The sequence below is a fragment of the Tamandua tetradactyla genome, chromosome 2 (assembly GCF_023851605.1).
Source record: "Tamandua tetradactyla isolate mTamTet1 chromosome 2, mTamTet1.pri, whole genome shotgun sequence".
Classification (NCBI taxonomy): Eukaryota; Metazoa; Chordata; class Mammalia; order Pilosa; family Myrmecophagidae; genus Tamandua; species Tamandua tetradactyla.
In genome coordinates this window covers 1,504,106-1,792,463 of record NC_135328.1, presented here as the reverse complement: position 1 = coordinate 1,792,463, position 288,358 = coordinate 1,504,106, and the positions used below count along the sequence as shown (strand labels likewise).

The 288,358-nt window shown below is 44.4% G+C and overlaps 2 protein-coding genes, 2 long non-coding RNA genes, 1 other non-coding gene and 1 pseudogene across 7 annotated transcripts; 4 read left to right on the top strand and 2 right to left on the bottom strand.

Annotated features, from left to right (window-relative positions):
• Nucleotides 1–32,848: 32,848 nt before the first annotated feature.
• On the bottom strand, nt 32,849–33,038 carry LOC143675426 (U2 spliceosomal RNA). The gene has a single exon (XR_013171650.1). It is a non-coding gene; the product is annotated as a U2 spliceosomal RNA (small nuclear RNA).
• Nucleotides 33,039–58,908: 25,870 nt separating this feature from the next.
• LOC143655346 (heterogeneous nuclear ribonucleoprotein D-like pseudogene) lies at nt 58,909–96,344 on the top strand (annotated as a pseudogene).
• A 2,296-nt stretch (nt 96,345–98,640) lies between these two features.
• LOC143665215 (uncharacterized) lies at nt 98,641–157,948 on the bottom strand. Of its 2 annotated transcripts, XR_013166789.1 has the most exons (6): nt 157,233–157,948; nt 156,577–157,127; nt 154,315–154,362; nt 118,144–118,597; nt 103,427–103,520; nt 98,641–98,896 (listed from the first exon to the last, which is right to left on the bottom strand). It is a non-coding gene; the product is annotated as an uncharacterized LOC143665215 (long non-coding RNA). The 2 variants fall into 2 exon arrangements; XR_013166788.1 differs by lacking the exons at nt 98,641–98,896; nt 103,427–103,520 and adding an exon at nt 113,997–117,523.
• On the top strand, nt 103,577–111,053 carry LOC143664886 (microcephalin-like). Its single transcript, XM_077138316.1, has 7 exons — nt 103,577–106,007; nt 107,197–107,402; nt 108,058–108,334; nt 110,246–110,426; nt 110,478–110,633; nt 110,746–110,814; nt 111,011–111,053. The coding sequence occupies exons 1-7, from the start codon at nt 103,676–103,678 to the stop codon at nt 111,051–111,053; spliced, it is 3,264 nt and encodes a 1,087-aa protein (XP_076994431.1). The 5' UTR covers nt 103,577–103,675.
• On the top strand, nt 118,301–120,126 carry LOC143665226 (uncharacterized). The gene is made up of 3 exons (XR_013166790.1): nt 118,301–118,996; nt 119,386–119,466; nt 119,642–120,126. It is a non-coding gene; the product is annotated as an uncharacterized LOC143665226 (long non-coding RNA).
• A 516-nt stretch (nt 157,949–158,464) lies between the features above and the next one.
• FAM120A (family with sequence similarity 120 member A) lies at nt 158,465–280,334 on the top strand. Of its 2 annotated transcripts, none has more exons than XM_077138662.1 (18): nt 158,465–158,962; nt 177,177–177,423; nt 180,393–180,475; nt 207,148–207,276; nt 208,114–208,210; nt 225,029–225,126; nt 225,338–225,621; nt 237,534–237,621; nt 239,645–239,872; nt 242,479–242,653; nt 254,442–254,691; nt 262,243–262,357; nt 267,459–267,668; nt 269,493–269,676; nt 270,298–270,435; nt 272,485–272,626; nt 273,119–273,215; nt 278,432–280,334. In XM_077138662.1, exons 1-18 carry the CDS (start codon nt 158,489–158,491, stop codon nt 278,735–278,737), a joined length of 3,345 nt encoding a protein of 1,114 aa, XP_076994777.1. In that variant the 5' UTR covers nt 158,465–158,488; the 3' UTR covers nt 278,738–280,334. The 2 variants fall into 2 exon arrangements, with proteins under 2 accessions (XP_076994777.1, XP_076994781.1); XM_077138666.1 differs by lacking the exon at nt 158,465–158,962 and adding an exon at nt 160,060–160,113.
• The last annotated feature ends 8,024 nt before the right edge of the window (nt 280,335–288,358 follow it).

Here is a 288,358-nt window from a genome sequence, read left to right as displayed (position 1 = left end):
TTATGAAGCCACAGTGGTCAAAACAGCATGGTATTGGCATAAAGATACATATATCGACCAATGGAATCGAATAGAGTGCTCAGATATAGACCCTCTCATCTATGGACATTTGATCTTTGATAAGGCAGTCAAGCCAACTCACCTGGGACAGAGCAGTCTCTTCAATAAATGGTGCCTAGAGAACTGGATATCCATATGCAAAAGAATGAAAGAAGACCCATCTCTCACACCCTATACAAAAGTTAACTCAAAATGGATCAAAGATCTAAACATTAGGTCTAAGACCATAAAACAGTTAGAGGAAAATGTAGGGAGATATCTTATGAAACTTACAATTGGAGGCGGTTTTATGGACCTTAAACCTAAAGCAAGAGCACTGAAGAAGGAAATAAATAAATGGGAGCTCCTCAAAACTAAACACTTTTGTGCATCAAAGAACTTCATCAAGAAAGTAGAAAGACAGCCTACACAATGGGAGACAATATTTGGAAATGATATATCAGATAAAGGTCTAGTATCCAGAATTTATAAAGAGATTGTTCATCTCAACAACAAAAAGACAGCCAACCCAATTACAAAATGGGAAAAAGACTTGAACAGACACCTCTCAGAGGAGGAAATACAAATGGCCAAAAGGCACATGAAGAGATGCTCAATGTCCCTGGCCATTAGAGAAATGCAAATCAAAACCACAATGAGATATCATCTCACACTCACCAGAATGGCCATTATCAACAAAATAGAAAATGACAAGTGCTGGAGAGGATGTGGAGAAAGAGGCACACTTATCCAGTGTTGGTGGGAATGTCAAATGGTGCAACCACTGTGGAAGGCAGTTTGGCGGTTCCTCAAAAAGCTGAATATAGAATTGCCATACGACCCAGCAATACCATTGCTGGGAATCTACTCAAAGGACTTAAGGGCAAAGACACAAACGGACATTTGCACACCAATGTTTATAGCAGCGTTATTTACAATTGCAAAGAGATGGAAACAGCCGAAATCTCCATCAACAGAAGAGTGGCTAAACAAACTGTGGTATATACATACGATGGAATACTATGCAGCTTTAAGACAGGATAAACTTATGAAGCATGTAATAACATGGATGGACCTAGAGAACATTATGCTGAGTGAGTCTAGTCAAAAACTAAAGGGCAAATACTGTATGGTCCCACTGATGTGAACAGACATTCGAGAATAAATTTGGAATATGTCATTGGTAACAGAGTCCAGCAGGAGGTAGGAACAGGGTAAGATAATGGGCAATTGGAGTTGAAGGGATACAGACGGTGTAACAGGACTAGATACAAAAACTCAAAAATGGACAGCACAATAATACCTAATTGTAAAGTAATCATGTTAAAGCACTGAATGAAGCTGCATCTGAGCTATAGGTTTTTGTTTTGTTTTGTTTTGATTTTACTATTATTACTTTTATTTTTTTCTCTATATTAACATTCTATATCTTTTTCTGTTGTGTTGCTAGTTCTTCTAAACCAATGCAAATGTACTAAGAAATGATGATCATGCATCTATGTGATGATGTTAAGAATTACTGATTGCATATGTAGAATGGTATGATTTCTAAATGTTGGGTTAATTTCTTTTTTTCCGTTAATTAAAAAAAAAAAAAAGAGAAGGGGTAATTGGAGCTGAAGGGATACAGACTGTGCAACAGGACTAGATACAAAAACTCAAAAATGGACAGCACAATAATACCTAATCACAAAGTAATCATGTTAAAACACTGAATGAAGCTGCATCTGAGCTATAGGTTTTTGTTTTGTTTTGTTTTGTTTTGTTTTGTTTTGTTTTGTTTTTACTATTATTACTTTTATTTTTTTCTCTATATTAACATTCTATATCTTTTTCGGTTGTGTTGCTAGTTCTTCTAAACCGATGCAAATGTACTAAGAAACGATGATCATGCATCTATGTGATGATGTTAAGAATTACTGATTGCATATGTAGAATGGTATGATTTCTAAATGTTGGGTTAATTTCATTTTTTCTGTTAATTAAAAAAAAAAAAAGAGAAGAGGTAATTGGAGCTGAAGGGATACAGACTGTGCAACGGGACTGGATATAAAAACTCAGAAATGGACAGCACAATACTACCTAATTGTAATGCAATTATGTTAAGACACTGAATGAAGGTGGAAGTGAGGTATAGGTTTTTTTTTTCTTTTACTTTCTATTATCATTTTAATTCTTATTCTGTTGTCTTTTTATTTCTTTTTCTAAATCGATGCAAATGTACTAAGAAATGATGAATATGCAACTATGTGATATATTAAGAATTACTGATTGTATATGTAGAATGGAATGATTTCTAATTGTTTTGTTAATTCTTTTTTTAATTAATAATAAAAAGTATATATATATATATATGAAAAGGATAATTATGACCAAGTGGAATTTCTCCCAGGAATTCAAGGATGGTTGAACTTTCAAAACACAATCAGTATAATATTAACTTTTATAACATCAAAAAATACGATATACTTGAGATAAATCTGAAAAAAAAGGTGTGAAAGAGCTATATAACATTGCTGAGAGAAATTCTAAAAGATTTAAGTGAATGGAGAGAGAGATATTGAGTCCATGGGTTGGTAGACTCAATATTGTTAAAATGTCAATTTTCCCCAAATTGATCTACAGATTCAAAGCAATCCCAAATTCCCAGTGAGACTTTTTATATAAAAGTTGACAAGTTGATTCTAAAATTCATGTGGGGATGCCAAAGACCTATAATAACTAGAACTAACTTTGTAAAACTTTGAAAAAGAAGAATAAAGTTGGATGATGAACACTGCTTGATTTTAAAATGTACTATAATAATTGCTATAATAATCAAGATTGCTATAAATATAAGATAGATTGATAAATCAATGGAACAGAAGAAGGAGACTAGAAATAGCCCTTGTGTAGGCTGTGTTCATGCATGAACATCTGATTTTCAACAAATGCCCAAAGGCAACTCAGCAAAGAAAGAGTGATCTTTTTGACAAGTGGTGCTGGAACAGCACTGAAGTCAAAATGGACCATGGGCCAACAAAAAGCTAAAAGTATAAAACTTTTAGGAAACTCTTCCTGACCTTTGGTTGGGCAAAGATTTATTGGGTACAATGTTGAAAGCACAATACATTTATTTATAAAATGATGAATTACAGTCTATCAAGTTAAGAACTTCTCAAAAGACACTATTAGGAAAATGAAAAGATAAGCCAGAGAGTGATATATGACAAAGAATTCATATCCAGAATACATAAAAGACTCTAAATATGTAATAATAAGAAAACAAATGACCCATTTTTTTAAGGATAGGTGAAGAATTTGAAGACATACTCCACTATAGAAGAGAGATGGATGGCAAATAAATATCATTAGTCAATAGAGAAATGCACATTAAAACTACCATAAGATAATAACTACACACCTACTGGAATGGCTCAAATAAAAAAGACTGACCACAGCAAGTGTTGACAAGAATATGGAGGAACTGGGACTCTCCTATACTGCTGTGGGAGTTTACTATGATAAAAGTGCTATTTTCATTTCCTAGGCAGCTCAGGGCAGGTACCATGAAATGGATTGGCATTAAACATGGAAATTTATTAGCTTACAGATTGAGGATGTAAGAATGTCCAAATCAAGGCATCTTCAAGGAGACACTTTCTCCCTGAAGACCAGGTGCTGTGCTCCTTGGGTCCTCTGCCATATGGCAAGGCACATGCTTTCTCTACTTCACTCCACTGGTCTCTCCCTTCTCTGGGTCTCACCGCTTTCAACTTCTTGCTTCTGTAGTTCATGCTGTCTGTCTGAATTTCATTAAAGAACTCCAATACGATGATTAAGCCCCATCCTGAATGAGGTGGGCCGCAGTTTAATTGATGTAGCCTCATCAAAAGTTCCCACCTAAAATAGGTGTCACACCACAGGAATGGATTAGATATAAGAACACGTTTTTCTGGGGTACCTACAGCGTCAAACCACAAGTGGTTTGGGAAACTGAGTTTCCATTAAAAAGTTAACTATAAATTTGTCACATGACCCAGCCATGCCACTGCCAAGTGTCTACCTAAGTGTAATGAAAACAAATGTCCACACAAAGAGGGCATCTCAGTGTTTGTATCAGGTTTATCTGTGGTAGCAAGAACTGAAACAATCCAAATAAATGCCCTTCAGCGAATGAACAGACAAACTGTGGTATAGTTTTCACATTTTAACGCTACTCAACTACCGAAAGAATGGACGACTGACATGCGCGACATGGATGTCTCCAGTTAATTATGTGAGTGCACACACACAAAGGGGTGTGCACTGCATGATTCCATTCACACACAATTATAGACAAGGCAGATGAGTGTGTAGTGAGGGAAGGAGGCTGCCTGGGGCGTGGAGAAGAGGGAATTACAGACGAGGCACAAGGAAACCTATCGAGATGATTGACAAGCTCAGTGTCTTGAACTATCAGATATGCTGAAATTTATCAAATTGTACACTTTAGTTAGGTGTGGTTTATTGTTAAACCTCAATAAAGCGATTTTTTAAAATGAAACCCTCCTATGGCTTACCATCACCCCTGTAGCCAAGCCCATGCCCTTGAATCTGCCCCGAAACCCCCATGCCATGCGGTCTGAGCCCCCAGGCTCATCTGCCACCCTCAGCCCTTGCTGTCAGTGCGTCGCCCCCCCTGCCTTGCTCCTCTGCTGACAGCCAGCGGCCCGGCCGCGGCTTCTGGGCTCAGGACACAGGCGCACCTGCCCCCTGTCCCCCCCCCCCCCACAGCCCCCTGAATCCTGAATCTGCCTGGCCTCCTCGTGGTGTTTCAGTTGTCTGCAGGGCATCGGTGCCCTCTGCTGAGTCTCTCCTTCCTTCCTGGTTCTCTACCCCCAGAAGAAAGAGAGTCCCAGGAAACGGGGTCTTCTCTGTTCCCTTCGCTCCCCCAGAGCATGTCTGAAGTGCTCGGTGGACCTCGGCTGAACGAATGTGCGGCCTGGCGGACAGGTGGACGGAGGACGGCCCAGCGCTGGGCTGAGAAGGGACAGGCCACCACAGGGTGCTGAGCAGGAAGAAGCAAGCGAGTCCCGGGCGGACAGGGGAGGCGCTGGAGCCGATTCCGGGCCGCAGGGCTGGGCTGCCGCTCCCTTCCTGCTCCCAGCGCTGCTCGTGGTGGTGGAGCTAAAGGGACCCTCAACCCAGGCCCTGACCGCCCCCGAGGAGGAGGTCCGAAACCTGCCGGGGGGAGGACGGAGGAGTCGGGGTGGAGTAGCCACCACTTACTTAGCCTCTGCTCACAGGCTTGCACGCCGACTGTCTCATTATCCGTGATTTTCTCCATTATTCAGGGGGAGGGGCCATGCGGCACAACAGACACTATAACCCCCAATTTTACATCCAGGTTAATTCCAAAGCTTGAGCTTTAATCCCTCTGCTTCGCTGCCCACCCAGTTTCTTGGTCTATGCCAGAATTAAGTTTTCAAAGCGCTCACCTCACACATACTGTGTTAGTCTGCCAGGGCTGCTCGGGAAGGTACTGCCCACTCACTGGCTTCAAGAACAGGGAGCTATTGGCGCACAGCCTTGGGTGCGGGAAGGTGTTGGCGAGGTGGTGCTTTCTCCAGAGCCGTGGCATTTTGGTGGGAGCAGTCCTCCATGCATGGCGACCTCGCTCTGGTCTCGCCTCTGCATCTCCTCCTGTCCCAGTTCCCTCTGCATCTAAGGACGTAAGTCTTGGTAGGCGAGAGGCTGCCATTCAGCGAGGCCACACCTCAGAGAGTCACAGGATCCTCAAAGATCCTATTTACAAACGGTGCCCATCACAGGCCCGGGTTAGGATGTGTCCTTGGGGGGACACGATTCCATCCCCCGAGCACGTCTCAGAGCAGACAGCAGTATCTCCATGGCTGTCCTGGCCACCAAGCTGAATCCCCCGGTTTGCACTGGTCCAATGCTCCTGGGAGTTTTCTGAAACTGGCAGGCCAGCTTGACCCACTTGGAGGTGACCGCCACAGCACGGAAACATTCGGTCCTGCTGGCCAGCCAGGATGCCAGGGACGCGCCTGCAAACATGGAAATGGCAGGGCTGGCCTGGAGCCCAGCTTCCCAACTCTCTCTTCCGCTCACCTGGTCAAACGTGGCAAAGGGTCATGAGGAATCTCAGGTGCTGCCATAGTGACCTGGGGTGGGCCAAGGGGGCGTCTTATGGCCCATCCACACCTCTGCCGCCCTCAGGGCTCCGCCAAGTCAGCTCAGCAGCTCTGCCGGCCAGAAACATGGGTCTGTGGTTGCAGGGTGTCCTGAAGGGAAGCCAGACAATCGCCGACTCTCCTATAGATGAAACAAGTTCAAACTCTTTAAAAACGCTGTATGGCAGGAAAAACTAAAAATGTCTGGAATTTGCTGTCAAAATAATCCTGCGAGAGGACAAGGACCAAAGCCGGGGATGCAGTGAGGACCCACAGCCCCCCGTGACCAAGGCCTTCCACGTCTATAAATGCACGGCAGTGCGTGGCTGATAAGCCCTCAGGCACATACTTCTGTGGGATCCTGAGGCCATGCCATAACGTGGTGGGTCGCAGCCAGCACCCGCTGGAGGATGTCTCCCTGTGTGTCCAGCTGTGCTTTGTGAGCCTGGGCCATTCACGGTACAAGCAACATTTCCATAAACAGATAGGGACACTTCCACGGTCAAAGCACAAACCATATCATGTAGGTATTTGCTTACTTTCACCTTTGCTATAAATCATTCAGAATCATGTTTATTGGTCAAGAGGTGTTATGTGATCATAAAAAGATGCCCGAAAGCATCTACTTCTGATTCTGTCTTATCTTTCACTACCATCAGGTGGTCCTGTGGCACACTCTATCCCTTCAGCACAAAATGCCCAATCTCTACCCTCTTGCTATCTCATGATAACCTGTGTCCTTATTTGAACTCTCAAAGTTCACTCATTAATGTTAGTTCATATTAGCGAGACCATAAACTTTGTTCTTTTGTTTTTGCTAATCTCACTGTCCTTGAGGTTCATCCACGTTGCTATATGCATGACTTTATTCTGTCTCACTGCTTGGCAACTGTGAATGCTGCTGCTGTAGACATCGGTGTGCAAATGTCCATGTGTGTCCTTGCCCTCATGTCCTCTGAGTAGATACCTAGCAATGGTATCGCCGGGTCATATGACAATTCTATACTTAGCTTCCTGAGGAACCACCAACTGCCCTCCACAACGGTTGTACCATTTGACATTCCCACCAACAGTGGATAAGTGTGCCTCTTTCTCCACATACTCTCCGGCACTTGTCATTTTCTGTTTTGTTGATAATGGCCATTCTGGTGGGTGTAAGATGATATCTCATTGTGGTTTAGATTTGCATTTTCCTGATAGCCAGTGAGTTGAGAATCTTTTCCTGCGCCATTTAGCCATTTGTTTTTCCTCTTCGGAAAAGTGTCTGTTCATGTCTTTTGCCCATTTTGTACTTGGGTTGTTTGTCTTTTTGTTGTTGAGTTGTAGAATCTCTTTATATATTCTAGATATTAAACCCTTATCTGACATGTGGTTTTTCTTCCATTGCATAGGCTACCTTTTTACTTTCCTGCCAAAGTTCTTTGATGCACAAAAGTGTTTAATTTTGAGGAAATCCCATTTATCTTCTTTTTTCGTTGCTTGCACTTTGGGCATAAGGTCTAGGAAACTGCCTCCTATCACAAGAGTTATAAGATATTTCCCTATGTTTTCTTCGAAAAGTTTTTTGGTCTTAGCTCTAATGTCTAGGATTTTGATCCATTTTGAGTTAATTTTTGTATAGATGTGAGATATGAGTCCTCTTTCATTCTTTTGCATATGGATAATCAGTTCTTGAAGCCCCATTTATTAAAGAGTCTGCTCTGTCCCAGTTGGTTGGTTTGACTACGTTATCAAAGATCAATTGTCCATAGATGAGAGGGTCTATATCTGAACACTCTATTCAGTTCCATTGGTCAGTATATCTGTCTTTATGCCAGTGTGTTCTTTTGGTCACTGTAGCTTTGTAATATGCTTTAAAAGTCAGGTAGTGTGAGACCTCCCACTTCATTTTTCTTTCTCATGATATATTTAGTTTATTCAGGGCACCTTGCCTTTCGAAATAAATTTGGCTATTCATTTTTCTATTTCTGAAAATTAAGTTGTTGGGATTAAATTGGTATTGCAGTGAATCTACAAATCAATTTCTGTAGAATTGACATCTTTTTTTTAATTATTATTTTTATTTCTATTTTTATTTTATTAATTAATGGAAAAAAGAAATTAACCCAACATTTAGAAATCATACCATTCTACATATGCCATCAGTAATTCTTAACATCATCACATAGATGCATGATCATCGTTTCTTAGTACATTTGCATCAGTTTAGAAGAACTAGCAACACAACAGAAAAAGATATAGAATGTTAATATAGAGAAAAAAATAAAAGTAATAATAATAGTAAAAAAAACAAAACAAAACAAAAAAAAACCTATAGCTCAGATGCAGCTTCATTCAGTGTTTTAACATGATTACTTTACAATTAGGTATTATTGTGCTGTCCATTTTTGAGTTTTTGTATCTAGTCCTGTTTCACAGTCTGTATCCCTTCAGCTCCCATTACCCATTATTTTACCCTGTTTCTAACTCCTGCTGGACTCTGTTACCAATGACATATTCCAAGTTTATTCTCGAATGTCGGTTCACATCAGTGGGACCATACAGTATTTGTCCTTTAGTTTTTGGCTAGACTCACTCAGCATAATGTTCTCTAGGTCCATCCATGTTATTACATGCTTCATAAGTTTATCCTGTCTTACAGCTGCATAATATTCCATCGTATGTATATACCACAGTTTGTTTAGCCACTCTTCTGCTGATGGACATTTTGGCTGTTTCCATCTCTTTGCAATTGTAAATAACGCTGCTATAAACATTGGTGTGCAAATGTCTGTTTATGTCTTTGCCCTTAAGTCCTTTGAGTAGATACCCAGCAATGGTATTGCTGGGTCGTATGGCAATTCTATATTCAGCTTTTTGAGGAACCGCCAAACTGCCTTCCACAGTGGTTGCACCATTTGACATTCCCACCAACACTGGATAAGTGTGCCTCTTTCACCAAATCCTCTCCAGCACTTGTCATTTTCTGTTTTGTTGATAATGGCCATTCTGGTGGGTGTGAGATGATATCTCATTGTGGTTTTGATTTGAATTTCTCTAATGGCCAGGGACATTGAGCATCTCTTCATGTGCCTTTTGGCCATTTGTATTTCCTCTCCTGGTAGGTGTCTGTTCAAGTCTTTTTCCCATTTTGTAATTGGGTTGGCTGTCTTTTTGTTGTTGAGTTGAACAATCTCTTTATAAATTCTGGATACTAGACCTTTATCTGATATGTCATTTCCAAATATTGTCTCCCATTGTGTAGGCTGTCTTTCTACTTTCTTGATGAAGTTCTTTGATGCACAAAAGTGTTTAATTTTGAGGAGCTCCCATTTATTTATTTCCTTCTTCAGTGCTCTTGCTTTAGGTTTAAGGTCCATAAAACCGCCTCCAATTGTAAGTTTCATCAGATATCTCCCTACATTTTCCTCTGTTTTATGGTCTTAGACCTAATGTTTAAATCTTTGATCCATTTTGAGTTAACTTTTGTATAGGGTGTGAGATATGGGTCTTCTTTCATTCTTTTACATATGGATATCCAGTTCTCTAGGCACCATTTATTGAAGAGACTGCTCTGTCCCAGGTGAGTTGGCTTGACTGCCTTATCAAAGATCAAATGTCCATAGATGAGAGGGTCTATATCTGAGCACTCTATTCGATTCCATTGGTCGATATATCTATCTTTATGCCAATACCATGCTGTTTTGACCACTGTGGCTTCATAATATGCCTTAAAGTCAGGCAGCGCAAGACCTCCAGCTTCGTTTTTTTTCCTCAAGATGTTTTTAGCAATTCGGGGCACCCTGCCCTTCCAGATAAATTTGCTTATTGGTTTTTCTATTTCTGAAAAATAAGTTGTTGGGATTTTGATTGGTATTGCATTGAATCTGTAAATCAATTTAGGTAGGATTGACATCTTAACTATATTTAGTCTTCCAATCCATGAACACGGTATGCCCTTCCATCTATTTAGGTCTTCTGTGATTTCTTTTAACAGTTTTTTGTAGTTTTCTTTATATAGGTTTTTTGTCTCTTTAGTTAAATTTATTCCTAGGTATTTTATTCTTTTAGTTGCAATTGTAAATGGGATTCGTTTCTTGATTTCCCCCTCAGCTTGTTCATTACTAGTGTATAGAAATGCTACAGATTTTTGAATGTTGATCTTGTAACCTGCTACTTTGCTGTACTCATTTATTAGCTCTAGTAGTTTTGTTGTGGATTTTTCCGGGTTTTCGACATATAGTATCATATCGTCTGCAAACAGTGATAGTTTTACTTCTTCCTTTCCAATTTTGATGCCTTGTATTTCTTTTTCTCGTCTAATTGCACTGGCTAGAACCTCCAACACAATGTTGAATAATAGTGGTGATAGTGGACACCCTTGTCTTGTTCCTGATCTTAGGGGGAAAGTTTTCAATTTTTCCCCATTGAGGATGATATTAGCTGTGGGTTTTTCATATATTTCCTCTATCATTTTAAGGAAGTTCCCTTGTATTCCTATCTTTTGAAGTGTTTTCAACAGGAAAGGATGTTGAATCTTGTCAAATGCCTTCTCTGCATCAATTGAGATGATCATGTGATTTTTCTGCTTTGATTTGTTGATATGGTGTATTACATTAATTGAATTTCTTATGTTGAACCATCCTTGCATACCTGGGTTGAATCCTACTTGGTCATGATGTATAATTCTTTTAATGTGTTGTTGGATACGATTTGCTAGAATTTTATTGAGGATTTTTGCATCCATATTCATCAGAGAGATTGGTCTGTAGTTTTCGTTTTTTGTAATATCTTTGCCTGGTTTTGGTATGAGGGTGATGTTGGCTTCATAGAATGAATTAGGTAGTTTTCCCTCCACTTTGATTATTTTGAAGAGTTTGAGGAGAGTTGGTACTAATTCTTTCTGGAATGTTTGATAGAATTCACATGTGAAGCCATCTGGTCCTGGACTTTTTTTTTTAGGAAGCTTTTGAATGACTAATTCAATTTCTTTACTTGTGATTGGTTTGTTGAGGTCATCTATGTCTTCTTGAGCCAAAGTTGGTTGTTCATGTCTTTCCAGGAACCTGTCCATTTCATCTAAATTGTTGTATTTATTAGCGTAAAGTTGTTCATAGTATCCTGTTATTACCTCCTTTATTTCTGTGAGGTCAGTAGTTATGTCTCCTCTTCCATTTCTGATCTTATTTATTTGCATCCTCTCTCTTCTTCTTTTTGTCAATCTTGATAAGGGCCCATCAATCTTATTGATTTTCTCATAGAACCAACTTCTGGTCTTATTGATTTTCTCTATTGTTTTCATGTTTTCAATTTCATTTATTTCTGCTCTAATCTTTGTTATTTCTTTCCTTTTGCTTGCTTTGGGGTTAGTTTGCTGTTCTTTCTCCAGTTCTTCCAAATGGATAGTTAATTCCTGAATTTTTGCCTTTTCTTCTTTTCTGATATAGGCATTTAGGGCAATAAATTTCCCTCTTAGTACTGCCTTTGCTGCATCCCATAAGTTTTGATATGTTGTGTTTTCATTTTCATTCGCCTCGAGGTATTTGCTAATTTCTCTAGCAATTTCTTCTTTGACCCACTCGTTGTTTAGGAGTGTGTTGTTAAGCCTCCACGTATTTGTGAATTTTCTGGCACTCCACCTATTATTGATTTCCAACTTCATTCCTTTATGATCCGAGAAAGTGTTGTGTATGATTTCAATCTTTTTAAATTTGTTAAGACTTGCTTTGTGACCCAGCATATGGTCTATCTTTGAGAATGATCCATGAGCACTTGAGAAAAAGGTGTATCCTGCTGTTGTGGGATGCAATGTCCTATAAATGTCTGTTAAGTCTAGCTCATTTATAGTAATATTCAGATTCTCTATTTCTTTATTGATCCTCTGTCTAGATGTTCTGTCCATTGATGAGAGTGGTGAATTGAAGTCTCCAACTATTATGGTATATGTGTGTATTTCCCTTTTCAGTGTTTGCAGTGTATTCCTCACGTATTTTGGGGCATTCTGGTTCGGTGCATAAATATTTATGATTGTTATGTCTTCTTGTTTAATTGTTCCTTTTATTAGTATATAGTGTCCTTCTTTGTCTCTTTTAACTGCTTTACATTTGAAGTCTAATTTGTTGGATGTTAGTATAGCCACTCCTGCTCTTTTCTGGTTGTTATTTGCATGAAATATCTTTTCCCAACCTTTCACTTTCAACCTATGTTTATCTTTGGCTCTAAGATGTGTTTCCTGTAGACAGCATATAGAAGGATCCTGTTTTTTAATCCATTCTGCCAGTCTATGTCTTTTGATTGGGGAATTCAGTCCATTAACATTTAGTGTTATTACTGTTTGGATAATATTTTCCTCTACCATTTTGCCTTTTGTATTTTATATATCATATCTGACTTTCCTTCTTTCTACACTCTTCTCCATACCTCTCTCTTCTGTCTTTTCGTATCTGAGTCTAGTGCTCCCTTTAGTATTTCTTGCAGAGCTGGTCTCTTGGTCACAAATTCTCTCAGTGACTTTTTGTCTGAGAATGTTTTAATTTCTCCCTCATTTTTGAAGGATAATTTTGCTGGATATAGGAGTCTTGGTTGGCAGTTTTTCTCTTTTAGTAATTTAAATATATCATCCCACTGTCTTCTAGCTTCCATGGTTTCTGCTGAGAAATCTACACATAGTCCTATTGGGTTTCCCTTTATGTGATGGGTTGCTTTTCTCTTGCTGCTTTCAAGATCCTCTCTTTCTCTTTGACCTCTGACATTCTAACTAGTAGGTGTCTTGGAGAATGCCGATTTGGGTCTAATCTCTTTGGGGTGCGCTGCACTTCTTGGATCTGTAATTTTAGGTCTTTCATAAGAGTTGGGAAATTTTCAGTGATAATTTCCTCCATTAGTTTTTCTCCTCCTTTTCCCTTCTCTTCTCCTTCTGGGACACCCACAACACATATATTTGTGCGGTTCATATTGTCCTTGAGTTCCCTGATACCCTGTTCAAATTTTTCCATTCTTTTCCCGATAGTTTCTGTTTCTTTTTGGAATTCAGATGTTCCATCCTCCAAATCACTAATTCTATCTTCTGTCTCTTTAATCTATCATTGTAGGTATCCATTGGTTTTTCAATCTTTTCTACTTTATCCTTCACTTTCATAAGTTCTGTGATTTGTTTTTTCAGTTTTTCTATTTCTTCTTTTTGTTCAGCCCATGTCTTCTTCATGTCCTCCCTCAATTCATCGATTTCAGTTTTGAAGGGGTTTTCCATTTCTGTTCGTATATTCAGCATTAGTTATCTCAGCTCCTGTATCTCATTTGAACTATTGGTTTGTTCCTTTGACTGGGCCATATTTTCAATTTTCTGAGCGTGATCCGTTATCTTCTGCTGGCGTCTGGGCATTTAGTCAGATTTCCCTGGGTGTTGGACCCAACAGGTTGAAAGATTTTTCTGTGAAATCTCTGGGTTCTGTTTTTCTTATCCTGCCCAGTAGGTGGAGCTCGTGGCACACGTTTGTCTGTGGGTTCCACCAGTAAAAGGTGCTGTGGGACCTTTAACTTTGGAAAACTCTCACTATGGGGGAGGTTCACCAGCCAAAGCGGCTTGGAAGAGTGCCAGCCAGCCCGGGGGTCCGAACATGGGGAGGGTCGCCGGCCGCCGCAGCCCGGGAGAGCGCCCGACCGAATTTCCCAGTCGGCCCGGGGCGCCAAGCGTGGCGGGAGGGTGCCAGCCGCCGTGGCCCGGGAGAGTGCACCGTTCCCAGCTGGACCAGGGAGTCACGTGTTTGGAAGGGACCCCCCCGGTCATCGTTCTCCGCGGCCTGGGGATTTCCGATCCAATTCTCTCAGTTGGTCTGGGGGGCCTCGCGTGGTGGGGGCGCCAGCTGCCGCGGCCCGAGGGGACCACCTGCCCAATTCTGCCAGCTACCCTGGGAAGGAGGAAGGGAGGGACTCCGGCCGCTTGCCGTCCTGCCCAGGGAAGCCCGCGCCCCTCGGTGATCTCACCGGAGCTGGTTCTCCCAGACAGTCAGCCATTCCAGGATGGGGTACACTGTCTTTTTGATCTCTGTCATGGCTCCGGGAGCTGTTCTGTATCGTTTCTACTCCCCTTGTAGCTGTTCTGGAGGAGGAAAGGTGAGGATGGCAAGGCTGTCGAGGACGGTGGCGGAGGAGCCGGTGAAGGTGGAAGAGGGCATGGTGCTGGTTGGAGAGCCGCTGGAGCAGGGGGAGAAAGGGAAGGATAAGATGGTGGATGGAGCACCGCCGGAGCTGAAGGGGGAAGAGGAGGGCTAGATGGCGGCGGTAGCGCTGCCGGCGGAGAAAGAGGAAGAGGAGGGCCCTAGAATTGACATCTTAACTATATTTAATCTTCCAATCCATGGACATGGTATGCCCTTCCATTTATTTAGGCCTTCCATGATTTCTTTTAGCAATTACTTGTAGTTTTCTGTGTATAGGTTTTTTGTATCCTTAGTTAAATTTATTTCTAAATATTTTATTCTTTTGGTTGTCATTGTAAATGGATTTTTTTCCTTCATTTCCTCCTCAGATTGCTCATTCCTAGTGTACAGAAACACTGATGAATTTTGGGTGTAGATCTTGTACCCTGACACTTTGCTGTACTAATTTATGAGGTCTAGTAGCTTTGCTGCAGATTTTTCAGGATGCTTTACATATACTATCATGTCATCTACAAACAGTGAGAGTTTTACTTCTTCCTTTCCAGTTTGTCTAACTGCTCTGGCTAGAACTTCCAGCACAGTGTTGAATGACACTGGTGATAGCAGGCATCCTTGTCTTGTTCCTGATCTTAAAAGGAAAGCTTTCAATCTGTCCCCATGAGGATGATGTTATCAGTGGCTTTCTCATGTATTCTTTTTATCATGATGAGGAAGTTCCCTTCTATTCCTATCCTTTGAAGTGTTTGCATCAAGAAAGGATGTTGAATTTTGTCAAATGGGATGATCATGCGGTTTTTCCACTTGACTTATTGATATGGTGTATTACATTAATTGATTTTCTTATGTTGAACAAGCCTTGCATACCTGGAATAAATCCCACCTGGTCATGGTGTATAATTCTTTTAATGTTCTACTGGATTTGATTTGCAAGTATTTTGTTGAGGATTTTTTGCATGTATATTTACTAAAGAGATTGGTCTGTAATTTTCTTTTCTTGTACTATCTGTCTGGCTTTAGCATTAGGATTTGCTGGTTTGAAAAGATTTGTGTACCCTAGAAAAGCCACGCTTTAATCCTAATCCAATCTTGTGGAAGCAATCATTTCTTTTAATCCCTATTCAGTACTGTAGGTTGGAAACTTGATTAGGTTGTCTCTGCAGAGATGTGACTCACCCAACTGTGAATATTAACCTTTCATTGGAGGGGATGTGACCTCCACCCATTCTAGGTGGGACTTGATTGGTTTGATGGAGTCCTTTAGAAGAGGAAGCACCTTGAAAAGAACCACGGAGTCCACCAGGGATGAAGAAGGAGAACATCCCTGGAGGAGCTTCATGAAACAAGCCTGGAGAGAAAGTGAGCAGACGTCACCTTGTTCACCATGTGCCTTCCCAGTGGAGAGAGAAACCCTGAACTTCATCAGCCTTTCTTGAGTGAAGGAAACCTCTTGTTGGTGCCTTGATTTGGACATTTTTCTTTAGACATGCTTTAATTTGGACATTACCATGACCTTAGAACTTATTAAATTCCCCCTTTAAGAAGCTATTCTGTTTCTGGTATATTGCATCCCGGCAGTTAGCAAACTAGAACAAGGGTGATATTGACTTCATAGAATGAGTTAAGTAGTTTTCCATCTTCTTCAGTGTTTTTTGGAGATTTTGAGCCAGATTGATAGTAATTCTTTCTTAAAGGCTTGGTACAATTCATGTGTGAAGCTATTTGGTCCTGGACTTTTCTTTTTGGGGGAGTTTCTTCATGACTGATTCAATCTATTTGCTTGTGATTGGTTTGTGAGGTCACCTGTTTTCTCAAGTCAATGTTAATTTTTCATGCTTTTCTAGAAAGTCGTCCATTTCATCTACACTGTTTAGTTTATTAGCATATAGTTGCTCTTAGTATCCTCTCATTACCTCCTTTATTTCTGGGCGTCAGTGGTTATACTTCCTCCCCCATTTCTGATTTTACTTTATTGCATCCTCTTTCTCTCTCTTTTTTTTTTTTTACCTAGCTAAGGGTCTATTGATTTAATTGATTTTTTCAAAGAACCAACTTTTGGTTTTGTTGATTTTCTCTATTGTTTTCATGTTTCCAATTTCATTTATTTCTGCTCTAATCTTCATTATTTCTTTCCTTCTGTTTCCTTTGTTAGTTTGTTGTTCTTTCTCTAATTCTTCTAGGTGAACAGTTAATCCCTCAATTTTTGGTCTTTCTTCTTTTTTAATATAGGCATTTAGGGCAATAAATTTTCCTCCGAGCACTGCCTTTGCCTTACCCCATAAGTTTTGATATGTGTTTTCATTTTAATTTGCCCCAAGATATTTACTGATTTCTCTTGTGATTGCATCCTTTAAGAGGTTGTTTAAGAGTGTGTTGTTGAGCTTCCATATATGTGAATTTTCTGGCCCTCTGCATATTATTGTCTTCCAACTTAATTCCTTTATGAGCTGAGAAAGTGTTTTGTATAATTTCAATCTTCTTAAATTTATTGTGACTTGCTTTGTGACCCAGTATATGGTCTATCCTGGAGAATGATCCATGAGTACTTGAGAAAAATGTGTATCCTGCTGTTGTGGGGTGTAATGTTCTGTAAGTGTCTGTTAAATCTAGTCCACTTATTGTATTATTCAAAATCTCTGTGTCCTTATTGATCCTCTGTATAGATGTTCTACCCACTGATGAGAGCAAGGAGTCTCCAGTTATCACTGTAGAGGTGTCCGCTTCTCCCTTCAGTGTTCTCAGTGTGTGCCTCATGTATTTTGGGCTCTAGAGCCTCGTGTTTTACTGGCTGGGAGGAAATACCTGAAGTAGTTGAACTGTGACCCAGTAGCCCTAATCTTTGATAATGAGTGTATAACTATATTGCAAAAAAAAAGGTCAGTTGCCCATGTTTGCATGGCTCTACTTCTGGATTATATATATATATATATAATAATACCGCACTGTCTTAATTAACCTCCCTCTGTTGTAAATCTCAACACTGGGTAGATTGCAATACTAGTGCTCAGCAAGAGGGAGGAGTAAGGGGTATGGAATGTATATATGGGGTTTTTCTTTTTTTGTTTTCTTTTTCTGGAGTGATGCAGATGTTCTAAAAATGATCGTGGAGGTGAACACACAACTAAGTGATGATAATGTGAACCATTGATTGTATACTTGCATGGATTGTATGGTGTGTGGAGATATCTCAATAAAAATGTATTTAAAAACTCATTTTAACAGCGTCAGCTGGCTATTTGTGCCAAGAAAATTCAGATTAAAGCCGTAGCCAATTAACATGAGTGTATTAAAGCTGTAGCCAGTTAACATGAGTGTATTAAAGCCATAGCTAGTTAACATGAGTGTATAGCTTAAACAGAACCTGCTTTGGGCTTGGAGAAATCTTAGCTGGGTTTACAGTTTCAGCAGTATGCAGCAATAAAGAACCAGAAAAGATCAAATTTTTCTAAAGTCTCTATTATAGTGAGGGAAAAAATGAAAGCTGTATCACCACCTTTGAACAATGGACATAAAAATCTGAATTCTGTGTTTACTACGTGATTGGATAAAAAATAATCTTAAACCCACAAGATCCTTGGATTAACTACTTTTGATTATTTTAAATCCAAAGCTATTAAATAAGCCACAAAATGAAATTTTTTGCTTGCAGATTTAACCTGTAAGCATTAACTTAAACTATCTTTTCTCTATCAATTGCTTGAACAGTAAAAAATGTTAGTAAAATGGGAGTAAGTTCTGCTCGCCGCTTCCGGTCAGTTTCACTGAAGCTTAAGGATGAACCAGCTTGGGTATCACTGTCAAGGCAGATGCAGAAGCAGCCAAAAATTTACAGTTCACTCACAGATGCCAGTATCACAAAGGCAGACAGGCAGTTCTCATGCAAGAGGTGACGTGTGTCATTCAAGTTGTCCGTAAGTAGACATAGGATACAGTATTCAATCTTTTGATGCAAAAATACGGAATAATTTTTTTCCTGGTCTGAACAGTCTTCAGCATGAACAAGTAAATCATGATGATGTCTGGTGGCTGGGTGGCAATGCCTGGGGTTCATCAGGTCTCCTTTCTGACGCAACTTTTACTCTTTTTTTCTTTCCAATGTCTCCTTGGAAATTGGGTAGCAGAAGTTGTTGAAAGTCAACCATTCAAGCTGTGAGGATTTCTTGCTTCTCAGAGCTCCTTGAGAATTATGTGTAATTGATGCTACCTATTTTGATGGTCACGTTTTTCATTTTCAAAGTCAAAAGTGCACACCTGTATCTGTAGCTCCCACAGAGCTGCCCTCCTTGGTGCCTCTTGCTGCCTTTTTTTTTTTTAAGTTTTAGGAAGTTCAGGGTTGGGGAATTGAACCCCAGCCTCCTGCTGCTGTAACAGCAACCTGTAAAGAAATGGGACCTGAGAACAGAGCTCTCTGGATCTCTTCCTCTCCCCTTCCAGTTTTTCCCTAGCAACATCATTCTCTGCCTCAAGTCTTGGTATTTTCTGTTTTATGCCTCTCATCTTCCAGGTATGTCCATCTGTCTTTTTTGGTGTGAGTACAACAGGTACTTTAAATCTTGGACTTCTTTTTTTGGGTTTCTTCATATTTTCTTCAAAATTCACTAAGTTCAAAACTCAACTGAGTTACACCTTATCCTTCAACAGCAAGATCTTCTTTTGAATCTGCCAAGGGATGGTTGTAATATTTTCGCTTTTCTTCCTGAAGCCGACCTTCTGATGCCTTCTGTTTTGTCTGTTGTCAGAGTGAATAAGTAGCTGTCTCTGAATGCTGTTCCAACTCAAAGATCTTTGCTAAAAGTCCTTTTATGTAGACCTCTCACTGTTGATCATATTCAAACAACTGCTGATTTTTCTCCAGAGCATCTTTCAGCTGCATTTCCATTTCACGAATATTGTAACTTGATGAGCTGAAGCAGCTTGCAACCACAGCATGTGGTGAGTGCACTGGTGTTGCTTGGGTTTCACGTTCAGCAAGTAGCACAGTCATAGCAGACAACTGTTTCGTTTTTTTATTTAATCCATGTGTCTCTTCAGATAAGGATTTCAACAGCTTTTTATTTCTCTCCTACCTGTTCAAGCAATGCAGCAAAACTGTGTCTGGCCTCCAGCCATGTGAGTCGCTGTATTTCTTGGTCCTTCTCTAAGTGATAAATCTCATTCCACTGTGCTGGCAGGACTCAGTGTCCGTACGTGCCTGTGTCTGTCAGTCAGCTGTCCTTTCCCACTTGCAGTCTCATCCAGCTAATGCTTCTAAGGCTGCACTGGCTCCCTTAAATTTCTCAAATGCATTTTCTGAACTGGAGTTGCTGGGCTCTTTTAATTGTCTCTTGGACCTCTGGAAAGCACCTCTGAACTCACCTGTGAAAGGCGGATGTTTGTAAGATAGACGTGAAAGCAAATGCTAGTCGATGAAAGAGCTGTGCAGTCAAAAACTAATCACTGGGCCTGGCCACACCACTCGGCCTCTTCACGTCTGTCTGTAGGGCTGGCAATTCCACCACAGAGGTGAGCGCAGGGGTCGGGGAGGCAGTGCTGGCGGCATGCGAGTGCCCGGGCGAGGGAACCTGTTGGAGCCGGGAGAGGGAGCCCAGCGGCCGAGGTCCTCTCCCAGCCACCACCTGGCTGTGGGCCTGGCCGCCCTGCCTACCTCGGAGCTCGCTTCGCTCTGCTCCTCCTAATGACTGCTCTTCACCAATATATTATGCCCTGGATGACGAGGCTACATACTTGTAAAAAGAAAAAGTTTGTTTTTAATACCCGTCCAGTCTGCCTGGTATTGCACTAAATTAATGATGCTTCTTACTTCTGCAGAGCTTTTCCTCCCAGGCTTGCAGAATGACTCGTAAACATTTATCAAAGCACCGTCAGCTGCCGTGAGGCCCGGGAGGATGGACGGGATCCCTGGCGCAGGGACTGGGAAAGCCGCATGGCCAGTGGGTCTGCTTCGGTGTGAGGCCAGGAAGAATGCAGCAGGACGGCTGGGGAGGCACCTGGGCTGAGCCGCCACCCAGAGCCGAGAGCCGCTGCTTCCTCACCCCTGCACGTCCCTCCCTGGTGGGGTGGGGCTCGCAAAGGGGAAGCTGTAACTTCAGAAATCCCCAGAGGCTTCGAGCAGGTTCTGGCAAACGGGTCAGAGTGGGCTCAGCATGGCTCAGGGCCGGAGGTGAGGGCTCCCGGAGAGGAGGTCAGCAGGGCAGTGAGAACAGGCCGGGCAGTCACTAAGTCGAGGACAGGAATGCCCAGAGAAGATGTGGCCAGGTCAGGGGGAGCGAGACAGAAGGGATAGCATGGGGGAGGTGGCCAGGCACAGGAGCGGCTCTTCAATCCGGCCTAGAAGCTGCACAATAGGTAGTGATGGAGCGCCTCTGTGGACAGTCTCATCTGGCCAACAGCAACCCCGGAATCGTTCCTCCTTACCTTGTCTGCACCCCACAGAAGATGATAAAGCAGTCATGGAAATGTTTCACAACATGTTTCCTGTAAGAATTGCTAACTTCGTTCATTCTAAAAACCACTTCAAGATACCAGAGTGAGCTCGTGCTGCCACCCCCAGTCACCACCAAACCCATAAGAAAGCGGACAGTAAAATAATGCAATGCAGAGCCATGTTCAGAAGTGAAAGGGGCGAGGTGAGGAGCCCCAGAAAGGTGGAAAGCAGACTCAGGTCCCCGAGGCGGGAGCCCGGCCAAATGTGCACCGAGCAGCTCAGGGCAAAAGGAGGCAGGCGACAGGCATGCTGAGCCAAGTGGTTCCACCACACAGCAGCCCACGGATGACCCGCCGCCCTCCGCTTCCCAGGGACCACACCATGACCACAGCGGTGCCCACGGCCGGCCCAAGCAGAAAGTGGGGCCTGGCTCGCGGATGTCCAGCTTGCAGGGCCCCAGTGCTGTCTGCAGCGCAGAGGAGCCGAGAGCAGCTGCCCCAGACAATGGGCTTCGGAAGAACTTGTCCAGTGTGGCGTCCCTTGCTTTCTCCTTTTTCTCTGAAAGCAAAGAGGCCGGTGGCAGCAGCGCTCATCTTTGCCCCGAGCAGTCTCTCCGGGAGGTGGTGGACAATCAGACAGGATTGTCCTAATGATTCGAATCATTAGTCCGAGTCTCATTAAAAAACAAAACCAAATCCCACCACGCGTCTGAGGATACCAGTGCTTTAAGACAGTGAGCAGCAGAACTTACACCAGAGGAAACTGAGTTGCTAGAGTAAGCAGGCCAAACTGAAAAAAGATATATTTTAAATTCTGAGAGATAAAGAAGGGGGTCCAATCTATGAAAAAGACAGTCATAAAACAAAATTAAAACTGTGGGTTGAGAGAATATATCAAGTTATACTCTAGAGAAGTGAAAACATATAACCCTTAGACCTTAAACAAATTGTGAACAAACAATTCACAGAAGCAAGTAAAAAAATCATTCACAATTCTATTACAAAGAGATAAACATTTCTATTATTTTGGTGAATTTTCTCCAAGATATACAAACACATACATATTTTCTCACCAAAAATTATACATGTATAAATTTTATGTACACATCTAGCTATTATTTTATAAGCTTTTAATGTATATTACATGCATCTTTCTATGACCTTAGGCTTAATTTTTAGCCAAGAGGAAGAAATTGTTGGTGAACTAGAAGTAATAAAAGCTATCGAGGAAGCAACCAGGGTGAGTTTCTGTGTATACAACCAAGAAAAGGAGAGCTGAGTGTTGTCAAATATTTTGCTATTTAGAAAAGCTAAGTCCAAAGCTTTCACAGTGCAAAGGGTCCACTGTAAATCCACGGTTTGCCGGCAGTAAGGAGCGCGGTCCTGCAGCACGAGACGGCAGGATGGGCCTCAAGGATGAAATGCAGAGGCAGGCATGCCAGGCACTGAAGACACCGCCTGACTTCAACCACATGAACCAACTAGGGTGTGCACGCCCGGAGGCTTACAACATGGAATTAGGAGACCTCAAGAGACAGGCACTAGAGGACGGAGAGGTCACCGAATAACGCACACAATTGTCAGCGAGGTTGAACTGAGCATTTGAGAATGGACAGAGGTGATGGCTGCTCCCCAGCGGGATCTTAAGTCACGGTGACATCCTGTAGGTGAATTTGTTGGAAAGGGGCTGATTTTAGTCATGTGCGCCGCTGGTTCCTTCTACAAATATAAATTCTTTCACGAGCTAGTACAAATGTGTGACACTCGTAAAAAAGTTAATAATAGAGTGGACTCTAGTTAACAGTAATACTTTAATATTCTTTCATCAACAGTAGCAGATGTTTCCCCCCAAATACTAGGGGTCAGTAGTGGAGATGAGGGATATGCGGTGCTTGGGGTTTTCTTTTTTTGGGTCTCTCTGCTATTTTCCTTTTTGGAGAATATGAAAATTATGAAAATGATCTAAGATTACTTGTGATGATTGCACAGCCAGGAGCTGGTTCTGAGACACTGTGTATATTTTGGATGGAATATGTCATGTGAATACATCTCAATAAAATCTACCAAAAAAAAGAGGAATAAATCCATGGCTTGAGAGAGTGGCAGGATACTTTAAAAATAGACTCTGGGGGGCAGGCCACGGTGGCTCAGCAGGTAAGAATGCTTGCCTGCCAAGCCCGAGGACCGGGGTTCGATTCCCGGTGCCTGCCCATGTAAAAAAAATAAATAAATAAATAAAAGGGGAATCTATTAAAAAAAAAAAAACTTTAAAAAAAAAAAATAGACTCTGGGGCCCCACTACAGACCTAGTGAATTAAACCCACATTTTAGCAGGATCCTCAGGTGATTTGCACGCATGTGTGCGAGAAGCACCACTCTTGCCATTTCCTAAGGATTGTACAAGGTTAGTAAGACATTCAGGGTGCAGGGAGGTTGGAATACAACCTTGTGTGGGGGCTACTAAGTAGTACAAGACACTCTGAATTTTCAAGTGTCTATCTTAATGCTGTTGCTTTTATACTAAATGCCCCAAAGTAGCCATGCTGTGATTGTTTTCTTTTCTAAAGGCATCTGTAAAGGTCCTACACATTCTAAAAATGAAACTATATCATAAACCTTGAAAAAATAAAATAAACGCTGACCATTAGTCACTACTTATTGTAGTGAAGAATAAACCAGTGTGGCTGCATAGATGCTCTCATTCTTTTAAAGAAGCCAAATGATGAGACAAATCATCCTGAGGATGAGCAGAGAGAGACACAAATACGAGTCAAGAATGCAGAGTGTTCCAGTTTAACAACCATTCTTGACTAAAAAAAAAAAAAAAAAGAATGCAGAGCGTGAGCTGAGTTGGAAAAGCTCTCTTATCGTGAGAGAAGGAGGGGGGCTGGCGGACCCCCGGCCTGAAGCAGACGCCGTAGGGGGACGGCAGGGGAGGCGGCCCGGGGTCCCCTGACTCAGGCCGGGCGACGGGTCCTTCTGCTGCACCAGCCCCGGGCAGCTCTGACGGAGCCCCCCCGCGACGGCCAGCCCCCCCAGCACTGAGGTTCCGCTTTGCAGGCGCTTCAGCCTGACATCCATCCAAATGCTGGTCGCTCCGTACAGGGCAAGGGGGACCTTTCAGGGCAGCTGAGCCCCCTGCAAGGAGGCACTGCTCTAAGGGCTTCCTCCGATGTGCCCTTGTCAGGCCTGGCCTGGAAGATAGAACCTCTGGGTGTCGTCTCCGAGCACGCACAGCTGCTCCCCGCTGAGCAGGACCCCGGAGCCGCCAGGGCGAGGCTAGGTGTGACCCTTGCCCGGCACGTGGCCTGGGTGAGGTCCAGGCTGGCTGGGGCAGTGGGTGGAGATGACGGCAAGAGAGCAGGTGGGGCTGTGGGCAGTAAAGCCTGGACCAGGAAGATGGGCTCAGGCAGAGGGCTGGGCTGTCCCTGCGCACTGGGCACAGAGGCTGGGCTGGGGTCAGAGGCCGGGCTGGGGCCAGAGGCCGGGCTGGGGCACAGAGGCCGGGGTGGGCACAGAGGCTGGGCTGGGGACAGAGGCCGGGGTGGGGACAGAGGCCGGGCTGGGGTCAGAGGCCGGGCTGGGGACAGAGGCCAGGCTGGGCACAGAGGCCAGCTGAGGACAGAGTCCAGCTGCAGACAGAGGCCATGCTGAGGACAGAGGCCGGGGTGGGCACAGAGGCCAGGCTGGGGACAGAGGCCAGGCTGAGGACAGAGGCCGGGCTGGGGACAGAGGCTGGGCTGGGGACAGAGGCCGGGTTGGGGGCAGAGGCCGGCTGGGGACAGAGGCCAGGCTGGGCACAGGGGCCAGCTGAGGACGGAGTCCGGCTGCAGACAGAGGCCATGCTGAGGACAGAGGCCGGGGTGGAGACAGAGGCCGGCTGGGGACAGAGGCCGGGCTGGGGACAGAGGCTGGGCTGGGGACAGAGGCTGGGCTGGGGACAGAGGCTGGGGTGAGGACAGAGGCCGGGCTGGGCACAGAGGCCGGGTTGGGCACAGAGGCCGGGGTGGGGTCAGAGGCCGGCTGGGGACAGAGGCCGGGCTGGGGACAGAGGCTGGGCTGGGGACAGAGGCTGGGGTGAGGACAGAGGCCGGGCTGGGGACAGAGGCCGGGGTGGAGACAGAGGCTGGCTGGGGACAGAGGCCGGGGTGGAGACAGAGGCCGGCTGGGGACAGAGGCTGGGCTGGGGACAGAGGCCGGGGTGGGGACAGAGGCTGGGCTGGGCACAGAGGCCGGGGTGGGGACAGAGGCCGGGCTGGGGACAGAGGCCGGGGTGGGGACAGAGGCCGGGGTGGGGACAGAGGCCAGGCTGAGGACAGAGGCCGGGGTGGGGACAGAGACCAGGGTTGGGACAGAGGCCGGGCTGGGGACAGAGGCCGGGCTGGGCACAGAGGCCGGCTGGGGACAGCGGCTGCGCTGGGAAGGGCCGTGCCCCTGTTTGCTCACCTCTGAAGCCCGGCGTCGCTGACACGCAGCAGACCCTCTGACCCTGTGTGCGGAACCGGTGGGAACAGCAGGGCCGCCGTGGAGGGAGCCCCGCGGGGCTGGGTGCCTGTGTCCTGGGCACGGTCCTGCCACGCTCGGCGTGTGCCCAGGCAGGGCCTCCACCCCGGGGAGTTTCAGGGGCCTCGTCCACGAGAATGGCCTCTTGTCGAGGAGGCACGGGGCTGGGGGCTGAGGGGGTTGAGTGCCTCAGAGGGTGCCCTTGGGGCCAAGGGAGGAGGCTGGCAGGGGGTCTCCGCCCCGGCCGCTGTCCCCGGCTGCCCAGGCCCTGGAGGGACAAGCCGCAGGAGTCACCCAGATCCTGACACCGTGTCTGGGGAAAGTGCGTGTGCTGGCTTGAAACTGCAATGAACCCAGAAAAGCCAGGTTCTTTTAACCCAGTCTGTGGGCGCCTTTTGCCTAGGTTGTTTCCATGGAGATGTCTCCCCCCAGTTCCAGGAGGGTCCTAATCCTTTCACTGGAGCCCTCCAAGAAGTGAGCAAAAGACAGAAAACAGAGAGCTCAGAGCCCACGCAGAGAGCAGAGAGGTGGCAGATGCGTGGGGACAGAAAATGCCCTGGGAGATGCTAGGAGATGGGATCCAGAGCTACCCCAGAGAAGCTGAGAGAACCCACAGGAGCTCGGAGAGAGAGAAAGCGCCCAGGAGAAGTCAGAAGGACCCACAGGAGCTGAGAGCCGTTTGGGACCAGCCCGGGGAGAAGGGCCAGTGGGTGTCGTGGTACCTGTGAGAGAGGAGCCCCGGATGCAGCGGCCCTGAGCGGAGGTGTTCTCCTGTGGATACCTTAATTTGAACGTTTTCATGGTCTTGGAACTGTGAATTTGTAACCTAATAAATCCCCTTTGAAAAATCCTATCCATTTCTGGTATATTGCATCCTGACAGCTTTAGCCACAGCTAGGGGCACAGGAGGAGGCACTTCTCAACTTTTATTCTGAAAAAATTTCAGACTTACAGGACAGTTGCAAAAATAATACAAAACCCAGACAGAGAACTCCAACCCACCACCTGGATATCCAGATCCACCAATTTTAGTGTTTTGCTCCATTTGCCTTATCATGAAGCACACAGGGTCCAGTCTTTTTTGTCTGGCCTCTCTCCGCCAGCGGAGCTACTTTGAGAGTCTCTGTGTTGCTGCACGTTGTAAAATCCATTCCTTTTGTCGTTGAGTAGTAGGCTATTGTATGGAGAGACCACAGTTTGTTTTTCCCTTTATCTGCGGGTGGATGTTTGTGTCGCTTCTGGATTTTGACCATTTGAAGTAAAGCTTTTATGAACAGGTGTATACAAGTCTGGAGGGAGGCCTAATTCCCAAGAGCTTGGATAAAACCTAGGGTGGTGTGCGGGTTTGAAAGGATTATGTGCCCTAGAAAAGCCACGTTTTAACCCTGATGCATCCTGTGGAGCAGCCGTTTCTTTTAATCCCTGCTCAGCACTGCAGGTTGGAAACTTGATTAGATCATCTCCACAGAGATGTGACTCACTTAATCGTGGGCATTAACCTTGGATTAGATGGAGATGTGACTCCACCCATTCCAGGTGGGTCTTGTTTAGTTTACCAGAATCCTTCAAAAGAGGAAACATTTTGGAAAAAGCTTCAGAGCCATGAGAACCAGGAGAGCCCACGCAGTCCGAGACCTTTGGAGACAAAGAAGGAAAACATCCCTGGGGGAGCTTCATGAAGCAAGAAGCCTGGAGAGAAAGCTAGCAGATGTCACCACGTTCACCATGTGCCTTTCCAGTTGGGAGAGAAACCTGAACTTCATCAACCTTCTTGAATCTTTTCCTGATGCCTTAGATTGAACATTTTTATAGATTTCCTTTAATTTGGACATTTTCATGGCCTTAGAACTGTAAACTTAATAAATTCCCCCTTTTAAAAGCCGTTTCGTTTCTGGTGTAACGCATTCCGGCAGCTTGCAAACTAGAACAGATGGGACAGCTGGATTGTAGCATAGATGCGTATCTGACTTTCTTTTTTATTTTTTTTTTGCATGGGCAGGCACCAGAAATTGAACCCGGGTCACCAGCATGGCAGGCAAGAACTCTGCCACTGAACCATCGTCGCACCGCCCTGTATCTGACTTTTTAAGAAACTGCCAAACTGTGTTCCAGAGCGTTTGTCCATCTTCAGCAGCCGTGAATGAGAGCTCCAGTCCTTTCACCCTCACTGGCAGGCAGGCTTTTATTCTGAACCATTCTAATAGGCATGTAGTAGTATGTCATTATGGGGTGGGGTTTTTTTTTTTGCCTCAACTTTTTTATTGACGTTCACATAACATAAAGTTAACCATTTAAAAGTGAACAATTTGATGGCATTTAGTACATTCACCGTGTTGTGCAACAACCGCCTCTATCTCATTCCCAAACATTTCTCTCACTCCTAAATGAAACCCACACCCACTAGGCAACTGCTCCCCATTCCTTCTGTCCACCAGCCTGGCAACCACGGATCCGCCTTCTCTTTCCTAATCTGGACACCTCATCCGGATGGAACTCCATAGTACGTGGCCTCCTGGGTCTGGCTTCTCCCACTTAACATCTGTTTTTGAGGCTCAGCCATTTTGCACATCTATCAGCACTCCATTCCTTTTTATAGCTGAATAACAAATAATATTCTATCACAAGTATAGACCACAATTTGTTTATCCACTCATCCACTGTTGGATATTTGGGTTGTTTCCTCCTTTTGGTTGTCGTCAATGTGATGCTATGAACATCCATGTGCAGGATATGTCTGAGCCCCTGCTTTCAATTCCACTAACTAAATGTCTAAGAGTGGAACTGCCGGCTTATACTGGAATTCTGTATTTAACTATTGGAGGAACTGCCAAAATGTTTTCCACAGAGGCAGCATCATTTTACATTCCCACCAGCAATACACCAAGTTTCCAGTTTCTCCACATCCTCGTCAACACTTGCTAATTTCCAATTTTGTCATTATAGGCACAGCAGTGGGTGTGAAGTGGGATCTCACTGCAATCTTGGCTTGCATTTCTCTAATGGTGATAGTGACAATCTTTCCACATGCTTATTTACCATCAATCTCTCTTCTTTGGTGAAGTGTCTGGTCAACCCTTTTGTCCATATTTTCATTGGATTGTTTATTTCTTATGTTTGAGTAATAATTTTTAGTACATATTCTATATATATGTTTTATCAGATTTATGCTGTCCATTTTTCCCCAGCCTGCAACTTGTCTTTTCATCCTCTTTTTCTTTCTGTTATAATTTTGTTCTTTTCATCCTCTTAACAGTGTCTTTTGAAGAGCAAAAGTTTGAAATTTTGATGAGGCCCAGTTTATCAATCTTTTTCATGCATAATGCTTTTGATGTTGTATCTAAGATATCTTTGCCTATCCAAAGGTCACAAAGCATTTCTTCTATATTTTCTTCGAGAACTGTTGTAGCTTTAGGCTTTACGTTTGGGACTATGATCCATTTTGAGTTGATATTTGAATATTGTGAAAGGCAGGGATTCAAGTTCATTTTGTTATGTATCTCAATATCCAGTTGAATCAGCACAATTTGTTGAAAAGGCCATCCTCTCTTCACTGCATTCCTTATCAGAAACCTCATCATCAGAAATCGGTTGTCCGTGTGTCTGTGGGTTGATTTCGGCACTCTTTATTGTGCTATGTTGATCTATTTCTCTACCTTTATATGAATACTATGCTGTTTTGATTACTGTGGTTGTATGATAATTCTTGAATTCAAGCAGGGTTAGTCAGACAACTTTCTCTTTTTCAGAGCAATTTCGCTATTCTAGCTGTCTGCATTTCTATCCGAGCTTTAGAATCAGCCTGTCAATTTCTACAAAAAAACCCAAAAAACCCCTTCCTAGAATTTTTAGTAAAGTAGGGTTGAATCTATGGTTCAGTTTGGGAAGAACTGACACCTGGCAGTACTGTGTCTTCCCCATGAACAAGGTATATCTCGCCACTTAATTAGAACTTTACCTTTTCTAGGCAATATTTTATAATCTCTAGTATGTAGATCTTTCCATATTTTCTCAGACTTACCCCTAAATGTTTCATATTTTTAAGGTAATTGTAAATGATTTTTATTTCATTTCCATTTGTTCCCTGTTAGAATATAGAAATAGATTGATTTCGTTGTTGATCTTGTGTCCTGCAAACTTGCCCACTTACGGTGCTAGTGCCCTCTCGGCGGACCCGGCGATTTCTGCGCAGGTGGTGAACTCGCTGCTGAAAAGAGGTCGGCTTCCTTCTTTCTCCCCGTTCTGGGTGCCTTTCGTTGCCTTTTATTTTATTTTATTTTTTATCTGATGGCACTGACTATTCTAACGTTGAAAATCAGTGATAAAAGCAGGGGAAGAATTCCATCTTCCACGGGTAAGGGTGATGCTGGCAGTAGTTTCATTGCCCGTGCCATTTTTCCGGCTGAGGGAGTGGCAGCAGCGCGCAGCTGTGACAGAGAAGGTAGCTGTCAGCCTTGGCCCCTGTTGGCGTCTGCGGCCCAGTGCCTGGTCTCCCCGCGCCCATGCAGATGACCCGCTGCCCAGACCGGCACACGGCGTGGCTCAGGCACCGTGCTCCTTCCCTGGCCTGGAGCTCTAGAAGCTGAGCTGCCAGTGACGCCCTCAGCCTCGGGCCTGAGTCTCAGGAGCTTTTCTGGGCAGACACACTCCCCGCGCCCTGCTGTGTAAAGGCGTGTGTGCCCCTCCTGGGAGGGAGGGCACAGCATGGGGAAGGCATGGAGTCCCAGCTCTGTTTCTTTTCCCCACTGAGCCCAGCAGGCATTCCTTTCCCATAATAAAACTTGGCCACAAGAACAGCAAGTAGCTGGGTTCCAAGGGCCCTTCCAGCCAGGCAGTGAGCACGAGTGGTCTCAGGGATGTCCCAAGCAGTGCTGGCATGGCCCAAACTCATGCCATATGGCTATAGCATTATTTGGCAGAACAAGAGACAGGGATGGGGGTGGGGTGGTGACACCCACATGCCCAGGCAGCTGTGGGGTCATCCGTGGGAGGGGACAGCAGCCGAGCAGCAATCTGTGGTGAGAGGTCAAAGCTACCTATGAAACTGAAGACCGATAGATCCAGCCCCAGGACAGCTGGCCACTGGGTCCCCTGTTGCTCTTGGCCATTCTAGCTAATGTGAGAGAAAAAGGTAGCTTTGCTTTTTGTACTTTCCTCCGAATGGGAGAGGAAAGGGTCTAAGCACGCTCAAAGGTGGGCGATGGGTAGGCCAAAAATAATAAAAAGTCGTGAGTTGCTCTCTCCTCCAGGAGAAGCAAGGGTTTATGTTAAGCAGAGAAAAGAACGGAGCATTTGCAGCCCAGCCACTTCTCTAGAAGATCTGCGGCCTCTGCTCCAGCAGCACTGGTTGGAACAGCTGTGATTTTAACCCTGTAAATGCTGCATTTACTGTGAAGGCTTGTAACCATTTGTAATGAGAAAAAGAAAAGGGAATTTTGGAAAATGAGCTTGTATTTTGTGGCCATTGGATTTGGATTTACAACAAAAATTTACTTAAATTGGTATGTGATAGTTGTTATATGCTTATAATTTCATAAATGCCTGAGGAGTCATCTCTACCCTGGAAAGCTGCAGAGGAAAAAATGTGAGTGGGACACAACTTCGAGGTTTTAAAAACAATTTTTTTTTTTATTAGAGCAGTTGTAGGTTCACAGAAAAATCTTGCAGAAAGTACAGTTTCCATATGACTCCCCCCAACATGCACACACCGTTTTCGCGACTATAAACATTTTGCATTAGCGTGGAAACTTTGTTACACATTGATGAAACATTATTGTTAGGATTATATCATTAACCACAGTCCATAGTTTACGTTAGTGTTCATGCCTTGTTATGCGACTTTCTTTTCTCCAGAGGCTCCAACAGGTAAATGTCACAAGTCATCAGGAGCCGGCAGAGTCTTCTTCTGCTTCTAATACTCAACCAGTTGACGTTTCAATTTGCTCACCCACAGCAGAAAGCAAGAAAGTCGCACAACACACATTTTTTTTTTCTTTGCAACTTTCCACAATACTTTACAGAGTCTGGATGAGAGTAGGGGGCGATTTTTAAAAATGTGAGCATCTGATTGCTAAATTATCATTTTAAATGTGAAGGTCTGATCTTTTAACAATGGAGGAAAAGAAACCAAATTCCGGCCTCTGGGGAAGCATGCAACAGGGGACGGCCTCAGTGACCTTCACTTTTTGGAAGCTTTCCTTGGAAGCCTTCCCCTCCTAAGAGGAACCCTCCATACTGCTTTTCCAAACTGCCTTCCAAGCTGTTGGAGCACATCGACGTCAAACCGCTGGGGACCCCGCCACTCGTGCCGCACAGCTCTGCCACGGGGCGCAGGGGGTGGGCCGGGCTCCTCCTCTTTCCAGGCAGAACACTTCCAGATGTGGTCCCCCCACATCGGGGGGTGAACAGATGTCACAGACCATCAGGACGTTCGGAACCAAGGGCTGAACTGAACTGTTTCCACTGGACCAGGGTGGGGGGCGTCCTCCCGTGGTGGGAGGGGGTGAACCAGTGCTGCCTGGTGGTCCTGCTTTCCGGGGGGCCGTGTGTGCTCTCCGGGACTGCGCTTCTTGGGTGTGGGTCCTGGCTGACACGACAGGGCTTCAGCCTGGAAGGCGTTCAATGTACCCGCCAGAGTGGTGCTGAATCTGATGTGTCGGCCAAGAAAAACCGGTTAATACAGCACTTATAGAGAATGCCACCTGGTGGCATGATGGTGGTCAGGGCATGCCTTGCTTCATAGTGTCCTTCTGATAATAATTTTACAGTGAAGATCCTTTTGCCAGGGACCAAGGGAGAGGACTGTGTAGAGCACAGCAGGTCTGGACTGTAGTTTGGAAAGCTCTAATCAGAGTTGGATGTTGGCTGGCATCTATGAACTTGGCACTTAATGTGTCCCTAGCTGATAAAGGTAGCTCACCATGCCTCAGTGGTTTATGCTGACAGTGTGACTTGAGGTGAGCCCCTGCTTTCCTTCTGGGAGTCTGGAATTTTGGAATCTGTTAGGCTGAAAGTGCCTGTGTTACCTGGCACCAGTAAAAACCTTGGGCATGGAGTCTAATGGGCTCTGCCAGGTAGAAACATTCTGTATATGTTTTTCATGCTGGAGAAAAGAACATGCTCAATGTGGCCCCTCATGGAAGGGAGAATTTGTACGGAAACCAGTGCATGGATTTCTATAACTCTACTTCTGCCTTTCTCCCTTGCTGATCCTATCTTGTACTGTTTTTCTGTAATAAAACTTAGCCATCAGTCCAAGTATGTGCTGAGTTACATGAATCCTTCTAGCAAATTACGGAAAGTTTGGTGGTTTTGAGGACCCCCGAGAGAACTTCTATTCCTAGTTTGTGAAGAGTTTCTTGTCAGGAATGGATGTGGGATTTTGTCAAATGCTTTTTCTGCATCTATGTGTATGATCATATGGTTTTGCATTATTATTTTGGCAATTTGGTGAATTATATTGATTAATTTTCCACTGTTAAACCAACCCTGCATTCCTGGGGTAAATCTTATGTAGTCATGATGCACTAGCCTTTTTGGATTTCATTTCCTAAAATTTTTTTTTTGATTTTTTATACATTTATTGTTCCCCGGTGGGGGGGGTGGACCATTCCTGGAAATACTGCAATACCAGGTTGATGCATGGAGGGGCGGAGCAAGCTGCTATTCCATCTGCCAGCTCCAAAAATCCATTCACTATATTGCCCTCGGATAGAGGACGTATCAAATATTAAACTGCTAAGAACAGATACTACACTTGATCTTAGCCAAAAGGCCAAGAAGCGATCATTTGCTAAAGTTTCGCATCTGTGTTCAAAGGGCCATGTGTCTGTGGTGAGGTCTTTGCTTGGTTTTGGCTTCAGGATGATGCTGGTCTTCCACCATGGCTTGGTAAGTACCCCTTGTGCTGGTTGGGAACGATGTACTCCACTGAAACACAGTCTCCAACCAGATCTGTTCCCATGAATATGAACCCACTGGAAGTAGGACTTCCTGGTGAGGCTCCTTGTTAAGTGTGGCCATCTCAGTCATAGACGGTCTTAACCCTGCTGCTGGAGTCCTGTATAAGTGGAACCGAGTTCAGACAGAGAGAGAGAAAGCAAAGAAGCTGACATTCGAGGAAAGCTGGAAGAAAACAGAAAGACCAGGGAGGCCACCATGTGCCAGGACACAGAGAAGCCAAGGAGCACAGACCACCCGCAGCCAGCTCCAGAGCCCCAGTCTTCAGGAAGAGAGCACTGCCTTGAGGAAGCCTCAGTCTGGACTTTCTCTTAGCTTCAAATCTGTGGGCTAATAAATCCTCATTGAAAATGTTGGACAGAAGGCGGGGCCAAGACGGCGGCTTAGTAATGTGTGCGTTTTAGTTCGTCCTCCAGAACAACTACTAAATGACCAGAAACAATACAGAACAGCTCCCGGAGCCACATCAGTGACCGGACACACAGCATACCCCAGTCTGGACCAGCTGGGCCGGCTGCGAGTCTCCGGAACCGTGAGTTCCCCAAGCCGCGGCGGCTGGCGCCCGGCACCCCTCCCCCACAGGCAGCTTCCCGGAGGGAAAGGAAAGAAACTCTAACAGTAGCAGGGACTGAGTCCAGCCAAACACCAATTGTGGCATTAATAAACAAATTCTGACTACTAAAAATAGGCCCCCAGCTCAGGCGAAACTGGTCAAGGTGGAGGTCACCTATTGAGCTAACCGAAAAAGAGGAAAGGGGATGAAACGGAGGCTTTTGTGGCTGTTTCTATGGAGGCTTGGCTGCCTCTGGATTCAGCGGCGGGATTACACAGGCTGCAACTGCCCCAAGCATACGCAGAAACAGGCTGCTTTCAGGGCTGTCTCCCGCCTGAGCCTTCCCCAGGGGAGGGGTGAAACACAACTCAGGTGGAATCCCTCTCTCAAGGAATTCAGACCCCAGGGCTTGGCAATTTGAAGCCATTAAAACCAGCCTACAACCTCTCCTCTGTCTCCACCACGCCCCCAGCAGGGAGAGTCTTCCAAAGTTAAAGGGACCACATCATCTTATGCTGGTGGGACCGGCAGGATAAGAAAAACAGAGCCCAGAGACTTCACAGGAAAGTCTTTCAACCTGCTGAGTCTTACACTCAGGGAAAACTGATGCAGGTGACTCCTTCCCCCGAAAGGAGGCCAGTTTAGTCTGGGAAAACCCGGCTGGAGTCTGTAATACCTATGTAGACCCTCCTAAGGGTGGGGAGGGAAAAGGCACCTTACAAGCAGGATAAGAAACAAGAAAACAAGAACTGAAAAATTACCCTCTGTTAAACGAAACTTAAGCTAGAGGCCCAGAAAAAGCTGAACTGAAGGTCAAAGAACAGATAGACAACAAACTCATCTAGCAAGAAAACCCTAGGTAAGATAAGTGAAAGCAATCTCCAGAATAAACTAATTAAGGTAATTAAATGTCCAGAGGCCAGCAAAAAATAACAAATCACACCAGGAAAATTGAAGATATGGCCCAGTCAAAGGAACAAACCAATAGTTCAAATGAGATACAGGAGCTGAAACAACTAATTCAGAATATACGAACAGAAATGGAAAACCTCTTCAAAAACCAAATCAATGAATTGAGGGAGGACATGAAGAAGGCAAGGAATGAACAAAAAGAAGAAATGGAAAGTCTGAAAAAACAAATCACAGAACTTAAGGGAATGAAAGATACAGTAGAAGAGATGAAAAAAACAATGAAAACCTACAATGGTAGATTTCAAGAGACAGAGGTTAGAATTAGTGAACTGGAGGATGAAACATCTTAAATCCAACAAGATACAGAAACTATAGGGAAAAGAATGGAAAAATATGAGCAGGGGCTCAGGGAATTGAATGATAATATGAAGCGCACAAATATACATGTTGTGGGTGTCCCAGAAGGAGAAGAGAAGGGAAAAGGAGGAGAAAAACTAATGGAAGAAATTATCACTGAAAATTTCCCAACTCTTATGAAAGACCTAAAATTACAGATCCAAGAAGTGCAGCGCACCCCAAAGAGAATAGATCCAAATAGGTGTTCTCCAAGACATTTAATAATCAGAATGTCAGAGGTCAAAGAGAAAGAGAGGATCTTGAAAGCAGCAAGAGAAAAACAATCCATCACATACAAGGGAAACCCAATAAGACTATGTGTAGATTTTTCAGCAGAAACCATGGAGGCAAGAAGACAGTGGGATGATATATTTAAATTACTAAAAGAGAAAAACTGCCAACCAAGAATTCTATATCCAGCAAAATTGTCCTTCAAAAATGAGGGAGAAATTAAAACATTCTCAGACAAAAAGTCACTGAGAGAATTTGTGACCAAGAGACCAGCTCTGTAAGAAATACTAAAGGGAGCACTTGAGACAGATGTGAAAAACACAGAAGAGAGAGGTATGGAGAAGAGTGTAGAAAGAAGGAAAATTAGATATGATATATAAAATACAAAAGGCAAAATGGTAGAGGAAAGTACTACCCAAACAGTAATAACACTAAATGTTAATGGACTGAACTCCCCAATCAAAAGACATAGACTGGCAGAATGGATTAAAAAACAGGATCCTTCTATATTCTGTCTACAGGAAACACATCTTAGAGCCAAAGATAAAATAGGTTGAAAGTGAAAGGTTGGGAAAATATATTTCATGCAAATAACAACCTAGAAAAGAGCAGGAGTAGCTATACTAATATCCAACAAATTAGACTTCAAATGTAAAACAGTTAAAAGAGACAAAGAAGGATACTATCTACTAATAAAAGGAACAATTCAACAAGAAGACATAACAATCATAAATATTTATGCACCGAACCAGAATGCCCCAAAATACGTGAGGCATACACTGCAAATACTGAAAAGGGAAATAGACACATCTACCATAATAGTTGGAGACTTCAATTCACCACTCTCATCAATGGACAGAACATCTAGACAGAGGATCAATAAAGAAACAGAGAATTTGAATATTACAATAAATGAGCTAGACTTAACTGACATTTATAGGACATTACACCCCACAACAGCAGGATACACCTTTTTCTCAAGTGCTCATGGATCATTCTCAAAGATAGACCATATGCTGGGTCACAAAGCAAGTCTCAACAAATTTAAAAAGATTGAAATCATACACAACACTTTCTCAGATCATAAAGGAATGAAGTTGGAAATCAATAATAGGCAGAGTGCCAGAAAATTCACAAATACGTGGAGGCTCAACAACACACTCTTAAACAACCAGTGAGTCAAGGAAGAAATTACAAGAGAAATCAGTAAATATCTCGAGGCTAATGAAAATGAAAACACAACATATCAAAACTTATGGGACACAGCAAAGGCAGTGCTAAGAGGGAAATTTATTGCCCTAAATGCCTATATCAAAAAAGAAGAAAGGGCAAAAATTCGGGAATTAAATGTCCACTTGGAAGAACTGGAGAAAGAACAGCAAACTAACCCCAAAGCAGCAAAAGGAAAGAAATAAATCCTCATTGTTTTCAACCAACCCATTGCAGAAGCCCAGGAAACTAAAACACCCCCTCTTCTTCAATTTTCTGGAAGAGTTTGTGCAGATTTTATTTTATTTGTTCCTTAAATGTTTGGTAGAATTCACCAACAAAGCCATCCAAGCTCAGAGTTTTCTTCATGGGAAAGTCTTTAACTACAATTTAAATTATTTTAATGGCCATGGGGCTATTAACGTTATTGATTTCTTCTTGAACGGGCTTTGGAAGTCTGTATCTTTCAGAGAATTTGACCACTCCATCTAAATTGTCAAATTTAATGGCATGAATTTGTTCATAATATTCTCTTATTATATTTTTCACTTTGGGAGAATCTATAGGGTTGTCATATCTCTCATGTTTGATATTAGTAATTTGTCTTTTCTCTCCACCCCCCCCCCACCCCGAGGAGTTTTCCTAGAGATTTATAAATTTTATTGATTTTTTTCAGAGAACATTGTTTTGATTTCATTTATTTTCTCAATTGTTTTTCTGTTTTCTATGTTGATTTCTACTTTGATGTTTATTATTTCCTGCATTCCTCTTATGTTGAGCCTCATTCACTTTTCTTTTTCTACCTTTCTTTACATACTTTTTTTTTTTTAAACATGGGCAGGCATCAGGAATCGAGCCAGGGTCTCTGGCATGGCAGGTGAGAACTCTGACGCTGAAAGCCACAGGACCTGCCCTCCTTTTCTCCTTTTTAAAGGTAAAAGCTAAGGCCTTTGATTTGAAGTCTTTCTCCTTTTCCATCTAGACTTTCAGTGCTGTCAGTGCCCCAACCCCACCCCAAGTACTGCCTTAGCAGCATGCCCCAAATTCTGATATGTTTTACTTTCATTTTCATTCAGTTCAAAATATTTGTTAATTTCCCTTTGAATTTAATCTCTGGTTTATGTGTTATATGGAAATATATTATTTGATTTCCAGATATTTTGGGAATTGTCCAATGATCTTTCTGTTATTGTTTTCTAATTTATTTCCATGTTGTCAAAGAACATACTTTGTATGACATGAATCCTTTTAGGGTTTTCTAATAAAATACAGAATTTCAGATAAGAATTAATTTTTAAATATAGCATATTCCTTGCAATAAACGACATATTTATAGAAAAAAATTTCATTGTTTATCTGAAATTCAAATTTAGTTAGCACCCTGTGTTGTTTTTGTTTGCTTGCTTTATCAAAATTGGTGACCCACATTCTTTTGAATTTACTGAAAAGTGTTTTACAGCCTAAACTAGTGTTTCTTGGTAACTGATGTGTGTGCACTTGAGAAGACCATGTATTTTGCTATTGTTGAGTGCAGTATTTTTATAAATGTCACCCAGGTCAAATTGCCTGATAAGACTTTGCAAGTTTACTATGCTTATTGATTTTGCATTTACTTGTTCTATCACTAATGAAAGAGAGATTTTGAAATATTCCAGACGTGATTGTGGGTTTGTTTATTTCTTCTGGCAGTTCTATCAGTTTTTGCTTTGCATGTGGAAGCCCTGTTATTAGATGCATAAATGTTTAGTACTGCTATGCCTTCTTAGTTAATTGACCTCTTTATCATTATGTAATGAACTTCTTTATGTCTGGTAATATTCTTTGCTCTGAAATCAACTTTGTTTGATACTAATACTGCTACTCTAGCTTTCTTTTTATGAATATTAACATGGTATATCTTTTTCCATCCTCTTACTTTTAACCTATCTGTCTTTTTATATTTAAAGTTGTGTCTTTCCATCTATATGTTGGTTCTTGCTTTTTAAAATCTATATAACAATTTCTGTCTTTTAATTGGGGGTGTTTAGACCATTTATTATTTATTTATTTTCACATGGGCAGGCACCGGGAATCGAGCCCGGGTCTCCGGCATGGCAGGTGAGAACTCTGCCACTGAGCCACCATGGCCTGTCCCCCACCATTTATTTTTCATGTGAGTATAACCTTGGTGCTCAGAGTTGTGTCTATCATCTTGTTATTCGTTTCACCTCATCTGCTTTTTTTGTTCACCTTTTCCTGTTTCTCTGCTTTCTTTTGAATTAATTGCACATTTTTATTATTCCATTTTTCTCCTTTGTTGACTTATTAGCTATGAATCTTTGTTTTGTTATTGTATTTTGTTATTTTAGTAGTTGTTTTAGGGTTTATAATAAAACACCTTTAACTTATCATGTTCTACCCTCAGTGATATTGTATCAGTTCACAAATAGTACAAGAACATTATAATAGTAACTTCTGTTTTTTTACTTATAGTCTTTATACTGTTTGTCCCGAATTTTACTTTTAAATATGTTATAAATCCCACAATGCCTCACATTTTTGTTTAAAAAGTCAATTTTCTCTAGTAAATATTTAAATTTTAAAATGTTATATATTTGCCCATGTAGTTACCATTTCTGGTACTCTACGTTCCCTTTTGAATATTCAGATTGCATCTGTGTCATTTTCCTTCAGCCTGATGGATGTGCTTTAAGTTTTTGTTTTGTTTTGTTTTGTTTTGGCATGGGCAGGCTCCGATAATCAAACCTGGGTCTCTAGCATGGCAGGTGAGAACTCTGCACTGGGCCACCATTGCACCGCCCTAAGTTTTACTGTAGTTGGGTTTTGCTGTTGATGGATTTTTTTCAGCTTTTCTATGTCTCAAAACATCTTTAGTTTGCTTCTTTTTTTTTTTTAAAGATTGTTTGACAGGTATAAAATTCCAGGTTCACAAGTTTTTCTCTCCATACTTCAATTATATTTCTCCACTACCTTCTCACTTGCATTGTTTCTGTTGATTTATAACCTTATATTGTAGTAACATGTATACACTCAAAACTTCCTATTTTAATCACTTTCAAATATATAATTCAGTGGTATTAGTTAAATTCACAGTACTGTGCTGCCGTCAACAACATCCATCATGGAAACTTTTCACTACCTCAAACGTAAATTCTGTACCCATTAGGCAATAACTCACCCTCCAGCCCCTGACAACCAATAATCTGTCATCTGTCTCTATGAAATTGCTTATTCTGGGTATTTCATATTGGCAAGATCATATAATATTTATATTTCTGTTTTCTGGCTTATTTCACTTACCATGATGTTCTCAAGTTTTGTTCACTTAGAAGCATGTATCAGAACGTCATTTATGGCTGAATAATAATCCACTGTGTGCACATACCTCACTTGCTTATTTGATGAGAATTTTTTTGTATATATCTGTGTTCTCTGTAGTTGGCATGTCTCTTATCTCTGGCTGCTTATAACATTTGCTCTTTATCCCCAATTTTGAGCAATCTGATTATCATGTGGCTTGGTGTATTACTCAGGGTTCTCTAGAGAAACAGAACCAACAGGAGAGATCTGTAAATGTGAGATATAAAAGTGTCTCACACAACTGTGGGAATGCAAGAGTCCAAAATCTGTAGGGCAGGCTGTGAGGCTGGCAGCTCCGATGAAAGGACCTGACGTACTTCACAGGGGAGGTCTGCGGACTGAAGAAAAGTGAAAATTCTCCCTTCTTTAAAAATCTTCAGCTGATCAGATCAAATCTAGTTATTGGATTCTCTTGTTTGTGGAAGACTTGCCCTTAGTTGGTCATAGATGTTATCAGTCACAGCTGCAATCGACTGCTTAATGATGTAATAAACCAGCCTTCAGCCATGAAATATCCTTGCAGTAACAGGCCAGTGCTTCCCTCACTGGACAACTGGGCACCATCACCTGGCCAAGTTGACATCAGAACCTATCACACTCGGTGTAGTTGCTTTCTTCATGTTTTTTTGTTTTGTTTTGTTTTGTTTTTGTTCTTGGGGTCCATTGAGATTATTGGATATATGACTTTGTTGCTTTCATCAAGTTTGGAAAGTTTTTAACCACTATTTTTTCAAAAAAAATTTTTCTATCCTTCCATTTCCTTTGGAGATTCACATATTTGGCTACTTGAAGTCCCATCACTCACGGGTGCCTTTTTCTTCTTTGTTTATATTCTTTTTTCCTCTGTGTGTTTCAGTTCTATTTTTCTGTCTTCACATACCCTAAGCTTTTCTTCTGCAATATCTAATTTACCATTAATTAAATCTACCGTATTTTTCATCTCAGGCATTGTAATTTTATTTCTAAAAGTTTGATTTGGACATCTGGTATCCAGTATAACATGTAAAGAAATTGGAAGTCATAATGCTTATCCTTACAACAGAAAAAAAATTTTTTAACTGAAATTCATAAACCCTTTTTATATTAACCAGAGAATTGAGGCCACAGGGCAAACCACTGCATCCCAAAATTGATGACACAGGCAGATAAAGAAAATTTTTTAATTCGCCAGGCACAGAAAGCACTGCCATTTGCTCAGTGCCAGTAAAGAGGAAGAGTTAAAAAAATTGTACATTTTTCTTTCCTTAATTTTTAAAGTATAAGCTTAAAATAGGAAATGTTCTGTTTTGAAATTGATCAAAAATTTAAAACAAAACTAAAAGCCCAAGCCCTGCAATTTAGCCAGTCCAACTAGAAATAAGGCTGAATTACCAGGAAGACCAGGTTCCTAGGCCAGTCCTTCCTTTTCCACTCTGATTTTTGTGGAGCTGTGCACTAACATGATTTCCCACCCCTTTCTAAAAGTTATGAAACTTTCTACATTAGGATCTCCATCCTGAGAGCACAGCATTCATTTAGCAAAGCTTCAGGAATGATCAAATTGTTTAATAACTATTTCTTGAGGTTGTCCTTTGTGTAAGCATTCTCCCCAGACCAGAGCCCAGCTACTCTTGACCTTGGGAGAAGGATGCATCCTTGTGGGTGTGGCCACAGGCTTGTTCTGTAGCTGAGCAGAGGAAGCCAGCTAGGAAGGGGCCTACAGATGGGCCAGACAAGGAGGCTTGGGGCCCTTTGGTTACTGGGAGAGCAAGGAAGGGAGTGGAGCTTCCAGGAGCAAGGGGTGCCTGACCCAGCAGGACTGAGAACCAGGAGGCTGAGCCTAGAACTGAGCACGGTCAACAGACAGCAAAACAAAGGGCCAGGGGAGGGACATCATCAAGATGGCAGTGGGGATGGAGTCCATTGGAGGAAAAGCACTGGAAGAGAGTGGGGAGGAGGTGATCAGTTAAATGGGTCAATGATTTACTGAGGCTCCAGTTAGGATGGGTTGGTTCCATATAGGTGAGTGACTTACTGAAGTTGTGATTAGGATCGCTGGGTTCGGAAGATTTTCCTCTGTGGTATTAAGTTGCTTTTTAAGGGCTAGGAGAGAGGAGGAGGGAGATAAAGTACCACCTATTTAGGGGGCTATCAGGCACCTGGCTAGCAAGGGTGTGAGGGCAAGAGAGAGGGGAAGTTGTGAATGAGTTTGATATAGCACTATTGAATATATAAAATATAAAAATATTCAAGTCCAAGTTGTATATCTCTGCAGTCCCATAGCTGCAAGATGAGTTTCAAAATACTCAGGATGGGGAAACAATTACACATATTGAGAAAGTCTTGAAAACTGCAAGATGCAAGCTCAGAGAGACATAAGAAAACTCAAACTTCTAACCTGGGCTGTTCTATAGGATCAGCCAAATTAAACTGAAACCTTAGATAAGAGAGATAATCTGACTTCCAATGTCTAGAACATTAAAATAATCAAATGCCAAAACATCAACAAAAGATCACAAGACACACAAATGAGCAGGATACGGCCTGTACAAAGGAACAGAGTAAAACAGCAGAGGAGGCAAACATTGGGATAGCAAATCAAAGACATTAAGTCAACTCTCTAAAATAAGTTCATGAGATAAAGAAAAACATGGACATACAACTAATGTAAATTAAAAAGATGCATGAAAAAAAGGAGGAAGTAGAAATTTTGAAAGGCGCCAGACAGAACTTTGGGGGGGTGAAGAAAACAATAATGGAAATTGAAACATACTAATGGCATTCAACAGCAGAATTAAACAAACAGAAGTAAGAATCAGTGAACTAAAATAAAGGATAACTGAAATCATTCAATCTGAAGAGCAGATAGAAAAAAGAATGAAAATAAAGGACAGAGTCAAAGGGACCTGTGGAGCACCATGAAGCACCAACATACCTATTATGGGAGCCCCAGAAGGAGAAGAGAAAGAGAACAGGGCATAAAGAATAGTTGAAGAAATAATAGCCCAAAACTTCAGCTAATTGTCAATAGCCGTAAATATACACATCCAAGAAGCCACCAAAAAACTCCAAACAGGACAAACCAAAATAGACCTACTCCAAGATGTATAATAATCAAAATACCAAGAGAAAGAGAGAATTCTGAGAGCAGCAAGAGAGAATCAACTCATCATACACAAAGAATCCTCAATAACATTGTTCTGGTTTGCTAGCTTCCAGAATGCAACACACCAGAGACGGATTGGCTTTTAATAAAAGGGGATTTATTTTGTTCTTCAGAGGAAAGGCAGCCAACTTTCAACTGAGGTTCTTTATTATGTGTGAAGGCACAGATTGGTCTCTGCTGGCCTCCTCTCCAGGCCTCTGGGCTCCAACAACTTTCCCTGGGGTGATTCCTTTCTGCATCTCCAAAGGCCTTGGCTGAGGTGTGCTGAGCTGCTTTGGCTGTGTTACGTTGAGTCTCTCATTTAAGCACCAGACAGTTAAGTCAAATGTCATTCACTGCAGCAGGCACGCCTCCTAGCCGACTGCTGATGTAATTAGCAACCGATGAGGTTCACATAACATTGGCTCATGTCCACAGCAACAGAACTAGGTGCCTTCACCTGGCCAAGTTGACACCTGACTCTAACTACCACAAACATTCAGTGATGATTTCTCATCTAAAACCACTGGAGGCAAGAAGGCAATGGGACGGTATATTAAAAGTTCTGAAAAAAGAAAATTGTCAGCCAAGAATTCTATATCCCAAAAAACTATCCTTCAAAAATGAAGCATAGTTTAAGATATTTCCAGATAAAAAGGCTAAGGGAGCTCATTACCACGAGGCCTGCCCTAAACGAGTTACTAAAGGGCGTCCTTCAGAGTGAGAGGAAAGGGTTCCAGACAGTAGAAATAAAAACCTCCATGAAAGGTAGCGTCATCAGAAAATAAAAATGCCAGGGTCATCTTATTCTCACTGCAGAACTCCACTTTTTATTTCTTACAAGATTTAGAATACAATCGTTTAAAAAATAAGCACATTTCTATAGGATGGGCACAAAAAGTATAAAGAAGTAATATATGACAAAAACAACATAAAGGGGGAAACTGAGTGATACAGGGGGAGAGACTGGATATGCAACTGAAATTAAGGTAGTATATTTAAAATTAGTTTGTTATAGATTTAGGATGCTAAATAAAACCTAATGGTAACCACACAGAAATTATTTAAAATATAAAGAGAGAGAAATATTATCAATCTGTTTCACTGCAAAAAGACCAACTATTCACAAAGGAAGCGTGTAGTGGAGGAAATGGGGAGCAAAAGAGGTAGAAGGCATACAAGAAGCAAAGCACAAAATGTCCGAAGTCCTGCCTTATCAGTAATTACTCTGAATGTAAATGAATTAAACACTCCAATCAAATGACACAGATTGACGAGTGAATTAAAAAGCATGATCAACTTAATTTTATTTACAAGAGATCACATTAGACCATAAGGCACAAATAGGTTGAAAATGAAAGGATGGAAAAAATATTCCATGCAAATAGTAACCAAAAGACTACTGGCATGGTTATACTAATATCAGACCAAATAGACTAAACCGAAGGTGTTATAAGAGACAAAAGAAGGACAACATATATTAATAAAAGGGACAACCCACCACTAGGGTATAGCAATTATAGGCATATATGCATCTAATCACAGAGCCCCAAAATACATCAAGCAAATACTGACAAAACCAAAGAGAGAAATAAACAATTCTACAATAATAGAGACTTCAGTGAACCACTTTCTATGACGGCTAGAACATCTAGAAAGTAGATCAATAAGGAAACATAGAACTTGAGCAATACTATAAATAAACTAGACCTAACAGAAATAAACGGAGTACTTACACTCAGCAACGTCAAAATACACGTCCTTCTCAAGTGCAACATGGATCATTCTCCAGGACATACCACATGTCATAAAACAAGTCCAATGCATTTAAGAATATTTAAAAGATTTAAATCATCTCTGACCACAATAGAATGAAGCTAGAAAACTATAACAAGGAAAAGTGAAAAGTTCACAGATATGTAGAAATTAAACAACACACTCAAACAATCACAGTCACAGAAGGAATCACAAAGGAAATTAGGAAATATCTTGAAATGAATGAAAGTGAAAACACAGCATATCAAAAATTATGGGTTGTATCAAAAGCAGTTCTCTGAAGGAAATTTATAGCTATGGATGTTTATATTTAAAATGAAAGATATCAAATCAATAACTTAATATCACAACTGGAGGACCTAAAAAAAGAAGAGCAAACTAAACCTAAAGTTAGTAGAAAGGGAGAAATAATGAAAGCTAGAGTGAAGATAAATGAAATTGAGAATAGAAAAATAATTGAGAGAATCAATGAAACCAAAAGTTGGTTCTTTGAAAAGATCAATATTGGCAAACCTTTAGCTAAACTGACAAAGAAAAAGAGAAACAAGTTACAGATAACTAAACTCTAAAGTGAAAAGGGGAACATCACCAAAAATCTTGCAGAAATTAAAAAAGGTTACAAGAGAAAACTATGTTCAATTGTATGACAACAGATTTGATAATCTGAGGAAATGGACAAATTCCTAGGAACATAACAACTTACATACTCAACAGACCTATAGCAAGTAAAGAGATCAAATCAGCAATCAAAAACTTCCCAACAAAGAAAAGCAAGGTCCAGATGGCTTCACTGTTGAATTCTACAAAACATTCAAATTAGAGTTAACACCATTTCTTTGCAAACTTTTTCAGAAAATCGAAAAGGGAGCTCTTCCAAACTCATTCTATGAGGCCTAATACTACAGCCAGGTAAAGACATCACAAGATAAGAAAGCTACAGACCAATTTCCCTTATGAATATAGATCCAATGATCTTCAATAAAATACTAGCAAATCGAATCCAACAGCATATTAAAAGAATTATAGGCCACGACCAAGTGGGATTTATCCCAGGAATGCAAGGCTAGTTCAACATAAGAAAATGAGTCAGTATGATACAGCACATTGACAGAATGAAGAAGGAATAGCACATGATCATCTTGATGCAGAAAAGACATTTGTCAAAATCAAGCACCCTTATGAAAACAACTCTCAGAAAAATAGGAATAGAAAGTAATCTCCTCCACATAATAAAGGGCATATCTGAAAAACCCATAGATAACACTGTACCCAATGGTGAGAGATGTAAAACTTGCCCCCTGAGGTCAGAAACATGACAGGCATGCCCTCTCACCACTGTTATTCAACATTGTTCTAGATATCCTTGTCAGAGCAATTAGGCAAAATAAAAGGCGTCTAAACTGGAAGGGGAGATATAAATGTTTCCCTGTTTGCAAATGATTCCACTGATAGAAGAATCCACAGCAAAGCTCCTAGAGCTAATAAACAAATTCAGCAAAGTGGTAGGGTACAATATCAACTTGCAAAAAAATCAGTGTCATTTCTACACACCAGTGAAGAATATTCTGAAATGGAAATTTTAAAACGTTCAATTTACAATAGCTCCCCCCAAAATAAAATTCCTAGGAATAAATTTAACCAAGTAGGCAAAGGACATATACACCAAAAACTCCAAAATGCTGCTGAGAGAAATTAAAGGAGTGCGACAGAAATGGCAGAATATCCTGTGTTCCTTGATAGCCAGACAGTATTATTAAGATGTGAATACTTTCCAAAATGATCTGCAAATTCAATGTAACACCTATTAAAATTCCAGCATTATTTTTGCAGAAATGGAAAAGCTGATCATCAAATTCATATGGAATTGCAAAAAGCCCCAAATAGCCAAATCAATTTTACAAAAGAAAATGGTTGAAGACTCACACTCCCTGATTTCAAAACTCACAACAAAAGCCACAGTAATCAAAACAATGTGGTGCCAGCATAAAGATAGACATATAGACCAATGTAATAGAACTGTGAGTTCAGACATAAACCCATAATCTATGGCCAATTGATTTTTAAAGCTATTTTATTGAGCTTTAAAATATAGTCATCTAAAGTATACAATCAATGGCTCACAGTATCATCATATAGTTGTATATTCATCATCATAATCAATTTTGGAATATTTTTCTTATTCCAACTTTAAAATTAAAATAAAAAACACCAAAACATCACATACCCCTTATCTGCCCCCCCATTATTCATATATATTTTTTGTTTTTATTTTCTTAGTCATCTGCCCATACACTGGATAAAGGGAGTGTCAGTAACAAGGTTTTCACAATCACATGGTCACACTGTAAAAGCTGTATAGTTGTGCAATCATCTTCAAGAATCAAGGCTAATAATTACAGTTCAACAGTTTCAAGTATTTCCTTCTAGCTATTCTAATACACTAGAACCCAAAAAAGAATATTTATATAATGTATAAGAATAATCTCAGAACGACCTCTCAACTCTCCTTGATATCTCTTAGCCATTGAAATGTTATTTCATTTAATTTCTTTCCCCCCACTTTGGTAAAAAATTTTTTCACGATTCCATGATGCCAGGGCCAGGCTCATCCCTGAGAATCATGTCTCACGTTGCCAAGATTTACATCCCTTGGAATTAAGTCCTACATGGGGGGGAGGGTAGTGAGTTTATTTGGACAGTTGGTTTAGAGAAAGAGGTATGGCCAATTGATTTTTACAAAAATGCCAAGTACATTAAGTGAGGAAAGAATGATGTCCAACAAATGCTGCTGAAAAATCGAATGTCCACATACATATTATATATGCAAATTAACACTAAATGGATCAAGGAACTAAACAAAATATCTAAAACCACAAAATTTCTGGAAGAAAATTCTGGGAGTCTTAATAATCATGGATTTGGTAGTGATTTCTTAGCTATGACACCAAAAGCACAAACAACAAAAGAAAAAAATAGACTTCTTCAAAATTAAAAACTTTTGTACATCAAAGGACATTATCAAGAAATTGAAAGGATAGCCTACCTAATGGGAAGAAATAATTTCTAACCATATACTCTGATAAGGGTTTAATATCCAGAATCTATAAAGAATTCTTAGGCTTCTCCTCCTTTGGAGAATGCTTACACTTATCTTCTTTTGAGCATGCATTTTTGCTCTGCATTAAAGTTTTGAGCTGTACACACTGGCTAGTCTTTTGACTCTTAGGCTGTCCACACCGACTAACCCTCAAGTTCTGTCCTGTGGAAGAGTCAAGAGCCTCCACGGGGTCAGCCCTGGTCGAGGTTCCGACTTCACTGAGTGCTCTAGTTTGCTAGCTGCCAGAATGCAATACACCAGAAACGGAGCAGCTTTTAAAAGGGGGAATTTAATGAGGTGCTGGTTTACAGTTTTAAGGCCAAGAAAATGTCCCAATTAAAACAAGTCTATAGAAATGTCCAATCAAAGGCATCCAGGGAAAGATACCTTGGTTCAGGAAGGCCGATGAAGTTCAGGGTTTCTCTCTCAAGTGAGAAGGCACGTGGCGAACACAGTCAGGGCTTCTCTCTCAGCTGGAAGGGCACATGGCAAATACAGCATCATCTGCTAGCTTTCTCTCCTGGCTTCCAGTTTCATGAAGCTCCCTGGGAGGCGTTTTCCTTCTTCATCTCCAAAGGTCACTGGCTGGTGGACTCTCTGCTTCATGGTGCTGCAGCATTCTCTGCTCTCTCTGAATCTCTCATTCTCCAAAATGTTTCCTGTTTTATAGGACTCTAATAAACCATTCAAGACCCACCCAAATGGGTGGAGACATGTCGTCCCTTAATCCAGTTTAACAACCACTCTTGACTAAATCACATCATCCAGGGAGATGATCCGATCACAGTTTCAAACATACATATTGAACAGAGACCATTCTACCCTTATGACATGGGATTTTAACCAAAACATGACTTTTCTAGGGGGCATACTTCCTTTCAACCCAGCACACTGAGAACCCCCGGCTGTCTGGTATCCAGCTGAAATGTCCTGAAGCTCTGCAGCATCCAGCCTAGAGTTCCTGGGCTCCCAGCATCAACTCATTAAACTATCTGGCTAGTCCTGGAGTTCCTTCCTGTGACTGTCAAGAAAAAGCACTCCCGGTGCCAGTCCTTGGCGGATGTCTGGATTTCTCCGAGAACCCCCGGGTTGTCTGGCATCAGCTTGGCCGCCATGAAGGGACCCAACAGCACCCCCTACAGCATGCAGTGGAGCATGGATTATCCACAACCAAATCAAACTCTGTATGGCCACAGCAGCAGTCAGAGCACATCGTCCAGACCAAACGCTGCACCTCAGCAGTGACAGCGTAAGTCCTGGTAGAGACCAGACGCCCTGGTAGGAGAGTGACAGACAGTCAAGGGCCGGTTTTCTGACGACGTCTCACAAGGCGACCAGAACAAGAAAGATGAAAAAAATCCCACACCTCCCAGAAGAATCGTTAGCTATGACAGCCGGAGAATTCCGCTCCCTTTATAGGCAGGGACAATGCTCCTCTGTCAGCAGGAAGCAGTTACAGAAATCTGACCTCCTCCCTTAGGTACCACTTAAGATTAAGGAATGAAATTTTCTAAGAGGAGAATGAGGCAGGTTAGATAGGGGTGGGAGGTAGGGTGACCCTAAGACCTATAACAAAAAATTCTTTCTGGCACACACACAACTACTTAGCCCCCACACACCCAGCCCTCTCTCAGGTTGGCACCTGAAAGGATTAAACTGACTGAGTGGGCAGAGTCATCCTGAAGTCCTGCCTGCACTCAGGACTAGCCCTGCCACCCTGCGGAGCTCTGTGCCTTTCAGCAAGACCCTCAGCCTCTCTTCAGCCTCAGTTTCCTCAGCCACCAAAGAGAAATATTCACACCTCCCTCCTGGGGTGACTGTGAGAATTAAGAGGGGATCGTGCACAGTGTCCCGCCTGGGAGCTGGCCCGGGAATGGCCGTTTCAGTCACTGGTGGCTCCCACTACTAGAGGCTGCCCTTGTGCTTGGGATATAGGAAGTCCATCAGTGCAGAGCCATCATCTCCTGAGCAGCCAGGGACAAGGATAGAAGACACCACATTGCTACCGGATGGGGCCATGAAATTCTGTGCCAAGAAGAACATAGTAGAGCCCTGTTCTGGATGCAACAGAGGCAAGTCAGTGGTGTGGAGGAGCCCATCTATACCAAAAAAAGTATAGATGGAAGCAGGAAGCTACCTGCAATGGAAGGCAGAGGCAAAAATGGCCCAGGTCTGCTGAGAGGCCACTCCAGAGACCCCATGGAAGCTGCTGTGGTAAGAGGCCCACATGGGATGTTAGCAGAAGGCACAGTGTTGGCTATCAACAGCCATGGCCAAAAGGGTGCCAAGTTCAGAGTACCCCAAATCATAGAAGGGGGCAGCTTCTACACTGACAGAGATGAGTTTTCTGAGTGAGTATAGGGGACAGATCAAAGAAGGAAAAGGGTGGACATCAAAAACCCTAAAATCCATATGCCCATGAATAACAATGGGGCACGGCAATCTGATTCCAGCACTTAACCAGCACATCAGTACAGTCCAGATGTGTGGCCCCAATGCCAGCCGAGACCACCCTGCTCTCTGAGATTTACAAAAACTTGGCCTGACCTTGTGTCCTACATCTAATGGGAAGCCCAGTGGCCTCTCCACAATTTCCACAAATTCGCAAGAGCTTAAATTCTCAGATCACCTTGAATGCATAATTCCTCTCCCTTCTGATGTTTCTCAGTCACACTCAAGCCTCACGTTGGAGCTGCCTGCTTTCTCCATCTCCCCTGAATCACCTATTGGCATGCAGCTTGGTGTTATGAGCCCGTCGTTTGTCCCATGGAAAGACCCTCATTGGAGAAGAGGCTTGCCGGCTCATGGTGTCATTAACTTTGTTTCTCTACCCTATTTCCTGTCAGCTGGTGGTTAGATACAGAGATTGATTAGATTGGTATTGCTTCACAGGTGCTGTGCATTTCCTACTGTGTCTTGTCCAGAAACAGGGCATTGTCCCCATTTTATGGATATTATGAGTTGTCTACTGATTCAGCCATTGGAACCTTCCTCATCAACTTTTCAATAAAAGTGATTTCTAGGTTTGGATCGTGACCCGTGAGTGGGCTGTGAACTTAGTGGGTCACCACAGCATTTAAAAAAGGAAAAAAAGAAACAGTACAACAGAAAATAGCAGAGTAAATCACTTACAGTAAAAGGTGAGTCTTTTTCGTGCAACTTTTGTTTCACTTATTTGTATATAATCATATGTATTGGGCCATGCATAAAATACATTTCTTACTGTGAGTCATGGCCAGAAACTTACAAAGCCTCAGTTCTATGCGTGTTACAAATAGCCTTCAGGGAAGTTCTGTTGAGCAAGGGTGAGAGTTGGGTAGGATAAGGGGGACGGTTCGGAAAAATCATTAGCATGTTTGGAGTTGCAGCTGTCGGAGTCGGAATGAGCTCATTTGGTGTTAAGCCAAGACATGCCAATAGGATCAGCAGCAGCTGCCGTGCCCTGAGTCCCTAAATCTAACCACTCAGGCCTCTTCAGACATGCCCTGCTCCAGCAGCTGCTGCGGTCAGATGGTAAGTACAACAGCTACTTGTTTCTCGGCGCCGTCCACTTCTGCCTATGCACGTGAGATGGCTGCACCAGCCAGGTCTCCACACGCCTGTGCGTCCAGCTTCCAGGTCATCTCTGTCCTCCTTGGGGGCCAGGACTTGGTGAGTTGTTCCTGAGCGCCTGAAACAGAACCTGAGGTGGGACCCAAGGGTGGACACGGGAGCCAGTGTGTAAAGCTACTCCTGATCTTCTGAGAGCTACAAATCACTCTGGTCACTGCACCCACCCTTACCCTGGAGCCGAGCTGACGTCGTAAACCAGGAGCCTCCAAGTGCTGGCGAGCGCCGTACTGCACCATGCCGTCAGCACTAGCACATCTTTCCTCTCTTTAACTTCTGAAACTATAAACTCCAAAGAATGGGACACAAACTGGATTTGGCCCTCACTGAGCATGAGTGAGTCTTGAGACAGGCTGTGCAGCCCAGTCTGACAATCTCGACCACTCTGTGCTGGTCTAGGCTTGGCCAGGCTTCCTGAATTCTGTCACCTGCCTGCACCTCGTAGACATTTGAAAGCCACTGATCCAGTCAAACCTTTCATTCTACACATTGTTTTCTAACTTTATGCTGCTAATATTTTGCTATAACCCTTGGCTGAGAACAGATACAGAAGTCAGAGAGTCTAGAGTGCCTTGAGTTGGAACAAGAGGTGGTAGTGGGATGAAGGAGCTGCGAGGTCTGCGAGGAGGGCAGGAATTCCAATAGCTCAAACACAGAACGAAGATGTCTCTGTCGTTCTTATGGTGTAGATTTCCTTAGAAAATCATCTAGGGCAGGTCACGGGGGGAGAGTTCTCGCCTGCCATGCTGGAGACCTAGGGTCACTTCCCAGTGCCTGCCCGTGCAAAAAAAAGTAATCAAATTAAAAAGTATTTGGAAACGTTCATTGAGGGATTAGAGGAAAAATATGGAACTATTAAACTTTCCCAACCCTGGACACTGTGTCAAACCGTAGGGATTCCCAAGTTAATAGGCCAAGCCTTTGATCTTGAGGCTTGTTCTTAGACGACTTATTTCTGTAGCTGAGAAGCTAAGCCTCCCTACAGTTACACCCAAGAGTCACTTCCAGAGAATCTCTTCTGTGGCCTCTCTCTCAATAAACCCAACTCAGCAAGTAAAATCATTACCTCGCTGCCAGATGGGGCATGACTCCCAGGGATGTACCATGGACTCCACAAGGCCTTCCTGACCAAGAGGGGGCAAGATGTGTAACAAAAGAAGGTCTCAGTGGCTAAGAGAACTTCAATAGAGTTGAGAGGTTGTTCTGGAGCTACTCTTATGCAAGCGTAGGCTAGAACTGCTAATTGCCCTGGCTCACCAAACCCCAACCAACCTTCCTGTTAACTAAAGAACACCCAGGGCTCTCACTGAGATCCTACGAAAGTTGCATGCACTAAGTTTATTTCTCAGAAACCTAAAACCTTCAGATGTTTCATAGGCCAGATAAGTCCTGAAATGCAGGGGTGGCAGCCTCTTCAAGACATCAGGCAGTTCCATATTGTTGACACCCCTTTTCAGCATGAAAAAATTTAGAATTGTCATTGCCTAAATATCCCTAAAGATTAGGAGAAAAATCAAAGGAGAAGGAGGAGAACTTAGCATTTAATAAATGAGTATGACTATTGAATCACTATATTGATATTTCTTATCAGTCTCCAGTGTCTTGGAGCAGCTAGAGGGAAAACCTGAAATTGTGGAACTGTAACCCACAGCACACTTTGAAATCTGTTCAATAATTACTTGTTAAAATGTACTTAGAAATTTATTTTTTTGTATGTATGTTATCTTTCACAATAAAAAATGTTTTTTTAAAAAGTAATCTAGACTTCCTATTCCAGGACAAGATGCAGTAAACTGAAAACTTTTACCTAAGAAAAGGAACCAGACGAGATTGCCCGTGGACACTACTGCTATTCAAGACTGTACTGGAAGTTCTTGCCAAAGCAATCAGGCAAAAATAATAATAATAATAATCATTAAAAGGCATCAAATTTTGAAAGGAGAAATAAAGCTACCTCCGTTCATGGGTGACATGACCTTTGTATAGAAATTCTGAAAGAATACACAAGAACACTACTAGAACTAATAAATGAATTCAGCAAAGGTGGAGACCACAAGATGACCAGGCAAAAATCGGTTGTTTCTGTTTAACCAAGAGGTTATGTGTATGAAAAATTTAAAACACTGCCAAAAGAAATTTTAAAAGACCTAATTATTTGGAAATGTACTCCAGGTAAATAGATGGAAGACAGTATTACTGAGATGACAATACTACCAAAATGATCTTCAGATTCAATCAATATCTATCAAAATCCCAGCAGTTTTTTTTTTCCAGCAGTGTAAAAAATTAATCCTTAAATTCAAATGGGATTACAAGAATCCCAAATAGCCAAATCAATATCACAAAAGAAGAACAAAGTTGGAGGCCTTTCACCCATCACAATTTCAAAACTTACTACAAAGTTGGAATAGTTAAAAAAAATGTGGTACTGGCATAAAGATAAAAATAAAGACCAGCAGAACAGAATTGAGAATACGGAAATAAACCCTTGCGATTATGGCCAGCTGGTTTTTTACAATGCTGACAAGTAAATTGGCTGGGGAAAGAACAGTCTCTTTCACTAATAAATGGTTCTTAGAAAATAGGATACCTACTTGCAAAAAAATGAAGTTGGAAGGACTTATATAGAAAACTGTAAAATATTGCTGGGAGAAATCACAGAACACTTAAATAATGGAAGGACATTCCATGTTCAAGGATTGGAAAACTAAATAAATATTGTTAAGGTGTGAATTTTACCCAAGCAAATTACAGATTCAATGCAACCTTAATCAAAATTTCAACAGCTTTCTTTACAGAAATAGAAAAGCCAAAAATCAAATCCATGTGAAAGGGTAAGGGGCCCCAAATGGCCGAAACTATCTTGAAAAAAAAAAAACAGAACAAAGTCAGAGGACTCGCACTTCTTGATTTTCAAACTTCTTACAAAGCTACAGTAATCAAAACAGCATGATCCTGGCACAAGTACAGGCATATGAATGAATGGAATCAAACGGAGAGTTCAGAAATAAACCTTCACATGAATGGCCAATTCTATTTGACAAGGGTGATAAGTCCATTCAATTGGCGAAGATAATCTTTTCAACAAATGGTGTTGGGGAAACTGGATATCCATATGCAAAAGAATGAAGGTGGACCCCTTCCTCATACCTTATACTGAAAAAAAAATAAATTCAAATGCATGAAGGACCTAAATATGAGAACCAAACTATATAATGCTAGAAGAAAATAGAGGGAAGTATTTTCAGGATCTTGTATTAGGCACTGGATTCTTAAACTTCACACCAAAAACATGATTAACAAAAGAAGAAATAGATAAATGGGATGTCATCAAAATTAGAACTTCTCTCCATCAGAGGAAACCATCATGAACAGAAAAAGACAATCTACAGAAGGGGAGAAAATACTTAGAAATCACATATCTGATCAGGGATTAAATCCAAAATATATTTTAAAATCTTGCAGCTCAACAACAAAAAGACAAACTATCCAACTTAAAAATGGGCAAAAGACTTAAATAGACATTTCTCTAAAGAAGAAATATTAATAGCCAAAAAGTTCATGAACAGATGTTCAACATCCATTGGTCATCAGAGAAACACAAATCAAATGAGGTACGATTTCACACCCACTAGAATGGCTACTATTAACAAGTGTTAGATAGGATGTGGAGAAATGGAAATACTCATTCATTGTTGTGGCATTGTAAAATGGTGCTACTACTGTAGGAAAGACAGTTTGTGGTTCCCTAGAAAGTTAAGTATAGAAATATCGTAAGTGGCAATCCTGCTTCTAGGTATATACCAAAAAAATAATTGAAAGCAGGTGTTCTAGTTTTCTAGCTGCTGGAATGCAATATACCAGAAATGGAATGGCTTTTGAAAGTGAGAATTTAATGAGTTGCTGGTTTACAGTTCTAAGGCCAAGAAAATGTCCCAATTAAAACAAGTCTATAGAAATGTCCACTCTAAGGCATCCAGGGAAAGATGCCTTGGTTCAAGAAGGCCGATGAAGTTCAGGGTTTCTCTCTCATCTGGAAAGGCACATGGCGAACACAGTCATAGTTTCTCTCTCAGCTGGAAGGGCACACGGCAAGCAAGGCATCATCTGCTGTCTTCTCCCCTGGCTTCCTGTTTCATGAAGCTCCCCGGGAGGCGTTTTCCTTCTTCGTCTCCAAAGGTCACTGGCTTGTGGACTCTGCTTCACAGTGCTGCAGCATTCTCTGCTCTCTCTAAATCTCTCATTCTCCAAATGATTTCCTCTTTTATAGGACTCCAATAAACCAATCAAGACCCACCCAAATGAGCAAAGACATGTCGTCCCCTAATCCAGTTTAACAACCATTCTTGACTAAATCACATCATCCAGGGAGATGATCTGATTACAGTTTCAAACATATAGTTTTGAATAAAGATTATTCCACCTTTATGAAATGAAATTTTGATTAAAACATGGCTTTTCTAGGGGGCATATTTCCTTTCAAACCAGCACAGCAGGGTCTTGAATAGATGTTTGCACACTGATGTTCATTGCAGCATTATTTGCTGTTGCCCAAAGATGGAAGCAACCCGAGTGCCCATCAACAGATGAATGGATCGGCAGCATGTGGTCTGTATATACAAAGGAGTATTATTCACCCAGAGAAAGCAAAGCACTCCTGAGACATGCACTACATAGATGAACCTTGAGTACATCAGGTTGAGTGAAATAAGCCAGACACAAAAGGACAAATATTGCATTATCTCACTGTTTTGAAACAGTTCAAAGAAGCAAACTCATAGAGTCAGAATCTAGAATATGGGTTGCCAAGGGGAGGGGATGGGAACTAGGGAATGGGAAGCTAAGTCTTCCGTATTTGGAGCGATGGAGAGATTTTGGTGATGGATGGTGGTGAAGGGAGCACAACACTGTGAATGCGGTTAGCAGCACTGAAATATATATCTGAATGTGATTAAAAGGGAAAGTGTTAGATTGTATAAATGGTAACAGAATAAAAAATGTTAAAAAATCTATGAACTACCCAACACAAACAGTGAAGTCTAAGTTAAACCATGGACTTCAATTAATAGTACAATGTTTCAAATGTGCTATAGTCAATTGTAACAAATGTTCGGCACCTATGTTGGTGGTAAGGTGGTATTAGGGAATCCTACATGTAATATATGATTGTTTTGCAAACCACAACTTGTCAAATAAAAAAATGCTTTAAAAAAAACTAGAATAGAGGCTACCAGGGACCAGTTTAGGGGTAGGAAATGAGTTAATGTTTAATTGGTGCAGAGTTCCAGTTTGGGGTTGTGGAAGAGCTCTGGTGATGGACGATAGTGACAGTAGTACATTGTGAGTGTAATTAACACACTGAATTTTATATCTGAATGTGGCTAAAAGTAGAAACCTTAGGTTGTATATTATGTTACTAGAATTAAAAAAAAACACAATACAACGCAAACAGGGAACACTATTGTAAACTACCAACTATCCTTAAAAGTTTAATTATAACATTGTTTCATCAATTGAAACAAAGGTACCAAGCTAGTTGTAAAGTATTAATAATCGGTAAAACTGTGCATGGAGGTGGTATATGGGAACTCTGTATTCTCTGCATGATCTTTCTGGAAGCCTACAACTTTTCTAATTAAGAAAAGAGATAATGAAGTTGTGTCCCTACTTCACACCAGATAAAAATTAATTCAAGCAGTGATCAAGATGGCAGAGTGAGAAGCTTCAGGGGTCCTTTCCCCACAGAAGCTGTGAACAACCAATAAGACCTGATAGAAACATCTTTTTCAGAGCTCTAAATAACAGTGGATTGATTGTAGTAATTTGGCAAGCACCAAATCACAAAAAAGGCAAATTTAAAACCATAGAATTTCACGGTTTTCTGGCTGGTCCCTCTCCCGTCCCCTCAATGCACTCCCAGTGTGGGTCCCTGACCCGAGTTCTGGAGGGAGCAGAGTAGCCCTGTGCATGTACTTGGAGCATGTATGTCTGGCCTGTCTTATAATGTGGCCTCAGGGACTGACCCAGGACGCTCATTGCAGGCTCACCATCCCCGACCTTGCCCTGCATGAAGAGGGCAGCTCACAGAGCTCTCCCAGGGAAGCTTTGGGAGAACAGTCACGTTTTGGCTGCCTGTGGCAAGGGATTGCTGGCTTCCGGACATACAGCGCAGTGCTGGGAACTGTGAAGAAACTGTCTCCTAGAGAAGAGGGGATATTCATGTCTGTGTAAATGTGGGAATTCCTACAGCCATGTGCATAGGCCCAAGATAAGATGCTCCGAAAGGATCAGGAAGGCCCCTTTGCTTTGGCCTTGAGGTGTTCTCTGAACTCATTGTATGGATACTCTCTGAAAGACAGCACTAAATATACAAAGATTAGGAAGGGTGTTTTCTGTTTTCCCCTTTTTTAGTTAACTCCTGGAATTTAAGTAAAGTGTGGATACGCACTTCAGGAACAGATGCTTCAGCGTCTAAATTCCAGTGATAACACATTAAAATATCAAAATATCCAGGTTCCAACAAAGATTTTTATTTACTCTAGAAAATTCTGTAGTACATAGTTCAGTCTTAACATTTCAGAAATGGAATAAAAGTATTTAAAATTTTGTTTATAGTTTTTTGATATACATTTATAATTAAGTACATATGCAAATATAAGTGCAAATGAAATATTAGCAATAATTAAATGATTTTACTGTGCTTCATAAAGTATATTTTTTGGCCAGCATATCTGGAAAGGATTTGCTTTTCTGCAACAATGGCTGTTCCATGTGAAAGGAAGATAACAATGAGGTCTGTAGATGATGTTCCCACTGGAATCCCTGCCTGCCTTTCTGCGTTGGCAGTCCCAAACTGCATTGAGCTGAGAAACTTTTCACCAAACTGTGATTTAGCGATGGCATATATTTATTTATGTTTGTATTTACTGCTTACAAATTGTACCTCATATTAGCAATTACATTACAGCACAAAAAGAAAAGGAAAAAGGACATTGCTGAGAAATAGGAAAAATAGAATGTAGACTGTAGGCTTTATGTTAATGCTAAATAGCTTTAATTCGGTAATTACACTTCAGAGGATTACACAAGGGAATAACTTGTCCTTAGAAAATGTACATGGAGGAGATGCAAGGTAGTTCCGCGGTAGAATTCCCACCTGCCGTGCAGGAGACCCGGGTTTGATTCCCGGTCCATGCAGTTCCCCCAAAACAAAACAAACAAACAAAAATCCAACAAATTTGTGCTGCAATAACAGGATACTCACATGGAAAAATAATGAAATGTGACCCTGCCATAAATGTCCATGGAAGTAGTAATAATGTTGAATGAGCATGAGGTATCCAACCTACACTCCGAGTTCAGAAAGTGGGCTGATAGGCGTGGAGCACCCCTGGTGCTGGGGCTCAGCCTCCCGCCCAGCGGCTTCCGAAATGGACACGGCGCAGAGGTCAGGCCCGCGCACTGCACTGCGCTGCGCGGCGGGCACAGCCCTGCGGGCACCGAGTCGGGACCAAGCAGGCCCCGGCAGCTGCGGGTTTTATACCCAGTGGGATGCGGAGACGGTCGGGTGAGGCACTGTGGGCCAATCACGGGCAAGTGGGAAACGACAGCCACAGTCGGGGCCAGCTGCAGAGGTCTGTTACTCATTCATTGACCTTCACACTGCACGTGCGAGGGACTCTCCGGCCGGCGCCGGGAACTGCCTCGCTCGGTCAGTGGCTGCCCTGGCCATGGCGCGCTCTGATGGCTGCTGCAGGCGCCCCGTTGGACAGATAGAGCGATATGGCAAATGTGAGCTCTGGTTCTTTGTGGGTTAGGGACAAGTCTGAGTTCTCTGAATGGGCTTTGTATTTTCCTTGTAACTATACTGTGAGTTTGAAAGTATTTCAAATTTACAAAGTTTTTAAAAAATTAAATCTAAATGGATCAAGGACCTAAACATATGAACTAAAATCATAAAACTCTGAGAAGAAAACATGGGGGGAACATACACTTATATTTTATAGTGATTCTATAGATGCGACATCAAAAGCATGAGCAATAAAAGAAAACAAATAAAATGGGCTTCAAAATGAAGAATTTCCATACATCAAGAACACTATCAATAAAGTAAAAAGACAACCTACAGAATGGGAGAAAATAATTACTAACTATATATCTGATAAGGGATTAATGCCTAGAATATACAAAGAACAGCTACACATCAAAAATAAAAAGATGAATGACACAACTTGTAAATGGGTAAAGGATTTGAATAGACATTTATCTAAAGATGATATACGAATGGTCAATAAGCACATGCAAAGGTGCTCAACATAATTATGCATCCCAGAAATGCAAATTAAGACCACAATGAGTACCACTTCACACCCGCTTGGTGTCTATAATTTAGAAGTTGGAAAATAATTGTGTTGGCAAGGATGCAGAGAAACTGAAACCCTTGTGCATTGTAGGTGGCATTGTAAAATGATGTAGCCACTGTAGAAATCAGTTTGGCAGTTCCTCAGAGAATTTAACATAGAATTATTATATGACCCAGCAATCCCACTTCTTGGTGTACACGCAAAAGAACTGAAAGCAGGACTTGAACAGATACCTGTACACTTATAGCAGCACTACTCACAATAGCTCAAAGGTGGAAGCAACCTAAAGGTCTTTCAATAGATAAATGGATAAAATAATATGGTGTATATATGTACATATGTATATATATATGTACACTCAAAGGAATATTAGCATGTTGATACATGCTACAACATTCAGGAATCTTGAAAACATCATGTTCAGTGAAATAAGCCTGACACAAAGTACAAATACTGTATGATCTTGCTTATATGTAATACCAGAATAAGCGAATTTCATAGAGACAGGTAATAGAGTACAGCCTACTGGGGGATCCTGATGGGTGGGTGCAGGTATCTGTTTGAGGTGATGAAAATGTGGAGTGATGGATGTTGGTGATGGAACACACCGTCTACACATCTGACCTGGTGAGATTCATTCCAGGTATGAAAGGAGGTTCGAAAGCCACGCAATGTAAACCACCACATCCACAGTTCATGAACTGGGAAATCTACTACAGGAAATACGTCAATTCTCCCCAAATTCATCTATGGGTTCGTGCAATTCCTGTCAAAATCTCTAAGGTTTTTTGTAGACATGGGGAAGCTTTTCTAAAATTTATATGAAAAACCATAAGCCCTAGAACAGGTAAAATAATCTTGACAAAGAAGAAGAAAATGGGATGGAAAATTAGATATTTACATAGTTTCAAAGTATTTCTCCTCCCAAACACACAAATTTCAAGGAGGCAGGAAAAACCTCACAGTGGGGAAGTCTCACAGACCCCACCTCCACCCAGGTGAGTATCTTCAGTAATGGCACAAACGGAAATTGTGCAATGCCTGGTAGGATGTGGGGAGAAGAACACAGCATTGTTCTTTTTTTTTTTTGCATGGGCAGGCTCTGGGAATCGAACCCGGGTCTCTGGCACAGCAGGTGAGAACTCTGCCACCGAGATGCCGCCGCACCGCCCAGAGCATCGCTCTCATGGAACTCCTGGTTAAGCGTGCATGACTTGAGTCTAATCGTGGAGACCAGCAGACAAGCCCGAATGAGGGGCCCGACCCGGAACAACTGTCCTGTATGTACCCTTAGAAGCGTCGAGTTCAGAAAAGACCACGACTGGGGAATTTACTGGACAGACAGAGACTGAAGGACAACTGGGCACAAAATCCTTTGGCTATAAATGGTACTATTAGGACAATTGGGAAACCGTGAATCCTGGGCCAGAGGGCCAGAAGGCAGTGAGGCACCCACCTCCACGCCCTGAATCTTCTTATTTTACGGGACGTGAGAAAACATCCTGCGTACAGCGAGCAGACTCTGAAGTATCAGGGTGGTGGGACAACAGGTCAGCAACTGATTTCCAAATGGCTCAGGAAAAGAAATTTGTCCTGTGTTTCTAACTTTTCTATAAGTTTGTGATTTTTGAAAATTAAAAACTTTTATAAAGCAATCCAGGTAAATAAGGGTACATCCATGCCGTGTCCCCACACACTCAAACATGACGCGGTCGCTGAGGCGAGAAGGGAGAACATTTGTGCAGAGACACGGTTGTGAGACCAAAAGTGAAAAAGCTGCAACACCATACAATAGGATGATCCTATTCCTGGTTCTAGAATTATATTTACTTGTATGCATGTGAAGAAAATAACACAAAGAAATGCACCCAAATGGTAATGGTAATTATTTCTGAATACTGTGATTATGGATGATCTTTAGCTGCTTCTTTTTTTGCTTACCTGTATTTCCTAATTTCTCTATAGTGAAAAATGACTTGACAAATTTATTAATTTCTTTTAAAGAAAAGCAATCTGTTTACTGAAACTAAATTTGTAAACCAGTAGTATGGCCCTGGGCTTAATTTTCCAGGCCTACCCTGACAAATGCCACACATTGGGTGGCTTAAACACAGGAACTTAAGGCATCAAAGTTTTAGAGGCTGGAAGTCCGAAACAAGGCCTCAGCAGGCCATGCTTTCTTCTGGAGCTGCCATGCCAGGTCCTGGGGTTCCTTGGCCTGCAGACACCCCTGCCTCCACGTGCAGTGTCCCTTGCCACCCTCCCCCACTTCTGGCTTCCACCTCTGTCCAATTTCCTTCGCTTCTAAGGACTCAGTCACAGTGGCCAAAGGCCCACCCTCACTCATTCTGTCCACACCTGAACTCACAATATGTCCAAAGGTCAGTAACAAATGGTTCACACCCACAGGGCGTGGCTAGGACTTGAACGTGTGTGTTTTGGGGGTTATGATTCAACACCCAACTGCACAAGTCAAATTTTTTTTTTGCTTAAAACTGGAAAAAGCTTTTAAGGTTGGATTTATTGAGTTGGACTAAATGCTTATCTGTCTTTTCTTAATTCCATTCTGAGACAGTCTGGTTCATGTTGGTTCCTTTAATTCTTTTACTACATGTTGCTTGCGACTTTTTTCCATTGTTTTAAACTTCTGTTTTCACATCTTTGGAGAACTTCTCTCGTTGACATCAAGCCCTGAAAGTGGCTGGCAGTCGTGATTGTCTGCCCGCGCCCCACTGGGAGAACAACTGCACTTATATCCCCCACTCCCCACCCCTACACACACACACACACACATTTGTTTTCCCCACAGCAGGCCGTGTAACTGCCATGTGATTTCAGTTAGTCGTACTCGTAACCGTCAGCCACGCCCGCTGACCAGTCCTGGGTGAGTATGACACAAGCTGTCAGCCCTGCCTGACCAGAGTCAGAATTCAGCTGTTGTCGTGTGAATTGGGGGGGGGGGGTGGACTGGAAGCTGCCATTCCCTGCTGCTGAGAGTCAGCGTCGCCATCGGAGCAGGCCGGCCCCATCCCCGGGGCGGAGGGACTCCCCAGGTGGCAGACCTGGGCCCTAAGGGGGCTCACCGGAGTCAGAGCACCGGCGTAGTGCCGCTCCCAGGAGGGTCAAGGGCACGTTCCTAAGACCTTCCAGCTGCAGGTGGAGTCTGTTCGTTTACTTATCTGCATGGCCACCTTTGATCCCAAATGCTGAGAGGGAATTAATAAAATGCAATTCCCAAGATGCTCTCAGTTGATGTTTAACTTTCTCCAACAGCTTCCTCTCTCTCATACTTCGTTTCCCAGGTGCGGAGGCTCCAGCCATCAGGAATATGCACTTGGCGAGAGGCGCATTGTTTCGCCTTCATCTAGAGGCAGACCGCCTTCGGTGCTTCCTCATCAAAGCCGTGGGTCCCTGTCTATGGGGTGTGCGTTGCCCCAGCTGATGCCATTCCTCAGGACAGCTAAGTTACTTCCCCTTGAACAGCTGGACAGCCATTCACCCTTCAGTTCGCTGTCAGGACCTCTAGTCTGTGTAGAGGCCCAGGTCCCAGGCTCTGGGGAGCGAGCTTCTGTAACTGAGTGGGACAGGCTAAGGCTCATGTCACATGAACAGCCCCAGAGCCAGCCCTGCAAATACGGCCCCATCTCACATTTTCCATTAATTGCCTGGGGCTCTCTTGCCTAAAGCCGTGGGCTCCCTCCTGCAGCTTCCTTTGCTCTCCACGTTCAGCACTTGGTGTTGCCTGTGTTGGGATTTCAGCCACTCTAATAGCTGTGCCGTGAGATCTCATTGTTTCAGTTTGCAGTGTCCTCACGTTCCATGAGCTCAGCACCTTTCCATAGGCTTTTTGACATCTGTGTATCTTTTTTGGCCAAGTGTCTGTTTAGCTCTTTTGCCCACGTTTTAATTGGATTGTCTACTTTCTCAGTATTGAGTTTTAAGATTTCTTTGTATATTTTGGATACAAGTCCTTTGTCAGATATGTGTTTTGCAAATGGTTTCTCCCAGTTTGGAGCTTGTCTTTCCATTCTCTTAGCATGAACCTTCGCACAGAGAAGATTTTAATTTTAATGTGTTCCAGTATACCAATTTTTCCTTTTGTGGATCCTGTTTTGAGGCTGTATCTAAGAAGACATTGTCAAGTCAAAAGTCACCCAGATTTTCTCCTATTTTATCTCCTAAAAGTTGTATAGTTTAGCATTTTACATTTACGTTTATGATCCATTTTGTGTTGAATTTAGTGAGAACTCTAAGTTCTGTGTCTAGATTCATTTTTTTGCATGCCCAGTTTTGGATGTCCTGTGTTCCAGCACCATTTCTTTACAAAGATTTTCCTTTCTCCATTGAAATGCCTTTGTCAAAGGTCAGTTGATTTTATTTGCTTGGCTTTGTTTCTGGGTCCTGCATTCTGTTCTACTGATCTATTTGTCTATTCTTTCACCAGTATCTTTGTTCTGATCACTGTGGCTTACGCTAAGTCTTAAAGTACGGTAGAGTCAGTTCTCTCACTTTGTTCTTCCTCAGTATGGTGTTAGCTGTTCTAGGACTTTCGCCTTTTCATATAAACTTTATAATGAATTAGTTAATAGCCACAAAATCATTTTCTGGGATTTTGATATATATATCAAGTGGGGAAGAACTGACATCTTAATAGTAAGTTCTCCTATCCATGATATATGTAATATCTATCCATCTAACCACATCTTCTTCGATTTCTTTCCTCACATTTTTATCTTTATATTCACACATCTTTTGTTGGTATATGTTAAATTTTTGTTAGATTTATACCTGTGTTTCATTTTTTTGTTACTAATGTAAATGGTGTTTTTGATTGTGTTTTTAATTTCAAGTTCTAATTTTTCATTGCTGGCATATAAGAAAGAAAAGGACATATATCTTTCAACCTTGCTATGATCACTTATTAGTTCCAGGAGTTTTTTTGTTGAATCTTTTGGATTTTCTACATGGATGGTCATATCATCTGTGAAAAAAAACATAGTTTTATTTCTTTCTTCCCAATCTGTATAACTTTTATTATCTTTTCTTGTCTTGTTGTGTTATTTAGGACTTCTAGTCCAAATTGAACTTTAAAGATAAAAACTACAATGTGTGAGATTAAAAACACATTAGATGGGATTAACAGCAGATTTGAAACTGTAGACAAAAAGATTAGTGAACCTGAAGACTGAGCAAAAACACTATCCAAAAGAAAGCACAGAAATACAGAAATATTTTAAAAAATATTTCCCACATAATGAGCTGTGGGATAACTTCACGCAGCTTACTTTACATGTATTAGTATCTCCAGAGAGTTGGGGGAGGACAGAAAATATTTTTTTTCTGACAAATAATAGCTGAAATTTTTAAATTTTGTTAAAAATTATAAACTCACAAGTCTAAGGATCTCTAAGTTTCTCAAGCACAAGAAACACAAAGAAAGATTACACCAATGCAAATCATAATAAAATTTCTCAAAACCAGTACTAAAGAGAGTACATTAAATGCAGCCAGAGGAAAGAATGGCACATCATGTTTGGAGGAACAAATACAAGGATGACAGCAAATTTCCCATTGGAAAATTGTTTCCCATACAAACAAAAAATTGATGGAGTAACATCTTTAGAGTATTGAAAGAAAATACTGCCACCTAAAATTCTATACCTAACAAAATGTCTTTCAACAACTAGTGCAAATGAAAATATTTTCAGACATACGAAAGCTGAAAGAACTCATCAGCTGCAAACCTGTACTGATGTTAAAGGACATCTTTCAGACAGAAGGAAAGCAGCACCAGAAGGAAGTATGTGGATCAACACAAAGGAGTGAAGAGTAACAGAAATGGCAACTACATGAGTAAACACATTTTTTTATTGTTACTTAAATCTCTTTAAAAGACAAGCAAGTTTTGAACTTCTGGTTAACCAAGATGGCAGTGTGAGACATTCAAGATTCCATTTCTTACCAGTCTTTGAACAATTAACAAAAACTTTCAGAACTATCTTCCTTAGAGCTCTGAAAAATGGGCAAAGGGTTGCAATAAATGGGTGAGTGCCAAATCAAGGAGAGGCAAATTAAAAATGGTAGGAAAAGTTTGTGACATTTGCTGACCCCTCTGCCGCCCCTTTCCTGCTCGGTTTGGCACTAAATTGTGTTCTCAGTGTGGGTCCCCAGTCCTGCTATTGAGGAATCAGACGAATACCCGAGTGCATGTGAGGGGGCGTGTGAATACCCGAGTGCACATGAGGGGCCGTGCAAATACCCGAGTGCACGTGAGGGGCATGCGAATACCTGGGTGCACGTCAGGGGGCATGCGAATACCCGAGTGCATGTTACGGGGCATGCGAATACCCGAGTGCATGTTATGGGGCATGCGAATACCCGAGTGCATGTTACGGGGCATGTGTGTCTGCACCAGTCCAGCTGCAGCATGCTGAAGAACTGCACAGGATGCATGCCTCCGATTCACTGTCCCAGAGCTTGTCCTGCATTCAGAAGAAGCTTTTGCACAGCTATAAATCAGTGTAGGAAACAATCAAATTGCAGTGACCTAGGGACAAAGATTATTGCTTTTAAGACATACAATAGAGCCCCTGGGAAAGTGGAAAAACTATTTCATAGGAAGAAGAGAAAGTGCTTGGATCCCCATTAATAGGGGGATTCTTAAGGCCAGGGTCACATGCCCACAACTGGAAACATGCTCAGAAAAGTCTGGAGAACGCACTAAGTTCTACCTTGAGCTAATCTTAATGTTCACTGGTCGGAGAGCTAAGCTCTGAAGAAGGGCACTAGCCAACACAGAGCTAATTTTCAAGGACAGTAAGAGGTATCTTTTCCATTTGATTGTTTTTGGTAGTGCCTCGCATTCAAGGAAACCTCTGCTGGATCGCTAGTAGTGTACAAATTTAAGGAGCAGACAGCTAGGTCAGAAGCCATCAGTGAAGATAAGCTTTAGACATACCAAAGACTTTGAAAACATGGTCCTAATAAGCGCAGAGAGGAGGACTTCTTGGAAGATGGCAGAGTGGGCGCTCCAGGACTCAGTTCTCTCACCAAGAAAACTAGGAAGCAGGCAAGAACCATCTGAAACAACTATTTTGAACCCCCAGAGATCAGAACACTGTACAGTATCTAGGGAAAAGCAGGAGGAAGAGACTGATAAATTACAGTAAAGAACTGTAAATTTATCTTTCCACATGGCAGCAACCAGTGCCCATACCTCATCCTCACAGCAAGCCACATGGGGTTCAGTCCCTGACTAGCTCACTGGTGACAGAACGGGGCATAAACATTTCCCAAGAATGGGAGTGGGTACAAATGATCACTGATCTCACCCTTTTTTTTCTCACATGGGCAGGCACCAGGAAACAAATGCAGGTGTCCAGCAGGCAGGCGGGAACTCGGCCAGTGGGCCACCGTGGCTCGCCCTGATCTCAGCTTTTGGTTAGCAAATTCTGATGGTCCTGGCTCTGAGGGCAGCTACTGCCTCAACCCACCTGGGCAGCTGCAGAGGTGGTGGAGATTTAAAGGCACTGCACTTCCTCAGGGCTGGGGGATGCGGGCTGAAGGGCTGCACTTGCCGGCCTGGGGACAAAGCAGAGAGGATTCTGGCGCCCTTCCTGGCCTCCCCAGGGCACTGTGGAGACAGTCTGGACCCGGTCCTGGGACTCTGGCCCGGTGTTGGCCGGGAAAGACCGACTTGGAAAATTCCTCTTTGGGGTGGCCATCCTGCAAAAATTATCCCTCCAGAAAAGAGCAGCGTGAGGCGACGGAGTATCATGTGAACACTACAGAGGCTGACAGTCTGGGACAAAGGCCTGCCTGCCTCAGGGACCTGGGAGAGGAGGTCTGTCTCCTGGTGAGCGGAGGGGACAGCCAAGCTACTGGAAACAGGGCAACTCCAAAACGTCTAGTGAGCAAAAGCCCAGGACAAGGCAAGTCCGGAAAGTCAGAAAACCCTGCACAGGAGGCTGGAGCTCAAGAAAGGCTCTGTCTTGTCACCAGCTGGTTCCGAAATCAAGAAACAGCCATCTTAGTGAGTAAATACAAGAGTTGACCTTTTAAAATATTAAAATGTACAGTGTGAAAAAAAAGAGTACAAGACTGAAAAAGAAACAGGAAATAATGGCCCATCCAAAGGAAGAGGATAAAGATACAGAAAAGGCCAATGAAGAAGACAAGCAGGTGGACATACCACACAGAGCCCTTAAAAATGACCTTAAAAATGCTCAGAGAGAAGAAGGAAACTACAGGGAAGGAACTAAAGGTTATCAAGAAAACAATGACTGATCATATGAGAATCTTAGTAAAGAGAGAGAAATTTAAAAAGGAACCAAACAGAACTACTAGAGTTGAAGAGCACAAGAACTGAAATGAAAAATGTCCAGAAGGGTTTTAACAGCTGACTGGAGGAAGCAGAAAGAATTGGTAAATGTGAAGACAAGATACTTGAAGTAAGTCAGACTGAAGTGCAGAAAGAAGAAAATCATAGAAAATGAAAATAGCCTAATTCAGCTATGGGACACCATCCAGCACACCAGTACATGCATTACAGGAGTCCCAGAAGGAAAAGAAAGAAAGGGGCAGAAGGAACAGTCAAAGAAATAATGAGAGAACTTACCAAACTTAGCAAAATACATGATTATGCACATTCGAGAAGCCCAGAGAACAACCAACAGGACAAACATGAAGAAGATTATACTCATCCTCTATTGAATGCAGTGGACAAGGCAAGAGCTGTGAAGGCTGTGGGAGAGAAGCAGCGTGCTCTGTACAAGGAGTCCCAGGTACACTGAGTCATGATCTCATCAGCAGCCACGGAGGCAGAGAGGCAGTGGGCTGAAATACTTAGAGTGCTGAAAGAAAACACTTTCCAAACAATTTTATACCCAGTCAGACTTTCTTTTAATAGTGAGAGATGATGCTATTCCTAGATGAACAAAAGCTGAGGAAGTTTATCCCCACTAGACCTGCCCTACGAGCAATGCTAACGTAGTTCCCAGACTGAACGCACAGAACACCAGACAGTGGTTCAGAGTGGCTAAAAGAAATAAAGCCCTGTGATAAGTGTACCGTTTGAGTAAGCATAGATGCCAGTATTGTTGTATTGTGCTGTGTGATATGTAACTCCATTTCTGACTTCCTACAGGTACTGAAATGTAAATGCATAAACTATAACAGTAAAGGTAGGATCCTGGACATACAGTGTACACAGGCATAAGTGGTAACAAGTACAAAAAAAAAACGGTGGGGGACAGAGGGGTATAGGAAAATTATGTGTATGCTTTTGAAGTTAAGTTGGTATCAAACCAAATATGAATGTTTTATATTTAGGATATTACATTTTAATCCATGGTAACCACAAGAAAAATAGATGAAAAATATATCCAGATAGAAATGAGAATTCACTCGATATGGTATAAAAAAACAAATAAGTATAAAATTAGGCTTTAACAGAATTGAGGGATAAAATGTTTGACTTACAAAATCTAAATAGCAAAATGGAAGAAGAAAGACCTGTATTATAAGTAGTGACTTTAAATGTAAGCTGATTAAACTCTCCAGTCAAAAGGCAGAGATTGGAAGAATGGATAAAAGCATGGCCCAACCATATGCTGTTTGCAGCAGAATCTAATTAAATCCAAAGATACATATAGGTTGAAAATGAAAGGAGTGAAAAAATATACCATTCAAGTAAGAACCAAAAGAGGCTAGGGTGGTTATGCTAAAATCTGATAAAACAGACTTCGTCAAAAACACTTAAGAGGGACAAAGATGGTCATTATATGCCTATAAAGAGGATTTCTTCAACAGGAAGATACAACAGTTATAAATAAATATGCACCTAACAGCAGAGCCCAAAATATAAGGAGCAAAACCGTAAAGATTTGAAGGGAGAAATGGACAGTTCTACATTAATAGTAGGAGAATTTAACACACCACTCTCAATAACAGCTAGAACATCCAGTCAGAAGATTGAAATCACACAATGTATATTCCCCAACCACAATGGAAGCAAGCTAGAAATCAATAACAGAGGAAGAAATGGAAAAGTCATCAAAATATGAAAATTAAACATACTCTCAAGCAACCAATGGGTTAAAGAAGAAATCATAAGAGAAATGAGCAAATATCTTGAGGTGAATGAAAACAAAAATACAATATAAGAAATTTGCTTGGGATACAATTTGCTTGGGATGCAGCAAAGGCAGTGCTGAGAGGCAAACATAGCTATAAACACTCATGTCAAAAAACTATAGACTTCAAATCAGAGACATACATCAAAACTTGAAGAACTAGAAAAAGAAGAGCAAACTAAACCCAAAATGAGCAGAAGGAAGGAAATAATTATGAGCAGAGCAGAGCAGAGATAAACAAAATAGAAAAAAAATAGAGAGAGAATGAACAACAAAACCAAAAGTTGGTTCTTTGAAAAGATCAATAAAATTGTCAAACCTTTAGCTAGACTGACAAAGAAAAAAGAGAGAAGATACAAATAATGAAAATAAAAATCAAAAATAAAAAAAGGGAATGTTACAACTAACCCTGCTGAAATTTTTTTAAAAAGGACCTTAGGAGGATACTATGAACAACTGTATGCCAAAATATTAGATAACCTAGAAGGAATGATCAAATCTTTAGAAACAACACAAACTATCCACATTGACTCAAGAAGAAACAGAAGATCTCAACAAACCAGTTACTAGTAAAGAGATTGACTCTATAATAAAAAAACCCCAACCCAAGAAAAGCCCAGGACCAGACAGCTTCACAGTGGAATTCTACCAAACATTCCTCGGAGACTTACCTCCAATTCTGCTCAAACTCTTCAGAAAAACTGAAGAGCAGGGAACACTCCCTAACTCATTCCACAGGGCCAACATCACCCTTAAACCAAAGCCAGAAAAGATACCAAAAGAAAACTACAGGCCAATATCTCTTATAAATACAGATGCAAAAATCCTCAACAAAACACTTTCAAATAGAGTCCAACAGCAGGTGGTTATAAACATGATAAGTGTGTTTTATTCCAGGTATGCGAGGGTAGTCCAACAGAAGAAAATCAATTAATGTAACAAATGGGGGAAAACCACATGATCGACTCAATGTACCACAGGCATTTGACAAAATTCAGCACCTCTTCATGAAAACAGCACTTAGAACACAAGGAAAATAAGTTGACTTCCTCGACATGAAAGAACTGAAAGCAGGGAGGTGAACGGACATTTGCACCCCAATATTCACAGAGGTATTACTCAAAATTGCCAAAAGAGGGAAACAACAACAGACAGCTTTTTTATTTTTAAAAGATTTTAATGCAATTTTATTGGAATATACTCACACACAATACAGACCGTTTGAAGTGTATAATCACCTGTTCACAGTGTTATCGTGTAGTTGATAGAACAGTCTTTTCAATAAATGGTGTTTGGAGAACTGGATATCCATAACCAAAAGAATGAAAGAGGACCCCTATCTCACACCCTATTAAAAAATTAACTAAAAATGGGGGGTGCAAGGGTAGTTTAGTGGTAGAATTCTCACCTGCCATGTGGGAGACCTGGGTTCAATTCCCAGTCCATGCACTTCCCAACAAAGAAACAAAAACAAACTTAAAAACAAAAATTCAACAAATGGTGCTGCAATAATGGGATACTCGCATGGAAAAATAATGAAATGTGACCCCTCCATACAGCATACAAAAAAAGAAATGAACTAAAAAGGGATCAAAGTTCTAAGTATAAGAACCAGTACCTTAAAACTTCTAGGGAAGAATATAGGGAAACACCTAAAAGATTTAATGATAAGTGATATTTGCTAAGACTTTACACCCAAAGCACAAACATCAGTAGAAAAAATAGATCAATGGAACTCCTTAAAATCAAAACTTCAGTGCTTCAAAGGAGTTTGTCAAAAGGGTGAACAGGCAACTGACTCAATGGGAGAAAATACTTGGAAGCCACATATTTATAAGGGGTTGAAATCTAGAATATATAAAGAAATCCTGCAACTCAACAATAAAAAGAGAAATAACCCAATTAAAAAGTGAGCAAAAGTCACGAATAGGCATTTTTCCAAAAGGAAATAACAGATGGTGAAAAGGCGCATGGAAGGCTGCTCAGCTTCACTGGGTGTTAGGGAAATGCAAATCAAAGCCGCAGTGAGGTAGCATCTCCCACCTATTAAGAGGGCTGCTAATTAACAAATAGGAAACTACCAATGTTGGAGAAGATGTGGAGAAACTGGAACACTTATGCACTGATGGTGGGAATGTAAAACGATGCAGCTGCTGTGGAAGAAAACTTGGCAGTCCCTCAGGAAGCTAAGTATAGAACTGCCACATGACCCAGCAATCTTGCTACCAGGTTTCTGTTCAGAAGAACTGAAAGCAGAGATGTGAGCAACATTTGCACACTGGTGTTCATAGCAATATTATTCACAATTGCCAAAAAATGGAAACAACCCAAGTGTCCATTGATGGATGGATAGAGAAATAAAATGTGTTATATACGTACAAAGGAATATTATTCAGCTGTAAGGAGAAATGAAGTGCTCATGCATGTGACAACATGGATGAAACTTAAGGGCATTATGTTGAGTGAAATAAGCCAGTCACAAAAGGACAAATATTGTGTATAATCTCATTAAGAAGAACCAAATATAATGAGCCAACTCCCAGAGTTAGTATCTAGAATATTAGGTCACCATAAGATAGAATGGGGGTAGAGAATGGAGAACTGATGCTTAATTTGTACAGAATTTCTACTTAGGTTGACTGGAAATGTTTGGAAATGGATAGAGGTGGTGAAAGAACATTACTGTGGCTGTAATGAGTGGTCCTGACCGTGTGTGTGATTGTGGTTGAAAGGGGAAGTGAAGGGTCGCGTCTGTCACTAGAGGCAAAGCTAGAGGATGCGATATGGGACCTCGCGAAACGGGGAGCCTTGTTGTGGGCCATGAAGACTAGGACGAGAATGTTCTTCCATGAACTAGAACAACGTACGTCACTATTTCAAGGTGTTAAGAATAGGGTGGTGTACGGAAAAATACACCTAAGGCAAACTATGGACTATGGTTGACAGTTATGATATTCTCAGGTCAAACTGTACCAAAGGTACCACACCAGTGCTAAATGTCAATAATAGGGAGTATATGGGGTATAACTGGGTTTTTCTTTTTGAAGCAATGAATATGCTCCAAGATCGATTGTGGTGATGAAAGCACAAGTCTGTGATTATACTCTGAGCCACTGGCTGTGTGCACTGGATGGACTGTGCTGGGTGTGAATAAAACTACTTTAATAAAAATAAAAAACAACAGGTTTAAGTCTGCCATGCACCCCAGAAAAGACCATCCTCTTTTAACCCGTCCCCACGGGGCAGACCTAGTGTGGGTGGGACTTTTGGTTAGGCCAGTTCCATTGAGATGGGACCCAGCACATTCAAGGTGGGCCTTAATCCCTCACTGGAATCTTTTAAAGAGGGTAAAAGACAGTAAAAGTCCAGAGAGCTTAGAGAGAAAATGCCCCCAGGGAAGCAAGAAGGAGCCACAGGAGCTGAGAAGGCCATTGTGAAACCAGGGCTCAGGAGAGAAGGACCAGCCGACGTCACCATAAGCCCTCCTGTGCTGAACTGACTGCTTGCTTTTTTCTTTACTTTTCTCTGTTCTTCTATCTGAAGACTTAGATTGCCCTGTCTTCTAGTTTGCTGATACTTTCTTTTCCATGTTCAAATTTTCTGTTGTATGCCTCTATTGTACTGTATACCTAGTGCAGGAATTAGATGAAAAGCTGAGAAAATGAGAACAGTTAAACTTAGGCCACTTTAGATGTTCAGCAAAGTTGGATCAAGCATCAAAAAACAGCCTAAACACAGACAATCAACAATAAAACCCTGAACAACAGGGAGAAACTGACCTTCAGTGTTACGTTATCAAGGTCAGCACACACCTAGGCATCAGCAAAAAATTACAATCCATACTAAAACTGGAAGATATGGCTCAGCCAAGGGAACAAATTAAAATTTCAGAGGAGACACAGATTATGGAACAACTAACTAATCAAAGAAGTTCAAACAAATCTAAACCAATTTACTGAGATGAAGGAAAATACGGATATAGAGCTAAAGGGTATTAAGAAGACAATGTGTGAGCATAAAGGAGAATTAGACAGTTTTAAAAGAAACAGAAATTGTGGAGATGAGAGGCATAGTTGTGGAGGTTAAAAATACACTAGAGGCATACAACAGAAAATCTGAACATGGAAAAGAAAGAATCAGCAAACTAGAAGACAGGGCAATCTAAGTCTCACAGATAGAAGATCAGACAGAGAAAGGTAAAGACAAAAGTGAGCAGTCAATTCAGCAGTCAGCGAGTGAACTCTTACTGGATTGAGTGACAGCATGAAACACAAATATACACACTGTGGGTGTCCAAGAAGGGAAAGGTAAGGAGACAGGAAGAGTATTTGAGGAAATAATGGTCAACAATGTCCAACTCATATGGAAGTATGATCTATTTAAGATACTGAAAGAGAAAACTCCCAGTCAAATATTCTTTGCCCAGAAAAACTGTCCTTCAAAAATGGGGGAGAGTTTAAAAACATTCATGAACAGAAACTGACAGAGTTTGTCACCAAAAGACTTACCATGCAAGAAATATAAGGGGAATTCTTTAGGTCGAAAGGAAATAGCAGGAGAGAGTGGCTTGGAGTAGTGTGAAGAAGTGAAGATTTTCAGTAAAGGTAACAAAAAAGATAAATGCAAAACCCAAAGTATTGTATCCTTGACATACAAATCTCTTTCATTCTTATGAGTAAGAATACAAGAAAAAGTCATATTTCCTGATAGTGACTATGCAAAATATAAACAGGTAATATGGGACAAAATTCATAAAGAGGGGAAATAGAGGGATAAAGGAGCAGACAATGGGTATGCTATTGAAGCTAAGTTGGTGTCTTTTCAAATTAGTAGGTTGTAAATGTAGGCTGAGTAACACAAACCCCAGGGCAACTAAAAAAAAAAAAAGGATTGTTAAAATATACAGAAACAACAGTGAGAAAGGGGTCAGGCAGATACATCACAAAAGATCAACTACACAGAATAAGGAGACAGGAATAAAGGAAAAGAGGGACCAAAAATGATAGGACATATACAAGCCAAAGAACGAAATTGCTTAAGTACTGCCTTCACAGTAATCTCACTGAGGGTGAGTGCATTAAACTCCCTAACTAAAAGACACAATTTGGCAAAATGGATTTAAAAAGCATGATTCAGCCATATGTTGTTTACAAGAGACTCACTCAAATTAGATCTGAAAACACAAATAGATTGAAAGTGAAAGGATGGAAAAGATATTTCACGCACATAGTGAAACAATGAAGAACTAGGATAGTTCTATTAATCAGACAAAATAGACTTTAAATCCAAAGCTGTTATAAAAGACGAAGGACATTATTCATTAGTAAAAGGAGCAATTCGCTAGGAAGAAACAACCATAAATATTTACGTACCTAACCACAGTGCACCAAAATACATGAGATAAACACTGGCAAAATAGAAGGGAGAAATATACACCTCTACGATAACAGAGAATTCAACACACCACTCCTATCAATAGGCAGAACGCCTAGACAAAAGATCAATGAGGAAACAAAGGACTTGCATGATACGATAAATGAACTAGACCCAACAGATGTTCACACAGCACTGTGCCCCAAAGCAGCAGGTTCACACGCTCCAGAGTGGCCACGTGTTGGGTCACAAAACAAGTATCAGTTAATTTAAAAGGACTGAAATGATACAAAGCACCTTCTCTGAACATAATGGAATGACGATGTAAATCAATAACAGGCAGAGAACTGGAAAATCCACAAAAATATGGAAGTTAAATGACACTCAAACAATTAGTAGGTCAGAGAAAAAGTTACAAAAGAATCAGTAAATATCTTGAGAATTAAAACAAGAGCACAAATTATCAAAACTCATGGGAAGAAGCAAAGGCAGCGCTAAGAGGCAAGTTTGTAATGCTAAAATCAAAGACTAAATTGCACCCCTGGAGGAACTATAAAAAAGAACAGCAAACTAGCTTCAAAGCAAATAGAAGGAAAGAATAGCAAAGAACTTAATGGAATTAAACAAAATTGGGAATAAAAAGCAGTAGAGAGCATTGAGAACCAAAAGTTGTTCTTTGAAAAGATCAACAAAATTGGCAAACCCTCAGCTAGACTGACAAGGAAAAAAAAAAGAGAGATGCAAATAAATATTATCAGAAATGAGAGGCAGAAATTACTAATGACCCCACAGGAATAAAAAGTATCCTAAAAGGATACTGTGAACAGCCATATGCCAACAAAGTAGATGACCAAGATGGAATGGGTAAATCCTAGAAATACATGAACAACATGTACATTCTAGAAGAAACAGAAGAGTTCAGTAGAACAATTACTAGTAAAAAGATTGAATCAGTCACCAAAATTTCCCTAAAAAGAAAATCCTAGAGATAGCTTCACAGATTAATTCTACCAAACATTCCAAGAAGATGCTCAAACTCTTCCAGAAAACTGAGCAGGAGAGAACATGGCATAACCGATTCTATGAGACCAACATTACCTTCATGGCAAAGTCAGATTAATGTACTACAAGTAAAGAAAACACAGGCCAATTTGTCTTCTGAGTATAGATAGAAACTCTCAACAGAATGCTTCCCAATTGAATACAACAGCATACCCAAAGAATTATACATCATGATTAAGTGCGTTTTATCCCAGATATGCAAGGGTGGTTCAACATAAGAAAATCAATTAATGTAATACTCCACATTAAGAAAACTGAAGGGAAAACCCCACAGGATCATCTCATTTGACACAGAAAAGGCATTTCACAAAATCCAGCATCCTTTCTTGGTTAAAAACACTGACAAAAATTGGCACAGAAAGACATTTCCTCAATGTGACATAGGATGGATATATAAACCCACAGCCAACATTGTACTCAATGATGAAAGACTGAAATAGACATGGAACAAGACAAGTGTGCCCACTGTCAGTGTATTCAACACTGTACTGGAAGTTCCAGCCAGAACAGTTAGACGAGAAAAGAAATAAAGGTATCCAAACTGGAAAGCAAGCAGCATTTGGGCCACTTCCTCATGTAACTTACTTGTGCCTTCAGGACCTGCTCTGGCCCTGTCTCTCTTATACCATTTCCATTTTATGATGGAGTGCTGCTGCACACAGCCAACTTTATGGTTTGGTGGGTCAGACAACACCCAGCTCATGATAGGCAACTCAGGTCTCGTGGTGACTTGGTGGCCCATGGTTAAGTGTTCAGTCTCTACTAAGGCCCAGTAGCAGGCCAGAAGCTGTTTCTCAAAAGGAGAGTAGTTATCTGCAGCAGATGGTAAGGCTTTGCTCCAAAATCCTAAGGGTCTGCACTGTGATTCTCCTACAGGGGCCTGCCAAAGGCTCCAGACAGTATCCCTATTTGCTACTGACACTTCCAGCACCATTGGATCTGCTGGATCATATGGCCTAAATGGTACAGCAGCTTGTACAGCAGCCTGGACCTGTTACAGAGCCTCCTCTTCTTCTGATACCCTCTCAAAACTAGCAACTTTTCTGGTTACCTGGTAAATGGGCCGGAGTAGCACACCCAAATGAGGAATATGTTGTTTCCAAAATCCAAAGAGACCAACTAGGCATTGCACCTCTTTTTGTGATCATAGGGGGGGCGAGATGCAACAGCTTGTCCTTCATCTTAGAAGGGATATCTCAACATGCCCCACACCAATGGACACCTAGAAATTTCACTAAGACAGAAGACCCCTGAATTTTTGTTGGATTTATCTCCCATACCTTGACACACAAATGCCCTACTAGTAAATCTAGAGTAGTTGTTACTTCTTGCTCACTAGGTCCAGTCAACATAATATCATCAGTATAATGGACCAGTGCGATGTCTTGTGGGAGGGAGAAATGATCAAGTTCCCTGAGGACAAGAGTGTGACATAGGGCTGGACAGTTGATATACCCCTGAGTAGGACAGTGAAAGTATATTGCTGACCTTGCCAGCTGAATGCAAACTGTTTCTGGTGGTCCTTACTGACAGCTATTGAGAAAAAAGCATTTGCCATTATCAATAGCTGCATACAAGATACCTAGTGATGTGTTGATTTGCTCAAGCAATGATACCACATCTGGAACAGCAGCTGCAATTGGAGTCTCCAACCGGTTAAGTTTATGATAATCATCCTCCAAGATGATATTTGTTTTCTGCACAGTCCAAATAGGAGAGTTGAATGGGGATGTGGTGGGAATCACCACTCCTGCATCCTTCAAGTCCTTAAGAGTGGCAATCCCTCCTGGAATACAGTATTGCTTCTGATTCACTATTTTGCTAGGTAGGGAAAGTTCTAGTGGTTTCCACTTGGCCTTTTCTATCATAATAGCCCTCAGTGCATGAGTTAGAGAGCCAATGTGGGGATTCTGCCAGTTGTTCAGTATGCCTATTCCAATTATGCATTCTGGAACTACGGAAATGACCACAGAATGGGTCTGGGGATGCACTGGATCCACTGTGAGATGGACCTGAGCTAAAACTCCATCAGTCACCTTACTTCATAAGCCCTCACTCTGACTGGTGGACAAGAGTGACATTTTGGTGCAACCACTGTGGAAGGCAGTTTGGCGGTTCCTCAAAAAGCTGAATATAGAATTGCCATACGACCCAGCAATACCATTGCTGGGAATCTACTCAAAGGACTTAAGGGCAAAGACACAAACGGACATTTGCACACCAATGTTTATAGCAGCGTTATTTACAATTGCAAAGAGATGGAAACAGCCAAAATGTCCATCAACAGACGAGTGGCTAAACAAACTGTGGTATATACATACGAAGGAATATTATGCAGCTTTAAGACAGGATAAACTTATGAAGCATGTAATAACATGGATGGACCTAGAGAACATTATGCTGAGTGAGTCTAGCCAAAAACTAAAAGACAAATACTTTATGGTCCCAATGATGTGAACAGACATTCGAGAATAAACTTGGAATATGTGACTGGTAACAGAGTCCAGCAGAAGTTAGAAACAGGGTAAGATCATGGGTAATGGGAGCTGAAGGGATACAGACTGTGCAACAGGACTAGATACAAAAACTCAAAAACTGATAGCACAATAATACCTAATTGTAAAGTAATCATGTTAAAACACTGAATGAAGCTGCATCTGAGCTATAGGTTTTTTTTTTGTCTGTTTGTTTGTCTTTTTCTTCTTTTTCCTTTTCTTTTTTTTTACTATTATTATTTTTATTTTTTTCTCTATATTAACATTCTATATCTTTTTCTGTTGTGTTGCTAGTTCTTCTAAACCGATGCAAATGTACTAAGAAACGATGATCATGCATCAATGTGATGATGTTAAGAATTACTGAGTGCATATGTAGAATGGTATGATTTCTAAATGTTGGGTTAATTTCTTTTTTTTCCCGTTAATTAATAAAAAAAAAAAAAAGAGTGACATTTTGGATCTCCTGGAATTAGTATCACTTCTGAGCTGGTATTCAATAATCCCCAAAATATGTGATCATTTCCTTTCCCACAGTGCACAGTCACCCTGGTAAAGGCTCTAGGTCTCCTTGGGGGAGGCTTGGAGGAAGATTAACAGTGTAAATTCTGGGCAGTGTAAAAGGGTCCTTCCCAAAGGGTACCTGCCCCTCCCCTCATTTGAGGGGATCTGGGTCTGTAAACTGTCTCAAGACTAGGAATTGATTAAGGAGGCGTGACTCTCTGTTTTTGCAATTCAACTTACACTTCTGTTCACTTCACCTAGAATTCTTCTGCTTATGCAGCTCAGACAGGAATTTAGTAGACTGCCCATCTATTTTACTTCTCTGTACCCTATGATCTACGAGCCAACACCACAAGTTTCCACAAGTCAGATTATTTTGACTCCTGCTTTGAGTCTGCTGTCCATTGTGGTGGCCACGTCCACCTTGTCTGTGGTGATTACTGTCACCCCCTGGCTTCTGCCAACCTGGGATCTGGTCATCCCCATTGTGTTTAAGGATTCCAGCTCAGTGACAGTAGTTTCTACAGTAATATCTGATCTGCAGGGAAGGGCAACTGCGGAGCTCTTCAGGGATGATGGCGCTTGTCTCACAAATTTATTTCTCAAGGTTCTGGTGAAAGCTGTGTGCTCTGAACATTCCTGGGATGTAACAGCAGACTTTGCATGATAAATCCACTCTAACATCCCAATCTCTCTAAGCTTCTGGATCCCCTCAACTACATTATACCAGGGCAGTGCTGGCATTTCAACCTCAGGTAATGTTGGCCACCTTTTGATCCAGGTTTCAACCATCCACCCAAACAAGCTGTTAACCCCTTTTCTAACCGCTTGAGCTATTAACACTGAATGCAGAATCTCTGCTTAGTGGGCCCATATCAATAAATTCAGCCTGATCCAGCCTTATATTCCTCCCACCGTTATCCCACACTCTTAAAATCCATTGCCACACATATTCCCCTGATTTCTGTCTATACAGATTGGAAAATCATGCAGTTCTTTGGAGTATAGCATACCTCATGGGTCACACTTTGTACCTCACCTTTCAGGGCCTGTTGGGACTTCAGTCTAGTTATAGGTTCTTGAAGAAAAGGGGGGTAAAAGTGTCTTTCGAGCCAATTACTTTGGGGCATTCCATTGAAGTTTCAGCTAGTTAAACAGGATTAGTCTCTCCAGACAGAAAAGTGCCAGGGGAGGTGGTTACAGGGTTAGCAGGCACTGAAAGGTTAATCTGCTTAGTTGAAGATTGGATGGCAGACTCTTCTGGGTAGACTGGAGGTCAGGAAGCTGTTTCCTCAAGGCATCCGTTATAGATCCATGTAGCAAAGTCTCAGCAGTTTCCAGGTATCCTGTGTCCCCACTGCCATCATTACCAAGCCACAGATCATGATCTAACATTTCAGGGCACATCATTTCTAATCCAAGCCCTTACCTTGACAGCAGACACCCTGCGAGGTTGAGGTTTTAGTTATGTTGTAAGTCTGCTGCTCACATACTGGAGCTTTGTGTCTGGTTTTCAGAGATCTTAAGTCTGTGACCACAAGAAATAAGATTTTCTTTCAGGGCACGCATGGAAACTTTTACATCATTCATACAGTGCTTAAGGTGCAAATTTGAAACTTTCAGCTCATCCCTTTTCCTCATCACTATCCAACATATCAAACAACAACCAATATCATTAAACCTCTTCATTTCACAAAGCCCTGTATAAAGGTGTCAAAAACATTCTCACCCAAAGCATTGCCTCGTATAAGTGTACAATTAGCAGAATCTAATGGTGGTAATCTAATTACCATCTTGATTATTGGAAACAGAGTCATAGTGCCAGTGTAGAAAATTAATTATAGGAAACCATTTTTAAGATTCTGTATCTCAAGAACCACTCCTGGTACCAAGCTGTGTTGGTCAGGGGTCTCTAGAGAAAGAGAACCAACAGAGATCTGTAAATATGAGATGCATAAAGGTGTCTCGTGAAACCATGGGAGTAGAAGAACCCATAACCCGCAGGGCAGACTGTGAGGCTGGCGGCACCGATGAAGGGTCTGGACAGGCTCCACAGGAGAGGCTGCCTGAAGAAGCAGTGAAAGAGTCTCTCTTCTTTATTAAAAGTCTTTGGCTGATTGGATTATCGCTGATTAGGTTTCATCACCTGGGCATAAAACAAACATCCACAAATTTTACAGAACTAAAATCATACAGATTTTGCTCTCTAGTGACAATGCAATCAAACTGGAAATCAATAAGAGCAGAAATATAACATTGAGATGTCCAAATACTTGGAAATTAACTACTACTCTTCTAAGTTACTCATGGGTCAAAGAGGAAGTCTCAAAAGAAATTTTTTAAAAATTAAAATAAAGTAATAAACTGAGTTGTGGTGAAGATACATCAAAATCTGTGGGACACAGCTAAAGCAGTGTGCAGCAGAAAATCTATAGCACTAAATGTATACATTAGCAAAGAGAGACATTCTCAAATCAATAATCTAAGTCCCCAACTTAAGAACCTAGAAAATAAGAGAGAAAAGCACATAACGTAAGCAGAGCGAAGGAAATAATGAAGATAACAATACAAATTAACGAAATTGAAAACAGAAAAACAATAGAAAAATCAATGAAATATAGAGCTAAAGGGAAATGAAGCTCTGATACATGCTGCTACATGGATGAACCTTGGAAATGTCTCGCTGAGTGAAATAAGTCGGACACAGAGGGGCAGATGTGTGACTCCACCTCCGTGAGGCAGCGAGAGTATGGAGGTGAGGACAGAACGTAAAGCACAGTTCACTGGGGTGGGGAGGAAGGAAAAGGGAGACAACGCACAGTGGGTGCTGCGTGTCTACGTGGGGTTCACTGGGGTGGGGAGGAAGGAAAAGGGAGACAACGCACAGTGGGTGCCGCGTGTCTACGTGGGGTTCACTGGGGTGGGGAGGAAGGAAAAGGGAGACAATGCACAGTGGGTGCCGCGTGTCTACGTGGGGTTCACTGGGGTGGGGAGGAAGGAAAAGGGAGACAATGAACAGTGGGTGCCGCGTGTCTACGTGGAGTTCACTGGGGTGGGGAGGAAGGAAAAGGGAGACAACGCACAGTGGGTGCTGCGTGTCTACGTGGGGTTCACTGGGGTGGGGAGGAAGGAAAAGGGAGACAATGCACAGTGGGTGCCGCGTGTCTACGTGGGGTTCACTGGGGTGGGGAGGAAGGAAAAGGGAGACAATGCACAGTGGGTGCCGCGTGTCTACATGGGGTGACAATCACGTTGGGCAAATGAATGCTGGTGGGGGGAGCACAACACTGTCAATGTGGTTAATCCCATAATTATACTCTTGGGAGTGGCTGAGATGGGAAAGTTTACACTGTCTGTTTCTACAATTTAGGAAAGAGAAAAGAGAGATTAAAGAGATGTAACAACTAAAGGTAATATGTGACATCAGACTGGATGTACTAATGGAGGCAAAAAAAGCCCAAAAGAGCATTATTGGAACATGTAAAAAAAAATGGAGGATAGAAAATAAGTTTATATCAATGAAATTTCTTAAACTTGATAATTGTACTTAGGCTCATTAAAGAAGTAAATATTCTTGTTCTTAAGAAAGTTACATGGAAGTATTAAGTGCTCAGAAAGCACGATGCATAGACCATACTCTCTAATGTTTATAAAAATAGATGAATAGATAGAGATCTAGATAGATAAATGAATCGATAAAACAATACGGCAAATGTGGCAAAAGTTGATGGATTTGCTATGCGCGTAGGGGCTAAGTTGGAATGATCTGTATGGGATTTATATTATTTTAGTAACCTTCCTGTAATATTGAAGTTATTTCACACTAAAAAGTTAAAAAGAAAAAAGATATTCCCAGTGTAAGTCAAGATGATAAGAAATGGTTACTGTTGATAGGAACGTAAATCAGTATGCCCCTTCTGAAAGTTAGTTAGACAATGTGGCCATAAGTATTGAAAACTTATAAATAGGCATCCTTTTTACTCAGCAATTCTATTTCTGGTATTTCATCTTTTAAAAACTGAATGATGTGAATATATCTCAACAAAACTGCTAAAATACTAATAATATGCATAAATATAAGAAAATAGTCTGAAAAATTTATGGATGTATGTCTGGGTAGATCATTTAAGCAATCCAAACACAAGGAGCCCAGAATAAGAATGAGGGCATTCAATTCTGTATAGCTTAATGTCATCCTGGATATATGCCAGAGTATATCAAGCAGATAACCAAAAAAGTATTGGCTAGTCCCTTGAGGGATGGGAGAAGCAATATGGAACTATTAAACTTTTATGGGTAACTCATGGGCCAAAGAAGAAGTCTCTGTGAGGCTGGGAAGTTCCAAGTTCCATATCCTGGGAAAATCCTGGACACTGTGTCAAACACTAGGGATACCCAATTAATAGGCCAAGCCCTTGATCCTGAGGCTTACTCTTGTGAAGCTTATGTATAGTGGAGAAGCTTAGCCTATCTATAATTATGCCTAAGAGTCACTTCCAAAGAATCTCTTTTGTTGCTCAGATGTGGCCCCTTTCTCTCTAAGCCCAACTCTGCAAGTGAAACCACAGCCCTCCCCCCTATTGGGACATGACACCCAGGGGTGAAAGTCTCTATAGTGGCATAGGAGATGACCCCCAAGGATGAGTCTGGCCCTGGCTCTGTGGGATCAACAATGCCATCCTGACCAAAAGGGGGAAAAGAAGTGTAACAAATAAAGTATCAGTAGCTGAGAGAGTTCAAATAGAGTCGAGAGGCTACTCTGGAGGTCACTCTTATGCAAGTTTCAGTTAGACATTGCCAATATCATAACTTGCCACACCTCAGCCAAAACCATTCCTGCCAATCCTAAAAAGCACCTAAGGTAGTAGATAAGATTCTACAAAGGGGCGGGCCACGGTGCCTCAGCAGGTAAGAATGCTTGCCTGCCAAGCCCGAGGACCGGGGTTCGATTCCCGGTGCCTGCCTGTGTAAAAAAAAAAAAGAAAGAAAGAAAGAAAATGAAGATTCTACAAAGGTTCCATGAACTAGGATAACTTTTCAGAAACCTACAACCCCAAGATGAGTCCCTGGACCAGATAAGTCCTGAAATGCAGAGGGTCCAGCCTCTCCAGAATATCAACTAGTTCCATCCCCCTCTCCCATATTATCAATAGCTCCTTCCAACACAGAAAATTTAAAATGGTCATAACCCAAATACCCCTAAGGAGTGAGAGAAAGATGAAGGCGATGGTGGAGGTCTACAGAGAAGGTCGGGTTTAGTAAACGAGTGTAACTGAGTCTGTTTGCAACTAATTATTGCAATGTAGTTTGAAATTTATTGCTATTTTGTATATGTTATTTTTCACAAAAAAGAGAAGGAAAAGTACAGCAGAGAAGACAGGATTTAACATGTGAGTATGACTGCTGAATCAATATATTGATATTTCTTTTGGTTTCTGGGGTCCACCACAGATTCAAATCAGCACAGAGACTTTGGTGGTTAAAAAGATCAAACAGCAGAAAACTCAATAAACTATTAAATATTGAATATCTTATTGAATATTGGTTGGAAAACAAAGCAAAGCAGAGAATAAAAAGGTAGAAAGTAAAACAAAAAGACAAAGATTGGGAAACAAGAGAGAAAAAAAGTAAGAGCTTCAATAAAAGGAAATTCATTAATGGAATTACAAGAGAAAAAGAAGTAAAATAAATTACTACTAATAAGAAATAAGTTATAATAATGCATCAATATTGGTTTATCAATTGTAACAAATGTACCCTAAAAATGCAAGATGTTAACAATATGGGAAGCTATGTATGTTGAGGAGATAATGAGAACTCTGTACTTTCTGTGCAATTTTTCTGTAAACCTAAAACTGCTCCAAAAATGAAATTCGTTGTTCAAAACGTAAAATGAGAAAATGGCTATCCTGGGGAATAAAAAGAATTTTGCAAAAGAAAATAAAAAACAAAATAAATAAATCAAGAAATTCCCAAGAACAGGAAGATATGAATTTCTTGACTGAAAAGCTCCACTGAGTGCTCAAGAAAACTGGAGACAAAGAGATGACCTAAAAACTCCAGAAAGGAAAAAAAATCTCACATGAAGAAACAAAAATGACAAAATTCTTAGGAAAAATTATTAGTCAAGAATCAACTGAGCCAGGATGAAAAACAAGGAAACCCCAGGACCATACAGCTGAAGAGTAGACCTAGAGAGTCACTAATTCAGATTGGACAGAAAAATGAAACCAGATTGCCACCTACACTTGATGTAGTCAGAGTGGTACTTCAGGCAGAATGGCTGGAATGAATTAGGGAAAGATAATGGAAAAACAGGCCAAAGAAAAAAATAATGCAATAATTAGTGCCAGAGAAAACAAAAAGGTTTTCAAGAAGAGAAATGTAATCATTTGTATGCTGCATAGTTCATCTATGCATAACAGTTACTAAGTCAACAAACAAGGAATGCTAATCTAATTTTTTAAGAATTTGATGTAACCATAGTTTAAGATGGGGGTGAGAAAGCGAGTATGTGTGTTCTGGTACTCAAGAACGGTGAAGGTAAGAGAGTTTATGCTACAGGTTAACAAGCCTTACCATGCCTCCCTCACCTGCTGCATGCACGGAGTCCACAGATCCCCACAGCTGCACCACTGGGGCCTCTCAGGCACTGTATCAGCATGTCTTCTGTGGTGGAAATTTGCGTCGGACTCTATTTCCCAGTAGATGTGAAAAGGGCTTCCAAGCCCTATATATCCTCCAAATAATCTTCTTTGTCCTCCTCCTTCCCAGACTTTTGGGTTCTGTTAGCCAGTTGTCCTGTCCCTTGCCCAAGGTAGGCATAAGGAGGCTATATCAAATCTTTCAGTGGATGCTACTGCTACCTGGGAAGCTGCTTCTGCCAAAGGTAGGATGGGGAGGTGTGGTGAAACAGAACTTAGTTGTCCCTGAAGGACAACTCTGTACTTGTCCTTCAGGGAACAACCAGACATGTCAAACTTCACTACTCCAGAATTTTAAGAACAATGTCTATATTGGCTCCCTGGCACCATCAAGTCACACCAGAAATGCTAGCTGCCAATCTCAGAGACACTGCCATCTCAACTGCCATGCAGGGAAATGGGCGATGTAGTCATATGGGAAAAACTGCTACAACACTCTATTACTGAAATTCAGCTGCCCTTTTCTTCATGAACACATCTCCTGGTTGCTGTAAATTTCAGGTTAGACACCAGAGTTCCAAATGCTTGATTCCATCTATCTTTGTCAGCTTATCATTGTTTTGGTGGAGGCATCAATTCTTGAAGCATTCTACTCTGTCATTTTCCATGTCACCACTCAGGAATATTATTTTTCATCAGTGGAAGATTTTAGCAATAAGTGTTACAAAGAACATCAATTAAGAACTATTGTGCATGCTAATCAGATAGTACTGATTACTGCCATGAATTTCATGTGAAACGAATCACTTAATTTGCCCCTTCTGAACACAACAGAAAGTCCGTGGGAAACTCCAGCTCCTCAAGTGATACTGGAAGGCATCTCAAATCACATTACTTAGAGCAGGCTGCTTTCTTCTTGTGGTCAGCCTCCACAATGAACCCAAAGGACCCCCAGTTCCTAGAACTCACAAATTTGTGTAGGTTCCATGCACACTGTATCAACATTAATCTGTGTGACCAACAGAATAAGTCAGAAATGATGGTATGTCACTTCTAAGCTGGATTATAAAAGACATCGTGGCTTCTGCCTTACCTCTCCTTTGGAACCCTTTTGTTCTCAGGGAAGCCAGCTGCCACGGTGTGAACCCCACTAGGGAGAGCTCACATGACAGGAAACTGAGACCTCCTACCAACAGGGAGATGAGTGAGCCTTCTTGGAAGGAGATTCTCCAGTCCAAATGAAGGCTGCATACGGCTTCAGCCCCAGCTGAAAGACTGAAATCTCATGAGATACCCTGAGTTAAAATCACCCAGACAAGCCACTTCCACGTTCCAACCCTCAGAAACCATGTGAAATGAAAAGCGTTTTAAGCTGCCAATCTGTGAAAGTTTGTTCCATGACAGTAGATAATGCGTGCCTCTAGTTTACTTTCTTCAAATAGGAATAGGAAAGCTAGCAGATGATGCTGTGCTCGCCATGTGCCCTTCCAGCAAGGGAGAAACCATGACTGTGTTCGCCATGTGCCTTCTCATTTGAGAGAGAAACCTTGAACTTCATTGGCCTTCTTGAACCAAGGTATGTCTCCCTGGATGCCTTTGACTGGACATTTGTATGGACTGTTGTAATTGGGACATTTTCTCAGCCTTGGAATTGTAAACTAGCAACTTATTAAATTCCCCTTTTTAAAAGCCATTCTGTTGCTGGTGTATTGCATTCTGGCAGCTAGCAAACTAGGACACTAGGTAACAATGAGCACAAACAGTGACCAGAAAGAACATCCATTAGCTCACAGTTCTGTAGATTAAAAATCATGGGGGACTCAACTGGCTCTTCTGTTTAGGGCCTTACAAAGCTGAAACCGAGGCATTAGCTCATCTGGGTTCTTCCTTGAAGGCTCTAAGAAAGAATCTGCTTCCAAGCTCATTCAGTGTTAGGACGAATAATGCCTACCCTCCAAGGCACCCACGTCTTAATTATCATAAACTGTAAAAATATTATTTTACATTGTTAAAAGGATCATGCAGATGTGATTAAGGCAAAGGATCCTGAGATGGGGAGACTTTTCTGGATGATCCGACATAACCCCAAGGCCCCCACAAGAAGGAAGCAGGAGGATTAGACCCCATAGTAGAAGATATGAAAATGGAGTTACTCAAGAAAGAGGCCGTGAGTGAAGGAATGCAGGCAGCATCTAGAAGATATAAAAGGCACAGGCTACCAGTTATAGGCATTTCCATTCAAAAAGAGAGAAAATGGAGGAAAGAAAGGAGTCATTGGTCCCAAGCAATTTTGAAATCCAGCAGGGTAAACTCTGTTAGGTTCAAGGCCTGGAAATAATCTCTGTGGCCTGAGACTCTGCCTTCTGAATCATCCTTCTTTTACAGCATGTGTTTACAGCTGAGTAGTTTTATCGGCCTTTTTCCTGCCTGCTCAATTTTGAGACCCCAACAGCCTTCTTTCATTTCATCCTCTCTCTCTCTATCCCTTTCAGTCCAAGCTGGCAGTGTTAATCCTGGATTAAAATTTTCAAAAACCTCGTCTGCTCCCCATTATGTCCCAGTGATTCACCCCATTAGACAAGGATCTCCTGCACAGATCCTTCCTGGATTTGCCTTCTGTGGAGATGGATGATGGAAGCCAAGCCACATGCCCTATCTCTTTAAACAATCTTCTGTGTGACTGAATACCGTGTGACCTTTTGTTCCTTCTACAGCACCAGCTAGAGGTTATGCAGTCACACTGTTGGCTTTCCCTCCAGGACACACTTTCCAGACTGTGAGTCTCTTCATTTTAGCATCTTTTGCAATCTGGATAGGCTGCGAGTTTCTCAAATTAAGTCCTGCTTCCATTTTCCATCAATGTATCTTTTTCCCGCTGCATTTTACTGATGTCGATGAGGAGAAATCAGGCAACGCCTTCCACATTTTGCTTTGAAATGTCCTCAGCTAAGTATCGAAGTTCAGAGCTTATGAGTTCTTCTTTCCACATTACTGCAGGACACAATTTGCCTAAACTGTCTGCCACTGTGTAACAAGAATCCCCTTTCCTCCAGTTTCCAATACATTATTCCTTATTATCTTCGAAGCCCTCCCCAGCAGTGTTTTTAACATCCCTGTTTCTACCACTAGTCTATTTGCCTTAAGTCTTCTCTATAGCTGCTCTCTTCACATTCTGGTAACTGTATCTTCTCTCTATTCAGGTCTGGGGTGGTAAAGCTTCTGCACCACCCCTGAAACTTGTCCATACCTTCATAAATAACCTTGTTCCGTAGACTTCCTCCTGGGACCCTGACAAATGCACTTGCATACCAATGTCTCCAAGCCACCACCACTCATTCATTCATTCATAAATATTTTTATTTTACAACTGTGTGCTAGACACTGCTCTAAGCACTGACAATAGAGCTTAGAATGAAACAAATGAAAACCTCTGTCCTCTTAGAATTTTATATCCAGGTGGTGGATGATAAATATAGATAGGTAAAAGATATAATAGGTCAGATGTGAGAAATGCTATGGAATAAAAGAAGCAAGGAGACAGGGGTAGGGAATATGGGACAGAATTTTAAATAGGTGGTCAGGGAGGCCTCCAGGAGAAAGCGACATGTGGGCAAAGAATCCAAGGAGATAGGGCATGACACTTGTTATCTGGGGAAATAGGAAATTAACGTATCTTTTAGTAGGGCCATACCTGGCTGGTTGCAGAAACAAGGTGGCCAATGTGCTTGGGGAACAGTTAAGTGAGGAAAGAGTGGTAGAAGATGAGGTCAATGCAATTAAGTCCACAAAGTGTTTAGTCCACTTATTTTGAATTGAACGTTCATAATAATGACGACAAAAACCTAATGAGTCACATATCCATGTCACTGAAATCTATGTTTATCTCCAGTTGATATGCTCAGCTGATCCCAAATTCGGGACCATTCCTGTCTTAGAGAGAGCAAGAGCTCACCCAGTCAGCATCAGGACAGCCTTACTTCTGTTCAGTTCTGATGTTTACATTCACTTCTACTAACCCAGATTTTGCTTATCTGGTTGTGAGGAGCTTCGAGCCTTTGCACCACTTGGAAGCCGTGATGTGGGTTCCTTTCCTTTCCCCTAGTTTCTCCAGGTGTGGAGTTCTGCTTTCAGAGGAGGGGCCTTGGCACGGTCCCCATTCAGGCCATGCATTCAGACACATGCACATCCCAGCTACCTCGGATCTCTGTGTCAGCCCCAGCCCCCTGCTGCTGCTCCGTGCCCGCCTTTACCAGCGGCTGCTCCAACTTGGTGCAACTGCCTGTTTTCTGAGTTTGGTCACTCTGATTTGACCATCCCATCACTAATTGTTGTCACCCCCTAATTTTTTCCCTGTTAGAATAGTTGTAGGTTTACAGAAATATCATGCAGGAAGTACAGAGTCCCCATGTACCCCCATTTCACACACACGGTTTTCCTTATTATTAACATTTTTCAACAGTGTGGTGCCTTTGCTACAATTCAAGAAACAGCATTGTTGTATAATTGTGCTATTAACTTTAGTGCACCATTTGTTGTTGAGTTCTATGGTGTGTGTGTGTGAAACTATATGCAACCTAAAATTTCCCTTTCTATTCCTTTGAATATACAATATACAATTCAATTGTATTAATTACATATGCAAAGTTGTGCCTCCATCCCTATCATCCATAGACAAAATGTTTCCAGTTCCCCAGACAGAAACTCTATACCAATTAAATATGAACTCTCATACCCCTCCCTCCTCGGTCACTGGTAACCTATTTTCTAGTTTCTGACTTCATGAATATGCTTCCTTTGTATATTTCATATACGTGAGATCATACAGTGTTTGCCCTTTTTTTGCTCTGGCTTATTTCATTCAACATAACATCTTCAAAGTTCATCCCAGTTGTCACGTCAGGACTTAATTCTCTTTTTGTAGCTGAATAACATTCCACTGTCTACCTTTACATATCCCATTTTGTTTAGTCATTCATTGTCCATTGGTTGATGGACAGTTGGATTGCTTCCATTTTTTTTTTTGGCAGTTGTTGTTGCTATGAACATCAGTGTGCAAATATCTGTTTGAGTCCCTGCTTTCAATTCTTTTCGATATATAGTAAGGAATGGGATTGCTGGATCATATGGCAATTCTACAGTTAACTTTATGAGAAACCGGCATATTATTTTCCATAGTGGCTGCTCCATTTTGCATTTCACCAACAATGTATGAGTGTTCCTATTTCTCCATATCCTCTCCAGCACTTGTCATTATGGTTTTTTTTAATGGTAGCAATTCTAATGGATGTGAGATGGTATTCCATTGTGGTTTTGATATGCATTTCCCTGAATCACTAATGACTTTGAGTATCTTTCATTATTTATTGGCGATTTGTGTATCTTCTTTGGTAAAATATCTATTCGAGTCTTTTCTCCATTTTTTAATTGGTTCACCCATCTTTCTGTTGTTGAGTTGTAGTTCTTTACAAATTCTGGATATTAAACCCTTATCAGATATACGATTTCCAAACATTTTCTCCCATTTGGTAGGTTGTCTTTTTACTTTCATAATAAAGCCCTTTGATGAGTAATAAAAGTTTTTAATTTTGATAAAGTCCCATTTATTTTTTTCTTTTGTTGCTTCTGCTAGGGTTTAAAGTCTAAAAAAATACTACCTAACACAAGGTCCTGAAAATATTCATTTTGAGTTAATTTTTACATATGGTGTGAGGTAGGAGTCTACCTTTAAATCTTTTGCAATCGTTATCCAGTTCTCCCAACACCATTTGTTGAAGATACTATTTTTTCCCATTTATACCTGCAAGTTTTATAATTGCTATGACTGAAAGAATTTCATTTTTGTTTGGTGATAAATGAATTAGTCAATAAAAATGCATTAATTAGGAAATTTCAATAGTGATTGGATATTATTTTAGGTATAATAATGGTATTGTGGTAGTGTTTTTAAAAGTGTCTTTATTTTTTTGAGTACATGCTGAAGAACCATAGATGAAATTATATGATGCCCATGAGTCACTTAAACCCAGAACAGGGAGGGGTGCGAGGGTAGTTCAGAGGTAGATTCTCACCTGCCATGCGGGAGACCCGGGTTTGATTACCAGCCCATGCACTTCCCAAAATACAAACAAACAAGCAAACAAAAAACTCAACAAATGGCACTGCAATAACAGGATACTCACATATAAAAAGAATGAAATGTGACCCCACCATTCAGCATACAAAAATATATATATACTGGACAGGGGGAAAGGTGGGTACACAGGAACCACAGTTAACCATGGATTGATATTTACTGAAGCTGAGTGATGGAGCCATGGGAATTAATTATAGTAAATAACAACACTAATTTACTTTTGCACATGGCTGAAATTTTCCTTAATTAAAATTTAAAAATAGGGTGGTGCAATGGTGGCTCAGTCGTAGAATTCTTGCCTGCCATGCCGAAGACCTGGGTTCAATTCCCGGAGCCTGCCCATGTGAAAAAAAAATTTTTTTAAATAAATAGGTGAAGAGGATTAGTACATTGGTTGTTAAATATTTGGGAAAAATAAAATTAGATAGATCATACTTTGCACCAGGCACTGAAGTAAATTCCAGAATAATTAAAGAATTAAATATAAATAAAGGCAGGGGAGAACTAGAGGAAAATGTAGGTAAATGTTTGACTGATCTCAAAATGAACAATACCATTTTAGGCCAAAAAAGAAACTGGAAAAAAATTTCAACATATATGACAAAGGATCATTATATTTAATATAAAAGAGCTTATCAAAATAAAAGAATACCTCAATATAAAAAATATCAAAGATGTAAATGGGAAATTTATATTAAAAGACAAATAAAGAACCAAATGCACATCTTAAAAACTCAATCTTGAAACAATATGGTGATGTAAGACAGGTATTGGAAGCCTCTCCCCAGAGATTCAGCAAAAGAAAGGGCCAATTCCCATGTGTTCACAACTCTGGAGGAAGGTAGAGACTGGAGAAGGATCCCACAAACACTGAATCAAAGACAGAGAAAATATCACTGCGTCGGTTTGCAGCTGTCATGTGCCCCAGAAAAGCCACATTCTATTTTCTGATCCAATCTTGTGGAGGCACCATGTTTCTTTTAACCCTGATTCAATATTGTGAGGTGGAAATTTTGATTGGATTGTTTCCATGGAGATGTGACACACCCAACTGTGGATGTAATCTTTCGATCACCGAAAACAAGAAGAGAAAAGTGATTCACCACATACAAGAGAAGCCAAATAAGACTAAGTGTGGATTTCTCATCAGACACCATAGAGGTGAGAAGGCGGTGACAGAATATATTTAAGACACTGAACGAGAAAAATTGCCAGCCAAGAATTTCCTATTCAGCAAAGCTGTCCTTCCAGAGTGAGGGAAGCTGTCAGCATGAAGAAGTTAGAATACTCATTGTCCAGTGTGCTGGTTTGAAATTGTCAGGTATACCAGAAAAACCTGGTTCTTCTAATCCTGATTCAATATTGTAGGGTGGGAACCTTTGGTTAGATTATTCCATGGGATATATTTATATATACTCATAGACCCATATATATGTATATACACTTAGTTGTGGGTGAAGCCTTTTGATAAGATGGAGATGTGAGTGCCCATTCAAGGCGGGTCCTGTTTAGTTTACTGGAGTCCTTTAAAAGGGGAAACATTTTGGAAAAAGCCTCACAGCCAACATGAGACTCAGAAATTTGGAGATGCAGGAAGAAGATGCCCCCAGGGAAGCTGTTTGAAGCCAGGAACCATGGGTCTCCCCAGCTGACAGATGTGTTCTGGGAACTTCAGCTTGTCTTGAGTCAAGGTACTTTACCTGGGCACCTTAGTTTGGACATTTTTATGGCCTTAGAACCATAAACTTGTAATTTAATAAATTGCCTTTTGAAAGCCATTCCATTTCTGCCATATTGTATTCTAGCAGCTTTAGCAAACCAATGTACCCAGATATCCTTGAAGATTGGGAGATAATCAAATGAGAGGGAGGAGTTGTAACAGGGAAGTTAAAACTTGGGGATGTGTAACAGTGAATTTTGTGGTGAGAGATGTCTGTGATTAACTGTACAAATATAAAGAAGTTTATCACAAGCTGGAACAAATGCACAACACTATCATGAGGAATTAAAATGAAGGGGTGTATGGGGGAAAATGTACCAATAGTAAATTATGAATTATAATGAACAGTAATATCTTAATATTCTTTCATCAACAGTAACAAATGTGCCATGCCAATATTAGGAATCAGTAATGGGCGGGGGTGGGGGGTGGGGTGGGGGGGCAGTAAGGAGGTTGGGATGTTTTGGGTTTTTTTTTTTAATTTTTTTTAACTGGAGTAAACTTTCTAATATTGATCATGGTGATAAATGCACAACTATGTGATGACATTTTGAGCCACTGATTGTATACTTCAGATATATTGCATAATCTGTGAAAATTTTAAGATGAGGGAGAATTTAAAATATTCACAAATAAACAGAAGTTAAAAGGGTTCATCAATAAGAGACCAGCCCTTCAAGAACTCCCAATGGGAGGCCTGCCAGGTGAAAGGAAAGACAGGAGAGAGAGAGTTATGGAGGAGGGTACAGAATTGAAGAAAATTATTAAGGGTAACTCAAAAGATAAGAAGAGAGAGACAGAAATAGATCTGATAAATAAAAACCAGAGGATAAGATGATTAGACCAAGAACTGCCTCTACAGTATTAATAACTTTGAATGTATGGATCAAACTCCCCAATCAAAAGACACAGATTGGCAGAATGAATTTAAAAATATGATCCATTGTTGTGCTGTTTATAAGAGAGTCATCTTAGATCCAAGCACACAAATAGGCCGAAAGGGAAAGGATGGAAAAAAAGTAGTAACCAAAAAAAAAGTTAGGGTAACTAAACTAATACTATACGAACTAAAAAAGCTAGGGTAATACTAATATCAGAAAAAACAGACTTTAAATGCAAAAACATTATGAGATAGAGAAGGACACTGTATATTAATAAAAGGGGCAATTCACCAAGAAGAAACAACAATCATAAATATCTATGCCTCTAATCAGGCAAACACTGGCAAAGTTGAAGGGAGTAATAGAGAACTCTACCATAACAGTGGGACACGTCCACAAACCACTCTCTCCAACAGACAGAACATCAAAACAGAGGCTCAATGAAGAGATGGAAAACCTCAATATGGTAAATGAATGAGACCTCGCAGGCACATAGAGAACACTGCACCCAAACAGCAGGATAGACATTCTCCAGGATAGACCATATGCTGGGGTCTAAACAGGTCTTACTAAATTTTAAAAGATTGAAATGATACAAAGCACTTTCTCTGATCTTAAAGCAATAAAGCTGGAAATCAGTAACAGATGGAGAACTGGAAAGTACACAGATATGTGGCGGTTAAACAACATGCTTTTAAACAATCAATGGATCAAAGAAGAAATTGCAAAAGAAATCAGTAAATATCCCAAGATGAATGAAAATGAGAAAACAGTGTACCAAAACTATGGGATGTAGCAAAGGCAGTGCTGAGAGGAAAATTTATAACTCTGAACTCCTACATTAAAAAGGGAGAAAGACTTATCCACCCCCATTTTCAACCCAGCTCCATAAGACGCTCTGGGGCTGCCACACCTGGTTCTCAGTCTGCGCGCCAGCACCCTGCCGACAACGCCACCACCGAGGAGGGCGTGCACTAGTGCATGACACAGAGGCATTCACAGAGGGTCCACGACTGATGCCAGCAAGCATCAGCAGGATGATGGTCAAATGTTAATTGGAGGCTTGAGCTGGGATACGAGCAAGAAAGCTCCATTTGTCGTGATTTGGAGAGGGTGCAGACTGCATAATTAAAACAGATCCAGTCACTGGACGATCAAGAGGATTTGGATTTGTGCTTTTCAAAGACGCTGCGAGTGTTGATAAGGTTTTGGAAGTGAAAGAACACAAACTGGATGGGAAACTGACAGACCCCAAATGGGCAAAGGCTTTCAAAGAGAAAGAAACACACAAAAAGGTTTTTGCGGGTAGATGGAGCCAGGATACTTCTGAAGAGCAAATAAAAAAACATTTTGGAGCATTTGGAGAGATTGAAAATATTGAATTTCCCATAGATACAAAAACAAATGAAAGGAGAAGCTTTTGCTGTATCACATATACAGATGCAGAGCCAGTAAAGAAATTAGTAGAAAGCAGATACCATCTTTCCACCATCAAACTGATGGGAAGTGTGAGATCAAAGCTGCACAACCCAAAGAGGCATATGGACAGCAACAGTAACAAAGGAGGGAGAGGAGCCGCAGCTTCTGGACGAGGTGGTACTGGGGGTCGCGGACGAGGTCAGGACCAAAACTGGAACCAAGGATTTAAATACTGTTATGCTCAAGAATACAGAAATTACAATAGTGCCTGTGGTGGTGGCCAGAATTATAGTGGCCATGGCAGATACAATTGTCCTGGGGATGGCCATGGGAACTATGGATATGGGCAGGGATCTGCAGACCACAGTGGCAGACAGAGCACAGGTGGCAAGGCATCTTGTGGGGGTGACAGTCACCTAAACCATTACCAGCCATACTAAAGGAGGACCTTGGAGAAAACAGGAGGAAATGCTAAAGTAACCCATCTTGCAGGATGTTGTTGAAGATTGGTCTTCTGTGGACCTATGACGATTATTTTGTAAAAGACTTTCTAGTGTACAAGATACAACTGCCCAACTGTACGTAGCTGCCATTTAGTTTTCTTGGTTTTTACTTTGTCCTTTGCTCTCTGTCATATGCCTTGGTGTGCATTTATGCTTAAACAAATTTTACTTGTATGATTTCATGTTAAACCTCAAATAAATGCTTCTTTATGTGATTTTTTAAAAAAAGTGAGTGTATGTGGTAGTTAGATTCAGTTGTCAACTTGGCCAGGTGAAGGCACCTAGTTTTGTTGCTGCAGACATGAGCCAATGGTAGTGAACCTCATCTGTTGATGATTTATATCTGCAGTCAGCTAGGAGGCGTGCCTGCTGCAATGAATGATGTTTGACTTAATTGGCTGGTGCTTAAATGAGAGAGTGCAACGTAGCACAGCAAAAGCAGCTCGGCATTCCTCATTTCAGCACTCGCAGCTCAGCCCAGGCCTTTGGAGATGCAGAAAGAAGTCACCCCGGGGAAAGTTGTTGGAACCCAGGGGCCTGGAGAGAAGACCAGCAGAGATTACCCTGAGCCTTCCCATGTAAGAAAGAACCTCAGATGAAAGTTAGCTGCCTTTCCTCTGAAGAACTAATGAAATAAATCCCCTTTTATTAAAAGCTAATCCATCTCTGGTGTGCTGCATTCCGGCAGCTAGCAAACTAGAACAGATTTGGTACCGGGAGTGGGGTGCTGCTGTGGTTTGCAAATACCTGATATGTTGGAATGGTTTTTTGGATGGCTAAGGGGAAGATTTTGGAGGAACTGTGAAGAGAATGATGGAGAAGTCCGGGAGTGCTTGAAGAGTCTGCTGGTGTAAACAGAACCACTGCCAATCTGGACAAAGGGGGCCACAAAGGGACAAACTGGAGTTTGCAGAGTGAGAACCATGGACGCTCAGGTCTGAAGCCAAGAAACCTCAGCCAGGAGAGTGGATCCACCCATATACATGGAGAGGGTGAGTTTACCCTGAGGACAGAGGATGAGTCTCCCATTTCGTTGCAGTGGAAGAGTTGTGCAGCCTCAGGCCTTGGAGAAGGCAGAGCATGCTCCTTGGGGACTGGGGAGAGCCTGGCTGCCACCACATGGAGGGGTTGAGCGTGTGCCCCGGAAATGGCAAAGAGCCCAGGGGTGACCCTGATGTCTGGAGAGAGCGGAGCTGAGAAAAAGGTGGTCTCCTCAATGTTCCCCGAGGTTGATTTGGAAAGAGGCGGGCCACTGCATAGGCGCTTGGAAAGGGTGGGACTGCCACTTTCTAAAGCCGAAGGATAAATGACTTTCAGGCTTTGAAACCCCACAGCACTTGCCCTGCAGGTTTTACTTCTGTGTTTCTTCCAATTTCTCCCTATGGAAATGAAAATCTGTATCTTGTGACTATCCCTCCTTTGCATATTGGAACCAGACAACTTGTTTTGAGAGTCACAGGTCCACAGCCAGAAAAGAACTTTTTGCACCTTAATACTGTTTAAGGTGATGCATGTAGTTGCCAAATTGACAAGGGGTGGACATGTGGTAGTTAGATTCAGTTGCCAATTTCACCAGGTGAAGGCACTTAGTTTTGTTGTTGCATACATGAACCAATGGTAGTGAACCTCATCTGTTGCTGATTTACATCTACAGTCAGCTAGGAGGAGTGCCTGCTGCAATGAATGATGTTTGACTTAATTGGCTGGTGCTTAAATGAGAGAGCACAACGTAGCACAGCAAAAGCAGCTCGGCATACCTCATCTCAGCACCCGCAGCTCAGCCCAGGCCTTTGGAGATGCAGAAAGGAATCACCCCAGGGAAAGTTGGTGGAACCCAGGGGCCTGGAGAGAAGGCCAGCAGAGATTACCCTGAGTGTTCCCATGTATGAAAGAACCTCCAATGAAAGTTAGCTGCTTTTCCTCTAAAGAACTAACAAAATAACCCCCCTTTTATTAAAAGCCAATCCATCTCTGGTGTGTTGCATTCCGGCAGCTAGCAAACTAGAACAGTGTATTAGTTAGGGTTCTCTAGAGAAACAGAATCAACAGGGAATACTTGCAAATGTAAAATTTATAAAAGTATCTCATGTGACCATGCGAACGCAGAATCCAAAATCCGCAGGGCAGGTTGTGAAGCTGATGATTCCGATGGAGGGTCTGGATGAACTCCATAGGAGAGGCTCACCAGCTGAAAGAGGAATAGAGCTTGTCTCTTCTGAATCCTCCTTAAAAGGCTTCTAGTGATTAGATTAAGCATCACTTATTGCAGAAGACATTCCCCTTTGGCTTATTACAAATGGAATCAGCTGTGGTGCAGCTGACGTGATCATGATCTAATTCTATGAAATGTCCTCATTGCAACAGACAGGCCAGCACTTGCCCAACCAGACAAACAGGTACCACAACTTGGCCAAGTTGACACATGAACTTGACCATGACAGTGAGAAAGAGCTAAAATCAATGACCTAACTGAACAACTGGAAAAACTGGGAAAAGAACTGCAAAATAATCCCAAAGCAAGCAGAAGGAAAGAAATAACAAAGATTAGAGCAGAAATTAATGGAATGGAGAATAAAAAACAATAGAGAGACTCAATAAAACCAAAAGTTGGTTCTTTGAGAAGATCAATATGATTGAAAAACCTTTAGCTAGACTGACAAAGTCGAAAAGAGAGAAGTTGCAAATAAATAAAATCAGAAACAAGAGAAGGGGCATTACCTGGACCCTGAAGAAATAAAGAAGATTATAAGCGGCTCCTATGAACAACTGTATGCCAACAAACTAGACAACTTATGTGAAAGGGACAACTTCCTAGAATCACATGAATAACCTACCCTAATTCAAGAAGAAACAGAAGACCTCAACAAACCAATCACAAGTAAAGGGATTGAATCAGGCATTAAAAAGCTCCCAACAGGAAATTCAGAGAGAGGCAGGACAAGATGGCGGCATAATGAGATGTGGAATTTAGTTCATCCTCCAGAGCAGCTAGTAAATAGCCAAGAACAGGACAAAACAACTGCTGCGGGGACATCAGCGACTGGACACACAGTGTACACCAGTCTGGAACAGGTGGAACAGCTGAGATCCCACACAGAACTGTAAGTCCCTCAAGCCCCAGGGGCTGGTGTCGCTCCCCCACTGGCATGGAAGGCTGGTTCCCTAAGGGGAAAGGAAACAGACTTTATTAGCAGCGATGAACTAGCTAAACCAAGGTCCAATTGTGGAATTAATTAACAAGTTCTGACTACTAAAAACAGAGTAGTTTTATCTCTGAGCATAGATAAACTGAAGTAAACACTAAAAGAACCAGGAGTTTTCACCCCTTCAGAGATGGGGCAGGGCTGACAGAAAATAAAAAAGGGACTTTTTATGTTGGATAGCACAAAAATAAATATTTTTCATATTAGAAATACTAGAAGAGGGCTGGTCCTGAAGAGAAGGGGACACATAGAACCTGGGAACACATACAGCCACGTATCAGCTTGGGCTCTTACTTGGCAAACTTGGGAAGGGGGACAGGTTACAGCTCTGAAAAGGCTTATCTTTTGTTTTAATGTCTTAACAGCTCATTAGATAGAACTGAGAGCACACCCAGGCAAGGATATAATTAAGGCATGTCTGAGAGAAAAAGTAAATAGTTACGTGGATGAGGACAGTTCCCTAAAGGGTGTATCTTCCCCTCAAAAAGGGGGGCAGGACCTAGCTCAAGTAGTGGTCCTCCTTCAGGGAATTCAGGCCTTAGGGCTGGAAAACAGAAGCAATCTGTTGTAGAAGACTACCTACTGTATCAGTTTCATGCCCCTGGCAGGGAGAGGCTGCTGAAATGAAAGGCACCACATCATTTTACCCCAGTGGAAAGCTGTGGGCAGAACGTGTCACATGCTGGCAGGATAAGAAAAGCACAGAGTCTAGAGACTTCATGGAAAAGTCTGATAACCTCCTAGGTCTCACCCTCAAGGACACTTGATACTGGTTACTCTCTCCTCCTGAGATGAGGGCCTGTCTAGTCTGGGAAAATCTGACAGGGTTTGATCATATCTGAGGAGACCATCTTCCTGACAAAAAAAAAAAAAGGCTCCAAATAGGCAGAGCAAGAAACAGAAAAACAAGAACTGAAAAATTCTGGTCAGTTAAACAAAAACTATGCTCGAGGTTTAGTATAAGTTGAATTGAATGCCAAAGAATAGATAGAGAATAAAGCCATCCAGCAAGAAAACCCGAGGTAAAAGAGAGAAAGCAACCTCCAGAATAAACTAATTAAGAAATCAAATGCCTAAATGCCAGCAAAAAAATAACTAGAAAATTATACTAGAAAGTTATAACTAGAAAAATTGAAGATATGGTCCAGTCAAAGGCACAAACCAACACTTCAAATGAAATACAGGAACTGAAACAATTAATTCAGAATTTTAGAACAGACATGCAAAATCTCATCAAAAATCAAATCAATGAGTTGAAGGAGGATATAAAGAAGATATTGGGTGAACATAAAGTACTTCAAAGTTTGAAAAAACAAATTGCAGAACTTATGGGAATGAAAGGCACAATAGAAGAGATGAAAAAAACAATGGAGATTTACAACAATAGAGTTGATGAGGCAGAAGAAAGGATTAGTGAACTAGAGGACAAGATATCTGAAATCCAATGCACAAAAGAAAATATATGGAAAAGAATGGAAAAATATGAGCGGGTCTCAGGGAATTGAGTGACAACATGCAGCACATGAATATACATGTTATAGGTGTCCCAGAGGGAGAAGAGAAGGAAAAAGGAGAAGAAAGACTAATGGAGGAAATAATCACTGAACATTTTCCATCTCTTTTGAAAGAAATAAAATTACAGATCCAAGAAGAGCAGCATACCCAAACAGAATAGATCTGAATAGACCTACTCTAAGACACTTTCTAATCAGATTTTCAAATGTCTAAAACAAAGAGAGAATCCTGAAAGTACAAGAGAAAAGCAATCCAGCAAATACAAGGGAAGCTCAATAAGACTATGTGTGGATTTCTCAGCAGAAACCATGGAGGTAAGAAGGCAGTGGTAATGATATATTTAAGATTCTGGAAGAGAAAAACTGCCAACCAAGAATTCTATACCTAGCAAAACTGTTCTATAAAAAATGAGGGGGACAGTAAAATATTTTCAGACAAACTGTCACTGAAAGAATTTATAAGAGATCAGCAGTACAAGAAATACTAAAGGGAGCACTACAGGCAGATTGGAAAAAACAGGAGAGAGAGGTCTGGAGAACAGTGTAGAAATGAAGACTATCAGTAAAGGTAAAAAGAGAAAAAAAATTAGATATGACACATAAAATCCAAAAGGCAAAATGGTAGAAGAAAGTACTGCCTCTACAGTAAAAACATTAAATGTTAATGGGTTAAATACCCCAATAAAAAGACATAAACTAGTAGAATGAATTTAAAAAACAGGATCCATCTATATGCTATCTATAGAAGACTCACTTTAGACCCAAGGACAAAAGTAGATTGAAAGTAAAAGACTGGAAAAAGATATTTCATGCAAACAACAATTAGAAAAGAGAAGGGGTAGCTATGCTAAAAACCTACAAATAAAGATAAGCCCAAGACTGGATTGCTTCATAGGTGAGTTTTACCAAGCATTCCAAGAAGAATTAATAACATTCCTTCTAAAAAAATTGAAGAAAAGTGAATGCTACCTAACTCATTCTATGAAGCCAACATCACCCTAATTACCAAAGCCTGCTAAAAATACTACCAGAAAACTTCAGAACAGTCTCTCTGAATATGGATGCAAAATCCTCAATAAAATACTTGCAAATAAAATTCAACAACACATCAAAAGAATTATACATCATGACCAAGGGGATTTTGTTCCAGGTATGGTGAGCCAGAGGAAAATCCATTAATGTAACATACCATATTAACAAATTAAAAGGGAAAACTATGTATACGTCACATGATGTAAAGGACTTGTATACAGAAAACTACAAAACATTGCTAAAAGAAATCAAAGACCTGAATAAATAGAAAGACATTCCATGTTCATGGATTGGAAGGCTAAATGTGGTTAAGATGTCAATTCTACACAAATAGATCTACATATTCAACACAATACCAATCAATGTCCCAACACACTTCTTTGCATAAATGGAAAAGCTAGTTATTAATTTTACTTGGAAGGATAAGGGCCTCAAATAGCCAAAAACATCTTGAAAAAAGAAGAACAAAGTAGGAGGTATCATGCTTCCTGAATTTAAATCTATTATAAAGTCACAGTGGTCAAAATAGCATGATACTGGCATAGAGGTAGACATATTGATCAATGTAACTGAGAGTTCAGAAACAGACCTGAAATCTATGGTCAATTTATTTTTGATAAGGATTCCAAGCCCAACTGGGACAGAACAGTCTCTTCAATAAATGGTGTTGAAGAGGACCAGATGTTTCTTTTAGTCTGCCAAAGTTGCCAGAATGCAACACACCAGAGATGGATCAGCTTTTAATAATAATAAAATAATAAAGGGGGATTAAAGTGTGGGAGAATTGCTTATTCTGCTTTCTTCTCCAGCTGTCTCATTTAAGGACTGAGAAGGAGGCAATGTGGGAGTAGTAGATTGCATGACACTTTCAGTGGAAGAGATGGGGGCTTTGGATATGGTGATATCTGCTACAATCTCACTCTGAGGCAAAGATAATTTTTCAACAAGTTTCTGCTGAATGACACTCACGTCTTTCCCACCAGTTGAAATCAGATGACCATCACTGGGTAAAGCTGGCATTGGTGACGTGTTTGCTGCAGGCACTGAACTTATGACTGGATGTCTATATGAAATAAATCAGATAGTGAAAAATGTTTAAATATTAATAATAATAGCCCAGAAAGTTTCATCCTGAAAGATGTAGTAGCATATGTTGAAGTGTGGTCATCCAATGGAACAGAAAATTATTCAAAGACATTTACAAAACAACTTACAGATATGGGGGCAAAGGTTTCAAAAACTTTTAACAAGCAAGTAACTCATGTTGTATTCAAAGATGGATACCAGAGCACTTGGGATAAAGCACAGAAGAAGAAAGGGGTAAAGCTTGTTTCAGTGCTCTGGGTTGAAAAATGCAGAACAGCTGGAGTACATGCCGATGAATCATTATTCCCTGCAGCTAATACGAATGAACAATTACCACACCTAATTAAAAAAAAACGTAAGTGTATGCAGCCCAAAGATTTTATTCCCAAAACACCAGAAAATGATAAAAGACTTCAAAAGAAATTTGAGAAAATGGCTAGAGAGCTACAAAAGCAAAAAACAACGCTAGATAATGATATTCCTGTTCTCGTATTTGAATCTAATGGTTCCTTAATCTATAGTCCTATAAATAAAATTAGTAATAGTCATCACAGTGCAATGGAGAAGAGATTACAGGAGATGCAGGACAAAAGGGAAAATCTTTCCCCTACATCTTCTCAAATGATTGAGAAAGTTCATGATAATCCAGCTGATTCTCTGTATGAAGCACCTTTGAACGTTTCACATGACACATGTAGTTCAGATGAATCCTTTGCGGGTGTTTTACATTCATCTTTTGATGATCTTTGTGCAAACTCAGGATATAGAAATCAGGAATTGAAATTGGGAGGATTCATTAAAGAAGTTAACAATATTTGTATTTCTTCACCTTCATTGAAAATAAATAGTATTCATTCATCAGGAGCTTGCAATTACCTCAATGAGCCTACTCCTCAGAAATCTATGAGTAATCTTTCAGAGGAAAAAGATACTATAAGTGAGGTGGTCATCCCTAACCAAAAGCAGTCTGAAGGGACATCTAAGGAGATATTTGATGAGAAATATAGTTCATCTTCTACTTTATCTACAACAGAAGACCACTCTTTGCTAAATTCAATTCCAAAAAGTTCCTCAGCAAAAAGAAAAAGAATGTCAGAGTGTTTATATTCGTCTTCAAAGGAAAAGTTACCCCCAAAAAAGTACGGTATGAAGTCTACTATGCCAAAATTGAAACTTTTTAAGTTGGCTAACAGCCCACAGTTTATGACCAAGCCTGTTACAGAGACTCTTCAATGTGGGGAGTCCTCATATGATGATTATTTTTCACCTGATAATCTTAAGGAAAGAAATCTTTCTGAATGTCAGTCATCCTCAAGCCCTGTTCAGTTCAATTACAGAAGAAATCTTTCTAAGAATGAGAGAATAAGTGTATTAGAAATGTCTGATTTTTCCAGTATTGGTAAAAAATGCAGATCAGCTAACATTACTGATTTTACAGCAAAAACTAGTCCTAGTCTTGAGAAACCTACAGATGATGAAGGAAATACAACTTTGAGTTATATGACATCTACAGAAATAACTGCAGCTGAAGAAACTCCAGTATATTGTAGACAAGCTAATTTTCAGAAAAGAAAAGACACATACCTAGGTGGATATAACTTTTCTTGTATCGTCGATGAACTTGTTCATCAGAAAGAATGCCTAGGGAAAGAACATCATGGTACCCTAACTCCTTTGAAAGGAAGCACTCGAGAAAATAAAGAATTGATTGAAGTTAAAAGCATGCAGAAAGAAGATAACACGTCTGAAGATGGAATACAAAATGATAATAAGCTAAATTTTGTAGATTATAATGAGGGAAAACCCACAGAAGAAAGGCAAAACGTACCTAAAAGATGTAGTGAAAGTGTTAAAACTGGACGAACAAGCCATGATGTTTTAGATAGCTATGAATGCTTTAAGGAAATAGTCAAACCTCATGAGGAATTACGGAAAAGAGGAAAAGTCAAAAAGCCAACAAGAACATTAGTCATGACAAGCATGCCATCTGAAAAGCAGAATGTCATCATGCAAGTTGTGAATAAATTGAAAGGCTTTTCATTTTCCTGGGACGTGTGTAAAACTACTACTCATGTGGTCACAGGGAAGCCTCTTCGAACACTGAATGTGCTTCTGGGAATTGCACGTGGTTGCTGGATTCTTTCTTATGAATGGGTACTATGGTCTTTGGAAATGGGTCACTGGATTTCTGAAGAGCCGTTTGAACTTTCTACCTACTTTCCTGCAGCTCCAGTCTGCCGGCTGGAGTGTCATTTATCGGCGGGGCAATACCGGGGAAACCTCTTTGCCGGCCAGCCAGTAATGTTCATCAGTCCAGCCAGCAAGCCCCCTAGTGCCAAGCTACGGGAACTAGTCCAGCTCTGTGGAGGACAAATCACCCAAGTTCCTCGTCAAGCCAGCATCTTCATTGGTCCCTACCGAGGAAAGAGGAAAGCAACGATCAAATTCAATCACTCAGCACAAGGTCTTTCCTTCTGAAAAGTACCTATTGCTGCAATGATGAAGACATCACTTCAACATATAGCTATTTCATACAGCTTGCAAAGTTGTCTTTTGGACATGAGAAACCTAAGAAAGATATCTGTGAAGAGAGAAAACTGACATGTAAAAAATTAACTTTTTATATCATCATATGTTTGCATTGTATATATTGTGGCTTCTAAAGAAAGAAATTCCTCTCTAAATCACTAAATATTTAATCCAGAGAAGCTTTGGACAGCCCGATTTGGAGGTTTTTTTATATGTCAGTCTTTGTATCTTAGTAATGATCATATTTAAAATGTCCCAGAACTTTTGTCCGTAAAGCAACATACTGTTAAAGAATAGAAATTAATTTACATTCCTGTATTATTGAGAACAAAGACCTAAGTTTCTTGACTTAGACTTAAAGATCATTATTAACTTCTATATACTAAGTATGAGGGACATTATCAGTTAATAATGTCACTTTTTATATAACAGATATTTTCAAAATAATTAATAAAGACAATTGTGGGAAAAAAATAATAATGATAAAAGGGGGGTTATTTAGATTAAAAAAATTATAGTTCTTCAGAGGAAAGACAGCTAACTTCCATCTGGGGTTCTCTGTTACACCGGAAGGCACACGGTGCTGTCTGCTGGTCTCTCCTGGCTTCTGGGTTCCAACGGCCTTCTAGGGGCCGTTCCTTTCTGCATCTCCAAACATCTGGGCTGAGCTAGGAGTGCCCAGATGAGGGGTGCTGAGCTGCCAGGGCTGTGCTGAGCGCTCTTCTGCTCCCTCTCTTTAAGCCTCCAGCTAATTAAATTGACCGTCGCTCATTGCAGAAGGCGCTCCCCTCAGCCCAGTGCAGATGCAATCAGCCACAGGTGCGTTCCACACGCTGATGATTCAAGTCCACCCAACAGACCTAGGCACCCTCACCTGGCCAGGTTGACACCTGAACCTACCTACCACAATAGTCATAACCAAAAAATGAAAGGGCATCCTTATCTCACACCCTATACAAAAATTCACTCAAAATGGATCAAAGACCTAAATATAAGAGCCAGTACCATAAAATGTAGGGAGACATCTTCAAGATCGAGTGATAGGCGGTAGTTTCCTAGGCTTTACACCAAAGCAGAAGCAACAAAAGATAAGCAGGCCTACCTCAGCCTGGCCACACTCACAGCTCCGTGCCGGCCGCCGGACCTCGGGGCTCAGGCAAGTTCCAAACTGCGGGGCGCCGTCTCCTTGCTGCACCTGGCATCTCCTTCGGGGTCAGAGGCAGAGGCCAGGCAGGAGCGGGAGCTGCCCGCAGCCTGTCCCAGCGCCGCCCTGTGCGTCCCGAGGGGCGCCGGCCCTGCTCTGCTCCGCGCACCGCCGGGGTTGGGGGGGGTGGGCAGCACCTGGGCGCAGGGTGCCGGCCGCAGGGGAGCTGCCGCCCCAGAAGCTGCTCTGCCTGCGGCGCTACCGCTAGTCCCGACCAGCCCAGGAGGCCCCCTAAACGTCTACAGGGGGAGGCCTTCTCAAAATCAACTTTACTTGCACAGAAATTGGGAAATTCTCCAAGAGTTTTTCTTTTTTTGCCGGGTACGATGCTATCCTAGCAGCTCGCATCCAGGACAAAGCTAAACCTGGCTGCCGGCGGCTAACCTGACATCCCGGCAGGTTTCAGGCAGGTGCGGGGGGCCGGGGAGAACCCAACGCGCCTGTGCCAGGCCGCGGGGGCGGGTCTGGCTGGAGGGTGCTGAGGGGCACCCCGCCCCCGTGGGGCCCAATGTCAAGATAGTAAACTCTTCGCGAAGGTCACACGTTTTGAGCTTCCTTCTCTTCCCCCAACTAAACAGTGGAGAATTGCGGAAGGTCGGAACAAAAGTGCATGGACTTATTTGAGCAGATGGCTGTGAGTCGGCGAGTTGGTGACTGGGCGGCGCTGAGGGCGGAGTAAGTACTGGCCCGGTAGGAACCTGTCTCAGAGGGCGTGGGGCAGTCCACCATCCCACGCAGGCGCCCTGCGCAGCCGCGTCTGCCCCACACCCGCCCACCCCAGGAACAGCCGGCCGAGAGCCCACGGCCTGCTGAGGGGCCTCCACGCAAGAACAGGACCCAGGGGCCCGACTCCATCTCTGCGTGCCGCGCCCGCGCTGCCTCTGAATCCGCATGCCGGGTGTATCCTCATGGAAAGCAGCGTGAGCTCGTGGGGACCCCGCAGCAGGAGGGGTGCAGGGCCCCTCGGCCCCTGCCCTGGGCCCTGCTGCAGGGCGGCGTCCAGCACCCTCTCTCCGAGCAGCGGGTCTCCGGGCTGGCCGAAGGCACAGAAAACACCTGTGCGTTTGTGTCTCGCGGCTGGGCACCCTGTGGGACAACACTCGTGTTTTCCACCAGTTCTGTTGCTGCCAGCAGGACTGGCTTGCCTTACCAGGGGCAGAATGCTTTTCGCAGTGGGTTTTCCATTGCGCAATGAGGTGTAGTGTTTTACGTCGAGGAACAGGGATGCTGTCTTTAACACAGTGGAATAAGAACAAAGAGGGTGAGGAGGGAAGGCAACGACTGGTCAGAGAAACCATCTGGAACCACATCTGATGAGGGTCTGATATCTAGTATGTATAAAGAAGTCTTACAGCTCAAAAATTATAAAACTAAAGCCCAATTTAAAAATGGGCAAAAGACAGGAGTAGACATTGCTCCAGAGGGGAAATACAAATGGCTAAAAAGCACTCGAAAAGATGCTCAGCTTCACTATTAGGGAAGTGCAAGTCAAAACCACAATGAGATATCACACCCTACTAGAATGGCTCCTAGTAAACAAACAGGAAACTGCAAATGTTGGAGAGGATGTGGAGAAACTGGGACACTTATGCACTGCTGGTGGGAATGTAGAATGGGGCAGCCGCTGGGGAAGACGGTTGGGTGCTTCCTCAGGAAGCCAAGTACAGAGTTGCCTCATGACTCGCAATCCTGCTACTGGGATATCTCCAGAAGGTCTGAAAGCAGGGCTCAGACATCTGCACACCCCTGTTCACAGCAGCATTATTCATGTTTGCTGGAAGGTGGAAACAACCCAAGTGTCCATCCACAGAGGAATGGATAAACAGAATGTGGTATATACATACAGTGGAATAGTATTTAGCAGTAAGAAGGAATGATGTCCTGAAGCACCTGACAACTTAGATGAACCTTAAGGACATTATATTGAGTGAAATAAAGCAGACACAAAAGGACAAATATTATATGACCTCACTCATATGAACTAATTATAATGTGTAAACTCATAGACACAAATATAGAATATAGGCTACCAGGATATAGAATGAGGCTGAGAAATGGGAAGTGGCTGCTTAATCTGTGCAAAATGTTTGGCTCAGGTGAACGTGAGCATTTGGAGATGGACACAGTTGATGGCAGCACGTTATTGTGAGAATGACGGTGTTATGGTGTGTGAGTGCGGTGGAAGGGAAGTTGAGGCAGGTGTGTCACCAGAAGGAAAGCTGGAGGTTAAAACTTGGGAACATATAACACGGTGAATCTTGTAGTGGGCAATGTCTGTGGTTAACTGTGCAAATATAAAAAAGTTATTTCGTGCTCTAGAGCAAATGTGCACTATCACAAGGGGTTAATATTAGAGGGTCTATGGAAGAAATGCACCTACAGCAAATTATGGACTATAGCGCAGTTAATGTTCTTACATCAATAGTAAAAAATGTACCATACCAATACTCTGAGTCAATATTAGGGGAGAAGTATGGGGTACGGGGGAAATCGGTTTTCTTATTCTTATTTCTTTTATGGAATAATAGAAATGTAAATTTGATCATGGGGAAGTATGCATAACTAAGTGATGATACTGCTGGCCAGTGATTGTACACTTCAGGTGGTTTCTATGGTGTGTGAATGTATTGCAAAAAAACTGCATTTATAAAACACACCAATAGGGACCTCTGGGAAGATGGTAAAAATAGGATAGGTCCAGGTCACCCCTGCTGCAAAGAACAGCTAGGGAAGGGACAGAAGAAAGACCGAGAGAGCGATTCCAGGCTGTAGGTGACCTGGGAGGGCCTCTACACCACACAAGGAGGCCCTGGTTGCAAAAGCTGAAGAGGTGGGGAGCAGAGACCTGGACAGCACCCTAGCGCCCATTCCCAGGGGGAGGCCCGGAGCCTCAGGAATGCACCGACAGGGAGACGCACTAGGAATTGAGCCAGGCCGGTTCCCTGAGCCTGCTACCCTCATTCACGCAGCCCGGCCACCCGTGACTCCCCTGCCCCACAACGCAACTGAACCCCATCACCCACCCCCACCGCGCTCTCAACAGCCCTGCCCCCGCCCCGCTCCCTGCCTCGCGCAGCCTGTCCCAGCCCAGCCCGTCTCTCCCGTGCAGCCGTCCAGCGTCCAGTCTCGCCCGCACCTCCTGAGACCCGCGTACCTGTGTCTAACCCCTTGACCCCCACCCCCCCACCGTGCCCCCTGCAGGAACTCACCTTCATGCCCAGGCCACACCCACACCCAGCGCATAGAGTCGCTCAACCCGACCAGCGCCGTACCTGAGCTCTTTGCTCATGCCCGTCAGCACTCCCCACCCCAGGACGCGTGCACGCTCCCACTCACACCACGCCTCCTCAGCTCTAGGTAATCGCTGACCTGTGCACCGCGGCCACACCCGCCCTCAGTCCTCTCAGGCACAATCCCACCCTGCTGCCTCTGAGCTCTGTGCACGTGAACACCAGCGCCCCACCCGCAGACCCTCGCACACCAGGACCCTGCCCCCCAGAACCATGCACCAGCACAGCCACATCCTCCCTGCTGGCACGTATGTGTCCATGCATGGACCTCTTGACCCCTGCACCCCACCATCCTGCCCCGCACACGGGTATACCCTTGCCCCACCCCACGGCACACGTGCCTTTCTCCCCCACCTGGCAGGTGCTCTTGGGCCCATCTGTGCCATACAGCCTCTGCCCTGCACAAGCAGGCACCCCTACCCCACCCCACCCCTGCACCTGCAGACCTGTGCAAGAGCCCCACCCACCCAATATCACCTACACCTGACACACACTCCACACCCTCCATCACCTGTGTCCCACCTGTACACACTCACGCAGTGGAATCCCAGCCCCCTGGACCACACACACCCATGCCCTAACCCCACTTTGCCCCAACATCTGTGCCCTGTACCCCATACCCTGACACACGCAACCCACACGCTTCCCGTGCCCACCACATCCTGCCTACGTCCCAGTGCCAACACATCTGCTCAACTCCCCACCCACCTCCTGCCGCACCCACCTCTGTGTCCTCCATGCCACACCCTGTTTCTGCACTCCAGGGCCTTCCTGAACTGTCCCTCACCCCTATGGCCCCCGCACCACATGTCCACAGTCCCACAACCCACACCCCACGCTCACAGGCATCAGCATCAAGTCCCAGACCCATGCCTACACCTGCACTGCAATCCACCATTACATCCTGGGCCCCTCCCCATGCCCCACATCCTGTGCCATCCCCATCCTGCAAATACAAAGCCTTAACTACTGAAGGAAATCAACACCCAAAGTAAACCTATCAATGTTTACATGCCGTAAAGACAGCAGAAGATAGGATCATATGATGCAAACGGATACAGCCCAGTCTAATGACCAAATTAAAACACTGAGGAGCAACTAATCAAAGATGTTCATACAACTCTACTAAATAAAATCAATGGGATGGCTAGTGACATAAAGGAGATCAAGAAGACACTAGAAGAGCATAAAGAGGAATTTGAAAGAATAAATAGAAAAATACCAGTTATCACAGAGATTAAAGATGCTGCAGACCAAATAAAAATATACTAGAGATGCACAACAGCAGATTTCAAGTGACAGAAGAAAGAATAAATGAAATTAGACAATAGAACAAGTGATTTTAAACACACAAAAGAGCAAATGGCAAAAAAGATAGAAAAAAATTGAATAGGATCGCAGGGAAATGATGGACAAAGCAAAGTGCAAAAATATAAGAAGCATCAGTGTCCCAGAAGGAGAAGAGAAGAGTAAAGGGCGAGGAAGATCAGTGGAGAATATAATGGGGGAAAACTGCCCAATCCTTTTAAAAGACATGAATGTGCAAATCAAAGAAGCCCAACGAACTCCAAACAGAATAAATCCAAATAGGCCTTTCCCAAGACACATACTAACCAGTCTGTCAAATGTTGAAGAGAAGCAGAAAATCCTGACAGCAGCAAGAAGAAAACAATCTACTACATACAAAGGAGACCAGATAAGACTGAGCTCAGACTACTCACCTGGCACCCTGGAGGTGAGAAGGCAGTAGTATGATATATTTAAGATCCTGAAAGAGAAAGACTTCCAGCCAAGAATTCTGTACCCAGTCAAATTGTCCTTCAAAGCTGAGGGAGAGATTAAAATTTTCACAGATAAACAAAGGCTGAGAGAATATGTCAACAAGAGACAAGCTCTACAGGAAATACTAAAGGGAGTTCTGCCAGCTGAATAAAAAAAACAAGAGAGGGACGTGTGGAGGAGGTCACAGAATTGAAGAGTACCAGTAAGGGTAACTTAAAGGATAAAAAGAGAAAGAGGGGAAAGAACATATAAATCTGAGAAATAAAATCCAAAAGATAAGATGGTGGATTCAATAAGTGCCTTTATAGTAATAACTTTGAATGTTAACTGACTAAACGTACCAATTAAAAGATACAAATCGGCAGAATGGATTAATAAATATTACCCAGCTATACGCTGCTTAGAAGATACTTATCTTAGACCCAAGGATACAAATAAGTTGAAAGTGGAAGGATGGAAAAAAATGTTTCATGCAAGCTGGAACCAAAAGAAAGCAGGAGTAGCTATACTAATATTAGACAAAATAGAGTTTAAATATAAAAACATCATAAGAGACAAAAAAGGACACTATATGTTAGTAAAAGGGACAATTCACTACGAAGAAATAACAATCATAAATGTTTATGCTCCCAATCAAGGAGCTCCAAAGTACCTGAGACAGACATTGGCAAAACTGAAGGGAGTGGTAGATGTCTCAACAATAATAGTAGGAGACCTCAATACACCACTCTCAGAACAACCAGACAGGATCAACAAGGAAATAGACAAGTTAAACAGTTCGATAAATGGATTAGACCTGACAGACATATATAGGTCATTACACCCCAAAGCACCAGGATATATATCCTTCTCTAGTGCTCATAGAACATTCTCCAGGATAGATTATATGCTGAGGCACAAAGCAGGTCTTTATAAACTTAAAAACATTGAAATTATTCAAAGCATTTTCTCTGATTACAATGGAGTGAAGCTAGAAATAATAACCACCAAAGAACAAGAACTTTTTACAAATATATGAGATTAAATAACACAGTCTTAAACAATGAGTGGGTCAAAGAAGAAATTGCTAGAGAAGTCAGTTGCTATCTGAAGACAAATGAAAATGAGAATACAACATATCAGACTTCTGGGATGTTGCAAAAGGTGTACTGAGAGGAAATTTATTGCTCTAAATGCCTATACTGAAAAAGAAAAGGGGTGCAAGGGTAGTTCAGTGGTAGAATTCTCACCCATCTTGCAGAAAACCCTTGTTTGATTCCTGGCCCATGCACTTCCCAAACAAACAAACAAGCAGACAAACAGATGAAAACCAAACAAATAAAAATTCAACAAATGGTGCTGCAATAAGGGGATACTTTCATGGAAAATGATTGAAATGTGACCCCTGCCATACAGCATACAAAATCAGTAGAAGAAAAAGAGGAGGGGCGGGGGGGAAGAGGAAGAAGGAGGAGGAGGGGGAGGGAGGAGGGGGAGGGAGAGCAAAAATTGAGGGCTTAACTGCTCACCTGGAAGAACTACAGAACGAACAGCAAAACAAAAGCAAATGAAAGAGAAATAACAAAGATTAAAGCAAAAATAAATGAATGGGAGAACAAAAGAACAATAGAAAGAATCAATAAAACCAAAAGTTGGTTCTTTGAAAAAATCAATAAAATTGATGACCCTTAACAAGGCTGACAAAAAAAGAGATGCAAATAAACAAAACTAGAAATGAGAAGGGGGTTATTATCACAGACCCTGAGAATGAACATCTTCATGTGCTTTGTAGCCATCTGTATTTGCTTTTCAGAAAAGTGTCTATACATATCTCTAGGCCATTTTATAATTGGGCTGTTTGTTCTTTTGTTGTTGAGTTGTATGATTTTTTATGCATACAAGATATCACATCTTTATCCAATGTGTGATTTCCAAATATTTTCTCCCATTAAGTTGGCTGCCTCTTCACCTTTTGGGCAAAGTATTTTGAGTTATAAAATTATTTTATTTTAAGGAGTTCCATTTATTGATTTTGTGTTGTTGTTGTCTGTGCTTTGGGTGTAAAGTTTAGGAAGCTACCTACTATTTCTAAGTCTTGAAGATGTTTCCCTACATTTTCTTCTAGGAGCTTTATGGTACTGGTTCTTAGATTTAGATGTTTGATCCAATTTGAGTTAATTTTTGTATAGGACGTAAAGTAATGGTCCTCTTTCATTCTTCTCGCTATTGATATCCAGTTTTCCCATTTAGTCACTATCATTGTACACTCTAGGCATTCCTAGATTATACCATCTCAGTCTTTATAGTCTATCTTTCTGATTTCATTTGTGCCCCCAGCCCTCCTCCCTTTATCATTCTCACATTCAGCTTCATTCAGTGTTTTAACATAATTGTATTACAGTTAGATGGTATTGTGCTGTCCATTTCTGAGTTTTTACATTCAGTCCTGTTGCATGATCTGTATCCCTTAGCTCCAATTACCCAATATCTTACCCTATTTCTATCTCCTGATGGTCTCTGTTACCAAGGAAATTCTCCAAGTTTATGCACTAGTGTCTGTTCATATCAGTGAGACCATACAGTATTTGTCCTTTTGTTTCTGGCTAATCTCACTCAGCATAATGTCCTTAATGTCCATCCATGTTGTTACATGCTTCATAACTTTATTCTGTCTTACAGCTGCATAATATTCCATCGTATGTATATGCCACAGTTCGTTTAGCCACTCGTCTGTTGATGACTGTAAGAAAGTTATTGCCTGTATTTCAGAACTTCACCTATCCTTGAAACCAAAGGAAGAAAGTTTTATTATGTCCAGAACCTAAATTTTCTTGTAGCACATAATCTAGCTCAACCTGTCTGGATAGATCATTTAAACAATCCAAACAAAGGGAGCCCAGAATAAGAAAGGGAGCCTTTAATTCTGTAGAGCTCAATGTAATACCTGGACACATCCCAGGGTATACTGAGCAGATAACCAAAAAGTATCGGCAAAGTCTCTTGAGGGATGAGAGAAAACTTGCGGAACTATTAAACTTTACCATCAGGGAATCCTCAGATACTGTGCCAAATATTAGGGACACCCAAATCAATAGGCCAAGCCCTCGATCATGAGGCTCACTCTTGTAAAGCTTATGTAGGTAGCGGAGAAGCTTAGCCTACCTACAGGCATGCCTAAGAGTTACTTCTGGAGGACCTCTGGTGTTGCTCAGAGGTGGCCTCAGTCTCTCTAAGCCCAACTCTGCAAGGGAAATCATTGCCGTCCCTGCTACATGGGATATGACATCCATGGTGAAAGTCTCCCTGGCGATGTGAAAGATGATTCCCAGGGATGAGTCCAGACCTGGCACCGTGTAACAAGTAAGATATCTGTGGCAGAGAGAGTTCAAATAGAGTCAAGAGGCTACTCTGGAGGTCACTCTTATGCAAGTTTCAGTTAGACACTGCTACCTATTATAACTTGCCAACCCCCGACCAAAACCTTTCCTGCCAATCTCATAATTAACACTAACCTAGAGGTGTTATATATCAGGTTCTACAAAGGTTCCAGGCACTAGGGTAACTCTCTAAAACCTACAACCTCCAGATGGGTCCCTGGACCAGATAAGTCCTGAAATGCAGAGGGCCCAGCCTCTCCAGAACATCAGATAGTTAGTTCCATAACCCTATCCCATATTATTGACAACCCCTTCCAATGTGAAAAATTTAGAATGGACATAGCTCAAATACCCCTAAAGAGGGGGAGAAAATCAAAGGTGATGGTGGAGTTATACAGACAAGGTTGGGTTTAACAAGGGAGTATGAGTGCTGAATCATTATACTGATATTTCTTTTAGCCTTCAGTGCCTTAGAGCAGCTGGAAATAAAAACCTAAAATTGTGGAATTGTGACCCATATCAAACTCTGAAATCTGTTCTACAACTAATTGTTGTGATGTACTTGAAATCTATTGCTTTTTTGTATGTGTTATTTAAAGAGAAGGAGGAGCATAACAGAGAAGACAGGGTTTAACAAATGAGTATGACTTCTAAATCATTATATTGATATTTCTGTTGGTCTCCAGTATCTTGGAGCAGCTAGAAGAAAAAAGAAAAAAAATCATGGAACTGTAACCCATACCAAACTTTAAAATCTGTTCTATAAGTACTTGTTATAATGTATTTGGAAATTTATTGCTTTTTGTATATCTGTCATATTTCACAACTTAAAAAAAAGTTGGAAAAAAAACCCCTCAATCTTAGTAAGAAACAGGAGGTATCATTCTGGACCTATCAAATTAGCAAATCTTTGAAAATGTTAAGATCTGGGGTAGGTAAGGGTCAGGAAAACGCACATACACCTATGGCAGTAGGGCAGAGACCCAAAGCAACCTGTCTGTAGAGTAATCTGGCAATATGGCAAAACGAAAAAGAGTTACACTAAGCTTTCCCCTGTAACCCTATTTTTGGAATTTATCCTTAGAAAATGAGTCGAGATAAATATATCAGTGTTCAGTGATATTTCTATAATGTTATTTATAATAGTAATACACTGGAAACAAATGAAAATGTTCGAAACATAATGGTTTAGTTCATTCATAGGATGTGGAATGGGGCATTCATAAGACAGAAAACTGCAGACGTATGCATAACACACAACAGGTATATACCGCTCAGCATTCAGGCACGAACGGTTTGCCATATCCTGAAATATTTCTTGGAAACATGATTTTAACGGCCACCGAGCATTCCATGTAGGATTGGGGAAAATACTGGGTAGTAGAATTTTGCATGCTGATTCTCTTTTTCAGATATTTCTGCACCTTACAAACTTTTGACAATGAGCATATATTACTTTTATAATCAGAGAAATAAAACAATAACCAACTCAAGACATTTATATGGACAGAAAGAGGAATGAAAGTAAAGAAATGCAGCCTTGAGGGAGGAGAAATGGCCAGCGAGGCCACATGCCCTGCAGCGCCCTCATTCAGCAGGCGATGAGCCCCAAGCCCAGGAGAAGAGACTGCCCAGGGTGCAGCCCAGCACCAGGAACCCGTCGCCCCACTAAGCCATCTTTATGGGCCCAGATGGGATTCACGGCCTGACAGATGTGGTTTCTTAAGGATGGGATCCGGTAAACTGCTATGCTAAAAATACGGCAGATCCTTTACTTTCTTCTTGAAAGCCTCACGGGTAGTATGATGCAATCAAAGCCCTAAAAACAAAAATATGATTAACTGGAGTCCACATACATCATTATTAGGCCTTAAGATGACCCCTTTCGACCTTGCTGCATTGTTTATGAGCCTGCTGGTAAGTTACTCATTTTGTATATCCAGAGAGCCTCACTACAAAACTCTGAAACTATGAGGTGCCCAATGGGGCCTTTTGCTTTGGTTTGTGGTGCTTTGTCTCAAAGAACTAATTTTAATAGTTAACATTTTTTAAAAATTACATAGAAATAGAAACAAAAAACCAGCATCTCCTGCCGCTCCTTTCCCTGTTTCTTCCTGGTCTTCCACAGTCACCAAAAGAAGTGATCAGAAGAAGCCACGTTCTCCTTCGTGAGATATTCCTAGATAATACACGTGCGCTGTTATTCCATAATTACCCTACTGCAGACGCTATCTTTGCCTTCCTGTTTTGTGACATGGAGATTTAGCACACATCCACTTTTGCTTTCCCTTCCCCTATGCTCCTAGTATAATTATGCCACATTTTTTTCAGTATTTATATATGATCTGTATCAGGTAGATATGTTCACTGTAGAGTTAAGTAGGGAGCTTTTTTCCTTGGAGTAAATTGTTGCTCTTTTACAAAAACATAGCTACGTACCTGTCCTTACACTCTTCCCATGTGCCATATGTGCTGTGCAAACTCAGTCCGCATCCGCACATTTGCAGGTTTACTGATCTCTACTGGGCCTCCTGCCTTCCTGTTTGGCACTGGCTTGTTTGCCTCCTCGACCTGTGCACAGCTGTCACCTCCACCCTTTCCTGCAACGCTCCCGAGTCCATGTGCAGTGTCCTTTGTCCTCCAGGCTGCGGTTTACCTCCTTGTTTTCCTCCAGGAGCACTCAAGGGAAGGGCAGAGAAGGCAAAGGTCCCACGTCTGTAAGTGCCTCTTGGTTGACTGAAGGTCCAGGTGAGTGTGGAGTTCCAGGCTGCAAGTCCCGTTCCCTCTACAGGTGGGCACTTATTTCCTTCAGCCTCCTCGGGTTCCTGGGAAGGTCTCATGCCACACTGGCTTCCACCCCTACACATGTGTAATTTACACTTTTAACAGTCGCCTGTAAATAAAGTAAAAAGGAACAGGTGAGATTTATTTTCATGTTTTATTTAATCTAATTTATTAAAAATTCTCATTTCACTTATTTTTGTAGTGGAGAAGCTTAGCCTACCTATAATTATTCCTAAGAGTTACCTCCAGAGAACCTCTTTTGTTGATGCTTAGATGTGGCCTCTCTGTCTCTCTCTCTCTGAGCCCAGCTCTGCAAGTGAAATTGTTGCCCTCCCCCTACGTGGGACATGACTGTCACAGGTGTTAGTCTCCTGGCAACATAGATACGACTCCCAGGGGAGCCTGTCCCTGGCACAGTGGGATCAACAATCACTTCCTGATCAAAAGGGGGAAAAGAAGTGTGAAAAATAAGTACAAGTGGCCAAGAGAGTTCACATAGAGTTAGGAGGTGAGTCTCCTGTGCAAGCTTCCACTGCCAAACCCCAACCACCATCATCCCTGTCAACGCTGAAGAGCACCCAGGGTTCTCTCTGAGATCCTATAAAGCTGCACACACTAAGTTCACTTTCCAGAAACCTAAAGCCTTCAGACGGTTTCTAGGCTAGAGAAGTCCTGAAACCCAGAGGTGCCAGCCTCTCCAAGAACATCAGCCAGCTCCATCCCCCATACCATATCGTTGATGCCCCTTTTTAAGATGAGAAAAGTTAGACTATGCGTAATTCAAATATCCTACAGATTGGGAGAAGAATCAGAGATGAAGGAGGAGTTGTGACAGAGAAGTTAGGATTTTAAAAATGAGTGTAACTACTGAATCATTACATTGATTTTCTTTTTAAGTCTCCAGTGTCTTGGAGCAGCTAGAAGGAAACCCCTGAAATTGTGGATCTGTAACCCATACCAAACCTTGAAATCTGCTCGGTAACTAATCGTTAAAATGAACTTTGAAATTTATTGCTTTATTGTAGGTGTGTTATATTTCACAATAGAAAATGTTTTAAAATGAGTTACAGAATCTTTTTAAAATTATCATTTCAGCATGCGATCAAGATAAAAATAATTGATGATATATTTTACTTTCTTCTTTATGCACTAGACCTTCGAGATCCAATGTGCATTCTGCACATAAAGCACAGCTCGACTCAGATCAGGTCAGCAGCTGCCCATGGCTACCAACTTGGACAGTGAGGACCTTCAGACTTACAGGGTTTTCTCTGGGTCCTTGACATATAGAGTTTCAGGCCGATATATGCCTCCGAGGGGGTCCTGTCTTCTGCTGAGCCGTTTCAATCTGGGGATTCATAGGACTTTCCTTGTATTATTATTACTATTTGGCAATTTCCTCCCCACCTTTCCTCCTTTCTCTTTCTGAAACCACCTTTTGATTCTCTAAAGTAATTATCCTTTCTCTGCTATTTTCTATTTTTCTTTCTTTCTTTAATGTTACATCCCAACCCTCATTTGATGTTTTTAGTTCAGCTACCATCATTTTAAGCTTCCTGCTTTTCTTTTGTCATAACTCCCTGTTATTTTAGTATCTTCTTTTATCTGTCTGAGACTATTAATAACCAATTTTAAAAGTCTTGCCCGCCTCTTTGTTATTTCTGTTCCCCTCATCCTGCATTCCCGGCGTTTGTGTGTTCTGGCCTGTGTACCATGCGGGAGAGGACGCCGGCGGCCTGCTCCCATCCCACAAGGGCGATGCTGGACGCTCGGCGGGCAGCCGGGGCCTGGCCAGGACTTGGGGGGCTTCTCTGGCTATCTCTGGAGGATAACCAAGTGGTAAGCGAAGTTTTTTTTCCTTGAGGAGTCTTAATATCAGCATTTAGAGAGATTTTCTCTTCCGTGCCTGTGGGGTTTCCCTAGAGAATGACCTCTTACCCTGCTGGGGGTGGGGGTAGAAGTCTGACCACGAGAAGCAACCCAGGACCAGTTGAAGGAAGGGAGCTAAAGATATCATCGTTCCTTTTAGTTTAGGCTAGTTTCGGCTTTTTAATGGAGAAGTCCGTTTTCTTCTGCATCTGGTACCTCTGTTGGCTGCCATTCGAAGTACACGAAAATAAGTCTACAGTCTCTTGCCTGGGCGGGAAGAGATGTGGTCGCCGGACTGCGTGTGCCAGGGCGAGGGATCAGGACAACGGGCTTCTGTGCACTTGGCCTTTGCACCAGCCGCCGGCTTCAGCCCGTGCTCTCATTTACCTGGAGAGGCTCTGCCAGGCGATACGTGACTCCCCGTCGGTGGCCCCGCTGCTGGCCTTACAGCTTGTCCTGCCCGAAGTCTGTTCCCTCTGCCCCGTGCTTCCCTTCTCTCCCCAAATAACTCCGAATTCCCTTCTCCATCAGATGGTTCCTTTCCTGTTTTCTTCATCACTGTAGATTTAAGATATCTCGTATTATTTTCCTCTAATTTTAAGGAGGTCTCGAGAGGGAGCGGAGATGAAAATGGTTAATTAATCTATCACCTGGAATTGAGAGTGTGTCCATTCCAGACTCTATAGTCTGCTCTTGATTTTTGGCTAGAAAAAGTAATAATTGTAGCATTCATTATTAAAGCTATGTCTGCATGATTCCAATATCACTGGCAAAATATTCTGTGATTATGTTCAAGACATTTTGTCAAAACTATAAGAAATGTTTTATTTGAGCTTAGTTATTTAATGGAGAAGTATGTGTTCATTACACTCTTTTCAAAAGGCAGAGCTGAGCAATAGCAAGCAAATTAATATAAATAATTTTTTTCCTCATGACTGATAACAATTCTGGAAAAAATTTCCCCCAGTTTAAAATATATCAACTAAAAGTCTATTCACCAATTTCTCTCTGAGAAATTTAATTTCTATATTAAAAAATCTAAACTAAAATTTTTTTGTCTTATGCAAAATTAAATAATTTTTATGGATTTTTCAGGCTTCTTCAGGACCTACAGTACACTCCTCTGTGATTCAGAAGAGAATTTCAGGGTTAAGGGAGCAAACAGACGATATCTCAGCACCCAGGGACTGGCTAGCAGTGGTAGGGAGCTGCTTCCACAACTGGGGCTGTGGGCACAGGGCGGGGACTGGGCCACCGATGCGGTGCTGGGCTGAGGAAGGGCGCCCGGTCCTAGTGGGCCACGGTCCTCACAGAACCACGACCCGAGGCAGAGCGAGAGCGGGGGATGGGGGGTGGGAGCCCCCTGGCATCTCTCCTCCTGCTTGCTGACCGCCACCCCTTCACCAAGCCCACCCAACACCAGAGAACAAGGAGGCCTAAGGCACAGGGCAGCAGAGAAGGACAGAGAACCCGGGAGGCAAATGAAACAGAGTTAGCTCCCTTACAATGCAAAATTGCTAATGTGGGCTTGGTCTGGAGAGAACCTCACAGGGGTCTGGCGCCCGCAGGACCTGTGCAACGGCTCCCTACCCCAGTTCCCCTTTAGGCTTCCATCAACTGTGAGCCAAGGAATCCTCAATGGTGCTGCTTAAGAAGCACCTATCCTCACACATTCAAGATTTTCTGAAGGGAGATGGCACTTATAATCTCTTTGCAAAAAGGGTAAAACTAAAATAGTTATATTTTTCATTAAATACTTTTTCTCTAACATGCTAACAAGTTACAATTGAAGAGACAGTCTCTCAAATCTATAACAATGCTAACCTTCCAACCTAATTTTGCTGACTTTATGCTTCAGAGTTGAAATTTAATAAATGTAAAATTTTAGTGCTGATTTTCTTTTACTACACACGAAAGTTGGCATTTCTAGTAATATTTTGCGTGTGAATTAAAATTCCGTTCTTACATTTTACTTTGATCCCCTCGCGTTCTCCCAGGGTTAATCTTCTGGCTTGTGAGCATGCAGGACTCCTTAGAGTTCAATAGTGCTATGTGCATGTCAGGACTGGGGAATTGGGCCTTTGGTTTATTTCTCGAATCCTCACTTGAATTGCCTTTGCTTAGTTTTCTAAAGGTGGTTCCCGGATGCCTATTCATTGGTACGCTGCACCCTCTCTTTCCCTTTGTAAATTTGGACAATTCGTAGCCCTACCCTCGCCTTGGTTTCCAGAGGTTCTGGTCCATGAAACACTGTTGCTTAGCAACCAGTTAACTAGCTGTCCCTCTCCAGGCTGAGCAACAAAGGAGCTCATCAAGGCCCCCCCCCCAAACTCTTATTTATCAAACGGACGTAAGATAGAGTTTCTGATGCTGTATTACAGATTGGGCTGTATAATGTTATGTCTTTAAGCTGCACAAAGAGAGAAAGTTGCATGTTTTAAAATCAATTGTTTCCTATTAAAATTTGCATACATGCTTGGCTTGATTTTAAAATAATATTTTGGCTTAAAAGGACTCCTTTTAGCTGAAATAAGATAAATCTGTTTTCCCTAAACTTAAACCAAAGAAAATACATCTAATTTTAATCCTAACCCAAACTCTTCCAAAATACCTTTTCTTACTAAAGATGGCTTCATATAAATGGCTGTTCTGTATAAAAAGAGAATGATGACAAAATAATCTTCACATATCTCACATCAAATTTAAATACACTGAAGAAGTCAATTTGTGATTCACAAGTGCAGTGCTATGATACTTGGAGAAATAAAAAAAAATTTTAAACATCTTACAGAGATTTTTTTAAAGTTAAATTCTATTGAACAGGGGAGCACAGAAAGCTAAGGTAAAGTTCACACTTAGTTACTCATTTAGAGACAAAGGACCATAGCATTCTGGATCCTTACCTGGTCAAAGTGTTCTAAAAATCCCTGGTGCTAAGAAAGGAGATAAGGAAGAACTCTTAAGCACCTGAAATAACCCTTGATTAGCTCAAAACAAAAAATAGGAAAAATACATAAACTCAAGCTTGAATTCTATAAGATTTACAATGCCTGGGGCTACCACAGACACGAGCACACTCACGTTCGTAACAGCATCATCCGTGTAGCCATGTGGAAACAGCCCGAGGGTCTGCGGTCAGATGAATGGGGGGACAAGCTGTGGTATATCCACGCAACACGTCCCACTCGGCTGTAAGGAGGGGTGAAGTTCTAGATCCGTGTATCAGGGCCACGAACCGTGAACACGGAGTGCCGGGTGGAGTAAGCCAGACACAAAAGGACAAATATCGAACCATTCCACTTAGATGAGATACCTGGTCTAAGAAAATTCAGAGATAGAAGGTAGATTGGGGTCTCCAGGGACCGAGTGGAGGGGAGAATGACAGTAATTTCTTCACGGGAGCAGAGTTTGTGTTTGGGGTGATGAAAAGGTTTTGGTGATGGATGGTGCTGCTGGTAGCACAACATTGAGCATGTAATTCATGTCACTGAATTGTACATTTAAGAAAGGTTGAAATGGCAAATTTTATGATACACACACACACACACACACACACGAAAATAAAAAGTGCTGGGGCTTCCAGAAAGCTGGTTAAGATAGAGTAAATATACTATATTTACTGTCCCACTCATTACAGCTAAAAAGTGTGGGCAAAAATGAAAAGGCTGAGGACTCTGAAAAGCAAACAATGGCAAGCAAATTGGTGGGGGCCTCCCAGCCTGGAAAAGCAGCCTGCTCAGGAATGGGCTTCCCCGGATTCTGCTCTTCTCGCGTTGACACGAGGGTGGCCTGGTCAGGGACTGTACAGCTGACGTGCGGGAAAAACCCTCACCTCTCAAAAAACAGACAAAACCACAGCCTTCTAGAGGACCGGGAAAAGGTGTCCGTAAGAACCAAATAGTTGTGTTTTGGGGAGTCCTAGAGGAGAGAGAGAGCTAGGGAAGGGGACTCCCCAAATCTTTATACCCATGGGCACAATGACAGATCCGAAGCCTCTGAGGACTGAACTGCCGAGAAACAAAGAATTTTCTACCTAAGACGAAAATCAGTATTTTCCCGAGGATTTCAACAGAATGCAGAGTCTCGCAACATAATTTTCAAAAGGTCCAGGATGTGCCATACAAGGAACCAGGAAGATATGACCAATTACAAGGGAAGACACAATCAACACAGGAGAAGTAAAAAGTGACCCAGATGCTGGATTATCAGACAAAAAGTCTAAAGCAGCTAATATGACCAGGCTCTTGAAATGAACAGAAAAATAGAAGTTATTGGTAGAGACATAAAAGATATATGTTTTTTTACAATCCCAAATGAGAATACACGGAAAAACATAATTTCCGAAAAAAAAATGTAGCGCTTGGGCTTAATAGAAAAATAGAAATGGCAGAGGAAAGACACAGTGATTTTGAAGACAGAGAAATAGACATTATCCAATCTGAGGAACATGGAGAAAAAGGATTAACAAAAATAACTGATCCTTAGGGGCCTATGAGAAAACTATCAAAAGGTCTAATTTTTTGTTGTTGGAGGCCGAAGGAGAGGAAGACAGATCAACCCTTCAAAAAAACAGTTGAAAAAATAAGTGCCTAAAGCTTTCTAAATCTGATAAACAACATAAATTTACAGGTTCAAGAATCTCAGCAAAATCCAAAGGATGCCCAGCATATCATAACCGAACTGCTGACACAAAAGGTGAAGACTTAAAAGCAGCAAGAGAAAAATAACATTACATACAGGGAATAACAATTTTAATAATCATGGATATTGAATTAAAAAAAAAATCACACAGGCCAGAATGCAGTGGATGAAAACCTTTAAGGTGCAAACAGAAAAGAACGATCAAACTGGAATTGTATACCCAGTGAAAATATCCTCCAGGAGTACGGTGGTTTTAAACTATGCCCACAGATTATTTGACACAAATGATAATTGTGACCTACTCATATGGCGCCCTGTGCTGGCCCCGTAGGCCCCCACACCGTCCTCCAGGGAGCTGCCCCATTCTGCTACCTACCAGCACCGACTAGGTCTATGCCTCTCGCATTTTCTCTAGCACTTGAATCTTTCTGGTTCTTTGTTTATTCATTTTGAGCCTGAAGATTTTGTTGAGATAAATCATATAGCATATATTCTATCCAAAATAAGCAATGTCTCACTGCATCCTCATTTAGTTGTACAATCATCATCTGTGCTGGTTTGAAAGGAAGTATGCCCCCTAAGAAAAGCCATGTTTTGATATAAATCCCATTTCATAAAGGTAGAATAATCTCTATTCAATACTGTATGTTTGAAACTGTAATGAGATCATCTCCCTGGTTGATGTGATTTAGTCAAGAATGGTTGTTAAACTGGATTAGGGGATGACATGTCTCCACCCATTTGAGTGGGTCTTGATTAGTTTCTGAAGTCCTATAAAAGAGGAAACATTTTGGAGAATGAGAGACTCAGAGAGAGTAGAGAATGCTGCAGCACTACGAAGCAGAGAGTCCACCAGCCAGCGACCTTTGGAGATGAAGGAGGAAAATGCCTCCCGGTGACCTTCACGAAACAGGAAACCAGGAGAGAAGCTCACAGAAGACCCTGTATTCGCCATGTACCTTTCCAGATGAGAGAGAAACCCTGACTGTGTTTGCCATATGCCTTCTTACTTGAGAGAGAAACCCTGAATTTCATCGACCTTCTTGATCCAAGGTATCTTTTCCTGTATGCCTTTGATTGGACATTTCTATAGACTTGTTTTGATTGGGACATTTGCTCGGCCTTAAAACTGTAAACTAGCAATTTATTAAATTTCCCTTTTAAAAAGCCATTCCATTTTTGGTATATTGCATTCCGGCAGCTAGCAAACTAGAACATCATCACTCTCAATTTTAGACAATTTTCATTGCTCCAAAAAGAAAAGTACAGATAGATACACCTACACCAAAGAGAAAACCCCAAATGCCCCATAACTCTTACCCCCTCCCCCCAATTATTTACCTATAGTATCATTGTGGTACCAGCGATGTATTCCTGTTCAGTATAACCCATAGCATACAATGTGTAGTTTTCCCATGTACTACTCTGTTATTAACTTTTTTTTTTTATGTTTTCCAATGGGCAGGCACCGGGAATCGAACCCGGGTCCTCGGGCATAGCAGGCAAGCACTCTTACCTGCTGAGCCACTGTGGCCTGCCCTGTTATTAACTTTTTGCATAGTTGTCATACCTTTGAAGTAGTTCATGCAAGAACTTATTTATATTGTAGTGCTAATCAGTGAGCTATGTGACTTCAAACAACCCCTTTCAATCTTATTCACCTTCAATATAGCACTGTTATTTTAAAATCCCATTAACGTCCTAGCAACACCTCTATCCATTCCTATACCCTTAAGATCAACCTCATTAACAAGTCTGTACATACTAGTTAGCTGCTCTCCCTTTTCTGGCTTCTCTCCATCTCTAGGTGTCTTACATTCTACTTTTTAAGAGTCTGAGTTTGCATTTTCTAGAGGGTTCATATTGGTAAAAATCATACAAAATCTATCCTTTTATGTCCAGCTTATTTCACTCAGCATTATGTCCTCAAATTTCATCCATGTTGTTATGTGCTTCAGGCCTCATTTCTTCTTAGAGCTGCATAACATTCCATTGCATGTATGTACCACATTTTGTTTATCTACTTATCTGTTGATGGGCACTTGGATTGCTTCCATCTTTTGACAATAGTGAATAATGGCATTATAAACATCGGTGTTCAAATGTCTGTTTATGTTACTGCTTTCAGCTCTTCTGGGTATATAACCGAGTAGTGAAATTGCCAGGCCATAGGGTAACTTGATGCTTAGTTTCCTGAGGAATCTCCAACCTGCCTTCCACACTGGCTGAACCATTATATGTTCCCACCAGCAATGGATAAGTGTTCCAGTTTCTCCAAATTTTCTCCAAAACCTGTAGTTTTTTGTTTGCCTAATGGCAGTCATTCTTATGGGTATGAAGTGATAGCTCACTGTGGTGTTAATTTCCATTTCCCTAATAGCTACTGAATAGTAACATCTTTTTTGTGTGTTTTTTTTTAGCCATTTGTATCTCTTCTTTGGAAAAAATGTCTGTTCATATCTTTTTCCCATTTTATAACTGGGTTGTTTTTTCATTTGCTTTCTTTCTTTTGTTGTCCAGTTGGAGGAAGCATTTGATTTTCAGGAGCTCTCATTGATCTATTTTTTCTTTCATTGCTTGTGCTTTGGGTATAAGGTCTATGAAGCCACCTTCCAATACTGAGTTTTGAAGATGTTTCACTATGTTTTCTTCTAGGGGTTTTATGGTACTGGCTCTTATATTTAGGTCTTTGATCCATTTTAATTTTTTTATAGGGAATGAAGTAGGGGTCCTCTTTCATTTCTTTGGTGATGGGTATCCAGTTCTACCAGACCCATTTCTTGAAGAGAGTATTCTGTCCCAGGTCAGTGGATTTGGGGACCTTGTCAAAGATCAATTGACCATAGATCTGAGGTTTATTTCCCAACTCTCAATTCAATTCCACTGATCAATATGTCTATCTTTGTGCCAATACCATGCTGTTTTGACCAGTGTGGCTTTATAATAAACTTTAAAGTCAGGAAGTCTTAGTCCTCCCACTTTCTTCTTCTTTTTTTTAGGATGTTTTTGGCAATTTGAGGCCTCTTTCCCTTCCAAAATAAATTTGGTGACTAGCTTTTCCAAGTCCACAAAGTAGATTGTTGGAATTTTGACTGGTATTGCATTGAATCAATTTGGGTAGCATTGACATCTTCACAACATTTAGCCTTCTTATCCATGAACATGGAATATCTTTCCACCTATTTTAGGTCTTCTTTTAGCAAAGTTTAGTAATTTTCTGTGTAGAGGTCTTTTACATCCTTGGTTAAGTTTATTCCTAGATATTTGATTCTTTTAGTTGGTATCATGAATGGAATTTTTTCTCAATTAGGTCATTACTAGTGTACAGAAATATTACTGTCTTTTGCACATTTATCTTATATCCTGCCACTTTGCTGAATTTATTAGCTTAAGTAGCTTTATCATGGACTTTTCATGATTTTTCAAATATTAGGATATATCATCTGCAAATAATGAAAATTTTACTTTTTCCTTTTCAATTGGAAGCCTTTGTCTCTTTTTCTTCCTTGATTGTTCTAGCTAGAACTTCTAGCATGATGTTGAATGACAGTGGTGGAAATAGACAGCCTTATCTCATCCCCCATCTTAAGGGAAAGGCTTTCAATCTCTTGCCATTGAGGATGATGCTGACTGTGGTTTTCTAAGTATATGCCCTTTATCATATTAAAGAAGTTTCCTTTGATTCCTACCTTTTGAAGTTTTTTTTATCAGAAAAGGATGCTGAATTTTGTTAAATGCCTTTTCAGCATCAACCAAGAGGATCATGTGATGTTTTTTTCCCTTTCAATTTGTTAATGTGTTACATTACATTGATTAATTTTCTTATGTTGAACCATCCTTGTATGCCTGGAATGAACCCCGCTTGGTCATGGTATTCTTTTACTGTGCCTTTGGATCCAATTTGCAAGTATTTTGTTGAGAATTTTTGTATCTATATTCATTAGGGTGATTGGCCTGTGGCTTTCTTTTCTTGTAGCATCTTTATCTGGTTTTGGTATTAGAGTGATTTTATGCTCATAAAATGAGTTAGGTAGTGTTCCTTTTTCTTCTAAATTTTGGAAGAGTTTGAGCAGAGATTGTGTTAGTTCTTTTTGGAATGTTTAGTAAAATACCCCTGTGAAGCTACCTGGCCCTGGGATTTTCTTTGTAGGAAGGTATCTGATGACTGATTGAATCTCTTTACTTATGATTGATTTGATGAGACCTACTATTTCTTCTCAAGTCAGTGTGGGATGTTCATATGTTTTTAGGAAATTGCTCATTTCCTCTAAGTTGTCCAACTTACTGGCATACAGTTGTTCATAGTACTCTCATGATTATTTTTATTTTTAAAGATCCATATTAATGATCCCCCTCTCACTTCTGATTTTGGTTATTAGCATCTTCTTGCTTTTCAACATTGTCAGTCTAGCTAAGGGTTTGTCAATCTTGTTGATCTCAATGAACCAAGTTTTGGTTTTATTGATTCTATTGTTTGTCTGTTTGTTTTTGCTTATTGTTCTCCAGTTCACTTATTTCTGCTCTAATCTTGTTATTTCTTTTTTTCTACTTGCTTTAGGGTTAGTTTGCTATCCTTTCTCTAACTTCTTTAGTTGTTTACTTAGGTATTTTTTTTAGCTCTTTCTTTCTTTTTAATGTGTTTGTTTAGAGCTATGAATTTCCCTCTCAGCACCACCTGTGCTGCATTCCATAGGTTTTGATATGTTGCATTGTCATTTTACTCACCAGATATTTACAAATATCTTGTGCAATTTCTTCTTTGACCTACTGCTTGTTTAAGAGTGTGTTGTTTAACCTCCATATATTTGTGAAAGTTCTTGTTCTTTGGTGGTCATTGATTTCCAGCTTCATTCCATTATAATCAGAAAAAGTGCTTTTAATAATTTCAGTTTTTTAAAATTTATTGAGGGCTGTTTTGTGCTCCAACATATTATCTATCCTGGGGAACATCCCTTGAGCACTAGAGCAGAATGTATATCCTGGTGTTTTGAGATGCAATGAAATATATGTGTCTGTTAGGTCTAATTCATTGATCACATTGTTTAGGTTCTCTATTTCCTTACTGATCTCTTTCTGGTTGTTCTAGCTATAGGAAAGAGTGGTGTATCTATGTGTCCCATTATTATTGTAGAAACAGCTATTGCTCCTTCCAGTTTTGCCAATGTTTACCTCATGTACTTTGGAGCTCTTTGATTGGGTACATGAACATTTATTGTTATTTCTTCTTGGTGGATTGTCCTTTTTATTAACATATAGTGTCTTTCCTTGTCTCTTAAGATACCTTTGTATTTAGGACTTCTGGGCCAAGATGGTGGCTTAGCAACGTGCGTGTTTTAGTTTGTCCTCCACAACAGCTACTAAATAATCAGAAACAGTACAGAACAGCTCCTGGGGCCAAGTCAGTGACTGGACACACAGCGTACCCCAGTCTGGACCAGCTGGACCAGCTGTGAGTCCCCCCAGAACCGTGAGTTCCCCAAGCCACGGTGGCTGGCGCCCCTCCCCCCAGGCTGCTTCCCAGAGGGGAAAGGAAAGGGACTTTACCAGAAGCAGGGGCTGAGCCCAACCAAACACCGACTGTGGAATTGTTCAACAAATTCTGACAAATAAGATAGACCCCCAGCTCAGGTGAACCTGCTCAAAGTGGAGGTCGCTCATTTTTGTCCCAGTGCCAAGGGGGCAGGGCTGATGGAAAAAGAAAAAAAAAAGGAAACAGAGGTTTTTGTGGCTGTGTTTCTACAAAGGCTTGACTACCTCTGGATACAGCGGCAGAGCTTCTCATGCTGCAACTGCCCCAGGCATAGGCAGAAACAAGCTCGTTTGAGGGCCTGTCTGGAGCCTGTGCTTCCCCAGGGGAGGGGTGAAGTCTAACTCAGATGAACTCCCTCCCTCAAGAAATTCAGACACCAGGGCTTGGTAATTTGAAGCCACTAAAACCAGCCTACAACCTCTCCTCTGTCTCCACCACGTCCCAGCAGGGAGAGTCAGCCAAAGTTAAAGGTACCGCATCATCTTATGCTGGTGGGACCTGCAGGCAGACAAGCACCACATACTGGGCAGGATAAGAAAAGCAGAGTCTAGAGACTTCACAGGAAAGTCTTTCAACCTGCTAGGTCTCACCCTCATGGAAAACCGAAGCAGGTGACTCTTTCCTCCTAATAGGAGGCCAGTTTAGTCTGGGAAAATCCGGCTGGGGTCTATTATACCTAAATAGACCCTCGTAAGTGTGGGGGGAAAAAAGCACCATACAAGCAGGGCAAGAAACAAGAAAACAAGAACTGAAAAATTCTCCTCTCTTAAACAAAACCTAAGCTAGAGGTCCAGAAAAAGCTGACCTGAAGGTCAAAGAACAGATAGACAACAAATTCATCTAGCAAGAAAATCCTAGGTAAGAGAAGTGAAAGCAATCTCCAGAATAAACTAATTAAGGTAATTAAATGCTTAGAGGCCAGCAAAAAATAACAAATCACACTAGGAAAATTGAAGATATGGCCCAGTCAAAGGAACAAACCAACAATTCAAATGACATACAGGAGCTGAAACAATTAATTCAGAATATACGAACAGACATGGAAAACCTCATCAAAAACCAAATCAATGAATTGAAGGAGGATATAAAGAAGGCAAGGATTGAACAAAAAGAAGAAATCAAAAGTCTGAAAAAACAAATCACAGAACTTATGGGAATGAAAGGTATGGTAGAAGAGATGAATAAAACGATGGAAACCTACAAAGGTAGATTTCGAGAGGCAGAACATAGGATTAGTGAACTGTAGGACGGAACATCTGAAATCCAGCAAGAAAAAGAAAATATAGGGAAAAGAATGGAAAAATATGAACAGGGACTTAGGGAATTGAATGACAATATGAAGCGCACAAATATACGTGTTGTGGGTGTCCCAGAAGGAGAAGAGAAGGGAAAATGAGGAGAAAAACTAATGGAGAAAATTATCACTGAAAATTTCTCAACTTCATGAAAGACTTAAAACTACAGATCCCAGAAGTACAGTGTACCCCAAAGAGAATAGATCCAAATAGACGTACTCTAAGACATTTACTAATCCAAATGTCAGAGATCAAAGAGAAAAAGAGAATCTTGAAAGCAGCAAGAGAAAAGCAATCCATCACATACAAGAGAAGCCCAATAAGACTATACATAGATTTCTCAGCAGAAACCATGGAGGCAAGAAGACAGTGGGATGATATATTTAAATTACTAAAAGAGAAAAACTGCCAACCAAGAATTCTATGTCCAGCAAAACTGTCCTTCAAAAATGAGGGAGAAATTAAAACATTTTCAGACAAAAAATCACTGAGAGAATTTGTGACCAAGAGACCAGCTCTGCAAGAAATACTAAAGGGAGCACTAGAGACAGACACAAAAAGACAGAAGAGAGAGTTGTGGAGAAGAGTATAGAAAGGAAGACTATGAGTAAAGGTAAAAAGAAGAAAAATTAGATATGACATATAAAATCTGAAAGGCAAAATGGTAGAAGAAAGTACTACCCGTGCAGTAATAACACTAAATGTTAATGGATTAAACTCCCCAATCAAAAGACACAGACTGGCAGAATGGATTAAAAAACAGGACCCATTTATATGCTGTCTCCACTCAAAGGACACGAGGCCAAGGACACAAATGGACATTTACACATCAATGTTTATAGCAGCATTATTTACAATTACCAAGAGATGAAAACAGCTAAAATGTCCATCAACAGACGGGTGGCTAAACAAAGTGTGTCATATACATACGATGGAATATTATGCAGCTGTGAGACAGAATAAAGTTATGAAGTATGTAACAACATGGATGGACCTTAAGGACATTATGCTGAGGGAGATTAGCAAAAAACAAAAGGACAAATACTGTATGGCCTCACTAATATGAACTGACATTAGTGAATAAACTTGGAATATTTCATTGGTAACAGAGACCATCAGGAGACAGAAATAGGGTAAGATATTGGGTAATTGGAGCTGAAGGGATACAGATTGTGCAACAGGACTGAATATAAAAACCCAGAAATGGACAGCACAATACTACCTAACTGTAATACAATTATGTTAAAACACTGAATGAAGCTGAATGTGAGAATGATAGAGGCAGGAGAGCTGGGGGCAAAAATGAAATCAGAAGGAAAGATAGACAACAAAGACTGAGGTGGTATAATCTAAGACAGCCTAGAGTGTATAATGATAGTGACTAAATGTGCAAATTTAAAAAATGTTTTTGCATGAGGAAGAACAAAGGAATACCATTACCGCAGGGTGCTGAAAATAGATGGTAATTAATATTTTAAAATTTCAACTTATGTGTGAGACTAAAGCAAAAAATATTTGGTACAAAATTTATATTTTGACTAGTGCATCTCCCAATAAAACTTATGTAGATAGTTGGTTGATCAACATAAGTACATGGAACCTTGGGTAAGACATGAGATTTAGTTGGTTTGTCCAGAGTGATGCCCCAATGAATCCCAGAGTGATTTGATCAGTAAGTGGAAAAGTATTTGCAAAGTCCCCTTCAGGGAATGGTGAGAAGAGGGGAAAATTCAAGCTCCCTAAATTGAATTCTTGATATTCTCACAAGCAGTGTGGACAACCAGTCTTGGGGTTTGTTCATATGAAACTTAACCCCACAAAGAATAGGTCATGCCTACTTAAAATTAGGCCTAAGAGTCACCCCCAAGAGAACCTCTTTTGTTGCTCAGGTGTGGCCTCTCTCTCCAGCCAACACAACAAGCAAACTCACCACCCTCCTCCTGTCTATGTGGGACATGACTCCCAGGGGTGTGAACCTTCCTGGCAGCATGGGACAGAAATCCTAGAATGAGCTGAGACCCAGTATCAAGGGATTGAGAAAACCTTCTCAACCAAAAGGGGGAAGAGTGAAATGAGACAAAGTGTCAATGGCTGAGAGATTCCAGAGTTGAGAGGTTATCCTGGAGGTTATTCTTATGTATTAAGGAGATATCACCTTGTTAGTCAAGATTTAATGGACAGGCTGGAGGGTACTGCCTGAAAATGTAGAACTGTGTTCCATTAGCCATGTTTTTTGATGATGATTGAATAATGATATAGCTTTCACAATGTGTGATTGTGAAAACCTTGTGTATGATGCTCCTTTTATCTACCTTGTCGACAGATGAGTAGAACATATGGAATAAAAATAATAGGGGGAACAAATGTTAAAATAAATGTAGTTTGAAATGCTAATGATCAATGAGAAGGGGTAAGGTGTATGGTATGTATAATTTTTATTCTGTTTTCATTTTATTTTTCTGTTGTCTTTTTATTTCTTTTTCTGAATTGATGCAAATGTTCCAAGAAATGATCATGATGATGAATATGCAAGTATGTGATGATATTGTGAATTACTGAGTATATATGTAGAATGGAATGAGCATGTGTTAAGAATGTTTGTGTTTCTTTCTTGTAATATATTTTTTTAAATTAATAAAAATTTTTTTAAAAAAGATACCTTTGTATTTAAAGCCTTTTTTGCGTGTGTGATATTAGTATAGCAACCCCTGCTTTCTTTTGGTTACAGATTATGTGGACCATTTTTCCCCACTCTTTCACTTTCAATCTGTTTGTGCCCTTGGGTCTAAGATGAGTCTCTTGGAAAAGAATACAGATGGATCATAGTTTTAAATCCATTCGCCAACTGTCTTCATTCCTAAAAGAATGAAAGGTTTTTCTGAAAGCAGAAGTTCTTAATTTTATTGAGGTTAATTTATCAGTTTTTCTTTTTGGATCATGCTTCTGGCATAACTGAAGAAATCTTTGACTAACCAAAGGTCACAAACATTTTCTCCTAATTTTCTTCTGGACCTTTTACAGTTCTGGATTTTACATTTAGGTCTAACAAACACTTTAATTAAAAAAATTTTTTTTAAACATAACAACATACAAACACGAACATTCTTCCCATATGATCATCCCGTTCTTGGTATATAATCAATATCATCAATAACTCACAATATCATCACATCACATAGTTGTATATTCATCATTGTGATCATTTCTTAGAACATTTGCATCAGTTCAGAAAAAGAAAAAAGAAAAAAATTCATACATACCATATACCTTACTTCTCCCTTTCATTGATCACTAGCATTTCAATCTACTAAATTTAACATTTGTACCCCTATTATTTATTTATTTTTAATCTATATGTTTTACTCATCTGCCTATAAGGTAGAAAAAAGGAACATCAGACACAAGGTTTTCACAATCACACAGTCACATTGTGAAAGCTGTATCGGTATTCAGTCATCTTCAAGAAACATGGCTCCTGGAACACAGCTCTACATTTTCAGGCAGTTCCCTCCAGCCTCTCCATTGTACCTTAACTAAAAAGGTGATATCTATATAATGCAAAATAATAACCTCCAGGATAACCTCTCGAATCTATTTGGAATCTCTCAGCTATTGACACTTTATTTTGTCTCATTTCTTCTTCTCCCTTTTGGTCAAGAAGGTTTTCTCATTTCCTTGATGCTGAGTCTTGGCTCATTCTAGGATTTCTGTCCCACGTTGCCAGGAAGGTCCACACCCCTGGGAGTCATGTCCCATGTAGAAAGGGGGAGGGCAGTGAGTTTGTTTGTCAGGTTGGCTGAGAGAGAGAGGCCATATCTGAGCAACAAAAGAGGTTCTCTGGGGGTGACTCTTAGGCCTAATTTTAAGTAAGTTGACCTATCCTTTGTGGGGTTAAGTTTCACATGAAGAGACCCCGAGATTGAGGGCTCAGCCTATTGTTTTGGTTGTCCCCGCTGCTTGTGAGAATATCAGGAATTCTCCACATGGGGAAGTTGAATTTTCCTCCTTTCTCAACATTCCCCCAAGGGAACTTTGCAAATACTTCTTTATTCGCTGTTCAAATCACTCTGGGATTTATCAGGGCATCACTCTGTACAAACCTACAAAATCTCATGCCCTACTCAAGGTTCCATGTACTTAAGGTGTTCAATTAATCTGTCCACATAAGTTATTTTTGGAAATGTACTAGTCAAAATATAAACTTTGTACCAAATTAACATTTTTCGCTTTAGTCTCACACATAAGTTAAAGTTTTTAAATATGAATGACATCTATTTTCAGCACCCTGGAGTACTGACATTCCTTTGTTCTTCCTCATGCAAAAACATTTTTTAATTAGTACATTTAGTCACTATCATTGTACACTTTAGGCATTCCTAGATTTTACCATCTCTGTCTTTATCATCTATCTTTCCTTCTGATTTCATTTGTGCCCCCAGCCCTCCTTCCTCTATCATTCTCACATTCGGCTTCATTCAGTGTACTAACATTATTGCATTGCAGTTAGATAGTATTGTGCTGTCCATTTCTGAATTTTTACAATCAGTTCTGTCACACAATCTATATCCCTTCAGCTCCAATTACTCAATATCTACCCTATTTCTATCTCCTGATGGTCTCTGTTCTTAACTGAAATTCTCCAAGTTCATTCACTAATGTTAGTCCATATCAGTGAGACCATACAATATTTGTCCTTTTGTTTTTAGCTAATTTCACTCAGCATTATGTCCTTAAGGTCCATCCATGTTGTTACATACTTCATAATTTTATTCTGTTTTACAGCAGCATAATATTCCATCATATGTATATACCACTTTGTTTAGCCACCCATCTGTTGATGGACATTTTGGCTGTTTCCATCTCTTGGCAATGCAAATAATGCTGCTATAAACATTGGTGTGCAAATGTCCATTTGTATCCTTGACCTCATGTCCTCTGAGTAGATACCTAGCAATGGTATTGCTGGATACCTAGCAATGGTATTGCAATTCTATACATAGCTTCCTGAGGAAATGCTAAACTGCCTTCCACAGTTTTTGTACCATTTTACATTTCCACCAACAGTGGATAAGTGTGCCTCTTTCCCCACATCCTCTCCAGCACTTGTCATTTTCTGTTTTATTGATAATGGCCATTCTGGTGGGTGTGAGATGATATCTCATTGCGGTTTTGATTTGCATTTCCTTAATAGCCACGGAAATTGAGCATCTTTCATGTGCTTTTAGCCATTTGTATTTCCTCTTCTGAGAAGTGTCTGTTCATGTCTTTTGCCCATATTGCATCAGGTTGTCTCTCTTTTTGTTGTTGAACTGAACAATCTCTTTACATATTCTGGATACTAGACCTTTATTTGATATATCATTTCCAAATATTGTCTCCCATTGTGTAGGCTGTCTTTTTACTTTCTTGACAAAGTTCTTTGATGCACAAAAGTGTTTAATTTTGAGGCATTCCCATTTATTTATATATTTCTTCAGTGTTCATGTTTTGGGTGTAAGATCTAGGAAACCGCCTCCTATTATAAAAGATCTTTCCCTACATTTGCTTCTAAAAGTTTTATGGTCTTAGATCTAATGTTTAGGTGGTTCATACATTTTTTTTATTAATTAACGGAAAAAAAGAAATTAACCCAACATTTAGAAATCATACCATTCTACATATGCAATCAGTAATTCTTAACATCATCACATAGATGCATGATCATCGTTCCTTAGTACATTTGCATCGGTTTAGAAGAACTAGCAACACAATAGAAAGAGAAAAAGAATGTTAATATAGAGAAAAGAAATAAAAGTAATAATAATAGTAAAAAAACAAACAAACAAAACAAAAAAAACCACCTATAGCTCAGATGCAGCTTCATTCAGTGTTTTAACATGATTACTTTACACTTAGGTATTATTGTGCTGTCCATTTTTGAGTTTTTGTATCTAGTCCTGTTGCACAGTCTGTATCTCTTCAGCTCCAATTACCCATTATCTTACCCTGTTTCTAACTCCTGCTGGACTCTGTTACCAATGACATATTCCAAGTTTATTCTCCAATGACCGTTCACATCAGTGGGACCATACAGTATTTGTCCTTTAGTTTTTGGCTGGACTCACTCAGCATAATGTTCTCTAGGTCCATCCATGTTATTACATGCTTCATAAGTTTATCCTGTCTTAAAGCTGCATAATATTCCATCGTATGTATATACCACAGTTTGTTTAGCCATTCTTCTGTTGATGGACATTTTGGCTGTTTCCATCTCTTTGCAATTGTAAATAACGCTGCTATAAACATTGGTGTGCAAATGTCCGTTTGTGTCTTTGCCCTTAAGTCCTTTGAGTAGATACCTAGCAATGGTACTGCTGGGTCATATGGCAATTCTATATTCAGCTTTTTGAGGAACTGCCAAACTGCCTTCCACAGTGGTTGCACCATTTGACATTCCCACCGACACTGGATAAGTGTGCTTCTTTCTTCGCATCCTCTCCAGCACTTGTCATTTTCTGTTTTGTTGATAATGGCCATTCTGGTGGGTGTGAGATGATATCTCATTGTGGTTTTGATTTGCATTTCTTTAATGGCCAGGGACATTGAGCATCTCTTCATGTGCCTCTTGGCCATTTGTATTTCCTCTTCTGGTAGGTGTCTGTTCAAGTCTTTTTCCCATTTTGTAATTGGGTTGGCTGTCTTTTTGTTGTTGAGTTGAACAATCTCTTTATAAATTCTGGATACTAGACCTTTATCTGATATGTCATTTCCAAATATTATCTCCCATTGTGTACGCTTTCTACTTTCTTGATGAAGTTCTTTGATGCACAAAAGTGTTTAATTTTGAGGAGCTCCCATTTAATTATTTCCTTCTTCAGTGCTCTTGCTTTAGGTTTAAGGTCCATAAAACCGCCTCCAATTGTAAGTTTCATAAGATATCTCCCTACATTTTCCTCTAACTGTTTTATGGTCTTAGACCTAATGTTTAGATCTTTGATCCATTTTGAGTTAACTTTTGTGTAGGGTGTGAGATATGGGTCTTCTTTCATTCTTTTGCATATGGACATCCAGTTCTCTAGGCACCATTTATTGAAGAGACTGTTCTGTCCCAGGTGAGTTGGCTTAACTGCCTTATCAAAGATCAAATGTCCATAGATGAGAGGGTCTATATCTGAGCACTCTATTCGATTCCATTGGTCGATATATCTATCTTTATGCCAATACCATGCTGTTTTGACCACTGTGGCTTCATAATATGCCTTAAAGTCAGGCAGCGTGAGACCTCCAGCTTCGTTTCTTTTCCTTAAGATGTTTTTAGCAATTCGGGGCACCCTGCCCTTCCAGATAAATTTGCTTATTGGTTTTTCTATTTCTGAAAAATAAGTTGTTGGGATTTTGATTGGTATTGCATTGAATCTGTAGATCAATTTAGGTAGGATTGACATCTTAATTATATTTAGTCTTCCAATCCATGAACACGGTATGCCCTTCCATCTATTTAGGTCCTCTGTGATTTCTTTTAGCAGTTTTTTGTAGTTTTCTTTATATAGGTTTTTTGTCTCTTTAGTTAAATTTATTCCTAGGTATTTTATTCTTTTAGTTGCAATTGTAAATAGGATTCGTTTCTTGATTTCCCCCTCAGTTTGTTCATTACTAGTGTATAGAAATGTTACAGATTTTTGAATGTTGATGTTGTAACCTGCTACTTTGCTGTACTCATTTATTAGCTCTAGTAGTTTTGTTGTGGATTTTTCTGGGTTTTTGACGTATAGTATCATATCGTCTGCAAACAGTGATAGTTTTACTTCTTCCTTTCCAGTTTTGATGCCTTGTATTTCTTTTTCTGGTCTAATTGCTCTGGCTAGAACCTCCAACACAATGTTGAATAATAGTGGTGATAGTGGACATCCTTGTCTTTTTCCTGATCTTAGTGGGAAAGTTTTCAATTTTTCCCCATTGAGGATGATATTAGCTGTGGGTTTTTCATATATTCCCTCTATCATTTTAAGGAAGTTCCCTTGTATTCCTATCTTTTGAAGTGTTTTCAACAGGAAAGGATGTTGAATCTTGTCAAATGCCTTCTCTGCATCAATTGAGATGATCATGTGATTTTTCTGCTTTGATTTGTTGATATGGTGTATTACATTAATTGATTTTCTTATGTTGAACCATCCTTGCATACCTGGGATGAATCCTACTTGGTCATGATGTATAATTCTTTTAATGTGTTGTTGGATTCGATTTGCTAGAATGTTGTTGAGGATTTTTGCATCTATATTCATTAGAGAGATTGGTCTGTCATTTTCTTTTTTTGTAATATCTTTGCCTGGTTTTGGTATGAGGGTGATGTTGGCTTCATAGAATGAATTAGGTAGCTTTCCCTCCACTTCAATTTTTTTGAAGAGTTTGAGGAGAGTTGGTACTAATTCTTTCTGGAATGTTTGATAAAATTCACATGTGAAGCCGTCTGGTCCTGGACTTTTCTTTATGGGAAGCTTTTGAATGACCGATTCAATTTCTTTACTTGTGATTTGTTTGTTGAGGTCATCTATTTCTTCTTGAGTCAAAGTTGGTTCTTCATGTCTTTCCAGGAACCCGTCCATTTCATCTAAATTGTTGTATTTATTAGCATAAAGTTGTTCATAGTATCCTGTTATTACCTCCTTTATTTCTGTAAGGTCAGTGGTTATGTCTCCTCTTCCATTTCTGATCTTATTTATTTGCATCCTCTCTCTACTTCTTTTTGTCGATCTTGCTAAGGGCCCATCAATCTTATTGATTTTCTCATAGAACCAACTTCTGGTCTTACTGAGTTTCTCTATTGTTTTCATGTTTTCAATTTCATTTACTTCTGCTCTAATCTTTGTTATTTCTTTCTTTTTGCTTGCTTTGGGGTTAGTTTGCTGTTCTTTCTCCAGTTCTTCCAAGTGGACAGTTAATTCCTGAATTTTTGCCTTTTTTTCTTTTATGATATAGGCATTTAGGGCAATAAATTTCCCTGTTAGCACTGCCTTTGCTGCGTCCCATAAGTTTTGATATGTTGTGTTTTCATTTTCATTCGCCTCGAGGTATTTACTAATTTCTCTTGCAATTTCTTCTTTGACCCACTCGTTGTTTAAGAGTGTGTTGTTGAGCCTCCACGTATTTGTGAATTTTCTGGCACTCCGTCTATTATTGATTTCCAACTTAATTCCTTTATGATCCGAGAAAGTGTTGTGTATGATTTCAATCTTTTTAAATTTGTTAAGACTTGCTTTGTGACCCAGCATATGGTCTATCTTTGAGAATGATCCATGAGCACTTGAGAAAAAGGTGTATCCTGCTGTTGTGGGATGTAATGTCCTATAAATGTCTGTTAAGTGTAGCTCATTTATAGTAATATTCAGATTCTCTATTTCTTTATTGATCCTCTGTCTAGATGTTCTGTCCATTGATGAGAGTGGTGAATTGAAGTCTCTAACTATTATGGTATATGTGTCTATTTCCCTTTTCAGTGTTTGCAGTGTATTCCTCACGTATTTTGGGGCATTCTGGTTCAGTGCATAAATATTTATGATTGTTATGTTTTCTTGTTATGTTTCTTTAATTGTTCCTTTTATTAGTATATAGTGTCCTTCTTTGTCTCTTTTAACTGTTTTACATTTGAAGTCTAATTTGTTGGATATTAGTATAGCCACTCCTGCTCTTTTCTGGTTGTTATTTGCATGAAATATCTTTTCCCAACCTTTCACTTTCAACCTATGTTTATCTTTGGCTCTAAGATGTGTTTCCTGTAGACAGCATATAGAAGGATCCTGCTCTTTAATCCATTCTGCCAGTCTATGTCTTTTGATTGGGGAATTCAGTCCATTAACATTTAGTGTTATTACTGTTTGGATAATATTTTCCTCAACCATTTTGCCTTTTGTATTATATATATCATATCTGACTTTCCTGCTTCCTACACTCTTCTCCATACCTCTCTCTTCTGTCTTTTCGTATCTGACTCTAGTGCTCCCTTTAGTATTTCTTGCAGAGCTGGTCTCTTGGTCACAAATTCTCTCAGTGACTTTTTGTCTGAGAATGTTTTAATTTCTCCCTCATTTTTGAAGGACAATTTTGCTGGATATAGAATTCTTGGTTGGCAGTTTTTCTCTTTTAGTAATTTAAATATATCATCCCACTGTCTTCTAGCTTCTATGGTTTCTGCTGAGAAATCTACACATAGTCTTATTGGGTTTCCCTTGTATGTGATGGACTGTTTTTCTCTTGCTGCTTTCAAGATCCTCTCTTTCTCTTTGACCTCTGACATTCTAACTAGTAAGTGTCTTGGAGAACGCCTATTTGGGTCTAATCTCTTTGGGGTGCGCTGCACTTCTTGGATCTGTAATTTTAGGTCTTTCATAAGAGTTGGGAAATTTTCAGTGATAATTTCTTCCATTAGTTTTTCTCCTCCTTTTCCCTTCTCTTCTCCTTCTGGGACACCCACAACACGTATATTTGTGCGGTTCATATTGTCCTTGAGTTCCCTGATACCCTATTCAAATTTTTCCATTCTTTTCCCGATAGTTTCTGTTTCTTTTCGGAATTCAGATGTTCCATCTTCCAAATCACTAATTCTATCTTCTGTCTCTTTAAATCTATCATTGTAGGTATCCATTGTTTTTTCCATCTTTTCTACACTATCCTTCATTTCCATAAGCTCTGTGATTTGTTTTTTCAGTTTTTCTATTTCTTCTTTATGTTCAGCCCATGTCTTCTTCATGTCCTCCCTCAATTTATCGATTTCGTTTTTGAAGAGGTTTTCCATTTCTGTTTGTATATTCAGCATTAGTTGTCTCAGCTCCTGTATCTCATTTGAACTATTGGTTTGTTCCTTTGACTGGGCCATATTTTCAATTTTCTGAGCGTGATCCATTATCTTCTGCTGGCGTCTGGGCATTTAATCAGATTTCCCTGGGTGTAAGACCCCGCAGGTTGAAAGATTTTTCTGTGAAATCTCTGGGCTCTGTTTTTCTTATCCTGCCCAGTAGGTGGCGCTCGTGGCGCTCATCTGTCTGCGGGTCCCACCAGTAAAAGGTGCTGTGGGTCCTTTAACTTTGGAAAACTCTCACCGTCGGGGAGGTTCACCAGCCGAAATGGCTTGGAAGAGTGCCAGCCGGCCCAGGGGTCTGAACGCGGGGAAGGTTGCCGGCCACTGCAGCCCGGGAGAGCGCCCGACTGAATTTCCTAGTTGGCCCGGGGCGCCAAGCGTGGCGGGAGGGCGCCAGCCGCCGCAGCCCGGGAGAGTGCACCGTTCCCAGCCGGACTGGGGAGTCACGTGTTTGGAAGGGAGACCCCCCCGGACACCGTTCTCCGCAGTCTGGGAATTTCCGACCCAACTCTCTCAGTTGGTCCGGGGGGCCTCGCATGGTGGGGGCGCCAGCCGCCATGGCCCGAGAGGACCGCCTGCCCAATTTTGCCAGCTGGCCTTGGAAGGAGGAAGGGAGGGACTCTGGCCGCTTGCCGTCCCTCCCAGGAAAGCCCGTGCCCCTCGGCGATCTCACCGGAGCTGGTTCTCCCAGACAGTCAGCCGTTCCAGGATGGGGTACACCATCCCTTTGATCTCTGTCGTGTCTCCAGGAGCTGTTCTGTATCGTCTCCACTCCCCCAGTAGCTGTTCTGGAGGAGGAAAGGTGAGGGTGGCAAGGCTGTCGAGGATGGTGGCGGAGGAGCCGGTGAAGGTGGAAGAGGGCATGGTGGTGGTTGGAGAGCCGCCGGAGCAGGAGGAGAAAGGGAAGGATAAGATGGCGGATGGAGCACCGCCGGAGCTGAAGGGGGAAGAGGAGGGCAAGATGGCAGCGGGAGCGCCGCCGGCGGAGAAAGAGGGAGAGGAGGGCTGGCTGGCGGCGGGAGCCCTTTCATACATTTTTAGTTAATTTTTGTACAGAGTGTGAGATATGGATCCTCTTTCATTCTTTCACATATGGACATCCAGTTCTATAGGCACCATTTATTGAAGAGACTCTTCTGTCCTAGGTGAGTTGGCTTGACTGCCTTCTCAAAGATCAATTGTCCATAGATGAGATGGTCTATATCTGAACACTCTATTTTATTCCATTGGTCAGTATATTTATCTTTATGCCAGTATCATGGTGTTTTGAGCACTGTAGCTTTGTAATATGCCTTAAAGTCAGGTAGTGTGAGAACTCCAACTTCATTTTTCTTTCTCTCAGAATATTTTTAGCTATTCGGGGCACCCTGCCCTTCCAGATAAATGTGGTTATTTCATTTGTTTGAAGTGTGTTCATAAATGGTTGATGCAGCATTTTTATGATGTCTGTCTAAAATTCTCAAATCTAGCATCTCTGTGGTCTCAACTTTGGCATGTATTGATTATCTTTTTTTTTTTTTCACTTAAATTGAGTTTCCCTATATCTTGGTATGATGCATGATTGAAACCTGGATATTTTGGATATTATACTACAAGACATTGAGTCTTATTTAAATCTTCTCTTTTAATTGGTCTCTATTTATTTATTTATTTATTACAATTCTTTAATCATCACTATTGACTTTTTTCTTTTTTGCAAAAAAATAACATAACATATATACAAAAAAGTAATAAATTTTAAAGCACATTGCAACAATTAGTTGTAGAACAGATTTCAGAGTCCGGTATGAGCTACAATTCCACAATTTTAGGTTTTTACTTTTAGCTACTCTAAGATACTGGAGACTAAAAATATTAATATAATGATTCAGGAATTATACTCATTTGCTAAACCCTACTTTCTCTGTATAACTCCACCATCACCTTTGATTTTTCTCCCACTCTTTAGGGGTATCTAGGCTTTGCCCCCTCTAACTTTTCCATGTTGGAAGGGACTGTTGATAATATGGGACAGGGAGATGGGATAGTTGATGTTCTAGAGAGGCTGGCCCCTCTACATTTCAGGACTTATCTTTTCCAGTAGTGATATTGCTGGGTCATGGGGCAACTCAATATTTAGTTTCCTAAGGAACCACCAAATTGTCTAACATAGTGGCTGCATCATTATACATCCCCACCAGCAGTGCATAAGTGTCCCAATTTCTCCACATCCTCTCCAACATTTGTAGCTTCATGTTTGTTTAACCGCAGCCATTCTTAAAGTGTGAGGTCATATCTCATTGTAGTCTTGATCTGCATTTCTCTTATAGCCAATGAAAATGAACATCTCTTCATGGGCTCTTTTAGCCATCTGTATTTGCTCTTCAGAAAAATGCCTACTCATATCTTTAGCCCATATTGTTGTTCTTTTGTTGTTGAGTGTATGATTTCTTTATGTATACAGGATATCAAACTTTATCTGATATGTGATTTCCAAATATTTTCTCCCATTAAGTTGGCTGTCTGCTCGTCTTTTTGACAAAGTCTTTTGAGTCATAAAAGCATTTGATTTTGAGGAGTTCCCATTTATTTATTTTCTCTTTTATTGCTTGTGCTTTGGGTGTAAAGTTTAGGAAGCTATATCCTATTCTAGGTCTTGAAGATGTCTTCTACATTTTCTTCTAGAAGCTTTATGGCACTGGTTCTTATATTTAGATGTTTGATCCACTTTGAGTTAATTTTTGTATAGGACGTAAGGTAAGGGTCTTCTTTCATTCTTGATATCCAGTTCTCCTATGCCCATTTATTGAATCTAATGGTCAATACTTCTTTCTTTATGCCAATACCATGGTGTTTCAACCACCATGGCTTTATAATAAGTTTCAAAATCAGGAAGTGTTAACCCTTCCACTTCATTCTTCTTTTTAAGGATGCTTTTAGCTATTTGGGGTCTCTTTCCCTTTCAGATGAATTTGGTAACTAGGTTTTTCAAGTCTTTAAAGTAGGCCATTGGAATTTTGGTTGGCACTGCATTGAATCTGTAGGTTAATTTGGGTAGAATTGATATCTTCACTACATCTAACCTCCCCATCCATGAACAGGGAATGCCTCTACACTTATTTAGGCCTTCTTTACTTTCTTTTAGCAATGTTATATAGTGTTCTGTGCTTGAGCTCTTTCTGTCCCTAGTTAAGTTCATTCCTAGCTACTTGATTCTTTTAGTTGCTATTTTAAATGGAAGTTTTCTTAATTGATTCCTCAGTTTGCTCAATGCTCGTGTACAGAAACATCACTGAGTTTTGCACATTAATTTTATATCTTGCCACCTTGCTGAATTTATAAGCTCAAGTAACTTTGTTGTAGATTTCTCAGAATTTTCTAGGTATAGTATCACGTCATCTGCAAATAATGAAAGTTTTGCTTCTTCCTTTCCAATTTGGATGTGTTTTATTTCTTTTTCCTGCCTGATTTCTCTAGCTAGAATATCTAGCATGATGTTGAATAATAATGGTGACAGAGGGCATTTTTGTCTCATTCCAAATCTTAGGGAGAAAGCTTTCAGTCTCTCACCATTGGTATATGCTGGCTGTGAGTTTTTCATATATGCCCTTTATCCTATTGAGGAAGCTACCTTTGATTCCTACCTTTTGAAGTGTTTTTATCAAAAAAGGATGTTGAATTTTGTCTAATGCTTTTTCAGCATCAATTAAGATGATCATGTGATTCTTCCCTTTCAATTTGTTTATGTGCTGTATTACAGTAATTGACTTTCTTCTGTTCAACCATCCTTCCATTCACAGTATAAAACCCACTTGGTCATGGCGCATAATTCTTTTAATGTGTTGCTGGATTTGATTTGCTAGTATTTTGTCAAGAATTTTTGCATCTATGTTCATTAGAGAGATTGGCCTGTAGTTTTCCTTTCTTTACAGCATCTTTGCCCAGTTTTTGGCATTAAAATGATGTTAGCTTCATAAAATGTGTTAGGTAGTGTTCCATTTTTCTTAATTTTTTGGAAAAGTTTGAGCAGGATTGGTGTCAGTTCTTTTGGAATGTTTCATAAAATTCCCCTGTGAAGCCATCTGGACCTGGGCTTTTCTTTGTAGGAAACTTTTGATGACTGATTCAATATCTTTAGTTGTGATTGGTTTGCTGAGATCTTCTGTGTCTTCCTGAGTCAGTGTAGCTTGTTTGTGTGTTTCTAGGAATTTACCCATTTCATCTAAGTTGTCTAGCTTATTGGCATATAGTTGCTCATCGTATCCTCTTATGATTTTTTTTTTATTTCTTCAGAGCCTGTGGTAACCACCCCCTCTCTCATTTCTGATTTTGTTTATTTGCATCCTCTCTCTCTTTTTCTTTGTCAGCCTTGCTAGTGGTCCATCACTTTTATTGATGTTTTCAAAGAACCAGCTTCTGGTTTTATTGATCTTTTCTATTGTTATTTTGTTCCCCCATTCATTTAACTCTGCTTTAATCTCTGTAATTTCTCTTCCTGTATTTGCTTTGGGGTTAGTTTGCTATTCTTTCTGTAGTTCCTCCAGGTGAGCAGTTAAGTTTTCAATTTTTGCTTTTTCTTCTTTTTTAATATAAGCATTTAGGGCATTAAGGTTCCCTCTCAGCAAAGCCTTTGCCACATTTCGTAAGTTCTGATATATTGTATTCTCATTTTCCTTCATCTTCAGATAGCTACCATATTCTGCAGCAATTTCTTCTTTGACCCACTGGTTATTTAACAGTGTGTTATTTAATCTCCATATATTTGTGAATGTTCCTGTTCTTTGGTGATTATTGATTTCCAGCTTCAGTCCTTTGTGATCAGAGAAAGTGTTTTGAACAATTTCAATGTTCTTAAATTTATAAAGACATGTTTTGTACAACAGCATATGATCTGTTCTGGAGAATGGCCCATGAGCATTAAAGAAGAATGTATATCCTGATGTTTTGGGGTATAATGACCTATATATGTCTGTTGAGTCTAATTCATTTATCACATTGTTTATGTTCTTTATTGCCTTGCTGATCCTCTGTCTGGTTGTTCTATCTGCAGAGGAGAGTGGTGTATTGAAGTCTCCTACTATTATAGTTGAAACATTTATTGCTCTCTTCAGCTTTACCAATGTTTGCCTCATGTGCTTTGGAGCTGCTTAATTGGGAGCATAAGTATTCAAGATTATTATATTTTTCTGGGTGAATTGTTCCTTTTATTAACATATCGTGTCCTTCTTTGTCTCTTATGATGTCTTTATATTTAAAGTATTTTGTCTAATCTTAGTATAGTTACTCCTGTTTTCTTTTGGTTTCAGCTTGCATGGAACATCTTTTTCCACCCTTTCACTTTCAGTCTATTGTTATCCTGTGTCTAAGATGAGTCTCTTGCAAGCAGCATATAGCTGGGTTATATTTCTTAATCCATTCTGCCAATCTGTATCTTTTAATTGGTAGGTTTAGTCTGTCAACATTCAAAGTCATTACTGTAAAGGCATTTCTTGAATTCACCATCTTATCCTTCGGATTTTATTTGTCAGATCTACATGTTCTTTTCCCTCTTTCTCTTTTTATCCTTTAAGTTACCCTTACTGGTACTCTTCAGTTCTGTGCCAACCTGTCTTTTTTGTTTGTTTCAGCTGGCAGAACTCTCTTTAGTATTTGCTATAGGGCCAGTATCTTATTGACAACTTCTCTCAGCATTTGTCTGTGAAAATGTTAATCTCTCCCTCAGATTTGAAGGACAATTTGGCTGAGTACAGAATTCTTGGCTAGAAGTCTTTCTCATTCAGGATCTTAAATATATCATGCCACTGCCTTCTGGCCTCCATATTGCCAGTTGAGTAGTCTGAACTCAGTCTTATGTGGTTCCCCTTGTATGTAGTAGATTTTCTCTTGTTGCTTTCAAGATTTTCTGCTTCTCTTCAACCTTTGACAGACTGATTACTATGTGTCTTGGGGTAGACCTATTTGGATTTATTCCATTTGGAGTTCATTGGGTTTCTCTGAGTTCATATTTATGTCTTTTATAAGGATTGGGAAGTTTCCCCCATTATATCCTCAATTAATCTTCCTAACCCTTTACTCTTCTTTTCTCCTTCTGGGACACCAATGATTCTTATATTTCTGTGCTTTATTTTGTCCATGATATTCCTGAGATCCAATTCAAATTTTTCTTTTTTTCTTTTTTTTTTTTTGCCATTTGCTCTTTTCTGTGTGAAATCAGTTGTCCAGTCCCCTTGTTTGCTTATTCTTTCTTCTGCCTGTTCAAATCTGCTGTTTTGTCTCTAGTATATTTTTTATTTTGTCTACAGCATCTTAAATCTCTGTGATACTTCCTATTTTTCCTCTTATTCTTTCAAATTCCTCTTTATGCTCTTCCACTCTCTTCTTGATCTCCTTTATGTCATTGGACATCCCACTAATTTTATTTGTAGAGTTAGATGAACATCTTTGATTAGTTGTTCCAAAGCCTCTGTCTCTTCTGGTGTTTTAATTTGGTCTTTAGGCTGGGTTATATCTGTTTGCATTTTCATATGCTTAGTGATCTTCTGCATCTTTGAGGCATGTAAATACCCTGATAGGGTTACTTTGGATGTTGATTTCCTTCAGTAGCTTTGGATTTACGGGATGGCTCCTGGTCTCTGTCTCCCTGTCCATGCACTCCTGAGGGCTCTGGACTTTTGCTTGGAGAGGGGCATGTTAGGCTGTTTCACTAGCTGGACTGTCTCTGGTTATTTGCATCCCAATTCAACTTTTGTAACCGGGCCTCCCTAAGTGGTGTAGAAGACGCTCCCAGATCACCTACACCCTGAAACTGCCATCTCAGTTGCCCTCTTGTCACTCCTCTAACTGTTCCTTGGAGCAGGGGGTAATTCAACTTATCCTATTCCACCATCTTACTGGAACATAGTTGGGCTCTTTTGATATTGTTGGGGCAGAAGTTGGGTGAGGGCTCTACCTTATGTTAGATGGGTTTAGTCCATTCTACTCATTTTCCCATGACTTTAAATCTCAAGCTAGTGATCACAGGATAAGAAAGGATTAGAGCTCATTCATGCCATATTCAGCACCCCATTTTATCCCATATTGTTGCCTCTCATTGCTAGTTCTTGTCCATTTCTAATCCTGGTTCTCCAATGTTCTCACTAACCTATGAATTCCTACTATCTTTGTAATAAATATCTTTTGCTTTTATTTGGAAGAATTCTTTTTCTTGCCTGTGATAAAGAGCCTAAATTGGTACAATGTATTAGGCAATCATGCATATCCAAGTGTGAGGTTTTGTTTGGTCTTTTCATATCATCTGGTGCTTACCTAAGCAGACTGAGTGATGTCTCCTACAATGGTTAACATAGTGTTAGGCTGCATACTCTGACCTACCCAGATCTCAGGAAGTCAGTCTCCCTGTGCACTGACCAACTTGAGCCTGGCATCTGGCATCCTTAAGGATACCGACACACTGGAAAGATACCCGGTAGCATGGGTTCCAGGTGGTAAGAGGTCTAGAAACTATGTGGTAGAGTTGGTGTAGTCTGCAGAATTGAAAGTTGAGGAATTAGACATTTTATAATTTTCACATTTTTAACGTATCTAAGCAGCCAACCATCACAGAGTAGAAGGGAGTTTTGAATTGGAAAGGCAATTTATAGACTGTAAAGCATTGCAAAAATGTTTTATTATATTGAGGCATTACTAATACATTTATTGAACAAATTACCATAAGTGCAACTTAATATGAGGATAGGCTGGTGCAGTCATTCAGTTATTACTGTAAGCATTAAGGTCCCCGATATGCAAACCACTAGCCACACGGGGCCATTCAAATTATGTTAAAGGAAATTTAAGACGTAACCCTTCAGTTGTATTAGCCACATTAAAAGTGTTTAAGACCCACATGGGGCTAATTGTCACTATATTAGACAGCAGAGGACAAAAAAGACCTATGGAACAGTGCAGCTCAAGAAAAGTAATTGTTAGGGTAATATCATTATTATTGGGGATTGAATCATGCCCCCTACAAAAGGCATGCTCAGGTCCCAACCCCTGGTCCATCTGTAAATAGGACCTTTGCAGACGTTAAAAATTACGCTGTGCCCACACTGAAGGCAGCTGGCCTTCTGCCAGGGTGACTGAAGTTCTTATAAGCAAAGGAAATTGGATGTGGAAAGAGAAGCCATGGGAAGAGCAAGAAATCAGAGGTCAACAGAATCTCAAGGAGAAAAGAGAAGACATTGGCATGGGTATTGCCGTGTGACAGAAAATCCAAGAATCAATGACAGCCAGCCCCAGGATGCCACACTTCCACGCTGCCTTGCTGACCCCTCAATTTTGGACTTTGCCTAGACTCAAAACTGTGAGCCAACAGATTCCTGTTATAATCTATTCCAATTGGATAGTATTTGTTTTAGCAGCTGGAAAACTAAAACAATTGTTAAGTCTATGATCTTTCCTTTTGTAGTGACATGGACATTTTGATTATTTTACGTCATACAGTGCTTCCTGGTTTAATGATTCTCTTTATGAACAAATAACAGGCAATGTCATAAATATGTGTGCTGAAATCCTTACTTGTGTGCACATTAGTGAGCAAATGGACATCCCAGGCCCCAGCTCACAGGCTGAACCAGCTCTCCCTGAGCACACACCTAGGACCTGGCGTGAGGGAAGGGCAGGAAACAATGGAAAGAAGGGGCCCAGGGGGCCGCTGTTGGGCCTTCCACTTTCCCAGGCAGCGCTGCTCAGGGCACTGCTCCATCCCGATGGCATTTTCACTTGAGGCATAACTTGCCCCTGCCTTCCAGAGGTGCTTGCATTCCCCCAGCACCACAAAACTCAGATCTTCCTGGGGCAACAGGGTCTCAGGCCTGGGCGGGCACTCTCAGCTCGGTTTTCAGGAGAGCCTGTGCGCCCAGCAGGAAATTAGGTTCCTGCGTCCCAGGCTGGCCAGGCCTGGGTGCTGCCCTAGAATGAAAGAATTGCTCCTCCTAGAAATGGTTTATGGCTTGCACAAATACATTAGACCATTTAACAAAAATCAGCTTCTAGCTTAAATGACTAGAAATAGAAAATTTGTAGACATAGAAAGTAGATTAGTGGTTACAGGGGATGGGGGAGGGTGAAGTGGGAAGGTTGGAAAAAAATAAAAGTAAATTAAATTTAAAAAATGAGTCAGTAAGTTTGCCCATGCTCAAAGGCAACAGGAATTTAACTCCACTTTCTGAAGGGAGGAGTGTTACAATTTGGACATATTTTAAAACCACCACATGCCCTAACTGCTGCACGTTTCCATTTTCTGCCAAAAGTGCAGGAGGAAGACACAGCCCAAGGATCACTTAGGCACCAAACACATTCTCCAACAATAAAGAGAAAGGAGAGTAGTTTCTAATTAATCAAATTTTAAAAACGGTTTTGTGTTCATGAATGGGAGTTCCTGGTTAAAAAATTAAATTCCTCATTTGATTTGTAGCATATTTTATCAATAAAATATAGCATATTTAAAAATGAATGTATACTGATTATACACGTAGAACGGAATGATCAAAGGTTAAGAATGTTTGCATTTGGTGTTTTTTGGTACTTTAAAAAAATAAAAAAATTAATAAAAATAATGAATGTAGTTTACTAAAAAATAAGTTAATCCTGAAGATTCCTTCAGGCAGTGTTTACGGTTTGACTATAAAGTTCTTTTTATCCAGATAAAAGGGTAAGAGGGAATATATGTCATCTTTCCGAATGGTCCTGTGGAAGCCCGCCCACTTACTCCAGAGCCTTGCCCACTGCCCAGGTGCTGGGAGTGCCTCCGGAGCTGCCCGTGGGACCCACGGCTCCCAGCGCAAGTGTTCCAGGGAGATATCGCTTCTCACTTGGGCATAAATATTTCTGGAATCAGCTCAAATACACCTGGGCCCAAGTTTGGTGACTATGGTGTGTAAAGCGCATCCAGACGCGCAGGCAGTGCTCTTCCGGACTGAAAATGAAAACTGAGGCTAAAACCTGTGCAATGCCAAGGGCAGTGGTGGAGACAGTGGCCCTGCTCCCCCCACAAGGCCAAGCTCCGAGGGCTGGTGAGAGCGGCCTACGGGGAGGCTCTTTGTAGCAGTCCCGTCGGATCCCCACGAGGGACTGAGCTCCTAAGTGCACATGGCATTTCATGAGAAAAGGCCCCGGTCACCAGGAGGGACACCCCACCCATCTCAGCTGCTGCGCTCCAGGTAACTGAGCCCCTCTCCTCCTCCTCCTCATTTCTGGGCAAGGGTGTCGACTGACGGACCTGATAGCGTCACAATGTGTGGCTGTGCACGGCTCCCTCCCCACGGGCCTTTCACCTCTATCCCTACAGCTGACCTGGGCCCACCTCAGGGAGGAGCCTGTGAGCGTGCCTGTTCTCTACTTCAGTTCAGTCTTTCACCCAATCGACTTCGACTACGGAGAAAGCCATTCTTCCTGCGTGCTCCCCACTCCCTGATCTATAAAAGCAGTGGGTGAATCGGTAGGTAAGGGCTCCTCCAGCTCTAACAGTCCAGTGATGCTTGTAGCTGTTCGTGGCAGCAGTTCTGAAGAAGAGTTCCCAAACTGTTACTCTTCCTGTCCCTTCTGGAAGGGGTATTTGATCTTAACATCTTCCTTCCTGCTTCTTGACACTATCCTAAGGCCCGAGAAACCCCTGTTGAGGAGAGACCTCTGAAAGCAGCCTTGGAAGCTGAGGGCGGCGAGTCCATGGTTTTCCGGTGTGCTCAGATCTCGGTGGCCAGGAGCACATCTGGCACCCAGGCTGGTATCTTCCCCTCCAGCGCCCCTGCAGAACTGAATCCTCATTTTCAAATCAGTCTCAAGAACAAGCCATGATGTTGACGGCTTTGTGTTTTTGAGATACCTTGTTATTGACACAATGACTTCTGACAATTTGAAGGGAAAGAAAGGTAATTCATCAGCCAATTGTTTGGACTATGAAATACATTTTGTCAAGGGTTCAGAAGTGTGCCTGTCGGTCACTGTCTCCGTTTAGGTCACAGCATCGGGCAGGGCAGCTCTGACGGACGTGGTGACTGAAGGTCGTTTAGAACAAGGGCCCACCTGCTGGCACGCTGGCACCGCGTGACCAGCTCCTGACCCACCCGTCGTGACTGTGCTCCAAGCGTGCAAACACTTAAACACCTTGGGGTCATCGTGAGGGTCGCTCCCCCTCATTTCTGATCCATTCCATTCCAGAGGGGAATTAACCTCAGTTCACTCACGAGAGAAACTCGTTCTTCCCAACAGCCTGTATCGCTGGAGTCACAGCGGGGATAAAGGTAGAGCACCTTTCCACCAGCACATTCCAGTGTGAGCAGTCAGGAGCTCATCTTTCTCTTCTTCCATCCTTTCCCTTTCCCTTTAGCCCATAAGCAGCAAAGTAAGGAAATGGTGAGGGCAGGGGTCAAGAGAGGGTATGAGGCCCGAGTCGGGATGAGGGGACGTGGCCCCAGATGCCCAAGAGGTATTGCCAAGGCTTCTGGGCATTCCCGCGAGTGGCAGAGAGAATGTGGCAGTCCCTTGCGGTCTTCACAGAGAAAGGGACCAGAAAATAGCCAACTGCCGTTCCTCAAATGGGGCCATTACAGTGATTTACAGAGTGCAATGTCTCTAGCTGAGTGAATAATTCCAGAAATGTGAATTTATAAAAATGTGCTTATATTTTCTCATTGACTTACATTTAAAACTGTAAGTGCACTGCTGCTTGAGAACCATGAACACCACACCTGTGAAGAGAACAAAAGTTTTCATCCACATAAATGAAGATAAAAAAGCACTTTTAAAAATTTCAAAGTAGAGCAAAAACGAAACCCAAAACCAAAGACTGTAAAGGTCAGCATGTACTCTTCCAGGTAATTTAAGTTGACAATTAACTAGCAGATTACGGCCTGGTGCTGGGTGAAGGATACAGGTTCAAATCCCAAATATGGATTAATTTTCTCTCTTAGGTGGTCACAGCCCCAGCCTGCTGTTCTCCCAATATTGATGTGAGAGTGAGAGCGCAGGTTTCCAGCACCTTACTCGAAAAACTGAAAACTCGCCTTTTATTGTAGGTGGATACAAGCCTCAACTAAGTAGAACGGTAATTAAAGCTATCACTCTACTATAAAACACCTGTTTGGAATGAATCGCTTAAATAAGACAGCCACTACTTTCTCATAGGGGGCTGTAGGTGAAATTGATTTAAAAACCAAATTGGTTGAATTGGTTAAAGAGCTGAAAATAATTTTTGCTATTAGTTTGCCAGACATTGATAATTTCCAGACACCATGGGTGGGCTGTCTTTGCCCATTAATCTTAACTTTTTTTTCTTTTTGCAGTTTTTGTGACGATGGGGCCATGTCCTTTCTAGTATTTTTGTTTATTTTCAGATTTCTTTTTCTCAGTTGTGTGGCAATTTTTGTGTGTGAATTTAAAGCTTTCTGTTCTAAGTGAAATGTCCAAAGATAAAGTGGTTGGAAATGAAAGTTTCTAACCATCACCTGCCATATATACTGTGGACCCAAGAAGAAATATCTTTTCATTGAATTTCAAATACAGATGTTTGCTTTTACCTTGACATTTAAGGACTTTATTTTCAACCAATGCTTGAATTTGAACTAAGGATACAGATAATTTAAAATGTTTGTCAGCCAAGCATTTTGTGAGCCATTTATTATTACTAAAATAAATAAATAAATAAATAAATAAAAGGATGCATGGTTTAAAAAGGTGAACAACACACAGTTAACTAGGGACAGTAAACATAAATGAGCTATGTTGATGAAAATGAACTGGAAGCTTTTAAGCGTTTATATTTCAAACTTTCAAAATGTAAAACAACTGGCCCAGTTAACTCAAGTGTAAACTCTTTACAGTCGTAATATTTGGAAATAATAATTACAAAAGCCAACATTTATTGAGCATTTGCTGTATGGGAGGCAACAGATTATACTGTTTAATCCTTATAACAACCTATGAGTAAGTACTGTTTATATCCTTATTTTACAGATGATAAAAACCTGGGTTCTAAAAGGTTCAGTAATTTTCCCAAAGGCACAGGAGTTAGAAAGAGACAGGTTTGGTGGTCAGACTCCAGAACCTTTGTATTCTACACTGATCTGAAGGTGAAAATACATTTATTCACAAAATCCCAGGTTATTGGTTCTAAAGCATTCAAAAAAAGTAAAGTAAAAGCAAGTGCACAGTGAAGGTAAATATATAGAAGGCAGTGCTACAAATTTATCTTTTGAACCCACAGTGGGTTGTAGGAGGAAAATTGGATTTTTCTGCAGTGCCCTCTTAACTGTTAGTTTTTAACATGGCTTTAAATAGCTGTGTTTATTTCCTAATAACAGGCAATCCTGCTTCATCTTTAAATGTATGCATAGGAAAATGCCTTAACTTGCCACATCCCCTTTTTTAAAAATTAAAGCTTTTTACTGCAATATCCAAGAATATTTCATTTAATCAGCTATCATGGCGGCCTGCATTGGGAGGTGCAGTCGTAAGAAGAGTAAACCTTCAATTTGCCTTTGCGTGGACCGCACGCCTGGGGCCACCGCCGAGCCCGCATGGACTAACTCGGTGGGTGCTGGCTCCAGGTCTCGGCGGGGCACACCTGGGCCTTAAGTTTGAGCTGCATCTTACTCCTATCCAGAGGCTTCTCCAGGAAAAGAACGGATGAGAGGGCTGCAGATAAGAACAAAGACACTTAGAAACTCTCAAGAGGTCTGGATTTCTAAAGTCTTCATTCTGAAAGACATTAATCTCTTTTATTTTTTTTAAAGTATGCTTGAAGCCCAATATACATTCAGTACTGAACTGACCTCTTCCTTTTTTTTTTTTGCAAAATAATTTTATTGTGTATGACTAGCAGATACATGCTGCTGATATATTACTCTCTCAATGTTTGACAAAACCTTGCAAAACAAGATAATTTAAAACAACTGAACAATTACCGGGGTCTTGAGGGTGGGGCCAGTGGGAGGCTGCAGAGACGGGTGCGTTGGGCCTGCACCCCTGTGCTGTGGGGCTCCCCGTGTAGGGCGTCGGCCAACCTGATGGACACTACCTCCTCTGGCACGTTCAGACCTGGGCCCTGGGAGAGCAGTGCGCCCCTGGCTAAGCCAGGACAGCCACTCTGACCTCTTGGTGAAAGCACTCATGGTAGTGCTTTGGGGTACACTCAACCTGAGAAGTCCTTCCAGTATGAGCTACTCTGGGACCCAACCTGAGAAGTCCTTCCAGAAGGAGCTGCTCCGGGACCCAACCTCAGAAGACCTTTCAGAAGGAGCTGCTACGGACCCAGCCTGGGAAGTCCTTCCAAAAGGAGGTGCTCCAGGACCCAACCTGAGATGTCCTTCCAGAAGGAGGTACTCTGGGACTCAACCTGAGATGTCCTTCCAGAAGAGGCTGCTCCAGAACCCGACCTGAGAAGTCCTTTCAGAAAAAGCTGTTTTAGGACCCAACCTGGGAAGTTGTTCCAGAAGAGGCTGCTCCAGGACCCAACCTGGGATGTCCTTCCAGAAGGAGGTACTCTAGGTCCCAACCTGAGATGCCCTTCCACAACCCAACCTGGGAAGCTCTTCCAGAAGGAGCTGCTCCAGGACCCAACCTGAGAAGTCCTTCCAGAACAGACCCCTCCGGGACCTAAAGTGAGAAGTCCTTCCAGAACGAGCTACTCTGGGACCCAATCTGAGAAGTCCTTCCAGAAGGAGCTGCTCCGGGACCCAACCTCAGAAGACCTTTCAGAAGGAGCTGCTAGGGACCCAGCCTGGGAAGTCCTTCCAAAAGGAGGTGCTCCGGGACCCAACCTGGGAAGTCCTTGGAGCTGCTCCGGGACCCAATCTGAGATGTCCTTCCAGAACCCAACCTGGGAAGTCCTTCCAGGAGGAGCTGCTCCGGGACCCAACTTCAGAAGTCCTTCCAGAACAGGCTCCTCAGGGATCTAACGTGAGAAGTCCTTCTGGAAGGAGCTGCTCCGGGACCCAACCTGACATGTCCTTCCAGAAGAGGCTGCTCCGGGACCCGACCTGAGATGTCCTTCCGGAAGGAGCTGCTCCGGGACCAGCGGAGCAGGCGGTGTCCCGAGGAGGCGCCCGCCCGGCCTGTCCGCAGGACCCACCAGAAGCCCGAGAGTTGATCTAAGTCCGCTGAAAATCCCGCTGGCCTTCGGCCGACAGAACGGGCCGGCACGTCTCCGAGGCCGGCGTCCGGAGCCGGGTTCACAGGGGGCGGCCGCGGCCGCCTTCTCCTCCTCACGCCCCCGCCTCGACCCGCCTCGTCCGGCCCGCAGGGAGCCGCTCGACCCGCTTCTCCACGTCCGCGGCCGCAGAGACGCCCCACGGCGCGGGGCGCCCGTGACCCCGGCGTGCGCGGCCCGCAACCCACCCGCGCCAACGGCCGCGGCGGGCCCGCCCCGCGCGCCGCCCCGGGCTCTCCCCGGCCGCGCTCCCGGCGCCGCCCCTTCCGCCGGGCCCGCCGGGCGTCCTTCCCGCGCCGCGCCGGCCGTACGTCAGCGCGGCCGGCCCGCCCCCCGCCCCGCGCCCCGCCCGCCCGCCCGCCGAGCGGCAGCCTCAGCCTCGGCCTCGGAGCGGCGGCAGCGGCGGCGGCGGCAGATCCCTCCCCAGACATGGCCCTGGGAGGCAGCAGCACATGGCGGCCGCGGCGGCCATGAGCGCGCCCCCGACTCGCCCCAGCCGCCCCTAGCGCGCCGCCCGCCCGCCCGCCCGCCCGGCCTCCGCCCGCCGCCGCCGCCGCCGCCCGGCCTCCCGCGCGCCCCGCCGACCCCGCCGCCGCCCGCCAGCCCGCCGACGGCCGAGCGCCACGGGCCCGCCGCCGCCTCGGGCCCGCCCGCCCCCCGCCGCCGCCATGGGCGTGCAGGGCTTCCAGGACTACATCGAGAAACACTGCCCGAGCGCCGTGGTGCCGGTGGAGCTGCAGAAGCTGGCGCGGGGCAGCCTGGTGGGCGGCGGGCGGCAGCGGCCCCCGCAGACGCCGCTGCGCCTCCTCATCGACGCCGACAACTGCCTGCACCGCCTGTACGGCGGCTTCTACACGGACTGGGTGAGCGGCGGCCAGTGGAACCACATGCTCGGCTACCTGGCGGCGCTGGCCAAGGCCTGCTTCAACGGCAACATCGAGCTCTTCGTCTTCTTCAACGGCGCGCTGGAGAAGGCCCGGCTGCACGAGTGGGTCAAGCGGCAGGGCAACGAGCGCCAGACGGCGCAGCAGATCGTCAGCCACGTCCAGAACAAGGGCACGCCGCCGCCCAAGGTCTGGTTCCTGCCGCCGGTCTGCATGGCCCACTGCATCCGCCTGGCGCTCATCCGCTTCCACATCAAGGTAGGGCCCGGCCGGGGCGCCGCGGCCCGCGAGCCGCTCGGGCGCCTCCTTTGCCTCTTCCGCCCCGTGCGCGTGCGGACGCGGGCCCCGGACGGAAAAGTTTCCCGGCCTGGACGCCCGAGACCCGCGGGGCGCGCCGCGCTCGGCCCCGGGACGCACGGAGGCCGCGGCCCTCCCCGCCGCGCCGACCCCGCGGCCGGCAGCCTGGCAGCTGGTCCGTCGTGGCTTCCCCCCCCCCCCCCCGGTGGCACCTTCCGGGGTCCCCACGGCGCTGGAGCGTTAATAAGCCGCCCCCCCCCCCCCCGCTGGAAACCGGGACGCGGGCTGTCGCCGCCGCTGCGCCGAAGGGCGCGCCCTGCGCTGGGGGCCGGGGCTTCGCACGTTTCTTCCGCGGCAACAGGTTCGCGTGTGGGAGCGAGCGGGGCGGTCAGGGCTGGGCCCCGGGGCGGCGGCGGACTCCCCACGGCCCCCGCGTGCCGGGCGGGGACACCGGTCCACGGGGCACGGCGCACCCTGGGGAGGGACAAGCCGCGACGTCGGGGTCGACCTGGAAGACCTGGCGGAGCGCCGTCAGTTCTGGGCCCTGGAGGCCGCGTGGAGGAAGAAGCGCCCGTGCGGAGCGTTTCGGGTTTGCAGAGCTGGTGTGGAAGTGGTCGGTGGAAATCGGGAGCTAAGGGAGTGAGGCTCGGGCGTTGGTGGAAGCGGATACAGGCGTGAACGCGCGGGACGGCCCTCCCCTGTGCCTGCAAATGCCCAGTGACCTTCAGCTGGGCACTGATCAGTAATCAGAGCTGCACCTTATCGGGCCTTCTGCTGTCCCTTGGCGAAGGGCTCCTGGGCTGAAACGGGGCCAAAGGAGAACTTGAGGGCCCAGGAGTGCCTGAAAACTGAGTGTCTACAGAAGCCAGGTTTTGATTGCCTCCTTCCGTGTTTCTTTTAGAGAACAGTTTGGGTGGGGGTCTGTCGGTGGTTCCCGACTCCTGCCGCTCGGTGCCTTCCCCCTCGTCTGCCCGGCGCCTGCTGCTGCCCGGAGTGTGGCGGAGCCCGAAGTTCGGAGCGAGTCCTCCATGGCTGCTCGGCGCGGATGACGAGGTGGTGGCGGCTAGCCTAGGATGATAGCGGAAGTCCCACCCAGGCGCCTGTTGCCATTGGTGAGCCGGGCTCCGAGTCTGCGGCCCAGGCGCGGGGAGCAGCAGCCATTGGCCTGGGAGCGTGGCAGCTGCCCGCCGTGCCCTTCCCCGGGGAAGTTGGGGTGAGAGGAAGGGTCTGAGTGGGCCCACCTCGCCGAGCCGGAGCCTGCAGGGCCCTGTCTCCAGGAAGTGAGGCGGTGCCCTGGTCGGCGCGAGGTGCCTGCAGGAGATGGGCACGCGCTGGGCGCTGCTTGTTCGGGGCCGGAAAGTGCTCGGTAAAAGACAGCCTGAGCCCCAGCTCTCCTGCCTTTGGGAACAGGCTGTCGGTAGCCTTAGCCTAGTCGAGGGGCTGGGAGGAGCGCTACAATGTAGCCTTACCCTGTCCACCGTCGCTGGGTCTTGAAAGAACTGAGTTATTTCTCACTGTAAACTTGTTTTATTTATCTTTGCCCCTCTTTGAATGTCTCCCGTACCAGGTTAGTACTTAGACTTTTGCCCAGCATGTAAGTGTTGGAAACTAAATTTAAGAGTCTCTTGGACTAGGAGTTCTGGAAACAAGCTAGTTTTGTCCATCAGTGTTTTGCTCTACGTGAACTCTGAGAGCCTGATCTAGAATCACAGTGTAGTGTTCCTTACTCAGATTAATAGTGATGACCCACCTACCTGGAGGCCAGTTCCCTGGCATCCTTACCTTTTTGAGAAACACCTGAGATGTTTAATTAGAAATTTCTGAGCCACCCAATGAAAGGTCAGGGAGTTTAGTTACAGGGACAAAGACAAAAGTAAAACCTCCCACTGTCCTTGTTGGAGGATCCTGTAAAGCTCTCTCGCTCACAGACTGCCCACTGCTGTGCAGATGCCATCCTGGTGGCCTTAGTTACTGTTTCCTGAGCTGGGCTTGAGACGAGAGTGGAGAGTGAAGAGGGCTTTCCGCCAGAGGGAGGAGCACCATTAACAGCCAGCACCAACACTTAGGAAGGGAGAAGCTAAGAAAAGAGAGAAAGAAAGAAAAGTGACTGAGAGAGAAAAAAAAGGCAGACATAATTCTGGGGCTATTTCGGAAAAAAGGAAACCAACTCTATGTATTTCAGCAGCCCCTGAGGGCAGTGCAGTGTTTATTCTCTGTGGATGGTTTTGAGTCATTTAGAAAACTTTATTCAGGGTTTCCTGGTTGGGGGGTGGGGGGACAGTGGGTGCTGTTTTAAAACTGCTCATTACCCGTGGAGATGGCCATGCTGCTGACCCTTGTCAGTAATGCTGGACAAGCTGGCGCCAGCTGTGCACACCCTGGAGCTAGCAGTGCCCAGCCCGTCTGGTGGACAGGGCCAGTGGTGCTGCCTGCTGGAACACTAGCTAAGTGCTGGTACACTAGCTAACTGCTGGTACACTAGTTAACTGCTGGTACACCAGCTAACTGCTGGTACACTAGCTAAGTGCTGAAACACTAACTGCTGGAACACTAGTTAAGTGCTGGTACACTGGCTAAGTGCTGGTACACTAGCTAACTGCAGGTACACTAGCTAACTGCTGGTACACTAGCTAAGTGCGGAAACACTAGTTAACTGCTGGTACACTAGCTAACTGCTGGTACGGTAACTAGCTGCTGGCCAGGCCGGAAGCTTCCTCCCTCCCCGTCTCAGGGCCGGGCGGCCAGGGCTGTGGGAAGGCTAGGCCTTCAAGTGCTCTCATCTGTTTTGCTTTGTTCGCTGGGGATCCCCCCCTTCCCCTGTTGAGTTCTTTTTATTCTTATTTGTCAAATATAAAATGGAAAAACAGGGGAAGCTTAAAAAAAAGATGCCCATTAAGTGGTTAAATAAAGAAACGGGGGGGCTCCCAGCACACCCCGAGAAGAATGACTCACAGTGGCCGGACGTCCAGAGCAAGTGCTAGCAGGACGCCGAGTGCACACGAGTTCTCACACACTGCTGATAGGAATGCAAATGGCGCAGCACTCTGGAGAAGGGGGGAAGGTGGATGCACATGTTCCGGGTGACCCAACAGCCTCTCTCCAAGGTGTCTGCCCACTGAGAACTTTTGTTCCCAACGAAAGGGGCCCTTGAGTGTTGATCGCAGCCTGAGTCTAGCCCGCAGTGCTGGGGACCGGGGGGCACCCCTCACCGGGAGAAGATGGACCTCGGGGCTTCGGGCTGCACAGGGGCAGTGAGGCGGACAGCCACCTCCTGTAGGCGCCACAGGCCTTTCTCTCAGGCTAGAGACCAGGTGACGCGGCTGCCAGAGAGGCTGGGTCGGAGGAGGGGGCTTTACAGGGGTCCTGGGGGGGCGCTGGGACAGGGACGCTGCTCTGGGTCAGCTGTCATGGCAGCAAGGGGTTAAAGTTCACGGGCGGTATACCAGAAGTAAACAGGTTTACTTTTACGGTGTGCAAATTACCATGTATGTCTTTACCAACAAGATGAAATTTAAACCACGGAGGAACGGACCTGGACACCATGCCGTATGTCATGCTGGGCGGTGAGTGGGACGTTTCTCTTAATGAAAACTTACCCTCCCTCTGGCTTTCTCCCGAGTTTTATAAATTGGCAGAAAGGCTTAACTTCTTGTCACTCTTGCTTAGAGAAATATTTTTTTTTATTTGGAAGAGTATTTCTTTGATAGAATAATAGCTTTTTTTTTTTTCCTTCTGTAGAGTAATAATTTATTTCTTTAACCATTACAGATTGGCCTGAGTGTCAGCTAATTTGTTTAGGTCACTCACAGCCTACCCTTAATTTAGCTTTTGCTAGTGACTGGAAGAGTCTCCTTGAGCTTTAAGTAATGATTACCTTTGAAACTTCAGCAAGTGACTTATGTCTATTTAAAAATCTTGGTGGCATTAAGTCACTGGAGCTGCTGCGAGATTTGTTTCTGCTGCGAGATTTGTGGTGAAGGTGTGAGGCTCTTAACGGAGCCCTCTGCGTCTTATCCCGAATTTGCTTCTGGAGGAATTAGGTTAAGTCAGTATTCTGGTGGCTTTATTTAGATTTTAAATAAAGCAGAGTTCATGTTTTAAGTCAGTGGAAGAATGTGAGATTAGGTCACGGGTGAATATTTTCATGGTTAATACGTACATTCAGGGATGATGGTTTCTTTTCTTGTGTACTTACTTGGTGGGGAGAGGAGCTAACTTGTACTGGACCAGGGCCTCGCCAGGTCGTTTTGCACAGATGCTTGTTTAATCCTCACAGCATTTTGTTAGCCCATTTTAGAGGTGAGGAAAAAGGATTCCCCGTGAAGTGCTCTCTGGGTCCAGGAAGTAGAAACCTCGTCACGAAGCAGGTGAGCTCACCTGTAGTCCACCCAGGTGGAAAGCAGCACACCTCTGCTGTGCTTTCCAACTGGAATAGCAGATGCACCCATCGATAAACCCTGGAAGCTGACGAAGTGCCTTAAAAAACCCAGTGAGTACTTAAAGCTCAGAATGGACAATCTTATAACTCACACTAATCATCCATTTCATAGATTTCATTTTTTCCCCCACTTTACCATTTTTGACACAAATAAGGTCAACAGATGCATATTTGCACAACCGCATTTTTCTAGATGGCACGGATAAAATACATGTTGAGTCCTGCTTAATACTTCAGGACCTGAAGTAAAGAAAAAATAGCAAGCTTCAGAAAAGTACGCTGCATCATTATTATTACAAAAGAATAGTAGTCGCTATTGAAAATTTGTTTCTCCCAATGGAGAATCATATTTCTTTACTTATAAATAACCACTGGGAATAGTTTGGTGTAGATCTCTCCAGATCTTTTCCTATATATGTTTTATATTATTTATTATAGTTTATCAAAAATATAGTTTAAATTTTAATGTTGTGATCACACTGTACATTATTCAGCCGCTTTTGCCTGTGTGTAAAAAATCTGTCTATGTTTGTGCTTACTGTTCTAATTCTTTTTTAATAACTGTATAGTGTGCCATAATTTAGCCACCCCTACAAATGGTGTACAGGCATGCATGCACATGTGGTAGATCCAGGGGTGTGCACATTTTAAAAGTCATGCAGGACTGTAGAGCCAATATTGCCACACTTTCAGATTTTTCAAGAAAAATCCAGATTTTTGTCTGAACTCATCCCATGTTTAAAATGTTGTCTGAGCTGAACAAAACAGGGCTTCAGGTGAAAGTCAGTTCTTGGGCAGCTAATTTGTGATTTTAGCACTTATCGTTTTGGATGGTTACCATCCCAGTTAACATCCCACCCGCCCCCAGCCCCCAGTTAAAGTCCCACCCGCCCCCAGCCCCTCTGCTGCTCCTTGAGTTTAAAGTAGTCTTAATTGAAGTCCACTGTCTCTTCCCACCTGCCTTTCTGAACCATTTTCTATTATCAAGGCACTTCAGTTTCCTGGAATTACTGGAAGATGACTTTCCATAAATGCCTCGGTTTCTTTGACCACCTGCGTTGTGATAGTGCTGCTTTTCTCAGGGGCCCCAATACCGCCTCTTTTGAGGGTGGTGCCGTCCATCAGGTGCCAGCCCTCTCAGGCACATCCACCGTCCACACTCCAGCATCCTCTCGGTGCCGTCCACACCTCCAGCATCCTCTCGGTGCCGTCCACACCTCCAGCATCCTCTCAGGCACATCCACCGTCCACATTCCAGCATCCTCTCGGCGCCGTCCACACCTCCAGCATCCTCTCGGCGCCGTCCACACTCCAGCATCCTCTCAGGCACATCCACCGTCCACACTCCAGCATCCTCTCGGCGCCGTCCACACCTCCAGCATCCTCTCAGGCACATCCACCGTCCACACTCCAGCATCCTCTCGGTGCTGTCTACACCTCCAGCATCCTCTCAGGCACATCCACGGTCCACACTCCAGCATCCTCTCGGCACCGTCCACACCTCCAGCATCCTCTCGGCGCCGTCCACACTCCAGCATCCTCTCAGGCACATCCACGGTCCACACTCCAGCATCCTCTCGGCGCCGTCCACACTCCAGCATCCTCTCGGCGCCGTCCGCACTCCAGCATCCTCTCGGCGCCGTCCGCACTCCAGCATCCTCTTGGCGCCGTCCGCACTCCAGCATCCTCTCGGCGCCGTCCACACTCCAGCATCCTCTCAGGCACATCCACTGTCCACACTCCAGCATCCTCTCAGGCACATCCACCGTCCACACTCCAGCATCCTCTCGGCGCCGCCCACACTCCAGCATCCTCTCAGGCACATCCACTGTCCACACTCCAGCATCCTCTCGGCGCCGTCCACACCTCCAGCATCCTCTCGGCGCCGTCCACACTCCAGCGTCCTCTCAGCGCCGTCCACACCTCCAGCATCCTCTCGGCGCCGTCCGCACTCCAGCGTCCTCTCGGTGCCGTCCGCACTCCAGCATCCTCTCGGCGCTGTCCACACTGCAGCATCCTCTCAGGCACATCCACGGTCCACACCTCCAGCATCCTCTCGGCACCGTCCACACTCCAGCATCCTCTCGGCGCCGTCCACACTCCAGCGTCCTCTCGGCGCCGTCCACACTCCAGCATCCTCTCGGCGCCGTCCACACCTCCAGCATCCTCTCAGCGCCGTCCACACTCCAGCATCCTCAGAGAGGACGTTTCCAGCAGGTCCCATCTGCCCTGCAAACCAGCAGTTCTTCCTTGTCTGGCCTCCAGAGTCCTCAGCTCTAGAGACTGTTTTAATTTCACTTTAGCCACCCCACAGTTAAACCCTATAATTAGTTTTTTAAAAAAGACCCCACGTGAAAGTCCTCCGAACTCAAAATCCCCTTTTTCCTATTTCTCCCCTCATCTTGCCCCTACCAAGTTCCTTTTGCTTCCCTTTTTGCTTTTTGCCATCCTTTGTCCTCGGGTCTGTGCTGATTTCACCTTTAGCCCGTAGTGGTTTGAACCCGGTAGTCACACCGCTCCACAGTGTCTCTCATGTCACCCTAGACTCGCCCTTGCATTTCGCCATCCTGTCCTGCCAGTCCTCAGAATAACAGTCGTTCTGCCTCACTGGTCCGCCCCTTCTCTGGCTCTCTTCCTCATTTCCAATATCCCCAACGCCCGAACTCACCAAGTTCACCAAAATGGTCTAGCAGAGACTTCACAGACCCGTTGACGGGTCATGGAATCAAATTATTGGGTGTTTGCCAACACCTTTTTTCTTTAATGATACAGAAGAAAATAGCACAGAAAATAGGATATAGAACATCCAGTGAGAAATGAAACACCATTTCATTCAACGTCTGCCCCGCTGTGGGTAGCGGTCAGGACCGCCTCTGGTGCACAGGTCTGCTCACGTCCTCCGTCCCCACAGTCACGCTTCTCTTGTGCTGTCCCAGCCCTGCAGTGAGGTCACTCTCCTGCGCAGAAACTTTGAACACATTCAGTAAGTTCAAACTTATTCTGGCTTTTATGACCCCACTGCCCTGCAGTCCCGGTCCACAGTCCTCGGGGTCCGCAGTTCCCCTTCAGCTGCACTGCCCACTGTGTCCCCGGGAAGTGTCTGACTTCCCACCTTCTGTTTATGCTCGCCCACCTTGCCTGGCAAAATTCTCCTTGCCCCAAAAGCCTGTCTCAGATGCCATCTTCCCACGTGGAGTGTCTCCTGATACTTGAGAAAAGTGGCCCAGGAACGGGCGTCACGCGCCATGTCCTCTAGCATGGCACTCACCCCTCACCTGCAGTCGGCTGACCCCATCCGCGCTCACCTCACCACTGAACCCAGGCTGCCTGCCACCCGCACGTGCATTTTTACAGTGAACACCAGCAGGTGGTTCTCAGGTGGGGGTGGCTTTTGTCCTGTGGGGGACATTTGACCATGCCTGGAGACAGTTTTAGTTGCCACAGGTGAGGGCGTGCTGCTGGCATCCAGCAGGTAGCGGCCGGGGATTCTGCTGGACCTCGCACGGTGCCCAGGACAGCCCCGCAGCAGAGAGCGGCGCGGCCGGGTGAGCACAGCGCCGAGGGCACACGTCCTAGTGCCCGCAGGCCGGAGGAGGCGCCGCTTACAGCCTCCGTGAAGCCGCGTGAGCCAGGGCAGTAGGGGTTTCTAGGTCTGCCAGGGCGAGAACTAATCAAAATTGCAACTCAGTTTCCTGAATTAAGTACTAACACACATACGCACATGCCATCTTCAACGTGCTTCTGACTTCCGATTGCTCTGTTTGTTTTCTGAAATGTGTCCTAATGGAAAGAAACTATTTGTATCAATGCAAACATACATTTTCCAGCCTTTGACCCTAGGAATAAATGTTAGGTACCGTATAATGTGGAAAGGGGTTATTTCAACATTTGAAAAATTAAACTTATTCTCCAATGGATTTTTAGACCGAAAATTCTATATGAAGTAATTAGACATATAAATAAATCAGTTCAGACTAAAAGTACTATAAAATATCTCTTGATATAGCTGGTCTTATATCATTTTTACTTATTTGTGTGTTTTCTCTAGAATATAAGTCCCTTGAAGATCTTGCCGAATATCAACCTTTTGGGACAAAACCTGTTGAATGATAGGTGGTCAGAAAATAATTGGTAAATGCAGGCTCACAAAAGGATGGCTACGGTCGTCCCGTGCAAGGCAGTATAAAGGCAGAAAGGTAGAGCTTTCCAACCCGCAGAGCCTGTTCCAAAGGTAGAGAAGTCGTCTCAGCGTGGCCACACTCTGCAGAGGTTTTATCTTTGATTAGCCTGTTGATGCTTCTTAACTTAGGAGCTGTGTGGAAGCCATTAAAGGGGAGACTGCTTAAGGGCATTGGCTGCAGTTAGTCATCTTTTCTCGTTACACCTGACTCAGCATTATTTCTAGGTTCTTAGTGACAGATGAGAGTTGAACTTACTACCCTGAATTACCTGCGAAGATGGTAAATTAGCATGTACGTGTGCATGATAAATCTGCACGCGCAGCCTCTCCAGGTGTAATGTCCACTGTAGTGGGTACGGAGCTCTGATTTAGGAACCGAGCTTCTGTGCCCCAGTTGTTTGGCATTTCCAAGTTGTTTCTGGAATAAAGTAACTTGTTTGGACTGAATGAACGTATCTTGGTATTCTTTTATGGCGCTGGAGGGTTGACCGTTTGTCTTTCTACGTGGAGCACATTAATACCAGTGGTCGCGGGCCTGGGCAGATGTCGGGGGTCCTGGCTGCTGTGGACTTGCCCACGCATGGGCGCCGTTGCGTTCGGTTTCTGTTTTCTAGGCTAACCCGAAAGCGTGTCACTAAGGAATCGGCATGTGCCACCACCTCGCAATGGACAGTATAACTTTGAGTTTCATTTTCCTAAATTCTGTAACTTAAATATTCATGTATTATTTTAGAATTAAATTTTAAGCAAGAATAATACTGGTAGGTTTCAGCTGAGGAGATGAATATGTAGTGAGGCATATAGACACTGAACACTAATACTGTTTCCCTTCTGCTCTCCTTTTATCATTTTATTTTTAAAGTCTGTAATATTTAATACATTTCCCTTATGACATTCATTTCTTTATTTGAAAAGAAAGTATTCTTCGTTGCTTTTAAGACCAGTGTGACCAATTCTTATAGGAGGAACAAGAGATGTGTAAGAGAAGCTTGTGCACCTGTGATTTCAGTTCCTGAGGGGAGATATTTCCTATTTAGAGACATTGCCAACATATGTCACAATATTTAAATTGACCTTTTAAAGAAAACACCAGAAATCCACCAAATGGGCGTAGACTTGAGGCTCTCTCTGTTCAGCTGGGGGAGGGGAGAGAGTGAGTTGTCTGGGAGTAGTTTTACCCTCTTAATTCCTGTTGGCTAGAATTCAGCTGTATGTTGGATAAATTTCAAAGCCTGATTTTTTTGTTTTAAGCTAAATAATTTAGGTTGGCTCATCCTCTTATGTTCGGTTTGACTTTTATTTTCTAACTGTAGTAGCTGGCTGGAGAATGGTCACATTACCCTCTGGACGAGCGTAAACTTACTGTAAAGAAAAAGTGCATTTAGTATTTTTCTCTATGTCAGGAAAGCTGTAACAACCCATAGTGTTTCGGGGGCTTCAGAAAAAAATAGGAAGAAACACATCCTTTTTCACATAAGTTTACTCAAAGATAAATTTTTCTGATGTGTACCCAGTGCTTAGCATTTGTAAATGATTCGGAGCTGTTTGCAGATAGTAGCTCATTTAATCACAGGCGGCCCTGTGAGCTGGAGAAGACTGTTATTTTTGCAGATGAAGAAACGGAGGTAAAAGCATGTAGGCAGTGGGACTGCCCCCCTATCCCGTGCCACAGTATAAAACCCTCACGGCAGAGGCTTCTTCACTGGGGAGTAGGAGTAAGAAACAGTGTCCCGCTTTATTCTGATTGTTCCCGTAGCTGCTTTTCAAAGCATTGATACAGATGATGAAACCTTACAAAGTAAATGGGAGATTTGAGCCTTTATTTCTTGTAAAAATATTGAGATTTGGTGTATCTACCTTTTTCGTAATGAAACAAACTATTGAGGTTTTGAAATAGATTTACCTAGAATTCTGTGGCAAACTTATCGTAGCATAGAATTATTGTTCTCAGCGAAGTACGGAATATTTTGTTGGACCAAAAGCGGGACTGTTTTGCCGGCTGTGGGAGCTTTTCCACACGCGTCTCACCTACCGCATTTCTTGAGACAGGAGGGCCAGGCGGCGACTCTGGTCCGTCCAGGGCCGGGGCTGCCGTGCGCTCTGTCTGTCTGCGCCGGGAGCTCTGTTGGAGCCGCACGGCCCTGAAAGCTTGAGTAGAGAGGCCCATGAGGGCCTGGCGCTTCTGAACTGCCCGCCGTCTCCTGCGTGTGGCCTGGGGCAGCTCGTCACTCACGTCGCATTTGCATCATGATTTTTCCTCTTTTAAGGCTGCCTGTATAGAAGTAGTTGCTGACCTTAATTTTTTTGGTTTCTTTATACTTTTTGGAACTTCAGAATGAAAATTTTCTCAAATTGTCTTTAATGGGTTTTACTTCTAAAATGAGAGAACTTGATGTATAGATGCCATTGTGTTATGCCAGTCAGAGGCGGGAGGCCGGGAGAGCAGGGGCGCGAGTGGGCTGGTGCGGTGGGGAGAAGAGCGGGCGGGCGCCATGTGGGAGGACATGGAGACCGACTTTTCTCAGAGGAGAGAGTGAGCAGTGGAGTCTTGTTCTTTAGACCTGACCCCCAGTTCTTACGCCCTGTTGTTTAACTTGTGATTAAATGACTACCTTTTAAGTCCTGTGTAATGACATAAGTCAGAATTGTTTTTATTCCCCGTGCAGACTACATCACGTGATCTTTTCACCCCTGAGCGATCCTCTGTATCAGATGCTTTTATGCAGCTTTCCTTGATTTAAATCTTAAAGAAATTATTTTTGTGGTCCTTCTAAACTTGCTGTACTCCATTCATCCATTCATGAATTTATGATTGACCTACTTTTAAGTTGGTTTCTGGTCTGCCATGCGTGGTCGGCTTCCCGGTTTCTCTCAGTGACGTGGTTTGCAGTGTCTGTGTTTCGTGTAATGGCTTTGGAACCTTTGCCGTTTAGCTGGGCTTCATTTCTGGGTGGTGTTCAGTTTTTGCTCATCTATTAAAATGATTTGAAATAGTCTTTCAGGTGGTCTCTTGTAGACTGTTGACTTTTTAGAAGTAAACGTTGAATTTTTGGAATGATTTTGGAAGAGAAAAGTTGTAAAGAGTTCACTGATAGCCATGATACAGTCCACGAAAGCTGACATCCCACACAGCTATGATCCAGTTATCAGAACCAAGAAATGAGCGTTGCCGAGTGTACCAAAGCTTGACCGGACCGCATCGGCCTCCTGCCTTCCCCTGCGGGGCGGGGCGGGTCCTCAGCATCTCTCCGCTCTCCTGGCCGTCACCCTTAGGAGTACTGATCAGCTGCTTTGCAGACTGCCCTCAGCTCGGGCTTGCCTGGTGCTGTTCTGTGATTAGTTGACGGTTGTGCGTTTGGGGAAGAGGACCCCAGAGGGGAGCGCCCTTTGCATCCCGTGGGCAGGGCGTGGTGCTTCGGCGGAGTTCTCAGGGGAGGGTGCCCTGCGTCTCTCGGTGGAGGTGGCGTGTGCCAGGGTTCTGTGCTGTGAAGCCAGTTTGCCCTCTGCGTATTTGGAACGTGCTCCGTTCTTTGGAGGCAAAGTCCAGCCCACACGCAAGGGTTGGGGGTTGAAGCTCCACTTCTTGGTGGGGGGAGTATCTACGTGTATTACTTGGGGATTCTGCTGGGAAAAGTTGCCCCCTCCCGCCCCCTGTTTATTCTCTTGTTTGTTTGTATCAGTATGGACTCAGTATTTATTTTCTGCTTCAGGCTATAATCAATCTATTATTTATTTTTGTTGTGCAGTTCCAGCTTTGGCTGTTGGGGACTTTTTCAGGTTTCGTCTGTGTTTGTGTCCCATGACTCTGCTTCTTTGCTTGTTTGTTTGTGTTTTGAGCATTTCCTTATTTTCTGGCACTTGAAGATGCTTCAGGCTCACCTTTTACTTTCCCTGCCCAAGAATTAGCTATTCTTCTGAAAAGCCCTGGCTTTTTTTAGTGGCGAATGGTATGGAGAAATCCAGACTTGGGCGCAGGTGTTGCTGCTCACTGCCGGGCCATTTCATGGGAGCGCTAGGGGATAGCCTGCGTGCACGCCGAGGGCACATGTGTCGGGATAGCCTGCGTGCACGCTGGGGGCAGACGTGTCGGGATAGCCTGCGTGCATGCCGAGGGCACGCGTGTCGGGATAGCCTGCGTGCACGCCGGGGGCAGACGTGTCGGGATAGCCTGCGTGCACGCCGGGGGCAGACGTGTCGGGATAGCCTGCGTGCACGCCGGGGGCACACACGTGTCGGGATAGCCTGCGTGCACGCCGGGGGCACGCGTGTCGGGATAGCCTGCGTGCACGCCGGGGGCACGCGTGTCGGGATAGGCTGCGTGCACGCCGGGGGCACGCGTGTCGGGATAGCCTGCGTGCATGCCGAGGGCAGACGTGTCGGGATAGCCTGCGTGCACGCCGGGGGCACGCGTGTCGGGATAGCCTGCGTGCACGCCGGGGGCACGCGTGTCGGGATAGCCTGCGTGCACGCTGGGGGCAGACGTGTCGGGATAGCCTGCGTGCACGCCGGGGGCACACGCGTGTCGGGATAGCCTGCGTGCACGCCGGGGGCAGACGTGTCGGGATAGCCTGCGTGCACGCCGGGGGCAGGCGTGTCGGGATAGCCTGCGTGCACGCCGGGGGCAGGCGTGTCGGGATAGCCTGCGTGCACGCCGGGGGCAGACGTGTCGGGATAGCCTGCGTGCACGCCGGGGGCAGACGTGTCGGGATAGCCTGCGTGCACGCCGGGGGCAGACGTGTCGGGATAGCCTGCGTGCACGCCGGGGGCAGACGTGTCGGGATAGCCTGCGTGCACGCCGGGGGCACACGCGTCGGGATAGCCTGCGTGCACGCCGGGGGCACACGCGTCGGGATAGCCTGCGTGCACGCCGGGGGCAAACGCGTGTCGGGATAGCCTGCGTGCACGCCGGGGGCACACGTGTCGGGATAGCCTGCGTGCACGCCGGGGGCACACGCGTGTCAGGATAGTCTGCGTGCACGCCGGGGGCACGCGTGTCGGGATAGCCTGCGTGCACGCCGGGGGCACACGCGTGTCGGGATAGCCTGCGTGCACGCCGGGGGCACACATGTTAGGATAGCCTGCGTGCACGCCGGGGGCACACGCGTGTCGGGATAGCCTGCGTGCATGCCGAGGGCACGCGTGTCGGGATAGCCTGCGTGCACGCCGGGGGCACACATGTTAGGATAGCCTGCGTGCACGCCGGGGGCACACGCGTGTCGGGATAGCCTGCGTGCATGCCGAGGGCACGCGTGTCGGGATAGCCTGCGTGCACGCCGGGGGCACACATGTTAGGATAGCCTGCGTGCACGCCGGGGGCACACACGTGTCGGGATAGCCTGCGTGCACGCCAAGGGCACGTGTGTCGGGATAGCCTGCGTGCACGCCGGGGGCACGCGTGTCTGTGCAGTTGCACACCGAAGCCCGTCACGTGCTGCCTTCGCGGGTGCGCCGCAGACCTCGGGATTCACACTGGCCTTCTCAGGCCCCTTCTTTCTAACACAGAGGAGCCTTCTCTCGCCGGCCTCTGTTGACTTTTCATGAAGTGGTTTTGGAATTGCTAACTCATACCCCTGTGAGAAACAGATTGACCAAGGAGAAGACAGTGCTTATGTACAGTTATTTTCGTCTTTAACCTCAACAGTTTCCAGTCAAAATATCCTTTTCCGAAGTTACTTAGGGTAGCTCCTTTTGTCCCCGCCCACTTGAGGTCATTTCACGCGTTTTGTGATACAGTTAGTGACTTGTTAGCCTGCGTTCTGTTCTGATGTCCCCAGACATCTGGCAGACTTTTAAAATTTGAGTACAGTTTAAGTTCCTTCTTTTCTGTAAGGTGCAGTTGTGTGGGTTTTAACAAATGCGTGCAAGTCGTGTGTCTACCAACCATAGACCAGAGTGGGGGCTTTTAACTCTTTTCATTCACTGTTTTGTTTTAGTGTTGTCCCCCCATTCCCAATTGATAATTACTGAGCCATATATGTATTGCTCACCTGTTGACAGGAATAACACTTCTGCTGCCTTCGTGGTTCTCAGTACCATTTTGTGTCCCCCTGGGTAAGGGTCAGTGGGTTTTAACAGAGGGGAAGGAATGCTGCGGGGCCCTCAAAGGTCCTGTAATCTTAGGTTTCTCGCTGGAAGGCTTGAGTCCCAGCACACCAGTCCCCAGTCCTGCGCTGGAGCCGCGGCGCGTCCGGGACACTCCAGTGCCCCAGCGTCATCCCTGTGCTCTGTGGGGGCCGCTCAGTAACCTCCTGCGGTGGGGGGGGGACAGGAGCCAGGCGAGGGCCGGAAGCCGTCCACCTTTGCACTCGAGGCGGAGGTGAGCGTTTGTGGGTCTGGTGCTTTTACCTGTGTTTCAGGAGGGTACTTCTGGGAGCCGACTGTTTGCTTTCCGCCCTGTGTGTTTTTGGAGAGGGTAAGGTATTATTAATCATTTGTGAGTTAGCATTGTTGTGACGTGTGTGTGGTTCACTTCTCTGCTTTTTCATGCCAGTCTGACATCACGTGTTGTGACGAGCAGGTAGAGGGAGGTGGAAATTGTGCAGAGCTGCACTGCACATCCCATTGTGTGCAGTCAGGAGGGGACTGGACTTGTGTGGTTCCACTGGCTAGTGGCGGCTGTGGTCAGAATGTCATTTTAACCTCTTTGCATTAGTTGAGGGATCTTTGGGGACCTGTGGAACGGGACCCCCCCATGTTGTTCACGCTTTCAGTGCTTACTGTGTGCCGGGTACCAAGCCAGAGACTCGGTACAGAGACGACCGAGCTGTCCTCCTTCTCATACAGCAGTGAGGGAGAAAGAGTGGGGGGACTCACCATTCATGACCAGGGAACAGGTGGGACTCAGGAAAGTACTTCGCTGGCGTTTTAACTAGATTTTTCTTTTGAATTTTTTTTAAAGCATTATTCCCCCACCCTCGACAACTGTGTTGGTTTTTGCTTTTTCCCTTCTAATCTTTTTCCACAAACACAGTTTTACATAGCTGGGTGGGTAAAGTATTGTATCCCAGAACTGTTGTTTAGTATTTTATCATAACCCTTTCCCAGGTCTCTCCCCACCTTATTAATACAGTGCAGCTTACTGTCTTTCCCTTCTCAGTGTGGGTTTATTTCCACCCCTCGGGTTAGTCTTCTCTGACCCTTGTTATGCGTCTAGTGTTTTTTTATTTGGCAGGTTGGTTTCTTAGGGTATGTTTCCTGGAATAAGATTACTGGGTCAAAGAATATTAACGTTTTACGGCTCTTGAAACATATTGCTGATTGTTTTACAGCACTAACAGCATTCTTTGAAATCCTGCCAGGTTAGCCCTGACCAGGTCCACTCTCAGAGCTCACTTTTGACCACTTTCCGCCTTGGTCTCTCTGGCCCCATACCGTTGGTGTTCGCCCGTACTGCAGACGAGCCAGGTTACCGCTGGGCCTTTGCACGGCTTTCCCTGCGCTAGAGCACTCTCCTTGAAGAGCTCCCTGGGACCACGCCTTAGGGGGTGCCTGCCTCACCCCCTGGCTGAAGCATCCCCGTCTTTGACCCAGCCATGTTTTACCCCTAGGGTTGTCGTGAGGCTGAACGAGATCATACAGCCTTAGAGATCACGCGGCACAGCAGCTGGCACAGAGGAAGCACTCAGAGTAGCTGAGCCATAGTCATCTTTTGACCGATCCTAATCCTGGGGCTCGAGAAAGGCTTTGTTGCTTGGATTTGGGAGCTGGACAGAGAGCCTGGTTCTGAGCTGCCGTCAGCCTCCGTTTCCGCTAAGAAGAATGGGGCTCATCGACCATTCCACGGTGCTAGTGAAATGAATAGGTGCAGTTATGGAGCATGCCATGCTCACCCCGTTATGCTTTCATTTCTCCTCGCTTCTGCAGGCTCTCCGAATCCTAGAGGACAAGTGGTCCTGCTGAGCTGCCTGTTCTCCTTTAAGGAGTGACAGCGGAGGGCAGGGGAGGGGCAGCAACTGCCTCCCTTCATGTAGAGATCTCTTAATAAATTATACATACTTATTATCGAGGATGCTTGGGGAAAAGCCAGTAATTTCTAGCTATTTGAAATGCTGTAAAACATTGCTGTAAATATAAAGTTCTACAGAATGAAATGGTTTCAGGTAAAGAACTTGGACTATTGACTGTTCATAGAATGTGAGAGAATGAAGCTGACCTAATTTTAGAATGTTTTTTAGCTTCTATTTTAGCTAGCTGTACAGTTGTTTTAGATTAAGAAATAAAGCAGCATTCTCTTCAGAAATAGGACGTTATTTGACTAATTAGATGTCATTGTTTTACTTTTCTCTTGTCAACTAAACTATTTATGGAAATATTTATGAAGAGAGGTTTTTCTTTAGATATGCCTCTTTAACAGGTTTGCTTTGCCTCTGGGCTAATTTCCCAGCAGTTTGTGGCAGCCGCTTTTATTATGGAAGTTGGTGAGAAGTGGGATTGACTTAGTGGTGGTACTCTCTGTGTATGGAGGTGCTGTGTCAAGTTGGTCGGTGCAGTTAAGAGACTTGATGATCAGTTTCATTTAATTTTGGTGGAAATTCAGCATTGTTGCACATTGGACAGTAAAGGTTCTAGCAACCTTAAGTTTTAAGAGCACGTAGGGCTCTGTAGGTACTTTGTTTTCCATAATTGGTAATACCTGTTTTGGTGTAAAATTTTATTGTCTACGATACCTTATCTATTGTAGAAATGAAAAACCTGACAAAGTTTTAGTTGCGTGAATGAGTGTGGGCAGTAGCAGGGGAGAAACAGACTGTCTTTGGGTAGGGTTGACTCTCAGTGTTTTAGGAAATGTGTTTTCGGTGGTTTCTGGAATAGAGCGCAGTGACTTTAGACTATTTTAGAGGTCTTGCTCCTCAGCCTCCTTTGTGCGTTGTAGAACTCGGAGATAGTACTGGCGTTTTGTAACGGGAGGGTAAATAGAAGTGAACAAGCTTTGGCTTATTTTTTTTAATCACCAAAAAAAAAAAAAAGCGAATTTAGGCCTGGCAAGTACTCTTTTACACTTTCTATTTTATACAGTTAGCCTGGTTGTTTTTAAGGTAAATGTGTTTATTCTTACTATCCCCAGGGTGTATGATAATAGGCGGTTAGGTGATGGACAGTACTCAGCTTTAATTTTTTTTAAGTCCTTCTGTTTCACCAATCTGACACATCTGTTCTAATTTGAAGAAACAGGATTGTTTTGGTTTCACTGAGGGTGTATGGCTTCTCAGCGTCCCTCCCTCCCGCCCTTGTTACTTCCTCTCTCCCTGTCTTCCTCCCCAGCGCTGTGATGGGGTCAGCTGGTGCTCCGTCCTTTCAGGCAGGATGGTCTTGAACTGCGGGAAATGGTACATGAGATTGCTGCGTGACTGGAAACGCACGCGACTGACCGAAAGATGAATTTTTAAACTGTTTTCCCACGGAGATTTCTGACGCGAGCAACGCGCTGCACATTTCAGTGGGGCTTTTGGCTGCTTGGCTGTTCTGTGTGTTTTCAATATCGAGATTTTTCCGGTTGTGCGAGCGTGTCCCACGCGTCTGGTTTGCACGGCATCTGATGAGGTTTTCTCGCCCGCCAGGTCGCCCAGAGCATCGAGGACCACCACCAGGAGGTCATCGGCTTCTGCCGAGAGAATGGCTTCCACGGCCTGGTGGCCTACGACTCGGACTATGCGCTGTGCAGCGTCCCCTACTACTTCAGCGCCCACGCGCTCAAGCTCAGCCGCAACGGAAAGAGCCTCACCACCAGCCAGTACCTGATGCACGAGGTCGCACGGCAGCTGGACCTGAACCCTAACCGCTTCCCCATCTTCGCGGCCCTGCTAGGTGGGTGCAGCCAGGCGCAGAGCCTGCCGCGTAAGGCGGCCACCGTGCTGTGCGCATAGTGACCTCTTCTAGCACTTCAGTGCCCGGAGGTCGTGGGGTCACATTTCAGTCTAAAACCAGCGAATGGGCTTTGCCTTGCCATTTCTCACCTCAGTATTAGTTTTTTATGGCATGACCTGCTCCGTAGCTAATGGTGTGCTCTGTTGTTCTGCAGTGTTTATTTGTTCATTGTTCTATCCAGTCTGAGAAGCTGACTGTGTGAAAACTCATTTAAAGTTTTGGAAAAACAGCATTTTTAAATCACAGATGTTAACACCAGCTTGCTATTAAAATTAGGCATTTAAACCTTTGACATTATTATGCCTCGTTTTCAGAACATTCCCATCATTTTCAGGACACTCTCTGCTTTAAAAGGATTAACAGCAAAAATAGCCCATCTTACCTTTTTACCAACCCCTACATTGAACACAGGTCTCTTACAAAATTCCCTTGGAGGAATTACTTAATGCTGAAGACAGAAATGAAATCTTGTGTAAAGCTTTATTTATTCGTTTATTTGACTTAAAAATAATTTTCCTTTAGGTAATATATTATTATTACCCTTTTATTATCTATAGGTAATAATACCTATAGGTAGTATATTCATCTGTCATTTTATGTCTGCAGTTTATAGTTTCCTCTTTTTTCTTCTGTCAGTTACCCTTTCTTGTACTTTCAGTGTGCATGTTTCTCTCTAGCTCCTTTAGTATCCAGCTCTAATTTGCCAAGATTTTGTAAGAATTGGGTCCAAATATAAAAAATTAAAATATGCTCTTAGCGAGGACCCCAGAACTCCTGTGATTAAAATACATGAGTTGTAGTGATTGAATTTTGTGCCATTTTGAAAGACATGATCTCAAGACAAGTGTGATGTTACTGTACTATCTTTCATTTTATATTTTCTGTAGGTTAACAGCCCAATTCAGTTGTTTTTAAGATGGGGAAGTACCATATACGTTATTTTTAGAAATTATAGTCATACAAAAGATTTTTATAAACCCCCCCAAATTTTGCACAATTAGAGATAATGATGAAGGAACCACAATTTTTTATTTAGTATTTTGTTGTAGCACTTCAGGTTTTATTGTATAACTACCAATCAACCAACTAACCTGATTTTACGAATTGTCTTTCATTATTTGAATCTAATCTCAAATTCTGTATATTTAATTTAGCACTAGTTCCCATCCATTTTCTTGAGGAGTGCTTGTGACTTGGGGTTCAGAGGGTTAGAACCAATTTTCTGAATACACTTTCTTGCTTTCAAAAGTTAAAATATCAAAGGATCTCCTTTGACTTTGAAAATAATTAAATGAGTAGACATAGGTAAAAAGTTTCATGTTTGTTTACATGTTAATCAAAATGATTTGGACATATTTAATAGACTTTAAACGAGTGGGAAAACCGTATGTCTTAGAATATGAAAGTTTTAGCAAATTTAAAAGGTGAAAGAATATTTGTTATGATTTTACTTAAGAAACATTGGATATGTTTCTTGGGAGAGAACAGCAACTCATATTTTTCCAGTTATTTTATAAAATTTTGAAATAAATGAAAACAAATAGTAAGTCCCATCTAATTAATTTAGGACCTGGAATTTCTTCAAAAATTTAGGCAAGTTATAGATGAACTCTTAATCAAGTTCTAGATTTTGTAAAAGCTTCAATGTCCTCAGCTGAGAAAGTTTATTTTTCTTTACCTCTTATGTAACAGAAAGTATAGTTATGTAAGTTTTGTTTCTGGAAGGTTAGGTGGAATTTCATTTATTTGACATAAAAGCTATGTCTTTGTTTTTTTTTTTTTTAAGCATTGCTTTCAGCCCAAGTTATAACTTGGCTTAATATTTTTTCAAATCTAAGTTTCACGCTTAATTCATTCTTCTTTCATAGTAAAATTCCATGTGCTCCATTAAGGAAAGTATCACAGAAAGTATAACCTGAGCAGTTATAACTTAACTTTTCCCATCTGGTCATTAGAGTAGTTTAGCATTTCCGTGTTTTAATATGTGTGTATTTAGAATATTATGATAAAGCACTGCTGCAAATGATCCCAACTTCTTGCTTTCTGTTAGCAGCTAAGTAGGAATCTAATTTTCTGAAAGTGAAGGTGATTCAATCATGTTATAAAAGTCACAGGATTATTTGGAAATTACTGCTTTTGAATTGCATAAAAATAGCTAGCACACTAAAGATGGTAGTGTATCAAACATTCAATGAATGTAAAGTTTTCAACAAGAAGTGTAACTTTTCATCTGAATGCATTTCTTATATATAAACTGTGACGGCGCTGCTGATAGGATTTAGTGCTTAGTAGCCCACATTGGTCTTGCCATAATATGTTCTTTGTCAGGCAGAAATTACTGGGGGATGGTGAGGGGTGTTGATCCACATTATAACTAACAGCCCTTGTTATTTAGTCTTGCTTAGGAAGACGTCTTACCATTGTGCAGACTCCGTGTTTGGTGGTTGAACCCGGTTCCTGCAATACAGTTTTGAACCGTAGCTGTTTCAAGAGCAAACGGAGACTTACCTCGAGTCTGTCAGTATTTGGCATCCTAGCGATACTGGACTGCCCTTTTACAGACTGGCATTTTTTTTATTATACTCTGGGAAGTTGTTTAGGTTGTTGTGTAGTACTTAGTTTGATTGCTTGTTGGAACCATGCTAGAAATTTGTGTCTTACTTGAGGCAGCTAGAAGGAGTTTGCCTGCTTTGTTTTGCTTTCTATTAAAAAATTAAGAAATATTCTCAATTTCTCATTTGTGAAGTTTTATATGATGTATCAAATGAGGTGGTCTTGGAGAAGTTATACTGTAAAACTGAAAATAAACAAAGGCAGTCTATTACAGATGATAAAGTAACAGTGATTTTAAAAGCTTCCCTTGTGTCACTTATCATCGGCTTTTGTGCTGTGCGTGTTGTGTGTTCCAGGTAACCACATTCTACCTGATGAAGATTTGGCTTCTTTTCATTGGAGTTTACTTGGCCCAGAGCATCCACTAGCCTCACTTAAGGTACAGACTTCCTTTCAAGCATTTGTGATAATCAATGTTTAATTTGCTCTTACTTTAATGATGTAAATTATGTTCCTTTGTTGTAGTAGGAAGTAGGTTATAAAGTTAGCAATAAAATATTTTCCCCTAGTTCGAGATATTCATTGCCTCAAAAAAAAAAATAGAAAATACCCATCCTATCTGTCCTTTGCCCAATACCTATATTTTAGATGAATTTATAAATGTCCTTAAAAATTCTTTTAGAAGACTTCTTCATGCCATGTATCTAGATAGGAGGGAAACTGCTTTTAGCTAAAGTTTTTCTATATTAATTTTCTTACTTAAAAATATTTAACTTTTTCAATAGGTCATATATTCACCAGTTACTTCGATCTACATCTTTTAGTGTAGTTGGAAAAATTTCTTACTGATTTGCTACAATTATAAGATAATTTAATTTAGTCTTGATTTTTCAGTAATGGGAGAAACTCAAAATTCATTAGAGAAATGGCCATTTAAACTGCTTTATGAACACAATGGATTTTTTTTATCTTTCTTTCCTTTCCATTCCCTTCCTGTAATGAACATCAAAGAAAAGGCACTTAATTTTGATTTTCTAAAATGGAAAGGTGTAAGAATTTAAGCAAATAAATAATGAGTGAAATGCTATAAGCCACTAAGGCACTTGAGCTTGTGCTTTTTAGGGATTTCTTTTGATTTTCTGAATGTCCTTGGCTTGGTAAATTTGCTCCAGACCCACCAGTGGTGTTTGGACATGGCTGGCGTTAATGCTGAAGCACGAGCCCCTTTCAGGACTTGGTGAACCGGGTGCCCAGGGGTCTTAGAATTGTCTTCAGCTTCTGTCTCTGGTGCTAGCTGGCAGTCGAGGCCTTGGTTTTCTCATAGTAAAGAGAGAAGGCTGAAGTGAGTGGTTTCTAGAGTCACGTTTCCCTGTAAAATTCTGAATTCTGGCACAATTCCCCTTTCTCTGTAAGTAATTTTGATTGGTTGTTAGTTTTAAATTGTAATTTTTCTACTTACTCTTTAACCTGTAGTTAGCTTTGTGTGACAATTGAAAGTTCAAATGAAATCCCTTTCCTGCTTCTTTGATTTTGCTCCTTGCCATTTAAACCACCTTTCTTTTTCATCTCTTGCTGATGTACTGTGAAATATTTTCCTTTTTCATACTGTCTGTGGTTCACTTCTTGATGTGGGCTGTGTCCTCTTCTGTTTGCAAGTCTGTTTTTCTTCTCTTACTAGAAACGACCTGTTTCCTTTTGGCCTTGAAACAAAACTTTCTATTCGCTCTTGACCAAAGGGTTCTTCATATGTTTTCAGTTATGAAGTGATATAATTTGTATTTTTGATCCTAAACTCGTGGTGATACAAATTCAGATTGGGAAAAATAAAGTCTGTAATTATGGTGTACTTAAAAATATTACATCTGTCTTGTTTAGCTTTGCTAAGTACTCCACTTGTAAGGTGAGACACAAATGAAGGCTTGTTTCTTACAAAATTATATAGTTTTTTTTTTGAGCTAAATGACATGCACTTTATTCATTATATACATTTCTGAGAAAATTGTATAGTTTTTAATTCAGGGGCGGAAAACTTCCCAGACCTTCCCAGATGATATGCATGTGTGTAGCTAGCCTGGGTTGTGTGTCACAGAGTTAGAAGGGGGAGCTGTTTGAAGAATTGTTGGGTTATCAAATCAAGCTGTTGACAAGTCATCGTTACCATAGGCGTTTGTCATTTAATGAACAAGTTTAAGTGTACTCCAAGTGGAAAGAAAAGAAAAGTGTTCACCTGTGTATCTGCCTTGTGGCTCAGCAGTTAGCGTTTTGCCACATTGCAGTTCCTGTAAAAAAGTGCATATGTGTATGCGTGTGGGTTGTGTTTTTTTCAAACCTGAGCTGTGTGGAAGTTGCAGGTACTGAGGTGGCTCCGAACAGGTGCAAATGTTTGTCCATGGATGCTTCGGCTTGCAGCACCAGAACCTAAAGATACGGACATTTCCTTACTTAATCGTACTAGTGCTGATGATAATTACCTAAAAGCATTTATTGTCCAATCCATATTCAGATTTTTTCAATTGTCCCTAGAGTCCAATCAAGTTTTATGCATTATTTTATGTATTTTAAAATTCGGTGATTGGTGCATCTAAGGACATTATCAAGAAAGTGAAATATGCAGATGGTTAACAAGCACATGAGAAGTGGCCAGCTTTGTTAGGCGTTAGAGAAGTGCACGGCAGACCACACAGGCACACTCCCTTAAACCCACTCGAATGAATGGCTGTTACTTTAAAAAAACAACCAAAGATCCACAGAAAAATAAAAATTGATTAGGGTGAGGAGAAGTAGGCCTTTGTACGTTGTTGGTTGGAGTGCAGGTTGGTGCGGCTGCTGTGAGACGACCGTTTGGTGGTTCATCACAGGTTAAACAAAATTACCGCATGAGCCCTTGGCCTCACTTATGGGGAGAGATTGTGTGATTATGCTTTATGGAATAGGGAGAATATGCGCAGAGACGGGAAGTGGAGTCCCGGAGCGTGTTGCCGTAGCGTGCTGGGTCGAAGCGGCTCGCTGGGGGTGCAGGGGGCTCTGGCAGCGGGTTGTGAGCGTGGCCGAGGTCTTTACACGTGTGTTGGGAAATGCTTGCGGTGCGGATGCTCGCCTTGTCCGTGTTTCTACCATTTAACAAAGGACAGTTTAGGAGACAGTGACAGTTGGATGGGGTGCGTGACCCTGGACTGACCCTGGACTGACCCTGGACTGCAGGCACTGGCAAAGGAGAACAGGCTCACGCGGACATCGGGGCGTGAAGAAATTGGAATGTAGACTGTGCACTTTATGTCAATGATAGAATTCTTGAATTTGACAACGGTTCTTGTTCTCAGAAAGTGTGCAGGGAGGTGTTAGTGTTCATGCGTCCTGGCCTGCGCCACCTGCTCAGGTGCGGAGAAATCAGGTGGATTGCTGACAGAGGGAGGCGTCCATCGTGGTGGGAGGCTCAAGTTTGTAGGGCCCCAGCGCCAGGGTGGACTCAGGCGTTGGAATTCTCTGTATGGGTTTTGTATTGTTTTTCAACTCTCCTGTAGGTATGCAATTATTTCAAAATAAAAGGTTTAAGAAAAAAAAATTAGCCAGGTATGGCTTAATGGGGTAGAAATCCAAAATAACTTTTCAACAACTTGATAACTTGTAGGATTTTTAAAAGTCACGTCCTCAAATGTAAGCACATCTGACTCAAGTTCAGAAATTGTATTTGTTGGTCATATGTTTGCTTTGGCCTTCTGTGCACACATCATCCTTTTCTCTGCACAGTCTCATTTTCGTCATCTTAGCATAGATGGAGGGATACTGGGTGTTGGGTTTTTTCCCCATGAACATTTCTGAAGTATACAGTTATAAGCATCCTGCTTTTTTAGCGCCCCCCTTTTTTACCCCAGTTATAAAATTTAACTACATGTTTTGAAAATTTAGATAGCTGCTTCTCAACTCCATAATATTGTAGAGTTTTGTTTTCTCAAATACTCTTGTGTTTTGTATTGGGCTGGAATGTTGAGGGGGTTAAGGTTTTAGTATTGCATGTTAAGAGGGAGGTACTTTGCCCTCCCCCTGTCTACGTGGGACATGACTACCAGGGGTGTGGATCTTCCTGGCAGCGTGGGACAGAAATCCCAGAATGAGCTGAGATTCAGCATCAAGGGATTGAGAAAAACTCTAGAATGAGCTGAGACCCAGCATCAAGGAATTGAGAAAACCTTCTCAACCAAAAGGGGGAAGAGTGAAATGAGACTAAGTGTCAATGTCTGAGAGATTCCAAACAGAGTCGAGAGGTTATCTTGGAGGTTATTCTTATGCATTAAGTAGATATCACCTTGTTATCCAAGATGTAATGGAGAGGCTGGAGGGAACCAGTAGCCATGTTTCTTGATGATGATTGTATAATGATATAGCTTTCACAATGTGACTGTGTGATTGTGAAAACCTTGTGTCTGATGCTCCTTTTATCTACCTTGTCAACAGATGAGAGGAACATATGAAATAAAAATAAATAATAGGGGGAACAAATGCTAAAATAGATTTAGTTTGAAATGCTAGTGATCGATGAAAGGGATCAGTAAGGGGTATGGCCTGTAAAATTTTTTTTTTCTGTTTGTTATATTTTTCTGTTGTCTTTTTATTTCTTTTTCTGAATTGATGCTAATGTTCTTGGAAATGATCATGATGATGAATATGCAACTATGTGATGATATTGTGAATTGCTGAGTGTATGTGTTGGGAATGTTTGTTTCTTGTAATTTTTTTTAATTAATAGAAAATTAAATAAATAAATAAATAAATAAATAAATAAATAAATAAAAGAACCAAATATCTTTAAGGAATAAAGTTAACCAAGAACATAAAAAACCTAACACAGAAAACTAAAAATTTCTCAAAGAAATAATGGAAGACCTAAATAAATGTTAGGACATTAAGTGTTCAAGGACTGGAAGACTAAATACGGTTAAGATGTCAATTCTACCCAAAATAATGTATAGATTCAACACAATATCAATCAAAATCTCAACAACTTACTTTGCAGAAATAAAAAAAAAAAAAACAATAGCCAAATACATCTTGAGAAAGAAGGATGAAGTGGAAGGTTTCACACAACCTGACTTTAAAGCATATTACACAGCTACAGTGGTCAAAACAGCATGGGACTCTAAGACCTTGAGTAGGGCATGAGATTTTGTAGGTTTGTCCAGAGTGATGCCTTGATAAATCCCAGAAGGATTTGAACAGTGAATACAAAATATTTGCAAAGTTCCCTTGGGGGAAGGGTGAGAAAGGGGGAAAATTCAACTTCCCCAAGTAGAGAATTCTTGATATTCTCACAAGTAGTGAGGACAACCAAAGCTATAGGCTGAGCCCCCAATCTTGGGGTTTGTTCATATGAAACAACCCTGCAAAGGATAGGCTAAGCCTATTTAAAATTAGGCCTAAGAGTCACCCCCAAGGGAACCTCTTTTGTTGCTCAGATGTGACCTCTCTCTCAGCCAACACAAAAGCAAACTCACTGCCCTCCCCCCATCTATATGGGACATGACTCCCAGGGGTGTGGACCTTCCTGGCAACGTGGGATAGAAATCCTAGAATGAGCTGGGACTCAGTACCAAGGGATTGAGAAAACCTTCTTGACCAAAAGGGGAAAGAGAGAAATGAGACAAAATAAAGTGTCAATGGCTGAGAGATTCCAGACAAGTTGAGAGGCCATCTTGGAAGTTATTCTTACACATTAAACAGATATCACCTTTACAGTTACGGTGTAACAGAGAGGTTGGAGGGAACTGTCTGAAAATGCAAAGCTGTGTTCCAGTAGCCATGTTTCTTGAAGATGATTGTATAATGATATAGCTTTTGTAACGTGACTGTGTGATTGTGAAAACCTTGTGTCTGATTCTCCTTTTATCTACCTTATGGACAGATGAGTGAAACATATGGATTAAAAATAAATAAATAATAGGAGGAACAAATGTTAAATTTAGTAGACTGAAATGCTAGTGATCAATGAAAGGGAGGGGTACGGGGTCTCGTATGTATGAATTTTTTTTGTTTTCTTTTTATTTCTTTTCTGAATTGATGCAAATGTTCTAAGAAATGATCACAATGAATATACAACTATGTGATTAAAAAAAAGAATCATTGTATGCTGATTGGTTTTATTAATAAAAATAAAAAAAACAAGAAGGAAGTGCTTTGAATTGACTAAATAATAATTTCATATAGCACCAATCCTCTATGACTAGAAAATAGTCTAGTGGATTTGACCTTGGTGAAATAATACAAATAAATATAGTGTATATAATGTGATAAATAGAATGGGCCAAGGCAGACTTGAAGATGGATGCAAAGTCAGAGATCCTAAAAAGCTGTGTCTCCAATATTATGATTTTAAGAAGGAACTAATAAAAGTTATGGGACTGTTTCATCTTTTTACCATCTAATGAAACTGACCAAAGGAGGTAATACCATGGATAGGAAGTCTTCAGTAGCCTATAATTTATGTAATTAAAAATCCACAGTGTGTGGGCAACACTGAAAGCACCTAACCCTGCACTGTTGCCTAGCCAGTTCTATCGGTTAGAAACTATGCCGCCTTCCTTTCTGTGTCCAGCTCTCGTTACACTTACAACACCAGCATGTCTGGTGTGGAAATGGTCAGGAGACAATAGCTGAAATGATTAAACTGTTGGGTGATGCCTACAGAGAGAAGCAGGTTTTTGCTTCGATGAAGGCTGGAAGGAACACAGCTCAGCTTTGTGTTGCCTTATTAGTCGGTAAGTTGTGTTTGCTGGATAGCAAATGCAATCCTGAACGTACTTAGAACTTCGATTTGCATGAAAACAGTAGAAAATAGAAAGAGGGCTGGTCAGGTTTTAAGTTCTTTAATACTTTAGCTTCAGCACTAAGCCAGTAATAAAGTTGGTACCAGATTTCTTAGATTTGGAAGTAAAGAATATTTCATTAATGTTTAAAGGGCAATGAGAGACCATTTCATTAACTTTGAAACTAGCGGTGGGGGGGCAAAAAGTTCTCTTCTACGATGCGGTGACCTCCACAGGGACAGCAGGGAGGCGGGGGTCTGGCTGCTGAGGGCCCTGCTGAAGCCTGGAGGGCCTGAGTGCAGGGAGGACTTGCCCCTCTGGAGAGGACCCCACCACCTGCTCTGCCCTCCGCTGCTTTGCTCCTGTGCTCTGTTTTAGTGGACAGTGGCCTGTAAGAGCGGACGGCTTCGGGCCAGGGTCTGTCTACTCTAGGGGTCCACCTGTGCTTTGGGAAGCCGCAGAGCCCAGGCTGTGGAGGTCTGTGGGACCCGCCGGGTCGGCGCCCAGAACTGAGGCCAGGACAGGCCAGCCCCGGGCGCGTGCTGCGCAGGAGCCGCCCGCCTGCTGCTTTCTTTCCCCTTTGTGTTCCGTCTCCCGCACGTGTCCCTGCTTTCCTGGAGCCTTTTCCCTGGTACTCTCTCTGCCACTCTTTTTGATACCTTTTCCTTTTTGTTCTCTTCCTCGTTTGGGGAGAGGGTTGTTGTTTGAGTGTTTTAATCTTCAGCTTCTCTTCTTGGCTTGACTTTTGGTCATAGCCCGTCAGTGAGTGCCCTGTCTAAGGGGTTAGCTGATGTTGAGCTTCCGGTTTTCACCATCCTTTGTGGGGCTCTGGGGTGCCTGCACCCCCACGCAGAGCACTTTCACGGGGGGCTGTGGAAAGAGGATACTCGTGTTCTGCTTGTTTTTTGACTTAGTGTAAATTTTTGTTTCTTTTTATGTGCTTTAAAAAAATGATTTGATTTTGTGTCCTAATCGGTTGTGGGAATTTTCAATTTTGGGTAGTCATTTAGTTGTTTTAATTAAAAACAGAATAACAGCTTATACCTAGTTGCTGGCTTTAATTGTTTTAAGAAAGTATTTTCTTGTTGCCTCTGGTTTTCTTGAATCTGGGTTCTGTAAAACGTTTGATAGAATGCTGTATAGGCCGCTGATATTGCAACCCCGTTTGTTAATTTTGGGGGGAGGGGTCCACAGGTCTCTCGCATAGCAGGCGAGAATTCTCCCGCTGTGCTGCGCTTGCACCCCCTCTGCCCCTCATTTTTGAAGGACATTTTTTCCAGGTACGGAATTCTGGGTTGGCGATTTTTTGGCGATGTAAGTTCAGCACGTTGACTATGTCTTCCCGCTGGCTTCTTGCCTCCATGGTTTCCAGTGAGAAGTTGGCGCTCGGTCTTCCTGAGGCTCCCGTGTGCAGGACACACGCGCTTCTTTCAGGGTTTGCCCTTCATCTTGGGCATCCAGCCGTTTGACTCTGGGCGGGCGCAGTGTGGGCCTGTTTGCATGTACCCCGTCTGGAGTCTGGAAGTGTCTGTCCTGTCTTTCATTACATTTGGGAAATGTTCAGCCGTGATTCTATGAACATTCTCTCTTCTCTCTCTCTTTCTGGCGCGACCACAGAGCATATGCTGGTAAGTTCGATGGCATGTCCCGCACGCTCCTCAGCCTCTGTTTGGTCATGAGTGTTTTCTTTATTAGAGAAGTTGTGGATTTCTGTTCATTTTCCTTCATTCTTTCCTTTAGCCTCTGCTCAGATGGATTATTTCAGTTGTCTTGTCTTCGCGTTCACTGATGCCTTCTCTGTGGAGCTGGTAGAGGCTTCTGATGTCCGCAGCTGTGGACTGCAGCTGCTGGGGTCCTTCTCATAGTCTCAGCTCTGCACGGACGTCCTCCCTGTGTCCATCTGCCGTTCTCCTGAAACTCTGTGTCCATGCGCTCCTTTCGCCCTTGGAGCGTATTTAGGATCGTGCTGTAGAAGTCTGGTACGTCCCAGGTCTGGTGGACCTCACTGATGGCTTCTCACGCTGTGATCGACTCCTCTGCTTCGCCTGTCACTTCCTCGTGTGTTCCTCAACCTTCTTTCTGAAATCTGGAATCTTGATAGCGCAACATCTTCTTGCTGGGCTTTGGACTCGCGCGCCTATTTCTTAGGCTCATATCCAGCTACCGTTATGGCAGAGCTTTCTTTGATGCCAGTAGTTAACAAAAAAAGAAAAAGAAAACACCTTTCCCGGCCTTTTCAGGTGAGCTGTGGGTGTGCTGTCCTTCAGGGGTAAGCCGTGCAGGCTGGTTTCCCTCCGTCCTGTGGCCGGCTGCCGCGGGGAAGGGGCTCCGGCCGTCCTCAGGAAAGGGCAGCACAGCCTCAGGGACTCGGAGGTTTTATTGTCTGCCAGACCTTCTGAAATCCTTCCTGAAACTGAGTTGGATATGAGTAGATAAGTAAATAGAAGCTGGGCTTCATGTGTTTCTGAGTTTCGCTTTTACCTCGTAGCAGAAGCTGCAGTTGGCACCGTGTGTCCCCTTCCCAGTAAGCCCAGTCCAGACTGGCGCCCATGGTAGCTCAGCAGTCCTTCTAAAACCCAAGGACTTCTTGGCTCTCTAGAGAATAATGTTAGGGGTCTGAAAGGCTAATAGATTAAACATTTAGAACAAACATTTCTCAAGAAATCTTACATATCCTGAATGTGGAAAAAACTAGGGACAGACACAGTGAAATGGTTGGACTAAAGCTTCTGATTTTTCAGTCAGTCTTTATAGTTTTCATATTTCTTCTCTTGTGTCATCTTTTTAAAGACATCTTTTTTTTCTGATTACAAAAATTATGTGGAAAAATTCAAGCAGTACAGTACATGTGTAATGTGGAAAATAAAAGTTAGTTATAATCCTATTCTTGAGAGACAGCCACTTTTTTTTTTTGACATTTTTTATTGTGAAATATAACATATATAAAGAGAGACAGCCACTTTTAACAGGTTGATATTTGGTCCTGCAGAATTTCTTTAAAATGTATAACCTACTAATATTCATCATTATTACAGCTATCATCATCATCACCTGTGTTTTGCATAAACCTTCAGTGTACAGATTTACTTTATCGGGCTTTAAGCTTTTAGGTCTTAGTGAGAAACTCTATTCTTTGCTCATTCTTGCTTTATATGAATTTATTTGTGGAATCCTTAAATGGAATAGTTTTAAATAAAAGACGATGCCAAAGGCTTTAGCTTGTTTATATCTCCCATTCAGGGTTTGTTCTTTGTTCCCTATTTGTTTTAAAATGAAAGTGGAAAGCTGGAAGTTGTCTGGGTGTCTCTGGAATCTGGAACCTGTCTTGAGTTTATAGGTTAGTCTTGAAGCGGAACTCACATTCTGGGAAGAGGGGGACAGAGTCCTGGGAGGAGGTGTGTTCTCATTACTTGTTGCAGGGTTGCTTCTGTTTGTCTCCTCCCAAGGAGAGACTAGTGCCTGCCAAGCAGAATTCTTCCTTAGTGACCTGGAAGGCACAGCCCTGCCAGGAGGAGCAAGAGTTGAGGCCGGAAGGGGGAAGAGAAGCTGTGGTTTCAGGGCAGGCTTGCCCAATCTGCACACGACTGCAGGACCGCGGATGAGTGCCCATCTGTGAGCCTTCTGCAGAGAGGCTGGGCTCCCAGAGACATGAGGGACCCTCGGTAGGGGCCCTTTGCTATCCGTGTTTCCTCCAGTGACTTGGGGTTTTCATGTTTTATTTTAAATATGCTGCATAATCTAGGTCTTAAAAGTAAGTGTGTAAGGGTGACGCAGTGGTGGCTCGGTGGCAGAATTCTCGCCTGCCATGCCAGGGACCTGGGTTTGATTCCCGGAGCCTGCTGATGCCAAAAAAAAAAAAAAAAATACTGTAACCATTTTCTAGCTCATTTGCCCATAGCTTTGACCCTGTTCACCTCCTAAATCAGAGCACTCGTCTTTACTGGGAATGTGGAAGCTTCTGTATTTGGCTCGCCTTGCTGCCCCTCTCGGTGTCAGGCGTGTGGTGCCAGGCGTGTGTCAGACCACAGAGGCGGCTGCCGCACATTCTCACAGGCAGCGCGTAACCGGAAGAAATGCCACCTTTCCTAGGAGCAGTCCACGTATTGCCTGGGACAGCTCATCCTGTCCCCCTCCCCCAGCCAGTCTGGTACCAGAATGACCGGTGACAAAGTTGAGATTTTCAGACCAATTACTTCCAAATAATTCTTGGTCAGAAAACAGATGTTTTGCCAGCCACCAATCCCTGATAGCTATCCACCATCGTGTTTTCTTATCCTTACCATCTCTTGCTTGCTGGTTTCTTCCACAGTTGACTTCTCTTTTGTACTCTCTTTGCTGTGTCTTTGAGACTCTAGCTCCACTGTGAACTTCCCTCTAGCTTAGTCTTGAAGAATCTCTCTTAATCTTACCCGAGAACTGTCTCCTGAAGGCACTGTCTCCTTTGAACCTGCCTCAGTAAAGACCCTTCATTGTCCTGCTTTACCGCACTCAGGGTGTGTGCACTGTGCTAACTCCCCTACTTCTAGAGTAATCCTTCCTCCACCCCCTTTTATTTTTCTTAATAACAGCTTTACTGAGATAAAATTCTCATGCCATGTAAGTGGCTACTATAAAGTATACAATTCAGTGGTTTTTAGTACAGTCACAGAATTGTGCAGCCATCATCACTATCTAATTTTAGAATATTTCCATCACCTCAGAGAGAGACCTCATGCCCGTTAGTAGTCACTCTGCATTTCACCCTTCGCCCAACGCCCTGGAAACCACTAGTCTGCTTTCTAACTGTGAATCTGCCTCTTCTGGACATTTCACATAAATGGAATTGTATAATATAAGACTGATTCCTTTCACTTAGCATGATGTTTTCAGAAAATTTTCATGCTTGTGGCATATGTCAGTCTTTCGTTCCTCTTTCCTGGCAGTGTAATATTCCACTATGAGTGTCCCTTGTTTTGTTCATCCATCGATTGGCAGACCTTGGGTTGTTCCCACCTTCTGGCTCTTATGACTAGTGCTGCTGTGAGTTCCTGTACCGGTCGTGTGGACGTGCTTCCCTTGCTCTTGGGTGTGAGCTTCGGGGTGGAGTTGCTGGGCAGTGCAGTGATGCGCTTGGCTCTTTGAAGAACTGCCAAACTGGTTTCTGTGGTGGTGGTGCCACTTTACATTTCTACCAACGTGTGAAAGTGCAAAGCTCTTCACCCTTTGTCAGTACTTGTCATTGCCTCTTTTAGTGAATGTAGGATGTTTTCTTATGGTGATTTTGGTTTGCATTTCCCTGATGATTAACAACGTTGAGCATCTTATCCTTGCTTTTTGGCCATTTCTAGTTTCTTGGGGAAATGTCTTATAAATATGCACTTACCCTGAGACCCAGCGATCTCAGCGTTAGGCATTTACGAGGAGAAATGAGGGGATGTGTGCACACGAAAACTTGTCCATGAGTGTGTGTGGCAGCGCTGCTCACTCATTGTAGTCGTGAGCTGGAAACAACCCCGGTGTCTCTCCGCTGGGGGGAAATAACTTGGGCTGTATCCGTATACTGTGTTCGTGCTGTGAAATACCAGTAACAGTGAACAGAGCAGAGTTCTTGTCTTGACGTTTGTGTGGCCCTCAGAAGCATTCTCTTAGGTGAAAAGTCAAGTGCAAAAAAATATAAATGAATGATTCTGTTCATATGAAGCTCTAGGAGAGACAAACCAGTCGTGAGAGAAAGCAGATCGGTGGGTGTCTGGAGCAGGGTGGACGAGGGCACGTGGGAGCACTTCGGAGGGATGAGTGTGTCTTGTGGCACGACCTGAGGTGGTTACACTGGAGTACACATCCGTCTGAACTCACTGAACTACATGCTTAGGACTGATTGTGTTTGTAGATGGGAGCACTTCGGAGGGATGAGCGTGTCTTGTGGCACGACCTGAGGTGGTTACACTGGAGTACACATCCGTCTGAACTCACTGAACTATATGCTTAGGACTGATTGTGTTTGTAGATGGGAGCACTTCGGAGGGATGAGCGTGTCTTTGGTGGTTACACTGGAGTACACATCCGTCTGAACTCACTGAACGACATGCTTAGGACTGATTGTGTTTGTAGATGGGAGCACTTCGGAGGGATGAGCGTGTCTTGTGGCACGACCTGAGGTGGTTACACCGGAGTACACGTCCGTCTGAACTCACTGAACGACATGCTTAGGACTGATTGTGTTTGTAGAGTACCTCAATGTAGCTGATTAAAAATTATGGTCTCCGACTTCAGCCAGGCTAGGTCAGGGATTAGTCCTTTTATATTTCTTAATGATTATCGTAAGCATTCCTCATTATCTCCCAGACCTCCTTTCAATTTCCCACTTCTTTCTCTCAGCAGATCGTTTGCTGCCTTTATCGAGGATGTTGGGGCCGCCTGGCATGGTCTTGTTGACGCCCCTTTCCCTGCCCTTGCACTTATCTCTTCCACACTCTTGTTTACTGCCTTTTTTCCACCCTAAGACTGGCGTGCGCCTTGACACTTCTTGCACCTTTGCTGTTGAACACATTTGGCATTCCGTGACCTTGATGAATCTCGTCCTGATGGCCCCCCCCCCCCCCACGGCTCTCGTGTAATCTCCCTGCTGATGCGTGGCCCTCGTAAAGGAGTTTGCCTTTCAGAGCTCTGCTGCCATCTCTTCCTGTCTTCCCCTCTCTTCCAAGTGTAGCCCCCCCGCCTGTCCTCTTCAACTTGGCCCTCCATCCCCTCGACTTGTAGCCCACGCTGCTGGCCTCTGTCCTCAGTCTACAGAAGTTGCTTTTGTCAAGGTCATTGTTGACTCGGGTAACTGAGTGAATCCTTTTCTGCCCCAATGTTAAGAGACCTCTCTGTGACATTTGGTGTAAGCAGTTATCCTCTTCTTCTCACCTCTTAAAACCTGTTACCTGTCCTTCCATGGCACCAAATATTGCCCTGTGTTCCTTGCTTTCCTTGTCTGTCGTGTGCGCTCAGCTTCCTTTGATGGCCTCTTAGGGGTTCCTGTCCCCTAGGGTTCTGTCTGTAACTCACCACTTTGCTTGCACTTTGTTTCTGGGAAATCTCCTCTACTCTTAGGATTTCAACTGCCATCTCCATGTTGATGATTCTGAAATTTATTTCTGTAACCGAGACCCCTTCCCTGCACTGCTCGGATGTGTTCACCTGTCTACCAAGCCCCCTGCTCAGATGCCCCCCTCACATCCAGACTGACAGTCCTAGCTTTAATATGCTGTCTTCCTCTCCGAGTTGGTTTGTCCTCCTGTGCTTTCTCAGCTTGTAGTGACACTTTCCCTGCCTGTCATCCAGGATAGAATCAGAGATTATCCTTGATGCCTTCCCTCTCCCTGTGTCTACTCTGACATTTCCAGAATCATTTCCCCTCCTCTGTCCCTCCTACGTTAGTTTTTGCCTACCTGGATTTATGCAGGAACCATGCCAAGTTCCCCTTTTTTTGGTCTTATGCCCCTCATATCCATTCACCACTTAGCTAACAGAATTATCTGTCTAAATTCAGGCCTGGTTTCATAACTCCCTGTTTTTAATAACTTTCACTGGCTCCTTTTCATCCTCAGCAGTGGCTGCATCTCATGGATCTGGTTTTGCTTGTTTGTGTAAGGGTTGGGAGGGCTGCTGTCATGTTGCCAACTTGACTTTTTCTAAATAAAACTATTTAAAAGAAAAAGGAACCCACCATCTACCATCGTTTCATAAAATAAGACATTTCAACGCCCAGGAAAGGCCCTCATTTAGGACAGAAGGTCAGAAAGGACCAGTACAGAGAGTCTGGCTGACCGTGCCGGCCTCTGATGGCCGCTCAGCCGTGCACCTGCCGGGGGGCCTTCAGCAGTGCACCTGGCCCCCGGCTCCCTGTGGCAGGGCAGCGACAGACCCGAGTCCAGAGGTGTGCAATAGCACACAGCGCACGTAGCACATGTGCTGGCGTCAGCGGCGACAGCTCTTCCCAGGAAGGAAAAGGTGACCATGTTACCTCCCGTCTGCTCTTGGCTCTGGGGACCTGGTGTTCACCGCAGACCCTGTGGCTGTGGGATGGAGCAGGCCCCTGCCCGCTCCTCCTGTGGGCTGGTCGGTTTCCGTTGCTAGGGAAGAAGACTTGTCCTTGCTAGATTTTAATCCTTGAGACTTAAGTAGTTCCAGTACTTCATCATGTCTGTGTAGCAGTTTCTCTCTGCGCGGCATCATTTGTGAGTAGCTGCCTGGAACAGCCTCTCACGGCTTCATTAGGCAGTCATATGCAGGGTGGTTATTTATGTCACAACTTCACAGTAATTTAGAAGGAATGACCACAGGTAGTTATCTAATGATGGTGTTTACACAGGTTTCTTCCTCTTGAGTTTTGGTAGAAAGCATCAGGTCTTCGGGTTGTGCTCAGTGATTTCGGTCGTGAGCGGTGTCGGAGCCCTCCACTGCAGAGCGCGTGCTGCGGGGACGTAGCCTGGCTGCAGAGCCCCTCCCGCGTGTCCTCTCGGGTGGCTCTGGTGGGAGTGGGTCTGACTTTTCACCTCCGACCAGAAAGTGAGCTTGAAGACAGGAATCCTGGGGAGTTGTTCATGGTCCAGCGGATGTTGAATGAATCTGGTTTCTAGTTTCATTTCTTGAAATTGTCAACTTTGTAGATACAAAATACTTATGATCATTGCACTTTGCTGTTTTCCACATGGTGATGAAGTGGGTCCTGTTGTGCTTCAGCGAGAACATCACGGAAAGCTCGCACCTACCTTGACTTGCATTTTAAATGCGATGCTTTGGGAACAGCGATGCCAGCGGTCTCAAACTCGCTGCGTCAGCGCTGGTGCACCGTGTGTAGTTAGCATGCTCATTTGGGAGTGGTGAGCCGGGCCCCTGCGGGTACCCTGAGGACCGGGCTTTGGGCCTCCAGCCGGCGGCGCCACAGGCAACCCGCTCATGGAGGACGGGTGCCCGCGCTGGAATTGTGTGCGGTGGTCGGGCTGCTTCCAGCAATTGATTTAAAGTGGTTTGTTCCTAACTTCACATTGCGTAGCTAACCTTTAAATGGTAACAAAAAAAGGGACACAGCCACAACTCTGGGAAGAAATGCAGATTATGTGATATTTGTAGAACATTTGCATCACTCCAGAAAAAGAAATAAAAATTAAAAAAAAAAAAACGACTCATACATCCCAAATCCCTTATCCCTCCCCCTCACTGACCCACAGTATTTCAATCTACCCAATTTTTACCTTTTATCTCCCCTTATTATTTATTTATTTTTAATCCTTATTGTTATTGTTGTTTTTTACTCATCTGGTCATACCCTGGATAAAAGGAGCATCAGACACAGGTTTTCACAATCACAGTCACATAGTAAAAGCTGTATCATTATATACTCGTCTTCAAGAATCAAGGCTACTGGACACAGCTCTGCAGTTTCAGGCACTTCCTCCAGCCTCTCCAAACATAGTAAACCAAAGAGGGATATCTATATAATGCATGACAATAACCCCCAACCTCTCAGTTCTGTTTGAAATCTCTCAGCCACTGACACTTTATTTTGTCTCATTTCTCTCTTCCCCTTTTTGGTCAAGAAGACTTTCTCAATCCCATGATGCCGGGTCCCAGCTCATCCCTGAGAGTCTTGCCCGCGTTGCCAGGGACGCCTATACCCCTGGGAGTCATTTTCCAAGTAGGGGTGAGGGCAGCGAGTTCACCTACCAAGTTGGCTTAGAGAGAGAGAGAGACCACATCTGTGCAACAAAAGAGGTTCTCTGGGGGCGACTCTTAGGCATAATTGTAAGTAGGCTCAGCTTCTCCTCTGCAGGGAGAATCTTCATGGGGGCGAACCACAAGATCGAGGGCTTAGCCTGTTGGATTGGTTGTCCCCACTGCTTGCAAGAATATCAGGAATTCCCTAGATGGGGAAGTTGAATATTTCCTCCTTTCTCCCCAGTGCCGCAAGGGGACTTTGCAAATACCTTTTTATTCTCTGCCCAAGTTAGTCTGGGATATATCAGGGCATCACTAACCTGTACTAACCTACAAGATCACACACTCTATTCAAGGGCCCTTGTGCTCATGGAGTTCAGGTAAACAAGTTAAGTTAGATAATGTGCTACCTAGAACAAAAATTTTGCACCAGATAAACATCTCTCCCTTTGGTCTTGACCAGAAGTTGAAGCTTGAAAATACGGGTCATAAATATGTAAGTTTTTAATATAAAACTTTTGGAGGGATGTAATACCACTGCCTAATACCATTGCCTAGTGCCTAAGCAGTACACTCTAAGATTTTCAAAGGCAAAATAAAACCCCAGAGAACTTTCACACGCATGTGAGGACATAGTAGCAGCAAGAGTGTTGACAGTCACGAACAGGGCTGTTCAAACACAGCAAACACGAGTTGGCTTTTTACTTTGCTTATTTTGAACATTGCTTTATTTTTCAAGTATTTGGATTTCTGGCATTGAGTTACATTTGCTAAAACTTTTTGTGAAGAAAAAAATTTTTAAGTCATAAAATTCATTTTTCATAAGCTAATATGCCCGTGAAGTAAGACCTAGTTCCTCTAAATTCATCCGTTTCCCTCCTTCAGCATCAGTGTTAGACAATGTTTTTCTTTATACTTTATAAATAATTTTTGTTGAAGTTAAATCTTTTATCTCACTTATGCACATTGGGGAAAACTGATTTATGATATGTTCTTACCACTTTAAAAATTTATTTCTGTATATCTTATCCAATACCCACCCCCAACCCAAAATCTGATGCCAAAGCGAGTGATGATGTAATTTACTGTTTCAGGGACTCACACAATTTGTGGTTTTAATTTCTTAAACACCCAAAGATTTGAAATTTCTGCCTATATAAAGAAAAAGACTCAAGTGGCAAAAAGTCATATATTCTGTAGAGAGAGAGAAAATGCATAGGATGAAGATCACCTCAGGAGTGAGTAAAGCTTTATTATTACTCGTTTGTGCCTTTTCCAAACCGTAAGCACTCGTGTGACACGCACATCTGCAGCAGTTTCATTGGAGCTTATAATTTTCTCCAGGAGGAAACCTAACTTTTTGTGGACTTTAAGAAACGGGTGTACATAGATGTGTTTTTAAGTCTTGTGGCAAACACAACACTGAAGTGCTTTTTCCTTGAAACGTAGCACAGAATGCAGCTGTGCGCGCTAATCATTTGTACCGAGAAGGACCTGCCGTGGTGGTGGCAGATGCAGTCTCGTGCACGTGTACAGTTGTAAGACACCATACAGATTAAACAGCTGACACTAATAGTTGCTTAAAGGAAAAACGAACCAAAGTAAAGAAGAAATTTGAACTGGAATACCCATTCTTAAAAAAGAGAGAGAAGTGTTTTCCAGTATTAACAAATGTATGACCTATAGATTTGAAAAGAAACATTTTCTCTGTCTTTAAAAAACCAGAAACGGTGGGAGGTGGGGCCTGAGACCATTTGGGAATTGGACAGGGTTCTTATGAGGGAATTGGCTAATTAAGACAGAATTTTACTCGTCTTCCGTCTATAATAAAATGTACTTTGTGCATAATGTATCACAAATACCGGTCTAGAACTCTCCCCTTCCGTCTGTAGTAAGCTGCTGAGGCTTTGTCTGATGCGTGGCTTCTCTGCCTCAGGCACTGCCGACACCCTGTGCACTCGTGGTGAGCGGTGACCGGGGGTGACATGTCCCACCCCTGACAAGGGGCGTGTCTTGTCACAGGTAGTACAGGCATTTCATTTCCCTCATGCAGACGTTAAGACCTTGTCAAGTAATCCTTTCGGGGATACATTTTAGACAGCCAAAATAATTTTTGATCAACATATTACATTAAAAAGAATCTTGAATTTCAAGTGGGTCTTTTCAGTGTTGTGGTATGTTGGGCTTAATGTTGCATGGTCAGTAACTGTGCAGTTAAATATTATAAGGTAATTACACTGTAGTGTTTATTTGAATAAATTCACAGCTCTAAAGAAATCTGATTTTTAGAACATGATTAAGATTGAGTCTGCAGAATTATAAGCCGTGAAATATGAGAAACCAGTGAAAAATGAATGATTTATTTTGCTTTTAGGGATTTAGAAGAGATTATTTTCTTTAAGTTGTAAATGTTTTGTGATGTAGTAGTTTTTTTCAGTTTCCTTTATGCACCCTTGTGTTGCTGACATAGCTGAAATCAATGAGCGAAGGCTCAAAGGTCTCTTCTGGTTTGCGGTAGCAGCTGGTGGCCGCACAGAGTGGCATGGACAGTTTTGCGTCCTGGAGTATGGGGACGTCCAGCTGCTTTGAGATGTGCCGCAGTAGACGTAGGGCAGGTGTCTGGTGCTGCACAGGTGGGGCCCAGGTCGGGCCGGGGTGGGGCTGGACCCCAGTCTGGCCTGATGAACCCGTGCTCAGGAGTGGGACCCTGCCAGACCAGGAGCTGCGGGGCAGCCCAGCACTGTAGCCTCATGAAGGGTTTTAAAAGAAAATACAAATGAGAAGTTGTCAAGAGTTGAGGATGCAGATATGGGGGCACCTGCTGGTAATAGTGTTTTTAACAAGTAAATGGGTAATAAAATATGGAAATGAAACAGTTCTTGCACAGTCAGCTTTGATAAAGCTTTTAGTGTCTTCCCAATTCATTAAATACCTTCCACATTATACTTTATGCCAGAGATGTTTTGAAGATTGCAGATTTTTCAGTAGGAACTGGTTAAGAGATTAGGAGAAAGATGATGCTAAAGATGAAAGGAGTCACAGAAGAGGATATTTTTGTACTGAAGGAATTTTCATCAATTTCCATCCAAAGAGTATATATGTATTCAGTTATCCTGCCTGGAAGCAAGGGGAATGGCCTAAGCAGTCTTGAAGGTCTTTCCCAGCCCTGTGTTTTTCTTTACTTGCAAAGCAAGTGCCTAGCAATTACTGAAATTGCCACAAAGTGCTAAAAAGGCAAATTACTCCATAAAAATTTGCTTTTTTAAAGTTTACTTTCTGTCCTTTGAGATGGAAAGTACATGTTACCAACTTTAGTTTTGATATGTTGCAATTATTTGACTTTTTTTTCAGTTATTAAACTTTAGGGCAAAAATAAAAGAGAAAAGAAGTGAAAGAAACAGTGTTTTCATTAAAATATTTTGAAGCCAGTCTTTAAGAAGTGAGTACTTGCCTTATTTGGTTTGAATGTTAGTTTTGTTTTTATGAATAGGCAAGGGCAAATTGTTTTCACCCTCCTGTAGTTACCGCTGTGATAGCGTGAACCCAATGATGTTTTAGGTTCCTTTGGGAAGATTCAGCATGAGGTAGTGACATTTTGTGGGTAAAGAAGTCTCGGCATGTTTTTTTCCCAGATGAAAGTGTGTAGATAATGTATATGCGATATGTAAAGTATATATAATACAGACGTGTATTTTAAGGCACAGTCATATTTAAGGTAGCCTGGGTTTTTAGAGACTTTTTCTTTTCCCAGGTAATTGGTTCTCTTGGCTGTAATTTTTCCAAACAACAGGAATGCTCGATTCTGCCCATACACGTCCCCTCTCCCTCCCGTCCGCAGCGTCTTGTGAAACGGGTCTGAGAGGATGGGAGAGGAATTCCTTCGTGTAGTTTAGCTTCCTCTGTGGCAGGGAAAAGACTCCCTGCCTTGCTTCCCTTATGGCGTGTCCCGCGCTCAGGTAAGATGACAGAAGCGGTTGGATTGTAAGGTGCTGTTACTATTTCAACATCGGACGCTGTCCTCTGGCTTAAATATCTGGAGAAACGCAGACTGTGCCTTTGGTGTGCCTGCTGGTGCGTCCCGGGTTCATGCGGGTTTCGTTCTGTGCTCTCTTCCTGAAAACCTTAATAAAGTGGATGTTTGTAAAGTACCAAAGTTAAGTGTACCAGGGAGTCTTGCCATTGAAAGGAATTCTTTGGTAAATCCTTTTGAAAGCTGTATCATCTCTTGTTAAATTTGGGGGGTGGGATTTAAAGGAAAATATGAGATTTAGGAGTGTGTGCTGTTGCGTTGAAGTGTCACATGGCTGGGAGGGCTTCCCCCACACAGCGTGCCCTGCGGGTGCCTCTTCTGTCACCTAGTCCTTCCCTCGCGGGGCTGGGCCAGGCTTGTGTGGGAAACGGCAGCACCCCATCTTAGGAAGCAGAAGAGGGGGAGGCTCTCTCCTCCCGGACTCTCCCGGCCCACCTGCCCGGGGTAGGCGGGTGAGGCTGATGAAGCCGCTGGGGCATCCCCTGCACCCCTAAGCTGGAGCAGCACACTGACCAGCCTCACCCGGCCTCACGAAGCCTCACAGTGCCTCCCCCGGCCTCACGGGGACTTACCTGGCCTCACGGGGCCTCACGGTGCCTCCCCTGGCCTCGCAGGGCCACACTGGGCCTCCCCCGGCCTCGCAGGGCCACACTGGGCCTCCCCCGGCCTCGCAGGGCCACACTGGGCCTACCCTGGCCTCACAGGGCTGCACCGGGCCTCAGCAGGCCGCATGGGGCCTCACCTGGTCTCATCGGGTCTCACCGGGTTCCAGGCTCTGCAAAATCTCCTAGGAAGGAAAGGACAAACTGTCTTTTAAATGGCAGTGCTAAGACACTGAAATGTTTCTCATGGAGGGCAAAACAAGTTATAGAAATATTTATTGTGTAAAGCATTGTTTTTGAGGGGTGGTGAGCCCGGAGAGATCAGTCTGCGTGGAAAGCTGCATGTTACATGACGAAAGGTTGAAGTGAGAAGGCCTGGATGTGTTAACGTAGAGATGGCAGCCGGGGCCGTGCACAGCCTGCCCACAGGGCCTCCACCCTGCGCCTTCCTGCAGGTTGCCCAGTAGGCGCCCACGCTCCAGACGGGCAGGTCTGCACGTGCTAGTTGGATTTTGGCTTTGCAGTATAATTTTGGGAGCTAACTATGGTCTCGGGCATTGCTTTTACCAAGCTAACAACTGGAGGCGTTTTGCTGGATACTGTTGCTTATGCAAAAAGAATATATAGGATGGCCCAGTTACAGCTGTGCTTGAAAATCTGCATTGGCGGAGCTGAGCTGAAATTTAGGAGGCTGGTGTCAGTGTTTCTGGAAGAAAAGTTCATCGCAGTAAAGGCTGAATAATGTAAGACCTAAAGTAAATGCTGATAATCGGATTTAAACAAAATCCATGCTAAAAGATCATATTTTGGCAGATATTTTTCTTAAAGCTTATAAATGTAAAACAAACCCTGAAGACATTGGTGTTTTATAAGTCATCAAATTGTGTTCTGTGTTTATATTTTAATTCTTTCCATCATTTTATTGGTATTTTCAAATATGCAGAAAAATGGAAAAATTTTATAGTGAAGACATGACCTGGACTCTGTCATCAGCACATCTGCACGTTATCACCTGCGGCTGCTGTTTAGCTAGTTCCAGCCCTCTGTCAATCCATTTTTTTTTTCTGATCCATATCATACTTCTAGAAATCAGGGCCCTTCCCCCTAAATATTCCAGTCTTTACATATCATCAACTCTAATGGGGGGGGTGGCCAAAAAATGATACACAGCGAAATGCACAAATCTTAAGCGTCATTTTATTTAATGAGTTTTGACAAATGTATTTATGAATCTGTGATCTGCTTGTTTGAAGAAGAGCCTCTGACCCGTGTTCTCCTGGGTAACCAGTTAGTGTATAACTTCTGGGTATATGGTGTTTCTCGTGATACGAAGTCTTGTTTAAGCCAATATGTAAGTTAATGTGAGTAAGTTATTTGTTAACTTATAACAAACAGCTTTGACAGTTAATGTTTTTGAAAGCTTGGCCTGCTGTGCTGGAGACATTTTCTAAATCATTTTTTCAAAAAGGCTTAAAATAAAAGACATCCCTGGAGTCTTTAAGTGCATTACTTCCGTCTCCGGTGGGCGCTGTTCCATAGAAAGGTGCGTTGTGATAAAATGGTTCCCAGACCCTGGTCTGGGTGGGGGCAGGACGCTGGCCCCCACCCCACCCGAGGGCCTCCCTGGTGGGGCCCAGGGGCTGCTCCTCTCCCCACGCCCGCCCCTTGCCTTCATGCCCCCGTCCCGCCTCCAGCTGCCTTAACATGTTCTCAGAGACCCCCCACCTCGTCATCTCTGAAGTCACGTCGTCGTTGAAATAAACGCATCCATTTGCGAGAGTGAGTGGCAAAGGGTCGCTGATTCCTCCGTGGGGAAGGTGGCAGGCGGGAGCGGAGAGGAGCGCCCTCTTGGCTTTGCTGTACGTGAGCAGCGTGAGCCACTCCGTTCGGATCCCCTGCCTCAGTCTTGAGCTGAGAGGAGCTCTCGGGGGGAGTGCTCAGCACCGACACGCACGGTCCTTCTCAGAGGACGGCCTGTTTGCTCACAGACTGGAAGAGGATGTTAACTTTTTTTTTGTATAGATTATGGGAAAGTAATACTATGTCCTCTACAGAATTTCAGGGTCCTCAAGTAATCATACTCTGTAATAAGCTTTGATTTTTTTATTCATTTTTATTTATTTTTAACCTTTTAGTCTTTTTGTTTGCATAGCTAATGCACATACTTATCTAAAACCTTACAGTGCTAGATACTGGATCAGCTCCCAGCTCACCGCAGCACCTGTGCGCGTTATGTCCAGCATCTCCTTTATTACCAGACTTGAAAAACGCATTCACGCTTGAGGGATGAAGACCCAGTAGGCTATCCCAGTCACTCATTTCCATTTTAATAATCAGCTGTAATTATGGAAAAAAGTAGAGACGGTTTAAAGGCAGTGAAGCATGAGACGGGGGCAGGAGGAGGGGTGGAAGTTTCAAACAGGCTGGAGCCATCAATGCATTGTTTTGTCAGTGTCCTGCTTTCCCTGCCCAGGATAAATTTTGATAATTTGCTACAATTTTGGGGGTTGGGGGTTCTTAGGGGAAAGTGTGTGTGTGTGTTTAATGTTTTATTAATATAAAGACAATATGACAGTATTACTTGGGTTTTTAAATTATTAGAATACCAAAAACCCAGCCATGATCTGAACCACTTTATTAGAATTCTGGTTTTGTCTTTGTATAATAGTTTGCAGTTACTTTTGTGTACTTCTTTATAAATGTAATCTTTTTCCATAGTTTTCATCTATTTAAGGGACAGCATAATATTTCATTTAGGCATGTGCCGTGACTTAATTAGCCATACCTCTTGTGCGGGACAGTTAGATTCCTTCCTTTTTTCACTACCATTAAGCAATTTAAAGTAAGCAGCTTAGTGAATAGGGATTTAGTCCTTAAATTACTTCTTTAGGAAAGTCTCCTAATTAGGGAGATGAGACCAAAGAACATAAAGTTTTTCGCAGCTCTTGTTTGATGTGTGTTGCCAGATCGTGTATTATCATCTACTAGAGACTTTCAAAGAGAGAATCAGACTACGTGTGAATCAGCTGTGAGGTAATGAAACATCGAATAAAGAGTGATGAATTGAGAGACTGGGGTCTGCTTTGGTCTCAGTTTGTGGCTTGGGCAAATTACTGACTTTCTGAGCCTCATTTTCTGCTCTTTAAAATGAGGTTTAGCAAATTGGTAGAAATGCCTTTGACGTATTAGTTAATGATTAGCCTATGATACTGCAATTATTCAAGGTTATTTTCTAAAGCACTCAAATTAGGACATGTAGAGCTTTTGAAAAAAAATTTTTTATTCCCCCCTTCCTTTTGTTCCTTATTAGAGAAGTTATGGGTTTACAGAGCAATCATGCATAAAATGCAGGATTCACACTCCCCACCCCCACACACACGCCTTGCATTGGTGTGTCACATTTGTTACGATTGATAACACTTTTTATAGTTGTACTAAGCTTTAAACTTTTTAAAATACCCTTTATTGAACTTATAATGAATGGGTCACATTTTAACTTTAAAGTTAGCTATTTGATTTAAAAATGGATTAATTTTAGGGAGAAATGATATTAGTTGTGAGTAGAACCTCAGCACCTGGCTTGTTTTAATTTTTGTTATTATGGCATAAGCTGCTGAATGTGTGTTTATCCTACTTTATAGAGCAAGTTTTACTGAACTGATGCCTTGTAGAGATTTAAGGTATTTATGTATGTTTGAGTTGTCACTTTGTCGTTTTATTTACTTACTTACCCTTTAGATACTTACTGTGAAATAACTATAGTTAGAGTCAAGAAAAAAGTAGTCATTTTAGATGCTTCGGTGGGGAGTAGAGAGAATGGCCTAGTTTTGATCTTTAAAATTATGGAGGATTTTTTCTCCTGGAGATAAAATTAGACTAACTGCTTTAGTCAGGTAGAAACGAGTGGAGACTTTTCTCCTTAGTAAATGTGCTGTGATCGTCTTATAGCGTGATGGGGCCGGGCCATGGAAGACATGATGTGCGTCTCAGGGCTGGCCAACTCTCCCCGCCTCTGAGTTCTCAGCATTCTAAAGTGTGCTCTGGTCCCGCCTGTCCCTGCAAGCCCACTGCATCTAGCAGAAGCTCACAGGGAGGGAGTCTGCGCCTCACAGAATTTCCTACTTGGCTGGTGTAAACAGCAGGCACTCAAGACCCATGGCACAGAGTGCTTCCGGCCTGTGGGAATTCCTGGGCAAGGCGCCTGCCTCAGTGTCATGCTGAGGGCCATGGGACAGTTCCCAGAGCCGACCCCCGGCCGAACGTCGAGGGCCAGGGGATGTGGCAGCAGCCTGCTGCTTGCCCGCGGGCGTCTGGGGTGAGCGGCGGGGGCTCAGGCACGGAGTGTGAGCAGGAGTCTGGAAGTAGGCGAACTTTCAAGGACTCCATCTTCAGTGTTAAGTCAGTGTCAACGTTGCTGGTGTTCTTCAGGCACTTACGATGACTTAGGGGATACTGTAAGTCAGAGGGGACGTTCACTTAAAGCCTCTTTTGCAGCGATACTGTGGGCGTTGGGGATAGTGATGGCAGAGATGCCATGGGGACTCAGCCGGCACATAGGTCGGTTTAGTCTGAAGTGAATCGAAGGGTGCTCAAAATTACAATCAGCTTGAACAAGACTAACCAACGATTTATAACACCACAAGTTTAAACACCATCCCAGTGCTTTAAATTTGTTTTAACCCTTGTCCAAGGTCTGGAAAGGAGGGTGTGGAAGGACTCTGGAGAGGAAGAGCCCTCTGCCCATCCCTTGCCAGCTGCCCCTGGGAGAAAAGAGCTCACCTCCCCACCCCTGGGGGAAATCCCTTCTCAAACTTTGGCCATTTCGACATTGTGAGTTCTGTTCTTGCCATGCTGATTGTTTGTTTTGTATCTCAGATCTCACTGAAGTGACCCACATTTCTCAAATTCTGGCAGCAATCAGGAGAAGTGGGGGACTTTTAGGATCGTAGCTTGGTGAGGGCTTTGGGTGGTGGCGAGAATTGCTGAGGACCCCGAGGCCCCCAGAGGGCCCCGCTAGCAGACGCGTGCTCACCGGCGAAGCCGCCTTGTCCCTACCCCGCGGCCCTGCTCTCACCACAGGGAAGAAGCCACAGTGCTTGATCTGCCCCCAGAAACGGCATTAACTCAGTTGAGTTTAGTACAGCTCCCTTTTTCTGTCTCAGTTTCCCTTCCTCCAGGCTTAATACCAGTTGAGCTTCTTACCCTCTTAAACTGTGTGACTGCTTTAAAAAGTCCAGATAACTGCAGCCCCCAGGAGGTCGAAGCGCGTGGCATGTCGTTTTTACTGGCCGGTGTGCTGCGTTTTCCTTGTCCTTTCCTGCCGTGGTGCGCTTGCCCGCCGTGGGTTTCCGCTCTCTGCAGAGGGGGTGTTGGGTGTCTAGGCACTTGCTTAAGGCCTGCCTCTCCCGCTCTGGAGTCCGCCACAGTGGACTCTCGCCTGCACCAGACACCGATAACCAAAATGAGAGGAAATGCTTCCAAAGCAAGTGGAAAGCAGCTATTCAAACACAGGGGAAAACTGTTTTTAAGAATAAATAGACTGCTTTTTTTTTTTAAGGAAGTTTGATGTGGTCTTGTGTGTCTGTAAACTTAACAGTGTGTATATTTTTCTAGGGTTTTTCCATTTCATTCACTTAAACTAGGTTTTCCTTAATTTCTTAGATTTTGTTTTGTTTTGTTTGATCTCAAAGGAAAAGGCAGTCCTTTAACTCCAGAGCACGAGAGATTTAAAGAACTCTTGGGCTAAGTTCTCATAGATAGGTCTCCTTACAGGTAATGTATTGTTTTGGTTTCCGGGCCGTAGATGTGGAGCTGGTTCACGTTAGGCGCTCAGTGGCCCACTGCGTAGATGTGGAGCTGGTTCACGTTAGGCGCTCAGTGGCCCACTGCGTAGATGTGGAGCTGGTTCACGTTAGGCGCTCAGTGGCCCACTGCGTAGATGTGGAGCTGGTTCACGTTAGGCGCTCAGTGGCTCACTGCTGACGTGCGCTTGTTTCCTTAGGTGCGGGCTCACCAGCTCGTCCTGCCGCCGTGCGACGTGGTGATCAAGGCCGTCGCCGACTACGTCCGCAGCATCCAGGACACCACTGACCTGGACGCCATAGCGAAAGATGTTTTCCAGCATTCACAGGTAAAGACAGCGAAGGCGGACAGACTCGCCAGACGAGCGCGCATGCTGCTGTCTGAGGGTGTGGGAGGGGCAGGGGAGGCAGAGCTGGCAGATGTGTAGTAGGGCCCTGATCGGTCCCTGGCAGTGCCCAGCGCACAAGTCCTGCCATGGCCGCGCTCTGTCTAGCCTGACGTCCTCAGCACAGCGAGGGGTTGGGGGGTCGTGGCCAGGGTCTTGCTCCTAGATCCTCTATCATAATTTAATAACATCGAAGTGTGTTTCTGAGTTTCCACTAAGGAGACAAACTGCATCAAGTAAGTGATAGGGAATTGTGAGCCTCGGATTTGTCTGTATCCTTCAGATGAGGGGCAGGGACTTTCTTTTTCTTCTTCTTGTTTTGGGAAAGTAAGGGTTGCAAACAAGTATAATCAGTAGAAGTAGGTGAGGTTTTGTGACTTCTGTTCCCTCTCTAAAGAACCTGGGCTACTGGGCAGCCTCTGGCTGACCTCTGCATTGCGGCCTGCCCATCTGGGATGCGTGGATGTAAGACTTCTAGGCAGGACCAGAGACCTAGGGAGGCTGGATTCAGTTCAGAGTCTAGAACTACACCCCAAATCTCAGATCTCCTGACTGTCTAGCTCAGAATTCTATGTTAACTACATTGCATTAAAAGAATTAATGTTTGATTTGGTTCTTCAATAAGAATCTGATGATTTTTCTGAGGATTTTAATGTCATTCTAAATTCTTCTAACTTGAAAAGCTACAGATTATTTTACTTGTGCTGAATTATTAAAAAATGTTAATACCCATGACCAGTGCCATACTAATTTACAAAGGTTTTCCTACATTTATTTCAGTCTAGAACAGATGACAAAGTTATTCGGTTTAAGAGAGCAATTGGATATTATTCAGCGACTAGTAAGCCCATGTCATTTCATCCACCACATTACTTAGGTAAGTAAATGAAGGCCTCTCCGTGACAGATGCTGACCGTGCAGTAACCCAGAGGGGTTCACATCTTCTCCATGTGTGTAATCGCGCAGGTTTATTCTTTTGAAACGGGATTTTCTTCAGTTATACAAGTAGGCGTAGCCACACTTTGTGGGCGAAGTTCGTAGACCCCGACTGTACTGAGTGACAGAGGATTGGCAGAGTTTGGAGGTGGGGGAGGAAGAAACTGTCGTGAGGGACGAGGCTGGTGGGTGATGGTGTGTTGGACTCGGGACGGAAATCTCAGTAGCTCTGCGGTTTCCTCTTTTTAACGCAGAATTCACTGAGGATGTCAGAGACCTTTGTCACACAAGTGACTTCATAAATGTGGCAGATTTGTATCTTCTCTCTTGTTGTCTTTTTTATAAAAGGCCAAATGTAATTCAGAGATCTGAATTTGGGGAATAAAATGTTTATAAGTTGTTAGCCTGAAGCCTCCTTGCAGAGTGGATATCTTGTGGGTGGTTTTAAAGCACTGAACCATAAGTACTATCTTCTTTCCTCAGTCATATTTGCTTTTCTAAGGGTCCAGAGCAGTGAAACTACGAGAAAGCAGTGTGGCCAACTATTGTTTATAAATTGTGTCATTTCCTTCCTTTAAGCTGTTAACAAAAGGTATGTTCATGAGATTGTTAGGGCAATTAGGCTTTTAATCCCAAAAGATTAATGCCAGGGTTGAAACTTTCCCCCTAGTTGTCCCTTACAGGACGGCAGTCATCTGTTTACTCAGGCCTAGCGCTTACTGGGTGCTGGACACTGGGAGACAGAGGTGATAGCAGGGTTTCCACTTGTGGTGGGCGGAGTGAGAGACAGGCAGACCCCAGTAATATTGACCCAGCAGGATGAGAGGCTTTAAATCTTAAAAACGGAGGCAGGCATATACTCTCTGGGGCATTGAGGGCCACTTCCCAAAGAAGTGACTGAGCTAAGTCTCAAAGGTCAAATAAAAGTGAGCTAGACAAGTGTGGGGAAAGGGCATGCCAGGAAAGCAGCAGTCTTCAGTGGCAGCATGAGGTTTTCCAGGTGGTTTGGTGAAAGAGGAAAGGGGAATGGAGTGCTGGGCCTCAGTGGGAGGGGCCAGGCTCAGATGCCACCTCCCTTTCTGTGCCTCAGTTCTGGCTACCACACGCCCTCTCCAGTGTGACTGCAGTAGGCAGCAGCGGTCTCCCCATGGGGCTCTCCCCTCCAGCTCTTGCTCCCCTATAGCCAGATTCATGCTTTAAAGTATGTAAATCAGACCCTGTCACTCCCCTACTGTTGCAGCCCTCTGTTGGCTTCACCCTGCTTCCCTCTGCGACTTGGCACCTGCCCGTTGCGCGCCTCTTCTCTCCTGTCTTGAGTGCTCCAGGGCTGGCTTCGTCCACAGGACCTTTGCACCAGCTTCTGTGCATAGAAGTCTCTTTCCTGACTTTCTGGGTGTCTGGGCCATTCTGACTTCTGCTGTCCAGCTTTCTTGTTTCTTCCTTGAGGCTGTTCTCACTCAGTCAGTCTGAACGAGCCACAAGGCATTCTCTATCACAACACCTCATTTTAATTCTCCACATACTTGTTAGTGACTTTTCTTCCCACCTGTTCCTTCCTGTTCCCAAGAGTATAAGGAACGGGACCCTATCTGTTACCTTCACTCTTGCATCCCCAAATGGATAAGTATTTGACTGAATGAATTGATAGACTAAAAATACTTGAATCAGAGGAGTAAAACAGCCGCATATGTTTTAGAATTGCTCTTGGAATGGGGGAGTAGGTATCATGTTATGACAGCAGTTAGGGGGAGATGCTGGGACCCAGGTCACAGGCTGTCTGCTGTATGCCTCGCGCCTGGGAGATGTTAAGTCTGTGTATCGAGGTAGTTAAGGGTGCCGAGTCAGGCTGGGTTCACTCCGCCAACCACTTGTTAGCTTCACATTTTTTCTTGTATTGAAATGGGATAATTACGACATTTTAAAGAGAAAGTATATGTAAAGTGCCTTCATTAAGGGCTTGTTCAGTGGCAGGTACTGTCATTGCTCCGGGTAGGAGGGTGGCTGGAAAAGGCAGTGAATGATGAAATATTGAAACGAATAGTCAAAAAGCCTGGCAGGCACCCACAAAAGGGGTACTAGGCTGCCTGGTGTGTCTCTGTTGACATTTTGATCTTCATATAATAGTCTTGGCGGCAGTTGTAGTTTAAACAGTCTAAATTACAGTGTACTTGGATCCAGAACCTTTATTCAAGAAGAAAAAAATGGAAATAAGAGCATGGAGAGACACTAGATTTCACATTTGGCTTTGATCTGGGGCTAATAACGATTTCGAAAGTGTTTTTTTCAAGAGGCAAGATGAGTTTTAGATTAAGTCTTAAATTTGAGTTAAAGGTGTGAGTGTCTTAAAAATATGTAAATGCTCTACGAAGTGCTTTTGTGTTCTTATTAAATCCTCAAGTGCTCCTGTGGGGTAAGTGTTTCATGGATGGGGCTGAGACTCTGAGAGTTCAGTTTCGTTTTCACTCGGACGCCTCAGTGGCTCGCAGAAAGCAGAAGTGTGATTGGTGGGGCGTGTGGGCTGTTGGAAGGGCTGTTTTCAGACGGGTTTTGTAGGGGAGCTCCCTTGTGGGTCCTGACTCGTGCGGAGCGCTCCCTGCTGCTCTTACTTTGCAGAGGCACAGGGACTGAGGAAAGCCGGGCAGACCCTGCCAAGGGCAGGAATTGGGGAGCAGCGCGGCGTTTCGGAAGGGCTCATGTGCGGGCCAGAGCGGCTGGAGATGAGCTTGGGAGAGGTGGAGGCCCGACTAGGAAGGAAATTTTATTTCAGGCTACACATAATTTGGAACAAGTAGACATGGAGGCTTTTAAAGTCACTTTTGTGTTTTGTTTGTTTTGTTTTCCTAATTAAGATATTTATACTTGCATACATGGAAAAATTCTGACGAAGACAAAGAAAAAAATAATCTAGAGATGGCTGTCGTTGATCTCACACATCCTGACGCTTAAGAACTATAAACTCGAAAACCTAGAAGAAGCAGTTAGAACCTGAAACGTATTTTCCACAGAAGTATCTGTACATGACAGCTAGGTTGTAGGTAGTTTCTTGTTTCATGATCTGTCCTGAAGTTGAACCATAATCTGTTATTTTACTCTACAGGAAAATAGAATTTTGAACAACCGGCCTGGGAATATAACTTGTTCAGTAGAACCTGTCTATAAGGGACCATTTTAGAAATTGAAGTATGTATAGAGTTTGGAAGATATTTTAAGAAAATCACACTAAATGTGCAGATAGGGGCTAACTACTGAGAACGAGAATAGAGTGAGTTTACACTAAACCAGAGATTCTAAACCTGGCTGGGATTTCAGGTTCTGTGCCAGAACTGCTTTACCAGGGTCTTCCTTGGACCTGGAGAGCCGGCGTCCTCTGAGCAGCGTCTCCCGTGTGCCCGTCCACGTCCTCTGTGGACCTCGAGAGCCGGCGTCCTCCAAGCAGCGTCTCCTGTGTGCCTGTCCACACCTGGCACCACTGGACTGGCACTTTGGAGCCTCTGCTCGCGTCTTCTTTGCTTTTCCTTCTAAGCCTGTTGAATCTTCTGCAATGCTGAGAAAAAAAGATGTAGGATCTCCAAAGAGCTGTTGGGTGCTGTAGAATTTATAGGAGATAGATGTGCTCTGTTCCATTGTCTCGGCGACAGTCTAAGGCACAATTGCATAGATCTGGGGGGTTTTTAAAGGACGAAAAAATCATACGTTCGGGTACACACAGAAAATATCTATTCTTACATAGAATTCTTCTGTAAGTTACAGGTGGAATTAGGAATCACTCACTGCTTTAAAAATTTAGAAGTGTTTACTAAACATGAATTTAAAAGTGTCTCCTAAACATTTACAGCGTCTGAAACACTGTGCCTGAAGCTGGCGATATAGCTGATTAAAATTGTGTCCTTTCGTGACAGCACTTCAGGTCTGCCAGCTCTCACCAGGGAACCCCTGACCTAAGTGAAAATGCACGGAAGACAGTATTGATGTTGAGTTGTCAAAAATGCTTGGTTCTTTGGTGGAACCAGTAGTTCTCAATTCTCGCTGTGCTCCAAAATCATTGGCGGAATTAAGGAAATAACCAGACCGATGCTGGGTCCTACCTCAGAGCTGTAGGTTGGAATCTCTAGGTGTGAGCTAATCCTGGTGTATTTTTAAAAAGCTCTGCAGGTGAACTGAGGCCCAGTCAGGATCAAGAATCTTCTACAGGTTTCACAGGCATCCTTTGGAGAAGAAGAAATGAGCTTATGATGTATCCCTTACCTGCCAGCACCTACTTACATGCCAGCAGTGTGCTAAGACAGCAGACATGCCCTTACCCTGTCAGAGCAATTATAGGCTGGTGGGGAGAGCAGACACTGAGTGAGCCTGGGCAGCGTTGGAAAAGGAGTCACACGGGCACGGACAAGGGACATGCTGACCTCTCTGAAGTTCAGGGAGGTCCAGCGTGAAAGAAATTAGTGTCCAGAATGATTAATGCTCAAGGGAGTAGGATTGAGCATGGTGGTGATTATTGGAGGGAGTTTTCTCAGTGCGGAGGGAAGAGATGTGCAAAGGTCCCGAGGTAAGAGGACATGGTGTGGTGTGGGAGAGAAAGAAGGGCGTGGTTGGGGCACAGGTGGTGCTTGAGAAGCTGGCATTGGAGGGGTCATGCCCAGACTTGGGTTTGGACTTTATTCTTAGGACAGTAAGAACTTGTTGAAGGATTTTTCACGTTCAAATGTTAACTTATTTTGTGAACTATTGCACATGCAGTATATTTGTCCAGTTAATGGTGCAGACCTTAGTAGAGCACTGTTAATGTCTCAGCTCACTTCTGGGCTTCTCTCTGGTATCCCCCGTTCTCTACCACCTGGATTTTGTATTGATCATTACCTTGCTTTTCTTTATAATTTTAGTGTACCTGTATCCCTGACTACTATATGTTTGCATTTTGGCCAGTATCATGGTATCATATAGCACATGTTGTTTTTTAGCCCACTAATCATATTATTGGGATTCAATCATATAATAATATGATTGGGATAATCATATTATTAGTAGTTCATTTTTAACTGTTGTGTAGCCTTCCATTGTGTTAATATGTATTTATCCACATTAATTAGGAAATTACACTGCAGACTTTTACCATTACAGACATTCTTACACATTACCCAGTACACAAACAGAAGAGTTCCGTAAGAGTACAAAGTGATTTATTTAAGAATAATTTTCAGATGCATACATTTTTTCCTTTATGGTTTGCACTAAGTCCTTTCCTGTGTTTATGGATGAAATGGTATCATATCTGATATTTACTTCAAAATACTGCTGTGGTAGAGGGAGGCAGGTATAGGTGAAACAAGGTAGGCTTGTGCTGGTGATTTTTGAAGATGGCTGGCAGATATGTGCAGGGTCCTTAGACATTTCCTTTTACTTTTGTCTGTGTTGTGACATGTTCATAAAAGGAAGAATTCTTCCCCAGTCTGAGGTGATACATGTATTTTATGTTTTCTTCTAGAAGTTTTATTTAGGGTTTTGCCTTTCCCGTTTAAATGGTAAGGCAACCTGGAATTGAATTCTGTGTATAGAGGGAGTAGGAATCCAATTTCAGGTGTGTCTGTTTCTGAACTCTGTTCTGTTGAATTTCTGATTATCCTAGTGCCAATCTCACATCTCGATTACCATAGTCTTGTAATAGTACTTGATAATCTGGTCAGGTAAATCTTCCCATCTGATATTTTTTCAAGTGGTCTGTTGTGGTTTTTACTGGAATTGCACTGAATTTATTGGTCAGTTTGTAGAGCACAGATGTCTTAATGTTAAGTGTATTCAAGAAAGTGTTTTTTCTCTATTGATTTGAATTGCCTTTAATGTCTATTAATAAGCTTTAATAATTTTCTTCATATGTTGCTAAGTAGCTAATGAGTGCTACTTTCAAGGACAGGCTTACTTCGTTTTACTGCACTTTATTGTGCTTTGCAGATGTCACAGGTTTTTGCCCCCCCCCCCAAAATAAAGGTTTGTGGCAACAACCCTACATTCACAAATCTGTTGGCACCATTTTTACAGAAGCATGTGCTCACTCAATGTCACATTTCAATTAAGGTATGTACAGTGCTTTTTTCCCTTTTTTTTAATATTTTCATTATAAACAATGAACAAACATACATTCTTGACATGGTTATAGTCAGTGGCTCACAATACCATCACGTAGTTGTGTATTCATCACCATGATCATTTTTTTGAACATTTGCATCTCTCCGGCAAAAGAAAGAAAAAATTCATACATACCATACCCCTTACCCTACTCTCATTCATTGACCACTAGTATTTCAGTCTACTCAATTTGTACCCCTATTATTTGTTTATTTCTTATCCATATTTTTTACTCATCTGTCCATACTATAGATAAAAGGAGCATCAGACATAAGGTTTTCACAATCACACAGTCACTTTGTGAAAGCTATATCATTATACAATCATCTTCAAGAAACATGGCTACTGGAACACAACTCTACAGTTCAGGTACTTCCTCCAGCCTCTCTGATAGACTATAAACTAAAAACGGGATATCTATGTAATGCATAAGAATAAATTCTCCAAGTTCACTCGCTAATGTCAGTTCATATCAGCGAGACCATACAGTATTTGCCCTTTTGTTTTTTGCTAATCTCCCTCAGCATAATGTCCTCAAGGTCCATCCATGTTGTTACATACTTCATAACTTTATTCTGTCTTATAGCTGCATAATATTCCATCGTATGTATATACCGCAGCTTGTTTAGCCACTCGTCTGTTGATGGACATTTGGGCAGTTTCCATCTCTTTGCAATTGTAAATAATGCTGCTGTAAACATTGGTGTGCAAATGTCCGTTTTTGTCCTTGCCCTCATGTCCTCTGAATAGATACCTAACAATGGTATTGCTGGGTCATATGGCAATTCTATACTTAGCTTCCTGAGGAACCGCCAAACTGCCTCCCACAGTGGTTGCACCATTTGACATTCCCACCAACAGTGGATAAGTGTGCCTCTTTCTCCACATCCTCTCCAGCACTTGTCATTTTCTGTTTCATTGATAATGGCCATTCTGGTGGGTGTGAGATGATATCTCATTGTGGTTTTTGATTTGCATTTCCTTAATAGCCAGGGAAGTTGAGCGTCTTTTCATGTGCCTTTTACTCATTTGTATTTCCCCTTCTGAGAAGTGTCTGTTCATTTCTTTTGCCCATTTTGTAGTTGGGTTTTTTGTCTTTTTGTTGTTGAGTCGAACAATCTCTTTATATATTCTGGGTACTAGACCCTTACGTGATTTATCATTTCCAAATACTGTCTCCCATTGTGTAGGCTGTCTTTTTACTTTCTTGACAAAGTTCTTTGATGCACAAAAGTGTTAAATTTTGAGGAGTTCTCTTTTATCTGTTTCTTTCTTCAATGCTTGTGCTTTGGGTGAAAGATCTAGGAAACCGCTTCGTAGTACAAGTTTTATAAATCTTTCCCTACATTTTCTTCTAAAAGGTCTATGGTCTTAGCTCTAATGTTTAGGTCTTTGATCAGTTGGAGTTCATTTTTGTATGGGGTGTGAGGTATGGATCCTCTTTCATTCTTTTGCTTACGGATATCCAGTTCTCTAGGCGCCATTTATTTTATTATTTATTTATTTATTTTTGGGGGGGCACCCTTTATTGAAGACTGTTCTGTCCCAGGTGATTTGGCCTGACTGCCTTATGGAAGATCGGTTGTGCATAGAAGAGAGGGTCTGCATCTGAACACTCTGTTCAGTTCCATTGGTCAGTGTATCTGTCTTTATGCCAGCACCATGTAGCTTCATAATATGCCGTAAAGTCAGGTAGTGTGAGTCCTCCGACTTCATTTTTCTTTCTCAAGATACTTTTAGCTGTTTGGGGCACCCTGCCCTTCCAAATAAATTCGGTTATTTGTTTTTCTATTTCTGCAAAGTAAGTTTTTAGAATTTTAATTGGGATTGCATTGAATCTATAAATCGATGGGTAGAGTTGACATTTTAACTCTGTTTAGTCTTCCAATCTAGATTGGAACACAGTGTGCCTTTCCATTTATTTAGGTCTTCTGTGATTTCTTTTAGCAGTTTCTTGTAGTTTTCTTTGTATAGGTCTTTTGTATCCGTAGTTAAATTTATTCCTAAATATTTTATTCTTTTGGTTGCAATTGTGCATGGAATTTTTTTCTTGCTTTCCCTCTCAGATTGCTCAGGGCTAGCATATCGAAATACTGCAGATTTTGAATGTTGATCATGTAACCTGCCACTTTGCTTGTACATTGTGTTTTAGGACGTAATGTGATCACACACTTCACAGGGTACAGTATAGTGTAAACCTAAATATTCACTGGGAGACCAAAAATTCACGTGACTCATTTTATTGCGAAACTTACTCGATTGCAGTAATCTGGAACTGAACCCACATTATCTCCAAGGTTTGCCTGTAGCATCTCTTCGTAAGTTATATATTTAAACTGTTTGCATTCAGAATACAAATGACTTTTGTGAATTGATTTTATATGAAATAACTTTGCTAAATTCTTAGTAATTTTCGCAGTTGATCTGTAAATTCCTTTGGCTTTTCTACACAGGCAATTATGCCAACTGTGGTTTTGTATCTTGTCTTCAGTCCTTATGATTCGCTGAACTGGACATGACTCTAGCACAGAACTTGATTGTAGGCAGTGATGATGGGTCTCTTGTCTCGTTCTTGGTCTTGAGGGGAATGCTTTTTTAACCTTTCACCCGATTTTCAAGCATCATTTCCCCTTTTTCACATTTAAGGAAGTGTCCTCGTTAAAGAGCTTCGATCAGGGGAACGGGGGGCTCGGATCTGCGCCTTGTTTCTAGCGTGGACTCAGTGGGCAGGTCGGCCCAGGGGCATGGCAGGAAGCCCTGACAGTGGTCTGGGGGGGGGGACCCTGGGGGCTCTTGACAGGGGGTGGGTCAGACAGACTGGGGGTAAAGCGATGGGTCTTTAGAGGCAGAAGCTGGGTGAAGAGGAGATCCAGGGACTGGGACGCCCAGGTTTTCAACTTGAGCAGCGTGGGTGATGGTACCATTAGGGAGGAAGGAACATTAGGGCAGTGGCCAAGTTGGAGAGCAGTTCTGGGCCCCAGTGTTGAGGCATCTACTAAAACCCAGGCACATATGTTAAATAAGCAGCTGAATGTGCAAGTCAGAAGCAGAGTTGGGGAGCTAAGCTGGGATCAGATTTTGAGGTTCTTTGGTGTGTAGGTATTGGAGCCGTGGCTTACCTTGGGAGAGGATGTACAGAGGTGGAATGGAAAGAGTCTAAAATAGTGCCTGTGCCGGTTTGAAATTGTTGTGCACCCCAGAAAAGCACGTTCTTTAATCTTGATTCGATATTGTTTATGGCGGAACCTTTTGATGAGGTGGTTTCCATGGAGATGTGTCTCCACCCATTAAGGTGGGGTTGCTTACTGCAGCTTTCAGAGGGAACCATTTTGGAAAAAAGCTTTGAGATGCTGAAGGTAGACACCCTCGGGGAAGCCTTTTCTAAGGAGAAGCTGGGAGAGAACACTATCAGATGTCCCATGTGCCTTCCCAGCTGACAGAGAAACCCCCAAACGTTACTGGCGCTTTATTGAGTCAAGGTATCATTGACTGGTTGCCTTAGTTAGGACATTTGTACAGCCTTAGAACTGTAAACTTGCAACTTCATAAATTCCCTTTTAAAAGCTGGTCCAGGGCGGGCTATGGTGGGTCAGCAGGCAGAGTTCCCACCTGCCATGCCAGAGACCCGGGTTCGATTCCCGGTGCCCGCCCATGCGAAAAAGAAAAAAAGCTGGTCCGTTTCTGGTATACTGTATTCCAGCAGCATTAGGTGCCCCTTGGGCCAGATAGCGGAAGCCGGCAGAGCAGGGGCAGAGGAGAAGGCCTGTGAAGGCAGGGGAAGACGTTTGAACAGCAGGGCTCTCAGCAGTGTTGAGTCCTGCCGATGGGTTAGGCGAGATGTGAACTGCAGGTTGTCAAGCCAAGGGTCAACGGAGATGGCAGAAGCGAGGCTCTCCCCTACCTCCACCTCCCGATTGTGCAAGCGGCTGGTCGACCCTCCTGCAGCAGATTGCAGGAGAAATGGCTGTTAGCTTTGCGCCTTGTTCAGGACAGAGGGCGTAGAGAGCGTGGGGTAGGTGGCAAGGAGCAGTGCCCTAGGTCAGCTCCCTGAAGTAGGGTTTAGAAATGGGAGAGCGCAAGCAGGCTCACCTGGCCCTGGAAGGGCGCATGCTGGATGGGGGGAGGTCGAGCAGATAGACAGGGGACGGCCCATGGGGGCAGAAGTGAGTGGGGACCTGTGCCATGGTGGTGAGTTCGGGCAGCACGGGGAGCGAGGGGCCTCTTCTCTCCTAACAGAGAGCCCCGACGACCAAGGCTGGGTTTCAGAAAGGTGGCAAGATCCAGAGTGCGACAGGCTCTCATTGCCTGGCTCTTAGGAGGTCATGAGCTCTCCCATGAGCACTGTAGGCAGAGTCCAGCGGGGTGTGTGCAGGCCCCGGGGGCAGGCTGTGGGAAGCAGGGAGATAGGCAGTGCTGCCTGCCTCTCTGAGAGGGTTTTGCAGAGGACCAGAAAAGCGCGTCTGCTCAGTGAAGAGCAGGGAGGGCCTGGGTGCAGCCCCCGGGTCAGGGCGGGGCCTCATGGGCGGCTTCGTCTTGACAGGCTTTCCCTGGGCAAGCAGGCACCACCACACTGCTCAGAGTAGCCTCTGCCCAAAGTTGACACTTGTGGTTTCACACGCCTTCACCGATTAGGGTGGTGTCGGCCCACCGGACGTCGGTTCTCAGGGTCTTGGGGCCTGGGATTAGTGGTGAGGAGGTCGCCTGTGGCAGATGCAGGAGAGGAAACGACGGAAAGGATGGATTTGGGCTGTTATTCTGGACCACGATGTCCGTGGAATTACCCCTGCTTTGCTATGGGGCATGGCTTTCTGGTGCCAAAAACAAGCACGTGGCCTGTTTGTTTGGATAGAGGGAGCTCAGTGAATAAATACTGCGCGGTGCTCATGAAACATCTCCTTTATGTAGACCAGACAGCCTGCGTATCACCAAAACCCATTTTACTTTGTGACTCACTTTGCTGTTTAGACTATTAGTTTTTTATTTTTATTTTTCTGCATGTGAAAGTATAGCTCTCTTCCCCTAACAACCTACACTGCACGAATCTGGACTGATGTTCAGAGAATCTCACCCTTGGAAAAGGCAGGCCCAGTAGGTCAGAAATGTTGTGGCCACCTACTGAAGCGGCTCCCTCCCCAAGAAGCTGCGGTAAACCGAGTCAAGGACCTGAGGTCTGAACCGTGCATGTCCAAGCCCACTCCCAGGAAAGCCAGGCCGGTGACACCATCCCAGAGGCTGCGTTCGTTTCCCCGGGGCCATTCTCCCACGAGGGGGTTGGCTTACGAGTGAGTGCACTGGAAACAAAGTGGACAGGAAAGAGAAGTTCTCGGTGGGTGTGGTGCCCCTGGGGTGGGAGGCCCGGCTAGGCTGGCTCAGGAGCCCCAGTCAGGCAGCCTCAGGAGCACCGCCTGCAGCAGCCAAGGGCCTGATGGGACACCTGTCCTGGGGTGCGCCGCCCAGCTGTCCCGACTCTCTCCTGCCCGCCCCACCTCGGCAGCTGCTGTGGTCTCTCTTCCCAGGAGAGACCCTTCTCCAATGCCCGTGGGCGGAGCAAGTGCCGCCAGGCTCCCGTTGCATCCGATGGCCCCCCTGGGGCGCCCCCACATGCCTCCCTTCACTCCGACAAGGGAGGGGCCCGTCCCCACCTCCAAGGGCACCTGGTAAAGGGGTCTGTGGTCCCGCCGCACCTCTCCTGCAGCCCGAGTGCTCTCCACGCGCGGCACGTGGCTTTGCCTCCTCATGGCTGCCTGGTGTCCCCGGGGCACCCTGCAGGTTACTCACCACGCACCTCCTCTCATCATGTGCAGCATTTTCAGTCGAAAATTTATCTTTGCTGTTGTCATGATCACTTTTTAAAAATGTTATCGTCACCAAGTATTTGATACTATAGTGTTGCTATAGTTTTACTAAAATATTGTTTTAAATTTCATGTTCTTTGAAAAATTATGTAGTGTTCAGTTTTTGCATTATTTTATAGCTAGACCTACCCTTTTCAAATTGTTTTAATTGCAAAAAGCTTTAAACGTAAATTTAAAAATGTAGAGAGTGGCATAGTATATACTAGTGAACCCCACTGACAAGTTTAACGAATGATAACATTTGCTTCAGATTTCAGATTCTTTTTTTTTTTTTAAGAAAAACATATTTTTACTTTTAGGCCTTCCTAGAAGTTATAAACTGTATCTTCCCTCAAACATGCTTTTATGTTCTTTTTACTTCATGTGTGGAATAGTAATTGTCTCATTGCTGAGCTTACTTTCCCTGAGATGCCTCCGTGCCCGTCGTTTTCACTTCTTACCCTTGTAAGGCTAACGCAAGTGACAGTGACGTCACAGCCACCAGGGTTGACAGGTGGACGCCGCCCGAGAAAAGGCTGAGACGTCGTTTGTGTTGAATGGAAGCACGCTTACTTCTCCTCCTCAGCCCAGAGATCCCGAGAAGGTCGTGGGGCTCTGGTCCTGTTGGCACCTCTCCTTCTCGAGCTGTCCCTCCGGCATCTCACTCGGTAGGCGTCAGTTTGTTTTGGTTGACGTGTCATGACCTGATGGTGGTATCTGGGCTGGCGCGTTTTGTGGAAGATGATGTAAAAAAAAATGCGAACTTCAAAGTTTTGGAAGAACTGAAAATATATACTGCGTTCAATTATTGTGGTTTGAAACACTTGGGTGCAGCTTTAAAAGATGGACATATTGCTTGTGTTTTGTGTTTGTCAGTGATTGAAGTATTAGGCAACAAAGGAGGAAGTCCAGTTTAATTTACTGATTACTTCAGGAAAAAGCCTGTGAGGTTTTTCTTTTAGATTGTACTTTTTAAAAATTCACGGGCTTAGAAACTAATATATCTAAACTGTGGTTTTGTCATAGGCTTATAAGCATGAGTATTTGCTCTCTGAATTCACTCTGAGTAAGTGGAGTCAGGAAGTGAACAGATTAAATACAGTTTCAGTAGTGTGGTCCCTCTGGGGTCCACGCTTGCTCTGTCTGAATCCAGGATTTGGTGGCTGGCAGGGGGTACTGGTTTCATGCCAGCTGAGTGCCCGCCGCGGCTTATTCTCGTATGAGAAAATCAAACCATCAGCAAAGCGACCTCGTCACTTGAGCTACTGTGATTCAGGGAAAATCCTTATTTCTGTGGATTTGAAAAGCGTTTCCCTAGTTTAATTTTTCCCTGTCTTTTCAGAATTCCTCTTTCAGGAGCCGTACTGGCTGTACTTGCTGCCTTTACCCATGTCCTCACCTTTGCAGGCTGACAGCCTCCACTGCCACCTGCCTTCGCGTTAGGGCCGCTCTCCTGGACGGTGGCCTCTGGCTCTTCTCTCTCCTGGTGGGCTCAGCCGTTCCCCGGCAGCTGCCCCGGGACGTGGTGTGTTAACCAGAAGCCGCTGTTCCTCTCTGCAGAATCGAAGCCTCTGAGAGCAGAGACCTGACTCGTGACTGCTTGCTGAAAAGCTGTCTTTGGGCTCTGACTTCTGTGCCGTGGCTGTACATCCCGGCTCGGCTTGTCTCCCCTCCACGCCGCCTCTGGGCAAACCAGCCTGCTTGTCCCCACGTGTGCTCCCCTGCCCCTTTCCTGCCTTTTCCCAAACTGTTCTAGAATATAACAGAAACAGATGACGCGGAAGTTTCCTTCGTACAGCTTTGTGCCTTAACTCATAGAATGCTGATATTTAGTTAATGTTCATTCAAACATGTTTAAAATAGTTGGAAATTTTTGTGAACACTGAAAACTAGTGTGGGTAGTAGGGAATATACTGTTTAATTTTTAAATCTAATTTACAAAGCTATGTCTAAACTTTGAAAAATGAGTTTATTAGCACGCATATGCATCATAGAAGTTTTTATCAAAGCTTGCTTTGTTGCTTTTTGTTTCATTTAATGTAATGTGGGAGGCATTTGTTAAGTTGAGCCAGGGGTGGAGATTGGAGTAGGGCTGACTGAGTTCAGCAGAAGTCCTAGTTTAAAACCATTACTTTTAAAGATCTCACATAGCATTTTAATTTGGAGCAAAAGATGGACAGTTTGCTCTAGACCTAGCACGTCTTTGGGGACGGCTGTTGCTGAGCAGTGAGCCTCGTGTGGTGGTGAAAAGCTCAGCTGGACGCAGCAGTGAGAGCTGCAGGCACTTGTCCTTCCTCTTCATCCTGAGGAAGGCCTCGGGACTGAGAGACGTTTCTAGGACTATGGAAATACTTTTCATATAATAATTGAATGTTTCCCCCTGCATTATTCTCCTTTGCCTCCACTATGCATGCTTTTCTTACAAAAGCCTACCTCTCCAGTAAGAGTTTCTGAGAGAAGGCGGCTGAGAAACTGGTGCTGGTCTCCTCCGTGAGCCCGCGTCGTCCTGAGGCTCCCTGCCGGGAGGAGGACACGCTATGCTGGCCGCTCGCTGGCCGCCCCGCAGGCTGAGCACACAGGCCGGCTCGGAGGAAGGCGTGCAGTCAGAGGCACGCCCCAGCTGCGTCAGTGTGCATTTTAGTAGCCTTAAAAGAAATTTTAGACAGATCAGTTCACTGACTGGACAAAGTTAGGTTAGAGCAGGAACTAGCTTTGCGGATTTTCAGAGGTTTGTTTGGGTTGATGGTTGCTGTATGCTTTTAGAAAATATTCTTTCCTTGGAAAGTTTTGGTTTTAAGTGGTAGCATAGTTTTTTGTTTGCCTTGCTTTGTTTTAAGAAGTTTATGCTTTTCAGTAAGTTTCTGGACTGTGAAGGCCTAAAATAGAATGAAAGGGAAAGATGCTCGTCTTCGCTTACATGCTGCTGTGCCTCGAGAGAGCCGCCTCCACGCGTGGTCCGGGAGCCAGGTGTGGGAGGGCGGCCGGAGCAGACCACGCGGAGGTGTTTGGAAGTGAAATGTCAGCGCCCGAATGGATTTCATAATGTTATTTGGTCCAAAATCTGGCCCTAGCTGTGAACCTGAGAGGAGCACCTGGAGGAATGCAGGCCCTGGAAGCTCACCCGCAGAGACTGGAACCTGGTAGATTTCCCGTTTGATCAGTGTCTCCTTTGTGTGTGGGGGTGTGTCCGTGTGCACACATGCCGATTTTGCCATGCCCTGCCACTCGTGCTGCATTTTGTTGGTGTTGCTGTTCGGTGTAAAGGTAGAAGTTGTGCCAAGATTTTCTCTCAGTGAGCCGGGGTTGGAGAGTGGTGGCACTTCCGAGCCCGGGTATGGAAGCCCCTGGCTTGTGGCCCGCACACCCACCCTGGGGTGTGTATTTATTTATTTGTTTTGAAAAATAGGTAATGTGATGGGTTGTGGCTTGTGGGTTGTATTTTTCTCGCCGAGTGTTCAGTGAGCGGTTGGAGAAACACTCTGACGGGTTAGAGAAGGAAATTGGAGGTCAGGAATCTCTAGGTTTCGTTTTTTTTGTTCTGTTTGTAAAGGAAAGCTAAGGAAGAGTCTGTCAGTGGTGTCTCTGTTTTGTGTTTGTGTTTTTTGTATTTTCTTTTGCATCTGTCTACGGTCTGTAAGTCCTTTGATGGCACTCTCTTGGGACTGTCTCGTTTCTGCTGCCTGGTCCTTCGAGCCTCACTGGAGTCTGTGCTGACTTGCTGAGGAGTGAAGGAAGCTGTGAGGAGTCCACTTGGCATTTTTACTCTGCCTGCTGCTGTGAACCGTGTTTGACGATTGGGTCGCCGTCCGCCCCGTGTGGCTGCGCGTCTTGTGTTTTCTGGAGAGCCAGCCTTGCAGCTTGGATAGAACGTGACGACTCACTAGTCCAGCTGATGTCAGCTGACTTGACTCCGGGGCGTCTCCTTGCCTCTAGACCCCACAAGGCAAATTAAAGTATCTTCGATATTGCAGCTTTTCCTGGCTCTGCTTGGCTGAGTGGGTTGTTTTCTGTTATTTCTTGAAACTGAGTTAGCACCCACTCCTGATGTCATATTTGCAGCCGTTTTTCTACAAGGCATTCTTTTCCTTGCTTTTACAAACTAGCAGGAAAGTAATGAATAGCAAGTGCCAGCGTATGTCAAAATCTTTTCATAAAATGATGTTTTAAAAGAGCATAAGATCCCATATTGCTGATTCTGTAATGCTTGTTAAAATGTGTAGCCTGATAATGATTTTGTGTAACAATTTAAAAAAAACACAATTATAAACAGCAACTACTGTAGTTTATTTTTTTTACTTAAAACTTGCTAGTTAGCCAACAATCTAATTTTAATCAATGTAAAATGGTTTTAATAGAAAAATTCTTACAAATTTAAGGAAAAGTGTTTTGTCCCTGTTTTCTTCCTTTAATGGCTAGGGTGTTGTCAGGACTTCTGATTTTGCTGAGATTTCACGTTAAAGAAGCAGGAAGCAGCAGGGAAAAGTGAGAGGCACTGATTAACTGAGCGCAGCCCTCCACTAAAGGACAGCAGAGACGCATGAGACATGAGGCAGTGGTCTAAAAACAGAAACAAGAGATAAAATTCTGGCCCCAGTATTTAAAATTTATCACTATAAAATTATCAATGTTTCAATGTTATAAACACCAATTTTCCGCTCTCTGTGAGAAGTGGGGCCAGTGGTGGTGTCTGCCTGCGTGGGTGCGAGACGGTTGGGGGCACAGGCTCACCGCGAAGTACCCCGTGCGGGTAGGGGCCGTTCTGTTCACAGTCGTTCTATTATTTTCTTTCCATGTTGCTCGAACAGCCAGACCAAATCAGTTTGGAATGCCTGGGATAGTGCCACCGTACGTCCCCCCCCAGATGCTCAACATTCCACAGACCTCTCTGCAAGCAAAACCTGTGGTAAGGGGGCTCCCACCTCATGGCAGCTGTGTGGCCTGAATCTGGTGGGGGGGGGGTGTCGCCCGTTCGTGCTGCCTCTGTGTTGCATTTTAATGAGTGCTCAAGTATTTCTTAGGCCCTTGAATGTTGCATTAAGCAGAAAGCAGGGAAAGAACGTACTGCCCGTGCCCGGGCTGCCCCCGCGTGCCGTGACATGTGCCTCTCGTTGCAGGCCCTGGCGGCGCCAAGCCCGGGCAGCGCTGTGGCCCAGGGCCCCTACCCCTACGGCCTCCCCGAGCCGCCGCGCGCCCCGGACGCCAGCGGGAAGGGCCTGGCTGAGCACAACAGCTACAGTAACATTCCTCACGAAGGAAAGCACACGCCACTGTATGAGCGGTCCTCTCCCATCAACCCCGCTCAGAGTGGCAGTCCCAATCATGTGGACTCGGCCTACTTTCCTGGCTCTTCGACATCGTCGTCTTCGGATAACGATGAAGGCAGCGGAGGAGCTGCAAAGTGAGTAGCCTGCAGCCGGTCTCTCCCGGGTGGGGCGGCAGTGGGCCTGCTCTGGGGTGGCCGCCTGCATCCACGCGAGGTTTTGCCCACAGGCCCATTTTGTGGCGGATATTTAACGGTAGCCGTTCTGTGTTTGCACGGTGGCTGCTTGGACACTGAGGAGGGAGGAAATATAAATAGTTTCCTCAGGTTTCCGAGGTTTTGAGTTGGTGCTGAGCTGAGGGAAACCTGGGCAGCCCCTTTTTTGGGAAGGAGTTTTGCAGTAATTGCTTTGTGTGACAGCCAGAAGGTGAGGTTGAGTTTGTTTGATCTGACGTCTCTGACTCTTACTCTCTCTTGGGGTGAGGTTTCTTCCCATCACTCCCCCACTAACCACCCCGAGGAAGTATTTTGCTAAGTTAGGCATCTCTGGTTCTCAGTATTTTGGCTCTTGGATGAGGACAGTCCTAAACTTTCTCTCCTCCAAATTCAGCATTTCAAATCCCAACTCAGCAACTCATAGGACTGTTCTTAAAACGTCACTGTTTGCCCAGATAAAACCATCGAAAGCTACCTTAGACCCGGGCTGGAATTCTTCCTATAGAGAAGTAATCAAACAATCTGGATTCCTTAATTAACGAATCCACAGAATTATGTTTAGAGTCTGATCGAGGAAATCTTGAACGTACACTATTTCCCTGATGCAAACATCTTTTCCTTTAAATCTGTATCTTTTTTTCCTTAGTTCAAACTCCAGTTTAGAGTATAGCTAGCAAGTTAATCTGACATTGATTTTTTTCTTTTTTTAAATTACTTTTTAAAAATGTAACAACACAAACTTTCTTAACTTACGATCCTTCTGTTCTACATATATAATCAGTAATTCACAATATCATTGCAGAAAGTATATTCATCATCATGATTATTTCTCAGAACATTTGCATCAATTCAGAAAAAGAAATGAAAAGACAACAGAAAAAAATTTGTACATACCATACCCCTTACCCCTCGCTTTCATTGATCACTAACATTTCCAACTAAATTTATTTTAGCATTTGTTCCCCCTATTATTTATTTTTATTCCATATGTTCTACTCGTCTGTTGACAAGGTAGATAAAGGGAGCGTCAGACACAAGGTTTTCACAACCACATAGTCACACTGTGAAAGCTGTATCATTACACAATCATCTTCAAGAAACATGACATTGATTTTTAACGTAAGGAATGTGAGAGATTTAGTTTGCAGTCTTAGTGCCAATTCGTATTAGGTGTTGTTTCCCGAGGTAAGTTATGTCACCTCTTTTGTCTCTGTTTCTTCATCTGTAAATGGAAAATATTATGTACTTACCTCCCAGGCTGGCCGTTACAGGGAAATTTATTACCACGTATTAATGGTATCCCCCTTTTGCAAAGAAGCATAAAATGTATAAATGTTTGTTTGCTGTGTGTGAAATCCTAAAATTCTGAAATGAAGTAGGAGTTGTGCTTTAGCATTCAAATTTTAAAATCAGCCTTCTGGCACAGATATACTTTAGAAATGTGTAAGGACTGCTCACTCGGAGTCTGCAGCTTGGGGCCCAGAGCCACATTTTGAACCAGCCCCGAGTGAGCTAGCGCTGGGGTTTGAGAGCTGCCCGTGAGCGCCCTCAGAAGCCCTTGGCACCAAGGAGCCAAGCTCCCTTTTTAAAATGGACTCGTGTCAGCAGGTCACTAGAGCACCTGTCCAGTACAAGTTCATTTTAATGAGAACTGCTCAGATAAAATAAGACAAACAAAAGGAGGGCGCTTTATGACTTTAAGAGTTAAAATATAGAAATCCGATGGAAGAGCTCATTTGGGAAATCTGGCTTGAGGCCGTCTCATTGCTTAGGGAGTCAGGAGAACCAAGTTGCCCATCTACATTTGGCAAGTTGTCCTTGTTAGGATAAAAGTTGAGCTTGGGGGTATTTCCCCCTTTTCTGTGCACCCATCCCTTTCTGGTTTGAAAGGGCTGTGGTCCTCGGGCTGTCCCTGGCTGGTAGTGCTTGGCTCCACCTCTGCTCTGAGGCATTCCCCGTCTTTACCCTCCATGAGCCATTTTTGTTCCTTTTCCTGGAGGTGCGTCTCATTTCTGCTGCTGGAGCGTGTGCTCCTCCGCGCAGGGACAGCCTCTGGCTGTGGTGTGGAGGGCCGCGAGGCCTGGGGCCAGCAGGGGGACCCAGGTTGTGTGGCTCGGCAGTCACCTTGCCTCCTGGAAGCTGCCTCCACGCTGGTCATGGTAAGGAAGAGTCCAGCGCATGAAAACTGAGGTGCAGGGAGAAAGAGGAGATAAGGGCCCTTGTGCTTGAAGGCTTCAGCCTTGTTGGTCGGTACACCTCTGGGTCCTATGGTTGCTCACGGGCATCTTTGCTCAGGGTGCCAGGGCACAACCTCATGTGCACGGCAGGGTGCCAGGAAGGGATGGAGCCCATAGCCTCAGGAGGGTCCAGTGCGCGGAGCGTCTTGTGCGTGGTATGCTACACGGCCAGCATGAGGCTATCATAGAAACAGACTGTTTTCGTGCTTAAAAAATCCAGTGGAAGTGATCACTCCGGATTTGGTTTACCTTTGGTCTGGACTTGAATCCCAGAACTTACATTGCGCTCTGAGGAAGACAGCAGCGGGCAGTGTGCGAGCCAGTGAGCAGGGCTGGGCAGGGTCTCGCAAGGTGGCACAAGGGCGGTGAAGAGACGCCGCAGAAAACGTGCCTGGGATGTGGAAGCCTCTTGGGATGGGACGTCAGGAAAAGCCTTTCCAAAGACGTGAGAGCTGAGCTGCGGCTTCGGGGACCGAGGGCCTGGGAAAGGACTTTCCATCCTGGGTGACCGTGGGGAGTGAAAAGAGGCTCATCTGGCCGAAGGGTCGTGGGCCAGCCAGAGAGGGGAGGAGTCGAGGGAGGTCGTATAGGGCCAGCCTGGCGGCAGTAGGGTTTGAGTTTTTGTGGGATGCAGGCACCGTTGAGTTTGCTTAGGGTGGCCCTTGCACCGGAAAGATCCTGCCATTTCTCGGTAGATGGGTTTCCTGCTGTGTGGTACCGTTTGCCCTAGGGACACAGATCTGCACAGCTGGACTCAGAGCATCTGCTCTTAACTCCTTCACCAGAGAGATTGCCGGAGCTTTATGGCTTCTCTACCTCAAGACATGCTTAGGTCTGACCGGCGGAGGAGAGAGGTCCTCCATGACCCTGTGCCGCGTCTGCTCTCCTGCCCGTTATTCTCGTACCCTCGTGCCCTGCCTGCGTCTTCAGGGGCCTTATGAACCGCCGTAAGGCTCCTGCGCCCCCGTCTTCTGGAACGAGTATAGGTGCCACAAAGGCAGGCCTGCGCGGTGTTCGCCACGGCGCACAGTATCCACCCCAGGAAACAAGGGGTCCGCTTCTACAGTTTAAAGATATTTCCTACCATACGAGTTACATGATTCCACAAGGAAGCAATAAGCAAAATTCAGAGTGTGGGACATTCTTGAAAATAAATGACCTAGTTTCTCTAACAGTAAACCAATATCGTCTTTAGAAGGGTGATGAAAGATGAAGGACGCTGATGTCAAATAAATAAAAGAGTCTTAATCAAAAAGTATATAAGTAAGAAAACGAACAAATAAATAAACCTTCATACGAATTTAAAAAGGTGAAATTTTAACAGTTTAAAATGCAGTTGACATAAACATGCGGTTCACAGAAGACACAGGAGGGCAGTAAACACCAGGGGGCTCACCCGCGCTGAAAACTCAAACAATGCAACGTAAAGCAGAAGATTCCTTAGTTCTTTTTACCTGTTAAGTTGTCATACTTTGCTTCTTTTTGAGGTAAACTTGGCACGGGAGGTGGGTGGCCTTGGTGGGCGATGCTCCTCTGGTGGGGGTGGCAGGTGCCTGCCCTGGCTGGCGGGCACTTCCGTGGGTGGAGCTTTCCGGAACTGCAGTACGCTTGCCGTCGGCGTGTAAGGGCCGGGTGGGGCGCGGGCGCAGGGGCCCTAAGGAGTGCAGCCCCTAAGAAATGTTCTGATATGAAAAGAAGTCCATGGCGCCTTGTTGTATGCAAGAACGGTTGTATGTCGGCAGAATGTGGAAATTTCTTGGCCACGTTTCTCTTTGGAATTCTTGCAGAACGTGCATTAGGCAAGAAGCTCTGAGGGTATGAGTGGCCATCCTGTCGCCCAGCTTTGGCTAATCATGGCCCCTGCTGGGCGGGACCTGCCTGCTGCGGCTCAGCCTGGAATTAATGGGCCTGTCTCCGCCCTCCCAGCGAGGCGCCCCTCTGCTCTAGCCCTCTGCACCCGCGTCTGCAGTGGACGGGGGACCAGGGCCCTGGCACTGACCGCTATCTGCCCAGTGATTCCAGACCCCAGGGAATGATTTTGGCCATAAAATAAGAAAGAAGTGTGCTTTCTGCTTTTCTCTCCTGTTCCTCTTCTTAAAGTATCATCGGAATGTATTTCTTGCTCTGTTCATGGTTAAAATTTTAAGTGACGTCTCTGTTTTTCTTCTTACTAGCCGTTGTCAGATCTTTGTAAATTCATGTTCTTTAAATTAACAAGTATAGTTCGTTTGGGCTTTTAGAATTTGAATCAGATTTGAGGTTGCTCATTTAAAGTTTTTAGTTCTTTGTTTTCTATCTTTTTTTTCTGGTTATGACCTCAGTACAGTGTTATGCAGCATTCAGCCATTAGAAAACAATACGGAAATATCCTCCAGGATCCCACCTCCAGTGAGAGAACTGTTTTCAGAAGATTGATGTGTCTTCAAACCCTTTTCTCTGTACATGCCACAGTTTTTACAACTCTGGGATCTTAGCTTGAGGACTGCAACTTGCATTTTTTTGTTTTCTTTCTTTTTTTAATACTTAATATACTGTGAGTATGCTTATTTGTATTTCTAAGTGTATATATGTGCATACGTACTTAATATTGCTTCGGTGCTTCTGCATATCATTACTGATAGTTTTTAAAGTCCTGTGAGGAGAGAAGGCTAACTTAATTTTTCTCAACGTCGTGAATTTGTGATAAATTTGTTGCACTTCCTTATACATTTATATGCCTGTTTTACTTGGGTAGAGAAGCCCAGCGCAGCAGCGTTCTTCACCATTGATCGTTTGTTTTGTGGTGTAGTGTTGTGGTGGCATCTGTTAAAGCAGCTTTGCAGCCCACTCCCCCAACGGGCCTACGGTCACGGCGTGTGACCCTGTAGGGCCACATCTGGCCAGTGGAAGCTGCACCGCCCTGCAGGGCAGGGCTGGCCAGCCTCCGCTTGAACGCTTCCCTCTGCAGCTCTGAGGACCAGCTGAAGGCAGGACCGGCCGAGGGCAGGGCCGGCCGAGGGCAGGGCCGGCCGAGGGCAGGGCCGGCCGAGGGCAGGACCGGCCGAGGGCAGGACCAGCTGAGGGCAGGGCTGGCCAGCCTCCGCTTGAACGCTTCCCTCTGCAGCTCTGAGGACCGGCCGAGGGCAGGACCGGCCGAGGGCAGGACCAGCTGAGGGCAGGACCAGCTGAGGGCAGGACCGGCCGAGGGCAGGACCGGCCGAGGGCAGGACCGGCCGAGGGCAGGACCAGCTGAGGGCAGGGCTGGCCAGCCTCCGCTTGAATGCTTCCCTCTGCAGCTCTGAGGACCGGCCGAGGGCAGGACCGGTCGAGGGCCCTTGGCGGTTTCCAGTTAGTGGTTGCTACCTGTCGTGTGTGCTCAGGCTGGCCACGTCCCAGTGCACTCATGAGTGCGAGAGTTTTATTGAGTTGTTTTGTGAATTAAATGAGCTCAGAGGTAACTCTGTAGATGGCAGCCATCACTGTTGTTTGAAGTTCTTGGTGCAGGTTAAAAGACGCTGAGACATCGACTTGATTTCTAATATAAGGTAGCTGAAGTGTTTCATTCAGCGCCTCTCGATCTGGTGTCCCAGGAGAAAAGCTCCTAATGCTTCTTTTTTTTCAAGGTGGCTGTGAAGTTTCTCCTCTACTTTGAATCCTTGTCAAACTAGATTTCCAGTAAAAGCTCACAAAAGGGGATTGCATGCTACCCTGCCGTTAGGTTACTGAGTCGTGGGGTGCTGGACGCTGATGGCTGGTTTCAGCACAGCTGTAGCTTTTCCTTTCAGATTGTTATGCTGTTGTGACAGACAAGAATCTTTACATTTATATTTTGATTTTTTAACAAACAGCAGATTTTTTATTATCCTCTCATAAAAACAAATCTGAATTACTTTTGTGTATTGGCAAAAATTAATTATGATGCATGCCTTTAGCAAGAGGGCGAGTGTGTCTTTGTGTGTACTCGCTGCCCGTGAGCCACACGCATGTGTCTGAACCCTCCCTCCGCCCCGAGGACACTCCACACCAGGTGGGCCCTGGGGGTGGGCGGGCCTGGGCCCTGGGGGTTAGGCCTGGGGGTGGGGCCGGGGGGTGGGCTTGGGCCCTGGGGGTGGGGCCGGGGGGTGGGGCCGGGGTGGGCCCGGGCTGCTCCTCTTGCCCACGGGGGCCTTGTGAGGAGCTCCTGAAGCCGCCCCTGGGGCTTGAGCTCCAGCCTGCCCACTGCCGAGTCAGGAACGAAGTGCTTTTACTGTTTCTGATTTTAAATGCTCACCCCTCATGAAAGAACCTGAATGCGTGACGTTGCCTTATTAGGGGAAGAGGAGAATATACTGACCGGCATGTTTTTGTGAGTCAGTCTTGTTGTGCTAAACAGTAACTTCCCTTGTCAGGGAGCTCGGTAACTCAAGTTTCAGAAATCCTGTAGCTTCCCGCTCAGCCCTTAGAGCTCTGGGTACCTGTCTTACATCAGCTCCTTCCCTTCCATCTGCTGCACCGCCGTATTTCACCCTCTTATTTCTTAAACTTCTGCACAAGCGTCCCAGGTGTTTCTGTTCTCAGTCCTGTTTAGTTGTGGAACAAACAGAAATGAAAACACTAGTATGCACTTGATGAAACTAAACTTCACTTAGTTTGACTCTCCGTGTTTGACTTTACACGCCGACCACGCACACACACACACTTTTCTACTATCGGTTTCTCTTTTACCTTTTCTTTGCACCTTAGTTCTTCCACTTTGATTGTATTTGGCTCTGCTCTTGTTTTCCTGTGGACCGTTGCATCAGCCTCTGTCTCCGTTACCGTCCTCCTCTGCTCCGTGAAAGAAAACCCCGACTCTGGGGCCCTGGCCACTCGAGGTGAGCGGACGCCGACAAGCTTTGGTGCGCTGTGGTGGGCGGTGCGCGGTGGATTGCACCCTTTGTCACTGCTTTGTGGGAGTGATGTTTTCTGCCGGGTGCCGGTGGCATTGCTGAGCGCAGGCGTGACCCCCGTGAGACCGAGCGCAGTTGTGGTGTGGCCTCGGGGACCGGCTGTGCTTCCAGGGGCTTTTCTCGTGGCAGCGATTCGCTTCCTTCTCACTTAGCCGAGGTTCTGTCACGTCCGGAGTGTAAAGATGTGGCTGTGGGATTTGAGTGGTCACAGGCCCCTGCGAGTCCACTTCCGTGGACCCGGCGTGCTCTGGTGTGCCTCAGCATAGCACAAGGCAGGGAGACGTCCAGCGTACTTCGAAGTACCATTTTAAGGTATCATCGGTTATGAAAGATGAAGTTTAACTGTAGAGAGAGATTCTGAAAGCTAAGAGTAATCCATCTGTCCTTCAAAGCAAAGCATTTTCCTATTCGGGTTTTTTGTTTTCTTAAGTTGCAGAGTAATGTGGTTTTATCCTGTTGAAATATGCTGGTCATTTTTTAATTGGCTCTGTCAAGATACTGTCTTTCAGACAGAATTTTTGATATAGTATAATTGCTAGACGATCCCATGAACATCTAGATTAAGGTTATATTTTAATTTGATGTATATAGAATAAAAGTACAATTTATAAATATAGGTTCTTCAATTTTTTTTTCTGAGTAATCTTAAATAGAACAAGTAATGCCTCAGATTTAACTTTTTATTTCTTTTGGCATGTACAGGTTCAGGGAATCAAACCCGGGTCTCGGGCATGTGAGGTGAGAACTCTGCCAGCGAGCCCACCTTGCACCGCCCTGGATTTCACTGTTAGTGTGGAGATGAGCTGTCCTTTACGGGAACTTCCCCTGATATCAGGGTCTCCCTGTCACTGTGTCCTGGTGTGCTTGTCTAGTGAGATGCTGACTCAGATCGTTAGGGCTCCCCTGGGCTCCGATCGAGGGGAGTTTTATGAGTAGTGACTTGAGACTTTTGTTGTGCGTTGTCACGTCGGGAACAGGTGAGGCTCATGCCTGTGTGTGCTTTCCAGCTGCGATGAGTGGCTTCCACATTCAGCGGTTGAGCTCCTGCAGACTTGATGTGGACGTTGAATGCAGCGAGGATGGCTGGAAACTTCAGTCTTCATTTAGTGATGAACAGCAACGACGTGTTAAACAGCATATTTAGCTAAAGTTGTGATAAATGCGCTGAAGGAGACAGCGCTGCAAGGGCAGGGCGGGGCTGGGGCACCTGAATGAGGGGCTGCGAGAGGAGGCATCCCAGGAAGGAGCCTTAGTGCACACGCCTTGCAGGGTGGGGCCGGGGCAGCGTTCTCCACCACACGTACCCCATAAAGCACTTGTACCCCAAGCATATGATGGCCTGACAGGTAGAAAAGTGGGCACTCAGTCAAGAAGATATCTGAACGGCCAGTCATATGTGAAGAGGTGTTCCTCTTCCTTATTGTCAGATAATTGCACATTTAACCCATGCTGAGATACCACTACATGCTCTCCAAAACGGCTGACATGACACAACAGAAAACACTGCATTTAGCGAGTGTGTGGAGCACCTGGGGCTCGCATGCGTGCCGTCACTACTGTGGAAAGCAGTCTAGCAGGGTCCATTAAAGCTGAACACAGTTTACCCCAGCGACACACCAACAGAAATGCATGGGTATTTTTACACAAAGGCATAGACATACTACCGTAGCAGCACTATTGGTAACAGCCCCAAACTGGAAACTGACCAAAATTCCGTGAGCAGTAGACTGGAAAAATAAGTTGCTGGGTGTTCTAGTTTGCTAGCTGCCGGAATGCAATGTATCAGAAACAGAATGGCTTTTAAAAATGGGAATTTAATCAGATGCTAGTTTACAGTTCCAAGGCCGAGAAAATGTCCCAATTAAAACAAGTCTATAGAAATGTCCAATCAAAGGCATCCAGGGAAAGACACCCTGGTTCAAGAAGGCCGATGAAGTTCAGGGTTTCTCTCTCAAGTGAGGAGGCACATGGCAAACACAGTCAGGGCTTCTCTCTCAGCTGGAAGGGCACATGGCAAATACGACGTCATCTGCTAGCTTTCTCTCCTGGCTTCCTGTTTCATGAAGCTCCCCGGGAGGCATCTTCCTTCTTCATCTCCAAAGGTCACTGGCTGGTGGACTCTCTGCTTCGTGGTGTGGCAGCATTCTCTGCCCTCTCTGAGTCTCTCATTCTCCAAAATGTTTCCTCTTTTATAGGACTTCAGAAACTAATCAAGACCCGCTCAAATGGGTGGAGACATGTCATCCCCTAATCCAGTTTAACAACCATTCTTAACTAAATCTCATCAATCAGGGAGATGATCTCATTACAGTTTCAAACATACAGTATTGAATAGAGATTATTCTACCTTTATGAAATGGGATTTATATTAAAACATGGCTTTTCTTAGGGGGCATGCTTCCTTTCAAACCAGCACATTCCACCCTCTGACCCCTAAAAAAGACATGTTTTTCCCATATGCAAAATACATTAATTTCATAACAATATCAGAAACCTTAAACCTTTCAGCAGCAACACAATGAAGTACAAAATAATGGCTGCCTTTACAAAATGGGACTAGGATTAAAACATGGCTTTTCTGGGGTCCATGCGTCCTTTCAAACCAGCACGCTCTGTGTTCATACAGTGGAAGCGGTGAGATCGGACTGGCACTAATATGCCATAACATTGCCGAGTCTCACAAGCCCGGTATTGAGCAAAGCCTGGTGGGGGAGAACAGATCACAGACGATAGGATCCCATTTCTCTTGTGTTCAACGGGCGTCCTTGCAGTTGGAAGTCCGGACAGCACTCTAACCCTGAGGAAGGAAGTGACTGGAAGAGATCAAGGAGGAGGGGCCCCTCGTTTGCCTTGATTTGATTGTTGGTTAAATGGGTGTGTACAGTTTGTGGAAATTCATTAAGAGGTACACTTGGGATAACTGCATTTTTTGTGTGGGTATGATATACTTTAATGGTTAAAAATTGTGAGTAGTCAATATATCTGTTTGTAGAACTTGTAGATTATCCAAGTAATCTGTTGGAAACCTTCACTGAATCAATGTCACTGGCCTTTTCATGGAAATGTACATGAGCAGCTCTCTTTATGCCATATTTTAGAAAACCTCAGCTGCTGGCCATTGACTCTGTTTCTTGGAGTGTTTGTAGTGTGCCCACGTGTGCTGAGAATGGCAGGTTTCCTGGTCTAGACGCAGTAACCAGGCTACTCTCTCAGGTGAAGTCCTGACCATCCCCAGCCTCTCAGTGCCCGGCCGTACAGCTACTGCCCTCCTTGCTCTTGGACAGAAGAGGCCGTTGTGGTCTCGGGCTGCTGCGTGCATGTCGGTGCCTCCGAGCCGTCGCCCTGGTCTCCTCTCCTTTTGCAAGGCTTGAGCTGTGCTCATGCCCGAGGTGCCGCCCTGGGCAGAATGAGCCTCCTGAGAGCTCATGGCATCAAACCCTGTGGCACCAAGGCAGCTGAGCTGCCCTCTTTCTGTGCGGCAGTGTCTCGGGCCCCGTGGCCAGGACTGAGGAGCTCACACGGACTGGGACAGGGCTCTTGGCTGGACCAAGAACTGAAATGAAGTGTTCTGAAGAGAAGTGTTAACGGCCCTGAAGGTGTCTCTGTGTCGCTCAGGCCCCTTAGAAAGATGAGGCAGGTGCACGTGCTGTGGTCAGGGCCAGGTTTGGACTCTGGGGCCGGAGCGTGGCGGTGAAGGGCAGAGTGAGAGCCCAGGAGCGGGGTCACGCACCCAGAGCCCCCGGCTGCCTGGCGTGTCGTCCACACAGCTGCCTCCCCCACCTTGCTGGGCACGCCCTTGCCTCCTGGTGGCCCACTGCGCGTTCCGGGGTCAGGTTCCCTGCCTGCCACTTCCCCGCACTGCCACCTGGGCCCGGGATAAGCTGTTCACTTTACGTCCAGAGAACTCAGGAAGAGTCACTTGCTCTTGCTCCGCTCTGGTCTCTCCCATTTCACCTTTGTAAAGCACTGGCTGAAGCCTGCTAATTTTTTTCTCCCTCCTACTAATGGGTGACACCCCACAGTTTTAAAGGAATGCTGGTTTAAATAACGCATTCTGCATTCGAGGTACCCTGTGACCCTCCCCATCTTTCCCCCACCCTGTTTTTTCCTATGATGCTGAATAAGCCATTCCTTAGATAAGTCCCAGTGAACTCCCTGCCCCTGAACTGGAGGAATTCATTCCACCTCGTGGAGGAAATGACCCCCACCTCCCTGCCGCCCATCTGGGTTTTCAGTGAGTCAGCCTGGACATGGCTTTGGCTGCCCCCTTCCCATGAGAGCCTGGAGGCCCTGTGCTGAGTGTTCCTCGGCACGCGACCCGTAGGTGTCTTCCTGAGCCCAGTGTGACCGCCATCCCTGTGGCCTGCCAGCTGTCTGGTGGCGGGACTCTCCGTCTGGTGTGCACCGTGGTAGTTGAAGGGTCCTCGAAGGAAGCTCCATTCGTTTCTTCTGTGCCTGTAGTTCGTAGGATAGATGCTCAGTATTCTTTTTTCCACAGTTGTTATTTCTTACTGATCTGAAGCTGGAAAAAATTAGTCTTACAATAGAATTAATACTGGAGACACGTTTTGGAGGAGGGGAGGTTGGTAAAGCAGGACGTGTTGTTAGGAGTCTGTAGCTGCAGTCCAGGGCACTTGTTACTGTGGGTTTGGGAAAGGGTGGACAGTAATCATCTCCCTTCTCCATTCAGCCACATCAGCGGGAACAAGCTCAGCTGGGAGAAGGCGGGAAGCCGCTCGGAAGCTCCAGCACGCGGAGAGCCAGGAGACCAAGCAAAGGTAGAGGGTCTCCCCCCTTCTTTCCTCTGATTTTGAGTGGCTTAAAGACATCCTCTTTTTTAAAGCATGTTATCAGTAATACAGAATTTCCAAAGGGGGCGAGAGTTGAAGAATCCCCTTCCCTTCTGACTTTACAGAGCCGTGGTGCACAGCCTGCCTTTCTTTTCCCGTGGCCGAGGAGAAAGCCTGCAGCGGCCACGACCCTCTGTCTGTCCTCCAGCCACATAACCGCGGGCAAGGGGCCTAAAGCCGCTCTAAGATCTTGTTCTGTTTCTTGTAGGAACGTTATGTGAATTAAGTAAGAAGGCATTTGGGGTGTATACATTAAAAATGAAAATAAAACAAATTTCTTCTCCCTCCCCACCCCCCCAATTCAGTTTCCAGAACCACGACTTTTATACTTGACCACTAGTGAGGAGCGGGTTTGGTGGGAGGTCTGCTCACACACAAGGTTGGTCCAAATATCTAAATTTTTTTCAAAACTCATGTACAACAGAGGTGCTCTGTGGATGCCTGTGTTTGCAGTGCACCTCCCCAGGCATTTTCCCGTCACTACATGTCTTCCTCCTTGTGGGCTGGAGAGTAGACAGAACATCAGTGAATTATCCACGAGTTGTTCTTCTTAAGGCCAATTCTGACACTCGATGTTTTGAAAGATAAAATTAAGCACCTAGTTACTTACCATTATAGATAACACATTTTGTTTTGAAACAAAATGTATATGTCTTCAGATTAGGAGTAAATCAAGCAATAAGCATTTTTCCCTAACATTTATTCTCAGAGAGAAAAGAAATTATTGTACAAATAAGAATGGCTCTCGATGATCAGTTCGCACTGTGCTGACATTTATAAAGATTAAACGTCCTCCTCGTCCTCTTTTCTCACAGTAAGCGATCATTAAATTAATAATTTAGTGTCCAAATTCTTTCCTATTTAATATTCAGTATTCTAGGGGTTGGTTGTTAAAAGAATGGGTAATTTTCATGGACATCTTTCTATATCGGCAAATACAGATCTGTTCCTTCTTTTTTTGTTTGGCATGGGCAGGCACCAGAAATCGAACCCGGGTCTCCAGCATGGCAGGCAAGAGCTCTGCCTGCTGAGCCACTGTCATACCACCCTGTTCCTTCATTTTTAATGGAGTTAGTTTTGTTTTGTTCTTTAAAGTTTTACAATTTCCTAGATATAATTAATATATGGCTCTTTAATGACTAGAGAGAATGCTTGAATTTGTTTTTTTTTTGTTTGTTTCTTCTTTACATACCAATTTTGTGGTTAAGAGCAGGGTTCATCAGGCTCAGTCTTGGCCCTTTCCAAGATTAGAACCATTCCAAAGTTTAGATTTAAATCATGGACAAATTACATCATGTTTCTGAGCTTTGGTTTTCTCATCTGTGGAGAAAAATAATGCGCATTTGGCATTGGGCAGGACTGGGGAGGAGAACAGAAACCATCTAGGCATGCAGAGTGGGAGAATCTGCCACACGGGGGTCCGCAGCTGAGTGAGGCCACCTAGCAGTTAGCAGCAGCCAAAGATAGCTTTTTCGTCCCTAGGCTGCGGGCCAGGGCCCCTTGTGGATGGGGTCCGCTGCAGAGCGGAGACTGAAGGGGCAGTGGTCAAACTGGAGCCATGAACTGGAAGCATTGCTTGGAGAGATCAGGTCCTGATAAGAGGGGGGACAGGGAGGGGACAGCCGAGAGGGAGCAGGCAGCAGGCCAGCACACCAGCACACCACCGCACCACCGCACAGGTTCTTGGGGACGTGAGGGGCGTCATGGATGTGGGGTGGTCTCCGCAGGTGGGGGCCTCAGCCAGATCCCGAGTCCATCCGTCAGCTGAGCGTGGTTGGGCCGCCTCACTCCACGGTGCACCTTCCCTGCTGCTCTGGAGGACTGTCCATCTCGTCTGGACAGTGCTCACCGTCATGCCCTTCCCTCTGGGCGTGTGCAGCCCTCCTGTGTGTGGGAGCGGAAGAAAATGCGAAATGAGCTCTCTTTTTCCTTCTTGCCCATTGTGCTGTAGGCAGAAGGTTCGTCCACTGCCTCTTCCGGAAGCCAGATCGCAGAGGGGAAGGGCGGCCAGATTGGCACAGTTCAGCCAATCCCCTGCCTCCTGTCCATGCCCACCCGGAGCCACATGGACATCACCACGCCGCCCTTGCCCCCAGTCGCCCCCGAGGTGCTGCGAGTGGCCGAGCACAGGCACAAGAAGGGGCTCATGTACCCCTACATCTTCCATGTCCTGACGAAGGTACTGTCGGGGCCGGCTGCAGCTGCTCTCCCGGGGCTGCTCCTGGAGCGCTTCCCTCCCCTACACTGCTTGCAACAGCGCAGTTCCCCTTTTGAAACACTGAGCAGAGGACGAGACTTTACACCTGTAAATACAGTAAAAGAAAGAGAGATTGTGAAAAGTCTCACTTTTCCCTTTGTTTAATATAAAACATTTTAGGGCTTTCTCATTAAATAATGACAGAACACGTTATTTTATGACTTGTAATTTTATTTTTCCAATTTTGAAATTTCTTACACCACATCTGTACCATCATGTCAGTTTTAATTCTAATGCACTTATGATGTCTAATTTGTTAACAGTTTATCTTTAGAAAATGGCACCTCTTCTGAGAGGCTAATAGTCCTAAATCTGTTTTGACTTGTTTTTCTAGCTCACTGAGTCCAGTTTTTGTACTGTTTAATGGCAAAAAAAAATGAAATACAGGATATTATAAAATGTTCATAGTCAGAAAATGCAATTACCTTTTTACACAGTGTCATAATACGACTTTATTGGCGCTTTACCAAATGTGTGCTTAAGTATATACGTAGAGTGTGGCGTTACTTAATTTCCTCAGTGATGTGTAGACTTCATGTTGGTGTTATAATCTTAGACTCACAGTTTTTTAAGTGACCATAATGACCAGACATCTCATGCAGAATTGGTGTATTCGGATCATGTGTTAACATGTTTTCATCAATATCTGTGCCATCAGACTTTTTTCTTTCTCTATTCTCCAGTCAACCTTTTGTTTGTAAAATGGAGTTAGTAAGTACAAAAGGCTCTCCTATACCACAGAACTCACCAAGTAGGCTTCTTCAAGTATTAATCGACTAATCTAGACGCTGCTTATTTTTATAAATTGAAGAAAATGAAAACTGTTTAGATCAATGCTGTTTACTCAGCTCCTCTACTTTATTGCTTTAATTGTCATTGCCTCCAGGTTGCATGTGTTACTTGATATGGGTATGCACGTGTGGCATCCCTTTTCAGATTATGGTTGTGAGGTAAACACTTTATTTTTCAGGTTCAACATAAATTATAAAGGGTAAGTGGAAAGTTATTGTTCCGGGAAAAGGATTTTGCTAAGTTTACAAGGACCAAAGTTTTGGGAAGACATCTTTCAAAATAATGCGTGAGGAGACTACAGACTTTCCCCAGTGGGGTGGTTGAGGTATGAGGGCTCCTGGCCGGACGTGCGTGTGTAGGAGTGATCAGTTCTACACCGTGAGCACACTCGGTGTGTCTGGTGCACGGACAGTTCATCGAATCAGTGCAAGTGATAGAAGGCTGTACTGTTAATGCTTCTTCAGTAGTCACTCATTTCAGAAGCAAATATTGACATGACTGCTAGTGAGAAAAGTAAACATGACTGTCTTCAGATTAAAAGAAACATTATCATGTCGATTAGGGGAAAGTTTAGATGATAAAGTATACTTACTTCCTGAGAGCCAGACTGCTCAGTTATTAAATTGTCGAGGCAAAAATACGATTTGCAGTGAGAAGCCTCGTTGATATTGCACAGAATTATCAAGTTATCGTAATATTGACACCCAGTGATGCCTGGGTGAGTGTTGGAACATATTAATATTGAAAACTGTGAAAATACTTTGCTTGCATGATGAATGATTTGTTAATTTAAATATTAAGTATATGATTAGGAAAATGACCAATTTTAAAATCATGTGAAAGAAAGAGCAGATGTTATAAAAGAACTAGTAAAGGGTATATATATCAACAAATTTAATAGACATTGGAGATCATAAATGTCTTTTTATGTTATGAATGTACATAAATAAAATTCCTTGCAGTTATACCTTGATATCGTAAAATACCTGGGACAGGTGACCACAGAATTCTTTGCAGCAGTCTCAGTTGTGGGAGGTGCAGTCAGCTGGTCTCTCAGTGGCATGTTCTTGAGCCCAGATGAAGCCCTTGATGTGTGGCAGTGGGCTGTGCACGAGACAGGGAGCTTGTCCTTCTCTGCCCCCAGCGGCTGGTCACGCCTTCCTTGCGGTCCTCGCACACCTACTGCGCTGTGGCAGGAGCTTGGGCATGCATTTAAAACTCAGGAAAGAAACGTTTTAGAATCCCCTCAGGCAGGTTATTTTTAGCATGATAATTTTTTAGGGAAAAGGGCAAAGAAAATTTGACCATTTTGTTTTCAGGATAGTTCCTTGGATTTCACATAGTCATTGCAAAGTATAAACTCTGTTAAAGGTGGCCATCTTGGCGCAGTAAATAAAATTTGGAAGTTCTCTACTTTGTCTATTCTGAGTTGTCTGGTGTCATCTGTCTAGGTTGTTTGAAAACTGGTGGGGTTATGTACGTGGTTTTCTTTTGTGCTTGGTTTCAGACTAAGAACAAAGCAATGTAGTTTTCTTTTCACTATTTGAGCATATGTCCTGACCACAACCTACCCAATGAGCTCTTCCTAAACATCTCAGCGTAGACAGGTTTTTAAACGATTACTTTGGATTAGAATTGTAATGTCCTTAAGTGGCGATTATACAATATATTTCTGAATCTGTTGTAAGTTCAACATGAAAAATGTGCAATATTATTCTGCTTTCTTCCATGCAAAGGGTGAAATCAAAATCGCTGTTTCTATTGAAGATGAAGCCAGTAAAGACCTGCCTCCCGCCGCCGTGCTCTATAGGCCGGCCCGCCAGTGTGTGTACGGAGTCCTGTTTAGTTTGGCAGAAAGCAGAAAGAAAACTGAGAGACTTGCTTTTAGAAAGAACAGACTTCCACCAGAATGTATGTACTGTAAAAATCCATTGTTTGTTTTCTTCAGTACCTCGTAATCTCTTGTGCATTTTCTAACGTGGTAGAAGAGTCATTGCTGAATTAACCTGAGGGCCTCCTGTAAAGGAGGAGAACTCTCACAGTGGGCAGGAGGGCCAAAGGAGAGGTTTTTAGAAAGGGAGTTACAAGTATTTTTTCCTCAGTAATGTTCCCATAATGATGTTTATTCTGCAAAATAATAAAGCAGTAGGTTTACGCTTCAAACTCAGTGTGGGTCTGAAAAGTGTCCTGGCATTTGCCATCATATTCTGGAATGAGCATGCCTTCATAGTGAGGGTCAGGGTGGCACCTGTGCTGTGGTTTTAGGAGGGGCCTCTGCTCTCCAGAAGGCCCGAACCCGCCTGGCCCTGGCCCCAGACGGTCGTGTGCAGCTCTGCAGCTGTGGCTTCTGCACTGGGCTGCCGGCGTGTCGTTGCTGCACTGGCCTGGCGTGCTGAGAACCCTCTTCAGTGCTCTGTGCGGTTCCAGAGGGAAGAGGGCAAGACGCAGAAGTGGGTAAGAGTCAAGGTCAAACGCATTTCCATCTTCCAGTGGGTCCGTGTGATATTTCAGGGGAAAAAATGCCTTTCGCTTCGTTATTTTATATACTAATGTAAGGAAAGTAAACTTAGTATGTATTTTATAGGAAATAGACGTGTCCTAAAACAAACAGTCTAAAATAAGCAAATTATGAATGGTAGAAATTGTAAATTACTAAATCATTCTGTAAGCCAAGAATATTTAGTCCATTACAAATTATAAATTATAGATTTAAATACTTAAGTTATGTATGTAAATATTCTTAGATGAGTGAAGCTGATTTTCAGTCACGGACAAGGTATATAAGGTATCTTAGCTTTGGGACCTTAAGCTAGAGAGTCTAGGAGTTGTACAAGCTAAGTTCAGTAGATTCCTAAATTTCCTTCGAAGTGCTTTCATAACAGAATTAAGTATTCCTGAACCTTTTGTTTATAGGACAAAATTGTGATTTTTGTAAGCCTTAAGCATCTGTCACTACCATTACTTGAAGAAACTACTGAAAGTGAGTGCTGAGCTGAAAAGGAAAAGACGATGCTGGCTCCACAGGACTTCACACAATGTGCCCTTCTCTTTCCTGCATGGCTGGAGATAACATCTGAAGTCCCTAGTATTGCGCATCAATGTTCTTTTCTAAGATAAAAAATACCTATGTTCGGACTCTTTTCTCACATTGTGGATTCACTTGACCAGAAAAAGAATGGCGTTGGTGGGTTTTGTGTGTGGTTGTTGTTCCTGAGCTCGCCGCCACGGCAGTGCCACTTGCCACTGAAGCCGTGACCTTGTGCCTTTCTCCTTTGCCCTGTTGAGCTCACAGGGCTCTTTGACCCTAATCCGTTCTCTGTGGCTGAGTTTCCTGGTGCTGCTTGCTTTTCTCCTGGGCTGAGGCGCTGAACCAGTGTGCTGCCTGGCAGGCCCCTCTATGAGTCTGCTTCCTTTACACCAGAGCCTGTTGAAGCCCTGCAGTCCTCTGGGCCACCGGCTCTGGCTGTCACGGTGAGAGTCTGCGCTTCTCGCTTACTTTATCCGCTCATGCGTTCCAAAGCCAGTCACCTTTGTTAGTTTCCTCTTCGGGGAATTTCCCGTGGCCATACCCTGGAGAACACCAGGTGACCCCGAGACTGGCGTACCGTGTGTGGTTCATGCTTCCCGAGAGTGTAGAGTAGCTGTGACTGAGTGTGACCTGTAGCCTCCTTACCTGTGACGCGTGATGCCAGGCCCCGCCGTAGAGCTGAGAACTGTAAACGAGAGTCTCCTCTGCCCTCTGCTCCTCTGCAGTGTGGTGCTGAAACCTCGCTTTTGTTCTCCCACATTGACAGAACTTAGGAAATTCCTTTCGTAGGAATTCGTTTTGCACCTAAGTTGCGCCAGAATGTCCTGTTAGCAGACAGCAGGGGAAAGGCTGGGCAGGGCATTGAGCTCAGTGGACCAGCATCTTCTGAGCATGAAGACCAGAGCATTGCTTCTTTGAAGCAGGGCGGATTGTTCTGAAGGGCTGAGGTATACAGGGCACGTGACGGGGAGCGGGGGCGGCTTGGACTTAGGCAGGGCCGAGCCGGCAGAAGCGTCTCCTCTGTCCACTGTTGTAAGCAGAGGCGTGGTGGGGCCGTATTTGCCGTGTCAGAGACCAGCCCTGGCTGGTGGTTGGAGGATATAGGTGTGAAGTTGGGAAGACAGAAAAGAAGTGCTGGCAGAGTCTCGGAGAACCCAGACAGCCTATGTGTGCGATGTGGTGCAGTCGCGCAGTGCAGGGTGCCCCAGCGAGGTGGCGGTGGGCATCTCAGTGTAGACGGGAGATTTTCCTCAATTTTGGGGACGAGGGAATAGGCCGGTCAGGAGCTGCAGTGCAGGCAGTTAGGGCAGGGGCTCTGGAAGCTGCGGACTCCGTTCAAGAAACAAAGCGAGACGGGCCTAGGTCATAAGCTTTTAGAGCAGACACATTAAGTCTGGAATGGTGATTGTTGTTTCTGGATTTCAGAAGGCTGTTTTATGTATATCCTGATATTTACAGATAAGAATGAAGCTGATCAGTTTTGGGTTAAAGTAATTCAGAGCACAGGGGTCAGGAAGACAGTGTCTGTATTTTAGAACCACACGTACTCTTTGAGACCAAAGAAAGAAGTCTGGAACTGAAATTTTCTGTCGTGCATAATCTAATTCAACCCATCTGTATAGCTCATTTGAACAATTGAAACACAGGGAGCACAGAATAAGAAAGAGGTCCTTTAATCCTGTATAGATTATTGTAATGCCTAAAATCATCCTAGTGTATATATTAAGCAGTTAATAAAAAAGTATTGTCAAAGTCCCCTGAGGGAGGGGAGAAAGGATATAGAACCATTAAACTTTACCGTCAGGGAATCCCCTGATACTGTGTCAAACTTCAGGGACACCCAAATCAATAGGCCATGCCCTTGATCCTGAGGTTTACTCTTGTGAAGCATATGTAGGTAGCAGAGAAGCTCAGACTACCTATAGGCATGCCTGAGAGTTACTTCTGGAGGACCTCTGTTGTTGCTCAGACATGGCCTCAGTCTCTCTAAGCCCAACTCTGCAAGTGAAATCATTGCCCTCCCTCCTACATGGGACACGACATCCAGGGGTGAAAGTCTCCCTGGCGACGTGGAGATGACTTCCAGGGGAAATGACTTCCAGGGATGAATCCATACCTGGCACCATGGGATCAACAATTCCATCCTGACCAAAAGGGGGAAAAGAAGTGTAATTAATAAAGTATCAGTGGCAGAGAGAGTTCAAATAGAGTCGAGAGGCTACTCTGGAGGTTGCTCTTACGCAAGCTTCAGTTAGACATTGCTACCTGTCATAACCTGCCAACCCCCAACCAGGACCATTCTGGCCAATCCTAAAGAACACCTGGGGCAATATATAAGATTCCACAAGGGTTCCAGGCACTAGGGTAACTTTCCAGAAACTTACAACCTCCAAATGGGTCCCTGCACCAGGTAAGTCCTGAAACCTAGAGGGCCCAGCCTCTCCAGAACATCAGATAGTTCCATCTCCCTACCCCATATTAGTGACAGACCCTTCCAACATGAAAAAGTTAGAATGGGCACAGCCCAAACACCCCCAATGAGAAGATGGAAAGATCAAAGGTGATGGTGGAGTTATACATAGAAGATAGGATTTAACAAATGGATATGAATGCTGAATCATTAAATTGATTTCTCTTTTAGTCTCCAGTATTTCAGAGCAGCTAGAAGCAAAAACCTAAAATTGTGTAACTGTAACCCATGTCAAAGTCTGAAATATGTTCTACAACTAATTGTTGTGCTATGCTCTGAAATTTATAGTTTTTTGTTGTGTTTTTTAATATGTATGTTATTTTTCACAAAAAAAGAAGGAAAACAAATCGATTGTGATGATAAAAAAAAATATTTAAGTCCTCTAGCCTCCTATATCCTGGAGCAGCCAGAAGGAAAAATCTGAGAGGATGGTATGGTAGCCCATGACAGCCTCTGGGATCTGTCCTGTGACTGCTTGTTGAAGAGTGCTTTCAAAACTACTGCTTTTTTATTTCTTTTCTTTGTGTATATGTTATACTATACAATAAAAAAGTAAAAAAAATTAAAAAGTGACAAAGCGGGGGTCACGGAAGGCAGAGGAAGGGCGCGGGGAGAACAAAGTATTTCGATGTGGCTGAGGTGTGTGGAATAGGACACAGCGTCAGAGAATTTGGCAGAAGTTCTCTCTTCATTTTCTCTCCCCCCTTTTCCTCCTCTCTTCTTCTTTCTGAGGATAGGAGATGGAATAGTTTGATTAGTGTTGTGTTCTTCTTTTGACCAATGGGAAGGATTTAGTAAGATATATCAGGGAAAGGGGGAAAATTGTGCAGCTCCAGGTGAAGTGGCTGTAGGGTATCGGCATGTTCATTAGGAGGGGAGAGGACCCCCTTTCTTGGTGAGGGCACATTAGAGGAATTAGTTTAGGGAAGGGGGGCCAGCTAGTAGCAAGGACAAGGGTTTAGGCCTGGCTAGGGCCTGGGAAGAGAAGGGGGTTTTCTCCAGCTGAGTGGGAGGAACTAAGGCTACAGTTCTGCTAAGTGTAGTTCAAAACAGTAGTTAAGATTTTAAAAGTGATGTTATAAACATTTCTGTTATTGTATAAATGTCTAGCATGCAATAAAAAGAACGAATGATTAATATAGGCACATGGATTATTGGAAATACAGGTGTCCAGTTTGAAATGTTAGACAGTGACCTGGCACCTGCGAATGTGCTGGCCGCGGCTGGGGTCCTTTGTGAAGTCCACGTGAGCAAACTTGGGACCGTCTCTGCCCAGGTTATCTAGGAACTGGGGTTTTGACTTCTTTGTCGGCCAGGGGGAAGGATGGAAGGTTGAATGAGTCTTGTTTCTATTTAGAAAGAGAGTGGTTGGATTAGGGACCGATGCACTGAGCTGAAGAAGAGTTCCCTTCCAGTGGGAAAGAAGGGCAGATTTAAATGACCATTGGCTGGAAAAGTTAAATTACGCCTCTGGAATTTAAATGCTTATTTAGAGAAATGTGTTATTAATGTGCTCTTACAAATAAAAATGGACCTCTGAATGGAAAAGATGTGTAAATTTGCCTGTGTTTAAGGTTGAGCAGCTTCAGTGATGCTGTGATTTGGCTGGCAGGATTTTTTTTTCTTTTTTTTTTTTGCGTGGGCTGGCATTGGGAATCGAACCCGGTCTCCGGCATGGCAGGTGAGAACTCTGCCGTGGAGCCACAGTGCCCACCCTGGCTGGCAGGGTTTGTATCCGCAGCTTTGGAGTCTGGATCCCCAGGCCTTCGTGAAATGCTGACGGGACAGACCTGCTCACGCACGATGACATCGATGGGGGAAGAAGCTTACCTGTCTGTGTTTTTACATCGATGGCGCCTCTCCAGTGCTCGTCCCTGTGGTTGGGATGCCCCTTCTCCAGGGCAGGGCTGTCCTGAGCGGCTTCTGGACGCTGAGCCTGGCGCTGTCCATGTACCCCAGGCTAGCCAGCAGGGCCTGCGCTCCGGTGACCTCCTGGTGCCCTAGCGGCAGGTCTCAGCCCCCTCTTCAGTGCCTACTCTCGGCGTGCTGTTCATGTTGGGGCCAGTACCTGAAAGGGCCGTGAGTTGACACATAGTTCAGTGTCACGAGGAAGCAACACTGTCCCTCTTGAAGCTCCAGCTGGCTCCAGCGGGAATGAAGTTGAGCCCTCAGAGTTTCTCAGGGCGTGCTTGGCTGCCGAGATCTGAAAGCTCAGGATGTCTCATGCTCGTTGTTATCGGCGGGCTGGTACCAGAACCTCCTTCCGGGGCTCAGTGGGAAACGGGCCATGTCCAGCTGAGGCGGCTATGTGAGATGGACCACGGACACGCTTCTGTCCGTGGCCTCGAGAGCAGTGGTCCCGCGCTGGCCTACTTTTCAGGGGAGTGTTGAGTGGGAATATCAAGTCTACGGGGTGATTTTAAAAAATATTTGACCCTCACAAGTTTTAAGACATGCTCGTTTGGAAATCTAGCCTCTTGAGCAAGGCATGTGATGAGCCTCATAATTTACAGTTAATGTGATTTACCATTGTTTCTTTTTTAAACTTATTATATGGTTGAAATAGGATACCTGATCCTAAGAAAAATTCCGGCCTTTAAAAGTCATTGAATTACATACATGCTGTTGATTTTCCATTCCCAAGTTCTATAATTTTATTTTTAAGAAGTCCCTTAGAATATGTTTGTTACTGTTTTTTGTCACTGAAGGCCACTGTGGTGAAATTCTGTCTTAGCAGTGGGGTAAGTGAAGAGAGCAGCTCATATCTACGCACGGGCAGACCGTCCACCCGTGACAAGTGTGGCCCCGGCAGTGTCCGAGGATGCGGGGCTGGCACCAGCCCGCTGCTTCTCCTGCAGCGGCTGGCTCACGTGAGCACAGAGAGGCCGAGCGGGCTTTGTTGGCCCTCCCCCCTCACCAGTCACCGCGTCTCCACCTTCGCCCCAGAGCCCTTGCTGAGGGAGGGCCCCTCTCCCTGCCCGGCCTGCCACAGCCTCCTGCCCTGCGGTTTGCTGTCAGGACCAGGTTGCAGGTACCCTCTGTCCATAGACTGCCACCCGGTGGGAGAGGGGATGGCAAGGAGGGGTCAAATTCTGTTTAAAAGATTGTACTTGAATGTGTAGCCTCAGTGGTAACTGAAAAGTGAAGATTCGGAAGCTAAAACTCAATGATTTTGCACATTTTAAAATTAATACCATCCAGTTGATAAACTGACCTGTCTTCTCGCCTCACACTCCTCTAGCGAGTCTTCTCTATTGTCTCAAAATTAAAGAAGTAAAAGAAACATGGTTATAAAAAGTAGTTGGACATCAGTTACAAACACGAGATAAATTTTTAGAAGTAGGAAGAGTATGTGCAATGAACACTACTTTTATAAAGGGTTTTTGTATGTGTATTTCCATATTTCTTTTAACTATCAAGAAAAGCCAAAAGGAATATTGGTTTATCCCATTCTAGTTTGCTTTAGAAATATTTTGTTTGTGCCCAGAAAGTGAGACTGCTTATTAGGTTTTGTGGTGGGTTATACTGTGAACTGGAGTACCTTAACATGGTCACTATTAGTGTGATTTGACATGTGTGAAAATTGGTTTTCCCCGTCCTCTCAGTGGAGGCTGTTGGTACATTGAACGTCTTTACTTTGAGCAGCTCTCCAGGAGCAGCATTCCTCTTTCCGTTTTGACGGGACCTTGAGTAGCCCTCCAGCACCAGCCGTGCTCGCTTAGGCAGAGTGTGATGACAGGCCAGTCTCTGAAGCTACGCTTTGGGGCTAATATTTATTTCCTAGGTCTTAGTAGAAGTGGGGAAATGAGCAAGGTCAGTAGCATTTGACTGCATATCTAGAGTGCCATGTTCTCCTCCCTACTCTGTGGCTTGTTAAACATTCTGTCTTTGTGGACATCAGGCTGCCTGCAGCCTCAGCTATCCAAGGTTTAAGAAACACGTCTCACAGCATTTACCTTTGCGAGATGGAGGATGTGTCAGCATTAGGAACTGCAGAGCCGGTTGGAGCCTACCTCCTGCTTCCCCACCTATGCTCTTTAGAAGCTGCTGATCAGTTTTCCTGTGCAGAGGAAACAAAAGGCTTCAGGACCCGTTTCGGTTTCTGCCCTCTGAAGCAGCTGAAGTCTTGTTTTTGTTTGTTTGCATGTCTTTTGTTTTTGTTTTTCATAACCCCCCAGGAAACCTCAGCAAGTAATCAACAGCTCTTCCCCAGATACGCCACACGTGTAATATCCACAGATCGCCAGTCCAGCGGGCTCTAGTGTGCAGAGGTCACTGAAGTCCCTTGACCCTGGTCCTGACCTCCAGGTGCTACGTGCTTGCTGTGGCCCCTGCCCAAGCTCTGAGTGCTCCCAGCAGCTCTTTGCACGGCGCGTCGAGGCGCAGCCGCTGCCCAGGCTCTGAGTGCTTCCAGCAGCTCTTTGCACGGCGCGTCGAGGCGCAGCCGCTGCCAGCCCGTGGACTTGGTACCCAAGAGGGGACGTTTTTATTGTCCCTGGGCTGAAATGGTCCCACGATGAGTGCTGTGACAGACTTCCAAGGTGTTGAGTGTCACATACTAACAGAAGGTGATTGAATTCTGTCTGAAAATACTCGGATTTTACTGCAGCTCGTATGTAAGTGTTTTATGTCCTAAAATTAAATTTTGATGCTGTACTTTCTGAAAAGAAAATACGTTATGGATTTTGTGTCCAATAACTTAGAAAATAATTCCCTAGAGTTGTTTTTGCCAATATAAGAATTTGGTTTAGTGTGAGGTAAGGAAGACAATTTCATATTTAGTCTTTTAGAAGTAGACGGCTTCCTGAATTAGCAAGTTCCCCTGCCAGTGGGAAAGACTAGATAAATATTTGGTGACGTGATGCACAGATTTGTCCATCCCAGCAGTGTTTGGAATAGCTGACCTCTGGGATTCTGATATTCTCCTATTTTAAAAGGGTAGCATGAGCAAACCTTTCTAAAATAGCACCATTACGGAGATAGTTTTATTATCCTAATGCTCTTGGCTAATTCAGTTCCCAGCCAGGGTCCCCTCAGGATGTTCTGGAAGTCGGACTGCCTGGGCCCGAGCGGGGAGTCCGTGTCTGACCAGTGATTTTTCAGTGCGTGCTACAAGCCCAGCTTGTACCACAGTCAGTTTTCTGCCCCGTCCTAGTACTTGGTACCGGCCCGGGCTGGGACACGGCAGGCCAGGTGTCCGGGCTCAGAACTTCAGGAGGCCCTTGCTCTCAGGTGGGCACCTGGGCACCGTGTCCACTGCCCTGACCCTGCCACCAAAGGGCACAAAGCTATGAAGTGGTGGTATGCTCAGAAACTCCCCCAGTTAGGCTATTTCCAAACTTTAAAACTAAAGCAAGACATTAGCAACTTTGCTTTTGGAACAGAGCATTTGGGTTAGCTCACATCTATTCTGTCCCGTAAAGACGTGTGTTTTCTAAATTAGATGTGAGCCGGTTTTGTCCTGAGTGTTGGAGGCAGTCGGCAGTAGTGCTGAGAGCTGCGAGAAGGAGCTAGTGCTTCTCTCCTCCTGCGTCTGTATGGTGGCTTTCTCCGCACAGCCCTTCGCCTGAGTGGTCCCAAGCAACCACGGCCGCTCCTGCCTTGTCCAGGGCCTGGCAGCGAGGGCCAGGCGGCGGTTCTCGCAGGCATGCACATGTGGCGTCCTGGCGGGGAGCTGTGCGCGCCCAGGCCCTCAGCGCCCTGTTGCTGAGAGCCACCTGGGACCCAGAGGCTGGCAGGCATGCCCAGGCCAGGAGACCCCAGAGCTAGGACGCGTGCCCTTAGCCTGGAGGCACAGAGTCTCTGTGGGACTTGAGCAGAGGAGGGAGAGAGAGGCCCAAGTGCTCTGAATTTGAGAATGAAAATCCTCTATCAGCAAGTTATTTCCCCACTGAAAACAAAAACCATCAAGTCATTGTTAGAACGATTCAGGAGAGCTGAGAACAGAGCTGAGCAAGTGGAAAGCGCCACGTGGGCCAAGGTCAGGATGGTTTGGCTGAGTAAGAGCGTTTCCTGAGGAAGCCCAAGGGACGCACACCCAATGTGTGTGATCTGTGCTTTGTAAAGTGCACGTGTGCTTGTTGTGTGCGTGCGTGTGGTGTGTGTGTGCGTGTGGTGTGTGTGTGCGTGTGTGCGCGTGTTCCTAGACCTTCAGCATTGGGAGCAAAATCATGAGACAAAGTAGATTATTTCTACAACCAACGGTAAAATCTGTTTGGGTCCCTTAAATAAATCTTTTGCCACCAAAACAAGGGTGTTACATAGAAAAATTTGTTTTGTGCATTTTTGCTTTTTTGTAGCCTGAAGTAAATTCTGTGAAGTAATCTAATAATGCACATACAGTATAGCTCCTTATGAAACCGCCCTTAGCTGTTCTCTCGCCTTAGGGCCAGCAGAGGCAACAGCCTCCCAGGGTGTTGTTGGGGGCGGGGGGCTGTGGGCGCTGAGGGGTGACTCCTGACGTCACTGGTGCTGCCGCGGACCCTGGAGGGGCAGCTGTAGATTGTGAGTCTGAGGGACAGGCTCTGGCCCGGGGGGTTGATGTCACTGGTTTTCTATCAAGCGCTTTAGAGTATTGAGTTAAATACAGATAAGCATGTATTTATACATACTTGTAACCTCTGTTTTGGCTTGATAGATTTTAAAACACGCATTCTAGGTGTTTCAGATTTGAACTTGAAGAAATTCAAATGTCAACGAAAGAAATTTTTTCAATGGTGAGAGTAACTGTTGTAAAAGGGCAGTTTTCCCTGATTGTCGTGTACACCGCTCGCCTCCCCCGGGGCCTGGTCAGAGGGTGCCCCCCCACCCGCTGCACGCGAGACGCTGTCACGCTGCCTCGTCCCTGCAGAGGCCTGTAGGACTGCACAGTGCGCCTGAGAAGGCGGTTTTGTGTGGACGACCACTGCGCGCCTCCACCTGTCTGCCTCCTGGCGTCGTTCCCTCCGCCTGAAGAGGCTGCTCCACGCACGGCATGTGCAGGCGAGGGCTGCGGTGGAGGAGCAGCCCCTCCCTCAGCACGCACCCCGGGCCGGGAGTTCGGACCTTGCAGGACCACCCAGGGGCCATCGGCATTACTTGAGGGAGACTGAACGCAGGTGGAGTAACGTCACCTGGACAGAATCCCGGGTGGAAGGTGGAAAGGAAGTTGGTAACACCAGTGTGGCTCCCGAGCCTGCAGCCGGCGCCCGAGTGGGCTGAGGGTGGGCGGGGCGGGGGGCCTGGCCGCAGGTGGGCTCTGCCTGCTCACCGCGTGCCATCCGCTCTGCCGTCCATGAGGCGTGCTCGCTGGCCCGTGTGCAGCACGGATTGCTGTCCTTTTGCGTCCCCGCCATGGATTGCTCCTTAATTTATTCGGAAACTATGTGGAAAATGTGCATGTCTGTGGGCTTGTGGATTTCTTGACTATTAGTAGTAGAACGATTGTAGATGTGAGGTCATCATTTTTATATTACATCAACTCAGAAATTCTTACCTTTTTTGAGGTGAAATGTTGGAGAATTTTATGCTCTGTCTTAAGTTTTGCTGAATATAATGACTGTCTGTGACATCATCTGGAATTTCAGAACTTGAAATATTGTTTCTGCTTATGGCCTTGCTGGGTTCCGGATCTCATCCCATGGTGGCTAGTCCTTCCAAACTTTCAGATAGAGCCTAACAGCTCTATTTGTTAAAGTGGGAGGCCCTTAAGTGAAATAGCTACCAAATGCAAATTATTTCTCACATCTAATTAGGGCACGTATTCATCTATGTAGAAAAAGAAGTTTGCTACAGAGATTGGGTTTTCCCTGTTGTGATAATCACATACTTACGAGTTACACCAGTTGTCATGACTAAAGCTAGTAATAGACTTTAAACGTCAAAACGGATTTTGTCTAATGTCCTTGATGTCTAGTGTTGGTTAGCCGTGGGGGAGGCAGGTCGCATTTTGATGGAGAGGAAGCTGTAACTGAGAGTCTGACCTACAGGTTAGAGATGGCGTAGCGTAGAGGGATCCACAGAAATGTCGAACTGAGGACTGTGTGGCCCTTTGGTGGCTTACTCACAGGGGACGTGCTATTACATGAGAAATGAAATGTTCAGACTGCAATTGTTAGAGCAATTTTATTTTTTAAATTTTATTTATTTTTAAAATTTTATTTTTAAGACAGGGTGGTGATTCTGGTGTATAATATTTTGTTTTGCTTTTTTCCTGCCTGTAGTTTCACCAGTGATAATTAAAGAATGGGCAGCTTACAAAGGAAAGTCTCCTCAAACCCCGGAACTGGTGGAAGCGCTGGCCTTCAGGGAGTGGACCTGCCCCAACCTGAAGCGGCTGTGGCTGGGGAAGGCTGTGGAGGATAAGAACCGCAGGATGAGAGCCTTCCTGGCCTGCATGAGGTCCGACACGCCGGCCATGCTCAACCCGGCCAGCGTGCCCGCCCACCTCATGGTGCTGTGCTGCGTCCTCCGGTACGCGGGGGCGCCGGGGGTGGGGGGGATGCCCAGGATGCTGTGTCCAGAGCATGCAAAGCTCACACGGCGTGGGACCGGGCTGCGTGCCAGCGTGCACGCTCACCTCACATGGCAGCCGTATTGTAGAAGGGAGAGTGGGTTCGCAGAGCTGGAACCGCGCTCCCGTAGGTTTTCCACGCGGAATGTCACTCCTCAGGCGATCCTGGTTAGTCAGCTCGGGGCTGCGTAACTGTCACCTGGGTGGATTAGGAGAAAGTCTCATCCTGCAAACCACCTGGCCAGCTCCCCGTGAGCTGTGTGCATCCCCTGGTGTCTAAAGCAGCAAACCTGCCCCCTTTTCTTCCAAATCGAGGTGCGCCCTGCTCCCCGGAGACCTTGCGCCTGCCCGGCTGGCGTCAGCTCCTCTGCTTGTCCCGAGGCAGCCGCGAGCAGAGCCTCCCGCTTCTGTGCCCCGTGCCTTGTCCGCGAGCACAGCTCATCGCAGGACCCACTTCGCAAGGCTGCCGTAAAGAAGTGTTCGACATAGGTTTTTTTATTATCAACATTAAATTTGTATTTTAGATTATTTCCATTACCTCTTTAGTTGTCTCTGAGTATAAAAAATACAGCTTGACTAATTCTTATTTTAAAAAAGTAAATTACTCTATCACCATGAATATGGCAGTGTAATGCACTGCATATGTGTAGAAGTGGATAAGTGAGTAATCACAGTTGTACATAAGTGCTGAGTTCTGTGTACAAAATGTATGTGCTAGCATGAGTGAAGTCTTTTCCAATTTTTTATTTTGAAAGCATTTAGGCTTACACCCTCATTGCCAAAGCAGGAGTCCCCTGACATCTTTCACACGTTTACATGGACGTGTTCCTAATAGCTATCGTGCAGCAATCAAACTTAGATTTATACAAAACTTGTATAGTAAAAGTTGTAAAAACTTCCGCAATTACTGCAGTAACTCAAATCAATTCAGCTCAGTTCTGGCTACCTCCCCAGAGCCAGGCCAGACCCCACAACTTCGGGGCCAGCCTCACAAGATGCCCCTCAGCTACCGGCCACTAGTTTAGGGGCCACTAGTTTAGTACTAGTTTAGTACTTCTGACCATCTGGCTACAAATTTTTGGGTTTCCCATCACCCCCTTGGATTTCATGATTCACTAGAACAACTTGCGGAACGCATTGAAAGAGCTGTACTTGGGACTGTCGTTTGATTATAAGGACACAAAGCCAAAAGAAGCAAGCACAGGGTGAGGTCTGGGGCTTTCAAAGGCAGGCCTCCCGGTCCACCCACACGGCCTCTGAAAGCCGCACCTCCCTGCAGAGATGTGTGCTATCCATCTCAGCAGCTCCCTCAAGTTCCCAGGTTTATATGGGTTTCATTGGGTGAGCCTGGGAAGACGAGTCAGTGCCATGTGGTTGAGCTCAGTCTCCAGCCCCTCCCGCTCCCCTAGGTCTGGGGTCCAGGCTGATGTGACTGGCTCAAAGTCCCAGGCCCCTTGTCACGTGATTGGTCTTTCCGCTGGGTGACCCTCCCTAGTCTCATTGGGGCCATCTGCTTGGTATTTGAACTGTTAGGTGGTGTCTTGGGCCCACCATGAATAACAGGACACTCTTATCATGGGAAATTCCAAAGATTCAGAGGTTCCCTCTCCAGGGAGCTGTTTTGCAGACTGCCCTCAGCTCGGGCTTGCCTGGTGCTGTTCTGTGATTAGTTGACGGTTGTGCGTTTGGGGAAGAGGACCCCAGAGGGGAGCGCCCTTTGCATCCCGTGGGCAGGGCGTGGTGCTTCGGCGGAGTTCTCAGGGGAGGGTGCCCTGCGTCTCTCGGTGGAGGTGGCGTGTGCCAGGGTTCTGTGCTGTGAAGCCAGTTTGCCCTCTGCGTATTTGGAACGTGCTCCGTTCTTTGGAGGCAAAGTCCAGCCCACACGCAAGGGTTGGGGGTTGAAGCTCCACTTCTTGGCGGGGGGAGTATCTATGTGTATTACGTGGGGATTCTGCTGTTGGGAAAAGTTGTCTTTTCTTCCTCCTTTATTCAGCCATTCATTTATATGACGCATGAGTATTTGTTTTACTCTTTGTCATTTCTTTGCTCTCCACTCCTTCTTCCTGGCTCTGGGTGCTGGTTGTCCCTTCAGGTTGGCCCCGGTGTCCTTTTGGCAAGACCCTGTCTCCTCCTCAGCGTGTCCTTTCTTTCTGGCTCATCTTGTATTTTTCCTGCCCCAGTCCTAGAATCATCACTTTTCTCAGGAGCCCCACTTTTTTTCATTAGAGTGGTACTTAGAGACCGTCTGTCCCAGCACTAGGGGTGCTCAGGGCTACTGGGTGTCCACTCGGCAGACAGAGCTACAAATGTCTGTGCAGACACTGTGGAAGGTTTGACATTAATTTGAATTGGCATGCGTATCTAAATGTTCACTAGTTTTTTGAGGTTTTTGGTTTTTAAACAATTTGAAACTTAGAGAAAAGTAACAAGTATAATAGAAAGAACTTTCTTCCCTGAACCATTGGAGATGGCTGACTTGATGCCCTGTCACCCCCGAATCCTGGAGTGTGCTTTCCCACATGCACAGTCTCCTGTGGGGCCACAGTGTAGCCGTGAGAACCAGTTCACATTGGTCTGCTCTCCAGAATCTCCTTCACCAGTTCTGAATCGTTTCCGCTAGCAGCGACCTTGATCGCCGAAGGACCCGGTTCAGAGCCTGTGCGTCTGTGCATCAAGTACCTGCGCTCGGGAAGACTCCCTCGGTCTGTCCTGGATACTTGTGGGGACGGCAAGCCAGTTGTCAGGGTCTGTCCCTCGGTCTGGGGTGCCGGCCGGTGCTCCGTGGTTAGATTCGGGGTGTGCGTCTGTGACAGAGGTGTCCCGAGAGCAGAGCTGTGTTCTCCCTGTGTCCACCTGGGGGTGCCCAGTGCCCGCCTGTCCATGGGCCCTGGATGGAGGCCATGTGGGAGCCCATGTCTGCCGGCTCCCCGCTGGGGAGGTACTTTGAAATTTTGTCAATGCTGCATTCCTCCTCAGGATTTCGGTGTAATCATTTATGTATTGCTATCAGCTTGAACTCAAGGTTTCTATTTATTCAGTGATTTATAGTCCATTGCTTGTTGACACTTGGATTACCACCTGTTTGTGCAGTGGCAGTCGTGTCACACACGGGCTTCCTTGAGCCCCAGCTCACTTGCTGCAGGTGTCCCGGCCTTGTCTTGTGCTTGCCCTGCCTCAGCTCTGCAGTCACTGCTTCTCCAGGCTTGGCCCTCAGGACCTTGAGGATGGGGGCCCATTGCTTTTGGGGCGTGGCTGCTCCCAGAAGCTCTGGAGGTGTTGGTGTGTGCGTACCTACACGCACACACACGTGTGCTTCTGCTTCCCACTGGAGCCACACGGCCACACTGCTGCTCCTGCCGACAGCACGGGCGCCATCCCCGTGTTCTGTGTTTCCATCTTGGCAGCGTCCACCTCTGATCTGAGGGCTGGGCCCACTTCCCTTTCACCTGCTCAGGTTCCCTGCGTGCAATCGAGTCTCCCAGGCCTCCCCTCACCGTGTCGGGCTGCCCTTCCCTGCAGGCGTGTCCTCACCACCCTCTGGCCGCTGTTCTCTGCAGTCACCACCTTCCTCATGGGCCACGCAGCCCCACCTAATGGGCTTTGGGAAGGAGGGACAGAACTTTACTCATTTCTTTTCTCTAAAGTTTCTTTAAGTTCATAACAAACTTTAAGGATGATGGCTTATTTAGAAAGACCTTCCTTAATTGAGATTGACTATGTACAACACAATGTGTCAACTTCTTAATTTAATTCCATTGAAATTAGCCAGTGAAAGAGAGGAGGGTTTTTTGTTTTTGTTTCAGAATCTTCTGGGTTACCCTAATAAACTCTATAAAGTATTCAATAATGCTAATTTCATTCAAGGACATGTTTTTATCGATAAAAACCTGTATTGGTCAGAACTTTAAGATGAGGGCTTTCGGTGCCGTAACATCACACAAGTGGTAATAAATCCGGTTACCTTTCATATCTCCTCCTTCCGAGTTCAGCGTGATGGGTGTCGGCCTCTAATCCCACAGAGCCTCTGGCTCACAACCTTGTCACCAACCCAAGGACAGCGCTGTCGGCCCGTGAGGACACACCGTGTGCCGGGGACTCCCCATCTTGGGAGCTGGCGCAAACGTCTGGCAGACAGACAGCACCCCAATGAGCTGCTGGCATGGCAATGGGAGCCGAGTTCGTTCTCCGTGGTTTGCATAGACGTCGTTGACATCCGTGCTCATGTTCACTGTCCTCAGCATGGTGGGAAATTTAGTCCCATCTTCGTTCTTGTCTTGCTGCTTTCCCCTGGTTGGTGCATTCGCTTGGCCGCCCGCTTGGTGCTTGCCACCCGGGGCACACTGTACCAGGCCCTGTGCGAGGCGCCGGGCCACACAGCGAGCCGAGAAGCCCACCTGGTCCCTGTCTTGTGGCACGGGCAGCTGTGCCCGGCTCTCGTTGCAGGCCGGCCTCCCAGCTCACGTTTCTCCCTCTCCTGTGTGCCTGGCGTGCGCGTTTGGTCCAGCGGTCGGCCTGGGTGAGCCTCAACTGACGCTCAGCTCCTCACCTTCTTGGCGTCTTCTCAGAGTTCACTGTGTGTCCTGTTCTCCATGTTTAAGATCATCTTTAGTGCTGATTTTGTTGTTATTCATCTCAGAGGCCGGCAGGCGGACTCATGTGTGAGTTCGTTTCTTCACGTCTTTTTTTCTGTCACATCTGTGAGTTTTGGCAGTCAAGATGCTGATACCGAGTGCCCTTAAAAGTTTGAGCTGAATGACTGGGGGAAGGCGGGTCGCGTTTTTGGTTCTGAAGAGATAGGGTTGTTGTATGCCGGGGCTGGGGCGTAAGGCATCGAGGGAGAGTTCTCCTTCTGGAAAGACGTGCAGTTTTTAGGTGCTGAAAAGGAGTAAGGGCTCCTGAGGGTGGGATGGCTGGGAAGAGGTTTGGGAGAGAGGGAGAATGACTGACAGGACCGAGTCCCCAGAGAGGAGGCGGGCGGGAGGGCATGGAGCCTGGACAGATCGGTGGGTTGACACGTCCATGCAGATGTTTCTCGTGCCATGCCCATCTTCTCCTCCTAGGAGAACACGTTTTCACCTTCGGTGCTTTGGGCCTTTTGGACAAGACAGCGAAGGAGAATGTACTTCGTGGCCTCTGTTTCATTGCTGGGTGTGGGAATCACGTTACCTCCTAAGAATACTGTAGGCCGATTAAGTGGATGGTTTGAAGATTCAGGGTCGTTGAGTTGTTGAGGGGAATAGGAGAGGGAGCTGAGCAAGGATGAATCCAAGGTTGACAGCTGCCTCTGGGGAAGCGACTGGGGGATGAGATTTGATGGTTTCAGTTTCCTGAGTGAGAGCAGAGCCCTCTTGGTCCAGGCTGCAGGTATACTGGGCCAGTGTGAGAGGGTCCCGGAAAACAGAGGTGCCAGTGGAGGGCGGTTTAGACTGAACAGGCCGTGGGTGGGAGGGGTAGGAGATGGGGAATCGAGGGATTGTAGGTGTCCGATGCTGAAGTGCACAGGGCAGGTGGGGAGGCATCTTGCAGGGAACATGGAAGAGCAGAAGGCAGGGTCCGAGGAGGTGGCCCAGGAGGTGAAGGGGGTGGATGTGATGGCGGCACCAGGCCGGGCCCCTTGGGTAGGTGGCTGGAGGGGAGAAGGGTCTGGAATTGCAAGGCCAGGCTGTTACTAACATAGATTTATCTCCTCTCTTTTTATTTTGACCCAATTTTAGACTTAAAGAAAGTTTGTAAGCTTAATACAAAGACTTCTTGGGTGTCCTTTAACCACGTTCCCCGGGTAAAATGTTAATTCTACAATTCCTTTATCCATTTTTTTCTCATTGTGTGTGCGTATTTGAGTTCCTTTAAGGTAATGTAAGTCGCAGACATGATGCCCTTTACCCCTAAGTACTTTGGTTTCTTTTCCTAAAAAACGAGGACATTAGCAGTATCAGAAAATTAATGCTGATACATGTGATTTCAAGATCTAATTCAGGTTTTGCCCATTCTCCCGGGAATGTCCTTTATAGCCAAAGAAACTCTTGGATAATGCTTTGCATATTCAGTTGTCATGCCTTCTTTAATCTGAAACAAATTTTCAGTCTTTTTTTTTTTTATGAGTTTTATGACAAATATTTTTGAAGAGTTGAGACTGGTTATTTTTTAAACCAAGGGTCTGCAAACATTTCTTCTTTGTGGGTCGTGGGCTCTGAGTTGGAATAATCCGCTCTGCACTTGTGCAGACGCAGCCATGGGCCTGGCATTGTTGTTTCCCAATAAAAGTCTATTTATGAACGGCACCTGCCCAGATGGAGGTCTGCCAGCCCCATTGCAGCTCATTCTCGGCGCAGGGGTGTCAGCTGAGTTTTGGGCTCCCCCCTCCCCTCCTTGATTAGTTTGTCTTGTGCATTTTTGGCAGGAACGCCACAAAAGTGATGTGGTTTTAGTACGTTTGAAAATAGCTTTTGCTTTTGATAGAACGGCGTTTTCATGGATTGACTTGGTCACAGTGCTGTTTACCTTCATGTGTCCTAAGGCTGGACGTGCAGCGGTTGCAATGGATGGGGAGGAACAGCCGTCAGACTCCTGGGAGTCTCGATAGCAAAGATGAGTAGATGGAACCAGCGCCGCGGGCGGCGTGTAAGAGTCGTGAGAGCAGATCATTCAGAACAGGGGTCCGAATGAAACAGGCGAGGTCCATATCCAGTAAGAACTTACGTTGTAGACAGACAGACATCCCAGTATAGACAGGTTAGGTTAGTCCTGGAAGAACTTAAACCGGGGCAGGGGGCTCTGATAACTAAAATGACAGGGCTGGGGCTACACGGTCACTTCCACCAGGAAGGTCAGGGACGGCCCCTCTTGGGAGCTTGCCTGTGAGTGGGGATTTACAGGATGAGGGCGTGTGGGGAAAGAATGTTCCCGGCCCGGCCCACAGCGACGAGCAGGGGGTCGAGGCGTCCTCGGGTGGCTACCAGAGCTTGGTGACAGGGTCGCCAGGTCCCGAGGTGCGGCAGAGAGGCAGGCAGGCCCCAGGCCAGGCATGCTGGGCTCCTCTCCGCAGAGCCGCACTGCTCTGCCCACCTCCCTCCTCTCGGTGCCTTTGGCAGCTGGGCATTCCCTTAGCACGCGTGGCTTTACTTAGAGCACCACTCCTGCATTCTTTGACCTAGGATCTACCTCCCGAATCTGGTCTCATGAATAAAGACGAATGATGTAAATTGATGTGTATAATGCACTGTCAGGGCTTAAAAACTGCACAACAGAGAAGTGGTATCAAAAAGCATTGACGGACTAGTTTTTGATATAAACAATTTAGCATGCCGTTTTTACTTACCCTAAAGCAAGATGTTAGAGTCTTCCCAAGTGGTAATTAAGCTTTCATTTGTAATTGGCATCATCAAGTGAAGAGAGGAAGGCTGGGCAAGAAGCCCTGTGGGGCCATGTGAGGTGGGGTCGTCGCAAGTATCTCGGGAACCCAGGCCGTGGGTGCTGCGCCCGTGTTGGTGACCGGCTCCTGCTCCTTCCAGGTACATGGTGCAGTGGCCCGGAGTGCGGATCCTGCGGCGTCAGGAGCTGGACGCCTTCCTGGCTCAGGCGTTGTCCCCCAAGCTCTACGAGCCAGACCAGCTGCAGGAGCTCAAGGTAACCCACGGGGGGCCCTGGGTCTGCGGGGTCTCCACACTGCGCTGGAGCCCGCGGTGGGCAGGAGGCTCCTTCTTCCTAGGCAGGGGCTTGCGGCCACCTCCAGTTGGAGAGGAGCAGCTCTGCTTCAGTCAGACAGTTTTCCCTTGCTGACCAAGTCGATGTTTATTTTTGTTTGTACGTCAGAAGTAAACACGCCTTTTTATTTTAGGAGGTGGTTCCAAACCCTGGGAGGGCTTGATCTTAAGAATTTTCTAACATCTAGCCAGGATTCTTTTTCTCATTTTGTTCCATTGTTCTAATTACAACGTTGGTTTTCTCTAAAAATTGTCCTTTGCCCTTCTGGTATTGTAAACCCCTTTTAATAAAAACACTTGAAGAATAGTCCCAGCGCCCCTTTGAGTCAGCATTTAACATTATCCTCCTTTTAGTTTTTCCCTTCTAGCAATTCCTTTTGTTCTTTAATTATTTTGGCAATATTAATTTTCTCCAAGTTGTACCTAATTTTTTAGTGTGCATATCTTTTTCAGTAGACTTTAATTAGTTACTGTATTCATATGATTATAATTGTTTTCCAATTTCTATACCAAAACTTAGAAAGTTAAGACTTTTTGAGATTTGGCTAAATTAGTGGATCTGTCTTTTCTTTTTAATGTATTCTGTTTTTTTATGTTTTTTGTTTGTTTTTTATTTTGTTTCCTTTTCTCATTTGCCATCAGTTATTTATTTACTTGTCAAATTTTTTTACTGAATTTGATTTGTAATCAAATAATCTCTTTTGGCAAAATTGCCTTTACTTTTAGGTCTTTTTGCCATTCTTTACGAAGGCGATCTTTTCCTGCCAGAAGAGCTCAGGCTCGCTTTATAGGTTTTCCGTAGTCTGCAGTTGGTGCTCAATAAATTCCTGGTTTTCCCTAAATTATCCTGTTAAATTGAGTGATTTGGTGAGTGACCCACCCCAGCTGGGGGGCCTTGAGTCATGTGTGGTCACCATGGGCTTCTTGATAACTTGGAAACAAACAAAAACAGAACAAAACTTAGGGGGAATTTGCCCCAAATTGTATTCACTAGATCAAGCTTTTCTGTTGGTTAGACAGAATTTTTTTTTTTTGTAATGGTTTGAATTTAAATTTTTGCTTGTTTTAAAATGTTTGGTTGGATTTTTTCCTCCAAAACCCAGTGTGCCAGATACTAAGCCCAGGTTCTCACTCCTTGTGTTCTTACCCAGATTGTTTCATCACCACGTCTCCATTGCCAGAGTGCGCCTCAGGGGTGCTGTAAGCCCCTTTATGTAGCGTGGTGCCACCCCTCTGCCTCTACTCCTGTTTCTCTTACATAGATTTTTACATCAGTATTGGCATCCCAGTTCTGAAAATCAGACCACCAGGGATCAGGTATGCCCGCTAAGCCTTTTTCACCATCAAGTTACTTTTACTCAAAGTTCATCTTATATCCCATATTCTTTTCATTTTTGGATCGACACAGAGGGTGTAACTTTGGAAAGAGAATCCCATTCTAAGCTTTCATTTTGGTTCTTTTGAGATCTTAGTCCTTTCATGGTTTTCTCCTGATTCTTCATCTACAGCCAGATGTTTCTCGAGATATACCAGAAAGATACATGTCATGTATAGTTCACTCATCATTTCTTTAGGTCTTGCCTTCTGGAGAGCTAAGGTTCCCTTTAATAAGGACAGCCTACTCCTTTAAGTGCTTCATTTTCGTTATCAGCTAAATTCAGAAAGAGCTAAAAGGAAAAACATTCATGAGAGGAAAAGATGTGTTTTCTTTTTTTTTTTTAAGATTGAAAATCCCCTCTGCTATCAGATTGAGCATTGTTGGATAATCATTATTTAAATGCTAAAAAATTCCTATGCATAGCTGAGGGTTCCAAAATTCAGCGCTAGAAAATTGGATTTTAAAACTGCTTTTTCATTTAGCCCTTGCATTTTTCTGATGCATCATGAAGGCGATGACAATGCTTTTCTGTAACATACCATTTCACTGTTTACGATATAGTCAACTCTTGATTTTTGTTGCTGTTTTAGGGGCCCATTGTCCAGTTTGTGGATTGCCCAGCCCCCGTTTCTCTTCTCCCACTCATTCATTATATGCTTCTAAACACTGCCAGACAGAGCAGAAGAGAAGGCCCAGTTCTGACCGCTCAGCCCAGTTCCACTGGCTTCTCTGATGGGTGGCGTGGTGGGAAAAGGTGGCGACTGTTAGCATGTTGCAGAGTGAGTTTTTAGGAATTTAGTTGCATCCATGCTTTCCCCGCCACCCACTTCCCTGAGTGACTGAGGCTGTGGTGGTAATGAGAGCCCTTGGCTGTCCCGGCGCGGGCTGAAGAGCCCTCCTGGGCCTGCGGCAGGACTAGGGTGTAAAGGGGACCCTGCGTGCTCAGGAGGGGAGAGGAAAGGCTGAGGAGAAGGCCCTCTGTACAGTGATAACATTTGTCCACTTTTTTCCCTCCCTTGCTCTTGACACCCCTATAATTCCCTTAAACTCTTTTAACAGCTTCACATGCCAAGTGCAGGATGTAAAGCAGTGTTAGAGGTGCAACATGTGATTCCTGTAAGAATTATTCTGCCTATTCAAGTAAGGGTCTGTCCCAGGAATTAGAAGTTGAACAAAGTAACCTCGCTGAAATCTGTTTTTTCGTTCATTGGGCAGAGATTAAATTCTATTCTTGTCTTTCCTATAAAAAGTCAGCTTTTTTTGTCTTTTGTTTCTTTAGTTGAGGAACACTGAAAAACGTTGAGTATCTTGTCTTAAGTGGTCTAAGAGAATGAGGTTAGCAGGTGACTGTCGCAGCGTTTCTGTGGTCAGAGGAGCCACTGGTGGCCCCACGGGGTGGTTGGCGTCCGGGAGGAGAAGGCCGCGCTGCGGCTGCTGAGGGAAGCAGGCAAGGGCGCGTGCCGCTCTTGGACCAGCAGCTGCAGGTTTGTTATGCTGTCCACCCACAGCAGACGGCATTGCTTACAGAATTAACATTTAGGGAAAAATACACAAAAACTACAAAACTGCTTGTATTTTCAGGAACTTTGTTAAATTAGTACGGTTGTCACCACTACAGTTGCAAATTATCAAACCTGTAAGCATCCTTCTTAAAATTCCATAAAAACACAGTTCCTCAACAAATGTTGAGGTCATTTCAATGTGGTTGTGTGTGTTTGTTGTATTTGTGCAGATAACCTGAAACTCTCCCCTTCTTCCTGTTAGCAGATTGGGAGAATGATGGCTCTTACTAAGGCACTGCTGTGTCTGAGATAGCTGCTTGCCCAGAACATCCGTATTTGAGCATGAATCCATCCACAGTTACTAAGAATGAGCAGTAGGTGATGCTTCTTAGGTTTTAACAGGAGATTTTGGGCATTTTCATGTACGGCATTTGAGTAGCAGCCTATTTGGAGAGCACAGACTCAGTTACTTCCTTTCCTGAACCCTCGGCCGACTCTCCGTGCGTGGGGCGGGGCTGTGGCGGTGCAGGAGCCCTGTGCCCTGGCCTGTGTCCTGCCCAGTCGCAGCCTCCGCAAGGTGCCTGCAGGAGAGCTGGCCCCTGGGCGTGCCTCCGCTGGCTGAGGGACCGCCGATGCACGGAGAGCCCAGGTGCAGTGTGCTGACAGCGCTGCTTCCCCAGAGCAGGGTGGCCTGCCCACCTCCCGCCCTGCTGGGGGCCACAGGCTAGGGCTTCCGTGGTCAGCAGGACGCAGGGGAGAGGGTCAGCTCTGGGGGGGTGGCTTCTGCTTTAAGAATTTAGTGAGAGAAGAAGAGACCCCCTTCCATCCTGCAGCCCAGGACAGGAATCTAAATTATTAGGTCAGGGTGAATTTTTTTTTTCTTTCATTTCTTCCCGTTAGACCCTCTCTGTCTCCACTCTCTGCTCATAAATATAAAATTGCATCTAACCCTGTCAGCCCAACCCCCATCTGCCCTCAATTGAACATTTTTTTAGCTAACTTTCCCCACAACCATGTGGGAAAAATTATACGCAGCAAGGAGGAAGGGGGAAGGGAAGTGTAGATAAGCAGAAGACTTGTCCAGGTTTGGGAAGCTGTTCACAGGTAACGGAGACCCTGATACAGACAGCACCAGACAGCGGATAATCCGAGTTCATTTGCATTTGGCACTGGGTGATCTTTTTTCTCTTTAGTGAAAAACCACTTTACCTGCCACGGTTAGGTACTGCTTCCATTAATGTCCCATAGAGATAGTGTTCTTGAGAAGCCGTCACCTTGGAGAGTGAGTCCTAAAGAGCAGTTAAGACCTTCTCCGGATGATCCACAAACCAGGTCCTTCACGTACAGATAATCAAGAGTTGACTGTATTTCTGTTAGCGCTTATTATCCTGCTCAGCGTGGTAGGAGAGAGGATTACGTAAAAGGAAGGCACCTGGCACTAATTGCTGAATGAAAAAGAACCGTGAAGTAAAATTCTATGCTGGGTTATAATATTATGCATGATTCAGATACAATATTTTTATTATTGTGTTATTTCATTTATAAGCTATCCATTTCTCCTAAAACATTTTGGCAGTGTCATTAATAAGTTGTTATTAAGAACATTAATATGTAAAATAATGTACATATAAAGTACAAATTAATTTGAGTATGAAATTATACCAAGTAGTCTTTTAATTGACTACTTGAAAAATGTAAAATCTTTATATAGTGTTTCTTTTTACCACCTTTTTGTTAGTTAATATATTGTCAGTGTTTAAAACCTGGAGTCCGTGTTTATCATTTTATTCCATCAGTGAATTAGAGAGTTCTTAACTGCTAAGGAGACTATTAATGATTTGTTACTTTGTCATGTGTCGACCTGAAATGCAGTATTATTTTTTACTTGTGTGATGATTTACATTTCAAATTGAAATGTTTCAATGTTTCCGTAAAACATTCTCTTAAATTTGAATTTGTTTAAAAACATGAAGAGAATTTCCATTCCTGTGAGGCTAGCTCAGTGTCAGGTAACGCTAGGACTCCTTAGCGGTGCTATCTTGTTTAGGACCACTCTTCATTAACCCTGGGGAGTTAAAATGAAAATTGGAAGTATTAAACCCTAGTGCTCTGATTCCATAGAAATTACTCTTTTCAATTTAAAGATTGAAAACCTCGACCCCCGCGGGATCCAGCTGTCGGCCCTGTTCATGAGTGGAGTGGACATGGCCTTGTTTGCCAACGACGCGTGTGGACAGCCGGTCCCCTGGGAGCACTGCTGCCCCTGGATGTACTTCGACGGCAAGCTCTTCCAGTCGAAGCTTCTCAAGGCTGGCCGGGAGAAGACCCCGCTCATCGACCTCTGTGATGGTCAGGTATGCTCGCAGCGCTCGAACGGAATGTGTGGCTTAGTGGGCGGTGGGGACGGGGAGAAGGTGGGGTGGCCACCGCGTCTGCGCTCTTCCTCCGAGGGCGCCTTCGCTCGCCCTGTACTGGTGACGAGGTCCTGTGCCAAGGGCTCTGCTTTAGCTGGGGCCCGGCCAAGTGCGCAGGTCACTACCGCTCAGTGCCCGTGGCCAGCCAGGCTCTGGATACGCGCTCTTTAAAATCCTCGTTTGAAGATAAAGTGAAGTAGTTTCTGTTGTCCTCATTGTATAAAGAAGCCTGTGTTTACTTGACTTTTTAAACCTTAGACTTTTGACTACAGAACATGCATCTTCCTTCTGTGCCACCACATTCCTAGTAAAACTCAGTCTAGGGACATCCTGTACTTTGTGAGCAGACACTCGGGTTCTTACCAGCTTTCTCAGCCTTCAGTTTATGGGTTTATTAATTAATAAGACTCTGGGTGAATGTTTTCACGGTGGAATTTGACATATACAAATTTTATCATTCACATTGATGCAAGATACGTCTCTTTACATGCTGTAAGTGCGCGTCAGGGACTGACAGGCTGCGTCCTTTCAGAGGCGGACTGAGGGAGGACCGGCCCGCCTAGGCTGGCGTAACGTCTCCAGGCCTTCCTAAGTTCCTTAAACAACTTGGACGGCTCTGTGCCTTGTTTCCGCATCTGTAAAATGCAGTGAGTTCTCGACCTACAAACTTAGTAGAATCAATAGGAAAACAAAATTTTAAAATGTGACAAATGTAATTTTGACAGTAAAATATTCACCCAAATGCGAGGTGCCTGAACAGAAGTGAAGGCTGCAGAGTTGAAGCCATCTGGACTTAGCCATTAATTTTTTTTTTCAGTGTGTAGTTTCTTTGTTTTCTTTATTAGAGAAGTTGTGGGTTTACAGATTAGCCATTAATTTCTGAGCACCAAATACAAACAACCCAATTAAAAGGGCCAAGGGCTTCCGATCGACATTTCTCCAGAGAAGGTGTGGGGACCTCCGGGAAGCCCACAGAAGGATACTCAGCGTTGGTGCCCACTAGAGAAGTGCACGCCCAGCAGCAGTGTGATGCCGCTTTGCACCCACGACACCGGCGGTCATTCAAAGAATGGATAGTTCAGTGTTGGTGAGGGTGTGAAGACATCGGGACCCTTGCACTTTGCTAGTGGGAGTGCTGAAAGTTTTCCAGCCCCTCAAAAAGCTTAACAGAATTACCATGAGATCCCAATTCTAGGTATATACCCAAAAGAAGTGAAAACGGACTCACACAGACACCCGCACCGGTAGTGTTCACAGTGGGATCATTCACCAGAGCCAAAAGGTGGAAGCAGCAGGTGTCCTCCAGCGGGGCAGCAGAGCGTGGTCCACGCGTGAGCTGGAACATTGCTCAGCAGTAGGATCGGGTCGCCACGCCCCGAAGCTCGCAGCCACAGGGGCGGACTCTGGAAACACGCTAGGTGAAATAAGCCAGGCACACTAGGACAAATACTGCATGATTCCACTTACCTGAAAGTTCTAGGGCAGACAGCAGGTGAGAGGTCAGCGGGGGAGGGGTTGCAGTTTCGTGGGTGCAGAGTTTCCCTTTGAGGCGACCCAGAAGTTCTGGTCATGGGTGTGGCGATGGGAGCACAGCATTGTGGGTGTGATTAGCACTCTGAATTGTACACCTGGAAGGATTAAAATGGCAAATTTTGTTTTATATATATATATAAAAATGTGTGCGTTTCCATAATTTACCAAAAAAAAAACCCACAGAAGACATTATGAACCAAATTTTTTTTATACTGGGCTCTTGATTTCTAGGCCGAGCAAGCTGCCAAGGTAGAAAAAATGCGCCAGAGCATTCTAGAGGGATTAAACTTCTCCCGGCAGAACCATCCTCTCCCTTTCCCGCCGCCTCCTGCTCTGCCTTTCTACCCAGCGTCCATGTACCCTCGGCACTTTGGGCCAGTCCCACCATCTCAGGGCAGGGGCAGAGGCTTTGCAGGTAAGTTCCGTCAATCATTGTACTGATCTATTAATGTGGGGGAAACAGACACTATAAAATAGTTTGCAGCACGTTGCAGTTGGATGCTATCTTGCTGCATTGAGACCTTGTCATTGTCAGTGTCGGTTTAAGGAGTTTGCGTCAGCCAGTTCTGCCAGATCAGAGGAAGCAGACTTGGTCTCTGAAGTCAGGATGGGAGAGGGAGAGAGGGAGCTACAGAAGCGGTGGCAGAGGCTCAGTGCTTTCTTCATCAGTAGAGCTGAAAACTCTCTGCTTGCTTTTTTGGCATAAAATGTCTTCCTTGTTTGAGGGAAAATAAGGCCGTCCAGGCCCAAGAGAACCCTCTTCCCGTAATGGTCTTCCCAGGGCCGGTGGCTGAAACGCCTGTGCAGGCGGCTCCTTCCCTGCACGGGTGCGAGACACTTCAGCGTTGGCCCAGTCGGAAGCCTGGGAGAGGACACGGCAGCGAGGTGGCGGGCAGGGCCGGAAGCTCCTCGCTGGCCGCTGCCGTGTACAGAAGGGACAGCTGGCGTGAGGCTCGGCAGTGGCTCTCCTAGGAGCAGCGTGCCCTGTGCCAGGCCCTCATGGCTTCTCCCCTGTCTCTCTCCCCGGGTCTCGCAGGCGTCTGTGGCTTTGGAGGCCCTTATGGGGAAACTGTAGCAACAGGCGCGTACCGTGCCTTCCGGGTGGCGGCGGCAGCAGGACACTCCGGAGCCTTCTCGGGCAGCGACAGCGGCAGGACTAGCAAGTTACAGGGCGGTAATTACACCCAAACCTTTTCCTTGAGCTTCTGCCAGCAGCTTCCTTCACTCCGTAATCTGGCTCCCCACTGACTTCCCGTTTCTTTCTTCCTTAACTGTCTTCACAGCCTCACGTTCCAATCAAATGCCCTTTCTCTCCGCCCCTGCTCTGACATTCAGTGGCTGCTCCTCTCCTAGGCTGTCCGCCCTCAGGTCTCCGCAGCAGCCGTGCTGTGGCCAGCCCCTGCCTTTCGATAGAGACCCCTGAGAGTCCACATAGAAAAGGCCCTTTCTGTGGACATAGGCACCTGACGCATCGCCTCGGGCCTCACAGTCGAAGACACCAAGTCACACCAGTGATGCCCCTTCCTGCTGTTTTCCCTAGTAGCCTCCTTTGGTAAAGATTACTATGATCGAATGGAAGATATTAGTGCGTGGCAGAATTGCTGGCATAAAGAGAACATTTTCATCACAGTTCCTTTCATGGAAGCATTTTTTAAAGGAAGTTCTAATATCAGATACATAATTGAGTTCATTTTCAGTCTCATTACTCCTCTTTTAATTTGAAATGGACTTTGCAAGGGAGGGGAAAAAGTCTAACGTTTAGCTCTAAGAATAGTGTCATATGATTTTGCTGTAATTTGAAGCCTCTAACTGTAGCTTTATCATAATCCAGCCTTTTGAAGCTGCAGATCTAAAACCGGTCATCAAGGCCACATCACAGGGTTATTCAAATAAAATTTGGGGTAACTTTTAGGATAGGCAAACCATACTCTTGATCAGGGATGTTTTTCTAACTCAGCTACTTGGGGCACTTGCAGAGGCTAGGGAGACAGACACCCTTAGGAGAAAGAAGACGGAGATACTGAGTGATGAGGGCAGTCCTCGCTCCGTCTCAGGCGGTGAAGCCACTCTTCCTTTCCCTTTTGCAACTGCATGTCCGTTTCTTGCCTGTCATTTGTTCTCCTGTCCAGCTTCCTGTGGAGGTGCTTTTCTTACCTATTACTGTGGGTTGTGCAACTTGCAGTGGCATTGCTGGTTGCTCTCGGTGCCTGGCCTTGACGCTAAAGCCTGTGGTTGGGGGGAAAGGCCAAGGGGGACAGGGCACTTCAGTACGGACAGTCGGGGACAAGAAGTGATGTGACTGCGTAGACTGAATGGCAGGAGGAGCTTGCTTCCTCTCTTTTAACTTTCCTAAAATTGTCTCTGAAACGCAGGTCTGCACTGTCCTGTCTAGTAGCCCCTGGCCACAGGTGGCTGTAAGGCACTTGTCCTGTGGCTCGTGCAAAGTAGAAAACACACACCAGCCTTTAAAGACTTAGAATGGGGGAAGATGTAAAATATCTCATGGTTTAATTTCTTATCTTGATTTACATGTTGTAATGGTAATATTTGGGAGGCACTCAGGAAAACTTATTTCTTCCGTTTCTTTTTACATTTTTCAATGTGGCTACGAGACACCACGAGCCTCATTGTGTCTCTGTTGGACGGTGAGGACGCAGGTGCTGTGGGCACGAGGTAGACATGCAGCCCCCCGAAATTACAGGAAGGAAACACATGCAGTGGAGATTTGGGACCCTGCTTAGGGATATTACGATTTATCAAAACATGAAGAAATAACCAAGAGGTGTATTAATGTGTATCGCATTTGGTTAAGGTGGTAAACTCGGGCGTATTTAACCTCAAGAGTGAAAACATTCTGCGTCTGCACCCTTCAGCCTTGGAGGGGCAGGAGGTGTGCGGGCGGCACAGCAGCCCTGATCTAAATCCGTCTCTGAACAGCCTTGGAGCACAGCTTTCAGTTGTAACCCAGTTCAGTTTCGGGGGTTCTTTGAATCGCCAGCAAATTTTCTTATTTTCAAGGGTATTTTCAACATCAGCTTAAAAATCAAACAGTGTACACCTAGGCGCTCCACAGAATAAAAATGAAGTCTTAAAAAAACAGAATAGAGAGATTTCATATAAAACTTGAGCCAAAACAAGAAGTCGCTTGCTCGTTTCTCTTTGCCATTCTTAATTCTGTGTTTGTAAAGGTGTGTGTATTTGTTTTCGTGTATTCTTTATGCAGGAGTCCAACCCATACCTTCTCAGGGAGGGAAGTTAGAAATCGCCGGCACGGTGGTCGGCCACTGGGCGGGGAGCAGGCGTGGCCGGGGCGGCCGGGGGCCCTTCCCCCTGCAGGTGGTCTCTGTTGGAGGACCAGCGCGAGGGTAAGTGCTCAGCGGGGCCTGTGCATTTCTGTAAGAGTAAAAGAACAAGCAGGCTCTCACTTGCTCTCTTCTGGCATCTCTGCACTCTTTAGCATGGCTCCTGATGGTTGCCTGGGTTTCATTACAGCCACAGCACTGTTTAATTCACCAGGGGTCTTTTTAAAAAATATTGGGAACATACCATTTTCAAAGTGTACTTCTTTTCAGATCAGACACATTGAAATGGAACTTAAAAAATTAATACGATTGGGTGGGCCACGGCATTTCAGTGGCAAAGTTCTTACCTGCCATGCCAGGAATCCGGGTTCGATTCCCAGTGCCTGCCCATGCAGAAAAAATTAATATGGGTAACTCTTTGGAATAAATCGTTGTTACGACCATCTTTTAATGAACTTGTTTCTTCATAGAGCGTAAGATACTGTATAAAACCGTATTACGCCATTGCCGTAGCCAATTTAGGTGTGTCTGACTTTGTCCTTGCTCGTCCCTCAGGCGTCCCCGAGGTGTCATCTCCACCCCAGTGATCAGGACCTTCGGGAGAGGAGGCCGGCAGTGCGGCCGCGGCTACAGACACCAGGGAGCAGCCCAGGTAGTTGGACAAGGTGCTCCTTCCGCCAGGTCGCTCTCAGCGACGCCACCACGTGAGCCGGCCCTGGCAGGACCTGCCACGTAACCTGCTCGACAGACGCTAACTCCCTCAAACCCACGCCGTGTCACTGCTGTTTTTACTTAGCCGTAGTTATATGGTGCGAATGGGACGTCATTTCAAACAACTAGAAACTCAACTGAGAATAATCTAGATGCTTTTAATGGTGCTTACGCTATAAAACACTAACTTAAGTGGATAGCATTTAGAATTTTAAAAAAAATTGTGACTTCAAACTCTGGGCCATCTTTTCTCTCCACATCCAGTACCATTTTGATCATGGATTCTCTGAAAGAACCAACCCTTGCCTCTGGATTAAACAGCACACGCTTTCTCTTGCTTGGAATATACCATTATAGGGCTTGGTCCTGATGAATTTCCCCTTGAGAATGTTTGTTTGCTTGCTTGCTTGTTTGTTTCCCTTGAGAATGTTTTTAAGATACTAGTCAACCCTTACACTTGAGTGGATTGTCTTACTTCCAGGATAATGGTAGTTTTTTGGCCCCATGCGCTAAGCACCGTTAAGAGGTGTACACTCTCATGGCTCATATAGTGATATTCTATATTTGGATACTTAATTAGGCAAGAGAAAATAAAAATTCAAGACCTCTGCCCTACCAAGTGATCTCAGCATTTGGTCATCTTTAACAAAATATGTCAAATAAGTCCAGTGCCCAGACCAAGCAGCTTCCTTGAGGGCAGGGCCGGTGCCCGTTGCCTTCACTCCCCAGCCCCCAGCAGCCACTCATCGACTTTCCGTCTAGGTTTTACTTTCTTTGTAGCACCCCATCTTGTAAGTAGTAGGTATTCAGGAATTCTTTCTTTCCTCCGAGTTCCACCCTGACCTCCTTTTAAGCGGAAGGCACTCTCAGCTCCATGCCAGACCTGCAGGAGGGATGGGAGCTTTGCTTCTCTGCTGCTCCAACCCAAAGCCCCAGGCCCTGTAAGGATGGCCCTTGTCTGACCTCCACTATGAGCGTAACAGATGCCAGGGGGCCTCTCCTGAGCCGGCGTAGGTAATGTGTGTGCTCACAGTGCCTTCGGACACGTATTTTTGTAAAATACAAAACAGCGAAAACCACTCAAACATATAGCTTAACTTTTGGTGTCTTTTAAGCCCCTCTGGATCTGCAGGTTTCCCTCTGTTCCTCACCCAACACCACTTGTCGCTTTTCTGGCTCCTCGTGCAGCAATGTACACAGACGCTTACACACCTTTGTTTTCTTTCTTTCTTAAGGCAAAGTACCTCATCAGTTCATACCGATACTCCAGTTCAGATCACGGTTCCAGGGCCTTTATTTCACGTCTTCTAAATTCCACATGTCTGCCTTTTCTTCTGCACTCCACCAGGGTTTCTAGACTGTCCAGGGAGAGTTGGGAAGGGAGGGCACACACGCAGCACGCACGTGTGACGTCCACACCCATCCCAGTTCACACTGGACCTTCAGGGTTTTAACCTCATCTGCGCTGTGCTACACCTGCCTGTCCGTTCTTGGTCCTTAGTGATCCAGGGGATTTAATTAGAATATTCTATAGTTAATCATTGACTTTATCCCACATTGCCCACACAGCAGGCTCAGAACAACTATTGCTACTACTATCTTGGTATCATTACTCAGAACAAACGTTTTGTGTATCTGCTTCCCAACACCTCCACCTGTCTTGCATTTTTAAAAGCGAGTTGTATTATCATGATGTAATCACCTGAGCATCTGGCCGTGGCTTTTGTCTTGCCCCTTTAGCCTCATTTGGTTTGGGTTCTCTATCCAGCTGTATGTTCAATGCCCAGCACCTGTCCTGGCACCTGTGTCTGTCCTTTCTGGCCATCTGAAGCGCTTTCTTCAGTAAATTCTTCAGGAACAGCTTCTGAGGAAGGACATGGGAGCCCAGTATCACAGACTTACTTTTTCCCCTGGGTATCTTAAATATGTTATTTTTTTTTTCTCCTGTCATAAAGCATTGCTATCAAAGGCTGACAGAAATCTAATTTAATTTCCTTTTAAAGTCACTTGATGGTTTGGTCTAATTCCCAAATATTTTTTGGTTTTCCTTAAAGGTTTAGCAGTTTTACTAGATTGTATCTGGGTGTTTGTTGTTCCATTTCAGAGGGTTTTCCTGAATTAATAGGTTTTGGCATTTGTCCTCTTCTTTGCTGGGCTCCTGTCCCCTCATGTTGGTTCCTTAGTTTTTGTCATGCTCTTTTGATTCCCTCCCTTTTATTTTTCTTCTTTCATTAGAATAGCTGCAACTTTACAGAAAAAATTGTCCCTTCATTTCTTATTTTTGAGAAATAACTCACATCCTATAAAATGCACCTGTTTAAAGTGTGCTGTTTGATGGTTTTTGTGTATTCACGAGGTTGTGCGACTGTCACAACCAACTCAAGATTTTATCCATTCCAAGAAGAAATCCAGTGCCCGCTGCCTTTGCCCACAGTCCCCCACAGCCACTCAGCGGCTCTGTGTCTCGGGGCTGCCTCTGCTGGACACGCCCTGGATGCGTCGTGTGGGTGCGGCCTCTCCCGCAGCACAGCGTCCAGCGCACAGGGCAAGGCCAGAGACACGCCCCCCCTGCCTCAGTCCACATCTCCGCTGTTCACCCACCGACTCGGTTCTGGTTTTATTGGTTTGTTGTCGCTGCTGTTTGCTGCCTGGCTATTGTGAGTAGTGTTGCTGTGAACATCCAACTTTCTGAGAAGCTGATTTTTAGAACTTCCCTTCCTTTTCACTTTCTTTGAGCATTAAGGTTCTTGGGTTCCTTCTGTTTAAATCTCGTTTCCGGAATGTTGATTTCTTTTCATTTTGAATTCTTTCCTGAATTATTTTACCTCATCCCCTAGATTTTCTTAGTTTGATATACGCTGTTCTTTCCTATCATATATCATTTTATTAGCTCTGGCTCATTTTGAAATTAAAAAAGCCATCTTGGTCTTATTTTATGGACATGTCTTTCAGGGGTGCTTCTGTTGTCTTAGGGAGGTTACTCTATTCCTTAATTTCTTTAATATGACTAATACAGTTTCTTTACTATAATAACATTTTATGTGATTTGATCTTAGTACTTTGTATGAAGTTGGTTTTCCTATACTTTGCAGAAGGAAGTATATTGGTAGTAGTTTGGCTCATTTCATAGAGCTCCCCTCCTCCATTTCATTTCATACTGTATTTAACAGTTACGCAGCTTGTTTTCTGCAACTGTCCCTTCCCGCTGTGTCCTGTTACTTCAGGAGTCCCCTCTCCTGGCTCAGCCCAGGTGAGCTCAGCTTGGGTGGCCCTGCAGATGGCATGACTTGTGTCATTCTCCTCAATCAGGAACCACAGGAGACGCCCTCCCAGAGTAAACTGCATTCCCCAGCCATCTGGAGAATATCTGTGGATGCCATCACTTTGCCCCCCTTCTGAAAGCAGCAGCGACTCTTGCCACAGGATTCTTACTCTAATTCTCAGTCAGACCCTTAGGAACTGCTGCTCTTTACTTTGCTGAAACAGGAAGATTTACCATTTGTGTGTCACTCAGTACGTGACAGGCCTGAGCAGAGGGCTTTTCCACCTGTGGTCTTTCTGACTTCTCCTGCAGTCTGGTGAAGGCAGAACCACTGCCATTTTTAGGAGTGGCCCTGCGGCCCAGCGAGGAGACTGACCCCGGAAACCCAGTGGCCGTGGCAGCGCCGGGTCTCGGGTCCTGGCTGTGTCTGCGCCCACACTGTGCTGAGGGCAGGGCTCTGGCCTTCCATGCTGCGTCCACCCGGGTACCTTCAGGCACCTGGCTCACACCCAGACCCCTCCCCGACGCCGCGTTGCCTCGTGAGGGTCACATGGTGGCCGGGACTGAGATACCTTTGAGGGGCACGAGGACAGCCGAGCAGGGCCGTGCTGCGTCGGTGCCTGGGGCGCACTCAGTGGCGGGGGAGGCTGCCTCCCAGCAGCTGCAGAGAGGGGCTGGTGCCTGAGCAGGTGACAGCTGGCCTTCCTCTGTGGCCATTGACACGGTCAGCGGCACATCCTCCTGGTCTTGCCCGGGCAGTGCCTGCCGAGGAGGTTCCCAGAGCCTTCCCTTTCCCCACGATGACCACGCTGGCACCACGGTCTCGGCGCAGTCCCTGCTGATGCCCGCTGGGTATCTGAAAGGAGGCCCTTGGCCCTGTTACATATTTATTTTAATTATTTTTCTCTAAATTCCAAGAAATGCTTGTGAATGCATATAGTAGTGGTATGTCTGAAGTGTAGGGTTGAAGCAGGATGAGAAGCTGCTGGGAGGTTGAGGCGCAAGGGGAGAGTACCTCTCAGTAGGGCCCAGTGGGGGGCCCAGGGCCAGACTGACGGCCCCCACCCCGCTGAACAGGGGCTGAACAGGGGCTGGCAAGCTGTCGGAAAGTCCTGTCCCCTGGTCTCATCTGAAAGATGACACTCTGTAGGTGGAAATCACTGAGGTTTTCTTGAAAAATCAGTCAGGCTGTGTGACAGTGGCTGTCGAGTATTGTGAGAAAACTGCTGCCCCCAAGGACCGGCCCCGTGGCAGGGCGTCAGCCCAAGGGTCTGGGTGCCCAGTGAGGAGAAGGGTGGGTCTGTGAGATGAGCTGTCCTCACAGAGCCCAGGGGGAAGCAGCCCGACCCCCCTCGAGGGGGCTTGCTTTTAGACCTGTGAAGAGGAGGGACCCACTCAGGAGAGAGTTCACGGGCTTGAGAGTTTCAGTGCAGATTTGTTTTTTATTGAGGTCGCCCTGAGATGACTTTGTTTGCTTTGTTTTAATTCCCCATGTGTTAGCAGAAATGTGGCAAGTGTCTGCAAATAGCAGAGACAGTGTTCATTTTCAGGGTTCGGGGCAGATTCTGAAATTTCAGAGGAATTGGTTGTTTTAAATGATTTGGTGCATTATAGAAGGATAAGCTAGAGCCCTTTAGGTGGGAATCTCCCTTCTAGGTCAGCATTTGTATTTTAGGAGACTAACTACGAGGGGAAGGGGCAGCAGGAAGGAACGATCTGGACGGTGGGGGTCAGTGAGAGGCAGGGGCGAGACCCGAGGCCTGGGACAGCCGCCCCTGTCCTGGGCCTGCCCCGGGGTTGAGCCTGCGCAGCATGGCCTGTCCAGAACGGGGCCTCTTTCTCTCCCACCACTTGACAACAGCTGTCTTCCTTTCGTTTCCCTTTGCCTTCCCCAGGGTAAACCTCCGTACGCTGCTTCAGCAGAAGAAGTGGCCAAAGAACTGAAGTCCAAGGCGGGGGAGCCCAGGTCCTCGGGCGCGCCTCCAGAGGGGCCCCTGGGCGCCAGCAGTGTGGGCGCAAGGCCGGCTGCCCAGCTGAACGGGAGCGTGGGGGACGCCAGGGCTGCCGGCCTGCCTGAAAGTGCCTTGAACCAGGACTCTAAAATGTGCAATACAAATCCTCACTTAAATGCACTAACTACAGACAGCGTTTGCCATAAAGAGGATGCTCTGGAGGCAGCTGTCTTAAATAAAGAAGAGTAAACTTATTTTTTATAGAGGGTGAAGGATGTTGGAAGGGTAAGGATTTAGGAATATCTGGAAAGAAAGAGAGCCTACAGTTACGTACATTTTTTCCTTTCCGTAAGAGAAAAATGAGGACTTTGGAAATTCGGATCCCTCTTTGATATCAGAGATTTAAACAACACATTTTTAGTTTTAACCAGTTGTAGTCAAAATGCTACAATAAAACAAAAATAGAAAGAAAATGAAGAGCATTTGACTCCCGCACTTAAAATGAAGTACACATAAAGTTTAAACTGGTTATGACAAAAGCCTATAGCTGTATTTCTTGAACTATAAAGAAAACAAATTTTGGCAGTCTTTAAGTATAGATAGCTTAAAATATAATTTTTAGCATTTGGCACCATATGTATGCCATTATATTTGATTTTGCATTACTGTTTCACAATAAAGCTTTGTTTAAGGCTTTGATTTTATGATTATGAAAAAAAAATAAGGCACAACCACAGTTTTTCTTTCTTACTTAAATTTCATCACTGTTGATGTGGTTCTTTTGTGTTAAAAAAAGTGCAACTATCGAAACAAAAAATTATAGAGTAATATTGCAGTTCTGCTGATTTTAAATATACAGTACATCATACATACTTTAAAGCAAGTTTAATGGAGATAAAAGTTGAAATCATAGAAGATGCAAATGACCTTTCAAAATCAACACAATGTGTTCTGAAACTTGTCGTGACTAATACCATGCACCTGTGATCAATGAACTATGTGGTTTTGATCGGACGTAGGCCGTTAGTGTTACTACTTGAGCTAAACTTCTGCATGGTTCATAATTTTTAAAGTGTGTAGTTAATATTATGCATGTTATTGTCCTTTCTTCCATTCTTACAAGTATGTGCCCATTTGCAAAACAAAAAAGCTAATAATCAGTAATAGTCCTATAAAAGATGTTAACTATGTTTAGTCATTGACTGATCTTGCTCTAACCTTAAAATTTTGTGATTATTGACCTCTGTTGCATTTATTCTAAAACCCCTCCAAAAATTATCTAGCCGTTTTAAATATCAACATTACCCTGGTGTATTCACTGCTGTATGCATTCTTGTTCTTTGTTGCTGTTTTATGCCTTCATATTAGCAAAATATGAAATTCTGTGAAAAGCAAACAAAAAAAACCCTTTGATCTTAAAAAAATAAAAAATAAAACACCTCCCCCCTCCCCCCCCCCCCCCCGTAGCAGGAAACAAATTGCTTGTTCTTGAGAACTTTCCCATCAGGAATTTAGTAGAAGCAGGTATACTTATCATTTTGATGTTTTTGTTACTGTTTCCAAACGATGTCCTTTGAAATCAGAACCCTCCTTCCTGGTTCCGTCTGAGTCCCCATGCTCTTCATCACACGTCAGTGATCAGAAATGAGGGTCCTCGCCCCCGCCCGCGGAGCTGAGTAGGACCTCCCTGTAAGTTGAGAGGAGTTTCGCCCTGACTCGTGGACTGCGCAAGAATGGACTGCTGTTGGATCTGGCTGGTCGTAGATGGACTGTGGTGTGGTGTATCTGAAGGCTATTGAATGCAACTTACAATGCTTAATAAAAATCTTTATTCTTTTAGTATAAAGTTCAGTGTGGCGCCTAAATTCACTTATAAAAACATCGTTTACCGAGGTTTAATACACATTGAAACGGCTGCTTCAGAACTTGGTCAAGTAAGCGATATTTGTGAATTTTTGAGGACTTGTAAGGTAATTCCAGAATTTCCAGGTAATTGAAGGTTCCAGCTCTAAAAGAAGCCTTAACGCGTGGTCACTGTGGGAGTTAAACCGGCACTCACGTCCGAGGGTCGCAGCTAGGCTTAGGAGGAAAAGACATTCTCCCGGAGGGCGGGCTGAGAGCCCCGAGGGGTCCCGGGGGGTCTCGGTGCGCCCGAGCCCTGGGGCGTGGTGGACGGGGACGGCACCTCCCGGGGACCCGCGCCCGCTCCGGGAGGCGCAGCCGGGCGGTGTCTGACCCGGTCACGACAAGGCCAGAGTCCCGGGTCAGCGGGCGCCGGCATCCCTTCCGCGACACCACCCGGACCTGCGCGCAGCGTAGCCGGGACAAGCTGGGCTCCGCCCCGAGGCTGCGGTCCAGCGCGCGCGAACCCGAGACGCGCGTCCCGCTCCGCCGTCGGCACCGCCCCGAGGACGCCTGCGCGGGAACGGCCTGGGGAGGGGCGGGGCGGGAGGAGGGGCCCGTGGCGGGGCGGGGCTCGCCGAGGCTGGCCCGGCGCTCTCTTCTCACCGCCTCCCGCCCGGCGCTCTCCGCTCCCCGCCCCGCCCCGCCGGTTGGTGTGCGCGCGCAGCGGGGCCTGGGCGCTCGCGAGGTCGGCGGCTCGGCCTGCGGGGCTGGGCAGGGGTGAGGGCGGCTGCTGGGCGGTGCGGGGGCTTCCCCGGAGGCGCTCCCGCCGCGCGCTGTCCCCACGCGAAGTCGAGGCGCAGGCGGGGGAGGAAGACGCCTCGGCCCCCGGGAGCCGTGGCCAGCTCCTGGAGTGGGGACGTTTAATCCAGGCCGCGAAATAAACCCGGACCCGGAGGCGCGGCGCGCAGGGCGCCCGGGGGCTCGTCCGGCCCGCGCGGGGGAAGCCGCAGACCTGGGCCTGGGCGCAGGCTGGTCCGTGCGCCACGACCGCGCCAGCGCGGGACCCAGGCCCCCAGGCAGCCTCGGGCCGCGCGAGGTCAGGTCTCTTCGCCGTGAAGGCGCGCTTTGCCTTTTCGTCCCCACTCCCCACGCGCGTTAGTGGGACTTTGTGCACGGCGTGTGCGTGTGCGCGCCTCTGGCTGCGGGAGCGGGTGCGGGAGCCGCCAGCGTGACTTCGAGATGGTTTGCAAAAAAGCACATGCCATTTTTCACACCATTTTTTTGTTCTAGAAAATAGTTATTTTTCATTAAAAAATGCTATGTTAGCTTGTAGTGGTTGTATTATTTTAAAGTGAATTAAAAAATAAACAGCCGACCCTGACGGCCTGCCTCTTCTCAAGCGTCCGGAAGGTTCCATCGGCCGCCGTCCGGCCTCCCCTTTCCTGGGCCGGCGCAAACGTCCGCGCGCACCCTTCCCTGCTCCCCGAGCCCTGCGGGTCCCGGGCCGCGTCCCCCTCGGCCGCAGCCTGCGGTCTTCCCGGTGACCAGCAGTTCTCGGAAGACGTGCCCTTCACGCAGGGCCGCCCGACGTGAGGCTGAGCCGCGCGGCCCGAGGCGCCGGGCCCCTTCCAGCCCCGCGCGTGCCCCGGTCACTCGGGTGGGACCCCTGTGGCCTGCCCTCCATGTGTCTGGCGTGGACACAGAGCACCCTTAGCCTTCTGCCCCCATGGGACGTGGTCTCAGACCTTTTTCTCTTTGAAAGGGGGACAAACAAACACGCTGGCTGTCCTGTCGCCTTCCCGTGGGGAACCTCCTCGGTCCGCCGCTGTGGTCGCCGGGCCTGGTCTCCTGGAGCGGGTGCTGCGGCCCTGTGGCTGGGACCCCCAAGCTCCGCAGCCCCGTGCCACCCTGGAGGGAAGTCAGGTGCCCTTAAAACGCTTCCAGGAAGGGCTGCTAGAAAAGTGACGTTCCCGTGCCTGGCGCGAGCCCAGGCCAACCCACCCCAAACCTCAGCCTTCCCCGGGGGCGGCCCCGGGGGTGCCGCGGCCTCTGGGCACTGTTGGCCGCGGGCCCTCACTCCGAAGGCCCGGCTGCGCCCGCCTCCCAGCAGGAGAGCCCCGCACAGCCTTACGCGCCCGGAGGCCAGGGAGGCTGCGGGGCGGGCAAGGTGCGGCGAGCTCTTCTCACGGAGCTGCCGCTGCTCCCTGGGGTCCCCGCTTTCCCGCTGTCCCTCCCTTGCACCCCCTGGCCGGGCTGAAGTGGACCAAGCCAAGGCCAGAGGCTGGGGCAGCAGGTGACCCTGGCCTGGCTGGAGGCTGGGAGGGAGGGAGGGAGGAGAGTGGGCGGGGGGGCCGGCAGCCGGAGACAACTGGGAGCTGCGGGCCGCACCCTGCGCCCGGCCCCCACCCCCCACCCTTCTCCCCGCCACCACGATTTCAGATTGAAGCCGGGCGGGTGGCTGTGTGCGGCCCACCTCGTCTCAGGACCCCACCCTGACGCTGGCCTGGCTACCCCCCACCCCCACGCCTCTGCCTGCCCCCGTCTGGCCCCCACGGCCCATAGCTCCAGGCCCTTGGACAAGCCACACACTCTCCCAGGCTGACCGTTTCTGTTCTTCCTTCTGAAAGATTGCTTTTATTTTTTCTTATTTTGAAAGGAATATGCGTTTATTGTGGTAAGCTTTTAAAAAAAGATAAAAAGGAGCAGAAAAATCACTGGTAATTCCATCCATCCTGAGAAACCTGTTGTCAACATTTATTTGGCCTTTATCTTTCCCTTTCTGCTCACACGCATTTTTCTTTTACAGAAAACAATCATGCTGTGCACACATACCTCATCACCCTCCTTATTCTGGGTAGCGTCACCTTATGAATATCTTTCCCTGTCATTACATATTTGACGGTAGCACAGACTTCATTGTGTGTCTGTACCATAATTTATCTACCCACCCACTCTTGGGCATTGAGTTTTCTCAGCCATTCAACAAATACTCATTGAGTGTCTACTCGACATCAGGCCTGTACTAGGCCTGGTGAGACAGACACAAACACAGCAAGGACCCTGCCTTCATAGCCTTCACACTCATTGGGAAAGAAATGCAACGTACATGTACACACATAAGAACACTTTGGACAAGAGAATGCAGGAAATGAAATGGGGTGATGTGATGGTTAATTTCCTGTGTCAACTTGGCTAGGCTGTGATGTCCAATTGTTGGGCCAAGCAGGCACTGGCCTGATTGTTACCATGACAGTATTTTGTAGATAGATTTGCATCTACTGTCAGTTGACTGCATCTACAATGAACAAAGGCCACTGCTCTCAGCAATGAGGGGACTTTCCTCATCCAGTTAACTGGTGGTCTTAAAGCCAGAACTGAAGATTTCAGGAGTCAGAGAGAAGAATCCCTCCCTCTGCTTCAGTCAGCCAGCTTCTTCTGGGTAATTCAACCTCATTTTCATTGGAGTTTCCAGCTTGTGGCCTGCCCTGTGGAACATGAACGTGCCAATTCCCATGGTTCCGTGAGCCAGTTCCCATAAAAAAGTCCCTTGATAGTTACATGCATGTATGTCTTATTGGTTCTGTTTCTCCTGAGAACCCTGACTGCACAGTGATAGGAGGGATGGGGGTGGCATGCTGAGTTGGGGGACCTCTAGATGGAGACTAAATGATGAAGGGCGCTGCTCTGTGGGAAAGGTGGGCAGGCCTGGGACACCTCGAGGACCTGAGGCAGGCCCCTGGTCTGATGAGGCGGGTGTTCACCACGGGGCGGACAGGCACAAGGCCGCATCAGCCCAGCGGAGGCTCGCCACTGGGTCCCTGCTGCCGGCCACCCCCTGATGGACCTGCTTTATTGTTTCCTAAACTCACTCTGCTGAGTCAGGGGAGAGGCCGCAGGCAGGCTCTGTCTTCCCCGGAGCCGGGCGGGACTGAGCATATGGCACGAAAGTTTTGTGGACATCCACTGCAGGTGGGTCTGGTGGGCGGGCATCTTGGGAGAAGGGCCTCCTCCAGGAGACCCCTGTGTGTGCAGGACAGGGAACCCCAGCCCGGCCCGCTGGGTGGGCTCCGAGCGCCTGCTGCTCCCCTCGCCCGGCACGCCTGGTCCCTCAGCGTGAGGATCTCTGCCTGGTTGGCAGGTAAAAATCGTTTCTCATTTCAATTTGCATTATTTTGATTTCTAATGAGGGTGGACATTTGTCCTTTTGTGTTTAATTTGCTCTTGGCTTCTTTATCTGTCGATTTACAGAAAATTTCTAACCCCTCTTGGCTGTATCATGATTTCAAAAACAATCAGACCAGAGGCAGTCATTTCTTTTTAACTTTTTATTTTTAGATTACTTCAAACTTACAAGTGGCAGAAAATAATACAAAAACAATATAAAGAACTCCAACATGTCCCCTCCCACCCAGATTTACTAACTTTCAGGATTTTGCCACTTTGTTCAAGTGCTGTTCGTCTGTCTGTCTTATAAAAGTTTGAGAGTAGGTTGGGTACATCCTGCCTCCCAGCACTAAACACTTCCATGTGCCTTCCTTGATATCAAGGGTGCTCCTTATGCACCCTCCTTCCACCCCACATGCACCCCACCCTGTCCGTCCCCCCAGCCTGCCACCCGCCATCAGACCCCTCCTCACCGGCTCTGCATGGCCTCGCAGCTGTGCCTGGGACGGAGCACGTACCTCTGCATCTGTGACTGCCCCAAGCAGGGAGAGGACATCCGAGTACAAATGCACACAAGAAAACACACATCTGAGTGAAAATGCAGTGGCGGTAAGTTTTACGAAGGGAAACTGCAGAGGAGATGAATTCGTAGGCATGGAGGTGGAGGGAAAGTGTCAAGGAAAGTTTCTCTAAGTGACCTCAAATGACCCCAGCACAGAGTGGGAGGCGGCCAGCACAGCGTGCCCAGGCTGGCCCTGGCACCTGCCTCAGGCCCAGGCAGGAGAAGCAGGATAGAGCAGCACCTGCGATGGGCCGCTCCCTGCATTTGTGTATGTCTGCCCTGCACCTCCCTGGCCCCTCAGTGTGCAGGGACCCCCACCTCCCGGTCAGCCCTTGTTGTGGGGCTTTGGGGAACAGCATCCTTTTCACTCTTGAAAGTATTCCAATTTGGACAAATATGCCACACACACACACACACACACATTCCCCCCCCCCCCCCCCACTATCTATAGACTCACTGTATCCACAGATCAGAAACGGGCAACAAGAGTGGCACACTGCCCTGTCCATCAGAAAAACCCAAATGGCTTTTTAAAAAGTCCCCAGGGGACATGCAGCGGTGGGGCAGGATCATGCCGACCTGGTCCGCTCTTAGGGCTCTCTGCACCCCCTGAAATGGATTCATCTGCCACGGAGACACAGCGACTGCATGGATTAAAGTTCTCCAGAGAAGCAGGACAAGCAGGAAAACGTATTATGAGTTCACTCAGGCAACTTTGGAGGCTGGAAGTCTGAACTCCGCAGGGCCGTTTTGATGAAGAGACGCTGCAGTCGTCTGCCTGAGTTCATCCGGGGAAGCTGGCTGGCTGCTTATCCCAGCAAGGAACCCTCAAGTCCAGCTTTAAGGACTCCAGCAACGGGAGGAGGAGATCCCCCACACTGCTGAGGGCAACCTCCTTTGTTGATTGTAGATGCAGCCATCTGATACAGATGAGAGTCTATCAGCCAAAGTACCCTTACAGTAACAACTAGGCCAGTGCTTCCTCCACTAAGTAACTGGACACCACAGCCTGTCCAAGTTGACATATGAATTTAACCACCTCACCACACCTTGAACTGGTGTCCCTTTTCGGACATCTCCTTCCACCAAGACCATCAGGCAGTTCTGCGTCAGACCACAGCCTTCACTGATCCCCTCACCTCAACCCAGCATGCTCTGTGCCGTCATTCACAGCCATGGCGAGCGCTCACACAGAGGACCCGTGTAGCTTTCCTCAAAGAGCAGCGCTGCACAGCAAGACAGCGAGATGGCCTTCCTGTGCCCTAAGAGAAGCACTCTCTTCTGTCTGGGGCCTAGTGTGATGGGCTACACCTGCCCTTTCCAGGCAGCCCTTCCAGAAAGATGCAAGCCACACGGCGGCTGCAGGGACTTGGCTGCCCTTTCTCCAGTCACAACCAGCTGCCTCCTACCTGGCCTTCCTGTTTTGCCAACGCCCCTCTGACCTCTGGAACCCACCTGCCTTCCAGAGGCAGCCATGCTGGGGCCGAGGGACGGGGACAGCCCAGGTCCTCCATGGCCGGTACCCTTCAGCCTGCAACCAGGACACAGTGCCAGGTGAGTAAGTGAGTGGAGGAATGGAGGCGTGCAGAGGCGACCCACAGCCTGTGTAGATGGCGCTGCTCGCAGCTCTCGGGGGAACTCTAGAGCTGAGAGGCACAGATCTGTGGGTGCTGAATTGAAGACAAGCCCAACGATGGGGTGGACAGGTGTCCAGGTGAAAGGCAGCACACAGGGGAAGCTGCTGAGTGTGATGCTGGGGCCGGGAGAGGTCCCTGAGTATGGGGGGCCCAACATGAAGCCAAAATTACTGGGAGAAGCCAAACAGAGGACGAGTTTGGGACTCACGATGAGCCACGTTTCTTCCTTCCTTCTTAGTGGCCAAACTGAAGAACAGGGAAGGAGCCCAGTGCGGGAACGGCTGCAGGAGGGCCTGGCTGGAGAGGGGACCTGGTCAGGAGGGTGAAGGTGCCGGTGGGTGGGGCAGGGTGGGCTGAGAGCTGTCTGCTTGGGGTGGGAGGCAGGGCCTGCACAGGCCCCTCTGTGTTCTCAGGGCACCCTGGTAGGGGGGTGCGTGGGCTCAGGCCTTAGAGAAGTGCGGGTGCCTTTTTCACTCCTCTCCCCAGCTAGCTGCCCTCGGCAGCCTGGGCACTGAACTGCTTTAAGCCTCAGTTTTCACTTCTGTAAAATGGCACCAGTAATACAACAGTACCAAGTCGAATACTGCATGTGGTGCAGAATCACGACCTGGAAACAGCCTCAGTGCTTCACAGGCACCCGGCTGAGTGCTCGGGGTCCTGGCCTGGCGCTGACGATAGCTCAGGGAGCCTGGGAAGTGCGGGCAAATGTTGGGTGCCTCTGACAGCTGTTTATAAACAAGAATATGAAAGCGTGCGGAGACTGAGGACAGCCCAAGGTGACACGGCTGTTAAATGGCAGGGGCTCAAAGCCCAGGGCTGCTTCTGGCTCTGCTGGGCCTCCAGAAGTTTCTAGCTGCGGCAACTGGATGACAGAAAACTCTGTGGGTTTGGGACCCTGCTCATTTTAGTATCGCTGTAAGGGGAGAGATGAAGTGGATATCTGAGGTGGGCAGCAGTGCTCACACCCTTCGGGGCTCTCTGGACCTCCTTTCAGACTCTAAGCTTAAACCCACTGGCACTTGGCCTAGCACCATTTATCTACACTTATTTACACTAAGGTGTTAATGGTTGACAAGGCTTAATATGCCATCCCTTTTCCCAGAAACTCTGTATTTAAAGAACCTTTGTATTCGCCCAGGAGGAAGAGTGGAATTAAGTCTGAAAGGTTTTCTCTGCTTTGGACAGCTCACAGGAGTGGGGGAGGGGGGTTATCTTCTCTCCTAGGTCTCTATCCCCATTCCCTTATCTCCAGCACTATTTTTTGCCATGCTCACCTTCCCTCTCAGGTAAGGCCCCGTGGTTGGTTCTACCCTGAGCCTGCTGGGGAGGGTCACCTATTGCAGATGTGGATGCAATAAAAGAGTGGACTGTACCTGAGCTGCTGAGATGGAGTAATGACTTCCTCTGGGGGAGGCAGTACATGCCAGCCATGGTGGGTGACTGCCCAGCTCTGGTCAAGGATGTGCTGGGAGGTGTGGCCCACAGCCCCCCAGGGCCCTCTCCTGCCCTGAGAGACATCTCTCAGCTCCTTGCAGACTGTGCTGATGGATAGGGGAGGACAGCACAAAGATCAGTCCTACAGGCTCCTTACCTGGCGCGGCGCCTGCTTGGTGGCCCCCGGAGAACTTCCGCAGCTGTGACCCCCCAGCGCCCCTGCCCCCC

Excerpts from the sequence above, each read along its gene's own strand:
- LOC143664886 (XM_077138316.1), top strand. The coding sequence starts at position 103,676 with ATGGGGGCAAAGGTTTCAAAAACTTTTAACAAGCAAGTAACTCATGTT. Across the intron at positions 106,008-107,196 it reads ATTCAATCACTCAGCACAAG|CTCCGTGCCGGCCGCCGGAC; the intron begins GTCTTTCCTTCT and ends CCACACTCACAG. Across the intron at positions 110,634-110,745 it reads CCACGCCTCCTCAGCTCTAG|ACCCTCGCACACCAGGACCC; the intron begins GTAATCGCTGAC and ends CCCCACCCGCAG.
- FAM120A (XM_077138662.1), top strand. The coding sequence starts at position 158,489 with ATGGGCGTGCAGGGCTTCCAGGACTACATCGAGAAACACTGCCCGAGC. Across the intron at positions 158,963-177,176 it reads TCATCCGCTTCCACATCAAG|GTCGCCCAGAGCATCGAGGA; the intron begins GTAGGGCCCGGC and ends CTCGCCCGCCAG. Across the intron at positions 242,654-254,441 it reads GAACAGACTTCCACCAGAAT|TTTCACCAGTGATAATTAAA; the intron begins GTATGTACTGTA and ends TCCTGCCTGTAG.